This window comes from Anolis carolinensis, chromosome 2, assembly GCF_035594765.1.
Source record: "Anolis carolinensis isolate JA03-04 chromosome 2, rAnoCar3.1.pri, whole genome shotgun sequence".
Lineage (NCBI taxonomy): Eukaryota > Metazoa > Chordata > Lepidosauria > Squamata > Dactyloidae > Anolis > Anolis carolinensis.
In genome coordinates, this window is record NC_085842.1 from 289,351,441 (window position 1) to 289,566,895 (window position 215,455).

The window sequence follows — 215,455 nt, forward strand, 5'->3', positions numbered from 1 at the left end:
GAAGAGTCACTTCAGGCTTCAGCTTTTTACCCCCAAAGAGGAATTCCCTATTTATTAATAATAAATTAATGCATTGCCTACATTGGCCATTTCTCTGGCTAACCCTAACTGTTTTCACCATTAACTAATTTCAGAATGAAAGATTCTGCAGAGCAAACCTTGAGCAATTATGGATGAAGGAGCAGGTGGAATGAATAGATGTGTTCTTAAAAGTACCATACAAGCCTTTAAAGCCTCCTGTCTGAAGAAGCACAACAGTTCCTCTTCTCTCTCCCACTTTGGCCTCAATGCTTTTATTTTTTATTGTCTTTGATACCATGTGATGGCCTCACTGAGAGAACAACAAGAAAGATAGCTCAGGAGTGACTGATAAAATCTGAAGCCACTTAAGAAAAGCTGTGGACCTGTAATGATGTTTGCCACAAAGTTCTCACTGCTCAGAGCAATGGGTTTTACTGTTCTGCAGCAAGGCTGCTCAGAATGTGCGAGGTCAAAAGCACTTGCATCTTGGTAGAGTCATGCAGGCAATTTTCCTCTCCCCTATAAGGAAAATAGAATCCCTGGATGTGCAAGGTTTCAGACACAGAACCACCAGGACTCTGCAGTTGTGCCCTTTTCCTACCCAAGCAGTCGCTCCCATTAAGCCTCTGAGCAACCTGGCACAAGCATACCTCCATTAACAAAGCCTCTGCCAAACCCTTCTGTGCCTTTCCTCATCCCTTGTATAGCCAGAGAGTTTTAAGAAGTATTGACATTAGGAGCATGGTGAAGAAGCGCTATAAAAAGATTGATTTTCAATGTCAGCTTACAATGGCAGGTCTGTAGCAAACCATGTGATCAAACTTGAGCCAAAAAGAAGCAGGATCTTACTCTAGGAGTCAAGCTTGTTGCAGCTGCATGTGCCTGCCTACAATAGGCAAGTGATACAGCTCCCTCTAGAATCCTTCACTGAGCATGAATGAATTGCAAAAGGAGAACAGACAGTCCTTCCTTATCAGGTCCGCCCAGTATGTGAAACAAAAGTGAGCACTGACCCAGTTTTTTGAACTGAACACGCCTACCTGTATTTTATAATGTGTTTTATGAATACTGGTGTAAGTTAATAATAATTTTTAACTGATTTATATTGCACTGTATAATTTTTATATATGTGTTTTATTGTAAGTCGCCTTGAGTCCCCTGTTGGGTGAGAAGGGCAGGATATAAATATTGTAGTAGTAGTAGTAGTAATAATAGTAGTAGTAATAATAGTAGTAGTAATAATAATAATAATTTATAAGTTTGGCTACCAAACTGGAAATTATAATGCAGAGGCTGCTGAAAAAAAAATGTCCCTGGATGCATTTTGGAAGAAGTTTTAAAATGGCTGAAAATGTTTTGATTACTTATGCAAGGCTTGCTTGACTTGGTTGTTTCATTTCACATGTACATATTGATAGTTAAGGATAAAAAAGTTGCGGACTTACCTTGCACATTTGACATTTGGTTTGGATCATTTTTAGCATCCTGCAAAAAAGCTTTCCAAAGTGTGTGTCACAGCGTTTCAGCTGTGGTATGTAGGTGTGTTCATGGACTTAACAAGAAACCTCTGAGTCTATGTGAAATAAACAAGACATCATATTTTTAAAAATCAAAATGAAAGGTTTTCATGTTGTATCCTCATACATTTTGTTATTACAGTCTATATATATATCTGTCCGTATCTCTTATAAGGAGTTGGTTTAAGCTACAGTTTCCTAGTAAACCGAATTACTGTGTTGCAAAATGATGCATGTCTAAAAGGTGTGTTAACAACATTAAATATTTGGGAAGCCCTGCAACAAAATCAGTAATAATCATGTAATGAAACAAATAATCATAATAACCAGAGAAAAGATGTTCCATCTTATTGAACTTTACATTTATAATCAGTTAGTTTTAAAAAAACCAACCAATCAATAAAATAAAGTAAATAAAATTACACTACAAAGGAAGAAAAAAATAAATTTAATACACTCAAATTAAATGCATGTATTTTTTGAAAATATATAAATGTATGTTTGTAATATGATCCTTAGTGCCTCTTCCTTTTTTTCGATCCAATTTGGATAACTATGCACCATATATGATAAAAGTCTTTGTTGTAAAAGTCTGCATATCATTTTACTTGCATGAGAAATGAATCCAATAGTCAAGTGGTAATTGCAATCATTGGTGTTCTGTTTCCTGGAGATTAAAGTGTATATTTATACAGCATTCCAATCTGTAGGCCTTCGTTTTATTTTCTATATTTGTTGGCAGATTTCAGTTAGAATTTGAGTTGATTTTGTCTCTGCAAGCTCTCCTTACCTGCGGTCTATCTCTGCTTCCAGAAAAGCTAAAAACATACTTTTTACTATGCTTCCAGATAAGCAGGCCAGTTCTTTTAAAAAAATAATGAAATTTTAGAATCTAGGCCAGATAATGGATCTGAGAAGATTGCCTGTAATTTGGATTTAATCTGTCTAGTCTGGTCATATGGGAACCCTACAATATGAGCTTTGAGTAATTGTCACAGCAAATTGTTGGGGTTCTTTGTTCAGCAACAAACCAACTCCCTTCTTCAACAGGAGCATTCCCTCTCCGGTTAAGGAGAAGACAAGCACTACTTGAATCTTCAGTAGAAAACTTTATACAGCAGTATTTACATATATCTAGCAGATGTTCTTGACTCTTCTCTTGCCCTTCTTTCCAACATGCCCAGTCAGTCCATAGTATTAGCTTCTCTCTGGTCTTCTTCATTAATCCTTCAAACTTTGAATCTCCATCTCCAACAGCTGAAAACCCAACACTCTTGACAACAATAACTCTAAGAGAGAAGCTTGTGCTTTTTTATTACTCTTTCAGCTACCCCATCCTGGCTGTAAATTACTCAGTGCTTGCCAGGTGATTAAATCCTTAATGCTTGCTGCAGGGGTGGTCCTGATCCTTATAATTACTTATTGTCACTTTAGAAATGTTACAAATCTATGACAGTAATACCTCCCCTCATGAATGTGTCCATTGGATTCACCATTCTGCAAGAAAGAAAAGATACCAAATAAGGAAAATCAAAATTCACATTTGAGGATGAAGGGAAAGGAAAGGGGAAAAGACTCTATAACTTGAGATTTTGTGGATATCAGTCCACTTCCTCCATCATTGCATCTGAGGAAGTGAATTAATCTCTATGTTGTCACTCCATGTGGCATCTCTATGTCATCCATAAAGTTGTATGTTGGCATTCATAATCACAGGTTAAATCACTTGAGATGTGGTTACAAAAGCTTTCTCATTGCTTTTGAAGCTGCTTCAACATGAATCACACACTTTTTTCACACTGGGGTATAACATAGATGAAATAGAAGGAGCAAAAATGAAAACCGAGAAATCCTGAAAATTCACTTATTCTGAATGTTTGCAAAAGCAGTATTTTCATGTTCCTCAAAAATTGTAAAAGGGCTTTGTTGATACTGGAACAATTTTTCTCCACCCTGCTCCTCAAGATGGAAATTATTTTAGATAGACTTAAAGAGAATTCTTTAGTGGATGGTTAGCTATAGATATATTCACGACAACAACACTAGAAAGGAACATTTTGGGAGCCTAAGGGGTTATGGAAACTGCTTCAAGGAGAGGCGGATAAGAAATAAACTAAATTGTTATTATTATTATTATTATTATTATTATTATTATTATTATTATGTCTGAAGAAATAGATCTTCTGGACTCTATATAAGCGATTTGAGAGGAGACATGGGAGCAAGAAAAGGTTTTGGCAGAGAGTGATCCAGAATTTCTTCTTGTAAATCTTGGCTTGATGGGTGGGGGAGGATGGGTGGTGAAACGGCCCCCTCCTCTATAGGAAGGAACAGCCCAGTGCAAAATTGGAAAATGTGATGCAATTAAGCTTGTGGTTCACAGGGCAAGTTTAAACAATGGGAATTTCATTGCCTGCACGCACCAAGTATTCTCTAATTAAAGAAGAATAATTCACAACAGAGAAGGAGAGAGCGAGAGAGCTTTGCCCCCACTTTATTCCTAGCTATAGAGAGCATGTTCTCGGGGCGGAGGGAGGTGGGGTGCCTGAAAATTCTGCACGCAAGGGATACATTTGTAAAAGATGCGCTCATGGAGTCGCAGAAGGAAATCTGCAGCCCGTCCGTCCCGGCCAGGCAAGATGAATGGCAGAAAGAATAGAGGCTATTTGAATACTGATGTGGCCCTCACTTTCTTCCATTTCCATTAATGACATGCTCATCAAGGGCAAACAATGGGACCGGCTGCCGGCGCCTGTCACACTGTGGGTGCCGGGAATGCCAGGCTGTCATCCCAGGGCTGCATTTAGAGACCCGCACGCTAATAAGAAGTGCTCTGTGCCATCAAGGCAGACAGGTGCTTCCGAGGCTGGGACATGCTCCATTCCCCTCTCCCCTAAGCCTCCTCTTCTGCCGCCAACCTCACCGCCCCCCCAACTGACAGACACCATGAAATGCACAAATTAACAGCCCCATCATGTTGGGCGGCTGCCGTTGACGGTGAAAGCAGAAAATCAAGTTGTCACCCAGGGTGCAGCTAGAAAGCCACAGCCTCATTTCTCTCTGGGTGCCCTATAATAGCAAATGCCAGACTGCTGGATGGACGGGAGGCTTTAGATTAAGGCCTTGATGCATCCTGGCCTGAGAATTAGCAGTGGCTCTTTTCCGCTGAGGTTGTTTGTGTACAGAGCAAATATCTGGAGAAAAACGAGGCTCTATGACACAGTTGTCCACCTGGCTTCACCTTGACTCTCCTTTCCCGAGGAATGGCATGGATAGATTTGTCCATAACTGAATCTGGAAAGGATCTGATTTGTTTCAATGTGACAGATTCTGCCCGAGTGCAAATGACTGGAATAGATTTAATTGAGGCTCCAAACCCAATATTTTCAACTATCAATAAAAATGATCAGTGCCAATTGCTGACTCTCTTTGAAAATATCTCTGGCTGGGGTTCCCATTGCATTGCCTTGTGACTCTATTTCAGAATTTGAGCTAAGGCTTAGTTTATTCTAACATTAATTTGGAAATTACTTTTAGTCAAGGATTCAGCTGTGGTACCCATGAAAATATAACAAAGCTGGCACTCACTTTGAGCATGAATAGGATTAATATTTTCTTCTTTCAACACCTATTGCCTGCTTGTAATTCCAGCTCACTACTAGTGGCAGCTTGCATCAGGTTTTAGACTAAACTAGAAAGGAGCTATGCACAATGCTGACCACATCCCCAAATTAGACTTAAATATTTATTCACTCTCTTCAAGTTCAGACTAAAGCCCAAGCGTGGTTTGCTGTCCCAATGGCATGGGGACCGCTTATTGCCACAGGATAAGGATTTGGGGACACATAAATGATAGTAAATTCCATAGTTGAAAGGCCATATTTCTGGAGTGTCATTAAAATATAAACCACAAAAGAAATACTCATACTGTGGTGGCTATCCCTTAAGTGACACCCTTCCAAATTGTGGTATCATAACTCACCATCACAAATCATTACAGAAATTATCTGCAGTAGTTTGGAAGGAGTGGAATCATGGTCCACATCTGATGGCCTTCGCTTTGTGGGAAGGTTGGTTTATATTATCTCTAGCAGACAGAACAATGATTGTCCAAGAAAATTGACCAGATCCATGAAGTGGTCTTCTTAAGACGTATTCTTTAAATTAAATTAATCTCCATAGTTTTAGGGACAGGCACATTTCTGGGATTGGCTCCCTAATGTTAAGGTATCAGTTAAAGTGGTTCAAAATACTATGGCCTAACTATAAAAAAGTATGCCAAAGATTACAAAATATGTTTGATACATATAGATTTCCCCAGAAACATAATTTTTGAAATATTGGTGACCAGCCATGTCATTGCTGTGGTTTCTGTTTATAAATACGTTCCCTGATGTAATTATGGACATCACTTAAGAACTTCACAAAGTTGAGTGGTTTGTAAACATGTCCTCATTCGCCACGATCCACCTGGCCCAGGCTTGGTAAAACTGGCAGACAAATCCCTCTATATCATTTGGGATTTTAAATCATTTGGAGAGGACAACTGATCTTACGTTCCTCCATTGAGGCTCTGGCTAAAGTCTACCACTAGTGAAAGGGCAGAACAAGAGACATCAACTCATACTATAGACCACTTATTTATCCATAAAATATAGCAAGACTTACTCATAAATGATGCTGACAACCGGGGATAGCAGAAATGTAAACATTTGCCCCCCACGCTGGCCCATGCCAGAGATAAGTAATGGAGAAGCCTGAGCCCTTCAGACTTCAAAGGCTTTAATGACATAATGGGCAAAGAACTTCCACATAAAACAGGAAGAGCAACTACTAAACTTACAACATAAAACCCCCCTCCTGTCATTTTTATAGTAACAGTAAAACACTTTATTGAATTTATGAGCTACATAATGACTATGAAGAATGTAACTTGAATTAGAACCAACTTGGAAGTATAATATCATCTATAAACCTTTTTCTATCACCCTTCTCCTTTATATTTTCTTCCAATGGTTTTTTTTTAAACAAAAGGGACATTTGCCTTCTTCAAGATTCACCCTCTTTCAAAATATTGGGCCTTCTTAAGGAACTAAATGCATTGAAACTGAGATAATTTCAGGTGAGGTCAATGTATTGCAGAACATATTGCACACTTTAAACAAAAGAGAAACACACCTGAATGTCCTTTTTATTATGTATGTGTCAAGATCTGCTAGAATTCACAACATAATTTCAGGTGTTTAGAGCTATCTCTATATTTGAGATACCATTGTTTTTTAAAAGCAGTCAGTGAATGTAAAAGCAAAACACGTTCAATAGAAATCCCAAACAGGTTCCCCCTTTTTGTCCTTCCTTCTGAAAGGTGTGATCTAAAACTCGGTTGCTAAAAGCCCAGGAGCTATTTTATACTCAGGGCCATTATTTTTGTGGCCAAGTTAGTAAATGAGCAATTGCAAGGGTGGGAAATGTACATAACGCAGCGAGAGCAGGATGTTTTACTGTGTTTTCCAATTCCGTTTTACTCCTTTAGTCTCTTGCATCCCCAAGGAATATTCTGAAGGGGCAATAAAATAAAATGGGTGAAACAAAGCCATAAGCCGGTTAAGTCTGAAAGACATGTCATCTCATCTAAAAAAGAAGAAACGGACCATTTCCACACGTAGAGCTGACAGCAACGCCTGAGCTGGCAATAGCGCTATTCCGTTTGATTTATAGAATAATGGGGTGACAAATGATGACAAAAATAAACTTTTACTGCACTGAACTGCTCCTTTATTTATGAAATTTGGCCAAGTAGTGAAATCTTTTATCTGCAAGTTGTAACATGGAGTGGAAACGAGCGATTATGGTGTGGTAATAGTAATCCAGTGATGGAGGCCGAGTCAGTTGGAAATGGATTGAAGTAAAATAACTACCGCACCATGATAAATGTGAACAGCGCTTTGCTGACAGATGATCTAACAGGTGTTCATAACAACTATATAAGAGGATTTATTTATGGCCAGCCACAGCCGCAGCACTGTAAATCAACTCCAGCAGCTGCACACCACTGAAACCAAGTCCCTGATGGAGGAGCGGTGCAAGAACCCAAAGAACACAATTCACTCCAGAATCATAATCACCAAATAACATTTTTAGGCAATCACACCATACTGCAGGAATCAGAATTACTTTCAATTACTCTCAAGTTAGGTTGCCAACAAACTTTCCTTCTAAAAGAAAACAAAAAGCAGTGACAACAAAAACAAATGCAAAGCCAACACACAGGATAGAGGGGGCTGCAGCATCAAGAAGTAAAGAAAACTAGAGGTATTTTTAAACGCAACTAGAAACACCTTGATTTTCTTTTAAAATTCTGATCAGGACCAAAGTCACAAACCATGGCTTCATTTTTTTGCTGATGTCATCACTTTGAATACAAAGGAATAGCAATTTATTCAGTTTACCTTTCAAGATTCAGGACCAATGCTAAACTCTAACCTGAAACTTGGACATTTAAAATATGGTATGCCTATTGCTTTCTTCTTCACAGTTTATTGGACCTTTGTCCAGAAAAGGGTTATGAAGTGATATAGTAAACTTCAAAAGTTGCCTCTCTGAAAAGGTTGCCATTCTTGGGCAGGTGAACAGCTGCAAAATGAAACCAATGAAATAATTCAAATGTTTGCTTTGAGAACTATCTCTAATATCCAGTGCACTCCAGGCCATGAGTTGCATCTTCCTTTCAGCTGTATGCAAAATTGGATTCACTAGTTTGAAAAAACTACTCTCACTTACAAAACTTATATATGGTTGGCCAACTAAGGCTGAATCCACATCAGGGATGTATTCCACATCCAATGAGCATTATCCCACTACAGCTGGATTCCGCTTAACCACACCCATCCATTTAAATCCAAATACCAATTGGTCTTGAAAGCTACGCAGCCTTCCCCAACACTCAATGTCATCTTTGTATGAAAGGACATTTTCGGCATGTCCATGTGTTCACAGTTTATATTATTTTAGGCCACATGACTTGGCATACATTGGTTAATCAACCAATACCCATTTTTGATTAGCTGTCAATCTTGCCATTCAACTTGCACACCATTGGATCCCCTTCCTTATCTCCCACCCTCCCTCCCAGTGAATGATCCAGGAACCTTCAATGCCATTGACTGGTTCGTTAGATGCTCTCTCTCAATCTCCAGCTACATAAATATTGTGAGACCTGGCTTGTCCAACCTCTAGGTTGCCACCTACTATCCTGTCCTGCCCTCATTATCCTACCCTCCATTTCTAACCTGACCCTGATTGACACAGGGCACACATGTAAAAAAGCTGGGTTTAAAAAAATCTGTGGAGTAAAAAGTGAGTTTTAAAAATCACGATAAAGCTTTAAAAAGCACTTTCTCTTTGAAAATGGAATATGGTGTGTTCCATCATTACTGTGATCGACCTAAGGACAGATCTTTCTGCCTTTTTGGATACAGCCTAAGATTTATTTGACCAAATACCTAGTACTCACTTCCCCTTACCCAACCAAATGCTATGCATTTGTATGTATATTTTAATCAACATCTAGAGTGCTCAGTATACTTATTTTTTACTTTCCCCCCACATGTTGAAGTACAAATTCTTCAATAGTTTATGGCTCTGGACATAAAAGTTTATGGTTCTGGAATACTGCTTATTCAATCCCATCCCATCATTTCCAGAAATACAAATCATCTCAGTAACTTGTACTGGTCTTGCTTTGTGTATAAAGGAAACATTGGGTCACCAACCAACTTTTTTCTAGTAAGTTTTAAAAGTATTGTGCTTTTTAATTGATCCAGAACAAGGCTATTTTGGGGAAAGCAGTTCTCAGTGAACTTCACCATTTACTATCTTGGCTAAGACGGATAGTAGTTGCAGTCCAACAATATCTGAAGGATTATCCTTTGTCAATGCCTGATTGTGATCAAGGTCCTCAACTTTCAAGTCTTTGAATATTTAGACTTCATCTCCCAGACATCTTGACCACCAGTCATATTTCTGGCACTACTTGCGGAGCAACATTTTCAAATCAATGATCTAGAATATTCATGGCTAGAGAGACTGCAACCTGATGACAGAATGCACAAGTTCCGTAGGTTAAAATATTCCTTTCTACATGACCAATTCTAACCAAACCTCTTTGAGGAAGCTAAGCTTGTGGCCTTACCATGCTGGACCAGATTAATTTTTTTAACTTGTTATTCTGTAAGCAGGACTCCCAGCTGCCTGTAGAGGTTCTTAGAGCTTTCTATATTCCTGAGACTCAATTACGTCAGTGCCATTTAATCAGTAGTCAAGCCAGAAAGAGGATAATGTCCATATCAAACCCCTCCTGATTGAGATACACTTGGCCAGAGAACACAACCTATTATTGGCTAATTGACATATTTAATAAATGTTATCTTATTACTCAGTTGGTAACAAGGTTCTTCCCCCTAACAAGGAAGTTAATTACATATAGAAACCTTGTTAACAAAATAATGGGCTCAGGTAGCGTTCATAACAATTTATAGGATAATCTCGTTCCTTGCCAGTGCATACATCCAAAGAGGATTGTTGGCAAGATTTCAGAGAATTTCTGGATAAATGAATTTTGGAGTTCATCTGGTCACCTCTGGTATTTTAGGGGTCTTCAGAACAACGAGCTTATGGAAACTCAGTAGTGCAAGCTGTGTTTTTCACCTAATGAGAAATTTTAATAGTTAACAAATATGAGCCAGCTCTTTCTCCAAATGGAGCAAAGGTTCTGCTGAATCTAGGAGTGCTGCTATGTTCTGCACACATCCAATGTCATCCACAGGTATGCCAGGTACTTGCTGTCATTGTTCAACAGTTACACTGTGGACTAGAGCAAAGATGTATTTCTGCCACTGCCTGTTCTTAAGAACTTTTCATGTATTATCTACATGTGTTAATGTCTTATGAGCTATAGATTTGCTGGAAAATTAATGCTGAAGTTGTCAAAGCTGAATTCCATGAACCCCTTATTTAGAAATCTCAAATAATGAACAGCTTTATCCTGTGTCCCGCCCTTTATAGTTAAGTAGGGCATCATAACTCCTTCTCTATGATATACCAATGAGGCATACTCAGGAATTCCCTTTCACAAAGGTTTATTTGTTTCTGTTCATTATATAGTTCAAAGACCTTAAGCTTGTGGAGAAGGATGGTTTGGTGCTGATTCTGGCCCAGTAGAACTACTTCCTAACTGGACAGGGACCTCTACCTATATTTCAGGGATGGATTGATCAATTCTCTTCCTGACTGGAATACAGTTTTTACATGTAACACTGACAAGACACTCTAGTACAGAGTGGTGTCTGCTCAAGATATTTAAAACTGCTTGGCAGGGCAAAAGGGCTAGGAAACAGAGATCCATCAGGTTAGGAGCCAATTCCTTGGGGATGCCTATAGTAGAGTTCTTCCTTGACTTCCTCCTCCCCTCCCTGGGAAAGTCTTTACTCCCAGGGTTCGTTGCAGGCTTTTCCTTATTCCTCGGTTCTGCTTCTTTCTCAAGTAAAGTTCCAAGGCTGGGACAAACCAAACACTCCCTCCATACTCTGACAGCTTTGTCAAATTTTGTGATTACAGTCTCAGACATTAGATTTTAGTCTTAGAAAACCCTCAGTGGAGCACAGTGGATTTATAGAAGTGACTGAATTCCCAGTGCTCCCATCTTGGAAGAAAAGCATAAAAAGAAATATTGTGGTGGTGTTCCAGCGAATCATTATTTTGTTGTTGTTATTCTGTTGTAATCTTTTAAAGCAGTGTTAAAAATCTTACAAAATGCAACAATGAACATCAGTAGATGATGGTGAAGCAGAGTACAAAGATAGGGCTGTGGGCAGCCATGCCTCCCTTTCTCTTGGTTAGATCTGTTACTGGCAGTTGAGGGATAAAGCACCAAACCACATCCTCCTCAGTTATCTAAGATAAGTATTCACAAAGGGTTAGATCCATCTTAAGTTAACTGCATTAAACCCCCACTGAAATCAATCTTCAAAAATCATGATTAACTTAAGTCCTACTGGTTTCAGTGGGAACTAATGGGAATTCAGTATGTTAGTCTGGCTTCAACATAGACAATTTACACTAGGTTTATAACATCCCTTGAGGAAGTATCTTGCTGTTATTCCTCTTCTGTTTTCGATTATCCAATTTATTGAGGGAAGTGACTACTGCTATTCCTATGATATAATTTATAACTCATCAGCGGTAACACCGTGTTCTAAAGTCTCCTGGCTCGCATGGTTACTAACTCATCTCTCCAAATGTAGTATCAGATTGTCCCGGTTGGCATCTAATGAGATTCAAGTTGCCATTATCCCCAGTCTTAAGGACATGTTGCCACTTTCTCTAACTCTGGATTTCTATCTTTCCATGGGTAAGAATCACTCTCATTTTGAAACTGATATTGTTCCATGGCTATTGAAATTGTAACATTTGTCTATTATGCCACTTATCAGACCAATACAATAACAGTACGTTTTTATACTTCTGCACTGAAAGCTAGAAATAAATCCCCCCAAATTAAGATTTTACCTGGAATAATAGTATGAACATTATTGGAATAAGGCAGAGCCATCTACATTGTTTTAATTGGTTTCTATTTGTTTATTGGCTCAGGAGCCCTTGTTGGCTGGGAAGCGATACAGATACTTTAAGTAAACAATTAACTAAATAATGGCAGTATTAGGGCAGCCCCCCACAAGGTTTTAAGATTATCATTTCTTAGGTAGTTGGGGAAGAGAAGAGTGAGGGGAACTTCCACTCTGTAAGTGGCAATGCTGGATTTTAATCTTTACTTTTAAAGTAACAGTGCACTCAGAGACCGTCTCATGTACAGAGAAACTTTATATGAAGATGAAGTCTTGAAACCGAAGGTGCATGGTTGGGTAAGTAATGAAGTTCTGTGCTAGGCAGAATTGAGAGATATCCCACCTTTAAACCCACAATACAGTCAAAACAGAACACCTGGGGATTTAGGCCTGTAAAATCACACTAAAGTATTGTTTCCCCAATACAGCAAGATGAAAAATTAAGAAGCAAAAAACTAATAAGTAAAAACCTTGACAAAAACAACTGAGAATTTTTAAAAGTAGGAATTTCAACCATAAACGAAGAGCTAATTATACAACTAAAATGTAATTACCTTATAAAAGACAAAAACAAAAAATATTTGAAAACCAGTGTTACACATGGTTCTTGGCAATTCCTTCCCTTCCATAAAATACATATTACAGAACCATATACTGTAAAAGATAAGAGATTCTCCAGTAATACTAAGGTTGAATAGCTACTTTTTATTTTTATTTTTTTTTAAAAGCTCCGTCCAATAAAACAGAAATAAGGGAATTTATCATAAACATGACTTTATTAGAATCCGAGTTTTCAGAAAATAGTGATTATGGCAGTTGTGGTAAACAGTTGGATGCTCAAGAACGGAAAGATATAGTAGCTGGTCAATAAACACTACAAAATTGCATTTGTCTCCATCTGCCTCTGCATCCAGCAAATCCAGTCTTATGAAAGTACATGATGTAGTATATGCTACTAATTTCTGCAAAATTTATTTTACTCTTTTGATTTTAGCACTCCTTGGTCTGTTCTTATTTTTATGAAATACATGTTGGGGGGAGGGTGAATATGATGAAAAGAGTAACAAGCTAAGTCTCCCCCCTGCCCTTACAAATAACATTTAAGAATGTAGCTGACAGAAAAATACATGTTTCTTTGGTTACAAAACAGGAAAAATGCAAAGCACTTGCATGTGTGATAGATGCACACCATAGCATTCTAAAACAGGAGACAAGAATGTCAAGAGTGTATTCTTCCCCCAATGCCAGATGGAAAGGCTATTATTATAAATGAAAGGCAGCAGTAGTGGATGCCAGGCACTTTTGTTGTGTGCCAGATTCTGAAGTCCAGATGTAAGCAGGTTACCCCTGGGACAGGACAGGCTTCAGTTCCCGCAGCAGCATAGAGCCAATCACTGTTTTCTCGGTGTTTATGATGAGCTGCGCTGTAGACCCTTCCTCCAGCTCCACTGTGACTAGCATCAGTGACCCGCTATGCACAGTTTTAGCTGCAAACCTAGAGATGAAAACAAAATCCGTTTACAACCTTACAGAAAACAAAAAACAAGTGTCATGTTTTGACAAAAGTTTAACAAATGTAAGTACCATTTCCATAACAGAAAAAGTTCTTGCAACCGACTGCAACATTAATTCACTAATACTATATAAAGACATCCTGCAATCTAAATATACTTTAGAAAGAAAAAGTTAAAACATACTGAAAAAGCAAATTAGTTAGATTCATGGGTCTTTAGATTTAGCAAACAAACTTGTCCTGTTCCTTGGCTACTTCAAATGATAACAAGCCAATCCTATGATCTGCATCAAAAATTAAAGGGCTAACATTTTGTAGACATACACATTTCCAAATATGCTTCAAGGAAATGGTCATTCTTCAATACAGAGCCCCACATATTAAATGAGAAGTTCTCTAAATTAACATTTTTTATATTAAAAAATCAAATTATTAATATTAAATACACTTTATTGTATGAAATATATTATAACAACTTCATGTAATTTAAGGCAACTTCAGATCTAATCCCCCATTACTAAATTCCACGACATGAAAAACTGACTCATTACACAGAATTAAAAGCAAAACTAGTCTTTTAAGCACTGCAATCGACTGAAAAGCCATTTTAGAGACAATGAACTTCTGTCACTCTGCTTAATTCATTCTGCATGCACAGCCAAGCCCCAGAGACTGGAAAGGAAAGGGATGACTATAACCTATCCTTCCATCTTGCACAAAGCATACCACCCCCATTTTAAAAAAAGAAAGAAAAAGACCCATGGAGTCCAACAAAGTTGCTGCACATGGACTTTTGAAAACACTAACAAGTGTAGAGCAGGTCTGTGACCCCACATGACCCCACTTTGCAGGGCCAATTCCCTCTTCCCTTTCTGAGTGACACGTGTCTGAATCAGAGCCATCTGCCTCAATTTGCGCAACATCTTCAGCCACAATAGGACCCAGTTAGCCCTGACAGCAGCTCACAATACATAAAAATAAAACTGCTGGGCTGACAGCACACCATCAGCTATTCAAGAACAAACCAACTGGTCAGTGTCTCATGTCTGACAATTAGCATGGGTCTTGCACAGCGCCTCCTGGGCCCCTTAGGGATCTGTTTAATTACCATCAACATAAAAGAGGGAGTTTATCAGCAGATACTCAAAAAGCTTCACTCCAGACTTAATTAAAATATTAGCTTCTTCAGCAGGAAACAGATTCCCTTTAAATGAAAAGTAATTTCTCTCCCCCCTCAAAATAAATAAGCATACCAATTTTAAAATCTTGTAACACATTACACTAATTTGGCAAACAGAAGTTACTCTTAAATATCACTCTTTATAGGTCAATATATTTCTTTTCTTTAAGTAAGATACACAGTTTACAACCTTTACACATGCCCTTACCACAAACCCTGGCCAATTGCTTCAATGATCCTATTTAGTTTTTTTTTTATCAAAATGTTAAAATCTATAGTTTTGCTCATCAATTTGGAAAGACTGCAAACATGTAAACAATATCCTTATTAGTCTCTTTATTTGTTTAACACTCATCCTGGGAGTACAGAAGCAAGATATGCCTGAATTCACCCAATAAAAGCTCTAGAGTTGGAGGTGCCATGGTTTTGCATAGCCCCAAGGCTAATTTTGCTCCTGTTCAAGTCTAAACTGCAAGTGATATAAAGTCAATGTTATTATAAAAGCAAACAAACCCCAAAGGCACGATGGGGGTCAATTCTGGCTGGGTGCCTCTGCAAGTCACTTTACCAATTGGGAAAGGAAAAAAATAGTTTGAAATGTATACCTCAGAAGTCCTATTTAAAAAGAGGATTCTACCATCAGGAACTAAGAAGTCAGTAAAGGCTTTCTTACACCAGCTGCTATAACATTGCTTTAGTGTCTAAGGGGAACAAATGTTGAAGCCACTTACTGAAATCAGATGAATAGTAGAATCGCGTAGGGCACTACACTGTTACAAAAAAACCTTGCCCTAAACCAAACAACCTATTTGAAACATAAAGCAGGAGTGGTCACAAATAATTATGGGGTGAGGGAAGTCAACACTTCTTTCCTAATATCTGAAACACTAACATAGTTAGATCTTCAAAATCCAACCCTTAAAGGGTTGGGGGTAACCCAGTTTTCCAAGCATTGTTCTAGTTCAATTAAATATAAAGCAAAGAGAGGTCTATATTTTGTTCTTCCTTTTGAAACGAAAAGGGAATGATATCAATGAGGAATTGAAAGGTATCTGTTTGTTCACATATGTGCCATATAGGCTGGTTTATTCTAGATATCAGATATTGGTGTGTGTGTGTGTCTGTGTATCTGTGTTGGGATTGTAAAATTGTGTACGTACTTTTTCTGTATGATATGATACCCCCCCTTGCCTTGTTATATACAACAACGGCAGGACCAGGTTTAAAGTAACAACTATGATCTGATACAGTTTATCTGTAGTCTACTTAATAAACACTATTGAAAAATGTGCGTGAAATGTATTGATGTGACAAGTCTGGATGTGAATTATCATACTCTGGAGGAGGAGAAAATCTGTCATAAAGTTGAGAATGCATGGTATGGAAAAAAAGTAACCAGTGTCTTCTTCTGAAGAAAACTGATGGAAGTTCAGGACAGATAAATGAAACACTACTTCATACAGTGTTTAAGAGATAATCATGATCAATTGGACAATTTTAAATGGGATAAGGCTATCAAAATTTATTAGGTATATATTATGTCCAGTATCAGAGATGATAGTATTGTAGGCATCAGTTGCTTGGCAAGATGTAGGCCACTGTGGTTGGACAAGATGGGTCTTGAATATGGTTTATCCTGGTTGTTTTTCGGAATGTCTCTAATGAAGATGCTGATTTAATAGATGTCCATATTATGAATGAATACACTGAACCAACCAATTTATTTTTTACCCATTTAAGGAACATTTATTTATTAATTTTTGGATAAATATCACTATGACTGGCAAAAAGCCCGTCTCTTTTCAACAATAATAATAATAATAAACAAAAGTAAATGCTCTTCCCTCTAGATCTAACTAAGCTGCTAAAGGCTAATAGTCATGATGGCTGCACATTGCTTGCAGTAACAGAGGTAGTGTGCTGCTCAATAGAGGTTGCTGGGAAACAATGGGGAGGAGTGTTAATTGTGTGTTTGTCCGGCTTGTAGGCTTTCTATAACCATCTGGCTGGTGACTGTGAGAACAAAATACTGGATAGATTAGCTTTTAGTCTGATGTAGCAAAGGTTTTCTCCCATTCTCATGTTCATAAAAAAGGTATCAGCCATAGCAGCATACATTGCTTCATAATTTTCTCAGATAGCTATGGGGATCCAACTATGACAAAACCAATTCAAAAGCAATATATGCAACAAAGCAATATCTAGCACAATATGGTCATTCCATAGTCTAGGCCCAGTAGCCTAAAAAAGCAAAGTAATGATCACAAACTTTTAAGCACAGTAATAACCACAAACTTTGCTCTTGCAATATGCATCTGAAAATTTTAAAGGTGTAGAAATTTGATATTTTACAATAAAAACGTTAACACTTAAAAGAACAGCCTCCAACAAGTTTTAAATGTGCAGAGTTACCACTAAATCCGTATTTCAAACTATAATAATCATCATCATCATCATCATCATAACAATAATATTTTATTTCTAGACCACCCTCTCTCCCTGTAGGGACTCAGGGTGGTTTACATATATATAAATCAGACAAACATTCAGTGCCATGCTTAAAAACACACAACAGTAAAAAAAAAAAATGAACATTAAAAAATTATTATCACAAAGAATTAAGATTAAACTGAATAACTAGCACTACAATATGCTTTCTGTTTCTAATAGTCTTGTTTCTAGTTCTTTGCAATCTTCAGTTCAATTTTATCCTCTCTTCAGATTTGCTAGTCACCAGAACTTGTTACAATGGTTCATTCATACTAAAACCATTCCCCCCTACCCTGTACATGCAACCTTCAATTGCTGCCTGATGAAGCAGACAGAATCCTATTAGTAAGAAAGACGATCACAAGATGCAATGCCCAGCCCAAGCTATACAAAAATAATTAGCCCAAAGTTGACAAATGTGCAATGAAGTTGCACAATTAATGTGTGTAGGAAATGTTCAGAGAATTAGTCTTCTAATCCCAAAGACTGGAGTGAAAGGCCGGTATAAGGTTTTTGCATGGTGTTAGGGCAAAACCTATGAACACAGCACAAACCAATCCAGGGATCCCATAAGATTCTCAATGCAATCAAATTAGGAATTATGTATGATATAAAAATACAGATTGAGTATCTCTAATCTAAAATGCTTATGTTCAACAATTTTGGATTTTTTTCCAGGTTTTGGTATTTGCATCTGTGGTGGCGCAGGCTGGTTAGCAGCCAGCTGCAACAAATCACTCTGACCAAGAGGTCATGAGTTCGAGGCCAGCCCGTGCCTGTTTCTGTCTCTGTTCTATGTTATGGCATTGAATGTTTGCTTTATATATGTGCAAGGTGATCTGCCCTGAGTCCCCTTCGGGGTGAGAAGGGCGGAATATAAATACTGTAAATAAATAAATAAATAAAATATCTTGTAGGTGGGATCAAGTTTAAACGTGAAATTCATTTAAGTTTCATATATGCCGTATACAATTAGCCTGAAGGTAATTTTATACAATATTTCTGATAATGTTGTGTATGGAACAATGTTGGTGTACATTAAGCAAAAGTGTCACTTTCTCACCTACACAATTTTAGGAGTGTTTTGGATTTCAGACAACAGCTGTTCAACTTGTATATAAACTTTAGGGAAGGTTATTTTTATATTGTTTATATATGTTAGCAAGGAAATAGGGAATGTACAATCTTATGTTTCTCTTCTAATGTTAATGTTCAGAGATGGGAAGGTGCTTATTTCTTTGTGGAGTCTCTTCTTCAAATTTCTGTCCTGGCCTACTTTTAATTTTGTTTTAAATGTAAAACCTGTAGTTCTACCTCTAGTTGCCAATTCTTCCTATCTATCTATGTTGGTCAAATTCAGCCCTGGGTACAATATGTGTATATGCCTTTACGTTGTCTGTCAACTTACGGTGACTCCATGGATTATTCACAGGATTTTCTTAAACCAAAATCCATAAAAGAACAACATTTTTATTAGGGATATCTTGCTGAATGGCCCAAATGGCTACCCATGAATATGTTTCAATAACTTTTCTTAAGCAGGGAATACTTGGAGGTGGTTTTGTCAGTTCCTTCCTCAGCAATAGAGCCTACAACACCTGGTATTTGTTGGCAGTCTCCCATCCAAGTACAAACCAGGGCTGACTTGCTTAGCTTCCAACATCAGATAAAATCTGGGAACATACTACTACTAATATATCAGTGCACTGTTCTTTTAGTCTGAAAATATAGTTGCTCTGATTTAACACTCAATTCAACCAGGGCACTGAAAGCTGATAACATGTATCTAAAGGATTAATTCAAATCTTTGGGTATGACATGGCTCCCTCCACTGAAATGTACCACAATATAAGCAAGACAGCTACATGGAGAATCTTAAGCATAAAAACATCAGCTTAAAATGTCCATATTTTTAACAATACAACCCCCCCCCCCCCATTTGTCTTTTATCAAAAAATTACAGTCATTTTCCATTTTAATATGTTATTTATTTTAATATGTTATTTATATTACTCTGACATTTTTTCTCATTAAAAAGGATTGGAATCTGTTATTTTTGTACATCCCTGTTAAAAAGACAACCTAAGAACTTAGTGGAATTGTTTACTTTTCATTTGAGAAAAGCATTTCAATTGGAAAACTAGGCATATAGGTAAAAAAGTCATTTTGCACAATGAATCCAAAGTGGCTTAATGTGAGACAAAATTGGTTTACAGACATGAACTGCATCCTGCTAAAGCACTGGCGCATATAAACCTTTTTATTTCCACTACAAAGAAGTGATCAACATATTTTTGCTTTATAATTTCAGATACAGAAGCAGTGCTGTCCTCTAGTGGACAGGAAACAGGTTGGTAGTAAAATTACTTTAATTCACTTAAATATCCTAATAGCACACATACACACAGGAGAAATGTCACATTGCTTTTATGTAAACGATATTTGGATTTCAGAAATCCATAAGCAATAAAATTATGCAAAGGTTATAATCTAATATTTAGCAGACAATGTTTTGAAACATAGATGAATGAAAGAAATAAAATCAAAATATTTTGGATGCATTTTCCCCACCTCCACATTAAAATGTATGGGGCAAAGTATTTAAATCACACCAATGGCCATAATAATAATAATAATAATAATAATAATAATAATAATAATAATAATAATAATAATAATAATAATAATAATTCTTTATTTATATCCCGCTTTTCTCCCACAAAGACTGTATTTTACAAACACAGTAAAAATACAATACAAAATCAGCAGAATCAAATCACAAATACAGAACATAATACGCAATCACTAAAATGTAAACACAAATAAACATCACCATTGAAATATATTAGATAATGATCCATTTTCAGAGCTCTAAGTTTTCTATATTTAGAGGAAAGATATACAGAGTATTTCCTTAAGAAGAAATGGAAAAAATGTCCTGTTGCTTTATTAATTACAGGAGGACTGGAAGGCCATAGGTTTCAAACTGGATGCTCATTAACTATCTCAAAAAATGTTTGAAGGTCATTATTGACTTTAGAAGTCAAGTATAAGGAAGGTAATAACAATTACCACATTTAGGTAATTTGAAATCGGAGTGGCATGATGAAAAGTGTCTAATTTCCGCATGGATATATTTTAGCTAGACCCACTCAACATTCGGTTCAGAAACTGTGAAGGGAAATTGCTAACAAATTTACGTAACAGAACTAATGTCTAAAAACAGGCTGCTAATACATTTTAGATTAGCATATTTTAATACTGTAATCACAACAGATTCCCAGTTAGCCGGAAATGAAGCTACCAGAATTCTCAACCACCAAATAATATATTACTTTAAATAAAAATGTTTTTATAATAAAATTTAATAGGCCTAATACTATCCCCCATACAACCAGAAACTACATTTATCTGGAACCTACCAATCCCCAAAGGTGTCTTTACTGTATAATATTACAATTCTGGAATTCCTATGAACAGCTGTAAGGACCTTCACAAGATTACTAGATACCCCTTGATTTCAAACTATGTTACTACATACTCTAGTAGCATGATAGGAGGGCACAAGGACAGGTTACTTACCTGTAACCGTGTTTCTTCAAGTGGTGCTCTGTGAATCCACACATATGGAGTTTCTGCACGTGCGCAGGCTCCAACGGAAAGCTTCCTAGCTATGATCTTTCAAATTTTGGAGGTAACCCTGCCCATTCCTCCAAGGGTATAATAGGAACCCTGGTTCCGTGCTCCACAGTTCCTTCACCGCAAAGGCAGCTAGAAAGGGGGAGGTTTGCATAAGAGGGGAGAATTTGTGTGGATTCACAGAAGACCACTTGAAGAAACATGGTTACAAGTAACAACCTGTCTTTTTTCTTCATGATCTCTGTGAATGCACACATATGGAGACTAGCAAGTTAAGGTACAGGTTGGCAGGGCATACGCCAAACCCACACCAAGTAATGCAAAAAAAAAATCTTTCTTTATTGCACAAGAGAATAAACACATCAACCGTGGTAGTGCATTATAGCAGCCAAATCTGGATGAGCCCGGATATGAACAATGCACCTTAGGCTCCTTACCTGTAGGGGAAAATGGCCTTGTGGAGGCAGTGCAGTAGCAAAGTGCTACTGCACTGCACTTTTATCAAGTCACTTCTGACATGATAAAAAAAACTTAGCCTTAAGGTTACCAGGCTACCAGTGTCACTTGACTGGTCAAAAGCAAGACAAGAGACATGTTTTATGTTTTTTTTAAAAAAAAAATGATGAAGGGGAAAAAAGTTTAGTTTTAACTTTTTTCCCCTTCATCATTTTTTTAAAAAAAAAAACATAAAACATGTCTCTTGTCTTGCTTTTGACCAGTCAAGTGACACTGGTAGCCTGGTAACCTTAAGGCTAAGTTTTTTTTATCATGTCAGAAGTGACTTGAGAACATATTGCAAGTTGCTTCTGGTGTGAGAGAATTGGTCATCTACAAAGACGTTGCCCAAGGGACGCCCAGATGTGATAGCAAGTCTCCACAAGCTAGAGTTGACTGACAGGAGCTCACCCTGGATTCGAGCCAGAAATCTTCACGTCAACAACTCAATTATAAGGTCAGCAGTTCAGCCGGCACAAAGGTTTAACCCGTTGTGCTGCCACAGCTCCCAAGTGATATTTGTTAACAATAAAGAACAGTTCCATGACTGAGTCCTTGTCTTGTGTAGAGATGTATTGGGCAAAAGTTATTGAATCAGGCCACATAAGAGGAAAGGACTGATCTCCCAAATGCAGTGTCTGAGTAAGATCTGGGGTCTAATCTGTAATTAGACACAAACGTCATTGGGTTGTCCCATACAGAAGTCCTACAGATAGCATCCAGTGGGATTCCTTGAAAGAAAGCCATGGAGGCAGCTAGGCCCCTTGTGGCTTGAGGTCGGACCGAGATGGGGGAGGTCAATGACGTGGATGCTGCGTCAATGATGCTGGAGAAGGCCTATGTTGCTGAGGATAGTTGTGCTGGTTGTATTGACGAAACAGTGTTGGTTCCAGTGAAACTTCTGCGGTTGGGCCTGCAGTTGCATTCCACACTTCGCCACTAGCAACTTGAAGTACTGCTTCGACTTCAATTTGTTGTCGATGACTGCATTAAAATAGTTTGATGGCAACAAAAAGAACGTCTCCGATCACCTGACGGGATGCTGTTGAAAGACCCAAGCAATGCAGCCATGCATGTCAACTTATTGCTATTGCATGGACAATAATTTTGCTCTCTGTGTCGGCCGGGTGTTTTGACATGCAACTCTTATTGAAGTGTTGAGAGCACAGCTCAATTTTCCTTTGAGAGTTTGGCGTGGAAGGATTGTGCCTTCTCCCAGAGTATATGCTAATTGGCACCTGTGCAGGCCCTGTAGTGAGCAAGGATGCACTGGAATAGAATTTGCAGCCCACTGCATCAAACCTTTCCCCCTGTCAGCGGGTGTAGTGGATTGCTTTCCTGAAGATTGGGATACCTCAATGACCACCGAATTCAGGTCTAGGGGAGTGCTTGAGCCAGTCTTGCCCATCGTTGTTGGATCTACATCAGGCTTCGATGTGCTTCAAAGTAGGTGGTATCGAAGACAGGTTCATTCATGAAGCTTGAATGACTTCAAGGAGGTATGGCAGGAAAGGCAGAAGGCTTGCCGGTGGAGCTTTTTGAACACCAGGTCTGTCACTGTCTTTGAGGTCTGTTTTATTTCCATACCCAAGGCATCTGCCATGTGGATCCTCTGGTCAGACAAAGCTCTGAAATTATCTGTCAGGGATGGGGAGTCGATGCAGTAAGCCTCCAGGTTTGGAGAGAGGTCTAGGCCCAGCAATAGGACAGACTCGGAGTGGATAGATTCCACAATGTCCTGGTCAGGTTCCTCCTCTTCCAACTGGTGTGTTGAGGAGGAGGCAATGGCACTGCTGGGAAGGATGGTCTCCTGGAGGGTGCTACTGGAGCCTCCAGAGCTCTCGGGGGGGGGGGGTCGACATTCTCGAAGCCTGCTTTGATGCAAAGCCTTGCGATGTCCTAGCGAGGGGAGCAGTTTGCCTGCCTCTTTCTGGTTGGCGGTCGGACCTGATTATGCATGACTTGGGGTAGTAGCAGTTGAGACAGGGCCCAGATGACTGTATGGGTAGAGCGGGATGAGGAGTCTTGGATTTCTCTATCTGAAAGCAGTTCCACTACCGAATCCAGTGATGGACGGATGCGTTGGGCTGGCTGAACGGAGGGTGAGGATTGATGGGATGAAGTTGCCGACAATGAAGCTTGGCCCCTTCTACATAAGGATGAGGCTTGCTGTACCTTATTCCTCTTAGCCACAGCTTGAGTTTGTGTACCAAGCTGTGATTTGAGAGATTTTCCTGGGGTCGGAGGTATTGAGTGGGAGGCAGATTGCGCCAACCCCCATGCCTAAGCCCGCCTTGATTCTTTGTGAGTCTGCTTGAATGTGATCTGTATCGACAATGTCAAAGGCGGTGTTACCATGATCGAATGGGTCGATCGCGCTGAGGCCATGGAGCTCAAAGGGGGCTTGGGTGGCATCGGGCAGGCAGGCTGGCTCCTGGTGAGGCTAATCAGTCTCAATGTCTTTGATGCTCAGGAAAACTTGGAGCCCTTAGAAACAGCCGAGGTTCTTGATGGAGCCAGAGATGGCGCCGAGGTTGAGGGGGGCATTGAAGTTGAGGGGGCTAAGGACTGTTGGTATAACAGCACCTTTAGCCTTGCCACCCTGTTCTTTCTGGCTTGGGCCATGAAAGCTTGGCAATGGCGGCAGGAGCCAACAACATGGCCTTCTCCAAGGCAGAGCAGGCACTCTGTGTGCTCATCTGAGTCCGGGATCTTCGATGCACACTGAGTGCAACGCTTGAAATGAGTTGTTGAAATCTCTACGTAGTTCCAAAGAGAGATGCGCGGTGGAGAAAAAGGAACAGGGGAGCATGGAGCCAGGCTGCCTTTTATGCCCTGGGAGTAGTGGGCACCAAAATTTGAAAGATTATAGCTTGGAAAGCTTTCCGTTGGAGCATTCAGAGAAGATTTTTTTAAAAATCATTTTAATTAGACCAGATGTATAGGAACTTCTGGACTCTGAATTGAAGACACCAGCAGAATTTCTCTGCTGCTTCTGTGTAGCCTCTAAGATCCTGACAACCCTCTGATAAATGGTACCCTCTCCTCCTACATAACCATTCTTGACTGGCATTGCTGAACTTTAGATGTCTCAGTGAAGCCTCATGTTTTCATGCACTAATTTAGGAGTTCTTTACATATTCAAGAAATGGTATAAGTGTAACTTTGCCATGAGAATATTTGAAATTTTTGAGTAATCTAAGTGGAGCATATTACAATCTATCCCCTCTGAACAAATCTTAGCAAGAAAACCCCATGATAGGTTTGCCTTATGGTTGCTGTAATTGGAAACAACTTGAAGGAACACAACAACATATTGGAATATGCTCTTAATATTCTTTACATGCAGCAGTCTCTAAAAATGACATAGGAAGCTAGAATAAATAAGATGCAGCTGAACCACAGAGGCAACCAGCACAATTTCCTATTCTTCTGCATCTAACACTATTTCATGCAAGAAATATAACTACTGTTGCCTGGTGAAGAGCATGATCTTAAGTGAGCATTCAAACCTTTGGGAGCAACAGGGATTCAAAACCACAGAAACAACAGACCACTCTATCCCAAAGAAAATAAAGACTATTTGATATTTGATAGTTAAGGTACACAAGAAGTCCCCTGTGTTGTTGGGCAGTTGTATTGCAGGATACAGGTGGAGAACTGACTGTATTGCACTTAAAATAGTATCTCCAAAGACAAAACATCCATGTTGGGATGAATAAACATTTGTTATATACTACTACTACTACTACTACTACTACTAATAATAATAATAATAATAATTTTGATTCTGTAGCCTACTTGTCGATGGATGTCCAGAATCGGCAGCATCCACTGCAGTCCGTTTTATCCTGGGCGACAACTGAGCCAGTATAGACTTCGTTTTGGTTTTTTTCTCCATAGTGCTAATGAGTTAGGTGCTTTTAGTTCCACTCCTCAGCTGAGACCTCTCTGGCTTGGTTGGACCTGCTGGTAGTTACACTACCGCCAGCACAGCTCTCAGCATCCTTGGAACAGTTAAGCCCCCCCCCCCTCCATGACAAGGTGGCATCTATGGGGGCGCATCATCCGAAAATACATCACACAGTCCTAAATGCTTGGGAAGTGTTTGCCTTGGGATTTAGTGATACGAAATCCAGCATATATATCTAATTTGCTGTGTCATACTGTGTCTTTGTGTCAATAATAATTCTATTTCTTACCCGCCTCTCCTTGTGGCTTGATGCGGGTTACAGGATAATTAAAACACACAAACACTGTTAAAATACCACAAATTAAAATGTATTTCTATAAAATATAATAATAATAATAATAATAATAATAATAATAATAATAATAATAATAATAATAATTTTATTTTTATATCCCGCCACCATCTCCCTGAAGGGACTCAGGGCGGCTTACAGATGGCACAAGGTGCCTAAAAACAAACATAAAGGTGAACACAATATAAAATACAATAAAATACAACACATGCAGCATATACAACATCAATTCAGTAGAGCTTTCTGGCTGCAAATTCTAAATATCTCCCCTAAACTGCAAACATGGACCTATGACAGTTGAAGTGAAATCACAGTGCTATAATTGCGTAGTATGAAATTGCCCAAGAACACACACAAAAAAACACTAATTTTTGAACTATAGTTTTAAGAATCCCTGGCAATGCATATTTCATTATACTCCAAAAGTAATTTTCCAAATGTCCAAATGTTTGTTTTAATTGGGTTACCAAACGCAGGCTCTAAATCATTATTGCTTATGGTAAAAGCCTTATTTTGGTGCTCCAAGAAAGGCATATTAAAACATATTTCTATAAAATATGTATTAAAATACACAAAGCGTAGATTAAACAAAGAACACATGTTTAACATTCATGTTTAAAAACTGTCTAGGTAGGCCTGTCAGAAGAAATAAGCCTTTAGGTGGTTTTTAAATTCTGCCAGTTCATTTAGCTATGGAGCTCTTCTGGCAGATCGTTCCACAGTCTTGGGGCGGTCAATGAAAAGGTCCTCTGGGTGATGATCGCCAGTCAGGTTCTGGTAGACTGAAGAAACTGCCCCCCAGAGGACCTCAGTGTGCAGAGCGGATTGTATGGGAGAAGATGATTCTTTAGGTAACCTGGACTCAAATCAAGTTAACCATGAGCCAACAATGTGATGCGGCAGCTAAAGAAGCCAATGGGATTTTGGCCTGCATAAATAAGAGTATAGTGTCTAGATCCAGGGAAGTCATGCTACCCCTCTATTCTGCCTTGGTCAGACAACACCTAGAATACAATTTAAGGGAGATGTTGACAAGTTGGAATGTGTCCAGAGGAGGGCGACTAAAATGATCAAGGGTCTGGAGAACAAGCCCTATGAGGAACAGATTAAAGAGCTGGGCATGTTTAGCCTGCAGAAGAAAAGGCTGAGAGGAGACATGGCTGCCTTATTTTGAACCAACTGGAGTTTCCGAACTTAGTGCAAAGGTAACCCATGCACTACCATCTTAATGTCTTCCTAATCTAGGAAGGGGTGCAACTAGTGTCTCAGCCGAAGCTGATAGTAAGCACTCCTGACAGTTGCATCTACCTAGGCTGACATTTGCGAACACAGTCTTTCAGGGGGAATGTAACCCCATCCAGAACTGGTTGACACACCTCCATCCCAAGATTAGGACTCTTGATGGCAAGCAGAGCCGTCCCTAGGCAATTTTCAAGAGTAGGCGAAGAGAATATTTGCGCCCCCCCCCCCAAACCGATCGCTGCAATACTTCACCTCTGAGAAGGAGGAGGAAGCAGTGGTGGCAGCAGGTGAGGCCTCCTGTAGAGCGTGCATGCCGGCATGCAGGCACGCAAGGCAGGCGCACGCCGGCGTGGGCCCCCCTTCCAGGCAGCGAGCGCACTCTCCAGCCGCTGCAACCGGCAGAAGGAAGCTTCCTTCCGCCGGTTGAGAGCGTGCACACTGCCCAGAAGGCGGGCGCACACCAGCACGCAGGGCAGGCCCGTGCCGGCATGGGCTCGCCTTCCGGGCAGACAGCGCACTCTCCAGCTGCTGCAACCGGCGGAAGGAAGCTTCCTTCCACCGGTTGAAGCAGGTTGAGAGCGCGCACGCCGCCCGGAAGGCCCAGGCCAGCTGGAAGGTGGCACCATCTTGTAGGGGGCGCTGTTGAGATGCTCCCGCATGCGTCTCAACATGCATGCACGCATGCATGCGCGCGCACCCGGGAGCACCTCAACGGCACCCCTTACAAGATGGCGCCACAGGCAAATGCCTAGTTGGCCTGGTGGTTGAACCGCAAGCACCTTTGTTTTGTCTGGATTCAGTTTCAATTTGTGTTTCCTCATCCAGCCCATTACCTCCTCCAGGCATTCATTCAGAGGAGACACTGAATGGATGGAATTACACACTAAACAGATATACCATTCAATATAGAGTGAAAGTATACAGCATGAAATGAATCACCAAGACTGTCCCCAATTACATATTTCCTTTATCTTCTTCTATGTGCTCCTCCCTTGTCTAGTCTTCTTCTATTGCAGGAGCATCAAACTCATTTTCACTGAGGGCCACATCAGCATTACAGTTGCCATCAAAAGGCCATTTGTAATTGTAAGACTGTATAAATGTAACTATGTTGCCCTGGCATTGAAAGCCTTATGGGCCACATAAAATTATGTGCCGGCCTGCATTCAGCCTGTGGGTTTGCGTTTGACACCTGTGCTCTATTGGGACCATAGAATATCCTTCACAACAAGGGGATAATGAGATCCTAAATGATCCCTGTGAACTGGGGGGAATAGAACTCAAAATGGCACATGTCGTATCATGGAAGGGAATGGAAAGTTAATACTACTTTCAATATCATCTCAACTTCTTAAGATGACGTATAAAAATCTGTTTGTGGCCACCTGAAATGGTGGGTATGTGACACCAAAAAAGTGAAATGAGAAGTTTTACACAATTAAAAACATGACTCTAGGTATTAAAAACTGAAACAGGATGAGTTTTCCTTATTCGGAATCCTGAAATTCAAAATACTTCAAAATCCAAAATTGTCTACCTAGAGGGCTAAGAAAGTGACATCTTTGCTTTTTTATTGTTAAATGTATATAAACTTCTAAAACAAGCAAAATACCTACTGTATATACTCATACATATGTTGATCTCATGTGTACATTGAGGAAAGGTTTTGAATAAAAATGTTGTTTTTTTAAAAAAATATGGCCTGTGGATAAGTTGAAGCAGCAATGCCGCCTCAAGGTAGTCATGTCTTCTAACTGTTACTAAGTATTGCTACAGACTCATGGTAGTGATTAAAATGACCACATTGCATGAAGTCTTTTCAAATATGCTTTATCAGTTTGTCTTGTAGAGCAATAGTGAACAAACTGTGGCCTGCCAGGCAGCAATGGACTAAAACTTCATTAATTCCTCACCATTCACTGCACTATCTAGGGCTGAAGGGAACTCCAAACTAACATCACCTTGAGTTCCAGCCCCATTTCAGATCAAATATTGCTTCCCCAAGATACTTATACCACAAGTAGTTTCACAATTTCCACAGAGAAGTCTATTAATTTAAGCACAAAGGTATAAAAAGATATATGCATAATACAATATAGTTGGTTTCCCGGTTACATTTCAATGTGAGACACAATGAATGGGAAAAACTAATGCAATTTAACCTACTATTTTAACATCTTCTTTCTTTTAACAAATTTAATTAAGAACATTATTTAGTTGCGGCCTTGCCCAGCAAAAGAGGCCAATACAAACAATTTAGTTATTAGTTTCAAGAGGTTACATGCAATTCAGAAATAAATCCAGATATGATTGCAAGCTGAGATATTTTACTAACATGATAAGTACAATCTCTTGTGCATTAGCTTTTCACAATACAAAAACAATGGTTTCTCTTTTTAAATACAGTTTGAACATCATTTCTCCAGGTGCTGCGTTTGTTTTAGTCACACCTGTTCAGAGTACATCCCTAGAACCTGTGAACAGGCAGTCTCCAAGTTACAAACATGCAACTTACGTATGACTCATAGTTACAAATGGGAGTGAGACAACAGGAAGTTAGAAAAATCTAGCCCTAGGAAGGGAAATTCACTCCTGGAAGAATTATCATAGGAAAAGATGTCTCCACTGAAGGCCTGTTGTCTAATTCCATCACATACTATTAACAATGAAGGGTTTTTTTTTTAAAGGCAAAGAATATCATCCTCTCCCTGCTATGACAAATTCACTTACCGTATATACTCAAGTATAAGCCGACCCAAATATAAGCCGAGGCACCTAATTTTACCATAAAAACTGGGAAAACTTATTGACTCGAGTATAAGCCGAGGGTGGGAAATGCAGAAGCTTTTGGTAAATTTCAAGAATAAAAATAAAAATAGATACCAGTAAAATTACATTAAGTGAGGCATCAGTAGATTAAATGTTTTTGAATATTTACATAAAACTGTAATTTTAAAATAACACTATCCACCTCTGATTAAATCATTATTCTAACTTCCTTCAATGTACCACTAAATTTGCTTATGTATCCTTTCCAATAATAATAATTTATTTATTTATTTATTGTTTACAGTATTTATATTCCGCCCTTCTCACCTCAAAGGGGACTCAGGGCGGATCACATTGTACACATATAAGGCAAACATGCAATGCCATAACATAGAACAGAGACAGAGACAAACACAGGCACGTGCTGGCCTCGAACTCATGACTTCTTGGTCAGAGTGATTTGTTGCAGCTGACTGCTAACCAGCCTGCGCCACAGCATTATTTAAATAAGGTAAAATAATAAATGTAATAGTAACAATGATAGAGTAAAATAATAAATGTAATAATAATAAATAGATTAAAATAATAAATGTAATAATAATAGAGTAAAATATTAAATTGTAGTAATAGAGAAAAATAATAAATACATTATTAATAATAAAGAATAAAATACTATACGCAGGGAAAAATAAATGTAATAATAATGAGTAAAATAATGAATACAATTATAACAATAGAGTAAAATAATAAATGTAATAATAATAACAATAGAGTAAAATAATAAATGTAATAATAAGTAAAATAATAAATGTAATAATAATAATAGATTAAAATAATAAATGTAATAATAATAGAGTAAAATAATAAATATATTATTAATAATAAAGAGTAAAATGCTATATGCAATAATAATAATAATAATACTAATAGAGAAAAATAATAAATGTAATAATAATAATAAATTGAGTAAAAATACATATATTAATTATAATAAAGAGTAAAATATTATATGCAATAATAATAGAGAAAAATAATAAATTTAATAATAATGAGTAAAATAATGAATACAATTATAATAAGAGAAAAATAATAAATGTAATAATAATAAATGTAATAATAATAATAATAAATGTAACAAAAGCAAAAACAATAATAATCCAATAATCACCATAGATTATTTTAACTACATTATACATTTTGGGAAAAGTGCTGCATGTATCTAAATAAGAAAAAATGGGAAAGACTGACTTAGGAAGGGGGTGGGAAAGGACTGTAAATGAGAAAAACTTGGAATGGGAAGGGGAGTTTGAAAAAAAAGAAGGAAAATTAGGTAGGAAGAGGGTAGCTGGAAAATTTGGACAGATTGGGGAAGGAAGGGGGCAACTGGGGAAGGGGAAAAGATTGAGGTGGGAAAGAAGGCTGGAAACTGGGAAAGGCTGGGAGGTAAAGTGGAGAGAGGGGGCTGGGGAATGGAGATAGTAAAGACTGGGATAAGAAGGGAAAAACTAGAAAAAGGGAAGAAGATTGGGGTAGGAAAAACTGAGGTGGTAAGGGAGGAAGGGGAAAGCTTGGGGAGGGAAATTGCAGGTGCGGGTCCTTCCTTTGGCTCTTTGGAAAGGGTTGCTTGGGAGAGCCACCTGCCTCTTCGATGCCCTCCCCCTCCCCCTCCCCTCCCCCCTTCTCTTCCCTTCCCAGAAGAGAGACCTGGAAAGGGGGGGGGGGGGAATAGAAGTGCAGAGATGGCTGGTTGATCACGGAAGGGGGCGTTTCCTCCGCACTTCCATTCCCCTCTCTGCTTTCCAGGTCTCCCTTCTGGAGTGGGAGGAAGAGGAGGCGACCCCAGGCAGCTGGTGGGTCGCGGGAGGGGAAAGGAAGCAAGGAAGCACGGAGGAGACTCCCACTCCTGCAGTCCCCCAGCTGCCTGCCTGCCTCAATGGCCAGCCCCATTTCTCTCTTCTTCCTTCTTTTCCTTCTTGCTGGCCAGCTGAAGGAAGAGGAGAAAGAAGAGAAGAAGGGGCTGCTGCCGTTGTTTCTCCTTTTCTTCCTTCTCTTCCTGGCCAGCTGAAGGAGGAGGAGGAGGAGGAGGAAGGGGAGAAGGGGCTGCTCCCGCGGTTTCTCTTCTCCGGGGCTTGTCCTCCTCCTCCTCCATGGTCAGCTGGCTTCGGAGCCTCACCTCCAGGCTCCGCTGCAAGCGTGACCCGAATATAAGCCGAGGGCGGATTTTTCAGCCCCAAAAAAGGGCTGAAAAACTCGGCTTATATTTGAGTATATACGGTATGTTGTCATGTGGTATGAGATGCAATAATTACAGTATTTAAACCCTAAAGACTGTCCCTGGACAATCAAGAATAGAGCAACCTTGTTCTTTCTATTTGCTTGATACGTAGCTTTTTCCCCATTTGGATTAGGCAAGCAGAGAGTTCTCTCACAATACTAAAAAGGAAAGGATTTACTCTTAAATCTGATTAAGTTATGATAACCAGATACAACCCATGCTGCTTCTGCAAAAATCTAGGTTGAATATCAATAGAACAATTTAATAGTGTGTCCTTGGCCTTCCATATACTGGTGCCATAGATGATCTAAAGTCTATTAACATTTTTTAAAATCAAATATTTTCTAAATGTTGCTTCTGCTATCCTCTATCCTCCAAAACTAAAATAAAGAAAAATATAACCAGCACTATCACAGACAAACAGAAAACAATTACTTTATAAAAACAAGGCCATAGAGATTGGAAATTTAGTCCTAAAATGAACCAAATAACCCATCTTAAAAAGGAATCTGAATCTTATTGATCACAATTACACAGAATAAGAATACATATCTGACTCCTTCATTCAGTGAAAATTCTTCCTACATTTATGACCATAGCTCCTTTTATGAGAGCTAAACAGTGATTATGAGAACATATCATTGTAAGAAAGTATGAAAGCAAGGGATCTGGTATTTTAAATATAAAAATCAATTTGTACTTAATATATATTTTAATATTATTAGATTTTAAACATTCAAAGAAAAGTAAGTGTTGGGTGAAAACATGACTGGGAAAAGAGAGACAGACATTCAAAGAAAGTAAGTGTTGGGTGAAAACATGACAAAGGCTTGTGCTGGTTAAATCATCACAAGTCAGCTACAAGAAAACCAGCCATTTTAATGGGTCATATGTTTCCTTTTTTTTTTCATCATGAAGATGTAGAATAGGAATTGGCATTTTTAAACTGAGTTTTGTGGTACTTTGATGACTATTTTAGTGACTTTTATTTTGAAGATCTGCAAAATGAAATTATTTCAGCATTGGATCAAGACTGAGGGAGCCCAAAATTCAAATGTCTACTCACCCACAGAAAGCCAACGGGTGACTTTGGATGAGTTACACTCTCTCAAAATTAGAGAAAGGCAATGACAAACCTCCTCTGAATAAACTATTTCCAAGAAAACCTCATGTTAAGGTCACCCTAAGTTGAAGTCTACCACATAATAACAACAAGATGTGTTTGGGATAAGGTTTTCTGTATTGGAACCCTGTACAGAAGCTCATAAATCTTCAAGGTGCAACAACACAGTTCTTTTTTGCTATAACAGACAGAGACAATGACCCACCTGAGAATGTTAACTTTTTCAAGATTCTGAAAAGTTTGACTCTGGATTAAAAACAGCTTTCTGTACTATATTACTAAATTAGTATAAGATACAATCTATTTAAAACCTAATACAGCTTTCTGAGTATATCTTGATAAACTAGGAAAGTGGGCAGTGAAACTAATAGAATGAAATTCACCAGAGATAAAAGTAAAATTCAATATTTAGGCCACAAAACCCAAAAATATAAATATAGGATATGGGATAAGTGGCTTAGCAGTACGATATGCAAAATGGACTTAGGGATTATTGTTGATTGAAAGTTAAATATGACCCAATTATGTGTTACAGTAGCAAAGAAAACAAATAATATTTCAGCATGTACTGGTCAGGTCTAATTTTAAAAAATGTGTTCAGTGCTGGGTGCATTATTTCAAAGATAAAAAAAGCCTAAAGAAATATAAAAGGAGTTGGGCAACCTGTTGGGAAAAAAGAAGACTGAGGAGTGACATGATTGTATTTTTTAAACATTTAAAGAACTGACACAGACAGGAAGGTGCTAACTTGTCCTCTGGCTTCCCAATGGGTGGGCCCAGATTTACCTTACAGAAAGGTAAGTTTCTACTGAGCATTAGACTGACTTCTTGATAGTAAGAGCAGTTCAGCAATGGGAATTAGTTAACTAAAGGTGTTGGGGTCTCTTTCTGGATATCCTTGTTGGAAAATTCCAGCATTCTCTTTCTCCCCTCTTTTATTGTTAAATCAATTAGGGATTTAGATAGGGCAGAATTTCCTGCATTTCTGGGTCCCCCCCCCCCATTTCCTCTTCCTATTAGTTAAAATACATGGGTACAAAATCCGAATAACTACTAGATCGTACGACTCAGGAGATTTTTCAGGGTCATCAGTCATAGTCTCCCTCATTCTGATATGAACAGTAGAACTACTGTTTAAAACATAGTTACTGTCCTAACACTGGAATGGATCTTGCTTTCAGGATTTAATAGACCCATATATACATAATTAATTTTATGGTGTCTTGAGCTAAATTAAAGAAGATGCAAATCTTTCTTTGAAGTTTGCCCGTGATGATGAACATAATAAATATGGCAGTGTGGTTATTCATAACTACATTGAGGAGGAAACTAACTTAAATTTACAAATAATCATAGGAACAACTTCTCACAATGTAAACAGATAGCCTAAATCCAATCAAAGTTTCTCCATACTAATTGGTATGTGTGTTGGTCATAATTAAACCAAGGTAGATGGGCAAAGCGTGTCCTTCTGCTTTTGTGACCCCTCTATACTCCTGGGGTTGACATTTTTTCTGTCCAAAAATAAAAAGAGTATGTGTCTGTGGAAGTCTCTATGCACCCTGGAATGGAAATTTGGCCATTAAATAGATTGCCCCCCCCCCCCCAAACAGGTTAATATTAAAAAGTGTGTCTTCTAAAACCAAGAATGGGCCCCTTCTTGTTTTTGTGTGTGTGACATTTTTGGCCGTTTCTCTGGACTCCAGAGGATTGCAGGAGCAAAAAAAACTGCCACCTAAATCTGCTGCAGTTGTCTATCCCTGATTTAAATATCATGGTGAATAGCACCCATTTATTTTTTTAAAAAAACACACACAGTTATTCTCAAAGGAGAGAAATTATGAATAAAAGGTATGTTTCTTGAAGTAGGCAGGTACTTATCAATCTTCATTATATCTTATTTCAAAGCTGGCTTTCATGACTTTGTCTTCTTTCTCAGAATCATATGTCTAGCAAAAAGTATTCCCTTGATCTTCTTTCCTTTCCCCAGCCAATGTTCTTTGGTCTTTTGCCCCTACCTATATTTTCTCCTGTGTTTCTCTTTTTGTCTTCCTTGCCATTATCCACAGCTTTATTCATACTCATATTCTTACCTCTTTCCTCACTACCTCACATCCTAACTATTTGGTTTTCATAAATGTATAACCAATGGAATTCAACAGGTAAGTCACGGCAAATGAGCACATCTTTGGGCTTGCCCAAGTTCCACCTCAGTTATATAGTAAAATACAGTGTATATTCCTAACTGTGATCGAGGTGACCTCCCCTCCAGGACTTTGTAAAAGATAGTTCAAAAATCAAGACTTTATGTTCTATATTCCATATATTTATAGTAGAAGGTGATTGGGACTTTTTACTGGAGTTTACTGTGGATTATCCCTGCACTCTGAGGCAAGAGATAACAACTTCATGGATTGTGAAATCATGTTGCTTGAACCCCACTTCTATGTTGAATTCCCCAGATGTTGTGAACTTCGTTCTGATCAAATGTTTCCTATTACTTATATCGATTGTTTATATCATTCATGATTCCCCTTTATGCAATGTCACCCACCTTTATGGATTCTCCTTTATTTTCTTGAAATGTACCTATCTGCCTATATGTATTTATACTCTTTGGGATCCCCGGAAAATATGTGTTTTTCCTAGCTGGGTTTATATTCCAACTTTATTTTTAATTTTCATTTTATCCTATATAATTGGCAGATCATGAAATCAAATGGGAAATATTATGACCCCAACCTGAACTCTAGCCCCATGACTCAGACCTCCCTTCCCAAAAACAAAAGGATAATCTGCCACAGTTTAATCCCCTCTCATTCCGACCGCATGGACAATATAGGGCGAGTCACCAAACTCCTAAAGGTGACTCGCCCCCAAGGCAAACATTGTCACATCTCAGGCCAGGACGCCGCAGGAAGGCACCCTGTGGGGCCGTCAATGATGGCTCATCACCACCCACTTCCCGTCTGACACCCCAAAGACATATCTAAAATCTGTGAACGTGACAGGACCCCGGACATCCTTGATGGGTGTCATTAATTCCTTTAGAAATCGGCTGGGCCAGAATTAATCAGATATTTCCTGTCCGGTCACCTCTTTGTCTCAATAGCTCCCGCCTCCTCCTCTCTGATTGGCCCGAATAGGGACAATAAGCGGCTCCCCATTGGGCCAGCAGAGCAAGGCGGGAAACGAAAGCCCGCCTCGTTCAACCTCTCAGCCTATCCGCGATCAGATGGGCAGGGAAGCGGGGCGGGAAATTCAAAGGGCTGTCAGACCAAAACATTGTATAAATATGGCTTTATTTGAAACATATGTTACGCTAGTAGATTGAATGATCACTATTAGCGTCCTTTTCAGCTGAATTGCTCAATAAAACTCCTTGGCGGATTTTCCTTCAACGTGGCGGACCTTCTTCATTTCAGGCTTCAGGTTGTATTGCGGCTTATATTCTTCTTTTGGCTTCGCCAAGGTCCGTTCCCTCAGGACCGGATCGGCTTCCTTCTAAAGGGGCCCGATCCCCCAAACGCGGTCGACAACATAATTTGGCTTTACCACGAAGGGACTTGCTTGGAAGTTCCAAAGATCAATTTTTTTAGGCTAAAATTCCAAGCGGCGACCTTGGTCCAGATATTCTGGGACAGGTTGGGGAGAGAAACGGCTGCAAGGAGGGCCCTCCGACCAACAATTTGACCTCATTTCACATCCAAATTTCTCTGGCAGTCCCTTTCTCTCTCTAGATCTGATTCAGGGTACTGAACAAAGGAGCCAGATAGGAGGAAGCAGATTTTTAGCTCCTCGAAGGAAAGGCGCCAACGTGAAACAGGGGACGCCCTGTAAAAATAAAAGGGAACCGGCCCCGTTGTTGAGACCCAGGTGGGCGGAGCCTTGGAGGTATTGCACTTCGGATCAGGGCTCGGTAACAAATTCCTGGTGAAACGCGGGAACATCTGGCGCCCCGTGGTGTGTGAGAACAGTCTGGCTTGTAAGATTACAGGTTCTAGGATCGTGGGGTAGGGGAACGATTGTGTTCCCGGGGCACCTGCGGATTCTACGAACGCCAGCCATTCAGCCTTGGTGTAGGGAGAACTCTTGAAAGGACGAGTGCATCCCGCCGGTGGGTGAGTCGTTACTCCATTAACTGTCAGGTACTGGGCAGGGGCTGAGCCAAGGATGGGTGTTTGTTCAAGCACGTCTAGGGTGTCCCACCCCAGCAGACATCCCCAGGGATTCTCCATTGGGAAAGATCCTGGCCAATTGGGGTGGGCTTTGCATCAAAAAACATGGTGCAGGCCAGGTTGGGCTAACTCAGAGCACGTAAGTGGCCCCTTGTGGCCCTTGAAGGGGGAACAGCTTGCCCCCCCGTTTGAGTCACCGAATTCGGAGTATTGACCTAAGGTGACTCACCATGGGGAGGGCAAGTGGTCCCAACTTGCTTATGTTGCAATGTTCATGGCCCTAAGCCAGGGAGAGAATCGGAGGGGGGGAGGGGGGCCCACGTCTTCCCATGCAGAGATTTGGGCTCCAAAAACAGCCCCCCAAAGATTCCCCCCTAGACCCTTTTCCCCTTACCCCCTCCTCCAGAGGATTTTCTGGACACATTTGCTTGCCTTCTCCCCACCCCATCAGCCCCCTCCTCCAATCCCCATCCCCACCTTTTCTCCTCACCCTGAGTCCTACACTGATCCAGGACTCCCAAATTGGCCTTCCAAGGGAACCCTTACTTCAGGGATCCCCCCCCCCAAGAAATTCCCCTCCAGAGAGTTCAGCCCAGTCTAACGTGAAGGAGGGCTCCCAGCCCCCTCCCCTCTCACCCCGAAACACACCTGATCCAAAACACTGTTCACACTCTCTCAGCCCCCATCCCAGCCGTTCCTTTGAAGCCTGATGCCCCCCCCCCCAAATTGTATCTGCCCCTGCCACTCAACTCCTGCCACATTCTGAGTTTTCCTTAGATGGGAAGAATCGCCCCACCATCCCCCTCCTTCTCTTGCCCCCACCAGGCTCTCTCTCTCTCTCTCTCTCTCTCTCTCTCTCTCTCTCTCTCTCTCTGCGCTCATTCCTCTCTTGGAGAGACAGGAGAAGGAGGGGCCGCGGGGAGATTGTGCAAAGAGGACACTTTTTTCCTCTTCCTGTTTTTGGAGGGGCAAAGGGGGGGGATGGAAGAATTGATGTATTTTTCTATATGTGAGTTTTTTTCTCTCTCTCTCTCTCTCTTCCACTTCATGTTTTCCTAGGCCGAAATGCACTTCAACATTCTCCTTTTTCAAAGCTCCCCCCCCCTTCCTTCCCAGCATCCCCATTTCTCCTTATAAACATTCAGTCAAAATCCTGGTTTACTTTTATAGTGAAGGCACTCTTTCACTCTCCACAGTTCCCCAACAATCTCCTTTCTTCCTTTCGGGTCCTTCTCCCTCCCTTTCCCTGAGTGCATGCGTGTGAATGTTTTAAAAAAATCCCTCTAACTGCCTTTAATTATGAGGAGGGCATTAGAGTCCAGGGGACCTTCCAGGCACAGCTGAAGAGATCCAGAGGACCGGACCCAACCACCTGACTGAGGACATCAGACCAGACTGCAAGACCCATAATCCATACCTGCCACCATGAACAGTTCTAAGACCTGGGTAGGGGCTCTCGGAGTGCGCTGTGGATTTCATGCAGCAGCTAGAACCCAGAGGCCATTGGAGATGGTCCTGTGAGGGTAAGCCCGGACCCCCAGTCACCCAGAAGAGACAGCCCCACCTGTGGCTGATCTGAGACCCCCACGGGGGAAGCAGCCCCATCTGCCTGGCTCAGGGGCTAGAGACTAAGACACTGCTGAAAGGATTCTTGCACATGGCAGGCTTTTATGGCCAGACCACCGTATGGTGCCCTCCAGCTGGCCTGGTTCTGCCCTGGCAAAGGGCTACTGAGTGCAGGTCTGCCTTTGACGCTGCCAAGGAGGCCCTCATGACATCACCAGGGGACAGAATTGGCCGCCATGGCAGAAGATGTCCCAGAAGAAATGAACAGGATTCTACCAGTGACCACCATGAGGGAAGGATGTTCCACTTTCACCAGAGCTGTGCCAAAGAAGGACCCCAGGACTGCTGGAGCCCTCACAAGGTATGAGTGACTTCCCTGACTAACCCCACCACGGGAGGGAGGGGGGGCTTATAATCTGTCCTTAGTTTCCCTAGGCACTCTCTCCTTTCCGTCTCCTCTGTTGGAGTGCTGGACCTGCCTGCAGTCACCAGGAGGCGCCGTGCTGTGAGGCGCAGAAGCTGTGCCCAGTTGCCCCCAGCTGCCAACTACAAAGGGGGGCCCAAGCTGCAGCCAAGAAAAGGCAGCCAAATGGGAGTACTGCATCACAGCCTCCATCATCCCCAGCCCTCACCACCTCCACCTTCATGCTCCATTTCCCATGACTCCAGACCAAGGGACATCTGTTTCAACACCATGGGATCACCCACCACTGACTGAACCTCAGCTTTCACCTCTTCAAGCTCCTGCCCTCCAACAAAAAGGCACAATCTGATCTACCAAGGCAGAGGCCCTGCATGCAGTGAAATGTCGGGGCTTTGGGAAATGTTCATAGCCATTTCCAAGCCCCGAAGGGGGGAAAATGTGATCGAGGTGACCTCCCCTCCAGGACTTTGTAAAAGATAGTTCAAAAATCAAGACTTTATGTTCTATATTCCATATATTTATAGTAGAAGGTGATTGGGACTTTTTACTGGAGTTTACTGTGGATTATCCCTGCACTCTGAGGCAAGAGATAACAACTTCATGGATTGTGAAATCATGTTGCTTGAACCCCACTTCTATGTTGAATTCCCCAGATGTTGTGAACTTCGTTCTGATCAAATGTTTCCTATTACTTATATCGATTGTTTATATCATTCATGATTCCCCTTTATGCAATGTCACCCACCTTTATGGATTCTCCTTTATTTTCTTGAAATGTACCTATCTGCCTATATGTATTTATACTCTTTGGGATCCCCGGAAAATATGTGTTTTTCCTAGCTGGGTTTATATTCCAACTTTATTTTTAATTTTCATTTTATCCTATATAATTGGCAGATCATGAAATCAAATGGGAAATATTATGACCCCAACCTGAACTCTAGCCCCATGACTCAGACCTCCCTTCCCAAAAACAAAAGGATAATCTGCCACAGTTTAATCCCCTCTCATTCCGACCGCATGGACAATATAGGGCGAGTCACCAAACTCCTAAAGGTGACTCGCCCCCAAGGCAAACATTGTCACATCTCAGGCCAGGACGCCGCAGGAAGGCACCCTGTGGGGCCGTCAATGATGGCTCATCACCACCCACTTCCCGTCTGACACCCCAAAGACATATCTAAAATCTGTGAACGTGACAGGACCCCGGACATCCTTGATGGGTGTCATTAATTCCTTTAGAAATCGGCTGGGCCAGAATTAATCAGATATTTCCTGTCCGGTCACCTCTTTGTCTCAATAGCTCCCGCCTCCTCCTCTCTGATTGGCCCGAATAGGGACAATAAGCGGCTCCCCATTGGGCCAGCAGAGCAAGGCGGGAAACGAAAGCCCGCCTCGTTCAACCTCTCAGCCTATCCGCGATCAGATGGGCAGGGAAGCGGGGCGGGAAATTCAAAGGGCTGTCAGACCAAAACATTGTATAAATATGGCTTTATTTGAAACATATGTTACGCTAGTAGATTGAATGATCACTATTAGCGTCCTTTTCAGCTGAATTGCTCAATAAAACTCCTTGGCGGATTTTCCTTCAACGTGGCGGACCTTCTTCATTTCAGGCTTCAGGTTGTATTGCGGCTTATATTCTTCTTTTGGCTTCGCCAAGGTCCGTTCCCTCAGGACCGGATCGGCTTCCTTCTAAAGGGGCCCGATCCCCCAAACGCGGTCGACAACATAATTAGCTGTTAGTAACCATTATTCTTCTGAGTACAACTTTCTTTTTGTTCTTTTCTTTACGCATTTCTGACATTAAATCCAATCTCATTCTGGACTCTTCATTCACAGTGGTTTGTTCATTGTTTTATCTTCTTTTAGCTCTTCATACACTGATTAATAGTTTTAAAATAACTGAGCAACATTCATCTAGTTCTGTGAGCAGTTAGAAATGTCCCACAGCAAAGCACATACGCAAAGTTCCACCAGGAAGCTCAAGAATGTTGCGTTAGGCAAAGAAATGCAAATATTTGGTAAATTTTAAAGTAGCGGGGGGAAAATAGGTTTTTTTTTCTGATTTTCGCCCCAGAAAAAAACACCCATACATTTTCAGAAAAATGAGAACAACGTGATAACAGAGTGAGATAACTTTAGGAACATACAGTATTATAAATAATTTTGTTGGGACACAAGTCTGATTGGAATTCTTTACTTCACTTATTTATTTTTCTTCTTCAAAGCAATGGACCTACATGATTTTAAACTGTATTGAATGCCCGAATATCTTTGATTTTGCAACATAAAGAAAAGAAACTACAAACCTTAGTAAAATAAAGGATTTTTTGTTTTCTTGAGTTCTCCACAGTAGACATAAATAATTTATTTCCATAAAAAGTAAAAAGGAAAGCAAGAACAGCAGCAATATGATACTATACAAAGTCTTATATATTAAAAATAAATAATAATAATTTGGGGTAATTCCTGACATAGATAGCTATGATACCAAATTCTGCATAATTTATTATGTTCTTTCAGCAATATATCAGTTTGAAGCAGCAAAGTAATTTAAAGGGTAGTCGGAAAATATGGGTACAGATACATAGTGAACATTAATTAGCAAGTGACTGCTAGAATTAAATAGAAGATATAGTTCTTATGACAACAAGAAGAAAAAAACCCATGCTTGTATCAGCCACCCATGTGCAGTATGAAAACTGACTTTATATCCAACTGAAATTTGATTTTCTTAACTACTCTGAAATTAGTCCCCCAATACTCACCATTCATATACACAATTACAAATACTGCATTGTATTTGTTGAAGTTTTATAAGAAACTGTATATTTTGATTACCTGTGAATGTTATCTTCACCAGAAGGAACCACACCAAGGTTGGCTACACTCACCACTTTCTGCACTATTGCTAAGGGAGTGGAGTTCTGTGGTGCAACAGTGATGGTAGTGGATGTTTCATTCATACCAGTCAGCCTTCCTGAAATGACAAAACAAAACCTTTGTATACATAAAATGAATTTTAGAAAGAGTTTGTGAAGCAGATATGTGTGTGTGTGTGTGTGTGTGTATGTGTGTGTGTGTGTGTGTGTGTATATATATATATATGAGTTTAAATGCCAGGTTTGTCCTTAAAAGCATTTATGTATGCTTTGCAAAAGCACAAAATAAGCTCTACTGCAAAGACAGTGATTAGATAGTGATTCTATTTTCAGTCATTGTTCTAGGATTTCACAGTTGTTCACAGTAAAATGCCAAACACCAAGTCCTACCCAGCTGCAGCATGAACACATTATATATAAAGATCATGGGGAAGTATAACTATTGAGAATAATCTAACAGAACCCCCCCCCCCCCCCCCCGGTCCGAACTTCATCAACATTCAACACTGACAACAGAGTAACACATTGTTGGGGCATGTTCACAAAACGTTGAAGCAGCAACAATGCATTTAAAGAAAAAAATACTGAAAGCAAATGTTATACATAAAACAATGAGGTGTTACACAGGGCTAACACTTATATCCCAACATGCATGTGATGAAGTAGGCCTGTTGCCTTCTGAATGCTCTTGCCATAATAAATTAATGTGCCACAGGACTTTACTGTGCAGACAGGCAAGGAATTGAGACACATATGCCCTTTGCCTATTGGGATCACATGTATTGAAGAAGCAAATCCAATTCCCACCCCAAGGGCCATTCTGATGTGCCCTAAGCAAACAAGTAATAAACAGTAATATCTAGCACTAGAAACAAAACATATATCTTTCTACGATTTTTATGGTGTTTAACTTGTTTTAGTATAATTCTAAGGGAAATGTTTGCAGAGGAAATGTCAAAGGAAACAAAATATTTTTTTAAACTGATTTATTTAAAAAATACATGCAATAACCCATGATTATCATCTGCCTTTAAAAAACACCAACTTTAGCTGGGAACAGTACATTCTGTTGCAGATGGTTTAATTTTGCAATAGGAAATGGCTTTGAAAAAGTACACAAGCAATCTAAGGTTGCTTTTAAGCTAAGCATTGGACTGACATAACACTGCTGAGAGATGCGTGTACTCATTAAGGATTTAAACCTTCTCCATTAAGCTCTATTGAAGAGCAAATGCTGAATAAATGAATGCAACTATGTTTATGTTAAAAGCCTGTTTCCCGCAGCATGTAATTAAAGGAAATGTTGTACAAAGACAGTACTTTTGTCAAGCTCCTGTAAATGGAAAGATGGATAGCACTCAGAGAAGTGAATGCATTGCTTCATATTTAACCTTAACACTCTTGTCATTAATGGTTTGTCTAACTTGTTCTATAAAGACAAGGTACTGCTCCATTGAAGTAAAATTTAAAAAATCAACTAAACCATGCTTTTCAGAACAGAAGATTCATTATCGTTGACTAATGTATTGGCATAAAGCAAAGTAACATCCTATCAAGTGCAGCACACATTCAATCTGCCTTGCCACCCCCCTTTTATTTTTAACTCATGCTGTTTTATTGTTATAGGCAATTTGTACCACTCAGCATGACAGTGTAAACTGAATCAAGATTAATTTACATGCAAAAGAACACTTAGCATGGTAAGCAAATGTATTGTCTCGATTGCTGAGGTGGAAAAGAACCTGAAAAGAAAAAAAGTACTCTAATTAAGGGGCATCAAATATGATTGCTTGTGGTAGTTAAGGGCCAGAAAATAGTGAATGTCTGACCATTTAAAGAATTAGCACATTGCTTGTTAGGAAGACAAATATGTTGTAAGCATAAATCTTGATAAATTCAAGTAAACATTTTGCTGGTTGTTTTCTTTTTCAAAGACATGGCTTTTCCCAACTGAAGTCTATTCGGCATATGTTAAACTTGCCAAGTTAAATGACTAAAATGTAATCTTTGGAAAAAATGTAGAACAAACATTTACCATGGGAAGAATTAGATTTCCAAATTAAGTTATTAATATGTTACTGTAACAGTGTGTGCAACCTTTAATCTAGCACTATCTCCTGAAGCAAACTGATCAGAAGCACATAGGTATGACACACATATTTTACATTTTTAAAATTATTACCTGAATATTTAAAAACATGCAATAAACAAAGGAAGTATTACTCAGTATTTAAAACCTGGACTCTAAAAAATGATGGGACAGTGAGAACTATGGCATGGTATGTTGATCCCAAGCAGCTGAGTTAGGTTTAAGAAGATGGAAATGAATTACAGTGGAAGAGGTTTTTTCCAGTTGAAAATTGAGAAACTAATGAAAACAGCATGGTAGAGCTTAGCATATCATGCACAGCATGCACATAACTTCAGCTTTCCATCTTCTAGTGCAGCTTAGGAAACTTTACAGCTATGAATATTCAGTAGTCTGTTCCCCTGCTGCTTTTGTCCAACTCCATCATAAAAAGCTTCCAACACATCATAAAATAAAGACCTATATGTGTGCATAGGTGAAATCTATACCTCAAAACATTTTTTATGTTCTACATAATTAGAATGTTGTCATATTTTTATGATCCAAATGCTACATCTCTTTACCCAAATTTTACATATCAAATTTAAATGAAGAATGCCTAGAAATACATTTTGAAGCATTTAATAAACATGGAACATAACCATACAACCCGGAAAATGCACAACAGCCCAAACAAAAGAGCATTCTAACACTACATAATAACATAGAGATCTTAATACAGAATAATTTGCATAAGATTAAGTCAGTCATTAGCAAAAATGTTAACACTTTTAAGTGACCTACATTTTAAAGATTTTACCGATGGAAATGAAAGCAAATCCAATAGTTTGTGATATTCAGCTGTGATTTAGGTGGGAATACACCCTATTGAAATCAATGAGGCTTATTGATCAGACATGTACAGGATAGTACTGTAAATCAGCCATTTAGTAACAGTTTAAGAATTCTCTCAAAATATTCTGTAAACTGTTTCATCATCTTGTTTATCTATTCTAAAAAAGGAGATTTCTATTATTAGGAATTCTCTAAAACAACTGAAACATTGAACTGGGAAGATACTAAAGAAAAAGGCTTTAAACCTGTGGTACATTTGCCAGCGTCAGTCCTGTATCAAAGAAAGAATTCAGGAAGACAGAAAGAGCAATACTGAAATGCCAGGAGACCTTCATGGATTTACAAATACTTCATATAAACAAATTTTCAAATAGCTTCATTCAGAGTAGCCTTTCTGCTCTATTAAACATAGCAAACAGCTGCCAGATTTATTCAGACAAATAATCAACAACCACAGAAGTAAAATGGCAGAAGAAAAAGGAATTTTGGCAACAACTCCACAGAGGACCACAGCTATTCTCAAAGTGCACTTCTTCTATGCTCTCCTGGTTCTGAATGGCCAGTCAGGGGAGAAAAAGCTCTCAGTCACAGCTAAGCATACAAAACTCAATCAAAATACCAAGCAAGCAAGCATATAACAAAAATGAGACTAGGAAAGACAGAGTGCAATATCCAGTGTTACTTAAGATTGCACTGTAAGATGTCAGTGTAAGAGAAAAATCTTTTTGAGGGGGAACAGATCACAAAATATGACAAAGCCTCAGTCACACACTCACCTTGGTTTGCTGAGTACGGGTAAAGCAGGCTTTAGGCAGCAGAAAGTAATAACAGCAAATAGTTATGAATTGTTTAAGAAAATCATGGCCCTTAGTCTTTAAGTAGAATTATCAGCTATCATAAAATGCTGAACATGAAATATCTGCTAAGACTACTCCATTTCTTATTTCATACCAGGAAAAAACAACAAGAAAGGTCAGAATACCATTTTTTATTGAATACATACAGCATTGTTCCTGGGCTCTGGTTTTTTTTTTAATAATACATAATTTTTGAAAGCTTTCATGAACATTTTGATATACTGATTAAGGGGAGCAATTAATGTAAAGCTTATTTTTCTCATATAGGAAATGATTTTATAAAGAAACCAGAACACACTGCTGCTTAGCTTCCTTAAACGCAGTATCAGATAAAGCTTCTCACAAATATATTTGTATTTCAGAAGGGCCCTTCACATATATTTAATGCTAGATGGGCCATGCAAAGATTAAAATAAAAGACATTAGTGTTTTTAAAACCATGACATTCAAATAAGTGTGTCAACAAAACAATTCCATCCTTTCCAAACAGGAAACTGAAGAGTTAAATAATAAATGGGAATGTCAGACAAAGGTAACACCAATTAATTTTAATGTAGTTGGGACAAAGTACACCAGCTATATACAAACAAAAGCATCAGAATGAAGATTTGAAATATAAAGCAAAGTATGAAAATGGTTGAGTTATTTCCTAGAGTGGGTTCGGCCAATATTCCAGCCATTAGTACTAATATGAAATGCATTAGTGCATCACTGCAGGAAACCATAACTCCCAGGCCCAAGCACTGCTTATGGCCTAATTATTCCTCCTCCTCCAGTCCCAGTAAAATGTATTTATCAATTGTCAAGTACCAGTAGAATGTACACTCAAGCTTGGTTTGAACAATTGTTCAGGGCTTCATAAACTAGACTAACATTCCTCCCATTGTCCTTCTTCTCTCCTGCCATGCTAGGTTCAATGTGACCATCCTCACTTCATTAAGGCAGTGTTCACTGTTATGTTTGAACTGGAGAACTCTGACTGTATGTTTGTTAACATCCTGACCAGGGGTTTCTGATCAAGATGTCATAGGGTCCTATTTCTTAGTACAAATTAGTGTGTTTGAGTTGTAGATAACAGAGAGAAGAGGACGACAGAGTCAAAGATAAGTGCGCATTCGGAGTGTTCATTCAGTGTATAAGAAGAAATCAATGATAATCTGGGCAAGGCCTGTTTGTTACTCTGGGGAGTATTCTCTCAAATGAAACATTAAGTTGGGAGCAGAAAAAGATATACAATATTTAGCAGTATGTATGGAATAATAAAATAATAAACATTTTATTGTATTCCTTACCTTGTTCCTTCTTGAAGTCCTTTTCTGACATAGTTACTGGTAAAAGTAACTCTCCAACAGGAGGCTGAATGCTAACACTGAACTGGTCTTCTTTTGTACTGCCAATGAAACAAAATCAAAAAAAGTAAGTAAAGTTTAGTGTGACCTAGTTTGTTATATGAATAAAGAAATACAAAGTACAGTATTAATTGATAATCAATGATAGTTGTTTTAAAATTATTTTTTCATATTATAAAAAGTGGAAAACCGATTTACAATAGATAAGCAAAAACATTACTTCAAGATGGTTTATTTACTATTTGTCACCAAGCATGAATGCTAAGCAGGGATTTAGAACATTGTTTCTGGAGTCCTTTGTTCAAAAATTCAGAATGGCACAATCTGCACTTCCTCGACACCCTTCATGTTTTGAAACAGTTCATCTGTTACTTTCTCAGCAGAAAAACCTACTAGTCCTCCCCTGCTTTAGAAATCTAAAACTGTCAAGATTGAGAAAGCAGGTGATTACCTATCCCTGGTGGTAACGGCGAAAAAGAGTAATGACTGAAAAAAACCATCAGTTTCATCTGGATAGGAATTGGGAAAACCATGGTTTAATGCATTTAAATTCTCTGGAGATGGTGCTATCTGAGTGCATATGCCTTGTTTCTTCTTTATATTTTTATTAGCAACTACATAGTTTCCTACTCATCCTATCCAACCACAAAGCATATTCATAATTCAAAATGTAATCAGACAAAGACAAACAACAGCAATAGAGCATAATCAATATCCAAAGAGTGCTTATCATAATAACTTCCAAAATATCACATGGTTCAATGGTGGGCCCTGTCTAAAATATACATATGACATGTATGTTATGAATCGAACTTGTTTACATCTGTTTCGCTGCTGGCAAATTTCTTTACCAGTGTAAGAGTCTGAACTGTCTAATCAGCAACAAACAGTTCTTTCATGCCCTTGCTGGTCTGATTTTACCAGTAAATGTTTGATGTTTAGTCTTAACTTTTATATTTTGTGGACTTTAAATAATATGTTTGTTCATTTATTACAAGCTGCTTTGAGTCATGAACTGGGAAAAAGGCAGGATACAAAATATTAACAACCACAACAACAATAATAATAAAATTTGGTATACACGGAGGATGTAAAGATGTAAAAACTACCTAAGTAGTGAACAATAAACAATTTTTAGGGTTGACTAGCTGTTAGCTTTAAGTTCTTCCACAATGAAAGAAAAGGACTATAAGATAGTGACACTTGTCAAAAGGGTCAAGAAGATTACACATGCAGTTTGTATATCAGATAGTCACATCTTAAAGAAGTAATAGAGTCATACTGCATGCATTACAACAAGAACAAAAACTACTGATTAGATGGAAGCATTTGTTTTGTGTGTATGCCTTGAAGTCACTTGTCAATGTATGGCAACCTGATGAATTTCATAGGGCTTTTTTAGTTATCCTACATAATACATTGGTATAATAGTTTATAACAGCAAAATCAATTGATTAATACCTGCAGGTATTTAAATTAATCTCACACATTTATTACTGGTTTTAATAGCTTTTTAACCTTAGAACTTAGAGATTCAGTTGGTTGACAGATAAGCAATATATAAAGATAAATATAGAAGATTTGCAGGTTTTATTAGGAAGAATTACACGACAGACTATCAGAAAACTTAAAACAAAAAATAATAAAGTTCTGAAGTACTTAAATTATTAGTTACTCCGTTCTTTAGAAAATCAAATGTAATTTTCTTTTTAGCCTTTTGGTTTTAAGATTTAAAGATATTAACAATGATCTAATTCCAAAATCTTATTTCAGAAATCTACAGTAAAACACTCTCAAACTGTTGTATTGAGTACAGAGATTTACACTGTTGATTTCTTTTTCCTATAGAGTGTATTATAAAATTGCCTGGTTTAACAAAGAGTGTACAATGAAGTTAAAGAACCCCATTTGATATACAAGGTCAGCATAGATTCTGTTTTTGCTTTAAATAGCATTAAATTCTCAAATAAGCTGTAGTCTGGGAGTAATGAAACCAAATACAGCCGGCCTTCCATATTTACAGATTCTGCATGCACAAATCCATATCCACAGATTCTGTACAGATTCAACCATCTATGACTCAAGAAATCAAAAATCAAAGTTTGATTTTGCCATTTTATATGAAGGACACCACTTTATTATACCACTGAATATAATAAGACTTGAACAGCCATGGATTTGTGGATCCAGTGACATCCTGGAACCAAACTATAGCAGATTCCAAGGGCACACTGTATTTATTTATTTATTTATTTATTTACAACATTTATATCCTGCCCTTCTCACCCGAAGGGACTCACTGTACTCAGACTTTCTGGATCTAGAAGTATTATCAGTAACTGGTACAGATATAGCAGGTACCTTAGGAATTAAATACCTCATCTGCCTTTGAGGGAAAAGGTGGGAAATATGTTAAAATGGAAAAATATAATCAAGAAAGAAATTAAGGTAACTACCAACTGCACAAGAAGAAAAGAAAGATGTTGTTGGTTAGAGACTCATTACCCTGGATTATAGATGAACCAGGAGCCCCCGGTGGCACAGTAAATCAATCCTTGGTGCCAGCAAAACTGCTGATTTGAAGGTTGGGTTGCTGATCTGAAGGTTGCTGGTTCAAATCCAACCCGGGGGACAGCGCATTTGAGCTCCCACCATCAACTCCAGTTCCATGCGGGGACATGAGAGAAGCCTCCCACAAGGATGGTAAAAGCATCAAACATCTGGGTGTCCCCTGGGCAATGTCCTTGTAGATGGCAAATTCTGTCACACTAGAAGCGACTTGCAGTTTCTCAAGTCGCTCCTGACGCGCGCGCACACACATACAAAATAGAGGAACCAGCATGCTATCTTGACAAGGTGAATCAGAAAGTGTGCTGTTTCCCTGGCACATGTATACAAGATCTCACTAACAACTTGCCAAAACTCATGAAGAACACAGAATAATACCCATTTCGCGTGGGCACTAACAAAACTGTCAAGAACACTTTTGAGCAGATCTCAGATTCTGGAGTGAAGAATAGAGGATTACATGGGAAGAGGAAGACACTAAAAATGAATACCTGGCTACACAGATACCATAGATGGAAGAGATTTAGCTTCTGGGACAAAGGGTTTTCACTTCTTATAGAGGACTACTGGATATAAATGGATTGAACCTCACAAAGACTGGGAAGAATGTATTTGGTTGTGGTGATAGAGGGTTGTCGTGATAGCTCAAATACCAGACCAAAAGCAAGCTCTAAACACAAAATGGGAATTCCAGAGGAAAAGTTGAGGGAGAGAAGGCAATTAACAGAAAAACTGACAGTAATTTAATAGGTGAGAATAAAGAAAACTTTAAATGTCTATACACCAATGTTCAGAGTTTGGGAAGCACACAAGATAGGCTTAATGCTCACCTTGTGTGTACAGAAGGATAAATATGACTTTACAGGCAAAATGGAGATCTGGTGGGTTGACTCCCATGGTAAAATCCTCCCACTGGAGTATTACAAATGAAGGGTATAACCTATTTAAAGGAACAGATATTGCAGAAAGAGGAGGGGGAGATTAGCATTATTTGACAAAGACAAATTCACTTCTTTATAAATCCATGAGATTGATCAGAGTGGACTAGCTGAGAGCTCTGGATAAAAACAAAATCAACCAAACCAAGAAGAGGTGATAGATAGTGCTTTTCAAAAACAAATATTAGAGTTACAAGAATTAGCAGTTAAAGATGAAGCTTATCTCTGCTAAGCACAGGCTCTCTAATAAATTCCTGATCTGCCTTGAAAATAATTTTCTATTTCAAAAGGTAAAGGAAGGAATAAGGGGATCAGGATGGAATCCCATGGCTAGGAAAGACACTCCCAAAAAAGTGGGAGTTTTTGAAGAAGGAGTTGCAAAAAGCACATTCGAAAACTATTCCATGGAAGAAGAAAAATGGGAAACATCTGAAAAATCCAATGTGGCTGCATAACAGATTCAAGGAACAAATGAAAAGGGAAAGAAGTATGTATAAAGAATGGATGGAAGATGAAGAATCAAGGAAGGGGACAGATGTGTACTCTAATCTTGGAGGAATTGTTTTTCCCCCAGAAACTTTACCTTTGAGGCAAGAGAATGACCAAAGAGACAATGGGGTCATTATTCAATAAGGATGGTAAAATTCTAACAGATCACAATGAAAAGGCAGAACTACTCAATACTTATTTTGCTTTGGCACATAAGAGAATTATGTGCTTCCATGCAGCAGCAGAGATCCTGGCAATACATCTGAATTGCAAATCTTGCTAATCAAGATAGATAGCGAGTTAGTCAGGAATCACCTAGCTATCCTAAATACAGTAGAGTCTCACTTATCAAAGCCTCGCTTATCCAAGCCTCTGGATTATCCAACCCATTTTTGCAGTCAATGTTTTCAATATATTGTGATATTTTGGTGCTAAATTCGTAAATACAGTAATTACAACATAACATTACTGCGTATTGAACTGCTTTTTCTGTCAAATTTGTTGTATAACATGATGTTTTGGTGCTTAATTTGTAAAATCATAACCTAATTTGATGTTTAATAGGCTTTTCCTTAATCCCTCCTTATTATCCAAGTTATTTGCTTATCCAAGCTTCTGCCAGCCCGTTTAGCTTGGATAAGTGAGACTCTACTGTAAGTTCAAATCTGCAAGGCTAGACAAACAGCATCCCAGAGTACTGACAGTACTTACTGAATAACTCTTTTAATCAATTTCCAATATTTTTGAGACATCTTCAAAATCAGGTGAGATGAAAGGGGATCAGAGAAGGGGAAACTTTGTCTTTTTTGTCAAAGAAGGCAAGCTACTCCCTTGGAGGCTTTTAAACAGAGGCTGAATGGTCATCTGTCAGGGGTACTTTAACTGTGCTTTTCCTGCATGGCAGGGGGTTGGACTAGGATCAGTGGTTGTCAACTTGTGGGTCCCCAGGTATTTTGGCCTACAACTCCCAGAAATCCCAGCCAGATTACCAGCTGTTAGGATTTCTGGGAGTTGAAGGCCAAAACATCTGGGGACCCACAGGTTGAGAACCGCTGGACTAGATGGACCATGTGGTCTCTTCCAACTCTATGATTCTATGAAAGAAGAAGAAGAAAAGAAAAAGAAGATCCAGGAAACTACAGAGTAGTTTGCTTAAACTCAATGCCAGTGAAAAAATATTAGAACATATTATACTGGATTCTTGGATGATGATAAAGCAGTGATCAGTAGGAGCCAGAATGAGTTTGTCAAGAAGAAATCCTACCAAACTAATCTTAGAACTTTTTTCAATCAGGTCACTAGTTTAGTAGATGATGGGAATGATGTGGAGGTCATTTAGCTGGATTTCAGCAAATAATTTGATATTGTCACATTTATTATTTTGATTAGCTGATTACATATGAAATAAACGGGCACACTATTAGATAGATCCACAATCAGTTGGAAAACTATGCTCAAAGAGTTGCCATCAGTGCCTATACTTCAGATTGGAAGGTCTCGAGTAGAGTGCCATAAGTCTCATTTTAGCTGTCAGATCTCTTCTGGCAGGTCGTTTCACAGATATATTATGCGGATGAATAACCAAAGTTCTTCTGTCTTAATCCTAATGGAAGACCATGAATAGTCACACCAAATAGTCAGAACTTCATTAATAAACATGAATTAATGTGACTTTGAAAATACAAGTGAATTGGGGAGCATTGCAAATACAAAAAAAGGAAAAGGAAAAGAAAAGCCTATATTTGACACTCCATCAGTCATGACTCAGTTATGAGAAGAATGACTCTTTAGACCTCATCCTATATTACAATGCTATGTTCTCTCAAAAATAAATATTATTAGAGTAGCTCAGTACAGTATATACAGCCATACCCTTAGCATAGCAATTAGCCTGCGTAGTTTAAAATTATGGTTGCCAGAGCAGGAGGAATGGAGGGAGATGGTTTTAAAACTCTATTTTTTTCAGTTTGTTAAATACTATATACAAATTATTTGCTTTTTTAAGTCTGTCTCACATATCGCAAAATATTATACTAGTGATGACAAAATGTTGATACAATTTACCTTTGCAAATGGGATTTGGTGATTTTAAAAAGCGAAGAGCTAACAAGGGAGTAGATTCAAGGCACAAGAGAAAAACAATAAAATTAAGGAGGTGCAATCAATAATAAACAAATATCAGTGATTTGCTTTCTTTGTATAAAATTATGCAAAATGGAGGATGGGGAGAAAGGGCAGAATGACAATCTTGAGGCCATGAATTTTGCGTCATCCGTGTCTTACAATGGAGTGGAAGAGGAGATACAGTTTGAAATGGATTACATCTATAGTTTTCAATTTGGAGCATTACCAGCATAAAATGCTGTTTCTCTTTGATTTTCTTCTCAACCTATTAAAGAAGAAATGTGTTACATAAGACAACGACTAGATTTTATATTTTCAAACATGAGAGAATCAGCATGTGCCAAACAGCACATCTAACATCCAATTTGATGTGTTAGGTTAGGCTATAAAATACCTTCTGTCTACATTTTTTAGACAAAGAGCACCAGTAGCCACACATTTCCTAACCTTTATGTAAAATCACTCACTGTATGAACACACAGACATTCAGATTTATGATTTTTATGTCTGATGACTGAAAGAAGTTCTGAAAACATGCTGCCAGGATGCTTCCTTCTCGGAGCCCACCGAACGCCATCACATGACATAAGGCAACTTCCAGCGGGGCTCCATTGAGGAAGTGTCTTGGCAAATTAAATGGATAATAAAGAGCTCTCAGAAAGAGAAATTCAAATTGTAATAGCTGAGAAAGAAATCAGAAGATCTTGAAAGCTGGCCCATTACTTTGTGCATTTTTGGACGGTCCTAATAAAAATATTAAGACTAGCTACTGGATTACAGTAGTTTTGGATCAGGACATCTTCCTTTGTTTTACACCTATATGTGCACTAGTGATACATTAGTAACTTGCATACCGAGAGATTAATGAATTAACTTACTTAGCACACAAATGTTTTGGAGTGTGTCAGAACTATCTAATAAAGGACACTATTCTAAATTGATACTGTTTGTCCTTGCATGAATTTGACCAAATCTCTAAGAGGTGAAAATCATATAGAAATTCAAAGTATGAAGTACACAGGTAGACAGCTTTAACTTCTAGGTCTACTTTTGATATTGTTGGTGACATACACCAGTGTAACTCTCGGTTACCTTTGCTATACAGTGTTTTGGACAATGTGGAAGGAGGCATTTTGTACCTCTTTCTGCAATGTCCTCATCCCAGACACTCAACAACCTGGAATGACTTGCAAGTACAGCTCTACCTCCAGATCATTTAGTATTAGCATATTCTAAATACACTTGGCCACCTGGAGTTGAAGGAATAATGGAAGAACAAGCTTGGGTGCAATTGCCCACATCGGTGGCCTGGAAAAGAGAGCTATATCTGCAAGCTGCCTCTGGTTCTTGTTGCACATGCAGGATAAGCAGTGGGGAAAAGAAAGCAATTTCTGTTTCTTCCATTAAAATTATAAATGTTCTGGCAGAGAATTACAATCTCACTCATCATAACCTAACCATGTCACTTGATTGTAGCATTTCAATATTGCTAATGATATTTTACACATCTCCCAAAGTTATGTATTAAGTTTTAAAAATAGAAAACCACATTTTTGAGAGGAAGGATTGTCATTTCTTTATCCTATTGTTATTTTGATTTCTGCAACTGTTTTTCAGAAATGAAATCTGAACAGAAAAGATAAGATATATATGGAAAAGTTAAGAGCAGACTTGTGTTGTTTTGTGTACCTTCAAGTCATTTCCAACTCAATAAATCCTAAGGACACCTTATAGAATCCTACCACGGCTTTTTGTGTGTGCAAGATTTGTTCAGAAGCAGTTTGCCTTTGCATTTGCCTTCTCTGGGACTGAAAGACTTACTTGCCCAAGGTCACCCAAGGCATTTCTCTCCAGAGTCATAGTCCAGTGCACAAACCACTAGCCATGGTGCCTTTGGCAGGCAGCTGACACATGAAAAAGGATAAGCATGGTCTTGCTATAAGTAGGAAAACATGTTTCTCGGAAGGTCACATGTTAGAGCCAATCTTCAAGTTCATGTTTTTCTCTTTACTATCTTTAATTAGTTACATTCCTTAGAAAGCTAAATTAAATAAGAAAATACTGCCTATCAGTGAGTTCATTCAAAGGCTTTTAACTGCCTCAGTTAGATCTTCTTTTGAATCTCATTACTCATCTAAAGAACAACATAGCACATTTATTGCAAATATTTATCTTTTCTTTATGCCGTTTGCTTTTACTAAACTACTATCTCCGTTGCATTGGCCACCTCGCAACAACAGTTGATTTTGCTATGCAAAACACACAGCCAATGATTGGCACCTAAACCAATTGATCTGCCCATTCCCACTATCTCCCTTCCCACATAAGCCTTACTACAAAGCTATTGATTTAAACACTGCCGATCGGTTTCCATTTTCTGATTTTGGGCAGGCTAATTAAGAAAGTGAGTAATTGTGATTACACTGCTTCAGGATCAATTACATTTGATGTAAGACAAAGTACTCCTTTTGGAATAATGTAAGGGGAATAATTATAATCAGAAATGTTTATAGGTGAGCTTTCCCCTCACTAAAAAAACAACATCATAAATAGTTTTGGGTGTACCACAAATCAAACATATTCCAAAGAAATTATCATATCTCAGTGATCTAAATAGACATGTATACTTTATTTAGAAAGTGTTTAAGGGGAAAATGTATATATCTGCGACCTCCCATGTGTACAGACATGGAAAACAAGGAGGAGAGATTCATTATGATTTCTACCCAAGGTAAATATTTCCATATTTTCAAAACCAAAAACAAGCTAAAAGAACATCATATTGAGGGACATTAGCAAAACAATATCTGGCAGCTGTGAGTAGCACAAGCTACCGCTTGTCATTAGACTCAAACTTTGACTGAATAACCAAAGGAAAACATGTGACCAGGTGCTTCCTCCCATAGCAAAAACTTTTGCAATGGGAATAAGATCACCAATGTCCTATGTTTTAGCATCCTATGCCATGCTGGTTGGAACAATTTTACAGGTAATGAAAGCAGTTCACCCTATTCCTGGTAACCTCAAAGTTTGATTTCTGCTGCACATAGGGCCTCTGTGCCAGGTTCAGAAACTCCAATTAGATTAAAATATGGTAAGTACATCCAGGAGTGAGCATATCACACCTATATTATAGTAATCCCACTGGCTGTGAATTAGTTTCCAGGTAAAGTGCAACGTGTTGTTATTACTTTTAACACCCTACAATTTGGTTCTGGTTACCTATGTGATCATCTCCTCCTGTATAATCCACCCCATACACTTAGATCCTCTGGGGAATGTTTACTTCAGCCAGCCAGAACTCAATTGGTAACTGTCACACAGAGGATTTTTTTTTCATCAGCTGTCCCTAGATTGTGGAATGACTTGTTGGAAGAGACTTGAAAACCAAATAGACTTATCAGAATTTAAAAATAGAATGAAAGATCTATCTCTTCTGGCTGGCCTAACAAGTCAATTTTAAACTATGAATTTTCAACTGACATTTTATTGATATGATTTCAATGTGTGTTTTAAACTTATGTCTATGTATTTTAATTATGTATTTTAAATAGTTTTATGCTTTTATCTACTGTATTTTAACTATGTTATATCCCACCTTGAGTCTTAGGGAGAGGTGGGTAAGAAACAATAACAACAATATGACCAAAGGGTGCCATATTTCTGGATGTCTTGGAATGCAATGGCTGTTGTACAAGAGTTACCACACTTAGTTGAGCTCAATGGACCCATGAGGGGAGGGTACTCCAAGAAGGCTTGGTGCTGTATTCTAGAGGTTTGGGAAAATATGTCAGCCAGGCTAGACTTTCCTTGATTGCTAAGTAAGGGCTTTGAGTCATCTTCTACCACTAAATGATTATCTCTGCCGAGCTCTCCCATCTCCTCTGCCAAGTTCCTTGTCCCAATTAAGAAACAAAGGAAAGAAATATGCTATCCTTAATATTCTTTATTATTCTTCTAGCTGAAAGATTAAGTTTCAATTTTCTTTTATTAATAAGTAGAATTTTAACAAAATATAATTTGCAATTCCCATAACACTGGTCGCAAGTGTTTTTAAGCCCATAATGGGCAGTAGAAACACAACTCTTTTCTTTTCTTATTTCAGCTCTAAACTCAGTGTTTAGCTTGAGCTGTGTCATTGGGTTCACATTGTCCAAATCATTAAAATGAATACACCACTGGTGTCTGAGGCAAATCTATTTACAGTGACTGGTGTTGAAGAATATTGATCTTTCTTGTTTGTCTAATAGGAAAATAATAAACAATTACTAGGCAATGTTGGAGAAAGTAATCAGTTTTTATATATCACTAATACAGCAGACCTCCCAAAACATAAAGGTGATGATCTGCATAAAATCAATGCGTTATGCTGCATTGCTCATATTCATCACTGCAAAGAATCACAGGTCTTCAGTGGCTTAAATCTGGAACTGAACTATTGACATATTGAAAAAAGGTGCACTTAAGAGCATACATGCTTTGTAAAAATACAGATTTTAAAACATTTTGGCAATATTCAACACAAAATCAACATACACAACAACGGTATGTTACCCTTTATAGGTGTTAAAATAGATCTTTCCTGAATACTGTCACCAGATGTCATAGAATATAAGGCTGACATAATATTTTATTACCTACTCTAACCTGCTTAAGCACAATAAAGGAATTCTTTATTATTTATTAAAACATTTGTATCCCAAACATATATTAAATATTTCAGAGGGGTATGTAATAAGACCAATTTAAATAATATAAACAATTAAATAAGCACTGGTTCTTTTTTAATAGTCAAATAGTAAAAATGCCCAAAAACAAATACGGGATATTTAAGTCAGTCTGAACCACTGAACAAAGTAAAAAATTAAATTGTGAAATAATGTAATCTGTAGCAGTTTCAGTTTGTTTACACCCCACAATTATTTTGAAAACTGCACCCCTTTTCACTAACAAGATTATTAGATCTAATAGCTGAAGTACTAAGACATTACCTAGTTTGCTGAAATCACAGCACATATGTGTTAATCATGGAGATTATTAAGCAGATAACCATTCCAGTGAAGACTTAACTAGAATACTGAATATTTAGCAAACACAGACTGCCCTCTTTTTTCAATGAACTAACAGATAAAGTTCTTGATAACACTATGTAACAAAGTTTGAAAAAAAATCTGATTTTGGTTTGAAAGTATCATTTCCTGTTTAATTGTGTGGTACTTATTCTGAAAGTAGTGGTTATTCTCCAGAAACCTCGTTTTTGTGGCTGCCATGAACTATGTTGAATTGGTTGAGACTCATTGAAAAAACCATAGCAAAATGTGCTACAAGTTTTTGCAGTTTAGTAAACTTTTAAATGTTTTTATGATAGAACCAATCAGGAAATGGCATTTATAACCCAGGAACTAAAATTGTGTAATTACTTTTTGAAGGGAAAGCTGGTATGTCTGACAACCTTCAAAGCAAAGAATTTAAAAATTATTTTTAAAGATAATAATGAAAGAAGAAAACGTCGAAACATAACATTTTAGTAACACTATATATTCATGTTTAAGTCTAGAAATTTTAGTCAAAAAAATAAAAATGAAAGAATGGGCTAAACATTGTAACATTTTAGTAACCGTATATACTCATGTGTAAATCTAGGAATTTTAGTCAAAAAATTAACCCCCAAAAAACTGGGTTGACTTATCCATAGGTCAATGTGAAACCTGGACTTTAACACTTATTTTTAAAAAGGAACCATCTCCTTTTTTGAGTAAAGAAGCAAAAGCAAGACCCAAGTCCTGTCCCAGAATAACTTAAAAGAAGCACCAGTGCCTTCTCACTCTCTTCATCATGTTGCAGCTTTTGCCCTTTTTGAATGCCTGGGTAGAAATATGACATCTGGCCCACTGAGGCTGCACTGGTGCTTTCCCCGTTCTGTTTTCTTCTGATTTATATCTGAATGGCCAAACATACATTTTTATGGGGGTTGTTTTTATCTTGCAAGAAATAGCTGGGAAGATGATGATGATGATGATGATGATGATTTTTATTTATAGACTGCCCTATCTCCCCAAGCTACCATCAAAACCTTTAAGAACCTTCAGGATTGATTGATGGATTGATTTCACCATGATACTTTGGGGGTAGGATTAATTATGTCCTTACAAATATTAAACCATAAGAAAAATCCGAAATGCTTGCCTATCCATTTCAATTCACACGGAGATGAATGGCATTGACTTCAAATAGTTTGGAAGCAGTCTTCTGGAGCTCTTCAGTTTAATATTGTTGTTGTGCACCTTCAAGTCATTACTGACTGATGAGAAGCCTAAGATTAAATTGTCACAGTGTTCTTGGCCAGATTTGTTCAGGTAGGGATTGGCATTGTCCTTCTCTGAGACCAGGAGGAGGGTTGCCTGCTGAGATAACTTGGTGCTACGAAGTTCTTGATAATATTGCTGCCTCTTGAAGATGTATGAACAAAAGTAGTAGAACTACTTCTGAATTACATCAACATATACTTGCCTAGTCTCCTGACTCCTTGAAAAATCTAGGATTTGGCAAAGTATAACATCTCATCAGAGAAGGTATGCTGACACTTTCTCAACAAAAGTTACCCTTCTATCGCCTAAATACAACTGTTAGTCATAAGTAGGGTATACCTACTGAATCACTGGAGCTAAAGTAACAATTGAATTTAGCAATTCTAGTTTCAGCAAAGTCACATAAATTTTGCCAAGTTACCACATCTGTAAGGAAGCTCTATTTGTTTTGAAGCATTTTCCTTGATGACCCAATTTTGACAACTTTCATGTAGGGAGGGTTTGAGACAAACAGCTCACTACTTGGGACAGCAACAGTAAGGATAAGGGAAAGGGGGCTATTTGCTACCTCAAAATAGAGAAAACAGATCAGTCTTATGAGATGATTACAAAAAAATAAAGAAATGCCCCAATCTAATCTATTAATAATCAAATGGCATAATTAAATACTCTGATCAGAACATAACTATAAAAATATTACCCTCTACTTGTCTCTACTGCACACAAATAGTTTGTTTTGAAAAGTCACTACAATACAACTCACCACAAGAAGAAGCTGGCAGCTTGAGTAGAATCACAGAAGTCAATTCCCATTGTGACTGTAATAGATTTTCCAGGTTCAAGAGATTCTGGTAAAGAGAATATTTTGAACATGAAAATAAATATTGATAAGCATACTAATAAAAGAAACTATCAAAATACTAAGCAATTTTTAAAAACTGCATTAAGTGTGGCTTTTCCTAGTATTGGAACAAATGCTATTTGATTTATCGACAAAGTATTTGTTACTGAAGTTATACAGAAAATAATTAGATCACTGTGACTGTTAACTGACCTTTTGGGGTTTTCTTTAATGAGCTGCATGTAGATATGAATTTATCAGTGTCAGAAATGACACCAAAGATATTGGGATGACCTTGCTAAGCTGGCATACAAAAAAATTCTCTAAAATGTCTTTGCTATCAGTTCTGATCAAGTTACTTTATCCAAAATAATTGCAACTGAACATTTATGCATAACAAATAATGTGTCATGATTTATTTAACTTTAAATACTTTTAAAAGAAGCATTTATACTTCATCAGAAAATGTTAAAGGTTCAGCTAACAGAAGTCCTTATTCTAACAATTTCCTTAGATACTAAAAAAAATACCAAGCAAATTGTATTTGCAACTGTAGATACTAAAGAAAATTTTATTTACAATTTTAGAAGACAATATTTATTGATGGCTTGGTTAACATGGCTAAAATGCCTCATAGTTTTATGCTAAAATAAATACGATTAACTAGTTTTACACAATAAATGATATGGTATGATTTTTAAAATTGGTTTCTAAAATGTTTTCAATCAAATTCTAATTCTATATTATTATTGGGAAAACTCATTGATTACTTTCACTACTAAGAAATCAGTTACCTTCCTTTTCACAATGCCATCCTCAATATGCTTATCTAGAAGTATGCACCATTAAGTTTAGGACAAACATAATATGATTGCAGTCCAAACCTGATTGACTGCATAGAACCCTATACACACCATGGCTGCTTACTTCTTATGTCAATGTAGATATTAATTATAAAGATAATGCTCATATTTTACTAAATAATGGTCCTATAATATTTGATTACTAGTCATCTTAGTCTATAATGTTCTTTTTCCTGCATTTATTTGGTAATCTGAAATAAAAAATAAAATTTTCCTACCACCTCTCTTTTGCGATTAATATAAAAACTGGCGATATCATACATTTCAATGGGACAATGAATATAACTATGCATTGGATCATAATGCAAGAGGTCATGAGTTCGAGGCCCGCCCGTGCCTGTGTCTGTCACCGTCTCTGTTCTATGTTATGGCATTGAATGTTTGCCTTATATGTGCAATGTGATCCGCCCTGAGTCCCCTTCGGGGTGAGAAGGGCGGAATATAAATACTGTAAATAAATAAATAAATAAATAAATAATGCATTTAATACATATGAAGCTTTGTCTAATTAAATTACAGAAAACAACAGAAAAAATGTACCAGTTTCTGGAATTAAAGGTGTTCAATAAACAACATAAATAGATATATAGATAGATAAATAGTTCTAAGATAACAGTTTAATTACCTATTGAGTTAAACATATGCACTTTCATGCCAGCAGGCAGCTTTTTTTCATCTAAGTGGATATTCTCCATCTTTTGGTCATTGGTGTTAGTTAATGTCACTTGGACAGATACCATTTCTTCATTATAAATGCATGGTTGTCTTGAAAAGTGATAATGAGCTGCTAATCCTTTTCCACTCATTCGGTGAAGGAGTTCATGTGTTTTCATTGGCACAAAGACTGGAGTACTGACCTGTTATATGTGTAAAAGGAAATGTTATAGAATGTGTACTGCAAAGTTCCTAAGGTGGATCCAACAAATCATTTCATGCACAGCTAGAACATTACGAGATTTAAGAGTACTGAACAACCACCTTTGAAAGGAAAAATATCAGCTATAAAATAATATTAAAATGCACATACACAAATAGAAAGCAAATGTTAAGAGTGAGTAGAGTTCACAAGTATGCTTTCAATGTATATGGCACTGATTGACTCTCCAAGCAAGAAGGATCTCATACTGTAGGATCAGAATGGACAGGTAGTGAAGAGCTGCTGCCAGTCAAACTAGACTATAATAGGATATCTGGACCAATGCAGGTCTAGATTAAGCAAAACAAGCATGTGCTTAGGGCATCAAGGGAAGGGGGTCACTACAGAAAGTTTCCATTGCCAGATTTACCATGGATCATTTAATTCAAAATTACAAGTGGTGCAGCTGAACAGGTTCCACAAAAAGGGGCTCCCACAATAAAATACTTTGCAATTACAAAACGTAAGACAAAACTTTAAGACATTTTGATACCGATTCCAAAGCTTCCGACAAATAATTCATTTTCATGTAATTTTTTCCCCCAAATATGGCATTGAAATCTCCCTGAACTATAGTATATGTTGAGTGGGGGCTGTAATACCATATCTGCTTCTTGGTAGAATTCTTCAAGTTCTTTGTCAGCTTCTTCCTGGCTTTGCTTGTTATTTCTTGCCAGCGCATAGACCTGGATTATTTTCAGACTGTGATGTCCTTCTAACTTCAGGAACAGTATACCTTACCTACCCGAGGTGAAATGAGGTCACAACTTTTAATTCGGTCAACAATTTTTTTTTTCACAATGAAGCTGACTTCACCTTTCCTTGATCGATTGTCGTAGGCTTGTCCAATAAAAACTTGGTCTCCATTTTTCTGTTCAGCGTTAGATCTTCTCTTCGTTGTTTCACATATTCCAATGAAGTCAGCATTTATTTTTGCCGTAATGCCGATGTAAGTATCAATAAGAGCATCTGAGAACACAGTTCTTGTGTTATGAGAAGCAATAAATAATTTTTTAGACAGTCTTTTAATCTTTCCGCTGATTTACTCGTAGTCCATCCAGTGCCTTGGTTGAATTCCAGGAATTGTTCAGGTAATATTTTGACTTTGGCATTTTAGCAATTAAATTTTGTGGCAGTGTCGTTTGGGTTGCTATATTTGTTTTATAACAACTTACACGATTTGGCTTCGATTTCCAGGTAGTCGAAGTCAAACCACAGGTTGAGATGGAACAAATCCCTACAGTATTATTGAGTGAGGTAGATGCAGCCATAAGTAAAATGAAACCAGATAAAAGTCCAGGGAAGGATGGAATAAGACTAGAACACCTAAAGGCGGGAGGCTATAACCTTCAAAAGCTAATTGCAGAATGTTTTACACAATACAGTAGAGTCTCACTTATCCACGCTTATCCAAGCCTCTGGATAATCCAAGCCATTTTTGTCGTCAATGTTTTCAATATATCGTGATATTTTGGTGCTAAATTTGTAAATACAGTAATTATAACATAACATTACTACGTATTGAACTACTTTTTCTGTCAAATTTGTTGTATAACATGAAGTTTTGGTGCTTAATTTGTAAAATCATAACCTAATTTGATGTTTAATAGGCTTTTCCTTAATCCCTCCTTATTATCCAAGATATTCGCTTATCCAAGCTTCTGCTGGCCTGTTTAGCTTGGATAAGTGAGACTCCACTGTACTTGCAAAGTGCCAACTTATCTAAAGATTGAACAATGTCTGAAACCATACTTCTAATGAAGAAAGGAGACATAGAAAACCTTAGCAAATATTGTCTTATTACACTCCTCTCCCAACTATATAAACTGTTCACAAGGATCTTGCTACAACAAAAATCTCACAATGTGGAAATCAACAGGGAACAAGTGGGCTTTAGGCGCGGCCACTCCACCCTCGATCATATCCACACAGTCAAACAGCCACTGGAAAAAAGCACAGAATATCAAGTTCTGATTTGTCTTGCTTTCATTGATTACCAAAAGGCCTTCGGCTCCGTTGAGATCAATGCTATCCTTAACGTTCTGCACCAAGCTGGTGTAAATCCAGCGTATGTGAACATCATTAAAAGCATCAATATAGGATGCACAATGAATATAAAACTGTTGTCAGAAGTGTGTCACTTCAGAATAAATAAAGGAATGTGTCAAGGAGGCACAATATCAGCAACACTGTTTGTGGTGACTTTAGAAAACCTCTTCCGAAAAATCTAATTTAAAGGCCAGGTTTCAATTGACAGTGAACAACTTTCTCATCTCCTCTTCGCAAACGATTGCATCCTTTTTGCCAAAAAATCCAGAAGATTTACAACATGATTTCTAACAACTAGCTTGACTCTCAGTAGGACTGGAAATGAACTTGAAGAAAACAAAATGGATGAAAAATGAGCAATGTGCCCAGAGCTGCATCATTATAAATGGAGATGAAATTGAGGAAGTGACTGAATATGTATTTCTTGGACAACAAGTACAGTTGAATAAATTGATAAATGGAGAATAGGCAAGATGACAAAAGGCGGCTTGGATGGCCTTTAATCGATACCGGACAGTGCTAACAGATGCTAAGCTGCCAATGAAGATCAGAGCAGATATCTTCAACGCTACAGTTCTACTAGCAATGTTATACACATCTGAAACATGGGCAACAACAAAGTTAGAGGAGGTAAAACTGGTGGTGACTCAAAGAGCAATAGAAAGAAGGATGCGTGGCATGACAATAGGAGAGAAAGTCAGCAACAAAGAACTGTGTAAAAAAACCGGGGTACGTGACGTGGTCAATGAGATATATGAGGCAAAAAGAAGTTGAGCAGGGCATATAGCATGAACAAAAGACAACCGATGGACCTGGTGACTAATGAACTGAATACCAAGAGACCGAAAGCGGTCCTTGGGCAGACCTCGTACTTGATGGGACAAACCAATAGTTAAGCTATTTGGCCAGAAATGGAAAAGAAAAGCACAAGATTGCATATTTTGGCAAATGGCAGATTTACGTGAAGCCCAAAGAAGTGGATCGACGACAAATCAAATCAAATAGAATGTAAGTAAGTAAGTAGTAAGTAAAAGTTTATTTGTATACCGCCCTCTCTCCCAAAAGGGACTCAGGGCGGTTTCCAATATAAAATCAGCATAAAACATTGTACAATAAAACACTGAAAACACTATAAAACGCTATAAGAATTAGAAACGAAAACAAAACATAACAATTGACTAAAACAATCACATAAGCAGAAGGAATATAATCACTCAAATAACATGAATCCGCAAAGAAAGAGGGGAAAAAAAGACCACTGGGATGGAGGAGAGGATGGCCTGGAGGGACCACTAGAACTAAAATGCAATGTGATATTCTAAGATGCTTTGGGGCAGAGGAATAAAGTGCAGTGTTTCAAGTCAAAGAGGTGGCCTGTGCGACTACTATAGCTATGGGCTCGGTTATCCAAAGGCGCAGCGGAAGAGCCAGGTTTTAAGCAGCTTTTTGAAGGAAGCCAGGGTGGGTGCTTGCCGGATCTCCTCCGGAAGGGAATTCCAGATCCGGGGAGCAACAATAGAAAAGGCCTGCTCCCTCGTCCCCGCCAACCGAGCCTGGGATGGTGGCGGGAGCGAAAGAAGTGCCCTACCGGATGAACGAAGAGGACGAGTGGGTTCATAGCGGGAGATGCGGTCACAAAGGTAGGCGGGTCCCAAACCGTTTAGGGTTTTATAGGTAAGAACCTGCACCTTGAATTGGGACCGGAAAATAATCGGTAGCCAGTGGAGCTCCTTGAACAGGGGAGTAGATCTCTCCCTGTAGTTTGTATCTTGAATCTTGTAGAATGTATCTTGAAGTTGAGTTCTGTTGTGTTTCCTCAGCCTAAGTTAAAAATTTGGCTGCAGCTCTTTGGATCAACTGAAGTTTCTGAGCATTCTTCAAAGGAAGCAACACATAAAACATGTTACAGTAATCCAATCCAAGCATGTGCGGCCGTGGCCAAGTCTAACATCACAAGGAACTACTGGCATGGAAGCATTAACGGTGCAAAGACATTCTTGGGCTCCACCAATTCCTGAACTTCCAGGCTCAAGGTTGAAGTGAGGAAGCCACACAAACTGTGAGGTTTAGTCTTTAGGGGGAGTGCAACCCCAACGGCACAGGCCAAATTCCTATTCCCTGATTTGCTTTTTGACTGACCAAGGGCACCTCTGTCTTGTGTGGATTAAGTTTCCATTTTGAAAAATGCAGAACAACAGTTTTCTCCATGTATGCAAAATAATCCTTGGGATACAACAACCACAGATGTGCATAAAGGAATCAATGCATTCAAAAATAATTTCCACAAGTAAAAAAATAACCACTTTTTGTTTTCCCATTTAAACGCATAGCTTGTGTAAGGACTTCAACATTTACATATGACATTTAAAGGGGGAATTTTGATTGCTGAAAATCCCACAATTTCAGTCATGTCCTCTCAACTTAAATATTGCAAATTAGCATCCAATTCAAGGAGCATTTTTAACCTGTCAGTGCCTGAAATAAAAAATCATTAAAGGAGCATGACCTACACACCTGACAGAACTCAAAACAGAATCCAGCTGAGAGTGGATGGAATTGTTTCATGTACGACTGATTCAATACAAATGCTGTAACCACACTGAAATAAATTCCTTCCCTTAAGCATGTATTTAACAACTGTGAGATAACCCAATACAAATCCCATTGGCACATGTTTAAGAAAGTCATCGATGTAATTCTGGACGTTTTATGAAAATAACCAATCAATTCTGCAGACACAACATTATTTCTAAAGGAAATCTGTGTGTCTGTAGCTACAAAGAGACAAACCACACATATTTTATCAGTTTATTACAGTAAGCAAATAAGCGTGGAATGAGAGTGCACATAACTGTCTACTTAGTGCTTACTGAAACATTTATAAGAGCTGTTATATCCCTAATAGCAGACAGACAGCGTGCAATTTTAGAAAGGAGAAAAGCTTCACATTTTCAACACTTCACTAAAAAATAACTGAAGAGTGTAAAATGAAAAATACTCTGTGCAGTTAGCTGGTAATGGACCATATTATCAACTCAAGTTAGATTTATATGATACAAACTAATCACTAATAGTTATTTTATGACATTGCATGCCTGCTCCTTTGAGGGTAGATTTAAGAGGAAAATGGTAAAACTTTTAATTCCACTGCTTGAAGTAGAAGCAGTATGGCTGTTTTTTAATACGTAAACTTTCAAGCCATTGTTCTTAGAGGTGCTCAAAATGTGCAACTAAGTAGACAAACAAAGGCAGCTAATGTTGCAACCAAGGCCAATTGCTTTCTATAAACTAGCTGTTTACAAACTGTTCCTAAAATTTAAAAACCATAAGTTATTAACTTCTTAAATAATTGTTAGGATAAAAAACAGCAAATAGCTCTAGGTTCCGGAGAGTGAAATAGATGCCTAGTTTGCAACCGATCACCCACATCAACAAAAGCTGAATCTGAACAGACTAGTATTATGAATATGTACTTTACGGATATCTCTTTATAAGAAAAATATCCGGATGAAAAAGCATAGCTTATAGCTATAAATGACTGAGACCAATCATCAAGCTCTCTACCAGCTAACTATGGCAGCTGATTATTGGATTGACAACCTGCTGTTACTACCTCTCTAGGTCTCCAGAAAGAGTGTTGTCAGGCCCCACAACATTGGCCTGATGAGGAAACAATTTCTCTAAACTCATCACCTACATAATCTGCAATCGTTGAAATTAAATTTAAAACTGACAAGTGTTTCCCTTAGCTGTAGCCTTTCCATAATAATTTGTTATCAAACAAATTCAATATGCCAATATTGAAGCAATTCCTCCCATTGCTTTTTTTTAAAATGAACATTTTCATAAAGGTTTCTTTCAAACAAAATACATGGCTTACATGTGATGAAGTAGACTGAATCTACAAAAGCATGTGTTATGAACACCTTCCTCTCATTCTTACAGAGAATTCATATTAATTTACAGCTTAAAACAAAGAAGAAAATTGCCAGAAAAGTCTGCTAATAAGAAAAAGAAGTTTCAATAAACAAGGAAAACAAGAAGACAAACAGGCCAATAGTGACACACTTTAACCGTTGTTCATTATATACCAAACGTCTTCACTATTCTGGCATTTACAGCAACGATCAGCTTGCATATGGAACCCAGGGATAATGCCCCCCTCCTGGATAAAGTTGTGAAGACGTAGGGAAAATATGAAAGCATTGGGGGATTCTAAGACTCTTAAGAAAGACTCAAAGAAAAGTTACAAACTTTTACTATCAGCTTAGTGATGACATGTTGCCTCTACAAAAATTACCTCGATCTCTAGCAGTGCTGACTTAATATTATGTCAAATGTAACCGGGGCTGGGCTGTGGCACAGGCTGTTGAGCAGCTGCAATAAATCACTCTGACCATGAGGTCATGAGTTCGAGGCCAGCCCGTGGTGGGGTGAGCACTCGTCAATTAAAAATAAAAAATAGCCCCTGCTCGTTGCTGACCTGGCAACCCGAAAGATAGTTGCATCTATCAAGTAGGAAATAAGGTACCACTTATAAAAAAAAGTGGGGAGGTAAGTTTAACTAATTTACGACCTGGAATGAGGAAGTGCCGTCAGAGTGGATGATGAAGCAGCTGCTCCCCCCTGTGGCCAGAATCAACCATCCCCTCAGGAGTAGGTTAAATTGCCTCTGTGTCTGTCTGTCTCAGTCTATGTTTGATGTGTTTATGGGCATTGAATGTTTGCCCTATGTGTGTATAATGTGATCCGCCCTGAGTCCCCTTCGGGATGAGAAGGGCGGAATATAAATACTGTAAATAAATAAATAGTAATGCTCTAGTTCAGTATGCAGGAGGGAATCAAGTGGAAGCTTTACTTTTGAGAAGGGGACCTCAGACAGTTTCCACTACCCATAAAACCAGCATCACACCGCCAAAGCAAATTAGGAAAAAGGCAAAGAGAAATTATGCAAGTGGCAGGCTTCACCACACTAAGAACCTCTTTAATGTTTCCAATTTGCATAAAATACCATATAGAAATATCAATGGCTGTAATGAAAGATGGGAAAGCAAGAGTGGAGTTTTCATTTCATCCATACCAACACCCCCCCCCCCCACCTATCACTGAGGTCACTTCAATAAAAATAAGGGTGTAAGCAAGCATACTTTGCCAAATCTGGCCCTATTCCCTACTCCAGCAAATCTGAGATATTTCAAATGAGCTTTAAAAACACTTTTCTTTTAAGGCACAACTACACAATAAAAAAGATGTTTCTTCTCTGATTTGTTTTAATTCCTGCATCATTTCTTTGTATAATTTATATAAAAACAATTGAGATGATAATTCCCCTCTTTTAAATTTATACTTTAAAAAAAACAACAGGCAAAAGATCATCATGTATTGTATGTAAGTATATGGATAAAACAAAAGGTCAGAATCTAGGCATTTACTGGAGTCATTTCACATGTCACAGATTTCCTGTAATTTATTTTATATTTAAATAATTATATTATTTTGTAAATTTTACTTATTTACAAGTGCTAGATTTCAAGTAAAAGAGTCATATACAAGTCATCCCTGAAACATTATGACTGGTTTTTACAAGATGAACCGAAGGACTTATACTGACATACTTCATAAAGCCAAATCTTCCAAGTGCTCTGGAAATGTAAGGTGCAATAATGCAAATTTGGCTTGTGCCAGTAGAATGCTTTGAAATATGAGTACTCTTCATGAATATTAAGGTCTGTCATCTGCCACAGATTTCTTTTGAAACAGTTGGCTTCACTAGGACTAGCTATATACTTTGGCTTTATAAAAATGCTTAAACACTTTGCTGAAACAGTCATTAACTTGCAAAATTATCCACTACGAAAAGTGCAACTTTAAAAAGGAGCACAAAGTCTGTTCTTGCAGAAAGCAGAAACTGTATAAAATTAAATCATGTTAAACTCTTTCAAAGAGAAACACTTGGAAGCTAATCATTTCATTATTTAAAATGTTTTTATTTAGTCCATACCAAGTCACTATCTCAAGGCAACTTAAAAATAAAATATTAAAAACAAAAATAAAGTTTATTAAAGTGAGATATAATTGTTATTCAGCTATGCTAGAACATCACATAATGGTCTGAGGGAGTAGTTCCAAAGTCTAAGCACCAGTACAGAAGAGGTTCTATTCATTCCCCAGCTCTAGAACGGATTAATAGCATTTCAATGGGGAAATGTGCATTGACATACAAGCAAATTGAGTTACGTGTTTGGTCACAGATCAAATTAAACTCGTATGTCAAGGTATCACTGTAAACTCCTCTGCCAGAATTTTTCTCAACTTTTCTGCTCAAGAGACTGTAATAAATTGTAAGAAAAAGGAGTAGTATTACAGGTGCTGAGCAACAACCACTGTACATTTTGTGCCAGGTGGTCACCGCTAAGACAAGATCAACAAGGGGAAAGTAAGAGTGGTGATCCAGAGGCACCAACCAGTTCCAGTGCTTCTAGGCCATGCAGACACCATCAAACTGCCAGTCCAGATTGGTACTGCACAGTGCATATACCTGCCAGTCCCTAAGAGGCTGGCTATGTAGACTTCAGCAGTACTGGTCTGTTGTACCCCTCTCTGGTTCATCACTGCTGTTCTGGCACGTATAGATAACCCCTGATCCTGATTTCAGACTTGGCCATACTTATAGAAGAGCCATGGAAATCAGTAGATTTTAATACTACTGCTTTCATGGTTTACTGCAAGCATGTCTAAGCACCAACCCAATACCAAATTTACTAATTTAATTAAAGCAACAGTCATGTTTAATAATCCTTCTACAGCACACCATATGAGAAGTTTGTCAATAATGAACCACATCCAGTGGTGCCGTTCCGCAGTGGCGCAATGAGGTAAGTCCTTGTGCTGGTTGAACTGTTGACCTGAAAGTTGGGTTGCTGATCTGAAGGTTGCCGGTTCGAATCTGCAAGACAGGGAAAACTCCCATCTGTCAGCTCTAGCTTGCGAGGACGTGAGTGAAGCCTCCCAGCTAACACATCCAGGCGTCCCCTGGGCAATGTCTCTGTAGACAGCCAATTCTCTCACACCAGAAGTGACTTGCAGTATGTTCTCAAATCACATCTGACACAATAAAAAAATTATGTTGATGGAATTATTTCTCCTTCTTCAATGCAAATATTCTGTCTACCTGGAGGGCTGTGAAGCCTTCCAAATTCTGTTTTCAGATTTCAAAGTGCCGAAGAGGAAGGAGATGGGAAGAATGCTGGGGTGAGTCCAGAAGTGATAAGTGTGTCTTATACATGTTAGATACAGAACTGAAAACAAGCGTATTGTGGGCAGTCTGTTTCCACAGCAACGTGTATGTGTTACACGGTATGTGTGTACTAAACCATTTAGCATTTTGGGAGAAAAGCAGGATATACATCAAACAAACAAACAAACAAACAAATTAGCATGAACTGGTCTTTTTCTGACTTCAGGGTCTTTTTCTTAATGTTTAGAGTGTGCATGTGTTCCTGGGGCTGGGTTGTCATACTTGTTCCCCTGGAATCTAATGGAAGCTACAATGTTTTCCTGCTGCAATCTGACCTCTTGTCAGTGAAAAAATCTTAGCAATTAATATAGTTGCAAGCCATGTGATCTCCACCACAAATCTAGAAAGAGGCTTCTTGTTCTGTAGCTGATTTGCTGTAGTAATGAAATGTTTTCAGTTAACAAAAAGACTGCATGCTATTTTGTACATTCAATTAAAAAGACAAGATAAGGAAATCACTCAGTTTTCTAAAAAACTCAAGACTTAAATAGAAACACAAACTAACTCTCTTTAACAACTGAACAAAATTTACCTTTAATTGTGGCCTTGGTAAATACAGGGTATACTTATTAACATATTTCTATAATGTGTTTTAACATCTGCACTGAACAATATCTTAATTCCAAACTCCTATTTGAATACACTGCTTTGACTAGCACCACAAGTGCTCAAGGTCTGTACAAAGCAAGCTTCAAACGTCATATTATCACCTATTGTCAAACACAACATTTTATGAAGAGCCTCTGTTCACATTGACATCTCTCTATCTTGTGTAAATAAGAAACAATTCATTTTGTAACCTTGACTTTAGAGCCCAGCCTTTCTACTTTTTTTCTTTTTTCCTAAACAAGTGACAAAGAACAAGGAAGCTGATTGAAGGGGTCCATTATGTATCAACTTAAAGAAAGGCAAAGTGATTGATGAAACTAGCAGTCACCTTCACTGCTAGCTACTGCACCTGTATCCTTTTTGTCAAATGACCTGAAAATCCTGCTGACAGTTTCACATTCACTACAAGGATACACTGTAGTTTTGAATACTTTTATTTGCCTTCGAGTCTTTAGGGGCACATTTTTGAAAGCAAAATTAGATTCTCAACCTTTTTGATGTTCTCAAATTGGTCTCTCATTATGTTACTTATTTTTGAAAAACAGATAATAACAGATAAACTATGAGTTTAACTCATAACACTGAATAATGCCAAACCGAATTACCATAGCTGCAAATGTACTAAGCTTAATTAAAAAAAAAATGTTTAATTTGAAAAAAGGCAGGACCATAAAGTAGGGGACAGTTTACATTTCTGAAAACTTTAGGCAACCAACTATGAATCTGCAAATAGTTCAATATTAATTCTGGGGTTGCTAACCAACTACTATTTTTGTATTGTTCATCTGTTTTACAAATTAACGATAATTTACATTATAAACGTTAACAGGAGACACCAAAGATTGCAGATTGTTTCCTGCAATCCCTGGGTAAATTACAAATTATTTCTAATTAACTGAAATGGCCCCCAATATGTTTTGAATTTGGAGTGTAAAACACTAAATATAGTCTTGGGCGAAATATCTCAAAAGTAAAAATGGTTTTAAAACAAGTATGTTCAAATCTCTGTGGTGTGATTTAGATTATTTTTCAGCATTGTCATTTTACATTGTCTCTGGTTCTTTTTAAGACAAGATAAAGCAGTTTCAAATAAGATTCAAAATCATTTGCAGTATAGATACAGAACCAGAAATAGAAGTGAGTTTCTTACTCAAAATTTTTTAACTCTAGCAGAGGGACCAAGGACATCTGTGTGACTTGCACAGTGATATACCTTCAAACTTGGGGCTACGGAGGGCAACTTTTAATTTATGATTAAAACTGTAGTTGATTACCTGCTGGTTCAAATATACAGCTCCAATACATCAAGTATATTCATTATCAGAGGATTTCCCCCCAGATGTAACTGAAATGTTTTCCCCCAGGAAAGCTGACTATTTCTGCACAGCACTGAGCTTGGCAACAAGCACAGTATGTTCTTTCTGAAATTGAAGAAAACCCTACTAGGCATTAGGACACTTGAGAGGCAGCAAAATCTCCAAAGGAACTGCTGTGCTCTATGTGGGACACAGCACCATTTCCTCTGGGCATTTATTACCTGTTAAAAACCAATCTTTTGGTGAGTGGCAGTTCAGGGTTTTTGAGAGCAAGCTGCAATATTTCTTCGGGTCTGCAGAGTCATAATTAAAGCTGAACTGAGTGGAATTGGAGAGGGAAGGTCAGCGAGGTGCCGTATGAGAGATGAGGCTGGGCTGATGGGCACCAAATGAACAAATTATGATGGGCCCTACTCAATGTGATGAGGTCAAATGCTTGTTTCTACCCACTGACAGTTCAATTTCCCTGCAATGTCTCTCGGTTCTCTATGAGCTAATTATGAATGAAAAGTTATCAACTCCCCGTACCAAAAGCGGCTTAAATACCATTTCTTGGTGCTCTTAATGTCAAAATATTGCAAGAAACAGAATGTTGGCCCAGTTTTTGAGCCAAACAATACTTGGGTTGATCTAAATATCCGTGATAACCCATATATTTTTGTGACTTACAGCATACAGGAGACAGATTTGCCAGCTGTCATCTGCCTAGCAAAAATAATAATTTTATCAAGCAAATCTATATTATGCTTACAATCCATTTCCACAGAAATAGCAGCATTGAGCTCATGGCTTTCCATATCACGGGCTACATAATCTTCAAACAGCACTATATATTTTTCCTGGGACGATGCAACTGGATTATTAGGTTTTAAGCATCAATACTTCTATGTATCCCAGCATGTAGATTTATTATCTTAAAGCACTTCAAAAACGATAGAGAAAATACAAATTCTTTCCATGGAAACTGAGTTTAAGGGGTAATTTTCCACATCTTCTATTTATGATGTACAATTATTTTCTTTGCATCTTTGCACAAATGCTTTCAACATTTTTGAATCCTATGACATCTGACAGAAAACAAAATGTAACATATATGTCACCAATTTTAGTGTCGGTGGCAAATAGCCCATTTTAAAATATGGCATTCTTTCCTAAAATACCTTAAATATTTCAATTTACTGCGTAATCCTAATCATTTAAAGAATATCCAATATACAGCTATTCCTTTGATCATGACATCCCTCTATTCAGCAGTTAATCTCTATAACGCCCACAACCATTTATACTCAAGGTAAGATTTAAAAAAAAAATCTGAGCCAGCACATTCCCAGAAACTATTCCACTTTCATTTATTATATTAAAAACTGTTGCTATTATCAACAGAAACACAAAGCTCAAATGGAAAAATGTTCCAACCAACCATTATAAATATTTCCATTTAGCCCTAAAGGATATCAAGGAAGTTGTGAAGACAGTGTAGTAATAATAACAAAGATTTAATGAATGACATGAATGTTGTGTTTGTGTATAGTAGTTTAAAAACCCCACAATGGCAATAATTGTTCTTTTCAACCATCATCAGCAATCACAGCATTTTCACTATGTATCAATTATGATTGTATATTTAGAGTATTATCTTGTTAGACAATGCTATCAAGAGATATTACAATCAAATGATTGCTGTACCATCTACATGTTTAAGTAGCACAATTAGCAACAGAGAAATTCAGTTCATTCATTACAGAACCTTTCAGGAAGTTGATTTTTTCTAATTCTTATTGTAATTGCATTGTTCTAATCTTGTATTATAAAGGCAGCTGCTTGCCTATCATTTGTACTTTCCTCGTTAATCCTGACTCAGTGAATTAACCTTTAATTATGGCCGTTAAAATTGAAATGAGCCTCTTGTCTGGCTGGGGCTGCCCCCTTTCAGTGCATGATTCTGATGAAAATTTTTAGGGTCAATGAATATGTCCCACGTCATGTCTCATAGCTGCTAAAGATGTGAGGAGGTAAATGTTACCTTAGAACGATGTGATTGAATTTTTAAAGAGACTGATTTTATTGACAAAATGTTAGATTTGTGATTTCCTAACAAAAACCATCTCAGTCATCACCACACATTAACTAATGTTAAGTGGATATTGCACTTTCTACCTGAAATTCTCAACAATAGCTTTCCATTTAAATATTCCAGTGACATGCACACAAAAGCAGTACTACTATCTTGGGATTTTTTTCTGGATTTATGTTTTTTAATGTATGCAAGTCCTCAAATAACTTCAAAAAAGGTGTTTGAATTATATATTTCAAATTTATTACTTAATGAAAGAATAATTGGGGTGCTATTAATATGTATTATTTTAGAAAAATTAAATTGAAAGGGGACAGACTATTTTAAAACTTATTAATGTTTTAACTTAAGGAAAGGCAAGCATTTATAAACTTTAAGCAATGGACGTTTCACAGGGGACGCCCGGATGTTTTGATGTTTTTACCATCCTTGTGGGAGGCTTCTCTCATGTCCCAGAATGGGGCTGGAGCTGATAGAGATCATCTGTGCTCTCCCAGGGTTGGATTCGAACCGGTAACCTTCAGGTCAGCAACCCAGCCTTCAAGTAAGCATTCCTGCCGGCACAAAGGTTTAACTCACTGCGCCACTGGGGACTCCTGCAAATAAGAAATCAGAGGCAGTGTGGCCAGAGGCAGCAGGAGACAATGAGCTGGAGGATACTATTGTACTCTGTTATGCATGCAGGCTTCCCACAGATCTTGCCTTGGGCTAAATAGAATACTGGATTAAATAAGATTCAATGTAATTTCATATAGCACTTATGTATGATGTGAAATTTGTGAAGATCAGAGTTGATAAGGTGTCAAATTTGACAAAAACCATATAGAACATAGCTGTCATAAACTTAGTAAAAACTGCAGCCAGGGTACAAAATAATGCAAACAGTTGCCTTAGGTACAGAAGTAACCCAATACCATGATGATTTTTTTATATGCAGTGTGTAGACCTGGTGCAAGAGAACTGGGCACTATGGGGATCTATCAATGTACCATACATCCTGCTAACATTTCCTGAGGTGGCAACATTACCATCTAGAATTCTCTTTGTCCTATGTTGTGAACAAAAATACAATATAATTGTATATTCCGCCTTTTGGAAACAGTTCTGGAATTTCAGAACTTTCTATAAGATATTTCTACATGTTGTTAAGAACATTTGTTTAAATGTAGAATCAATTATTTTGGTAAGTTAACTAAAATAATGGCTATATCAGGGCCCTCTAGCTCCTGGCCAGATGTGTTACCTAAGAATAAGGAGACCCTTCTTTGGCAGTCATAAAGGAAGCCCTTTCCAAATCCAGAATTTCAGATATATATTATATTTTCAATACCTAAAAGCCATTCATGACACAGGTATCTACAAGATTATCCCATGAAGCTTAAAAATGAAGTCAGAAGCAAACTCATTCAGAAAACTGTACATGTGAAAAGGATTTATGAGTCTTAGTAGACCACAAGCTGAACATGAGCCAACAATGTAAAATGCTTTTCTAGGCTGCATCAATAGAAATGTGATGTCAAGATTGAAGAAAGTAATAGTCCCACTGTTGGTCAGATCTCAACTGAAATACTGTGTCCAGTTCTGGTCACCACACTTCAAGAAAGATATTGGCAAGCTGGAATGTGTTCAGAGAAGGGCATCCAAAATGATGAAGCCAAGCCCTATGAGGAGTGGCTTAGGGAGTTAAATATATTTAGCTTGGAGGACAGAAGACTGAGTGGGGACATGATAGCCATGTTTAAACAATTTGAAAGGATGCCACATTGAGGAGGGTGCAGGCTTGTTTTTCGTTTTGTTTTCTACTGCCCAAAAGACTAGGACACGGAGCAATGGGATCAAGCTGTAAGAAAAGAGGTTCTAACTAAGCATTAGGAAGAACATCCTGATGGTAAGAGCTTGTCAGCAGTGGAATTTGCTGCCTCAGAGCATGGTGGAGTCTCCTCATCTGGAGGTTTTTAAGCAGAGGCTGGATGGCTCTCTGTCTTTGACTGTCTATAATGCTTTGATTGTTTTTTCTTCCCTGAAGCTCCAATTAGTACAACAGGTGGCAGCCAGATTGATAACTGGGGCAGCATACAGGGAGCGTACCACCCCCCCTGCAAAGCCAGCTCCACTGGCTGCCAATATGCTACCGAGCCCAATTCAAAGTGCTGGTTTTGACCTATAAAGCCCTAAACGGTTCTGGTCCAACTAACCTGTCCGAATGGATCTCCTCCTATGAGCCATCAAAAAACCTGAGATTGTCTGGGGAGGCCCTGCTCTCGTGGCTGGTGGGGACGAGGGACAGGGCCTTCTCAGTGGTGGCTCCTCAGCTGTGGAACATCCTCCCTAGCAACATTCGGCAGGCCCAGACTCTTCTGGGCTTTAGGAAAAACTTAAAGATGTGGCTATGTGTGCAAGCATTTAATGAATAAGCACAATGATTTGACATGGTCCCAACTAAGGTTTATGTGCGAGGTATCTGGATGAATGGACTTAAGTATTTATATGTTTTTAAGCTTTATATAATGTTTTTATTAAGTATTTAATTGAGTTAACTGTGTTGTCTGATTTTATTGAATTCTGTTTTGGGCAATGAATTTGGTCAATTTTTGTATGCTGCCTTGAGTCCCCTCGGGTGAGAAAGGCAGGGTAGAAATGTTATAAATAAATAAATATGCAAGGAAAGTTAGAGCTGGAAAGGCTATTGCAACTACTCCCTTGGTTGGAAACACATGTGCCTTATTTCATGGTACAGCAATCTTACAGGCATCTCCTATCACCAAATTATAATATTAAAAGATTTGGCCAACACATTATTTTATTTGTGTTCATATATTAAAGAGCCGTGGTAGGTTGCAAGACAATAGACAAGTATTTAAAATAGTTAAGTAATATTAAGTCTTTTTCCTTTGCTAAGCAATTTCCCCTACTTTCTTTAAAAGCTAATGACTGAAGCCCACTGACTCTCTCACTGGTGGGAGCAGGGCAAGTTCTCAGAGACTCTTTTATCACTTTATTACTACGAATTATTTCTTCCAGTTCTTTCCATCTGTTTTTCCATCCCAGATGTATCACTGAGTACATTTGTCATTCAGTACCGCTTTTAACTAGTATAGAATATGGCAGGTCTTCTAGTAGGGACAAATGGTTATCCAACAGGGTTTAGAGGTTCCTGGAAACGAAAACAGGAAACATTGTGCAACCCTGCAAACAGGTGGATGGCATGAAAAAGGAGTTACTAGATAGTCAGGACAAAACACAAAGATCTCCATTTTTCCCCCATAAATGCTTTAAAAGCAATCTATCACAGACTTCTATAAAAAGAAATAAGCTAATTTAAAACTCTGGAAAAATCTATGTTTTTTCTACATAAATGTGATACTGAAAACATTTCAGAGTGGGTATATAATGAAAAAGGTGGACTCAAAACAGACCTTTGTGGCATCCTAGAGTTATCGGAAATGCTTTGGAGTAGTAAAAATGCTTTCATTTAAAGTATTGATTTATTTATTTAAATAATTAAATTTAAAACACTTATATTTTCCCCTTCTCACCCCAAAAGGGACTCAGGCTGGAGCACAATATATATACGAAAAACATTCAATGCCAGAACATAAAATAAGCTATAAATATACATAAACACTAAAAACAATTATCTCCACTTTAAAATCAGTTGTTTAAATACCATTTCAGATCAGCCATATCGAATCTTGTTTTTTACCAAAATGTACTGCATAAAAGGGGTGCAGTACAGAATTAATTTATTGACCTTATTTCTATCCATATCCAAAGCATCCAACTGAATTTAAGTGTCTCTAGTTGTTAGGAGAAAGGTTGAAGTTTATTTAAAGAGAAGTGCACAATTTAGACATACAGAAGCTATATTCTGTTCATTTGATCCATGTACATTAGGACAAAGTGCATCAAATGCTATGACTGCTTGATGGCTCAAGCCATGTATTAATTTAATCCAACAAATCCAGATCAGGATTGGTTGGCCTCCTTCAAGAAGGTCTATGGCTACTAGCACTGCCCATGCTGTATCTACTTCATTATGAAACAATTGTGAGGTGTCTCATTGGTCAGAACCATTGACTTTTATTAGACATTATAAGTAGGATAAGTATAAATCAACACATGTAGGTTTTGGCAGAATGGTGCTTCACTCAGTACTAACATGAAGGTTTGTAGTTCCACCCAGGCTTGGAGATTTGGGTACACCACAATCATGGTGGATTGTTCCTCTGTGCCATCCCAAGAAAATGATTAGATTAGATGGTCATTCCTGGCCTACAAGAAAAGCAATCCAAACTTGTCCCGCGCGTGGGGGGGGAGGGGGGGGAGAGAGAGAGAGAGAGAGGGAGGGAGGGAGGGAGGGAGGGAGGGAGGGAGGGAGGGGGGAAGAAGAAAAAAATAAATACACAAACATAGGAGTGATTAAGTATATCAATTTTAACTAATTTAGGTCAGGCTAGATAATTTAACTGCTGGAGGACAGATGTGGTTTCAATAACAGAAAGACAATACAAACACTTGCCTATTCTAGTTGGAATGCAAAGATTAACCAAACTGTGATAGACTGCTCCTCTTGCTATCTTAGAATGACCATTCATAGTAGATGATGTTGCAGCAGAAATACATGAAATATGTCCATGCCTCACAGCCTCTGAGGATGCCTGCCATAGATGTGGGCGAAACGTCAGGAAAGAATACTTCTGGAACATGGCCACACAGCCCTGTGCCTTTGACAACACATGAAATACGTATATTGTATTTATATAAATATAAATACAATATATTTGCATTAAAACAATTTCGAAGAATTAAAGAAGAAAGAACCAATTGTAGTCAATGAGCATAAATATGAGCTTTACAAAATGAAAAACATTCAAAATAATTTTGAGAACTACACAATACCTATTGGGAACTGAAGTGTAAAACACATGTTATCTATGCAAATATTATGTGCACTGCTATGAGAGATGTTTTCTCTTCTATAATTATTGGATTCTACCTCTAAACACACTTATTACCATCTCTGTCACATATACTGAAAACAACAAGATATATTACATTAGTAAAGGTAAAGGTTTCCCCTGACGTTAAGTCCAGTCATGTCTGACTCTGGGGATTGGTGCTCATCTCCATTTCTAAGCCGAAGAGCCAGTGTTGTCCGTAGACACCTCCAAGGTCATGTGGCCGGCATGACTGCATGGAGCGCTGTTACCTTCCCGCCGGAGCAGTACCTATTGATCTACTCACATTGGCATGTTTTTGAACTGCTAGGTTGGCAGAAGCATACATTAGTATGCCTGGTTAATTCTAATGGATTTCCATGTGTAAAATTTATACAAACAAAATACTTGATAAGCAAAGCTTATAGTTAAAGAAGATAAAGACAGTTAAATAAGATTAATACAGGTATTCATGATGTTCTAGCTGCTTCCAAACAAGTTGACTTTTACTGTCAGATCTGCTTGGGAATTCTATCCTACTTAATAATTTTATATATGAATATATTCTGGCATATGAATAATTTCAAATAATTGTGTCTAAATCTTAGTAAATTTTAAGTAAGCAAAATTTAATCGCGATGAAGCATTTTAAAAGATTACAGCAATATATTGTGGGCTACTGTATCAACCCACTCTTATTACAACAGTGAAATAAAACTAAAACCAATCTACTTTTTCATAGTGAAAATGTTTCCAAACTTCTTTGCAAAACTTATTGGTTTGCACAACCTGCACAACAAAATTTAAGAAAATAGTAAATTTATTATCTTAATACAGAATTATACCTCTACAGACCTCCCACTTCCATGTACCCCTCCTTTGCATGGCTCAATTCTAAGAGAGGAAAGGAGATATTGTTGCACTGCAGCTGTCAACAGATGTTACCAGTAACCCTTATACAGACAATAGTAAGCACTAGCAATGCGGTATTTGCCCTATTTGTTTCATTTGTGTTTCCATTTCGTATTGTCCATTAGGTTGGCACGAAACGGAAAGACCTCCAAGTAAACAAAAGCTGACTTGAAACAAAAGGCAGACGGGATCCAGTATTGGCTCAAAGCCTGCCTTTTGGATTGATCATCTGTAGGCCCTGCGAGGCCTGGGTGTGTAGGCCCAAAGCCTGCATCTGTAGGCGCAAAGCTCTTGGGACTACGAGTGCAGACTTTGGGCCTATGCACTCGGGCCTTGCTGGGCCTATAGCCAATTGCTGAGTAAGGAGAGATCCTTACTTGGCAATCAATGGGTCGCAGCCGTTACTTACTCAGCAATCGGCTGTAGGCCCTGCAAGGCCCAGCTAGGCATGGCCCAAAGCCTGCACCCACAGGCCTGGTGGCGGGGGGGGGGGGGAAGGTTGGGGATGGCTGGGTCATCCTGCGCCTCCCCCCTCTCCCTTTGCCCAGCTCTTTACTGAGCGTTTGAGTGGCACTAGCTGGTGCTGTGGCCTTGGTCGGCGCCTTTCACCCACTCTGAACAACAAAAACAAAACAAAACAAAACAAAAATAAAACAAATGTCTGACCTCCCGGAAGAGGGCCTCGATGAAAGCCAGGACACAAAACAGAACAAGGTAGTCCCAAATGCACATGACTATATAAGCAGTTGTTCAGAACAAAAATACAACTGTTTTAATATGGATTATACCTCAAATAAGCTAATACAAAAATAACTTTACAAAGAACAAAATAATATTCTGTGTTATTGGCTGTCATGTGAACATGAACCCAGAATTTATATATTATTACCATCTTAGTAAGTATGCCCCCTTTATGGATTGTCACCTTATCATGGTGAGGGGGCTTGTGTGTTCTAGTGAATTTGAGGGCAATCTGAATCTGAGGGAGGAACCAGACCAAGTCCTCAATGGTGGAGCAGGCGGATGATAAAATGGTACATGTCATAATGGCTGTAAAGGCAGAAGAAGGTTGCAACAGATGAGAGGTCACAGGTCATCATGTTAACCATGCCACTAAATTTGAATCTTTTTCTGTGAAGACTGTGTGTTGATCAGGTATGAACTGAACTCCACACAAAAAACAAATTCACGCACAGGTGCTCTCAGCTTCTTTGAAAGGGTGTTGAGGGCAAATTATTCCAGAAAGGGTGGCTTCTTAAGTCTGATGCCTTAACCCAGGTCTTATTGAAAGTATAAGGGGAAACAATCCCAGAAAAAGTGGTTCTTAAGACCGATGCCCTAAAATTGATGGAATGGGGAGCCTGGGAAGTTCCTCCATTGCTGTCAATGGGCCAAATCTTCCTGGTGTGAAAATTGATCTTTTGGCTGCCAAGATTGAAAGACAAAAGTTTGCTCGCCCAATTTGGGAGGCTCCCGAAAAACGGATCGGGGAACACCAAAATCTGGACACCAAAAACGGCATGGAGTTTATCTGAATTGCATACCCCTAGTGATGCTCCTCTGTCATCAACTCCGCTGGACTGGCCACGTTGTCTGAATGCCTGATCACTGTCTCCTACTTTACTCTCAATGCAAGAACAGAAAACGGAATCTTGAAGGACAGCAAAACAGATTTAAAGATGGGCTTAAAGTTAACCTTAAAAACTGTGGCATAGACACCAAGAACTGGGAAGCCCTGGCACTAGAGCATTCTAACTTGTGGTTAGCTGTTACCAACAGTGCTGTGGATTTAGAAGAGGCACAAATGGAGCGCAAAAGGGAGAAACATGTCAAGAGGAAGGCGAGTCAAGCCAACCCGTGTCTGGAAATCGATATCCTCACTGCGAAAAAACATGTGGATGCAGAATAGGTCTCTACAGTCACTTACGGAGCCACCACCAAGACTCTACACTTGGAGACAATCATACTCTGCCGCGAGTGATAGCTTATGATGAGTAAGTATGCTTTTCTGTGCCAAAGTTAACAAAGTAATTAGCAAAACAACTATATTTATTATACAAATATTACCACAAAAGTAGTGTTTAAGAACTCATAAGCTATTATTCCCAATTTTTCCTTTTATTTGCCTTTAAAGAGGCAAGGTGAGCTGTGAATATCTTATGAGCTAAGTGCTGAACAGTAAGAGAAGGAGCCAGTAAAATAAATCTATGAAAAAAGTACTTACATTAATGACAGAAGAACTTGATAAATTTAAACCTTCTAGGTCAGCAGTTAAAGTGGGCGAAAGAATTGATGATCTGGGAAGTACAGTGGGAGCAGATACAGGATTGACTGCAGAAAATAAACAGTTGAGAAAAAGAATTAAACCATCATTAAGCTGATATAGAAGATTATGGTTCTGTGGTATCTTACACTATTCAACCTACATGTTAGATTTGTGTCTATCAACTGGATCCTCCAAAACATTTAAATAAAAATGGAAGTATTTATATTATACATATTACTGGTTTCATTCCACAGATTGCTATGTTACATAGATATAGAGGCAAACCATTTTTAAAGTTAACCAAGAGCATTCTGAGATATAGAAAATGAAAACGGAAGATAGATTCCAAACTGATAAGCTTCGATCCAAACTTTGCTTCTTCTAACAGAAAGATACTTAAAGGTTTCTCAGTTCAGGGAACCTTCCCACCAGAAGAAATATTGGGAACATAATGCTTTACTTATTGGCTTCTCTCCCTGCAAAACTTCAGTCCAAGGTTAAAAATGTTTTGAGAGAGAACTTGGGGCAGAAGGGGGAAGAAGAACTGAGGAAAGCAATTCCTTGTTCTTTTCACTAGCATAAACCCTTCAAATGATAGTGGACAAAATCAATTTGCAATGAATCCATTTTTAAAGGAGGGGAGAACCTCAGTGCCACCCTGTTTGTACCTGAGATAGATAGATAGATAGATAGATAGATAGATAGATAGATAGATAGATAGATAGATAGATATTCTGGAACACAGGGAAATCCACCTTTTAAAGAAATGGCAGTATAGTGTATATACTCGAGTATAAGCCTAGTTTTTCAGCCCTCTTTTTAAGACTGAAAAAGCCCCCCTCAGCTTATACTCGGGTGAGGGTCCTGGTTGGCTTATATTTGGGTCAGCTTATACTTATATATGGTACATTTATTATTTTTCTCTATTATTATTGGTATTATTACATTTATTATTTTTCTCTATTATTGTTGCTACTATTACATATATTTTACTCTATTATTATTATTATTATTATTATTATTATTGCATTTATTATTTCACTCTGATCTTATTATTATTGTTGTTGTTGCATTTATTATTTTACTCTATTTATTATTAAAAGGATACATAAGCACATTTACATTGAAGAAGATGAGAATAATGGTTTGATCAGAGTTGGACAGTCTTATCGTAAATTTGAGCTTTATGTAAATATTCAAAAACATTTAACCTACTGATGCCTCAATTAATGTAATTTTATTGGTATTTATTTTTATTTCTGAAATTTACCACCCTTGGCTTATATTGGAGTCAATGTTTTCCCAGTTTTTTTGTGGTAAAATTAGGTCCTCGGCTTATATTCGAGTCGGCTTATACTTGAGTATATACAGTAATTTCCAGTTAACATGTGCTTAACTACTTCCATGCTTTCAAAACCTACCTATTTATAAAAAAGACAAACATTAAATATAAACATATATAACACTTTTACAATGATTGGATGATACATTTGACATATTTAAGGAACCACGAAAGAGTGTTTCCTCATTTAACATGAAACTCTTCTGTTAAGAGATTAAAATGGATTGTCCAGGTTGTTAAAAATGCACATTATCATCCATTAATATTTAAAGTGCATCAGTTCAATTAAAATGCCGTATTTCAAATCAGTAGTGGAATAAAAAATCATCTGAAATACTTACAGTCATCCAAATCTAAGAGTGACATTTCTTGCTTAGTGGCAGCTCTGTTAACTTGTAATGCGTTCTCTTCTTTCTATGGAAATCATGAGAAAATTTCATGAGAGAGTAAAAAGATTTTCATCAGAGAGTTAAAACATTTCCTATGTTTTCATACCTGGAAAACATCACCTCCTGGTCTCAATCCCTGTAAGGGTCACATTATGAGAATTCATAATAAAACAATCGACATTATTCATGACTTTCTTTTGACATAAACATTGCATCATATTTTGTGATTCTGCTTCAGCTATAGGTCAATGTCCTGCTCTAAACACTTAGTTATGCTGTAAGCTTATTGCTTTTTAGTTTTAAAATGCATTTGTAACGGCTTTGATCATGTTTATAAGAAATTAGCTTTCCATATTAGCATTTAACTACCCCTCCTTTCATACAATCCTTGTCCTGAGTTTTAATTAGCGATTTTGTCTTTTTTTTGGAAATTTCTAATAGTCTTAATTACTACATCTGTATTTGGACATGTGATCAAATCAAATGATAGTTGCTGCAAGATGAGAGACAAAATTAAATCTTTAACAGTTTTATACATTGAGATTTTTCATTAATGAAATATTTTAAACATTTTCAGAGGAGCAGAAGAGATGTATATAGTTGTCTCTATACTTAAACTTCTAGTAAACCATTCTAAAAATAAATGTGAGGAGAGGAAGGAACAATTAAAGACTGAAGTTTTTAATTTTTTACACTGGAATCATTCAATAACTGCACAGAATTTGCTACTGAATACCATGACTATGTATTCCAGAAGGCCTCTCCTTTTTCAAGGAAGAATGGAAAGTTTGTTCACTGAGTCTGTTCTCCAGGATACAGTGGGATACATGGAGATGTACCATTGTCTTTTCTTTACACACTCTAAGGACACAATTCTGTATCATAAATTGTCACTGGTTATAGAATAAAATTAGTGGCAAAATTGCCAACTATCTGAAAGTCCAAAGTGACCATGTACAGGTTGATTAGTGTGAGCATATTGTGAACCATATCCAAAATCAATGCTGGCAGCCATACATAGCGATCAGATCCTAAGGACTGCAAAATGGGATTCAAGAAATGTCTCCACCAATTTATCAGGAGTGCTTATGAAATACACTCTAAACCTGCTTGTCCAAATTCAGGATGAAATAACATACCTCTTGTCCATGTTTTCTGCACAGTACAGAAAATTTCGAGGACTTGGGAAAGTTTTCAGGCTCCGTGGATTGTGAGAGTGTGACCCTTTCTTCTATCCACCATATATGTAAATGTTTTTAGGAGGAGGAAACAGCCACACATAATGGCTTCATATTATGAGTAGTTTAAAAAATTGAACTGTGATGCCCAAGAGAAAGTTTTCTTGAGTCCATAACACAAGGCTACTTAATTCTCATTCCTGTTTTCTGAGGAGGCTTATCTGAGCAAGGGGCAGATTTAATAATTTGGTGCTGAGCAAGAAGCTTGAATTGAAAATGGAGAAATGTGGCCAGTTTATAGAAACAACAAGCTTTCTTCTTGTAAAGTAATTCACTATTTTCCTTTTACAAATGGTAAATATGATTGTAACATTCTGGGCAAGGTCACTCAGTACTTTTAAAATTTAAGAAAACCTATACATTCAACACAGACTTACCTAGTAACATTCTGAATTTACATTTAGTCTAATTGAAAATGAACTTCAAAACTCGTCATCTGTTTTTCCCCCTTAACACCACAATTTAAACAAAGCCCAAACATATTTCCGATGAAAAGAATGCAGTCCAAAGCTGAATACTAAACAAAGAAGTTAAGTCATATCCCATCAAACATTTCTCCATTTGCAATTCATCTTGGTAATAGAGACAGAAGCTGGGTAAATGCATATAGGACTTGAAGCAGGAGATTTCTATTGCTCAATGCATAATTCATGTGCTCCGCCTGCAAAGTGTGTAAAATGAAAATTTCACACCACAGCATGAGCCATGGAACTGCAAAGAAGAGGCAGATGAAATAATATTTTACTGTGTGAATTCTGTTTTTTACTCTTCCAATATTTATAGAAAACCATCACTGACAAACCAAATGCACTGACTGATCACCTACTGTTTCCATTGTGTTAGCAGTTGAAAAGAGATCAGGCAGAAAGATAGACAATTTGTTTTTTATATATTTTTGAAGTAGTGGATCAGGTTTTTAACAGCTGAGTGACTGCATTATGCTTGTACAGGAGGTCATCAGTAACTGATTTTAAAATTCTACCAGGGACTTATTACTTACTCATGCATCATATTCAAATCTGCATTTTAATACATCTAACTATGTATCTAAACATCTGCATATCTCATGTTTCTCCAAATACTCTGATATTTTTGAAAGAAATTGCTGTGTTTAGAAATTTAAATAACTTGAAAGTTATACTTTTGAGTTAAGTGAATTAGATGTACAAAATTATAATTATTATGAGTAGATATTTCATACTTTTTGGTAAAAATAAAATAAGTAACTAAAAATCTATAGATATCTTCACTCACATGTCTTCATCTTATTATTGTATTACAGGTCTTGTGTGCTTATATGCCTTCAAGTTGCTGGTTGACTTACTGGCAACTCCATGAATTGCATAGCGTTTTCTTAGGCAAGGAAAACGCAGAGGTGATTTTGACAGCTCATTCTTCTTAAATATGTCTGGTGTGTAATATATTTAATATTACCCTTTTCATTAAGAATTCTATTGACTTCCTGATCATTTCTTCTCCCGTTTTCTTGTATACAATTGTTATTCAGTTGAAGAACTACCTCAATTGAAGAACTATTCATACTGTAGAATTTTAATGTTATTCCATTTTGAATGCCATGATTCCATCCTATAGATGGAATTTGATGATGATAAGGATGATTTCTTACTTTCATCTCCCCATGGATCAAGGCAGGGAACAATGATATATTAAAATATGCACCATGAGTTAAAAATACATAACCTTGTTAAACATTATTTTAAAAGAATATATACAATCAATACATATTTAAATTAGGGCATAGTTTAGTATTTAAAATTATTTTGATAGGCCTGCTGGAAGAGACTGGTCTTTAATGCTGTTTTAAATTCGGACAACATCATTTAAATTCTTCCAGCAGGTCATTCCACAATCTAGGGGAGGCTGAATAAAATATCCTTTGGGTGACTACTGCCAAACTAATTCCAGCTGACTGGAATAAATGTTCCCCCAGAGGACCTGAATATATGGGGCAGGTAATAGAGAGGGAGGAGATCCTTTAGGGAGGAGGTGATCTCATCTTGGGGTTTGTAGTTTGGTGGGGGAAAGGAAGAATAGAAATTAATTAAATAACAAGAAATGGTACTCCTTGATGGTCTTCCATTCAAGCACTAACCAGGGCTAACCCTATTTAACTTCTAAATAAGAAGGAATCCTATGCCTTTAGAGCAGGTTCTCAACCTGTGAGTCCCCAGATGTTTTGGCCTTCCACTCCCAAAAATCCTAACTGGTAAATTGGCTGGGATTTCTGGGAGTTGAAAACCTAAGTCTACTTATCCATGGGTCAATGTAAGTACCACATCCTTCTCTGAGTAGAGCGGTGAAAGTCAGATCTTCATTCATCCCAAAAAAACCTAAAAGAAGCACCAGCACCCTCTACTCTCTCCTCTGTAGTGTTGCTTCTAGCTTTTTTGAATGCCTTGCAAGGAAAATGTGACACTAGCTGCCTACCTGAGACAGTGCTGGTGCTTTCCCCTTCGCTGCAAAATGACCCTCAACTTATACATGGAGCATATGAAAATCAACAATTTTGACCCCCAAACCTGTACAATATGAATATACATGGTATATATATTTATAAAATATATTTCTGGCATAATCAAAGTCTCCTTATAGGAAAAAAATCAGTAAATTCAGAAATAGGTAGAATTCTCTTGGTGCATTATGCCAGTATAATGGTACATTAATCTACCAGCTGTACATACACACCCCAATAGTATTATACAGGCAGGAGAAACTGCTGGTAGTACCGTGTTTCCCCAAAAATAAGACAGTGTCTTATATTAATTTTTTCTCCCAAAGATGCGCTAGGTCTTATTTTCAGGGGATGTCTTATTTTTCCATGAAGAAGAATTCACATTTATTGTTGAACAAAAAAAGGAACAGAAGTTGTTATCACAAACCAGCATAACCAGACAAACTGTGAATCCTATCAAGAATTTCTTGTTACTACCAATATTTCCATGTACAACACTTTATGGTACGTACATTTACCGATCCTACATGCTCTGGTGTTCTATTCAGAGGGCATGCTTCCAAACAAAAGCTTTGCTAGGTCTTACTTTCTGGGGAGGCCTTAAATTTAGTAATTCAGCAAAACCTCTACTAGGTCTTATTTTCTGGGGATGTCTTATTTTAGGGGAAACAGGGTAGTAAACATCCACCGTAGGAATGGCTTCCAGCTCTGAATCATTTCAAAAAGCTTGGGATGAGGGGTTCTTGGAATTGAGGGGATGAGATAGGTGGCTTAGATAATTGCCTATGCTTCAGGAAAGATCATTTAAGCTACTTCTGCCAGAGCGCCATGCCTAAGGATGATCCCCTTCCTTCACACACACACACAAACACACACACACACAGGCTCCCAGCAGTTGACTCCTCCTGTGGCCACCACTATACTGGGTTTATTTTGGTTTCTTTCTTCTTTACCATTTTATTCTCCCTCAAAGCTGAGAATCAAAGCAGCGATCGAAAATTCCAATAACAATCATATTTACTTACATATACAGTAGAGTCTCACTTATCCAACACTCGCTTATCCAGTGTTCTGGATTATCCAACGCATTTTTGTAGTCAATGTTTTCAATATATCATGATATTTTGGTGCTAAATTCGTAAATACAGTAATTACTACATAGCATTACTGTGTATTGAACTACTTTTTTGTCAAATTTGTTGTATAACATGATGTTCTGGTGCTTAATTTGTAAAATCATAACCTAATTCGATGTTTAATAGGCTTTTCCTTAATCTCTCATTATCCAACATATTTGCTTATCCAACGTTCTGTCGGCCCGTTTACATTGGATAAGTGAGACTCTACTGTACTTACATGAGTGAAAGGCATATTAGTTTAGCATCAAAAAAGCTTCTAATTGATAAGTTGTTCTAGTATTTATTTGTCTGGTTTAATATGATTTATATTCTGCCTTCTTTTATTGCTAGGATGCAAGTCAGCTTATAAACATGGCTTCGGCAAAAGACAAATTATATGAAATCAATTTACAATCCCATATTATTAATAAATGGGTATGAAAATATTTAAAAGCCCAGCTAATTCATTTAATATTTTGTGGAGAAAAGTCAGTGGCTGAACAGGACAGAGAAAACTTTCCTTGATGTCAGAAAGACATGAAGGAGGGGAGTAAACTAATCATGCTTGGAAGGGAATTGCTTAATCTGGGAGCCGTCACAAAGAAGGTATGAAAGAGTCAGCAATATGACTACTATGAAGGCGACTACAAAATTAGACATGAAAAATTACAATACAGATTAAAGACTATCAGGCACCAGAAAAAAATATGTTAAACCCTTCCTTACTGCCAGCACACTATTTAAAATTTATAACAACATCTTAGCATGTCTTAGAATTGTAGACAGAACTCTCAAAAGAAAATGCAAACCATGTACAAGTAGTCCCCGGGTTACAAACACTCAAGTTACAAACAACTCAGAGTTAAGAATGGGAGTGAGACAACAGGAAGTGAGAGAAATCTATCCCTAGGAAGGGAAATTCACTCCTGAAAAGGTGTCCCACCTGAAGCTTTCTCACCAAACCTTGTTTCCACAACAAGCTATTTTTTTCAAAATCCAATTATTACAGGGACAAAAAGTGAGCTGAAATCTTCTGAACAGGGGCACAGACGGCAAAGCAAAAACCACAAGGCTGTTAATCCTTCCCTATGCTATCCAGGAGTTACACTTAAATATGTGCCCTTCCGACTTACATATAAATTCAACTTAAGAATAAACCTAAAGAACCTATCTTGTTTGTAACTTGGGGACTGCCTGTATATAAGGGAAGGCAATTGCAGCAGGAACTAACTTTTTGCCCTTAAAATGTCAGGGCACATACTTTAAAAACAATATGGAAAATTTTAGAGACATGGACACATGGGGTATGGACTAATTGAGAAACGTAAGGAATATACATTTGTTACATTTCTATCCGATGGCTTCTGTGTAGGCAAATTTGCTAGGATTGGCAGTATGTCCATAGCTATTTTTCATCCTTTTCTAGCAGCTAGGGATCTCTTCACACATCCCTTCTCCTTGACCATTTTGCCGGCAGTTGTGTGGGGCACCTTGTGGCGCCCCGTGCACCCTCCCTCTTTCCATTATCAGACAGGGGAATGGGATAAGGCGTGTTGGTGCCCTGTCCCTGTCCCCATCAGATGGAGAAAAGGGCCAAAAAAAGTGGCAACCTCCATTGGAGCTACCCAAAACACACCTTACCTTTCATCATGGCTGAGGAAACGTCTTGTGATGCTTCCTTGGCACTTTGAGCATCAATGGGTCAGGGCCTGCTGAGCATCATGTAATGGTGCTCAGCAGGCTCCGTCTCCAAAGTGCTATAAAGGGGCTATTTGCACCGTGTGATGAGGTGGCAGGTGTCACTACTACTGGTCATACTGCTGCTCCTTGGTGTGCACAAACACACACGAGCTTCAGTTGCCTTCAATTGTGTTATGGGGGCACTTTGATTCCCTCCTTTGGCAGGGAAAAGGCTTGCCCACTCTTGCTAGGATAAGTCCCTGTGATTTCTATAAAGAGGACTGAAGTCTGGAATGCTGGGAAATATTGCCTGAATACGTGTATGTTTGGACATATAGAGAATAGCTGTCAAGACATAAATCTGACCAACAGTTTGATGACATAAAGTAACTCCATATGAATGGCTATTAGATGTCATTGCCAATGGTTTGCAATTGCACTGCTTTTACATTTGCACTGCACTGTTTCAGTAATCTGAAAGCAAAACATGTATCTGTCACCATTTTAAAGTAAAGAAGCAATGGTCCTGCAAGACTGCAAGGTGCCTTTATGCACTTTGTTGTCAATAGCCATGAAAACAAGTCTCTTGTTCTTAACTGGCCATAAAATATGACCTTCTGTATTTGAGAGTTGAAGGCAGATGATTTTTTTAAATAAGCATGCTCGCTACACTTCCCTTTTCATCACAATTAATAATACCAGAACTTTTGAGGATTACAATTATGATTTTGTGGCTTATTTATATATTTTAGACACCTTTCAAAAATGCATCTCCTCTCATACGAACACATTTGTTAAAAGATCCACAACCTTTAGGCAATCTTGATAGGCAGCCATTACTTGTGTCTGTCCTAGTTCCTAGTTCCTCTGGTAGGTACATAGAGTAGTCAGAGAGTCAAGCACAATAAACATTTTATTGTCGTTAATTGCCTTCAGGTCAACTTTACCAAATATTGTCATCTTTTCTAGCGAGTCATCTCTTTGCAAGTAATGGCCAAAATAAGACAGTCTCAGTTCAGTCATCTACAGATATTCAAAGTAGCAAGAAAGCTCAACTGTTTTGAAAGATCTGCAAATTCCAACACAAAATGAATACTTCCCCTACCAATGACATGAAGGCTTTAGGAGAATAACAAAAAAAGTTGGGAAAAGTAGTTTCCCATTTTCCCCACACAGACAAATTTTCATTTTTTTTCCCAAGATAAAAAGGAAAAGGACACAGAGAAAACAATTTTCCCTTTAGAAAAAGCGTATTTAAGACAATGCTTTTGTCTCTTAAAATTCAATGCATAATTAAAAGTTATTTAAGACAATGTTCAGAACTGAAAAGTGGTAACACAGATCTGCCCATTATGTTCATATTAAGGTACAAATAAAACTAAACCCAGTCACTTAAGAGTACACAGTTAATCTCCAGCCAGCATACATTGTTGTGAAGTAACTGGTGGCTGGCTACCTGTTTTTTTACTTGAGTATCTTAGATCTATCAAAATACAAACCCAAGAATGATGGGGCTCTAAATGATGAAGTGCAAGCTTCCAGACAAATTAGATGAATATGTAATTCTACAGCAATGTGATATAACAGTAATACAATCAGAATTTTTATTTTATATCCATAGTCATACTTTTCACCAAATCCTTCTCAGTGAAAAAGCCTACTATAATTTCATATAGTTTATTTTTTTATTTTTTTAAATATATTTTTATTGTTATTATTGTTTGAGAAAAAGTTATAATTATATAAACATATTCTATACATTTCCCCCTCTTTTATTTACATTCACCCCAGTGCTTCCCTTCTCCAGAGCCATCTCTTCTTCTGTAGTCCCACCAAAGGTTCAATTCTTCATTTGGAGGTAAATTCCCGTCTTCTTTTTCCAATAATTTTTCTAGAAATTTTCTCCAAATACTTTCAAAATTTCATATAGTTTAAAAGATATAGTTTGTGTAACAGAAACTGAACCATAATCATTAATGTATTACACAGTAGGTTAATCATGGGCCATAAACAGTTTCATCCTTTGTAGTGAAAGAAAATATTAATTTTCATTAACTTCTACTTAATGTTTTTACAAAGAAGTTCCAATGGAAAAATAAACAACAACACATTTTCTGAGAAGTCCCACTTTCATATATAATTAAGGTAATGATTCACATATCATTAATGTAATGCAAATGCACCAGGAACTGTCCATTTCAACATACAGTAGAGTCTCGCTTATCCAACGTAAACGGGCCGGCAGAACGTTGGATAAGCGAAAATGTTGGATAATAAGGAGAGATTAAGGAAAAGCCTATTAAACATCAAATTAGGTTATGATTTTACAAATTAAGCACCAAAACATCATGTTATACAAAAAAATTGACAGAAAAACTAGTTCAATACGCAGGAATGTTATGTTGTAATTACTGTATTTACTAATTTAGCACCAGAAATATCATGATAGATTGAAAACATTGACTACAAAAATGCGTTGGATAATCCAGAATGTTGGATAAGCGAGTCTTGGATAAGTGAGACTCTACTGTATATACAAATTACAGATGTACCTTGGGAGGATGTGCTGCACGCAGTGATTTTCTAGCTTCCAAATTCCTTTCGAAGTCACTTTCTGAGCTGGATTCTGAAGAACTCTCCTCAGTTGAGCTTGATTCTGAACTTGAAGAATCTAGTACTTTTTGAGATTTGACTTTATTTTTTTCTGTTCCATTAGAGTTCCTAAGCATAAAATACATGTATTAGCAATTCACTGAAAATTATTTGTTCTATAAAATACAGCTAAATAAAAAATGTAGGAAATTGCATAAGCGTGTCATATATTGCTTTGAAAAGCATTTCAAAATAAACTGGCTCTCTGAAAAACTCTGATACATAAAATATCAATTTTCACTACCATATTGTGTTGCATATGAGCTATTGTTTGTAGTGACAATCTGAAGTGGATTTCCCCACTTCAACATATATTATGTTGTTTAACTATACTGAATAAACAAATAAAGAGGAACAATGACCTTGCTCTGCTCTACTTCACTGTCATTTCTTCTGTCCTCTAACCATGGAAAACAGCTGCTTTAAGTCCCTTTCAGTGGAGATGAAGCAGATATAAATAATGTGTGTGTGTCATTCCTGAAGTCAACATCCATGCCTAGCAGCACCACTGGCCAGGCAGAATGACAGCATGGCATGGATTGGCCAGGCAGCCAGAGTTTTCAGGCCTCTGACATGTTGCCAGCATTCTGCCAAATACATCTGGCAGTGGGCAGATGCATTTGGACTTTTCCTTCCATTGACATCGGCTTTTTACAGTGACTTTGTGTAAGTCAACCTGCAACACCAGGAGTTCTCCCCACTTCTTTCTTCCCATCTTTTTCCCCACATCAAATATCTAACAGTGGGGGAGTGAAAACTTCTTGAGAAAGACCTACTGGGCACTGGATGTGTAACTGGCCCCCTCAACCTTGTCACTTGTTCACTGCCCCCTCAACCCTGTCACTTGTTCACTAAGTATACAGAAAAAAATCCAAAAACTGAAAAACTTTTGGTCCCAAGCAATTTGGCTAAGGGATACACAACCTACATAATTGAAGAGAAACTCGCATAATTATATAGATAAAATAATAAATTATTATCCAACTGAATGGTTCCACAGATAGAACTGCTTCTATCGACACAGGAGACTTAACGACCCTTTGCATGTCAAACCTTATTCAAGAGAACTAGGAAATCCTTCTGAGTTTTCTTTTGGGGAGCACAACTTGATTCATAGGGAAGGGGAAGATAGTTCTACTGATCTAGCAGTCAAATACTAGTAAGATCGAACAAAATGCAGTCTATGAGCTAGACCTAGAGGAACCTGCACTGCTAGCCCACTCTTCTTTTTAACTGAAAAAGACAACTCAAGCTCACCATGTATGAGACAATTTCCTATACTCCCCAAGAAAAAAACTATGTTACAGCAACAACAGAAGTAAATGTTATGAGTGGCAGCTACTGTATTTTTAATGTTATTGTTATATTTTCAAAGGATTTTATACTTTTACATTTTTAATGGCACTTTAATATGGTAACTTGTTTAACTCAATATTAACTATGTTATCAAGATTTTGGTTTTTTCTTGACACTTGCAAGCTACTTTGAGTCCCAAGCTTGTATAAGAATAAATAAACAAATGCAATTTAAATGCACAGCAAATCCATTGTAAAATCCCAATACATAGTTCCATAAGTAGAAATGTAACTAAATGTAATTCTTCCTCATGTTTAATTTCCACTATCTCAACATTTCTATTTGATTTAAAAAGTAGAAGTGGTTCCAGAAACTATTCAGAGTGAAAACATCTTTTTAAAGTAAGACTGAACTATTTTCCATGAAAGTAGTGAATTATCTGAAGATACATTTTTTCAGGGAAAACATACTTCTTTACTGTTTTGACACATAATCATTGTTTATCTTATTGTTTAAGAATTTTAAATACTAATCTAATGATTTTTTAAAAACCCTGTTACGTAGCCTTTTAACTTTGCAATGATGAAAAGCTGGTATTAATTTAACCTACAGATTTGATTTGTTCTGAACAGGAAAAACAATATAAATCACTTTTAAAATCATTAAATCCTGACTTAAATTAATAAAGTCATAATTAGGGCATTATGCTGTGTTTGTTATGGAAGTGGCAGGGCGAGCTGCTTTAATTACTGTCTGTAATAAAAGGAGCAGAGTGCGTACTGCACCCCAATCAGCGCTGTCAGCCACGACTGAGCTGAGCAGCAAACTCATCAAGTGAGCTGGCAGCAGGCAACAGAGCAAAAGGGTGATCATGTCTGCAGAGGCCACTGGCTGACAGAAGTGTAAGAAACAGATTCAGACAATCCAAGATATTAGCCTCAATTACTTCAAATGTTGATGATATTTTAATACATGATAACTCTGTTGGTAATAAGGAAATCTCTAAAAGCCCCGGCACTTAAGCAGTTTCTGACCATTTCCCTTCATAGCTCTTGCCTCCAATATCTGGATCATAATCATTTTAATATAACATTATTCAAGGGGAAATCAATTGCCTTAGTTACATAAGGGCAGGATACAGAAGAATTTAATTTTAGCCCTCAGCAAAATGGGTATATGGGTAATTAACTATTTCATAAAGAGGTATAACTGCTTAGTCTCCCAAGGTTATGTTAATATCTTCTGCTCAACACCTGGTTAAAAAAAAATAAACTGAAGAGTTGCTCAATTTACAACTAATCTGCAACCTGATAAAAGTAGATACTTTTCCAAAATGAATTTAATTATAAAAAAATATGGTGAACTTGTGCACAAAATTTGTTGCATCACTTTTCTGATATGATACTTGTCACAATCAAATCCCATACATATATGCATACACACTTATTTGAAATCATAACCTCTTTACATGGGACTGACCTTTTGGCCTTTGATTTTCCAGTGTTCTCATCTTCAGAAGAACTGTTACTACTTTCCACACTGCTGTTTCCTTGTCCTTCCTTTTTTCCTTCTTCACTATCAGAATCACTCTCTAGAAAAAGAAAGTCTTATATGTTTGTATAGAATTCAAATAATTGATTTTAGTGTGATGTTAAAACACTCTGACATAATCTATACATGTTTAATTTTTGTAATAATTTAAGAATTGATTTGTCAAAATTCAGGCATTCAGGACATGTGTTCTACCCTCAGTGCCCTTCTCTTTCATTTTCAATATTTAAGTACTTATGGTAATCCATTCTTGAACAAAATCTAGTGATGACAATTCTATCAGGAATTTAAATTTAATCGGTTTGAAAGTGTTTCTTATACTTAACTTGAAGGTATAGGGAAAAAGTCCGGATTATGAAAAAAAAAGCCAAGTACAGTTTCTAACAGAGTTTAAGGATCAAACAGAGAAGTTGAGAAATGGCCTGTTACACATAAAATAGAAATGCCAAGAGTAGATATTCAAACAAGTCAGTTTGTACCTGTAATGACCATGGCTGTGTGTTCTTCACTTACATGCATCTATTTAAATGAACCATAATGAAAACTGCTGTAACCTACAGATGTTTGGCATGCCTGGGCTAGTTCTATCTTTCAAATGTTTCAGAACAGAAGATGTTGGGTTTGTCTTGAGTATCCACAAATAAGCAGTTTGCTTCCTCCTACTTATTTTCTTATATGCCGTGTATCTTTGAAAAAGTTTTTTTGGATTTTTTTTGAAGATTTAGAATAATGCAGATGTGGCTGTCTGTTCTGATGCCAAACAGGTGGCAAATCCACTCTTGAATTTACAGCTGTATAGGAGCTTTCTGCAAAATTCATTCAAGAATCAAGTTTAGCACCTGGATGGCACCTATACAACTTGAAGCAGCTTGTTGCCCCTACAGGAACAGACCACCAGCCAACTATGGAACAATTAGAGCTATTATTGGGTAGAAAACGAAACAATTTTATTGATCAGCCAGTTGACCTGATCAAAGCAGACAATATAAACACAGCATACAGTATTACAGTCCAGGTAAAATTATAAAGAGATAAAAAGTGGGGATGGCCAACATGTAACCGAATGTACGCCAATCTTAGGTATATACATCAGATGTCCTCATCCCCCTTACACCATATACCAATCTGATCAAAATACTCTGGTCTTGTTTTAAATGCTTTAAACAGATAAAGGACAACTTTTGTTGTTACCACAGGAACTATGATCATGTAGTAAGACTATGGTGTGATGTGCATTTGTATGGGATCACTTTCCGTTTTGTTTTGTTTTATTCGTTTCTGTTCTGTTTTCGTTTGCCGCTTCCAAAAACTGGGCCATATATGAATGGAATTTTCGTCTCGCGTCCGAAAATACAAACATTTTTGGACTATTGGCGGTAATGGGAGGGCTTCCTAGGCTTGCCCTCCCCTCATATTTAGGGCTAGAAGGGTGAAAATCCCAAGGGCCAGTTATAGAGAAAGACTGAAGGTTTGATTAGAGAGATTGGTTTTTAATAAGCTATTATACAACAGGAGCCCAAAAATGGTTTTGTCTTCAAAAGTATATTGTATCAAATAATATTTATTCTATTCTATTTGTTCTCTATACAGCTCAAAGGAGAGGGAGGATCCAAGCCAGAGGCAATACAGAGAAATAGGGAGAAATAGAAGAGTAGATTTTCCAAGGACCAGCTATAGAGACTGATTTGATTTCTAAACTGAAAAGGGGAGCCCAACAATTTCTTTCCTTTGAAAAATATTTCTTTTTTTAAAAAAACACAATGGGGGGAGGAAAAGGGGGGTTTTAAGCAGAGAATTAAGAAGAAAAGATTTAAAGAATTTTAAATATACAGCAAAGCTATCTAGCTAGTAGCTACAAGAGAGAAATCCCCTTTTTTCTCCCACCCCGAAAGCCCCACGTGCGCGCGCCCCAGCCAAACACACCCCCACACCCCTTCAAAAATCCCAGCCCCTTCACGTCAAAGAAATTTTTTAAAAAAATATGCCAAGCAGCCAGGCAAAAAATAAAATACAAATCTTTCCCCAGCAGCAAGGTAGGAAAGGAAGCAGAAAAGCAAGGCCCACAAGGCAAGGCAAAGCAAAGCAAAGCAAGGCAAAAGGCAGACAAGCCACTGAAGCCAGCAATGGGCACTTTACGGCTATCGACCCCTTAAATAGCCTGTGGCCAGTGGCCACATCACTGTTTCTTTGACCTCTAATTCGCCAACAATCACAACCTCCTCCTCCTCTGACAATTGCGGTAGAACTCCCTTGGAAAGCCACATGGCCCGAAAACAAAAGAAAGCCATGGTGACAGTGCAGCTTTCTCTTTCGTGTTGTCTTTTGTTTCATCTGCAAATGGGGTCTTTCGTTTCATGCCTTCCGAATGGATGGTACGAAATGAATACACGAATGAAACAAATGGAACAAATACTGTGCACAACACAACTATGGTGACAAAAGTTAAAATGAACTTCATTGGGCTATCACTATTAGTCACTATTGGATTGCTCTGAGGAACACATTATGGTGCACAAAGATGATTGAAGAAAAACTGAACAGATTTAGAATATTTTTAATCGCCACCCTCCTTATTCAATCATCATGACTACACAGAAACAGGTATGAGCATTGAAAGTGTATCTAAACAGCAATGTTTGCACACTTACATGGTTTATGTAGTCAACTGGATCACTGAAAAAATTAATTTATGATTGCACTGTAAGATAGAATCCTAAATGTGGGCTTTTATGGTATAAGAATATAACAATGCTCCTGCAGTAAAATCTTGATCATAGTATAACTGCCATTATATAAAAGCTTAAATCATTCATTTCCCATAAAAGGAATTGGAACATATCTGAGGGGCGACAAAATCAGTCTTCACGTTTCCGGACTGTGATCATTCTGTATTAACACATACCACTGTCACTACTGCTCGAGGTATCATCACTTTCCTTGTCTTCATCATCTTCCTCCTCCTCCTCTGACTCAGAGTAGAATCGTTCACTGGGTTTTTCTTTCTTTGTTTTCCCTAATATTGAAGGCCATTCCTTTGCCTGTTCATAAAGTTTGAAGTAAAATGGTTAACGTTACAATAGATAGCAATGCACACTTCTCTAGTTTGTACTGACATATAGAAACATACTCAGTAATACAAAAACAAGCAGAAATGAAAATGCTCAAGGTAGCTTAAAACACACATTAATCAAGAACACATATATTTTTTTCTTATCACCATGAACAATTTAAAATTAACTGTTAACATTTCTATTTTTACTTGAAAAGGTTAGTTGTGGAAATTGAGAGAATTAGCAGAATAAATCATTTTTTAAAAAGCAGTATTTTTTTTAAAAAAAAAAAAAAAGAAGGAGGAGGAGGAGGAGGAGGAGGCGGAGGAGGATATTTATATTGAGACAAGCAACATGTCCATACAGTTCAAGACTGCTGACACTGACTGGTAGAAGCTTTACAGAATTTCAGACAACTATCTCCCCATCTGGGATCTCCTATATGTGAAGCACAGTCTCAACTAACAAATTATGGTTCTTCCAGTAATATAGACAGCGAAGGGGAAAAAAGAGACTACCTACCTTGGAATCTTTATGGTGCCATACTAGTAATGGGCAAACTTCAGCCCTCCGGGTGTTTTGGACTTCAATCCCCACAATTCCTAACATTGTTAGAGAGCCAAAGTTTGCCCATGCCTGTCAGCTCTACCCTACCTTCCCAGCACTGATTCATTGCCATAGGAAGCTCTTAGATTGAGTCAAATCTTTTGTTCATCTAGATCTAATATCTACTACACTGACTGACAGCAGCTCTCTATGGTTTTCAACAGTGGCATTTCCAAGCCCTTCTTGGTGATGCATGGGAGCAATTAAGTCTTTATCAAATATGCCTATGAAGGTGATAGGACAAGATCTTGAAATGCAAGCAGGTTCATATGAGGAAAAACAGTCCTTCAGACAGGACAGGCTCAAATGATGTAGAACTTTGTAGCTTATAACTCTGACTACCAGACAACAAAGCAGGTACCAGTAAACCTGTCATAATAAACTTTGGTTATTTCTGGAACTGGTCTCAATCAACAGTTTGGCCATAGCTTTGGGTCCACTTTCCAAAGCCACTTCATGTCAAATGGCAGGTGGCAGAATAAATGCTTAAACATCAAGAGTTACCCTAGATTACTTACTACTTTTAAGTAAAAGCAAAATGAAGTACCATATTGATTTTAATCAACAAGGAAGGATGCATTTAAGAGTTTCAATTATCTAGGAACAAATGTTGTTGTTGTTGTTGTTGCTGCTGCTGCTGCTGCTGCTGCTGCTGTGTGCCTTCAAATCATTTCCATCCGATGGCAGTTCTAAGGCAAACATATCACAGGGTTTCTTGGCAAAAATTGTTAAGAAGAGTTTTGCCACTGCCTTCCTCTGAGGGTGCAAGAACATGACCCACACGGTTTCATAGTCACTCACAGGGTTTCATGGCTGAGTGGGGATTTAAACCTTGGTCTCCAGAGCTAGAGTCAAACCATGATACTATGCTGTCTTCCTTACTGTTTCTTAACCCCACAAATGAAATATTTACAAAATATTCATGTTAAGCTGGGGAAGGTTGGATTGATAACTGGAAGTGAAGTGCCTGCAAGCTGGAATTAGGGTGACTGAAAGAAGATGTATACTAGAAAATGCCATAAACATTAGCAAATGCATATGGAGAGTTTCAAAGTGATCACCTACAGCAGAAAGGCTTCATTTTGTGAAATGTTTATTCCAATTGACTTGAAACCTTCATCTTTACAAATAATTTACTCACCAGATACACAAGTTCTAGCTCCCAAAATAATAAATTATTTTGAAAAGTCAACATACCGACTCAATTATCTCTACATTTCTCACTGAAGGGTCAGGTGCAATCTCCGGCCAATCAGACAACTCCAGGTAGCCATTGGCTTTCATGTTCAGAGTATGAGACAATGTACCAAGCTGGAAGTGCTCTCTATCTATGGTAAGGAGTTGAAAATATAAACATGAGCTCTATATCACAAAGAGCAATTTTAATCAGAACTAAAAGTAATTGGTATTACATTACCTCAAATGTCATGGAATAAATATAAACTGGGAAGCTCTTCATAGGTCAAAAAACTGACTCCAATCCATAGATTACAATAATCTCCCCATAATGGTCAATAAAAAAGCTAATCAGTCAGTGTGTTTAGAGGTGTTGCTCTGAAATGTAGCTTCTCTAAAAATTACTTTACTGTGAATATTAAGAATGACAGCACAGTTAAATAATCTATATACATGTCTTGGAACAAACACCTCCAGAATTTTAATAGTTTTTTTTCCTTCAGAGGAAGGGCTGCTTTCATAGTTTAAAGCAGAATTAAAACACCGAAGTATGAAATATTCAGAAAGATAATAAGTAATATAATACAGTTATAAGTCAGGGTTATAGCATTTTCTAAAATCTAGGTATATAGTAACAGTGAAAATGCATTGCACCCTTGCCTCTGTAACTCATTAGAAAAAAAGTAACAACCATCCTGGTATCTCAATACAAACTAAATCTGGAAGGGACTTTAATGTTTCCAAACCACAGTAATAATGAAATCCTGAAAAGACATTCTTTAAAGTCTTATGAGTGGTTAAAAATCTTTCTGCACATACTATGCAGACTGTGGATTTACATCAACTGAATACAATTAGAATGTATACATATGAAGGGAAGTTTTTACACCGCTGTAGTTTACCAAATGTATGCCTAAATGGCAAAACTAAGGCGAATGTGCAATTCTGACAACTCTTTCTTTTAAAAAAGCTATTAATTATCTTAAAAAATCTAAAATCATATTCCTCATACATGTATTTTAAGCTGACCATTTTGCAATGTGAGTTTTGATAACTGATGTGTATAGTCTTAATTAAGATAAGGAAGAAAAAATAGCCAACATACCTTTAAAAGGAGACTCAAGCAGTGGAGCAGGCTTTTGTGCCAGAAATATTTTTTTGGCATACTTGCTTAAAGCTCCACTCTTCTCGTTTGGAACAATGAGCTGCCTAATAAATCTTGTACGGTCTCTGATGTCGTAGCTTTGATCATACTTGCCGAGATTTAATATGTACTGCGTAAGCAATTTTGTCTGTGAAAAAGACAAGAGGAGAATGCAAGTTATTTATGATTATTGATAACTCTGGATAAACATATTTAAAGAGGTAATAAAAATGAATGGTTATGTCAAACAAATGTTGTTCCATAGGGAATATGCATTTCTAAAGCAGTAAATGGAATACTGAAGCCAAAGCACATGTCCTCTTCTGTACTGGGGAGGTGAATGCTGAGTACTAAGAAGCAGCCATGTGCTAGATTATTAAACTGCTGAAGTGGAAAGAAAGGCATCATTAAAAAAATAATCATATATGGCAAACCCGCTGAAGGGCCTACGTGAGAATAATGAATGTGGAAATACAACTAAAAACATGGCACTCAAAACTTAATCGGAAAAATATGCAGGACATCAAAACATCAGAGGATATTAGGAGGCTGGCAAACTGCTTCTGCTGAGGTGTGTTTTATGAAGAGATACTGTCCCTGGCATAAGCAGTGTCTGCACTCTGACTGCACTCAGTTACTTTACTCTGAATTATGACCCATTAAAGCAGACACATGAATCACTGAACTGGATTACTGCAAATTATTTGCAGTGCATTTAGCTGTTACTTTTTCATAAAAGCAAGCTGCTGATGCCCTCTAAAAAGCAGGATAAAAGACTTCTTTCATTTTTCTCCATACAGCTTAAAGCTTCTGGTAATATTGGTCATTTATTTATATATGTAAGAGCAAGTTACATTACCACTGCTTTTTAAAGCACAACTATAATCTCTAATTTGTTGTGTAGGAATATTAATTATTAAAACTCCTCAATGTTATATTTAATTTTTGCAAAGCAAAAACCTGGAATATACGAAGAGTCTGCAAAATGCATCTTACGTTCTGCTCAGTATGTGTTTACAAAAAATGAAACAGATACAATAATCAAAACCCTGCAGCACAATATGCAAATAATTATATTTCTCAATGTTATTTTTCATTAAAAGTTTTAAATGCAATCTGAGCTGAATAACCTTTACCAAAAGACATCCTTTCAGTGCACAGAATTGAACGCTAACATTAAGCATGCTACTTCTCAACGTGATTTATACTTAAATCTATTCATATGCACACTACTCTACTCTATTCAAGCACAAATCTATTCCTTTTTTAATTCCATAATTATACCTGAAGAAATGCACAATAATATGCACAGGTCTGTCTAATGTAATGGCAACCTATTTCAATTCAGGGCAAGAATCAACTAGTTCTCCAGATGTTGTAGGGATGCAACTCCCAGCACACCTTACCCTTTGTAAGTCTTGAAAGCTGCAATTCAACAATATCTGGAGGGATGCATGATTCCCACTTCTGGCTAGATTAATTAACACTATTTTATTAGGGAAAACATTCTGTTATTGTTTATTCGTTCAATTGCTTCCGACTCTTCGTGATCTCATGGACCGGACCACGCCAGAGCTCCCTGTTGGCCATCGCCATTCCCAGCTCCTTCAAGGTCAACATTCTGTATAATCTCATAATTTTTAACACATACAGATATAGATTTGAATAATTTGCTTGAATTACCACATTCTATTAAGTAAGGGAAGAGATCTATGGCTGTCAATAAGTATTTGGAAGTTTAACTGAGACCCCCAACAGGAGATTACAAAAAAGAAAATCAAAATCACATCCAGTAAGTCTCATGTCATCATCAGAGATATGAATGTCTAGGCAGAATTTTACCATTTCTCCACAGGGGCAGAACATCTCCAAGGAAAGACCCTTCACCCCCAGGACAGATTGGCTCAGACAAAATTTCATAAATCAGTGAAGACTTGGATCTGTAATCTTAAAGGTCAGTAGGTGCAAAGTTGAAATTATCAACAGAATTAATGTAGAATCCACAGATTCCGAACCAAAAAAGATGGACCGGGCATCAGAAGTAAGGCAGCCAGTATAGTATTGTATCAAAAGCAATGCTAGAACCAAAAATTGGGTTGCTAATAGATGACTGCAATTTACTTTAGGGCTGTACTGTGAGCAATACAATAATGAACGCTGAGCATATGGCTCAGAACAAAGGGCTGCATAGGTAAAGGTTTTGAAAAGGCAGAGGTTTCGAATAGATAAATAGGCATAGTCAGAGTAAGGAATGAAACAGAATCTAGGGAATATCTATGACCTGTGGTAAAAGAAACTCTGCGATAAACTAAGATAACCTAGTATCCTGATTTTGAGATTAGTAATAAAGAGAAATGTCTGCTTCTAAAGAACCTGAATCCAAAACTTGTACCTGCTTTTAAAATAATTAAAATTATTTTATAACTTCTCTCTTCTGCTGCAGCTTTTTGCAATAGTGGCCAACTTAGGTTGTAGTGAGGCCATTTTCATTGGGTTTAAGTCACTAGGAACTATAAAGCACTTAACTGTTAGAAGGGAGAAATACTCTCATTTGTTCTCCCTTCCACTGTCGCATCCTTGGGCCTACCACTCATTCAGTTTTGGATTTAATGCAGGCATTTTTGGGTTCTTCATAATGGTGTACACTGCATTTCATGGACTGAATGGAAGATGCTGCTGTTTGCAGATGCTCACTTGTTGGGCACAGAGTAAAGGGAGTTCTTCTGAGTCAGTCCCAATTTCTGAAACACATTCTGTTTAGAATTACAGCAGGACCAAACTATATCTGAATGCAAGAACGTGTTTAATCTGCATGTCTTTACTTGTCTTTTGCAACTATCTTTATGGTTGCTATTGTTTTCAAAATATGATTTCATTGTTGTTTAACCACAATAACAAATATAAATTAACTAAACCGTCAACCTAGCCTATTTGAGATTTTATAATACATATCTACACCAATTCTTTCCAAATTATAATACAGAACTCACATTTATATCATGGAAATTTTTATTATACAACTAATCTTAAATATTATGATGCATTTTGAGCCAATGAAGAGGAAGAGGAGAGAAAAGTGAAGGTTGTGAAAAAGGCATGATTAACGTCCAAGAACAATGACTATTCACGTTATCAGTCAACATGCTTAAACATAATAGTGATTTAATTTTGTTCATTCTTACCTGTCTTGAGTTGGTCAAATACAATTTTGCTGCAAGATTCAAAATTTGTAACTTTACAAGGTCATCTTCAGCAGTGAAGCTTTTGGCCATTTTTCTTAGAACATCAGGTGCTATTTTTTGAACTCGTTCACAGTATTCTCCAGTAAGCCAAAGTATGCTGGCTCTCGCTACAGGAACCTTAAGTAACAAATGAGTACAAAGAGGTGATGTATCTTCTGCCATTTTGCTTACTTTTTAAGGGCATGCACATTAGCAAACTCTGAGACAATGAAACCAGTTGGTGCCTACCAAATACATACACTGAGACACAAAACTCAATAATATAATGGCACAATACTTAATCATATTTAATCATTTAGTTAAAAAAAATGCTTAAAGGACTAGTTACAACTTCTAGTAGTTCAAGTGTAACCATCTGGAGGACCAAAAATAAAAAGCATAGGCATTTACAGGTGATTTCCTCAAGATACTGTCCAAGGTGTAAGATTATCATTTATTTAAATACTTGGATGACAGTCAGATGATGAGAACAGAAGCAAGTGAGATTGTTCAGTGGGTTCAAGGGAAACGTATTTTAGAAGGCAAGCTATTCCATGATCATATAATATCCATATTAAAGGAGTTATTTTTAAAAGATGGGAATGAAATTGCTGTTTTGACGTGAAAAAACTGTTGTTTTTCTCTTAGTAATGGGAACTTCATAGGCCCTAGATAAAGAAAATATTAACCTCAAGCCAGAGGTTAATTAGGTTCAACTCTTGGTTGAATTCCTGTTGGTTGCACTGCCATAGCTAGACCACTAGTAGTCAGAGACGGTTCAACCACCAGGCCAACTAGGCAGTTGCCTGTGGTGCCATCTTGATTGGCGGCGCCATTGAGGCAACTCCTGCGGCCTGCCTGCCTCCGCAAGGAAAGAGCCGAGGTTGGCGCTTCTCTGCTCCACAAAGCCCCAAACGCCTTCCTTCTCGCCAAGAAGGCGTTCGGGGCTTTGCAGAGCAGAGAAGCCGCTGCTCACGTGCGCACGCTCTCCCTGTGAGGGGCACGCATGCGAGGGCGTCCTCTAGAGGGGGCAAACACTGCCAGCCCGTGTACGAGAAGTCGCTGCTGGGCCAGAAGATAGAGCTGGGCAGCGTCCTCTCCTTCTTCTCCTCCTCCTCCTCTCCTGAAGCCTTGTGGGGAGAATGGGCCTGGGGAAGGAAGGGTCTCTTAGGAGGCAGAAGGCAAAGGAGAGCAAGGGGAGCAGGCAGCGCTGCTCATGCCTCCTCCGCTATACTGGGGGTTGCCTGCCCCTGCCTTTACCCCTGCCTTTGCTTCTCCCTCCGCCGCCCCCTCCTCCTCTTCCTCCCTGCCTTAAATCCGCAGGAAAGAAAGGATCGCCCCCCCCCAGCCATTTGCTTACCCATCCCAAAATCTCCTCTCGCTCTCTCTGTTTCTTTCTTTCTCCTTCTTTCTTTTTTTTTGGCTCTATTTTTCCCTCCGTCTCTCGAGTAAGTCCTGACAAATATGGCCCAGGGCTGCTGCTGGCGTGAGTGAGCATGCGCCCGCGGATCCAGGGCTAGGGAAAGGGGGAAACTGCTGCTGCTGCCTCTGGAGAGGGAGGCTGGGCGCTGCTTGCAAGAGTCGCCCAGGGTCTCACCTTCTTTCCTTTCTTTCTGTTGCTCACCTCCCTCCTCTGGCATTGAATCCACACCCAAGGGGCCTCCGCTCCCACCCACCACAGCAGCAGCAGTGGTAGGAGCATCTTCAGAGGAGGAGCGAAGAGGAGCTGCGGTGTGGCCCGCCACCAGATCAATGTCTACCTCAGCAACGGCATTTCCCTCCACCGCTGCCTCCCCGAGCACCTCCACCCGCAGTAAGTGCCTTCCAAGGAGGACTGAGGAGGCTATATAGAGCGCTGGTTGGAACTTTCCACACAAGTTAGAAAAACCCACAATAGCTGCTTTGAACTGGGTTATATGGCAGTGTGGACTCAGATAATCCAGGGTCCTTCCGCACAGCCATATAACCCAGAATATCAAGGCAGAAATCCCGCAATATCTGCTCTGAACTGGGTTATCTGAGTCCGCACTGCCATATATTCCAGTTCAAAGCAGATAATCTGGGATTTTATTCAGCTGTGTGGAAGGGGCCCAAGTAACATCAAGGTTATAATTTCCAACAAACACTATTTATTAGAAAAAGCCAGTCTTTTCTTTTTTTATGAATGCTCCCATTAGAAAATGCATAAGGATGTGGGTGAACTACAGCTCCCAGAATCGTAGCTTAATCATCCCCAACCCCCTCCCCAAGTGTTCACAGTCGGCCAAGTTGGGTCTGTGTGCCAAGTTTGGTCCAGATCCATCATCAGATGGGTTCAGATGAGATGACAGTGACTGCAACAGGGTATGTAGGTGATGAGAGAACTCCTGGATGGCACTTTCTTACTAGACAAGGAAATGAAATGGCAGTGACTCCTATGGAGAAATCCAAAAATGGTTATCCCTTGAAGGTTAGATAGATTTGATAGCAATAACTTTAACTTTTACTAGAACAAAAACTCTAAAGACTAAAAAGGACTGATCAGTAAAAATATTTCTTCCATTTGCTAAAACTGTAGATTCAGATCTAAATATTTATTGATGCTTTCAAAAGTATTAAAGTTAAGGATTCCTTGCTTGAGACAGCAACCACTGCTTGATTACTGCAATAATGACTGTTAATGACATTCTGTTACAACACAGACACTCTATGGTGCCATTTTTAACCATCATATAGCAGTTGAAGTCAAGTAAAAGAATCAATTCAAAGGCAATAAAAGAAAAAGAAACAGATCATGGCAAAGCATTATGAAAAGATGAATACTGGCTTAGTTTAGTAACTAACAACAGACATACATTGACAAGAGTATTTGGAAACAATTCTGAAATTTACAATTACAAAGTGAAACAGGCAGTGAAAATCTATTATGCAAGAAAAGTTTTAAATGCCTGAGTACATTTGCTAAATCAAATGTAGTAAGACTGATGTCATTAGTATATACTGAGAAAGAGCTTATTTCTAATGTTCCAAAGGTTACGCTGCATTAAAACATTACTCCCAAACTATCATTTTAAATTGGGCTAAAGAATAGTAATTGAGTGATACATTAAATTTTCAGCTACAGAAGTTCAAACTGCCTGTAGAACTGACAGATACCTTTACATAAGAATATATGGCTAATTTAAATTTTCAGTTATAAGAAATTTTCTAAAGAAACATATATTACGCATTTTGTTTAAAACTTATAATTCAACTAGACAATATATATGTAGGATGTAATTTTCTACTCAAAAGAACAAAATGCATTCCCTTTGGCTAGATCTTTAAAAAGTTCTAGAATTACATCCTTTAGGCCTGTACAGAGACAGAGTAGAACATTAATTTACATATATTCATTTACACAAGTAAATGCTTATATTAAATTGCCCAAAACTGTAAGAAAATGCTATCAACTATAAAGGATGGAGCTGGACATTTTTCTGTTACCGATCTTATTCAACATTACAAGGCTTGTGATTCTATGCATATGCACAAAATCACATGGGAAATTAGTGGAACCAAAGTCCATTTTCACCATGGCACCATCTTTCTACAGTGGTAGGATTGTATGCTTCAATAAGGCAAAAGCTATGCTGATGACAGCAGTGCTGCTTGTAGGGTCTCCCACATCAACAGGCTTTTACTGAGGAGTCAAACTAAATGTGCCAAATAGCTACAAGACAGCAGCGAGGATGGGTGAAACTGGCAGCGGATCTTTCAGAGACAATGTGAGTAGCACTATAGCTAATGCATGTTAGTACTGAGCAGGAGGCGGCATGGTAAACCGCTTCTGAATGCTTTGACCACAAAAATCCTATTATGAGAAAATCCAAAGGGAAATAAGACATAGTGCCAGAAGATGGGACTCCCTGCTTGGAAGACACACAACAACCGACTGGGAACAGCAGACGACAACTACAAGTAGAGCTGTCACTATGATGCAACTGGACTCAAACCAAAAGGATGTTCATCTGTTACCGTGCTATGAGGTGAAAGGCAAGTCTGAGGCTGCACAACATATATAAGAACAGTAAATGTGAAACACATGAATTGAGGACGCTAGACATAGTAAAATAAGAAATGGAAATAATACTCATTGCAATACTTTGGGTGAGCAAGCTAAATTGGACAGGAATGGGCATACATAATGATGTCCCTTATATAAAATGGCAAAATCAAGTTTTATTTTTTATTTTTTGGAAGGAGAGGGTACATTTTCAAGCTGTGGATAGTTGAATCCAAGGATACAAAATCCACTGATATGGAGGGATGAATGTAAATTACAACTTTTCCTGATGACTGATTTTCTAGAAAGTGGCAGTCCTGTAATTTACAAGTATACAAGAAGAAATACATTCATTGCACAACTCTTCTTTGCAGCATCTTCAAAGACCAATTAGGACTGTTGATTGCATCATACTTTATATTCAAAATAGCCTAAGCAAGCAACCAAGTGCACCCTTGTGAAGGAAAGTAGTTAAAAGATATATTTGGCAGACTTAAGCATCATTTGAAAAGTATTGCCTTTCAGTAGATCACTTCATTTTATAAAACACACTTTTGAAATACATCCCATTTTGGTTAAAGTTTTCAGGGAGGGAAGCAGGCAACCACTAGCTTAGCTGACAAGATGCAGTATTTGTCACATCAGGCATATTAAATACTTTTTATTTTTAACTAAAAAGATGCAGATAGTAAAAAAAACCCCACAGCTTAAAATATGCAATGAACTTAATAAATGTGTTATTCCTTGTAGCAGGTCTTGAGTGTTTCAAATCAAGCCTTAAACATAAGAATACCTACCTAAATTATCTTGCTTTGCCTTTGAAAACAGCAAGGTTGCCTAGGGAAATGTTAATACAACTCTACAAGAGTATATCAGTATGACTCCTACTTTACACAGACAGATCCTAACCCCATCCCTAACAATAATGTTGTAACAAATGTATGCATTGTAGTGTTTGGTGAAAAAAAGTTTGTTCCTCAATATTTTCACAAAAGCAACCAAAGGACAGATCATCTTTACATTCATTCTCTCATAAACACAAACATACACAACCTAGATTTCACTATTTTGGATAACTAAGAAGAAAATACTCACAGTAATACTGTCCAAGAGTTTGGCCATGCGCTTAATTATTTCACCATGGTGTGCTAGCTGTGTTTGTAGCAGTTTCTTAATGACTACTACACTTTCAGCAACTACTATTTCTAGAGAAGACAAAGACAATTTATAAGTTGTATTGCTGTAAGGTTTGCATCAGATATAGTAAAGTTATTACAACTTCTGAAATTATCCAGACATTTTGAAAGTATATTTGGTACAATTAAAAGATTTTAAAAAATCTTTTAAAAGAATTAAAAAATAAAGGAGTTTAAAGAAGTTTTGCCTTTTAAAATCTTAACCTTAAAGAAGCAACTGACTCTGTGTTGTTGTACCTTTAATAATTAAATTTTGGCTATACTTGAAAACCCAACAATACCAAAGCATACAATACAATATTAATAGTTGTAGGTTGATAATCATCTGCAAGTCATAAAAATGTAAGATGTACTGATTTCTGTCATTTGCCCTATTTTACAAATAAGCTGTTATGTATAATGTCCAGGATGCCCATATTAACACCTTAAATAGAGGTGGCTACTCAGAACGCAAAACCCTTTATATGGAAAGTACCAAACTGCTATAATAATAATATGGATTCTTCATTAAATTTCTTTTCAAAGGTAGTCGCAAATAATTTCAGCAATTTTCTTCCTGTGATAAGAAAGTCTTTGACAACTACAGTTTTTGAAAGCTATTCATAATTCTAGGTAAAATTCACACATAGTTGTTATGTGCAGAAAAAAGGGCCTTCTATATAGAAAATAGCATTTTCTGTGTTAAAATAATATTTCAATGCAGAAATTTAAAATCCTGCTCAGGAAATGTTGCTTTCTGTGCAGAAAATGCCTTTTCCTATGCAAATTTATCATGGCATTTTTACCAACTAAATTGCAAATTACAGCATTTTCTGTATTGAAAACAGGATCTTCTCTATAGGAGTTAATATTTCTGCACTAACATTGTTTTCCAAAAGAAAACCCCCTATTTCTTATGGAGAAAATACTGGTTTTTGCACAAAACAACCATGTGTGAATTGACAGATGGAGAAGTGGGCTGAACTATTGCTGGTGAGGCCAGGGTGGCCTGACAAAAATACAGGAACTGTCCTGGTAAACCTTGGCTATTACCTTCATCATGAGAGGGAAGAGAGAAAATGTATACAGTGGAATGTCTCCCCAATAAAAAGGATACCCCCCCCCCCATACACACACACACCCTATGAAGAGGCAGGAGCAAACTGCTTGCACTGACAATCTACTATGGATGTGAAGAGATCGAGGTTGGAGTGTTTCAGTGAAGGAAAATCTGTACCAACTCCTCTGATGAAGCATCCACACATGAGACATTGTTGATGTCCCACTAAGCAAATCCACAAAGATGCTATCCTCTCCAGGAGGGTGGATTACTCAATGCACCAAGTCCAGAGACATTTTATGAGACGGAGAACGGTACAGGACTTCATCCTTCATGGTAATACATGACCATGGTGTTGTCACTCAAGACTTGTACCACCTTGCTCTTTATGGGAGTCTCGAAGATGTGAAACATTTTTCCACCCCCAATATTTCTAAGGCATTAATGTGAACAGTTCTAGCTGATGCATCTCTTGAATGGACACAGCATCAAAATGAGTGCCTCAAACTATCATGAAGGCATCAATGGTGATAGAATTTCTGGGTGAACAGTTCTTGGGGTGGTAAACCACTTCTTGGAGAGACTGAGATGATAACTGACATGACAAGTGATGGATGTGACAGATGCCATATAGCCCAGTATCCATGTAGTTCACATCCATGGCTCTGATCCTTCTGTAATGTAGGGAGCAAAGGACAAACTGACAAAATGCCAGAAAGTGATCATCTGGAAGGAAGACAACCTGGGCATTTGATTCCAGGATAGCCCCGATTAATCTTATCTTCCACGGGGGACACGAAATACAATTTTCTTGTTTTAAAACAAGGCTAAATCTCTGAAGAAAGATCAAACTGTTGTGAGCCAAGATTAACCAGATGTGCATCTACAGATATAGACACTCTGCTGCCAAAGAAACACAGCTGCCACTGTCATTACTTTTGACAATATCAGGGGAGCAGTATTGAGTTTGAACAGAAGTACTCAAAATCATTAGGCTCTTTTCCCTAGTGCAAAACAGGAATTGCTGATGTGAAAAACACATCACGATATGGAAGTATGCATCTTTTAGGTCCAGGGCTGTATACCAATTGCCCCCCTGCATCAGAGGATGGATGGAAGGAAGGATTACTCTCTGGAAGCATCAAGATTAGTTGATGCCCCAGAGTTCAAGAAGGGGATTGAAACCTCTATTTTTTTTCATGGGAATGAAATAATGGGAGGAGAACCAGCAACAAACCTGAAAGCGATATGGGTTCAACTGCCTCTTTCTGAAGAAGAGTGCCCACATCTTGAACCAGACAGGTTGAGCAATTGAGACATGAAAAATACCTTCAGAACTTTTTTTTTTCCGTGTCAGGAGCAACCGGAGTTGCTTCTGGAGTGAGAGAATTGGCCGTCTGCAAGGACGTTGCCCAGGGGACGCCCGGATGTTTTGATGTTTTTTACCATCCTTGTGGGAGGCTTCTCTCATGTCCCCGCATGGAGCTGGAGCTGATAGAGGGAGCTCATCCACACTCTCCCCAGGTGGGATTCGGACCTGGCAACTTTCAGGTCAGCAACCCAACCTTCAAGTCACTTCTTTCAATGAGGATGAGAACCTATTAATTGAAGTGAAGGATGCCCAAGTAGGATGGAATTTCTTCATCTTGGGGAAATGTGGCATAGATGTTGGTGATATAGTGGCATCAGGGAAGTCATCCTGAAGTGACTCAAACATGATACATGGATACATGTCTCTGTGGATTTATGGGCTTGACTTTACAAGTTTTGATGGCCAACTTCGGCTCTGCGCAGGAGGGTACAAGAACAGAATGGATTTGAACCCCATCTGGAGGCCGAACTGCATCTGAACCAGGATGACTTGTATTTCTGGTCAGGATGGATTAAGGGTTGAAACCGCACTGTGTGATGGAACACCACATTTTCTCTGTGTGCTCCAATGTGGTACTGGTGTCTGTACTGAAGAGGTCATCATCGTTGAAGGGCAAATCTTCAACCACTGGACAAGTTTGATAAGACAGTCCAGAGGATGGGAACCAAGTGTGTTGGCAAAAAGCAACATAACCTTCCCCACTATAGGATGCTAGGTGATCTGTAGTCTATTCAACTTGTGTGTCATGACCAGCAGTTTGTTGGGTTTTAGTTCAGGTGCAGCTGAGTGCTTGGAAGGGGTTAATCTCTCTGCTGTTTGGAAGAGGTTACACTGACTTTCTTCCTGAGTAAAGATGTGAAGGTCTGGGAAAATACTGGGAAAAAACTTTTTTTTCTTTTTTCCAAAGCCATTTTTTCCAGAAAAAATGGAAAAAAGTGTGTAAAATATGTTCTTTTCCAATGATATATATATTCATGTTATATAGTTTGAATACCATGTCATAGATATATTATTTATCAATGGAAAAGAACATATTTTACACACTTTTTAAAAAAATTTCCAGGAGGAAAATGGCTTTAGAAAAAACTGTGTGGAAAAACTTGGGATTTTTAAAAACTTTTCCAGGGTTTTTTCGAGGCCTTTCCCTCTCTATTTCTGAGTAATGGGTCACAGGTTTCATGGGGTTATTGGTGCAGGTCTGGTGATTGAGCAGTAACTGAGAATCTCTGCTTAAAAGAGGGGTGGAAGATATTCCTCTTTGGGAATAGTAATGTCGAACTATGGGATGCCTATCTTGGATCTTGGCTGTTACCCCTAGATTGGATATCAACACCCAGATCCTGTTCTTGTGATCCTGCTTTGAACTCTTCTATATTCTGTAACTCTGCTTTATATTTCATTATCCACAGAAACCTTGAACATGAATTCTGGACTGACTTATTTGACTTGAATTCCAGTTTGTACCTTTAGATTGGGGGCTTCAGTTTAACCTTGCTTATCTGGCTTGAGTTTGGAAACCCTGACTACTGACTGTACTTTTGGAATGTGGGGCTTCATCTGTATCATATCAGCTGTGTGCTGTATTTCTGTTGTGTTAGTCAGATCTTTACTTTGTTTAAGTAAAATAGGTTTGGGCATATCTTGGGTTTGTTTGGTTAAATTCTGCCCTCATTATCAGGTGAGAGGCCTGGAACATGACATCATGGGTTTCAGGGTGGAACAGGGATAAAATCTTCCAATCTTCATCATTCAATTTGGTAAGGAAGGTAGTAAGTTTCTCTCAGAACAACTATTGATAGACTCCCATAGACATCAGGTATTGCCCAAGCCAAGGGACATCAGGATTGACACAGGATTCATCCAATACTTTCTTATGATTTTGAGGAGGTTTAGCAATACGGGCAACATTGAAGGAATAGATACCTGGGTGTATACTCGATGGAACACCAGGTCATTCATTTATATCTTATACTAGCTGTGCCTGGCCACGCGTTGCTGTGGCGTTGTGGGGTTGTGTTGCCAAGTTTAGTGTTTCTGGGATGTGTGGTTTTTATTGTTTTGTCCTAGACCGAAATTTTTTTATCCTTTTATATATATAGATTCTTTTAGTTAAGTTATCTGGCCATCCTCATCATTTAAACCACAAAATAATCATTTTTAGGAGAGGAGGGGTCAATGTTGGCCGGAAGAGCAGGAGGTGACTTTTGAGGTAGAACAACCAATCAGGCCCAGAAGAGCTACAGTTCAAAGTGGATGAGAAAGAAAGTTAGGATCAGAAACAGAAACTACAGCACAGACCCTCTGGGCTGATAACCTGTATATCAGCTCTTCGAGCTTGAGGGAAAACCTGGAGACAATCGGTTCTTAACGAGCTACCAAAGGTATTTCCTGTACAACAAGTGAATGCTGAGTTAAAGGAGGGGTGGATGCTATGATTATGGGACAATCATGGTGAGATCAAGAGCTAGTATGATCCTAAAAATCTTGGCAATACTTGCCAATAGTGGAAGGTACAAGGCTTGAATATCCCTCCTTCCTTTAGCATGTCTATAAGTAATTCTCCCATTGGCAATCTGTGTCATAGGAATATTGGGAACGTCATCAATATGAGTTTGGTGGGCTTGCAATGCCATCTCCCATAATGGTGATGATGCTTGTGAGAGTTCCCATTACAGGATCAGCTATGTTAGGATAAATGACATTTCTTAGAATGATCTCTCAAAGAAAACAAAGAGGTTTCAGAAAACAAAGAAATCATTCACAGTCTCTTACTTATAGTCACACTAAAGGAAGGAGGGGGTACTCAAGCCTTGTGCATATAACACACATTTACAGTTTATAATAATCTCAAATCAGTCAATTTTTTCTTGTTATATATAGAGAGATAGATATATTGCCCTTCATTATAATTTGCTGGGATCACTGGAAACCTGTTTTCAACCACAGCAACTTAACATCTTGGGTTAAGGTGAGCATCTTGGTTTAAATATTCCAATAACATTTCTAGGGTGATTTCATTACCAATTTGATGGTTGCTACATAATTTCATACTTTATTAAAATTCACATACTTAACTCTCAAATGTATTTTAGTGCAGGCTATTTTGAAAACCTTCCAGATAATTTTAATACTTTCAAACTGTACCATGAGCTTGAAAAACTACTAGGTTGCATCAAGTATAATATATTTACTAATATAGTAAGCTAATATTTTATGAATGTATCTGCATTTCAGGAGCCATGGTGGCGCAGCGAGTTAAACCACTAGGCTGCAGAACTTGCCAAGTGGAAGGTCAGTGGTTCAAATCCGCGGGATGGGGTGAGCCCCCATTGTTAATCCCAACTTCTGACAACCTGGGAGTTCACAAACATGCAAATGTAAGTAGATCAATAGGCACCACTTCTGTGAGAAGGTCACGGCGCTCCGTGCATTCGTGTTGGCCATATGGAGGCGTCTACAGACAACCCAGCTCTTCTGCTTAGAAATTGAGATGAGCACCACTCTGCAGAGTTGGACTCAACTAGACTTACTGTCCAGGGGAAACCTTTACCTTTACCATCTGCATTTCCTTTGATATACATTTTCTGTCCTACCCCTATTCATGCTAACCACGCCCATTTAACTCTGCATCTTTAACCATTATACAAAAAGGTTACATAGCCATCTAGTGCAAAGTACCTTAAAATCGGCATTATATCTTTGAGACAGAGAGGAAGGGAGAGAAAGGATGGTATTTTTAATTAGCCTCAACTGCAAGTAGGATTCCAACCCAAAAACAAATATATGAAGCAATTTTTTAAAACAAATCATATCCAGACACTGATTTTCCTGGATGGACTAGTCACCCTTCACACTACCAATCTCAATGACCCACTGGATACTATGCTTTCAGAACACACTTCAACTCATAGAAGTACCTATATTAACACACTGTATGCCTGTAGTGCTTCTCTCTTTTCCTATGTTCCAAAGAAAAGATTAGGAATTCCTTGGACAACTGATGAAAATATAATTAAACATTTATTTCCCCTCATATGGGAGTTTAAGTGGACACATGGCCTTTTGTTTTAAAAAATGCTTTGCATTTGACTTTTATATTTGTTCCACAACTACTACTTACATTAGGAGACTGCATTTTAATATTTACATACAAAATACAACAAAAATTTGAAATATACACAGGTTTACTGATGGCCACTAGAAAAGGTTTGATATGCTCTAATCACTTCCACACCTAGACCCCCACATTTCGCTGCTTACAGCACCCTCTGCAGCACAGCCATTTAAATGCAACTGGGGAAAATTAATCATATTCTGTATGAAGATACATTTTAGAGGTTTAGGAAATGACAGATCTCAGTAACAACTCCATACTCACAGTGAGCCATGCTAATTCAAGAAAAGACAAAATAACTTTAAAGAGTCATAAACAGGAGCTGGTTTTTAATGATAGCTGGTTTTAATTATTGTTTTATTATGTACTGTAGTTTTATATGATGTGTTAAATTTTTTGTATTTGTGATTTATATTTATTTTGGATTTTTGCATTGTTTTAGATTTGTACAGCATCGAATTGCTGCTGAGCATTAGCCGCTCTGCGGCCCTCAATGAGGGAGAGAGGGCGGGGTACAAAACAATGTAAATAAAATAAAATAAATACATAGAAACTATAAAAGCAACATCACCATTTGGCAAGAAAGTCATGCCACTTAACACATTAACGTTTTAATCTGTTTCTACCTGCGAACACAACCAGAAAATACAAGGTATCAATCACTCACAACATAAAACAGAACAATAAACTTACCATCTCTATTGGACAGCAAACACACTAGGCCATTCAGGCATGTATCAGTCACTTCGGAGATGTTGGTTGCACATCTGCCTATTGCCTGAATAGTAGCTGCAGCAAATTGTTTATCTTGGCTTTTCACATAGGTCTGAAAAAATAGTGATGTTAGACATCAGTACATCGTTATCATCATTTAACAGAGCCATAATACCAACTGTAAATTAACCATGGTCTTCTGAATTATGCATATATGAATAAGGGATTTTGCAGTAGGGTAATATGTTAGCTTTAGTCTCCAGAGAGTGGCACATTAGCAGATGGTAGCAACTCAATGCCAGCAGTTAGCATGAGAGAAAGAATAGTAAGGTTCAATAACTGTTTTCAGAAAAAGTTCAGTCCATTTAACTTCTGGAATAAGACTTTAAAATACCCTACTGACAAAATACAGATTTTTTTAAAAAGAAAACCAGTTCATTACCTTAATTCGGAGATTAATATATTCAGTGAATGATCATTGTATGAAGGCTGATGGAGCAATTCACAACTATTGATTTGCTCCATCAGCCTTCATAGAATGACCAAAGTTGGTTAATCCCTCATGCAGAAGACCAAAATTTTAGAACATTTCATCTGTTGCTCCTTTCTCTTTCTTTCAGTTCTGTTACTCAGCTTTGCAATATGCATGCATTAAAGTCATTCAGGTTTAAGTATAAATGTTAAAAATTGAGAGACCTCCCCTGGCTTTTTTTTTAAAAAAAATACAGTCTTCAGCTTTCTTAGAATGACCTCTCATTCTCAGGAGCAAATCCACAACCATTCAAATACACCCAGCCATGTCTCTTAAGGATAGGAGTGGCTGCTGAAATCTTGAACTGTGCCTACACATCAAATCATCCAAAGTTGTAGTCACCGCTTACCGAATTGAATGCACCCACAAACAGCCTTGGATAAAAAAAAAAAAGAAATGAACAATGCCTTCAAACATCTAAATGCTCTTATTCTGTCAATATAGATTTCCACAGCTCTTCTGACATCCGACAAATACTATCTTTTTCTAATGGATGTGTCAGGTTTGGACAAAACGTAATTCCAATATTGGAACTATTTTGAAACTTGATATAGATTTTGGAAGGAATCCCTCAAGTCGTTACTGCTGTCCATCACCAGTATTGAAGTTACCCACACCTCTCCTTGATTGTTCCTATTGTCTAAATTGGAATCTACTTTTATTCCATTGGTGTTCACTGCATCTGAAATCCCTCCATTTTCAAAAATCACTTCCCCCTCAAAAGAGTAGTGGTCTCCCCTGAGAAATCTTTATTGAACTTTCTAGCATTTCAGTTTAAGGAAAGGACAAGAAGCACATACTTCTTGTCCTTTCTTTCCACTAAAAACTTCTTCTGAGCTTTATCCTCCTTGAAAGGAATGTTTAACAAGTCAGCCTCCAAATGCTTAAATTATACAGACCTACAACCAACTATATAAGTAGTAATTGCCTGTGTTGGAAAAGCTTTGACATCTTACCCTGCATCGGCCACATATCATAGAATATGTTGTAACTTACACAATGTTCTGAGTGAGCACTTTCATCCTCTGAATCCAGAATTGAACCCATAATATAGTTGCCATGGATGCTTTAAGGGACAATGCCAAAACTTTATGAAGCCTTTTTAAAAGTTGAGTTAATTTTTCATTTATATCCTTCAGTAATATACTGCCTTTACATTGGATGATTGCATTAGAAATTAATGCTGATAGAGAGCTTTCTTATCAATCTAATAATCTTAACCTAATAATCTTTTAAAATTCGGAGCTGACCCCCATTCTAATTCAAGTCACTCAGTGAACAAGTCTGGAATAGGAATCTCCATGAACTTCTGATATCATCTTCTGTAATACTGATACTAAACTAGTAGCCTTTCTCTTTTCTGCACTCCTCTCCTGATCTTGAACTTCCAGATCCAAAGTGATGAATACTTTCTTAAATAGATATTTAAAACCATTCATCTCAGCTTCTTTGCTCTCAGCAGGTGAGCACTAGCTTTTGCCACAGTCTTCTTGGGAGGTTCCCAAATGAGGTAAGGGAGAAAGAAGACACTCTGCATTACTTTTTGTATTTTTAATACTGTATTTTATAAACTTTTTTCCAAGATTTGATTATGTACATGCATTAAGTGAAGTTTCATGTAATGAGAGTAAGAATGATTACAAACCTGAAATTCTCTAAGAAGAGTTGATATGTTAGCCTCATTGGCTAAGTTGGTTAAGATTTCAAGCTAAAAAAAAGAGCAAACATTTTAGGAAAAGATAAAATATTTTTACTTCTTTTAATAATGCAAAAACAATTTAAAGAATTATGAGAACTGTCTCCATGACAAAAGCAAAGCATTCAAAACAGATTTTATCTCCCATCTGCAATCGTAAAATACTACAACATAGTTTAGAGTCTAAATATAATACATCAAAGCTTTTACCTAATCATTGATAAAGCCCCTCATCTTTCCCCATAATTCCCTAAGTAGAGCTATAGAGAGTAGAGGATTTTTTTCTGATCTCATGCTAAGTGTCAGAGATGTTGCACAGGTCAGACACAAAACTTTGCTCCTTAGCACAGAGATTCTGGCAACGTCAATTTTGATTAGTCAACAAGGTCAGACAAAACATATCTATTTGCACTCATGAAAGCTAGAAACATCACTTTATGTATATACCGTGTTTCCCCGAAAATAAGACAGTGTCTTATATTAAATTTTGCTCCCAAAGGTGTGCTAGGTCTTATTTTCAGGGGATGTCTTATTTTTCCATGAAGAAGAATTCACATTTATTGTTGAACAAAAAAATGAACATTTATTATATACTGTACAGTAGTTGTCATCACAAACCAGCATAACCAGACAAACTGTGAATCCTATCAAGAATTTCTTGTTACTACCATTATTTCCATGTACAACTGTTATGTACATTTACCAATCCTGCATGCTCTGGTCTTCTGTTTGGCAGGCGTTGGGCATGCTTACAAACAAAAACTTTGCTAGGTCTTACTTTTGGGGGAGGCCTTATATTTAGCAATTCAGCAAAACTTCTACTAGGTCTTATTTTTCGGGGATGTCTTATTTTCGGGGAAACAGGGTAGTTTAGAGTAGAAGGTCTAAATACATTTTGTTCTGTGCTCAAATCATAATCTCATTGTTCCATTTGTAACTGTGACATGATTATCACTACACCTGTTTCCAAAAGAAAAATGTATTAGAAATAAGTTACCAGGCTGTAACTGTGGTTGTTTGTGTGCACATTTGTGCAGATACTGAGTTCTGCACTGAACTGCACAGAACGATCAAGAGTTGAATAACATGTTTTGGTGGGAACCCTATCTTTTACCACCTTTCTCCTCAGTTATATGCTGAATACTGTTACCATCATCTTCATCATCATATGCTAACTTACTTGTACTATCACCGACTTTGATCAAAAAACAGACATCCATGTCAGGCCATGAATGCCAGATAAACAATTTAGTGGACAGAGAGAACATCTTAGTCCTATTAATATAAAAAGATGATGTTCAACAAACAAATGGTACCCAAAATCTGTGGGTGTTGTTGGATTATGAGCCAGAGTCAGGAAGATAGTGATAAATCATTTTAGCAAGGAATGCAGTATCAGGACACAAGTCTGTCAGCAGTCCTTCCAAAAATAACACCTCACTTGAATGAACCAGGGTGAAGAATCTCACAAAGCACAATATAGAATAATACTTTAGGAAGATGGGCCTAAATATCCCAAAGGCACCAGATCCCATTTGATTGTGAAAACTAAGCAGGACCAACCCTGGTTAGTACTTGAATGGAAGCCCATCAGTGAATATCAGGGGCTTTAGGCTACATTTCAGAGGAAGGAACTGGCAAAACCACCTCTAAGTATTCCTTGTCTAACGAAACTCTATGAAACTGAAATACACACACATCTTAAGAAGGTTGAGAGATCCTATAATCCAAGGAACAAAAGACAGTACAGGACATCCATTGTGCAAAGTAACCATGTACTTGGTAATCAAGACCAATCAAGTCAAAGGATTAAGCAAAAACCACTAAATTAGGCCAGAGCCAGTCCAACAATGAGGCGAATTAAGCAATCGCTTGGGGCGCAAAACATACGGGGGCGCAGTTGAGACTGCTTTTTCTGTTGATTTCTTGTAAAACGTGATGTTTTGGTGTTTAATTTGTAAAATCTTAATGTAATTTGATGTTTAATAGGCTTTTCCTTAATCCCTCCTTATTATCCAACATTTTCGCTTATCCAATGCTTTTATTTTTCAGTGATTGGTTTGGGGGGGGGGGGGGCGCCAAAATTCTGTTCGCCTACACTTGAAAAATATCTAGGGCCGGCTCTGAATTAGGCCTTCCTACTGAAGATCATTAGGCTGTTACAGTAGCTTGACGATTTTTGTTTGACAGAATGATTAGGGGAAAATTCTCCAGGCATTGAAATTCAAACTGGAAAGTCAGGATGTCTGACTTTTCTATTTCTCGTCATTAAGATGTCCTGCTCAAGCATAGGTATAGCAGCAATGATGGGCCATTATAACAAGATAATCTAACAGAAGTTGTTATTGAGCTCTTTGTATGGATTCTAACAGCCAGTCACATTTATACAGTTAGATACGTGTGTCTCTAGTACAAAGTAGTGCAAACACTTTCATAAATTTCATAAATTTGTGTGATATAGCAAAATCAAAGGGAAGTTCTTTGAATTGGAAGACTTAAAGTTCCAATGGAAACTAAACAAAAAAAATCCAGTATGATGATCAGCAAAAGATGTGACAAAGTGTCACAATGATTTATCACTGTAAACCAATCCTCTCAATCAAAAGGTGAATAACTGTAGCAAAAATAAACTTTTAGAATCTCTTTAAGCAAATGCATTAATTCTCTAAAAATTAAGTTCAGTATTTGTCAATCCATCATCTTTCCTCAGTACAGTATTTTAAAATATCAAAAGAATTCCATATGATGGTCTTTCTCTAGAAAGATAAGATTCTCTGCAGTCACTCCCTCTGATGCAGTGATCTAGCAAAAGCCACTGGAAGACAAAATATTTTCAAATGTGATGGTGTACCTTTTCTGCACTATTGTTAGAATGCACAAATCCGAAGTAATGCAATGCTTTTGGGAGGGAAACGGGGAAAGGCTGTACTCAAACAGTATTGTGCAGAGGACATTAAGCAAGATGATCTCTTTGACACATTGAGGACCAGGTCTGAGAATGAATCTGAATATCTTGCATCCAAATATGCTTTGAACTTACACGTGAAGTCAAGGGGATAGCATTTTCCATACAACATTTTGGTTATGGTCTGAATTATCAGGATTTGGTATTTTAAAGACTAACTTCATGAAATTAGATGATCTCCAGTTTCGCAAACATCAAAGCCACAACCTGAAAAACAATTTCCAAGAAGAGAATAGAATAGAATAGTATTTTTGGTTGCTAATATCTAACTTTTGGTCCTCCTTATTAGTGGCACCTAGCGACAATTACCTTTATTCTCTTTTTGAACAACATTGCTGATAGCAGAATTTGGCATAGGCTATTCCAGAAGAAAAGCACACTACTCCTTATGTATTTTGTACAAGTTTTGAATCTTTTTCAGACCCAATGAATAGAAGTTTACAATATAGATAGAGTAAGGAAGGCAGCATGTACAGCAAGAAGGAAAGCTCCTCAAAACTAGGGGAGTTCTGAGACTGAAAGTCGTGTCAGATACTGGAGCTGGGGGTGCCTTACTTTCAAGATCTAGTGACTTAGTCATCCTGATAAGATAATTATTATAAGACTGCATGCACATTATCTAAAAAGAGACAAAAGATTATGGTCGCTCATTAGAGCATTCAGTTTTTTTTAAAAAAAAATGTTCCAATGAAGTGGACATGGATATCTCTGAAGCATAATCTGTCCTACTGGAATCAGACAGTCACAGACAATGGATGAAAGGTCTCAAATTCCTCAGCAGCGAGCACACCCATAGATATCACTTAAACAGAGTGTATCTTTGATTATATCAGTGCTATTGAAGGTGGTGCTATTGAAGCCGGTGGCAAAAAAGACAACAGTAGCAGGAGGAGGCACTAACAAGAGTATCAACTGTTGATGAAGCTGGAGGTAGCTGACACTAAGAAGTGCAGTAGAAACTGGAGCTTGAATAAATGAAATCAGTAGCATCAAGGTAGATTTTGGAGACGGAACAAATAATTCAGCCAGTCTTTATGATAGTGTGTAGTAAACCTGTAATAAAGGTAACTAGTTCTTCCAAACAGCAAACATAATAAATGTAAGGGTCCTTCCTACTTTTGAATAGCACAGCAATCCTATGGGTCTTCTTGGTATAAATATGGTAGTCATTAGGCGGCCAAACTCAAACATTCTTATGGGATCATTCCTTCAATCGCTAAGGAGACTGCCCCAGAGTTAGAGCAATCTCAGTCTGTCTGGTCCAAAGTGACCTGTCTTTCACTTGAACATCCTTAGAGAAATAGATGTGGCAGCATGTTGCTCTATTGTCAGAGGATGGATACAAACTAACAGCACAGGTATAAAAGAACAAGATGCCGGTTCTATGGCAATAGTGTTTATTTTGAACTGCTTATAAAACCAAGTCTACCAATGGTTATACCTCTGGACTATAAATAACTACCAAAACAAATAATGGCGGCATCTTTCCATAACAAGCACATTTCTTGAAGTATACTCTAGAGACCAGATACCTACTAGGGGAAAAAAAGAGAAACTAAACAAAGAGAAGCAACAAAGATAACAAAGACAAAAGTAAAAAATGAATTAGGGAAAGAAGAAAAAGATGAGTATCTTTACACTTTGTAAATCTGAAATTATGAAAAGGTTTCCAAATGTAGACAACAGCTGCAACAGCAAAAAGGAAATGAGGGAAAATGTAGAAAATCTACTTCAACATAAAGAGTGACGAAAACAGTTCAGCAGAAGTACCGAAGGTCTCTATGTGTAAGTCACAAAGACTACAAAGTAGTTTTCTTCTCCTTTATCTCTGCTATATTTTAGAATATGTCGGTGTATGTGTATAATTTCTTTGATTCTATGATGCACCTTTTCTCCCACACACATATCTCTAAAAATTGGGTATGTGTGTTTTTATTCGTATGAATAAAGCTTTTTTTCTTTTTGTGGTACTGAAATTTGTGTGTGTTTTACAATCAATGATGTCTTAGAACTGAAGAAATACAGAAAGGAGTTTTTCAATATACAGGAGACCCCCAAGTTATAGACATCTGACTTATATGTGACTCATCATTAAAACAGGGTTAAGACAACAGGAAGTGAGAGGAAATCTCCCCCTAGAAAGGGAAATTTACTCCTGTAAGTGTTATCATGGGGAAAAGGTGTCTCCAATGAGAATTTCTCAACAATTCTTGTTTCCATGACAACCCAAGATTTCAAAAATCCAATTGTCACAGGGACAGAAAGTAGGTTGAAATCTGCTAAACAGGGACATGAAAAAAATTAACATTACATGGGTGTTAACCATTTCCTATGCTATCAAAAAAATTAAATTGGCTGGAGATACATTTAAAAATGTACCTTTTCCGACTTACATACAAATTCAACTTAAGAACAAACCTACAGAACCTATCTTGTTCATAACTAAGGGACTGCCTGTACTGCTCACAACTGACAACTACGAGGCAAGATCAGATTTTTTGATCAGATGAGTGGTAATTTTGACTGTTTTGCTGTTTTTATTTTAATATTGCCAAAACAATATGGCAATGCAAAAGGAATACATTTCTTCATTATTTAAATAACAGTTATTACATTTCAGATAAAATGAACAAACCTTTAATGTTTTGATCATAGTTGGATCCGTTGACCTAACATAGAAACTCTTCAAGTGAGGCTCAAACATGCCCTAGGGAGGAAAGAATGCAGGCACAAATCAATACCAGCTATTGAACTGAAGTTAAAATATAACAATTTCAAATTGTAATATTCAATATGCCAAACCTTGTGTTGGATGGACATGGTTGCTATATTCTGCAGAACAACATACTGTACCTCCCTAGAAGTCAACATCAAACAATTAATATGCATTGTTTTTAGGTATCTATCCATAAGAAATACTACAATTTAAATAAAGAATTGGACATTCATTTTTAGGAATGTTCCAATGACAATTCTGACATAGGTCTTAGAAGGGCTTTCCATATTTACAGGACTGCAATTCACAAATATGATTTACACAATACTTATTATTTTCTAAGCAACACTAAAAATACAGTTCCCACCCCACTTTTTTGGGGGAATAGACTGCAAGACCCTTGGATGGTACCAAACCCTAAACCAGTAATATTTTCTGATCATGGTTGATTGCGGGTAACTGAAGCCATGGAAAGTGAACCCATAGATGGGCTACTGTTTATGTAAGAATTTGGTAACAGCACTTAAGCTAAATCCAACATTAGTCCTAATATGGTTTCACTCATATTCCTAAATCCACTTGATTGTCCTCATTAGAACAGATCCTTTGAAGCAATGGGTTAATAAAATGAATTAATAAATTCTGCCTTTCTATAGTCATACTAATCTACCGGAGATTTGCAATCGGATTCAGCTCAATGAAAATGAAAGGACTTAAAAGTAACTTTTATTTTAATGAGCTTACTCTTGGAGAGAAAATAATTGGAATTAGAACTAACCTGCTACTGAATTTTACTTGAATTCATAACTCAGTTCAAATTCTCATAGTTTAAAGTGCTAATTGGTCGAAACATTGTCATTTTAAACTGGAAAATACTAGTACACCTCCTAATGCCTCAAAGCATGCTTGCAATGCATGGTTGTACTACATATCTTATGTGTAATATGAGTGCATAGAATTTTCCCACTCAGTACACTGTTACTTCTCAAACTCTGTAAAGCACTTAACAATGTATGAATAATGATTATCTAAAATTACTTTTATCTACACAAAATAAAAATCAGTTTTAGTCCATTCAAATTATATCCTTTATAAAGCATATTCATAACAGTTATGAGAAAAACTGGCAGCTGTTTACAAAACCTCTTTTATTTACCTGTTACTTCGAAGTAAACGTACTAATGATTTAGCAACAATGCCGGCTTCAGATTTCGGTGCTACGTGCCAATAAAGTTGTGCAACCGCCATGACCACCTGGGGAAAAAAATAATGAGTTGTCTACCTTCACTGTATTTTATATACTTCACTGCTGTTGCCATAGTATAAATATACAGCAGTAAAAATATATACTCTAAATTCAGTTATGTACACTGTTAAAATTAAAAAATACAATTGAAGATATCTGTTTTTTTCCCTTAAAATAAAACAACAGCTAACTTTTTCTATGGCAAAATAGTTTTAAAACAAACTTACTTGATAAAGGCTAAGTTCAAGTTCTAAAATCTAGATACAAATTTACCAATCTTAAATCAGAAAAATATTTAATAAGAATGTAATGATAAAGACCTCACTTTCTTAATGTCTATGGAAATGATTTTATAATCCAGCCTTAGGAAAAATAAAAAACAATGGTTGCACAATTTCAGCAAAAACTATTGTGTGCACAGCTGATGACAGGACAACATCTATCTGGCTTACGTTAAACTGTGGTTGTCAAATATGGATGCGGATGTAGCTTTGTGTGCAGAACATCTAGTTACCCATTATATCATATTGAGAGTTAACGGTACATAATGGGGCAACACCCATGTTAAAGAGTTACCCACCTTGGTTCTGCCTAGACTGTTTTCCTCAATCCCTTGCACTGTAATCCACCCCCATTTAGCAGGGTTCTCTGAACCCAACAGATCTTTCTGAAGGCTGAGGCATCTGCTGCAAGGAAGCAGAGATTAGCCTTTACACCCCTGCTACACTATTTTAGATGCACTAAGAAAAAACAGAACCTCATTTAAAAAAAATGTAGCAAAATAATCATACGGCAGCATTTCGGCTCTGTAATAAAGGCTTTGTATTTCGAATGAGTAATCGGTGATCTTGGTCCATGGAATACGGCTTGTTCTCTTTCTGATTTTTTTCTGTGTGGTCCTCATCAGATTCATAGAAGTTTTTTTCATTGTACCCCTCAAATACTCCATCCTGTGAAGGGAAATAATAACAACAACAAAACAAATGTAGCTTTATTTTACATTGTTTATTTTTAAGTAGCACTTACATACTAAATATGGCTTTCAAAGAAGAAAGTTCTTAAGGTTGAGCCAAGGATGGCCAGTTGCATAGCCTTTTGTGTATTTTAATAGATTTTTAATGGTTTCAACTAATTATTTTAATAACCCTAGGCTTAATTATATTTTAGTGTTTATGTGCTTTAGGTTTTAAATTGTCCATTGTATTGATTTGAGCTCTGTTTGCTACTTCGAGTTTCTTATAAAAGAGAAAATATGGCATATAAATCATTATCATAGTAATAATTATTATCCTCTTCTAAATTTGATATAACTTTTTGAATTCAGACTACAGGAATTCTTGACAATGTAATCTTTAAGGATGTTTCCTCCCCAAAGACAAGAATGGCTGTAATTCAGCTGACCAATCAAAAACAAAATAATTACTATTTCAATAAAATCATAAAATGAACTGGGCAAAAGTGCGCTAAGTGATACTTGTAAACATGGAGGAAGTTAAAAGTGCTATAAGATCATGGGGGAGAACCTTAAAATGGGGTGAACCCTGAGGCTATATCAAGAAATTAACCATGCAGGTGCAACCGATCAAAAAGTAATCGCTCGCACGAAAGTCCAGTTCTCCCCCGCCTTCTACAAATGCCTTTGTCTTTTAAAAAAGAACATGCCAAGATACATACAAGATTTCGAAGTAATATTTACATTATTACATGCTTCACACTCCCCCTTCATCCATGATTTACCCCATATGAAAAAGTTACATGCAGGAAGCTCCTACTTATCTGATGGGTTAGGGACCAGAACACTGACAGAAAATGGAATTGGTTGAAAAGTGGAACCCAGATGCTTTTAATAATAATAATAATAATAATAATAATAATAATAATAATAATAATAATAATAATAAAAAATCTTTATTTATACCCCGCCACCATCTCCCTCCACACCATGAGATTGAGGGTATCAAGATCTGGATGTCTGACCTTTCCTTTATACAGAGTCAGAAAATTAGCATAAGTCTATATTTGGGGAGGCTATCTTGCTGTCAGAGAAATGCGGCCACTACAGTCATGTATTTGGTGAAAACACAGCAGTATAGAAATGAAATTAACAGGACTCAAAACCACTAAAGATGCCTTCTCACTGTGAAACAGGTACTGCCTGTGAGATAGATCAATTAAATTGTAGAAACAAGCATTATTCAAATCTAGCGTAGTGAATCAATCAATTTGCAGCAGGGAATGTATGGAGTTGAGAGTTACTATCTTAAATAAACGAAGTGATTAACATCTCAGATCTTGGTTTCCATGAAGTAATGGAAGAAGAGCCCCTCATGCTGCTGGGAGACAGGAACAGGCTCACTATCCTGTAGAAAGGTAACTTGCAACAATGTGAGGGGGTAAATACGGAATACATCTGAAGGAGGTGTCCTCCATAACAATAACTAATGGAGGCCCAACCCTGGTGGAATTTCTTGAGAACATCCATGGAAAGGTTGTCAATCCCTGGGAAATCAAGCAGGACACCTAGAGGAATCTTGCTAACATTTCTTTCATTGTTACATTTCAGTATAGTAAAACAGTTATGGACACACTTTTTATCTTTTTAATCAGTATTCTGTGCCATCCCAAAATTGTGGAATGGATATGATTTTTCATTTTCTGCTAAAAGTGAAGTTAACTTGATTTGTATCAGAATTCTAAATCCATTAAAAACTGCCATCATTTCTGCATCTTACTTGGAGTGTTCCCTTTACCTGTTGAAGCACACAAAATTATTCAAATTTACTAATCCCAAAAGAATAACAGATTATAATGTAGGGCAGGGGGGAAATAGGAAATGTGTTGCTCAGAAAGAAAGGTAAATTCAGAAAATAAAAATGCAAATACACATTTTACCATTTTGAAAGTATTAATCTGAAAGGTTTAATTTCCATTTTTCCTGCATCAGCTTTATTTATAAAATGTCGTGCCCTATAAATATGCTGTTATTTTCTATAGTAAAGCAGCCCCTTAACAAATCTTCTCATTAATATGTAAATTTAAAGTCAATCGGTCTTCTTCCTGACAGCACCATGAATTCCTAGTGCACTGTATAATCGGTTTTGACTTGGCAACCACTATTTATCAAAGATGTCAGTTAGAAAAATTATAGAAAATGCACTGCAATTGATATGACTGCAATATACTTTGTCAACATTTAATTGTTCCTCAAATCACACATTTACATATAAACAGTCTAAATACTGATCTATAATGATGCAAATAAACTAAATTAAAATGTGTTCGCCTACATAAGAAACCTTGTTACATGTTTACTTAAGAAACAATTGAAAAAACAGGGAGATTGGTTGATAACAAAGAGATTTTCCTTCTAATATTTTAGCGATTCAATTAGTAAGAAACCAATTTGGTATCTAAACCTTCCTACTCTGTTCAAACATAGCTACACTTCCTTAGGTAAAGGTAAAGGTTTCCCCTGACGTTAAGTCCAGTCATGTCTGACTCTGGGGGTTGGTGCTCATCTCCATTTCTAAGCCGAAGAGCCGGCGTTGTCCGTAGACACCTCCAAGGTCATGTGGCCGGCATGACTGCATGGAGCGCCGTTACCTTTCCGCCGGAGCGGTACCTATTGATCTACTCACATTGGCATGTTTTTGAACTGCTAGGTTGGCAGGAGCTGGAGCTAACAGCGGCTGCTCCCGCCGCTCCCGGGGTTTGAACCTGGGACCTTTCGGTCTCCAGCTCAGTGCTTCGCCACCGGGGCTCCATTTAGACTCCCTTAATCATGGTTAAATGTTTGGAAGAAAGCCACAGGTTAACCATGCCATAATATCTTCACTAGCACGAATGTATCTAACATCTATGGAGACAGAACATAAGACCATAAAACTTGAAAAGTAACATGTAAACCCACCATTGTTCCCAAATTCACAACTAGAATGAAAGTGGCGATAGCACCAAGAATTGAAGTACTAAACATCTATGCACCTAATATATTTCATGTTCTTAAAAATTGCAACATAATCTTATCCATGTGATAACCAACACTTAAAATAAGCAAACACCAACAAAAATATAGAGAAAGAAACAACAGAGGGAACAAAATGTGAACTTTTCTAAAGTAATTTATCTAAAATCCACCAAAATCCAGATTTGACAAAGCTAAAACAAAAGACTAGGATTAGACATGGAGAAAATGCATCTCAAAGGATTTCACAGTATGAAAATGACAGAAGAAGGTGAAATACCAGGCATTACTGATATTAACTGTGAGTTTTTCCTGAGGTTTAAAAGGTTTGGGGAAAGTATGCCTGGGTCATTTCTGTAACTCCTTGATCCCTAAATTCTCCCAAAGTTTTTAAAATTCCTACCCGTGATGGGGCAGGGACACTTATAGATCACTTTTTGTTAGAAAAACGCACCACCATACTAGAATGGCCCAAGGCATTTTGCTAAGAATATGGCTAAATTGCATCCACAACCCCAAGAGTTGGTACATTCTATACATTATTAGAAAGAAAACAAAGACATGGTTGTGGGAACAAACCTTTGGCTAGTAATGCAATGCAAAGAACATTTAGGAAGTATGTGCAATGACAATCGGAATGGCCACAGTATATGATTTTGGACCATGTGATTTTAATATTTATATCAGGATGTTTTTAATGCTTTGCCTTAGTGTTTAAATGTTGCTTATGCCTTATGTTTCATGATTTTAATGATTTCAATTTATAGTCAATGCGTGAGTGACTAGACTGACAGGCCTGGAACTGGTTTGAGGCCAGAAAGGTTACTGTATTGAACAGAGATTCTGGCCTCAAACCACTGTATTGTTTTTTTCTCCATTTTCCTACAGAGATGCGCATCAGTAGTCTGAAGTCAAGAGGGGGTGGAAAAAAAGGGAAAGTGACATTAAACAGCAAAGATAGCAAAGCCCATTTGTGGCACTGATTCAGAAAATTGCATTGGTTAGACCTCATCAACTGTAGTTTCTTAGATATGGTTATAGTGATTTACTATGGGTGAGCATCTAAATACTGATAGATGGAATATGTCCTGTATCTCAAAACCTGAAGCTGATAAGGAAAAATGGGTGCCATTTTTTGGAATCACCAGGTCAAATATACCCAGAAACATATGAAGCAACAAAATGTGTGTTGGACAATACAATCAATTTCCCCTCCTATGAGGTTGGATTAGCCCCCTGCTGTCCAGCCCTTGAGGTGCTTTTTGGTAGCCCCCATTCTGAATTCTATAATACACTTCTACAACACACTCCACATTTTATGAGGCCATTTTCACCCTGGATCTGGGATGCACTGAAACCCGCTGCAGTGCATTTTTGAGCTTAACAGACTTTTCTGTGACCTTTAAAAATGTGTGGTATACCCTTAGAGCGCACTGCAGCACGGCAGCATGCATTTTGTGGCTGCTGCAGTTCTGAGTCAACTTGGAGCCAGTGTAGTGTAGTGTCGTGTCAGTGTAGATGTGACCAGTGTGTTCAGAAGCAAAAAAAGAAATCATTTTGAAGGTCTCCTGTAAGGGTCAATATAATCCGTAATCTTCAACAGTTGCCCACCTCAGCTAAAGCCAACTATATGTCTCAGCAAAGTGAATCAATTGAATCATTTAAGTCATATCCCTTATTAGGACCACTACATTGTTATAAAATTGACTAGTTTGTTTTGTTATAGCTGAATGGAAATTGAAGCCAACAGTAGCAGAAACACTCATTTTTTACTTGATCAATTTTCATTTCATTTCTGAGTGTTCATAAAAACATCTTCAAACCCTCAAATTTATTTCAATGAAATGTTTTCATCTTGCAACAATAAAATCACCCTAACTACTTAAAGTTTTGTTAAAGTGTATCTGATAACTGGACTTCTTTAGCTAAGTATTCAATTATACATATACCATTTTAAACTGTTATCTGAAGAATAAGTACAATCCTTTCCTGGAAGCTTTAAAAACAATACTAATTATTTCTCTATACTTTCCTATAGCTAAGGATGCTATGAAACTATTTTCCCCACAATTTCTTTAGATTATTTCCTATCACATTTTCAAGAAAATTAGTTCATTACCAAAATATAAATCAGATGTGAGCTGGGTAGTGGAGGTAGAGGTCTGATAAGAAGTGATAATTGTACCATCATTAGTAGTTCGTATATGATTTGCATTTGATAGCTATATAACGTCTTGCAAACGTTTTGTTGTTTTTATGTATGTTTTTTTTCTTTTTTCCCTTCTCTTTTTTAATTTACACAATAAAATAAAACTTTATTTAAAAAAGGACAAAAACAACAACAGCAACAGTCTGTTATTACAGTACAGTGCTTTAGGAAAGAGAGAAATAAAATTGGGAAATTATCAAAAGATGTACCATAGTAACCTGAAGGGATATAACTGACAAGTCACTTAAAGTTGGTAAAATGAGGTCATGATCACTGCTTTAATTTGAATAATCACAAGATATTCTCAGATCCAAATTGCAAACATTTTTATGGGTGAGCGAGAAACCACTGTGAAAACATTTTTATCACTGCCTTTATACTGAAATTAACCACCAAAAACAATTCTACACTACCAGCATTAACCTTTAGCTACCGCAAGCAGGTACTTCAATACCAATTTTAGGTCTAAATAGAATTGCTAGTTTCAACAAAACAGACCTATTAAACAAATGGTAACTTGCTAAATCACTAAGTATATAATATATACAGTAGAGTCTCACTTATCCAACATAAACGGGCCGGCAGAATGTTGGATAAGTGAATATGTTGGATAATAAGGAGGGATTAAGGAAAAGCCTATTACACATCAAATTAGGTTATGATTTTACAAATTAAGTACCAAAACATCATTAACAACAAATTTGACAGAAAAAGTAGTTTAATACACAGTAATGCTATGTAGTAATTACTGTATTTACGAATTTAGCACCAAAATTTCACAATGTATTGAAAACATTGACTACAAAAATGCGTTGGATAATCCAGAACGTTGGATAAGCGAATGTTGGATAAGTGAGACTCTACTGTATGAATAAGTGTATAAATCCCCTTGATTATACGAACCTTGCTGTTCTTATGTGCCTTCAAGTCATTTCTGATTTATGGTGACCCTAAGCTCTACACTAGTTATTGAAACTATTAGTTGTTGAAACTAATAATTAATTTAGGCCCTTGAATCTTAGACTCAAACTTCAGATTGGTTTAAATTTGTCTGTTTTAAAGATCTCAATTTTAACCCTGGGGGATAACACAAGACAAATGTTTATCTTCAAATTCCATTGAGATATTTCTCCAAACTAGTGAATATGAACACTGCATTATCTTTTTTTTTTCCTCCACAACAATGTTACAACAGAAGTACACAACTTCTGGTGACATACAAAAGCCACTATAAAAACAGAAGACTGAATCCAACTGCTAGGTCCAACAAGAACAGACCTATCAAATATATGGGGCATGCAATGTGTCCACTCAAACTAGGACTGAATTTAGTCCAGAAGACCCAACTGATCTGCATCAACTATAATTTCCCCCTTAATGGCAAAATAACCTTTTGTTCTGTTTATAGAATGTTGACTATAACCATAGAATCGGAGAAGTTTGTAGAACTGAAATTGACTTTGGAGGTCACTTACCGCAAATTATTTTAAAATATTGTTCATTCCAAACCAGGAATGAAGTATGTCTCTCTCACTAGTTACTTTATAATGGATAGTGTTATTATCAACCATCATTAGGAATATTTATATTCTAGGCAAGCTATTGATTAATCTATTACAAAGTTAGTTATGTTATGCTTACTGGAATTCCACTCCCATAACGCTTCCTCTAGAGGAAAAGAAAAAATACAGTTTTATTGCTTTTTCCTTCATTTTGAGATCTACCGTGTGTGCACAAGCGCGCACGTGCCTTTAAGTTGCCTGTTGACTTATGGTGATTCAATGAATTTCACAAAGTTTTCTGTATCTCCCACAGAATATTGGATAACCTCTTGGAACAGTGTGGAAGGCTGCCAAAAGTGCTGAAATATTTTTTTTTATTTCTTTATTTCTTTTACAAGGAGCCCCGGTGGCAAAGTGTGTTAAAGCACTGAGCTGCTGAACTTGCAGACCGAAAGGTCCCAGGTTCAAATCCCGGGAGCAGAGTGAGCGCCCGCTGTTGCTCCAGCTTCTGCCAACCTAGCAGTTCGAAAACATGCCAATGTGAGTAGATCAATAGGTACCGCTCCAGCAGAAAGGTAACGGCGCTCCATGCAGTCATGCCGGCCACATGACCTAGGAGGTGTCTACAGACAACGCCGGCTCTTCGGCTTAGAAATGGAGATGAGCACCAACCCCCAGAGTCAGACATGACTGGACTTAACATCAGGGGAAAACTTTACCTTTTTATTTTTTTATTTACAAAAATGAAATGAGATATTTTAATAATATTCAATAGCCAACAACTAAAGAGCAGCACAGCAAGCCATAATCCCAGTTAATACTTAGTATAATTCTATTTCCATGCATGTAACATGAGCAACTTGGGATATTCAGTGATGAGTCTCACCCATGCTTTAAGACCATTTCACAGGTCTAATATGGCTAATATTCAAATGAAATCTAAACCTATTAGATGAAATCCTTCTCTGTAACAGCAATTCTAATACTTGAGAACTTCCACAATCACATCCATTTTAAGCTTCTCCAGTTCCTTGATGTTCTCCACACAGAAGTCATGTTCCATGTCCTTGATTATCTTATTTGGTCTACTCAATGCCCAGTTCAGCTTACTTACTTCTTAATATGTAGTATCCAAATTCAGACATTATACTCAAAATAAAGCTTGACGTTATACAGGAGTTCTATTTCTCATTACTTGAAAACTATCCTTCTATTAATGTAATTTAAAAGTGATTCAGCGTTTCTTACGCAACAGATACGTTCTCTTTTATTTCTGCTCTTCCATCAAGAAAATAATACTTTATCTTAAATATTTTAGATCAGAAATTAGATTTAAGATTATGTTTCTTCACTCTCAAGCTTCACTGTATGGAGAAGTATTTAAAATATTTTGTCTTCACCATCAAACCACTTCAATCAATGATGAAGCGAATAGCAAAGAAAGCAAGAATCTGAGGTGAATTCCTGACATTTGCTTTCCAGGCAGAAATCCAGAAACAACATATCTGTTGAATAACTGCTATAGTTTTGATCAGTGTGTCTTGTAGTGTTTCCTTTATACTGCATATTGTTTTGGGTAGCGGCTCAATAGGAAAAGCTTCTGTTAGTTAACAGCAGTGAGAAAAACAAAAATGCTTTCAGAGACTCTTGAGCTGTTTTATTTACCAGCCAACTTCAATGTGGCAAAGCAGCATGCATGTTATTAATTCAAAGTTATGGGTGTACACATCTGCTAGAAATCCAGCATACATCAAAACAGTAATAGCTGGTTTTAAAACATACAAAAACAACTCACCTCTTTCCAAGGGCTCACAAACTGTGTGCGTGCATACCGAGTCAGCATGTGGATAATGACAACTTGTCCCCATTCTTCCACATCAACCAACAGATTACAGAGCTTTCGGTAGTTCTTGTGAATCAAATCTATTCTGTCTGGACACACTTCTTCAAATGCCATCACAACACTCCCTGCTACAAGCTACAGAATAAAAATGTGAACACAGAAGACGATTAAATTTTCTAAGGAACTTGCAATTTAAAACTGAAGACAGTAAATATGCTCTAGGAGGGCAGAGGAATGACATGAAAAGATTAAAAAACATAGAAAATATCTACTCAGCAATACTGAGAGAAATGTAGCAGCTGCGCACATGAATATATCCCAAATACTGCTAGCAAACTAAGTTTTTTAAAGTAATTTGTCATAGTTTTATTTTTAAGGCCTCATAGGTAGACATTTCTCGTTATTGTTACAGTCCCTCTTTATTTTCCTGTTTTTCAAATGTAATTAGAGTAATGGTTTTAAATATATATGTTATTATTTGTAAATAGGGTTTTATCACTGACAGTTTTAGATAATCAGGTTGCTATAAGGAATTTATCAGGTTTACTTTGTATGTTCTTATTGTATTGTAAGCCACTTTGAGTCTTGGTGTGGGAGAAAAACGGGGTAAAAATAGACTCAAATAATAAATAAATAAATAAATAAATAAATAAAGCACTACCTTTCAGTTCCTTTAATAATAATAGTATGTGGTAAGTTGTTGGCTTGTGATACAAAGCACATTCTCCTTTTAACAAGCATAGAGAGCACAAAAGTGACAACATAACCCATCATTTAAATTATGTGGTATTCTTCTATACTTAATTAGTATGGTAAGCATCCCACAATTATAAAATTAAGCTTACATCATAACTGAAAAAATATTCCTTCTTAAGTTACAATTACATTTGCTACTGGAAAAAGAAAGTAAAAGGGAGTTCTGTTCTCAAACTACATTTTGTACACAAGTACAACACTCATTAAATCATTTTGTTATTGCAAATACACTTTTTAACAGAAAATGTTAACAGTATTCAGTCTTTTCAATATACAGATATGGTCAGGTTGCTTACCTATAACCATGTTTCTTCAAGTGTACTCTGTGAACTCACATTAACGGAGAAGGCTGTGCCTGCGCAGGCTCCAACAGAAACCTCTTCCAATCTAAAGTTTGAATTTTGGCGGTAACCACGCCCCTCTCCCTGCAGGGCATATAAGGCAGCCCTGGGAGTTCGCTCCCCAGTTCCTGTGTCGCAAAGGCAACGAGAAAGGGAGAGGTTTGCCAGCGGGGATGGAAGGGCGGGTTTGTGAGAATTCACAGAGTACACTCGAAGAAACATGGTTACCAGGTAAGCAACCTGACCTTTTTCTTCGTGTACTCTGTGAATGCACACTAATAGAGACTAGCAAGCTAAGGTCCAGGACAGTGGGACAGAGCAAACCTGACAATGAGTTGAATGTCCAAACCCAATGTTTATTTGGTACAAAAGATATAAGGCACAATGCGGAACAGGGTCAAAACATGGACCTAGTGCATATAACGAAAGACATAACAGTGTCAAAGTGTGTAACCTGAAAGCATGGCCACTCAGAGTGGGCAGGGGACAAGTGCAATCAGAAACAGCAATATCTCCAAAGGGGAGAAACAAAGTGTAGCCCGTTCTTAAAACAGGACAAGAGGTAAACAGACCCCTAACAGTGTCCATGGTTGTATGGGACAGAAGGGGAACAATATAAACAAGTATCATAACAGTATATACTTGTAAACCTTAAAAGGTGGAACAAAAATAAAACGTTTGAAGCAGTAACAACACATGGTGTGACTTTTGTCTCCCCCCCCCTTTTGGGGGGGGGGGGTAAATGCTCCGTAGGAGGAACAGAGCCCTTTAAGATAGGCGGGAGGACAAAACGGACCTGGCAAAAGCAGAGTCCTTTTGGGCCTTAGAGTCCATTCTATAGTGGGAGACAAACGTTAAAGGGTTTGACCAGATCGCTGCCTTGCATATAGAATCGAAAGGGATGCCCCTGAGGAAGGCAGTCGAGGTAGAGAGGCCCCTTGTCGATTTCAGATGGACCAATGGAGGAGGGTGGCGCTTAGCCAGCTCGTAAGCGAGTTCAATAGCCTGTGCAATCCAGTGGGAGAGTCTCTGGGAGGAAACTGAGTTACCCAGTTTGTCCAGGGCATAAGCGACAAAGAGTCTTGGCGTCTTGCGCGTTGGTACGGCTCTGTTTGACTATCTTTGAGATGACATTTGGACTGGCTTATCGTGTGGCTTTCTCCCTTCCTGGACCCTTGGATTAGTTCGACTACGGCTCTGTTTGGCCACTTGGGAAACGGCGTTCGTTCGGACTGCATTTACGGTGACTTTGGGACTTCGGCTGGCTTTGGCAACTCTTGTTTGCAACTCTTGTTTGCAACAAATCTCCTCACTGGAGCATCGGAAGAATGGATGCAATGGACACTATCCGGAATTTTGTTGAGTGGGTGAATAAGTTCAGAGCTTTCAAGTCCAGGATGGGACGAAGTCCTCCCCCTCTCTTCGGGACCGTAAAGTATCTGGAAAAGAAGCTTTGAGGGTCCCATTCGGATAGAGAAGGCCGAATAGCCCCTTTGGCGAGGAGGGAGTCGATCTTGGCATAGATCTCCGGGGAGGGATCGGTGAGGAAGATACAACCTGTAGGAGGCAGTTCTTGGAACCCCAAGGCATAGCCTTCTCGGGCAATGCGGAGAACCCAGGCATCCGAAGTAATAGCCTCCCATTGGTGATAGAAGGAGGTCCGTGAAAAGGCAAGCGTGTGGGGGGGGGGGCGGGACGGAGGGTTGTGGAGACAGTACGCGGCTGCATGTCACGCACCAGGGCAGCGGAGCACCAAGAACCCAACACGGAGGCCAATAAAACTATCTAATATCTTTATTAAGGAAATATATAAGAAGGATAGAAACAAGTAGAGAATATAGTCCAGAAACAGACCTTTCAAAGGAGGCCTAAAATAGTCCAGGAATAGTTTGTCCAATAAATGATATTAGAGTTCAAAAGGTAAAATCCAACCGAAACACACACTAATGCCAAGCAATAGTGTGGGGAATTGTCCAAAGTCTTTCAAGGCACAAGGTAAATCCGCAAGGAAGCTGAGAACAAGGCTTGAATCTAGGAAACAAGGTCCGTGGTTCAAAACAAGGCAGGCAGTCCAAAACTTGATTCAAGGAGCATAATCCGTGGCTAGGAACAAAGCAAGGCAATTCTTGGATACTTGGATAGGCAAGGCAAGGAAACTGGATTGCGAACTTAGCGAAGTCCGCACTAGGCTGGAAACATGGAATTCACTCTCGAAGCTGAGCTGATGTCTCCGCAAAGAATCAACAGAGCTTGATACTTTTATCTGGGTCTCGTTTCCTGCCAAACGGGCGTCCAGCGTTCTCTTTCCCTAGAGAACAGGGAACGAAAACCCAGCTTGCAGGTGTAAGACTCCCTGGATTTTCCCAGGGGAAACATGGCTAATCGGTCTTGCTTGGCAGCAATTCGGGCACTCCTGCGAATTCTCTCTCTCGCTCCCCTATCTGCCGAGAAAGATTGCTTTCTAGCAAAGGGAGGTGAGCGTTGATCAAGGTCAGTTTTAATTGGTTCTTGGACAAGAACTTCAGGCAGCTGGAAAAACTCTGGCTCTGGCTGTTGATCCGGAGAAAACCCCATGTTTTCATCCTCATCTGTCACAATGACACTAGGCACAGGACTACAAGGCCCATGAGGCATCACACTGCAATGGTACCGGATGAGGAGGGCAGACACAGGGGCACGGTGTCAGTTTCGATGGTGAGCCTGAGCGGGGGTGGAAGTGGCTCAACCCTGTTGTTTCGGGACTTGAGCCGAACGACAGGGCTGCTGTTGGCCTTGGTGGCTCAAAACTGAAGACCGCCTGAAGCCTTGGTGTCGAAAGGACTGAGGTGGGAAACGGCGAAAACGATGAGGGAACCAACGGGTGTGCTGAGAGTGGAGCTGTTCGATCCCACACTTCGAAGCCAGAATCTTAAAGTCATGGTTAGACTTGAGCTTGTCATCAGTTCCAGCATTGAAGAGCCCCAATGCATCTAAAGGTAAGTCCTCAATGACCTGTTTAGAGGACAGGGAGAGACCCGACGACCTCAGCCAGGAATGTTGACGAATGGCAACCGCATGGGCAATCATTTTGCAGGCAGTGTCACCAGTATGTTTTGCCATCTGGATTTGATGGTGGGATAAAGAGTCTGCCTCTTGCTGAAGCGTGGTAAGAACCAAACGGTCTTCGTCGGAGAGCTTCGCAAAGAAAGATTGGGCCTTTTCCCAAAGGATTTGTCGATAAACACCCATACAAGCCCCATAGTTCGCCATCCTGCAGAGGAGGACAGCACCACAGTAAAGTTTATGACCCACAGAGTCGAATCTTTTGTCAGCCAGAGTATTGGACTGGCGACCGGAAGACTGGGAGGCCTTGACGACCATCGAGTTAGGGTCTGGATGGTGCTTGAGCCATTCCATGGTGTTATCGTCGGTATGGTACCAGGCTTTGATCCTTTTCGAGGTGGGAGGTATCGAGGACGGTGTTTTCCAAGAAGCTTGGATAACGTCCAGCAAGTAAGGCAGAAAAGGAAAGAGGGTAGCTGGAGGGGTCTGGGCTCGGACCCTTTTGAAAACAGGGTCGGTCACAGCCTTGGAAGTCTGCTTGATTTCCATCCCGAGGGCGTCAGCCATTCTTACCATCTGATTAGAGAAGGCGCAGACATTGTCTGTCGGGGAGGGGGGGTCAACTTCGTAAGCATCATGCGGAGGCGAAAGGTCAAGGCCCAAAGAGACGACAGAGGCCGAAAGGATGGATTCTGGGCAGTTGACGTCGAACTCATCGTCCTCGGCACCTTGAGGGGACCGAGAAGGAGAGGAAAGCACAGTTTCTGGAGGAGGCATAACTTCAAGAGCAGGAGCAGGAGGTGGCCGAGGGTCTTTAGAGGCCGAGGCTTGAACCGCACAGGCTAAGCAGGCCGTTTGTCTTCCCCGTTCTGGAGTCAAGTGCGGGAGAAAAAGCTGCTGGCGAGATTGCCGACATCCCAAGGGTGGTTCCGGCATTGGTACCCTGACCACTGTTTGGGTAGAGTGGTGGAGTAAGTCCTGTATTTCATCTTCAGACAACTGCTGAAGGGGGGACTGAGAAGCAGCTCGAGGTTGTTGGGCTGGTTGAATGGGAGAGGATCTTCTTGACGAAATCGCCGAGGAAGAAGGGACATCTCTCCACGAGGAGGCTGAGGAAGAAGACTGTTGAGTCATCCGCCTCTTTGCTGGTGGTTGTTAAGAGGGCGCCCTCATAGATTTACCCAGGGTTGGTGGAACTGGGCCGACCACCGCCGAGTCGGATTGGGCGTGTCGAGATTCCTCTTGGGCCCTCTTAAAAGTGATCTTTATGACCGAGGTCAAAGGCGGGGAAGCCACATGGGAGCGAACCGATGTTGCTGAAGCCAAGGAGCTCGAGGTCAAGGAGGGTCCCACCCTGTCTGACCAAGTCGACACCGTAGCTGTAGTCACCATGCAGGGTGGCTTTGAAGGCTTAGCCACCTTAGAAGACCTGGAGACCCTGGAGGAAACCGAAGGCACCTTGTTGGCCGCTGCCGACATCGATCTCCAAGTGGAAGCGACAGGATCCGGCGCAAGCAACTTATTGTAGAGTGCTGCTCTAAGTCTGGCCGCTCTGTTTTTCCTCGCCTGGGCCATGAGGGCTAGGCAGAAGCGGCAAGTACCGACAACATGGGCCTCGCCAAGGCAAAGAAGATTCCCATCAGAGTCAGGAATCTTAGCGGCACACTGAGTGCAGTGCTTGAAACGCGTGGTAGACATCAGAAGAACTAAGAGTCCAAAGTGAGCTTTGCGGCGGAAAAAAAAGGAACTGGGGAGCGAACTCCCAGGGCTGACTTATATGCCCTGCAGGGAGAGGGGCGTGGTTACCGCCAAAATTCAAACTTTAGCTTGGAAGAGGTTTCCGTTGGATCCTGCGCAGGCGCAGCCTTCTCCATTAGTGTGCATTCACAGAGTACACAAAAATAACGTACTTTCAACCTAGAAAAATGCATCCACAGAAAATCATGCTGCTAGCAAATGATCAGAGACAGTACAGCAACCATTAAAAAAGAACTGAGAAGAGGGAAGGGTCAATAGAACAAATGGAAAAAGAACATTGACTCCTCCAGTCAGTTTGGCAGGAGGCTGAATAACCCATGGGTAGTGGATTGCTCCTCATGCTATCTCGAGAATGAGGAATAGTTAACAGTACAAAAGATGCCCATCACCCCTACTCAACCATTTTTCTTCTTCAAGACTGTAGTAACTGTTTCATTTTTTATTTTATGATTATTGTTTTGAGGTGGGGAGAAGGTGGGGGTAATGCTGGGGAGTTTGTTTTAATAGGTGTGTAGATGGTACAGAATAGAGCCCCGGGTGGCGCAGTGTGTTAAAAGCGCTGAGCTGCTGAACTTGCAGACCGAAAGGTCCCAGGTTCAAATGCGGGGAGCAGAGTGAGTGCCCGCTGTTAGCTCCAGCTTCTGCCAACCTAGCAGTTCGAAAACATGCCAACGTGAGTAATCAATAGGTACCGCTCCGGCAGGAAGGTAACGGTACTCCATGCAGTCATGCCGGCCACATGACCTTGGAGGTGTCTACGAACGCCAGCTCTTCAGTTTAGAAATGGAGATGAGCACCAACCCCCAGAGTCGGACATGACTGGACTTAACATCAGGTGAAACCTTTACCTTTACCTTTTAGGTGGTACACATGATGTATTGGAAAATTACTGACTTAACAAATTGTAAAATGAAACTTACACTGATATCAGTATCAATATCTGTCTATCTATCAGCACCTGTAATACAACCCTAGTTTTTCAGATTGTGTTCACTATCAAAATAGCATCATATAAACCCAAAATTACCGCTTATTTGGTCTTGTCATAGAAGAATGGAGGATCTTGCTTTAAAACAGAAAGGAAGTAAAGACTGTAGATTTTGTTCTACTCACTGCTGACAATATGAATTACATTTATGAGGATGACTTTAAGGAGAACCATGGGCTATATCCAACGGCTGTTACATCAGTAGAAAGAAAATTATTAAACAGAAGGTCGATCTTGAGATAGCGTACCTTAATGGTAGCCCATATACCAGCTTTTCTTAGACAGACTTCAGAAAAAAAAATTGCTCAATATTTTAAGCCATTTGGTTTGCTTTTGTTATAGCCATTGCTGTCTCTACAAAGCCTCTCAGTGTTTTGCTTGAGTTATCAAAAATGTAAGATGTACTGAAAATGGGCTACAGCTGCTATTAAGTCCTATTCCGCGGCTCTGTGGGCATCCAAGAAAGCTTTCACGACTGCCCGCATAGCATCTGCAACAAATAGATCATCAGAGCTGTTTCAGGTTGTCGGGGAGCTCCTTCACCCACCTGGGGGGGGGGGTCCCGATGGCTCGGCAGCTCAGTGCAGCGATTTCGTGCACCATTTTGCAGATAAAGTTGCTCAGCTACGCCTCGAGTTAGACACCAGCCTTAATGCAATGCCAGATGAGGTAACTGAGGCACCTGTCTGTCCAACTTTGTTGGATTCATTTCAGCTTGCGCAACCTGATGACGTGGACAAGATCCTTGGAGAAGTGAGAGCGACAACGTGCGCCCTGGACCCTTGCCCTTCCTGGTTAATCAAACTAGCCGGTGGAGGACTTGGAGAGTGAAGATAATAAATCTGTAATTGGAACAAGGGACATTTCCATCCAGCCTTAAACAGGCGATAGTTAAGCCAATATTGAAAAAGGCATCCCTTGATCCTTCAATATTAAACAACTACAGACCAATCTCCAACCTCCCCTTTCTGGGCAAGGTCCTAGAGCAAGTGGTTGCCTCCCAGCTCCAGGGATTCCTGGATAAAACCAACTCTCTGGACCAATTGCAGTCTGGGTTCAGGCCTGGGCACAGTACCGAGACGGCCTTGTTCACCTTGGTGGATGACCTCCGCAAAGAGCTAGACGGGGGAGTGTGGCCCTGCTGGTTCTCCTGGATATCTCAGTGGCTTTCGATACCATTGACCATGGTACCCTTCTGGGTCGGCTTTCCGGGCTGAGTCTTGGGGGCACGGCTTTGCTGTGGCTCCGATCCTTGCTGTGGAGGGCCGTTCCCAGTTGGTGAAGCTGGGGGACACCTGCTTGGACCCCTGGCCTATGACCTGTGGGGTCCTGCAATGTTCTATTTTGTCCCCCATGTTGTTCAATATCTACATGAAACCACTGGGCGAGGTCATCCGGAGTTTTGGAGTTTGGTGCCATCTCTACGCAGATGACAATCAACTCTACTACTTCTTTCTACCGAATTCCAAGGAAGCCCCTCAGATACTGGACCAGTGTCTGGCCGCTGTGATGGGCTGGATGAGGGCCAACAAGCTGAAGCTCAATCCTGACAAGACAGAGGTCCTCCAGGTCAGTTGTATGGTGGATCGGGGCATAGGGTGGCAACCTGTGCTTGTCGGGGCTGCACTCCCCCTGAAGGCACAGGTCTGCAGCTTGGGGGTCCTCCTGGATTCAGCACTGACCTTTGATGCTCAGGTGTCAGTGGTGGCCGGGAGGGCCTTTGTACAATTAATACTTGTGCGCCGGCTGTGACCATACCTCGTGAAGTCGGACTTGGCCATGGTGGTCCATGCCTTAGTTACCTCTAGATTGGACTATTGCAATGCGCTCTACATGGGGCTACCCTTGAAGACGGCCCGGAAACTACAACTGGTCCAACAATTGGCTGACAGACTATTAACTGGAGCGAATTACAGAGAGCGGTCAACCCTCCTGTTCAAGGAACTCCATTGGCTGCCAATCACTTTCTGGTCCCAATTCAAGGTGCAGGTTATCACCTACAAAGCCCTGCCTACCTTCATGATCGCATTTCCCCCTACGAACCTGCACAATCTCTTCATTCCTCGGGGGAGGCCCTCCTCTCGCTCCCGCCTTTGTCGCAACCACGGCTGGTGGGGACGAGGGAGAGGGCCTTCTCTGCGATGGCCCCTCGGCTCTGGAACTCACTTCCCAGGGAGAGCAGGCAAGCACGCACCCTGACAGCTTTTAAGAAAGACTTAAAAACCTGGCTCTTCCAGTGTGCCTTCAATAATTGATTATAAGCACAATTTGCACAGTATTGATAATTTACCGCACCGATATACTGCTTCCTGTCTATAGCAGGTATTAATTCCTCTTCTTTGTCCACCCCTGAATTCTCCTTTTCTTAGCTATAATACAACACTTTATTATCAGTCTCCTCAAACTTCTAACCATGCACACCATGCACTTTGCCCAGTCTTTTATTATCTTAATCTGCTTTGTTCCTTATGGTGGTTCACTGTTGTTTTAGTACTTTTAACTTTTTTAATTTTTATCGTTGAAGATGTTATTTCTTCTGATTGTACATTATTTGTTTTACTTGTTTTATTGTGATTATTTGGGCTTGGCCCCATGTTAGCCGCCCCGAGTCCTTACGGGGAGATGGTGGCAGGATATAAAAATAAAGTTGTTGTTGTTGTTGTTGTTGTTGTTGTTACACCATACTGTGCTGCTTCAATCAGCCATCACTTGTAAATATGACATAATCACTTGTTACTGAGCATTATGTATTATCATTTTCCTAACTAAATTAAGTTTTATTTTGTTTTGAACCATGTGCCACACCAAAAGGGTACTCTGATGAGGCTTCCATATGAAGCAACTGATATGTATGCAGTTAAGCAAGCAAGTGAGACAGGTTTCTGGCAGAAAATTAATGTCACATTCTAGCTGAGCACCAGGGATCTGCATTTCAACCTTTAAAATTTCCCCAATGATTTAAAGTAAGCAATTAAATAGAAATACCATTTATTGAAATGGCACTTTTTGAAAAATATTAACAATGACATTCATATGTTAAGAGTTTTCTCCTATTTTTGGTTGACATTTGGCTTATTAGTATGCACCTACCATTACAACTGAAAGAAAACAGCTCAGAATATAGTCTTGCTATTATGCAAAACAAGTTTGAAGTCCTGTGGGGATTTTATAAATTACCAATAACTATAAACGTGACATTGCATTTATTGTCTTCTGCCCTGCTATGTACTGATACCTGCTGGTCCCAGCATGTACACAATTCATTCCATGAAGAAGGGAATTGATTATTTGTAAAGGACTAAAGAAAATGCATTATGCTTACATTTATTTTCTATCACATCACTTTGAGGAAAAAGTTTTCATTGTATACATTTACATTTTCTTCTTCTTTTCTTTTTTACAATTGTTACTAATATTTCTTATATCACATAAGACTAATATAGTAATGAGTTAGTATCCTGGTTAGAAAACAAACCACAGCTCTTAAAAAAAAACCTTTAATACGATATATTGTTTTCTTTTTTTTAAATCCTTTCAAGATTTCAGCTTTTCACAGCTGGAACCAAAGACAACTTATACATTTCTAATTATTTTACCTACAGATGCCCCTTCTCCAGGAAAAATTAAGAGGGCAAAGAGTGAAGAGTGAGTTGTTCTTATTTACCTATAATGTATTTAAATATTATGCAAAATTTAAGTGTCACCTAAAAAGTTAGCAATGCCACTTATAAATATATAACAACCCACCATATAGACATAAAACAATACTTCAAAATAATATTGTTAATGGCAAACAAAGAAAGTAATCCTATATGTGTGTTCTTATTAAAATTTAGTGGAACCTACTTTTGAGTAGATATGTATAGGTGTGAAGAGTAAGAAAGCTATACACTTTAGAAAAGCCTTGTCAAATCAAAAATATAAATAGCAAAGGCACAAAATATACTTATAGGTTTAAATTATTGTACAAGAATTGCTTTTCAATAGAAAATATACATTTTTCAGCCTACTTTTAAATATGCATGTTATTCATACAAAGCTTAAAAAGCATACAATATTCTTTTGGTTTCATGTAACAAGAACAAGATTTCTGTTTCTACACTATTTTAACATTTGAGAAAATGGGAGAAACTACAACAATCTATAGTTCTCCAAAGATACAGGAAAACAGCAAAAACATTTATCAAAACAAATTTCCTGACCATTTCTGCTATTGAAAGATCTACTCCATATCCAAATATCTGAGAAAGATCTCAATCAATTAAATGCTCAATATTGCATAACAACATTGCATCATTTTACTTTAATTCTCAATCAGAATTTAAAGCCAAAAAAGCCTAAAACTAAACTGTGCCATTGAAATAAGTGAGAGGAAAATTAAACAGTAGCTTTTTTTGTACAAGAAAAAATAAATCATTCTTTAAAAACTAGCAGTGAGCTTGTCAAATTCAAATACAGCTCTCCATTTATGTATTTTTTATATTAAAGCAATAAACATGGTTCATTTGTCTTTCACTGGTTGCCACGTTTTTCTGTGCTGTTGCTATGAACTTCAGCCATTAGCTGCGCTCCAAGGTAAACTACATGAACCATCAACAAAAGTGACACCCAATCTATGGAGTTCATATTTTCTCCAGATTATCTATACTAGTTGACAAGCTGGTAATGAAAAAAATCACACTAAGCAAATGGTTCCTCTAATAACAATAAATTTTCTATAAAATTATGAAGGGTACAAAACGTTTCCTTGCATCTATTTTGTCATGAATTCTAATTAACGCTGCAAAAACCTGAGAGTGCTAGGTCATCACAAGAAGTATATCGAGGTTTGATTGATAATATAGTGCAAGTTGGCCTATGCTGCCAACATTTCCTTTTCTTAAATTAATGGCCATCCCACCTGCCCTAATCATACAGCCCAAATGATATTCCCCTTCTTATTTCAATTTTCTAGAAGCATGGAAGCTGGTAAAGATCAGTCATTTATCTTCTAATAGCTGGATAATAGATCTATCACAATAAAGCATCTCCACAAACTCAGTTATTTTTCCCCACAACAGTAAATCCTTTACTAACATTGAATCAATAACTTTTGAATACACTAAGTTACCTACACATTTGCAATCTGAACACCACATATTACTTCCAGCATATCTGTTAAATATGTTAAAGAATGCACTTTACTTTGCTGTTTTCCCAAGGCAATATTCTAGCTTAGAACACATCAGTAATCTCATCACAAAGCCATCACCAATTCTTCAGCTCATTTTTAACAAGCAAATTATTTGACCTCCCAAGAGTCAGCCGCTAGAGCTAATCCTATGTAGTCTTCACAGGCACATGGCTACTTCATTGGTATTGAAAGAAAGATGCATTTACACTGGAGACCTTAAAGGCCCTTTCAACATCAGGGAATCCAGAATATGCTATAAAACAAGAAACCCCGTTTCTTTACCCAATGTTACATCCTGAGTATAAAGATGTGACAATATCCTTTTTTTAAAAAATCTGAGAACCTAAGGAGGCCAAATACAACATATGACCAGTCCCTGTGAAAGTTCACTTTCAACCTGAATCGTCCCAAAGCCCATATTTTCATCTGGAGATTTGCACTAAATCTATGGTTAAGAGCGTTTAATGGAACTTTACTTGATGAACAGAATGCTGTAATTATCATATACCTGGCCATAATCATTCAGGGATTAAAATTAATCAGGAGAATGCTTCCCCTATCAAGTTGGTATTTAATGCTATTTGAAAGCCAAACTGATTACAGAATATATACTTATTTCATGGAGTGGGTCTATATGAGCTAACTAAAGAATCAGTAGACCTGCATCACTTTATGAAGCCGTCATGAGTCTAACAGTCACATAACCAGAACACCTATTACTGTTTATATTATTTCCTTGTATTTGTGACTTGAATCACCTCCTTCTTGAAATGTTTCAGCTGTTGAAAACTGCACTGGAAGGGGTTTGGACTAGATAGCCCCTTGTGGTCCCTCCAACTCTATGATTCTATTAACTTTTTTCTATAAACTCTTGTGACTGTACAAATTGTACAACAAATGCCACTTCAATAAGTATTTGGATATATAAACTGAACATCTTTCAAGCTTCAACAGCTTGAAGCTGTTACGGTCACCTTCCAACAATCACTATTAAGATTGTTTTCCATGGAATTAGGCAAAGAAAAGGATCTTGTCATTTAGTTGATGTTCACGGATTTATATAATTTAGAATTTGATTCAGTAATTTCAGTTCTTGCTCTCAATCTTTTCAGGCTATAAATCTAAGGAAATAACTGAGATACAATAGATTAACTTGCCCACTTTGTCAATATGCTTTTTTTGTGCAAACACACGAACATTGCTACACATAAAACCTTACTGCTGCCTAAATATTCCTCTTCCCTGTTCAGACTCAAAATTCCAGATAAAAAGTCATAATTTCATGCTATAAAGCATCTGAATTACTTACTGTGCTCTTATCTTTCAAAAGTTTTTCTATAACTTCAATTAAAGATTCTTTTTGCTCGGGATCAAGGCTAAAAAGTGAATGAAAGGAGCCAGATTATCTTAAAATATTTCAGAAGCAGTGAACTCTTGGTATTCAACATTAACATTCTTGGATATTCAGACACAATTCACCATCCTTTACGCTTCAGAGATAAAAAGTACTTCAAAAATTAGAAAGAAAAATGGAGCCTGATTATCAGACAGAAAATATACTGGGAAAGCAGTTATTTATTTAGATTGTTTATTTGGAGGTATCTCAGCCTGCCTCCTCTGATTCATTTTCTCTGAAACTCACAATTTTTTTCTGAGCTCTCTTGCTGATTCAATCTGAGACTTGGTGGGAATCTCATCCACATTTACCGCCACAGAGTCTAATGGGCAACTGCACCCTGTCATGGGTTGTCCAACGCCTATAGCAGGGTTCCCAACTTGTGGTCTATGGACCACCAGTGGTCCCCAGGAACTAAAATATGGTCCGCCACCTCACCGTTACTACATTTTTGCAACGAGAGGAACTGGTCTCACAAAACCCTCTTATAGTGTCGAGGCAACAGGGATGTCAGGAGGGGAGAGGCTGACTACCCATGAAAGGAGCAACAACGCTCCTAACTGCTGCTCCCCCCCCCCCGAGCTGAGTCATTCCATGTGGCACCTGGAAGCAGGGGCACCTTGGTGTCTTGATTTTTACACCTGTTCCTGTGGTTATTTGGGGTGCTGATTCAGAAAATTTTATTGGATAGACCATATCAACTACAGATTATTAAATATGGCTTTCTGTTGGCAAGCAGATGGCGACTACTGAATGTCATATTTTCTGTATCAGAAACTAGAGCTGATGCGGTCTATCCAATAAAATTTTCTGAATCAGCACCCAAAATAATCAAATTGAATCTAAAGTTGACTAAAACCTGATTCATAACCCTTTTGTTGGAGAGTGGTCCCTGGTCAAAAAAAGGTTGGGAACCACTGGCCTAATTAATTTGGATTAATCCTCTGTGCCATCCAAAGAATGAAGCAGAGCATGGGCGATTTTATCTGACTTTCCAAACAGAGTTTCAATGAAACTTGATGAAGAAATCTTGATGAAGGCATGGAACTACACTGTCCTCTTTCCGCAAGGACCTGAAAATGTGGTTCCTGCAGGTTTTCGAGCAGATTAGTCCTAGGCCCCCCTGGTTGTTAACTAGGACCCTTCTCTGCACTTTATCCACTGGCACTTTATAGTTGGCCACGCCCACCCTGAAGCTCTGGTCATTGTATTTCGGCCCCATTGATAGAGCATATCGTAACTGGATTTTAATTTTTGTGGTTGTTTGAATTGTATGTTCTTGTTTTATGTTTATTACTTTTACTATGCTTAATTGGTTGTATGGTTTCTTTTCGGCAATTCAACATTTTGCTATGTCGGAAACAGTGCTGAGTTCTCTTGAGGAGATTTATTATTATTATAACTGCTACACAGAGAATATTGCCTTGTCCATGAAGGTATGGACACTATTTTAACCAACTGAATATTTTGTCTATTTCGACTAAATGAGTAGCAATGGCTAACGTCAGACCCATTGTTTTCAAATTTGAATCAAACCCAAATTTGTGTGTTAAAACATAATACCCATCACGCCAAACCAGCACAGACATTGGACTGCTGATTCAGGATAATGAGAACTTTAACAGCAGGTGAATATCTAGTGAAAACTAGATGAAAACAGCAAAGTTAAGAGAAGATGAAAATATCATTGTAAAAAATGATTGCAATGTAACAAACACATTCTTTTACAAGTACAGACCTAAACTACCTTCAACTATGTTAACACAGACCCTTTAGTGAAAGTCATTTTGCTGACTTTATACCCATTAACAGAAAGCAGTTATCATAAGCTATAGCTAAACTTCATTATAATACACTCGACAGAGTATTAATACATCTCTGCAATATTTATGGCTGTAGAGAGCATACCTGTAAAGCTTTTGGATTGCATGTGCGGCATTTTTTCTAACATAAGGTGATAAATCTGTGGATGCCTCTTTGATAGCAAGCATCATAATTGGAACAATAATTGGCACTCTGATACTGGATAAAACTCTCAATGCACTTGCGCGGATTAGCTGGTTAGGATCCTAGAATGAAAATGAAAGAAGAGGAATCTTCAGAGAAATGCATTATCAAGGTTATCTAAAGTATATTCGTCCATGAAAAAAGGAGAAACCCAAAAGAAAACACAATAGAAACAGCACCAGAGATGCCAAAAACCAAAGACAACAGGAATTGTAAAAAATATATCATTAATACATGCAAATTATACAAATAGAATAACATATTCAAAATATATTCAGTTCATAGAATTGTATGATCAAAATGAGTCTTCCAGATAACATTTGTTTGACCAAGGAGATCTTCAAAATATGGAAAATATTTATACCAACCATTATGCAAACAATTCACCCATTCATTTAACATCCCCTTTCATATAGTACTTATGTGAATTTACAATTCCTTTTGTTTTTGATTTTGGCATTTCTGATGCTATTTCAATTGTGTAATTCCTTACAAACGCCTGACACTCATGTTTAAAAAACGCAAATGTTCCTGAATGCCTATGCTTTCTTTGGGGGGGGGGGGTCCAGATGTTCTCCCGGAACTTTCCAGGAGAACACCTGGACACTATCACCCCCTCCCCCAAAGCCCCCCGCCCCCAAACCCTTTTTAAAAGTAAAAAACTTACCGTGCCTCCATTACAGTGTTCCTGCAGCTCTCTTGGTGCGTAGCAATGATGCACCAGGAGAGCCCAGAAAACCGTGGGACTGCTGTCTGGACTGCAGTCCAGACAGTGGAAGTAGTGGGTTTATCCTCTGCCTTCCTGGAAGGCGCAGAATAAACCCACTATCAAATTAATTTGCCACAAACCAGGGTTTTCCTGGTTTGTGGCAAATTGATTCGTGTTTTCCAAAAACGTTGTCCGGACAGCCCCCTTTTTGTTGCGGGAAGTCCCACATTAAAGGGGCTGTCTGGATGGGCCCTTTGATAGTTTTTTCCCCAGTAGATCTGTTTAGAGAGTTTTAAATTATGAGTTAATAAGTTTTAAATATGTATATTCTTTTAACTCAGTAGTTCTCAATCTGGGTTCCCCAAATGTTTTTGGCCTTCAACTCCCAGAAATTCTAACAGCTGGTAAACTGGCTGGGATTTCTGGAAGTTACAGACCAAAAACATCTGGGGACCCCAGGTTGAGAACCACTGTTCAACTGATATTACAAATATGCACATATATATGGTGGATAAGAAAGACTAATTATTACTACTATTACTACCACTACTACTATTTTATTAAATACATCATCCCAAAATGTTCATGCAGCTGCATGTTACTTTGTCAATCTAGGAAGATAATGTCATCAGAAATACTTCCGAAATATCAAATATCAAGCCCTACCAAAAGTATTATCATTTCCAATAGTAACACTTGTTCCAAGGAGGAAAATGCCCTGCTCAAAGCCATTTCTTGTTCTTAGCTCTTCTTTTTTAGTAAATTGTTTATTATGATACAAAAATAGCATTTAGGTTGCGACATGTTTGATCTTTTTCATACTCTTTAAACTCATTATTGTGTTTGCAAATTAGCATGACACTCAATCTAAACCTGTGCTTCAGTTTGCAAGAAAGATGTATTTTTTATACTTTAACATCTCAAACTTGTTAATGCCACTTAAAATCTCAAAACATTTCCAAACTGTGAGAAAGTACCATGGGCATTGATCACCTTATTAGGAGCAACTTGGCCCTTATTTTCCTTGCTTTATCTGTACATGAAATACTTTTCAAACCAGCAGTATACTAAGACGCTTGCAAAATCCAAGAATAACAAGTTGCTTACCTGTAGCTGTGGTTCTTCAAATGGTCTTCTGTGGCCTTACACAAATGGGTTTGCACCTTGGCAGACTCCCCTTTGGAAAGTTCCTGAGCTGAGTACCTTGGCATGGACACCCTGCCCCATCTGGCTGCCACGATCTCAGGAAATGTTAAAAAGCTCCAGCTGCCCAACCAATCCACACCACTCTCCTTCCATCCCAGGCCATGGTGGAGCCAGTAAAGCATTGAGTAGGGCATAAAGGGCAAACATGGCCCTAACCCTACCCCCCCCCCCCCATCAAATCTTTGACCATGGTGAAGTGAGTGTTCCTTGGGAATAACTCAGTAGGTGTTAAGGATGTGTATTTAGCCCCCTTTCCTAATTCACGAATTATATGCAAATACAGATATTAAAAAAAAAACACCACTACTCCCAAGGATTTTGGGTAAAGAAGACTCAACGTGTAATGGCAATCATAAAGGCTGACATCACAAAATGTTATGGTAATCACAAGTCAGATATTTTTTAATTTTTCTTTTTCCCTACAAACTACTTTTAGTTTTGTAATGACAAACAATTTCCAGGAAGTCCTGCTAATGATATTTACTCACTTTCAGAGCACGCTGAAAGGTGCTAATTGACAGAAGTGCCAGGTCCTGCTGCTCCTCTGCATAGCGCATCAGGTAAACATATACAAGTTTTTTAATCTGAAAAGCAAAACACATTCAGGACAAAATACTATGATTTAACATCATTTATACTTCATACCCACATAAGTATGAAAGAAAAAAACTTGCATTTAAAACTATTTTTGAAACACATTTGAAACCAGTGTATTTCTGGGAAATCATATTCTGTATAGGAGAAGACCTACCAACTCCCAAACAGTTTAAAATTTGCTATATCTTGCTATATCTTAAAGGTATGCTTGAGACAGGTTCTAAACAAAGCCTGTGTATATTACACTAAGCATAGACAAAAAATTGTTCTGACTGACCACATGGGTATATAATGGAAACTCTGAAAAACCTTTAACTGCAGCTGTGCTGTAATTATTGTTACTATCAGAAGAAAGATTTTTCTGCCCATTCTGCCAAAAAGCAAGATATTAAATCACAGAAGGTTATGAAGCAGTAAATTATTTGTTGTTCTACTATGAACAAGCAGCAATCAACATTGACAACAAGAGGCCTGTGTAGTGAATGACTGCAGGTGTGCAGAGAAAGTCTCCTTTCCTTGAAACCACTCTGAGACTAGAGGCAGGAGTACTTCAGCTTCGTGACTGCACCATTCTTTTATCATTTACCTTCATTCAATGTTACAAGCACTCCTTTAAAACTAATAATAACAGGGCCACGTTAAGACTTGAGGAACACAGGCAGATCTGTTTAATTAGATTATCAATACAAGTATATCAAACTTCATGAGTTATTGACTAAACCTTTGATTATTTCTGTTCTACACCACCAATTGCTTACTAGGTCACTTTTCTGCATTTTTTGATATAAGGCATGTAACAAAGCCCAGGGCAATGTGCTCTTATAAAATGAATTTTTTAAAAGACTTTGTAACAAAAAAATATACCATGGAGATCTTTTGAAATCTTTTACGGTCTTGGCCACATACTCTCTATAGAAATTATACTTTAAAGGTAATTCTAAGCAGGAATACTACCCATGACACATATGGAAAGAACATATTCAAATACCCACCCTAATACTATGCTGCCCGAGTTCACAGAACTAGATTCATTGCATTCACATGGGACAAGACCTGAATCTCAGCCACATATTTTTCCAACTGCCAAAATGCTATCTAGCTAACTTTAAAGACATGCTGTCTCCCATTTAAATAGCAACTGTATTATGCCCTAGAACAAAGTATTAAGACAAATGAAACTATTATATTGCTAATACTCAGTATTTATTTATTTATTTATTTATTTACAACATTTATAACCCGCCTTCGTCAACCCCGGAGGGGACTCAATGCAGCTTTACACATAGGCAACTATTTGATGCCTTAAAACAATATACAATTAAAATAAATATTTTACAATAGAATTATAAAATACATTAATACAATTAAAACATTTAAAATAATATCTTCACAGGCAGGTCAGTAGATATGACCTGCCTGAAAGATTCTGGGTTAAGTTTAAATCATGCTTCCTCTTTCTTTCCAAAAATGGGACTCTGGGCACCTTCATAGCAGAGCATGGAGCAGTCTGACTCCATTCACTCACTGAACAAAGAATGTTGGTTTAAACCACTGTGCTGCACTCACTTATCAGGACAAAGGTACACACAGTTCCTACCCAGGTGAAGGTAAAGTATACAAATCATTTGATTTTCCTTGGGATTAATACAAGCAGTAGACCGATCCACTGAAACGTGAAGCAAGTGAAACATTACAGACTGTTATAAATATTGGCCTAACAAATCACTATGAGAATATTGAGAAACACAATCATGTAGGTTTTTTTTCATAATCATGTAGTTCCACAGATGCAACCCTGCATTGAAAATAAATTCAGTTCATTATAATTAACAGAAGTACTTCAACTAGCATGTGGTTCATTGCAATCCTTTTACCAACAAAATTCAAGAATGCCTCACTATAGAAAGCCTTATATTTAATTACATCTTCATTATTTCTATGAGTGTTTAATTGGAATTAAAACTGGAATGCACTCAAAAGAAAAAGTAATTTTATGGGACAGATCCAGAAGTTTTAAAATGTGTACTTATAAATAATGATTATATTTATTATCATACCTCAATATTTTTACTTGCTACATTCTTCACTACAGCCGGAAACAATTCAGATGCATTTTTCCCTCTGGCAATCATCTTAAAACACAAAATGAAATATATTTTTATGGTGACATGTTCTTTTCATGTGTAACAACTACAGAGTATATGCTATTCCTATAACCTTTTGATTTTCAAATTATTTAAAGCCATTAAAAATGGTATGGTGGTTTGAGCTTTGGATTTCGACTCTGAAGATCAAGGTTCGATTTTCTGCACAGCCATAAATGCACATTGGGTAACCTTGGATGGACACACACTCTCAGCCCCAGAAAATCCTGTAAGAGGTTTGCCTTAGGGTGGAAATAAGTCAGAAGCATCTTGAAAGAACACAACAACAACATTTAGAATGCCCTTTCAAAAACCACTGTGAATATGCTATACAGCATTAAAGATAATCCTAAAGTCCAACTTTTTGCAAAGAAATGCCTTTTAAATTACAGATACTTATTTACAGAAGTATTTTCTTGTCACTGGGCATACATAAAAAGTAAACCAGAACAATAATTAATCTTCCGTTTAAAATGTCACAATCAGCCCCCATGTCAATTTTTTCAGTCTTTATAAGGCTATAAATATCTAGTCCGCTATGCAGATTTCAATAGCAATATCACAAATTCCTCACTAATAGTCATAATTAGACTGTAAGATGTAATACTACTACATATGAAAAAAAATCAGGAACATCTAATATACGAAACATCATCCTTTTATTAGAATAGTGGATATTTGAAATATCACAAAATGTAAAATATATCATGGAAATTCACCTATGTACATATATTGCATTATTTAACTGACCAACCATAATAGCTGCAGTGTACCATGTAAATATGTATTTAGGATCTTTTAAAAGTGTATTTTGTCTCATTAAGTCATAATGATCAGTGTAAATCCTCCTTTGTTCATGGCTCATTAGCCCTAGAGAACATAATGGGTCTTTCAAAGACTAAGATATCATTTCAATTTAGATGTTTCTACAGCCTATGTGTTATAAGCTTCAGTCTTGTATACTGTACAGAGGGAGGTAACAGATATTAAGAGCACATAAGTTTCTTTGCTAACCTGTTGCAGTTCACAATAAGGCACATCAGCTATTGTACAGCCACGTTTTATAGATTACACTTTGCAAACAGCAACCTGCTATAAATTGAGTACAGAATCTTTACTTGAACCTGGTGCTTATTATATTACCTCTTATTACACCAAGTGTTCTCTTTAGTAGTTTATTTAAATCGTGGACATAAAATTCATTCTTTTCTTTCAGAATCTGGCAAGAAAAGATGCCTGAAGTCAATCAGTTTGTATCATATTTGCATTACAGAAAGACAGAAGACAGAAATTAATACATTAAAACAAGGCCTCTACTTTTAAAATAGAGTGAGTTCCCGTATAAAGATCTAAAACTTTACTAAAGCAATGGCTGGAAGCTGGCCATAAACACATGCACTGCCAAAAATACATTAAACTAGCTTTTAAAGCCCAGTGATTTCTTCATCAGGCAAGGAAGTCTAAAAAGCATGGTGAGGAAAAACAGAGAGGGCATGTTAAGAATAACAAATTTGGATATTCCTTGAGATGTTGTTTAGTTTGGATCTATAGCAAGTTTACTAGTTTGTTTGTTTTTCATGTCAGGAGCGACTTGAGAAACTGCAAGTCGCTTCTGGTGTGAGAGAATTGGCCATCTGCAAGGACGTTGCCCAGGGGACGCCCGGATGTTTTTGATGTTTTACCATCCATGTGGGAGGCTTCTCTCATGTCCCTGCATGGAGCTGGAGCTGACAGAGGGAGTTCATCCACACTCTCCCCAGGAATTCGAACCAGCAACCTTCAGGTCAGCTATCCAACTTCACGTCAGTAGTCCTGCCGTCACAAGGCTTTAACTCATTGCGCCATCAGGAGCTCCAGTTTTACTAGGTAAAATATGGGACATGACTTCTGTGTAGAAGAGGGAATTACAGTAAGTGCTCCCTGTCATGCAAGCAAATTTGCCTGAAATTCCCTCCTCCACCCTATCACTAAAGCCAAGAGAGCCTCGCCCATTATTTCGCCTGGCAACTCTAGTCTATGTAGAAAGAAAGGGTGTATATCCCAGGGCCGTACGGTCACTTGGAACAAAAGCAATTATATTTCCTTTTTCATTTCTGCAACAAGAAAGCAAACCCTTTTGAGAAGTGGGTTTGAAAGCCAGCATCATACACTTCATAAATTTGATTAGCATACTAAAGGTAATTCCACAATATATATACTTTGACAATGTGGATAATTTCCATAACTTGGAAAGACACAGTGAACTCTGAGACTCACTGGAGCTATACTACCAGTACAGCTCTTGTCAAAAATTGTCATCCACCACCAAATTTCGTTCAACAAATTCAGTGGCAACACTATGTTACAGTGTCTTTTTGTTGGTTCCCTATGGTGTAACATACAGCCCTCTCAACCTAAGATGGGCCACAAAGCCCACCAAAACCTTTGCAAATACCCACAAAGAAGCAAATATATCAAAAGATAAGACCCTGTACTGGAAGCGGTCCTCCATGTTAGCAAATATGCCTTCTAGAAGCTGAGGAAGGCCAAGAGCTCCCCATCTTGCATTCCTTCACAGAATCAATCTCAAAGTTTGCATACAGAACTTCTAGTTGACTACAAAGTGATTGATCCCATGAAGGTTCAGAATGGCTCTCCAATCCTTGTTTTTCTTTGGGACCAAGAAAAGCAGAGAATAAGAGCTCAAAAATATCCCCTGAAGAGGAACTGGCTCTATTGTCCTTATCTAAAATAAATGTTCTACTGAACAATGTACCTGAATGTGTTTTTTGCAGATAATGGACTGTAAGACTGAAGCAGGAGCATCCACTGCACTCGCCTCTAATGCTGGCTCACCTGTGAACTCTCTTATGTGGCCTTTCCCACACAGGGTATCATGCAGCTCTCATTCATCCCCCCCTATAGATCTGATAAGACTCAACTCCAGGCCCTCAGAGAGACACATCCCAAAAGTGCCTCTACCCATCATGCATATCGCAACAGAGTCATCAGAGAAGAATTCAGAAAAGCTGAGACTGACTGTCCCCATCAGGGTAATACTTCTCAACAGTCCCTCAAAAACTTTCACCTAATTTAGCTGGAGCCAATGCGTCGTCTTCATCATGGAAAGAAGTGACAAGTGGAGTGCCGCAGGGCTCCGTCCTGGGCCCGGTTCTGTTCAACATCTTTATTAACGACTTAGACGAAGGGTTAGAAGGCACGATCATCAAGTTTGCAGACGACACAAAACTGGGAGGGATAGCTAACACTCCAGAAGACAGGAGCAGAATTCAAAACAATCTTGACAGACTAGAGAGATGGGCCAAAACTAACAAAATGAAGTTCAACAGGGACAAATGCAAGATACTTCACTTCGGCAGAAAAAATGGAAATCAAAGATACAGAATGGGGGACGCCTGGCTTGACAGCAGTGTGTGCGAAAAAGACCTTGGAGTCCTCGTGGACAACAAGTTAAACATGAGCCAACAATGTGATGCGGCTGCTAAAAAAGCCAATGGGATTCTGGCCTGCATCAATAGGGGAATAGCGTCTAGATCCAGGGAAGTTATGCTCCCCCTCTATTCTGCCTTGGTCAGACCACACCTGGAATACTGTGTCCAATTTTGGGCACCACAGTTGAAGGGAGATGTTGACAAGCTGGAAAGCGTCCAGAGGAGGGCGACTAAAATGATTAAGGGTCTGGAGAACAAGCCCTATGAGGAGCGGCTTAAAGAGCTGGGCATGTTTAGCCTGCAGAAGAGAAGGCTGAGAGGAGACATGATAGCCATGTACAAATATGTGAAGGGAAGTCATAGGGAAGAGGGAGCAAGCTTGTTTTCTGCTGCCCTGCAGACTAGGACACGGAACAATGGCTTCAAACTACAAGAAAGGAGATTCCACCTGAACATCAGGAAGAACTTCCTCACTGTGAGAGCTGTTCGACAGTGGAACTCTCTCCCCGGGGCTGTGGTGGAGGCTCCTTTCTTGGAGGCTTTTAAGCAGAGGCTGGATGGCCATCTGTCGGGGGTGCTTTGAATGCGATTTCCTGCTTCTTAGCAGGGGGTTGGACTAGATGGCCCATGTGGTCTCTTCCAACTCTACTATTCTATGATTCTATGATTCTATGAGTGCTAAAGCCCTTTCTGCAGCCATGGCAAGATGGAACTGGTGTGATGACCCATGGGCCTTGTAGTCCTGCTCATGACATTGTGATGCCTGATGAAGAAGAAAACTTGGGTTTTTTACCTTCCCAGTCAGAACTGGATTCTTCCCAGACAGATTCTTCCCAGCCAGATCTGGGAACCTTGCACCTGCAAGAGGGTTATGTTCCAGAAGTATGTCAAACAAACACTGAGGCTACTTCTCCTGTGTTTTCTCGCCATGAGTTTTGTAAACAACAGAGAGGTTTGGAAGCGGCCTCGCGCAGGAGTGCTAGAATAATTGCTAAGAATTCAGCCAATTAAGCCTGCTTTCCATGAGAATCTTTAAGGAGTCAAACATCTGGCCTCAGAGATTAGCTTTCGTTTCTGGTTCCCAGAGAACTGCTCTCGGCGGGAAAGTTAGACTCTATATAGGTGTTTTACCCGCGGAGTAACTTTGCGGAGTCAATTCGTCAGCCTCCGGAGCGAGTTGTGTCTGAACAGCGCGCTCCGCTTCAAGCCTCGTTCCTGCTCAAGCCTTGTCCTTGTTTCCAGCCCTCGCTCCTGTTTCCCAGCCTTTGTTTACCTACGGACCTTGCCTTGTTTCCCAGGACTAAACCTTGCCTTGTTTCACGGATTTTACCAAGTTATTCCACGGACCTTGTTCTTGTTCCTCGTTACCTTGTTCCACGATTCAAGCCTTGTTTCAAGTATCAAGTTATTTTCTAGCCTTGCTCAAATTCATGGACTAAAGGACCTTGTCATCTCCCCTCACTTTGCCTGGCAAAGTGAGTGTTTCGGTTATTGGATTACAACTTTGGACCTTAATATTTCATATTGGACATTGTTTCTTTGGACTAATTTTGACCTTTCCTGAAAGGTCTGCTTCTGGACTAACTTTTACATTTGCTTTTATTAACCTTATATATTTCCTTAATAAAGATATTAGATAGAATTTGGCCTCTGCGTATGGTTATTGGTGCCCTGTAGCCTGGGTCGTGACAGTTTGACTCCGCCACCCATAAGCACCAATTAACCAAGGCCAGAATGTCTACCGGAACCGTGCCGGGTGGGCAGCCGCTTACCTACACCATCGACAAGGATGAGGTGGACCGAATCCGTGATAAGCTCAATGCACAGGATGGGGAAATAAAGGGTTTGAAGGAACGCGGAATCCGTCTTCCGGCCATGGCGTTGCCAACCAAGTTTACTGGAGAAGCTTCTAAGGTTCATGTTTTCCGTCGCCAATGCCAAGCTTATCTAGAGGCCCGTGCTGCCGAGTTTCCCCAAGAAGACATCAAGGTGGCGTGGGTTTACAGTCTCCTAGACGGGCCAGCGGCCAACTGGGCGACGGCACTGTTCGACCAAGCCTCTCCACACCTAAGATCAGCGCAACGCTTCTTGGACCACCTTAAGGAGACTTGGGGAATCGAGGACAATTTGGAGGCAGCCGGTCACAAACTCCGCCGCCTCTTCCAAGGAGACAGACCCATGTCTCAGTACATAGCCGAGTTCCGAGTGCTGGCCCACAACACCGGCTGGAACGATGTTGCCCTCAGAGGACAATTTCGGGAGGGTCTCAACATTGAAATGCTGGAGGAAATCTCCAAGGTGGATCCTCCCCAAACGCTTGAAGCACTCATCGATCAATGTTTACGGGCTGAAGTCATGATTGCCAACAGGAAACAGTGGGTACGAGGCCAGAGCGGTAGAGCTGGGGCAAAACCCCCCGCTCCCGCCAGCGTTCAGCCGCGTCCAGTGTGGAGACCCCCACCACCATTCCCATACCCCAGAGGGAGCGAGGAGGTGCCGATGCAGTTGGGCAATGTGCGTCCCAGATTAGATGCCACCGAGAAGGCCCGCCGCCAACGCCTAAATCTCTGTTGGTATTGCGGAAATGGGGGCCACTTCGCCAGAGAGTGCCCAGCCAAAGGGAAGCCCGCCGCCCGTCTTGCGGCGGCGTCCTCCACGGAGACGAAGGCGTCTGAGGCGGCTGGCACACAGCCGGCGGGGGAAGCCAACGACCGGGCGTAGAGAGGCTCGCCAACCCGGTCAAGAAACCCATTCAAGAGCCGCCAACCGGGGTCCTGTTCCTTCTAGTGGTCACCTTATGGTCAGCAAAAAAGGGACCCGTCATGATCCACGCCATGATAGACTCAGGAGCTACCAACAATTTCATTGATAGAGAGTATGCCGACTCTCTGGGATTACAATATCATGACTTCAAGAATGCCCGTGTGGTGCAAGCCATCGATGGCCGTCCTCTCAAGACGGGTCCCGTAAGCCAGTGGTCGGAACCCACCAGGATGTGGATAAGGGAACATATGGAAGAGATTTCCTTCTTTGTTACTGAGGTTCCCCATTTCCCTGTGATTTTGGGGATTCCATGGCTGACACTTCACGACCCAAGCATCTCCTGGTCCAACAGAGAACTGCAGTTTGCTTCAAAGTACTGCCAAAACCATTGCCTCGTAGCCAAGGTCTGCCATGCCACAGACACCGAGCCCATTATCACCTTGCCAAAGAAGTACTCCGAGTATTGGGATGTATTCAATGAAAAAGAAGCCGAAAAATTACCCCCACATAGGCCTTATGACTGTGCCATTGACTTGGTGGAGGGGGCCCCGATCCCGCGAGGGCATCTCTACTCCCTGACTGAACCAGAGCAAGAAGCTCTCAGGGAATTCATAGAGACAAACCTTCGCAAGGGATTCATCAGACCCTCTCAATCCCCAGCCGCCTCCCCAGTGATGTTTGTGAAGAAGAAGTCAGGGGAATTACGCTTGGTGGTGGACTACAGAGCATTAAACAATATCACTAAGCGGAACAGCTATCCCCTGCCCTTAATCTCGGATCTACTAGACCGACTTCGAGGAGCCAAGGTCTACACCAAGCTGGACCTACGGGGGGCTTATAATCTAGTTCGCATCAGAGAAGGGGACGAGTGGAAGACCGCCTTCCAGACTAAATTCGGATTATTCGAGTCCCGAGTTATGAATTATGGATTATGCGGAGCTCCCGCAACGTTCCAGCATTTTGTCAATGACATTTTTCAGGACTATCTAGATCGGTTCTTGATCATCTACCTGGACGATTTTTTGGTGTTTTCTAGATCACAATCAGAACATGAGAACCACGTTAAAATGGTGTTACAACGATTGCGGGATCATGGACTTTATGCCAAGCTGGAAAAATGCGCTTTTGATCTACAAGAGGTAGATTTCCTGGGGTACCGCATCTCGCCTCTAGGGCTCTCCATGGACCCGGCAAAAGTTTCAGCAGTATTGGAATGGCGGGCGCCAACCAACAAGAAAGAGGTGCAGCGATTCTTGGGGTTCGCGAACTATTACCGCAAGTTCATTCCAGATTTTGCCCGCTGGTCTGACCCAATCACCAGCTGCATCCGTGGGAAACAGCCCTTCCGCTGGACTGATCAAGCAGAGAAAGGGTTCCAGCAACTAAAGAAATTATTCACATCCCAGCCAATCCTTCAGCATCCAGATCCTGAAACCCTTTTTGTGGTGCAAGCGGACGCCTCTGATGTGGCAATTGGGGCTGTGCTCCTACAACCGGTGGGAGATCACCTTCATCCTTGTGCCTATTATTCTCGTCAACTTACCGCACCAGAGAGGAACTACACCATTTGGGAAAAAGAACTATTAGCCATAAAGGCAGCTTTTGAAACTTGGAGACATTGGCTAGAAGGGGCCAAATTTCCCATTGAAGTCCACACTGATCATCGGAATCTAGAACATCTAAGAACTGCCCGCAAGCTAAATCAGAGGCAGCAACGTTGGGCTTTATTCTTTGAACGTTTCAACTTCCAGATTCATTATGTGACCCCAGCCCAAACCAAGCAAGCAGACGCCCTGTCACGTAAACCGGAATACGCTGCAGGACGCAAGGAGACCTTTGAATCCCAACTACTACAACCCGAGAACTTTGCCACGCTCACAGTGGGGAACACCAAATCCACTCCCATTGATTCAACTCCCTCTACTCCAGGACCCATCTGTGCTCAAGAAATCAGGGCTAGTCAGCAAGCAGATGCCTGGGCGCAGGACCAACTTCGTCAAGGTCTGCATTTTCCCTTTTCGCTTAAAGATGGACTGCTTTGCTATAGAAATCATGTTTATATCCCACCCGGACCGGGCAGGGAAAAAGCACTTCGTCTGTGTCATGACTGCAAACCAGCAGGGCATTTCGGACTATTTAAAACCATGCATTTGATCCTAAGAGATTTCTGGTGGCCCAAGATCCGCAAAGATGTGGAAAAATATGTCAACACCTGCCCGGTATGCCAGCGCTCCAAGGTTAGAAGGGAGAAGCCCTCAGGGCTTCTACACCCCCTTCCTAACCCATCCCGCCCATGGGAAATAATTTCTGCGGATTTTATCACTGACTTACCACCTTCCTGTGGATTCACCACGATCCTAGTGGTGGTGGACCTTTTCACCAAGTTAGCCCATTTCATTCCCTGTGAAGGCCTTCCCACAGCCCAAGAGACTGCAGATTTATTCCTCCAACATGTTTTCAGACTACATGGATTGCCCAAGAGTTTGGTCACAGACCGTGGATCCCAATTCACTTCTCGTTTCTGGAAGGCACTACAAAAACTATTGGGCATAGACTCTCGTTTATCTTCAGCTCATCATCCCCAAACGGATGGGCAAACGGAGCGCACCAATGCCACTTTGGAACAGTACCTTCGCTGTTATGTAAACTACCAACAGGACAATTGGGCTTCTCTGTTACCACTGTCGGAGTTTGCCTACAACAATGGAGTCCAGGCTTCTACAAAAGAAACGCCGTTCTTTGCAAACTACGGCTTCCATCCACGTTTCTTTCCCCCTGTCATTGAAACTTCAGAAGTTCCCGCAGCAGAAGAATGGCTGCAGGAACTCACAGCGGTACAACAACTTTTGCTCCAGCAACTGTAACAAGCCAAGGAAGACTATAAACGTCACGCGGACAAACATCGCCAGCCGGGCCCCGAAATCAAGGTAGGAGATCGGGTTTTTCTGTCCACTCGCTTTTTGCCCTCCCATCGCCCTTGCCGGAAGTTAGATGCCCGTTTCATTGGTCCCTATCCAGTGGTGGCGCAATTAAACCCCGTGACTTTCAAACTCCAACTTCCGCGTTCAATGCGCATTCACCCAGTGTTTCACCGCTCCCTGCTCCTTCCGGCGGATGGTGTGCGGCCAGATGTAGACCGGCCGGCCCCCGTCCCTATTTTGGTGGATGGGGAGGACGAGTTCGAGGTTCAGGACATTTTGGATTCTCGCTTTCACCGCCGCCGCCTGCAATATCTCATTGACTGGGTGGGTTTTGGCCCTGAGGAACGCTCTTGGGAAGACGCCTCCACAGTCCATGCTCCTGATCTAACCCGTCGCTTTCATCAGACCTATCCCGCCAAGCCACGACCTCGCGCCTCGGGGAGAGAGTCCCAGTTTGGGAGGGGGCTTGAGGAGGGGGATAGTGTGATGACCCATGGGCCTTGTAGTCCTGCTCATGACATTGTGATGCCTGATGAAGAAGAAAACTTGGGTTTTTTACCTTCCCAGTCAGAACTGGATTCTTCCCAGACAGATTCTTCCCAGCCAGATCTGGGAACCTTGCACCTGCAAGAGGGTTATGTTCCAGAAGTATGTCAAACAAACACTGAGGCTACTTCTCCTGTGTTTTCTCGCCATGAGTTCTGTAAACAACAGAGAGGTTTGGAAGCGGCCTCGCGCAGGAGTGCTAGAATAATTGCTAAGAATTCAGCCAATTAAGCCTGCTTTCCATGAGAATCTTTAAGGAGTCAAACATCTGGCCTCAGAGATTAGCTTTCGTTTCTGGTTCCCAGAGAACTGCTCTCGGCGGGAAAGTTAGACTCTATATAGGTGTTTTACCCGCGGAGTAACTTTGCGGAGTCAATTCGTCAGCCTCCGGAGCGAGTTGTGTCTGAACAGCGCGCTCCGCTTCAAGCCTCGTTCCTGCTCAAGCCTTGTCCTTGTTTCCAGCCCTCGCTCCTGTTTCCCAGCCTTTGTTTACCTACGGACCTTGCCTTGTTTCCCAGGACTAAACCTTGCCTTGTTTCACGGATTTTACCAAGTTATTCCACGGACCTTGTTCTTGTTCCTCGTTACCTTGTTCCACGATTCAAGCCTTGTTTCAAGTATCAAGTTATTTTCTAGCCTTGCTCAAATTCATGGACTAAAGGACCTTGTCATCTCCCCTCACTTTGCCTGGCAAAGTGAGTGTTTCGGTTATTGGATTACAACTTTGGACCTTAATATTTCATATTGGACATTGTTTCTTTGGACTAATTTTGACCTTTCCTGAAAGGTCTGCTTCTGGACTAACTTTTACATTTGCTTTTATTAACCTTATATATTTCCTTAATAAAGATATTAGATAGAATTTGGCCTCTGCGTATGGTTATTGGTGCCCTGTAGCCTGGGTCGTGACAACTGGGAAGATGGGAGTAGCCCTCCCTCTTAGGGTGGTAAGGCTGATTACAAGTTGAGGTCCTGCCTTTGAAGCACAAGGGAGGAGCCTGGCCCCACACTCCAAGAAAACGTGAAAGTTACTCACAAATAGCAATATCTGGGACAAAAGGGCCTGTTCTTTATGTCTTACTCAAAGGAATGAGTATGCACTTGTGCCATAGCACCCTAACAAAATAAATACTGTATCCACCTGATGGTATAAATTTTAATCCCACACTCAGTGTACTTTCTGAATGGGCTCTACAAATCCCATGTCATTAGGGAATGTGGAGAAAGCTGCAAAGTTGCATCCAGAGACATCAACCCTTGAAGTGATTGTCAAAAATGCACAGTAAGATAAAAATGCAAACAAAAGCAAAAGCAATTACAGAAAGGTAACAAAGGTTCCTTTCAAAAGAAGAAACAAAGAATAGCTAAAACCTCTTAGAATTTGGAATATTCCACAATGATACATCTGCCGCAGAAAATGAAGGTAAACTAATCAGGAATATGGAAGTCACCTTCTAAAAACATGGCCTCATCTAAGAATACACATGGAGTGCAATATTGGATTCCTCGCCTTACAGCTCTTTTGTTTTTTAATATGCTGGGAACTCTGCGAGATTGTGATAAAAAGCCTTACATTGCAGTGCTATATCCTTATAAAATAATAATGATTTGCATGATTAAGTTTTAATAAATCTGAAACTAAAACAGTGATATTGTTATTGTTGATACTACTGCTGCTATGTTTCTTCAAATCACTTCTGACTCATCATAACCCCAAGGCAAACCTATCAGAATGTTTCTTGGCACAATTTGTTAGGGCGGGGGGGGGGGGGGGGGGACATTGCTGAGAATGTGATTTGTCAAAGGTTACTCAATGGGTTTCAGTGACTGAGCAAGGATTCAAATTCGGGTTTCACAGAGTGTTAGTCCAATGCTCAAACTATTAAACCATGCTGGCTCTCATACACAGTGAAACAGATTTTCCACAAAAAAATAATGTTTTCACTAAGTATAGCATTGACAGCTAATATAGCATATAGTTTATCTCACTTAACTTTACTACATATAACTTTTAAACATCCCAGTACCCTGTAAGTAAGTAAACTGAAACAAGAAGAATCTGCAGTCATTTCCACTGATTCAGAACTATTCACACATTTTACTGAAAGTTCTCTTTTTGCAGGCAAAGAGAACAGCAAAACATCCATTCATTACAAGTAAATTTTATAAAACAGTGGAGGCTTTTTTAATGGAAAAATTTCTATGTAAAGTAAGCACTGCAAAATCTTCCATCCCAATTCTTATGAGAAATGCTATCTGGGGTTCACTTTTCTTGAAGAACAGAACTTCACGCTACACAGAAAATTACTTTTATAATTCAAGAGGAATTTCAGAAATGGTGTATCATACAACTGGACTGAAGTTGAGATCTGATATTCTGGGATTCTTTGGGTGTGCTAAACTAATTCTTGATTCCAGTTTATGGTCAAATAAAAACTATTGTGACATTAGAATCTGTAGTATACAAAGTATTTGGGGGGGGGGGGGACATTTCAAATAACTTCAGAAGTGCAATTAGCATGATATTCACGATGTCCAAAACAAAGATCCTCAAGCTATACAAGTGCATATCCACTCATGCATCTCTGAACTAATACAATTCATTATGTGAATTAAACCACATCAACAAAATAAACATTTGTTACTTTCTTGAATAAATTAACACTGACAAGAATAATCAAACATACTCTTATTACTTAAGTCAATAACTACCTTTTAAAATGTAACACTTTAAAACAAAACCTGGCAACTTAATATAAAGTTGTAACACAGTCAACGTTCCTAATCTTACAGAAAAAACATACCCCAACAACTCTCTTCATCGCATCCAATTTGGCAGAATCTTTATTGCTTTCCAACATTTGCTTCAGATCTTCATTTCTATGAAAGAAAGAAAAAAAACTATAACATAAATTGTATCACAATCTTGCAATGATTTAATGAGGAAGGGTTGTTCAGAAGGGTCCCAATATGCCTCATTATTGCACAGCTTTCCATAGTGCTGTTATTTCTCCAAAGGAAAAGGTCTGATAGAGATTAAATTGTATACAAAACTGTATATAAAAAGTCACAATGTGTTAAGTTAGCATGTTTCCAGACAAGGGATTACGTAATATTTACACAAAAAGGTTACATACATTTTAAGGTTATGAACACTTGGTGACATTAACTAGACAAACTATCAATTATTCATATATAACAAATACACATATACATTCTGGCAACTCTAAAAGAGTAATAGATGTGAAAGTTGGTGGGCATGTATCTTTTCATTGGAGGAAAATTAAAAACTATTAATGGAAACTGACTTTATACACCTATTTAAAATATATGCATATATAATTGTACTTATATGGAGCTCCGGTGGCGAAGTGTGTTAAAGCACTGAGCTGCTGAACTTGCAGACTGAAAGGTCCCAGGTTCAAATTCCGGGAGCGGAGTGAGCACCCGCTGCTCCTCCAGCTTCTGCCAACCTAGCAGTTCGAAAACATGCCAATGTGAGTAGATCAATAGGTACCGCTCTGGCGGGAAGGTAACAATGCTCCATGCAGTCATGCCGGCCACATGACCTTGGAGGTGTCTACAGACAATGCCGGCTCTTCAGCTTAGAAATGGAGATGAGCACTAACCCCCAGAGTCAGACATGACTGGACTTAACGTCAGGGGAAACCTTTACCTTAATTGTACTTATCTTCTGACTGTTAGTTTGTTATTTATTAGTTTTGGGAGTTATTTACCCCCTCTTCTCTTTCTCTTATAATATTCCACACACCTCCCAAAATCACCTCAAACTCTCATATCTCATATCAATAAAAGATACACATTCTTGGGTACGCATTTTGTTTAGATTCATATTTGAATTACATTTGGTTCTTCATAAATATTTTGTTTGCCAGGAAGAAAGAAACATGCAATGAAACAAAATTCAAATCAGGGTTGTTGTATGTTTTCCAGGCTGTATGGCCATGTTCCAGAAGTATTTTCTCCTGACATCTATGGCAGGCATCCTCAGAGGTTGTGAGGTCTGTTGGAAACTAGGCAATGGGGTTTATATATCTGTGGAATGTAAAGATAGTATGTGGATAGTATGATCTGCCTACACATCCCAAAAGTGCCTCTACCCATCATGCATATCGCAACAGAGTCTTAATCAGAGAAGAATTCAGAAAAGCTGAGACTGACTGTGCCCATCAGGATAGTACTCTTCTCAACAGTCCCTCTGAGGATGCCTGCCATAGATGTGGGCAAAACATCAGGAGAGAATACTTCTGGAACATGGCCATACAGCCTGGAAAACATACAACCCTGTGATCCCGGCCATGAAAGCCTTCGACAACACAAAATTCAAATCCTAAAACGTGTGGCTTTTTAAACCCCTTACTATATGAGAATTGAAGTGGCACCACACAGAAGTAAAAATATAGCAAAACTGTTTCAAGGAAAATTATTTTTTTACTTCCAACATAAGAACTTGTCTTCACAAAAAAATGGAAATTAATCTAGACTACACTAAGCAATATTTCAACTCACAAGTCAATACAGCTATAAGCAGCTTGATTATATGCTCTACTAAATAAGAAGTTATTTTCAACACACAAGATAATGCACAATACTACAGTAAATCTCAGGTTAGTTAACATGTATATTGGGATAGGAATTTATGGCTTTCCAGATGTTGCATAATGATAACTCTTCTCAGCTCTCTTTGGTAACCAATTGTAAGCAAGGTGAAAATAAACTGTAAGAATACTTAAAGGGCCCCATGTGGCCTACCCCCACTCCAGTCATATCAATTAGGTTACTAAAATATGCTCTATATTAGGCCTGAAGTCAATTTCAAAGCTTCTTCATCTCTGATGCATACTATTCACAACATAATGCATCTCAGCTCAATGAGTAGCTGTTGCAAAAAAGAAAAAGAAGTAGAATATATAGACATACCAAATATACTATCAATAGTAATACTCACAAAGTACCGGCAAGTTCTTCCTCAAATGATTGGGTAGTAGTACCACTAATACTGCTTTCTTCTATAGTAGGCTCTGTTATTAGAGTAACCTGAAGGTTACCTGCTTTTTCAAGAATATTACAAGCAGCACCACTGATTTTACTCAACAAAGAAGATTCTTGCTCCATTCTTTCACACACAGAATATAAAGTCAGCACTCTGGTAACTAGGCCTACTTATCAGTATTAAGATTGTAGCAACTTATGATGTAACAGGATACCCACTCCCTTGACTTGGAGAAAACGTGTACTGTATCAAAGGTCATTTCCTTACAGAAACATATCTAACTAGCCAACTTCAACAAACAATGATACACAGCAAAAACTTTTTACCTTTTCTTATACTGCCTGCTTGTTTTTGCTTCTCAAGAATTATGAAGTATATCAGGAATTCTATATAACCATAATAACAAGGTCCCATACTACCGTTCCCTTGATGTAATTCATGCTGCATTCTAAAAATCTATTTGATCTCAAATTTCACGCCGTTTAATGGTTTCTAGAGAAGCTACCTTTTATATCTGGGGCACTTTATGAGTTTCTAGGATTTGCTTTGGGTTGGATGAGAGATAACAAATTGAAGCTTAATCCAGGTAAAACAAAGGTTATGTGATGTTTGAAACCTAAACAATTTTCATTTGTTAGTAACATTAAGTACTAACCCATGCTATCTATAGAAGTACATTACCTAACTTAAAACAGTGGACCTAAACAGTCAGCTATCCAGAAATAATAATAATAATAATAATAATAATAATAATAATTATTATTATTATTATTATTCAAACTTATATGCTGCCACTCCCCTAGGGCTCGGAGCGGCTTACAAGAACCGGCTAAAATCAACAATTTAAAAAACATCTTTAAAACATCTTTAAAAAAACATCTTTTTTAAAAAAAACATCCTAAAAGCACCTTTTAAAACATCAACAGCAAAACTCAAAAGCCTGTTGAAACAGATGTGTCTTACATGCCCTGCGGAAAGCCGACAAGTCCTGCAAGGCACGAACTTCAGGTGGCAAGGTGTTCCAAAGAGATGCCGCCACTACTGAAAAGGCTCTGCATCTAGTTGTTGTTAGATACAAAGTCTTAAAACTGGGGACTTCCAATAGGTCTTGGTCCTCAGAACGGAGGGATCTCTGGGGTTTGTAGGGAGTGAGGCGGTCCCTCGGGTACATCGGCCCTAGACCATGTAAGGCCTTGAAGGTAAGCACCATCACTTTGAAAGTGATCCGGTGCTCAATTGGTAACCAGTGCAGCTGCCGTAAGATTGGTGTTATGTGGCATCTTATCGGGACTCCCGCAAGGAGCCGGGCAGCTGCATTTTGCACCAATTTGAGCTTCCGGATCACCGACACAGGAAGGCCAATGTAAAGGGCGTTACAGTAATCCAGTCTCGAGATGACTGTAGCCTGGATCACCGTAGCCAGGTTGTCCCTAGACAGATAGGGGGCTAGCCGTCTAGCCTGCCGAAGATGAAAAAAGGCAGTTTTGCTAACGGTGGAGACCTGGGCCTCCATCGTCAATGAAGGGTCCAAGAGGACTCCCAGACTCTTTACCAGTAGAGACGGGCGTAGCACTTCGCCATCCAGGGTTGGCAACTGGATATCCCCACTGCCCGGTCGGCCCAGCCATAGGATCTCCGTCTTTGCTGGATTCACCCTCAACCTACTGGAACACAACCATCCAATAATGGCCTTGAGGCACTGATGAAAACTGTCGGGTAAGACTCCGGTCGGCCTTCCATCTTTAACACAAGCTGAGTGTCGTCAGCGTATTGATAACACTCGAGCCCGAAATCTCGGGCCAGCTGAGCAAGTGGTCGCATATAGATGTTAAACAACAGAGGGGAGAGAATGGCCCCCTGAGGAACCCCACAATGTAGAGGGGACCTCTCGGAGACCAGGCCTCCCCTCTCCACTCGCTGTCCACGGTTGTGAAGAAAGGAGGCCAGCCAATTTAAAGCTGTCCCCCTAACTCCAGCAACGGCAAGACGGTGGGTCAGAAGATTGTGATCGACTGTGTCAAATGCTGCTGTGAGATCCAATAACACAATCAGCACTGACCCGCCCTGGTCAAGCTGGCATCGGAGATGATCCGTGATGGAAACCAATACAGTCTCTGTCCCATGCCCCGCACGGAAGCCGGACTGGAAATTACATCTAGTCTAGACTATAATTCATAGACAAGTGAATGTTTTGAACATGATTCAGAAACAACTATAGTCAGCCCTCCACATTTTTGCAGCTCTCACTTTTTCAGGTTAAACTGTCATTTGTAGCTACTGCTTAACTAACGCCACTTCCTCACCCCAGTCCTTCTGCTGCCACTGCTATCCCAGTGCCAGTTCCTTACCCCTTGCCTCACCTTCCCAGCCTTTAATGTCCCTTCTCCATCACTTCCCTCCACACTTTCTCATTGAAGAAAGTCCAGGTTTTAAAATTCAAAGAACTTTTAACCGGGCTAAGACTCAAAAGAGATATGCACAAGAAGTGGAAAAGGGAAGAAATCACCAAAGAAGAATTCAAATGAACTGCCAATTCCTGTAGGGAAAAGGTTCATAAGGCTAAAGCGCAAAACGAGCTCAGGCTTGCCAGAGACATTAAAAACAACAAAAAAGGCTTTTTTGCTTATGTCGGTAGAAAAAGGAAGAACAAGGAGGTGATAGGGCTTCTGCGAGGAGAAGATGGGGTGATGGTGACAGACAATAGGGAAAAGGCAGAACTATTTCATGCCTTCTTTGCCTCAGTCTTCTCGCAAAAAGAAAGCCATCCTCAACCTCAGCAACATGGAGTGGGCGAAGGATTAGGGGAAATCCAACCCCAAATAGGGAAACAAGTCGTCCAGGAATACCTGGCCGCTCTAATCAAATTCAAGTCCCCAGGGCCAGATCAACTACATCCAAGAGTATTGAAGGAACTAGCGGAAGTTATTTCAGAACCACTGGCAATCATCTTTGAGAGTTCTTGGAGAATGCGAGAAGTCCCAGCAGATTGAAGGAGGGCAAATGTGGTCCCTATCTTCAAGAAGGGGAAAAAGGACAGTCCAAACAATTACTGTCCGGTCAGCCTCACATCGATACCAGACAAGATTCTGGAAAAGATCGCTAAGGAAGTGGTCTGCAAATGCTTAGAAACAAATGCAGTCATTGCTAACAGTCAATACGGATTTACCACAAACAAGTACTGCCAGACTAATCTGATCTCTTTTTTCGATAGTTACAAGCTGGGTCGATACAGGGAATGCCGTGGATGTAGCATACCTGGATTTCAGTAAGGCCTTCGACAAGGTCCCCCAAGACCTTCTGGCAAACAAACTAGACAAATGTGGGCTAGACAAAACTACAGTTAGGTGGAAGCTTGTTTTCTGCTGCCCTGGAGACTACATACATAACTTTATTACAGTCCATGGAACCACAGCTGTTAAGTGAATAACATACAAGAGTTTACAGAACAGTCAAACTGGGGTAATTGCTTAACAAACAAAAACTACACAAAGTCAGGACACGGAACAATGGCTTTAAACTACAGGAAAGGAGATTTCACCTGAACATTAGGAAGAACTTCCTCACCGTGAGAGCTGTTTGGCAGTGGAATTCTCTCCCCTGGACTGTGGTGGAGGCTCCTTCTTTGGAGGCTTTTAAGCAGAGGCTGGATGGTGATCTGTTGGAGGTGCACTGAATGCGATTTCTGTCAGGGTATTGTGTATTGTGAAATGTTAAAATCAATCTGGGTTATTAGAAATGCCTTATGTGTTAGTTTTTCAGCAGTTATGGAGTTAATGAGAGTCTGCTATGATTGATGTATCACAGGACCAATGGGGTCAAGTTTGTTTTGACCGGGACTTCCTTTCCTGTTCCTGTGGAATGCAGAGGAGTTTCCTGAGCGGAGAAGACAGTTGAGCAGTGTGCTGTGTGTGCATGAGTCGCTTCGGCTAGCACTCATGGAGGATGGACTGATTTGCTCTGTTTGTATATAGAAATGTAAATAAAAGATTGATTGCCGTTGGATTTCCAACCGAACCCTCATCTGCTGGAGTGTGTTTGTCCAGTGCTGTTTTTCCACACGGGAGACAGTCTGGAGGATGGTGAATTTTTGGATTTCACTCTGCTACCCATCATCCCCGCTGACACTGGGTTATGGGCCCAGCACGCTTCCGCTGCGCAGTAGATGGAGATGTTGATGGCTGGTGAGCTTTCAGCAACTGTGCGGCCGTGAGAGGGAATCCAGAGATGGAGGGGACCCGAAAGAGAGCTCCAGTGAAGATGCAAGAGGAAGGTTGTGACTGCCTGAGTCTGCACTTGAGTAAGTGGCAGTACGGCTTAATCTCGGGGACCGAGGGTCATGGAGGCAGCTGATTCACCGGGAGCTTGGGGTGTTGTTGATCCATGATGGCAGAGATGGCTGGACAGAGCTTCATTTCCAGCATGGAAAAGCTGTCTGACGATAATTATGCTTCGTGGTCAGTAATGATGCGGTCTTTGCTGGCAACAGAGGATTTGCAAAATACACTCAATGGATCAGACCAAAATGCTGAGCACAGGAGGAAAGCCAAAGCATATTTGATACTGTGCCTGCAACCAAACCAACTTGTCCATGTGAGGAATAAGGACACTCCTGAGGAGATTTGGCAAGCTTTGATAGATGTCCATCAGAGGGAGACTTGCATGTCTCAGATGATTTGGACTAAGAGGCTGTTTTCAGCAAAGCTTGTTCAGGGCCAGGATGTCAGAAAGCATTTGGACAATCTAAAGCAATTATTGATTGGAGCTGAGGAAAGAGGCCTACAATATTCAGAAGCACAGAAGTGTTATCTGGTGCTGTGCAGCTTGTCTGAGGATTGGGACTTTCTGGTACATTCTTTTCAGAATGTGAGAGTCCAGGATTTAACTTTGGATTTAGTATGTGGAAAAATCTTAGAAGAAGTGGACCAAAGATCTTTTGAACGAGCCCAGAAGCAGACGATGGCGCAGTGCGACCAGGAGGGGGCGCAAGTGGCTGGCTTTGGTCCAGATGATGTTCCTGGGAATCGTGAGGAGGTTGCAGTACATCAGGTCAAAACACGGCGTTGTTTTGTCTGCAACAAGCCGGGGCATTTTGCCAGGAGTTGCCCAAACAACAAGGCAAGAAGTTCTCGTGGGAACAGAGGGGCTAAGAATTTGTCAACAACAACTAAGCCCCAGGTGTTTATGGCTGCGGTGAATGGAAGGATCACCGAAAAGAACAAGTGGTATTTGGACTCAGGTTGTACACACCATGTTGTTACAAATATTAAACTTTTGAAAAACAGAAGGGATGTGTCTGGAACAGCAGTGACTTTGGCTGATGGAACTGAGAGGAAGTTCAACAAATGTGGCACTGTGTTCATCCCTTGCTTGAATGTGGATTGGGAAAATGTGCTTTACATCCCAGAATTAAGTTCTAATTTGTTAAGTGTGGCTACCTTAACAGAGAACGGATATAGAGTAGTTTTTAGCGGAATCTATTGCTATATTCAGAGAGATGGACGAGTAGTGGCAAAAGGTGTAAAAAGAAACAAAATGTATATGATGTTTGACAAAAATAACTTTCCAGATGGCGCACAAGTCCATTGGGTGAAACAGAAGATAATGCATGACAGGTGTATCCATCATCTTCACAGAGCGATGGGTCATGCACATGTAGAGGTGCTCAGAAAGACTTTAGAAATATGCACAGATTTTGAGTGTGAGAAATGTGAAAATTTATTAGACTGTGCAGTTTGTTCAGAGATGGGAATTAAATCAAATGAGCACCCTAAAAGATCTGGAATTAAGGCCAAGGAAATGTTTGAAATAGTCCATCTGCATGTGACAGAATCTGATGTAAAAAAACCAGGGAGGTTCTCAATTTTGTTTACTGTTAGTTGATAGACACACAAGATTTGGTTTTATATACTTCCTTAAAGATTTGAAGGAAGCTGTTGTAAAGGTGTCTAATTGGATAGGCATGGTTCAAAGGGTCTATGAACAGCATGTAGGTCAAATAGTTTTTGACAAAGGAATTAATGTGTGTAATGAAGAAATGAAGAAAATGTTGAGTGAAAGGAATATAGGATTTAAAAATGTAAAATCATATAAGCCAAATGAAGAAGGTGTGGCTCAAAATAGGATGAAGCAAATTCTTCACATGAATGAGTGTTTAATTAGAGATTCCAAAAAGCTCAACTAAGAATTGGCCAGAGTGTTCACACACAAGTAATTATATTTTAAACAGGTTATGGGATGAGGAATTGGATGACATCCCATTTCGGAGGATGTACAAAAAACCTCCAAATTTAGGATATTTAAAAGTATATGGTCAAAATGCTAATGTATTAGTTCCAGCCAACCAGAGGAAAAAGGGAGAGCCTAAGTGGAGGAGAATGCAATTCTTAGGCTACTACCAAGACAAGCTTAAATTCCACAGTGGTCTTGGGAGGCTTATTTTCTCAAAGAGGGCGTACTTTGAGAGGGATGAAGGCTGGGACAGGTTGCATTTGAACAAAGAGATGTTGTTTCATAACAATTCCACCAAGGAAGCGGAGGTACAGAAAGCTTCAGGTGGAGGGGGTTCTGTTGTTGAAAAGGATATGCAACAAACCATTAAGGAGGAGATGGTTACTCCAGTGAAACACGGGGAAGTACAGACTCCCCAGAAGAGTCAGAAGAGAGGGGGTAAATGGAAAAAATCACCTAAGCTTGAGAGTGAGGAGCAGGTGACAGAAAAAAGTGACGATATATCTCTTCTTGAGACCGAGATTGAATCAGATGATCAGTGGTCTCCAACATGTCAATTGGCACATGTGTTGCCAAAGCGCCAGAGATGCAAAAAGAGTGTGCCTGTTTATTAGTCTGAACGGAAATTGAAATATTTATATATGTTCAGAGAGAGTTAAATCATTTTTGTGAATAATTGTGATGGAAAAATATGATTATGAGATGAATTGGTTTTAAGAAATTGGATTTTAAGAGAAATTGAAATCCATGGTTAAGCCAGCAGTGAGTTCAAATATAGCCTGGCAGCATCAAATGAATCTATGTGGCACAATGAATTAAGTTTTCAGAGGTTGGGAAAACTATTAATTAATGAAGTGAAGCATCAGTGTATTGGGTTATGGTTCTAGCATTGATTGGGTTAATAAAGATGCAAGAAAAATGTTGATGTATTGTGATCAAAGCAATTTACATGTGATTGAAAAAGACTGTATGTATACATGTATTATCCTGTGGAAGTTCAAGAGAGATTGATCAAATGTGTAGAGTGTTAAAGTATGTAGAGAATTGATTTGAACATTTCGGAGGGGAATTGTCAGGGTATTGTGTTTTGTGAAATGTTAAAATCAATCTGGGTTATTAGAAATGCCTTATGTGTTTGTTTTTCGGCAAGGCATTCCAGCAGTTATGAAGTTAATGAGAGTCTGCTATGATTGATGTATCACAGGACCAATGGGGTCAAGTTTGTTTTGGCCGGGACTTTCTTTCCTGTTCCTCTGGAATGCAGAGGAGTTTCCTGAGAAGAGCTGTTGAGCAGTGTGTGCTGTGTGCATGCATGAGTTCGCTTTGGCAAGCACTCATGGAGAAGGACTGATTTGTTCTGTTTGTATATAGAAATGTAAATAAAAGATTGATTGCCATTGGATTTCCAACCGAACCCTCATCTACTGGAGTGTGTTTGTCCAGTGCTGTTTTTTTTTCCAGTCTGGAGGAGGTGAAGACCGGGATGGTGAATTTTTGGATTACACTCTGCTACCCATCATCCCCGCTGACAATTTCCTGCTTCTGAGCAGGGGGTTAGACTGGATGGCCCATGACTCTATGATTCTATGATTCTATGATCTTTCTTTCATTGCTTCCCATCACACCTTGACATCAAAGCAACACCCAGGAATGTAAAGCCCTTTCCTGCCAATGTGTCTCTTTTCCACCTCTTCCCTGTTCACTCATCCAGCTACGCAACACCATCTTGTGGTTTTGGCTTGTGGTGGGATGATAGACAATGGCGTGCCAGAGTTATTTTACAGTTTTCTTACTTTCACAGAGACACTGCATTCTTAAACCCCTGTGAATTTGGAGGATCAAATGTAGTATAAAATTACTTGGATATAGGTGATGCAGGTTGGTTGAAGCATGTGATACCAATATTTCACTAATTATACTAGTTGAAAAACAGTCCAAGTACTAGATGTTATCTGATCTTGGAAGCAAAGTGGGTTCAACTCTACTAGTATTTGAAAGGAAACTGCCAACAAATACCAGGTCTGTGGACTACATTTCAGAGGAAGGAAGTGGCAAAAAATCTCTGAGCATTGCTTGCCTTAGAAAACCCTATGAAAATTATGGTTCACTGTAAGTTGACAGATGACTTGAAGGCACGTAAACATACACAATATTCTAAGTGCATTTTCCACTCCAGTTCAAGAAGCTTTGACTTTGAAATCTGTAAATCAGACATAGGCAAAGCATTGCATTTTTCCATTCAACTCCTCCCAGCCTGCCTTTTTATTTTTCCTGTAAAAAAGGGGAAGATCAATTGCATCTCAATTGCAGAGGGCCTTGCACTGTTTAACATTTTTTAAAAATCCAGAACTAGTAATGGACTCTTGCCAATCTTTGATTCTGTTTGTTTTGCATACAGCCTCCCAAATGTCCCAGGGCAGAAAAGGGGCTCCAAGATCTGCCACTCCTATTCCTGCCATAAAATGCTTTAAAACAAGGTTATTTCCCAAATACTTTGAAAACAATATTCATTTTGTTGTACCTTGTGCCCAGACTTAGGTGCCAGCTGAGTTGTTTTGGGTGGTCAGGGAGCACCTCCATCCTCATGAGGGGAAGGGGACCCCCGACCACCTGACAACTCGATGTGGCGAGTTCACACATCATTTTGCAGGCAAAGTCACTTGGATATGTTCCGATTTAGAAGCCAGCTTTAGAGCAGTACCAGAGGAGATAACCGAGGCACCTACTTGTCCGGTTTTAATGGATTTGTTTCAGATTGTTCAGCCTGATGACTTCGGCGGGATCCTTGGAACTGTGAGGGTGACTACGTGCACTCTAGATCCTTGCCCTTCTTGGCTAAAAAAAACCTGCCAGTGGGGGATTGGCGAATTATAAATGCCTTACTGGATCAGGGAGATTTTCCATCTGACCTAAAACAGATAGGATCGATCCTGAAAAAGGTGTCCCTTGATCCGTCGGTATTTACCAGTCAATCTCCAATCTCCCCTTTTTGGGCAAGGTTCTGGAGCAGGTGGTTGCCTCTCAGCTCCAGGAATTTCTGGTTGAGACCAATTATCTGGATCCATCGCAGCCTGGTTTCAGGCCTGGTCACGGTACAGAGACAGCTTTGGTCGCCTTGGTGGATGAATCATAGAATCATAGAATAGTAGAGTTGGAAGAGACCACACGGGCCATCTAGTCCAACCCCCTGCTAAGAAGCAGGAAATCGCATTCAAAGCACCCCCGACAGATGGCCATCCAGCCTCTGCTTCAAAGCCTCCAAGGAAGGAGCCTCCACCATGGCCCCGGGGAGAGAGTTCCACTGTCGAACAGCCCTCACAGTGAGGAAGTTCTTCCTGATGTTCAGGTGGAATCTCCTTTCCTGTAGTTTGAAGCCATTGTTCCGTGTCCTAGTCTGCAGGGCAGCAGAAAACAAGCTTGCTCCCTCTTCCCTATGACTTCCCTTCACGTATTTGTACATGGCTATCATGTCTCCTCTCAGCCTTCTCTTCTGCAGGCTAAACATGCCCAGCTTTTTAAGCCGCTCCTCATAGGGCTTGTTCTCCAGACCCTTAATCATTTTAGTCGCCCTCCTCTGGATGCTTTCCAGCTTGTCAACATCTCCCTTCAACTGTGGTGCCCAAAATTGGACACAGTATTCCAGGTGTGGTCTGACCAAGGCAGAATAGAGGGGGAGCATAACTTCCCTGGATCTAGACGCTATTCCCCTATTGATGCAGGCCAGAATCCCATTGGCTTTTTTAGCAGCCGCATCACATTGTTGGCTCATGTTTAACTTGTTGTCCACGAGGACTCCAAGGTCTTTTTCACACACACTGCTGTCAAGCCAGGCGTCCCCCATTCTGTATCTTTGATTTCCATTTTTTCTGCCGAAGTGAGAGCTCCGCAGAGAGCTCATCCACCAAGGCAATCAAACAGGGAGTGTGTCCCTGTTGGTTCTCCTGGACATTTCAGCGGCTTTCAATACCATCAACCATAGTATCCTTCTGGGACGGCTCTCCGGGATGGGTATTGGGGGCGATGCTTTGCAGTGGCTCCACTCTTTCCTGGAGGGTCGTACCCAGTTGGTGAAGCTGGGAGACACCTGCTCAAACCCCTAGCATTTTACCTGTGGGGTCCCTCAATGTTCCATTCTATCTCCCATGCTCTTTAACATCTACATGAAACCGCTGGGTGAGGTCATCCAGAGTTTTGGAGTTGGGTGCAATCTCTATGCAGATGACACTCAACTCTACTACTCCTTTCCACCAAACTCTAAGGAAACCCTCCATATGCAGGACCAGTGCCTGGCTGCTGTGAAGGACTGGATGAGAGCTAACAAACTGAAACTTAATCCAGACAAGTCAGAGGTCTTCCTAGTCTGTTGCACGGCTGATTGGGGTACAGGGTAGCAACCTGTGCTCGATGGGGTTACACTCCCCCTGAAGTCACAGGTCCGCAGTTTGGGGGTCCTCTGGACTCAACGCTGACACTTGAAGCTCAGGTGTCAGTGGTGGCCGGGAGGGCCTTTGCACAGTTAAAGCTTGTGCACCAACTGCCTTGAGAAGTCTGAATTGGCCATGATGGTTCATGCCTTAGTTACCTCCAGATTAGATTACTCTACATGGGGCTGCCTTCGAAGACGGCCCGGAAACTCCAATTAGTATAACGGGCAGGGGGCAGGTTGTTAATGGGAGCAAACTATAGGGAGCGAACAACCACCCCACCCCCCACCCGTTTAATAGCTCCACTGGCTGCTGATCAATTTCCAGTCCCAATTCAAGGTGCAAGTTATTTTTTTTAAAAAAAAATAAATTTTTATTAGAATTTCGGATAAAATTAACAGCTGAGTAGTGGAAACAGAGGGGGGGGTAAGGTGGGGAAGTGTGAATGGATAAATGGGAAAAGAGAAAAAAGAAAAGGGGAAAACGAAACCGAACCAGGAGAACCAACAAAAAACAAATGATCAAAGGAAGAAAAAAAAAAGAACCAAATAAACCAAATAGTACAAATAATAAAAATTGACTTCCATCTCTTACACAGATACTTTGTATCTTCTTATATTTGATCTATTTCTAATAATTGTTTATTTAAATTAGCATCATTATTTTCTCTTAAATACTTCTTTATCAAGCCCCAGTTCGTTTGCCTTTTTGGTATGCCATTATTCTTTTTTAGTAAATACGTCAGCTTGTCCATATTCATAATTTCCAACACTTTGTTTAACCAACCGCTTAGCTCAGGAGTTTCTTTCTTTTTCCAATCTTTGGCATATATTATTCTGGCCGCCGTGGTGAGGTAATTAAACAGAGTTTCTTTATTTTTATCTTTTTCAATATTGAGCATACCCAGTAGAAAATACTTTGGGTCCAGCTCTACCTTAATTTGCAACATCTCTTGTATTTTTTGGTGGATTTCCTTCCAATATTTCTTCGCCTTTTTGCATGTCCACCAACAGTGGAAAAATGTCCCCACCTGGTCATCACATTTCCAACATTTGTTTGAAGTTTTTTTATAATAATTAGATAATTTTTGAGGGGTCAAATACCAGCAATAGAACATTTTAATCCAATTTTCTTTCAATTCTATGGCATAAGTTGTTTTTAGTCTGGAGTTCCAGGCCTTTTCCCATTCTTCTAAATAATTTTTTTCCCTAAATTTTTAAGGTGCAAGTTATTATCTACAAAGCCCTTAACGGTTCAGGACCTGTCTATCTTTGTGACTGCATCTTCCCCTATGAACCCATGCAGGCCCTAAGATCTTCTGGGGAGGCCCTTCTCTCGCTCCCACCTCCATTCTCAAGCGCGATTGGTGGAGACAAAGGAGAGGGTCTTTTCGATGGTGCCCCCCCCCCCCCAGCTCTGGAACTCCCTCCCCAGGGAGATTAGACTGGCACCAACCCTGTCTACATTTTGCAAAGAACTAAAAACGTGGATGTTCTGATGGCTTTCGATTAAACAATTCACCAGGTAATTGGCCCCCAACTATAACTTTATCATTGTCCCCTGCCCTATAGATTTAGCGTTCTGAATGACATTACCCTTCTAGCCCTAATTTATTATTGGCTCCTGCACTTTCTCACCAGCTCTGTTTTGAAGATGGTGGCAGGATACAAAAATAAAGTTATTATGTGCCTGATGGTAAGATCCATTATGTTGGTAGCCATGGGAGATAGGAACTTTTCATAATTTACAGTTTTCCAAATTCTGCTCCAACAGAGATACATTACACATTTTTACAGTCCTACATGGGGGTGTTTAAAGACCATTCTGTTCTAAGTCACTTTTTCATTAACAGCTGTTGCTATTTTTAGGTACTTTCATTGTTTCTTTTCTTTTTTTCCCCGTGTCAGGAGCGGCTTGAGAAACTGCAAGTAGCTTCTGGTGTGAGAGAATTGGCCGTCTGCAAGGACATTGCCCAGGGGACGCCTGGATGTTTTTGATGTTTTTACCATCCTTGTGGGAGGCTTCTCTCATGTCTGCGCATGGAGCTGGAGCTGATAGAGGGAGCTCATCCGTGCTCTCCCTGGGTTGGATTCGAACCTGGCAGCCTTCAGGTCAGCATCCCAACCTTCAAATCACAAGGCTTTAACCCACTATGCCACCAGGGACTCCAACTTTCATAGTGATTAGGGTTTGTTTGTTTTTTCATCTTCTGACCATGCTTTTTGTGTTTTGTATGTAACAAACTACCTTTTAAGGTATGCACCTAAAATGTAGCAGTAAAAATAAGTCTCATTTAAAAATAAATTTTGAAAATTGTTAAAGTAGTTTTCAAATAGAATAAAATTAAATACTATATGAAGGGTGATTTACACAGTGACTGGGTGATCAGAATACAAAGCAAACAAATGTGATAACAGAAAATACCTAGGAGTATATAAATGATAGACTCAAGAATGGCAGAATTTGAACCCCTGGACTCCCTTTCTTTCTCCATCATCTTGGATAAGACTGATTCAATGCAGAAGGAAGACTGCTGACTTATTAACCTTTGGTAAGAAAAATTGCAGGCTGTAGACTCTCCTCTAATTTATACACATTCTGTAAATATAACTAACATTAGCCAAGAGTTTATCTGCAAATTCAAAAATCTGGCTAGAATTTAATTCTGGTTAGCAGAGATCATAGTAAGCCCCAGGTATATTAGTAAAGGTAAAGGTTTCCCCTGAAGTTTAAGTCTAGTCATGTCTGACTCTGGGGTGTGGTGCTCATCTCCATTTCTAAGCCAAAGAGCCGGCATTGTCCGTAGACACCTCCAAGGTCATGTGGCCGGCAGAGCAGTACCTATTGATCTACTCACATTGGCATGTTTTCGAACTGCTAGGTTGGCAGGAGAGTATATTACATATGACTAAAATACTGAAGGTTCTCTGCTCTCTCTTTGTAAACATGTAGATATTTCCTAAATTAAAAGAGCCCATTTAAAATATACATACTGACCACATTTTAGCAAAGAAAGACTGATATCTATCAAAATTAAAATTGCAGGCATTGTGTAAAATATTATTCTGTGCTACCAGCACATGGTCTCTTCCACAGTCAACATTCCAATAGCAGTGCTATTTAAATCCACTTTGCAGACTGCAGGGCCATTCCGACTGGAATTTAATCAAAACAATTTTTAAAGTTTATTTTTCTGTAAAAGTGTAACTTTGCTGCAACATATTGATGACTTCATCATATACTATAATATGCTGGAGCACTTGCGTGTTCATAGTTTACATCAAACAATTACGCAGCATTTCAAGGCTCAAAACATAATTTCTGCCCTTACTTTATACCACAACTGTTTGACTGACATCTTGTGGTATAATTCTGTATTACGGAACTCTATCAAATTCATTTCATTTTATTTACTGCATTTTATGCTATCATTCTAAAATCTAAAGGAGGAAGCCCCCAAATGTTAAAGTAAACAGTTACAATAAGGAAAAAGAACAAACAAACAATAATAGTTAAAATACATTTAAAACATATTGTACTGCATTTCCTTAAAAACAAATTCACAAACATTTCCCTGAAATAAAACTTTTCCAGACAAACTGGTTTTCTTTGTCACTTATCATACAGTGTGAATAGAAGAGCCTCTGAAGTTTCTACCCAGGTTCACAGTAGAGAGAGGCAATCCAGATACTCTATCCAACATCATGCAAGGTTTTAAAAATCAGAATTTGCAACTGCGACTGGAACTGGAACCAAATTTGTAAAGAGAGAATTTCATATACAATTTCTGCATTTTTTTTCTTTCTAGCTCTCTCAAAATTCTTGCCGTCTTAAGCCTAGCTTCCTGACTGACTAGAAGGAGAACCCAACATACCGTGTTTCCCCGAAAATAAGACAGTGTCTTATATTATCTTTTGCTCCCAAAGATGCTCTAGGTCTTATTTTCAGGGGATGTCTTATTTTTCCATGAAGAAGAATTCACATTTATTGTTGAACAAAAAAAATGAACATTTATTATATACTATACAGTAGTTGTTATCACAAACAAGCATAACCAGACAAATTGTGAATCCTATCAAGAATTTCTTGTTACTATTTCCATGTACAACTATCTATGGTACGTACATTTACCGATCCTGCATGCTCTGGTGTTCTGTTCGGCGGGCAGGTTTCCAAACAAAAACTTTGCTAGGTCTTACTTTCGGGGGAGGCCTTATATTTAACAATTCATCAAAACCTCTACTAGGTCTTATTTTCTGGGGATGTCTTATTTTAGGGGAAACAGGGGTAGGCACATTATAGTAATCAAAATGGAAGCAACTGGAGACAATGTATGGCTCTCCGTATGTTGTTGGATTGCTACTTCAGCTCTTATCATGTGCTATGAAAAACTATGAAAAACTGAAGCTTGGTCTAGCTTTCTCATTAAAAGGTTTGGCTGATATATATGAGGAAAGGTGGAAGAAGGCAGTTTTTTCTTAACGGTCATTTAAGCATGAAACATATCTAAGCCATGGAATACTAGTAATAAAGAAAAATACAAAGAAATTTTAAAATTCTACAGTTGAAAACCGGAAACTTTGGGGCATGCATAATTATATTTTGTGACAACATTTTCTCTTTTGGAATGGGTACATGTTTTTCAACACAAAGGTTTACTCACAATATTTTATGCCATGTAAGACAGTGTACACAAATAATAATTCCTTTGTACAACACTCATATTCAAGATGCATGTCCACATTTAGTGGGTGCTTCCATCTCCTTGAGAGAGGCATAGATACATTCCTTCACTATTTGTGATGATCACTAAGATATTTTCAATATTAAATTAAATATATGAAGGACCATCCCCTCCCACAAGAGCTTGCCCAAAATTTGTGATCCTCAGCAGAGCCTCTTTTATTTCCCAAAATATCACTAGGTTAATTTGGTGTGCACATGTCACAAACTTTCTCTGTAGCAGAACCCCAAGAGAACTTCAAGCAGCCAGTTAAAATGGTGGTGTTCAGTGTGGCCTTTGATGTTTGAAATGGCTCTGTCTATTTAAATATCTGTTGTAAAATTATATTCAAGGTCCATTTTGAAATGAATATTTTAAAGTATTTAAACATTTTTAGTTCTATACTGTTGTACAACACTTCAGAAAACTTATGGGCTGTGATGACTCATGGGCCATGTAGTCCCGTTCCTGGTACTATTGAGGCAGATGAAGAGGAAAACTTGGGTTTCCCACCGTTTCAGCCAGAATTGGAGCCCTTGCACCTGCAAGATGTTTGCCCACAAGAAGTCAGCCAAACAAGCCTTGAGCAGAAATCTCCCCCATTTTCTCGCCGGGATTATTATAATCAAGATAGGGGCGCTCGAGAGGCGACTCGCCGGAGCGCCAGGATAGCTGCCAGACAATTAGCTGATTAAGTCTGCTTCCCTTGGGAAACTTTAAGGAGTCATGCATCTGGACACAGTATAGGTTTCGTTTCTTGTTCCCCAGAGAAAGTGTTCCTTGGCGGGAAAACAAGATCCTATATAGGTGTTTGCCCGCAAAGGAATCCTTGCGGAGTCAATTCGTCGGCTTGAGGAGTGAAATCGTGTGTAGACTTCGTACTCCAGTTCCCAGATCCCGGATCAAGTTTCCAGCCCAGCCTTGTACCATGGACTTCTATGGACTCAGTTTTTGATTCATGTTTGCCTTGTTTCAAGTTTGATCTTGCCAAGTTTCAAGTCTTGCCTTGCCTTGCGTTTAAAACCATGGACCTTGCTTCTCTGATTCAAGCCTTGTTTTCCAGTTTCCTTCGGATTTACCTTAAGCCTCAAAGACTATGGACAGTTCCCCACACTATTGCTTGCCAAATAGTGTGCGTTTCGGTGAAGTGGATTATAACTTTGGACTTTAATATCTCATATTGGACATTGTTTTCCTGGACTATATTTGACCTTTCCTGAAAGGTCTACTTCTGAACTATATTCTTCACTTGTTTTTATTGACTTTACATATTCCTTTAATAAAGATATTAGATAGATTCTGGCCTCTGCGCATGGTTATTGGTGCTCTGCAGCCTGGGTCCTGACATGGGCTGGGAGAAACTATATAAACATATAACATAAAATAAATATTGAAATAAGCAGCTAGGCAAATCCTTATAACTGTATATCTGTTGGTTCATAATAAAACAGAGTACAGTAGTTACTTTTTGTGAAAGAATCTGCAATGTGAGATCCACTGTCCCTTTGAGACTGAACAGAGATTCAAGCGACAGGAAAAAGTGTAAGCATTATACCACCCTGTAAATTTGAATATACCACCCTGTAGTTAAATATTGGAGGGGGGAATAGGAACTCACAAAAGGGTGAAATCAGAGAGAAAAAATTAAGCAGTGCATCTTTTTGATTAGGATATAAATACTAGAAGTAGCTACTTAATAACCCAACAAATTCAAATTACAAGTTCCTACATAAAATAACATTTTCATCAATAACATTGCTGCATGGAGAGTGAGGTGCCCAAGACAAAATTCATTACAGGAAATCAAATGGTACAGGTGAGAGATTACTATCCCAGACATTCTTCATCATTAAGAGGAAAAGTTATCATCTATTATTGACAATCATTCAACCAATTAACAAGCTGACAGCTAATCATGTAAGCAACAGCACTTGCATATGACAAAATGTTAAAGGTATCTAGTTTCATGTTATATTTGCTATGATCGTTTGTGGCTGAAGAAAAGGAAGGATTCCAAAGTTCAACAAATAGTATTGATAGAAAAAGCTGGTTCATCAAACTATCACTGTTCCCTATTCTGTCTAAACAATAATCGCACTACAACTCAAAACATCTATCTTTTTAAAAACTGCATTTTACAGATAGGATCTCTGCATGTAGCCTTGGTGAAAACAGGAAAATAATTTACCAAAATGAGTTTCTAATGTAGATTTAGATATATGAGTTTCAACATAACAGAACAAATCTGTCTAGATGGGGGACAACTTAAGAGTTTTATAAGGCCATATTTAAATCATAGAATCATAGAGTTGGAAGAGACCTTGTAGGCCATCCAGTCCAACCCCCCTGCCAAGAAGCAGGATTATTTGGTATTTAATGTACTTCTTTCATACAAATTACTATATCATTATTTGAAACCACCTAATAAATACTATAGGATAAAGAAATGGCTGGTGATTGGAGTTCTGATTCCTGGCAGTTTAGCAAATAAAGGAATACAAGGAGCAAAACAAAAAGGCAAGCTGTGTTTATACTTAAAGCCAAGAGGGAAGGAGAAGGTTAAATCCATAATGTCAGAGAAAAAGGTTTGAAATACAGGAATCTTTAGCATAACATAGTTGGTTTTGGCATGAAAGAAGCACCACGTAAGACAAGATACAGACTGTGAGAAAGCTGTATGGAGACGCTCAGACCAATAAAAATAATATCTGGGATATTGATGATGCTTGTGAACAGACTTGAGATTGAAGATTGCAGAAATAAACCGAGTCATGTAGGCTGTTCAAAGAAATGTAACTAAATCCACTACAACTTCCTTGGAACAAAAATGTCTTTTTTTTTACAATTAAATGTTTTGTGTGTGAGAGAGCAAGTTACTTGTCGGCTTATGACAAACTCATTAATTTCATAGTATTTTCTAAGAAAAGGAATACTTAGCAATGGTTTTTGCCTATGTCTCCTCTTAAATATAGCTTACAGCATTCTTGGTGGTCTCCCATCCTAATACTAACTAGAGCTGACCCTGTTTAGTTTCTAAGAACAGATGGGATGTGGTGCCTTTAGGGTACTAGGTGGCTTCATGTGTGACCCTGGCTATTTATTGCATGACAAACTGAATGCTTACAAGGCCCAGACCTGTCTCCCCATCACTAGTCCTGGATGCAATCTGAAGAGTGCAGTTTCAATCAAATAGACTCTAATATAAAAGCCCAAGTACTATAGTTAGTACTCACTGCATATATCCATGCAGAACTCTCTCCTAATCTGTAGTAGCAACTTTGAAATATATGACGGAACATTTATAATGGTGTATAACTGTTTGCATAAAAAGGCAAGTTATAGAAATCATCATGAAAATCTAGGTAAAGGTTTTCCCCTGACATTAAGTCTAGTTGTGTCCGACTCTGAGGAGTGGTGCTTATCTCCATTTCTAAGCCAAATAGCCAGCATAGTCCACTAAAACTTGGTAAATGTTGATTAAAAAAATACTCAGTTGTACAAACTCAACTTACCTGATACATCAAATTCTCAACACAAATGAGCACATTAAACTCAGATTTGAAATTGTTCTATGCAGCTCTTCCTTTATAAAAATTAGGTATGATGTGCTTATTCTGCCCACCAAGTACTTTGTCTTATTCCTGGGACCCAATTCATTCAAACAAGTGAACAAAGAGGCCTAACCTGCATGCTCTTCCCCAGTTTTCTTTACAGGTATGCATATGAGTTCCAAAAAAGGAAGAGATGCTAGAGATAATATTACAGACATACTCTGACTAATAGAGCACACCAAACAATTTTGGAAGAAAATCACCCATGCTTTATAGATTATAGCAAAAAATGAAAAAAATATGTATCACTCTAAAAGAAATAGCTGTGTCACAATAGTTCAGTGACCTTATGCATGACCTGTACTTTGGACAACAGGCAACTGTCAAGAAGATTATAGAGAAAGAGAATGGTTTCAAATTGACAAGGGCATCAGACAAGGTAAAGGAAGGAACATCCGAAGTTTAAGATAGGGAGAAGACAACATAGGGAGATGACACAAAAACAGAAAACTTGGAATGGCTACCATTGAAAATTTAAGATAAAATGCAAAAGCAGAGTTAATACTATTTAGCTGCCTCTGTGTCAACTCTGAATTATGAAAGCCTTATTATAACATTTTCTTGGCACGATTTATTTTGAGGTTTGCCATTGCCTTCTTCTAAATAAAATCCACAGTACATGACTTCGCCCAATGGACTTCCTTTTCAAGTACTAACCAAGTCCGACCTGTTTCACTTCCCAGATTAGACAAAGTCAGGTGCCTTCAGGGCATTTTGCTTCTCTCATTCAAAGTGTTGCCATAAGTCAAGTCAATTTGACAGCAAATAACAGGCACATCTTGGACTCCAGGTACGTAATTTTCATGTAAAAATGAATATAGAGGTACTGGGGTGCAGGGAGTCAAACCAAATACTGCAACAGTCTAGGCTAGATATAGCAAACCTGTGGCTTTCTAAATTTTTACTACAGTTCCCATTACTCCTGTCAATTAATTATTCAAACTAGGGATGATGTGAGCAGAAGTCCAAGAACAGGGGTCCTCAAACTTTTAAAGTGGAGGGTCGGTTCATGGTCCCTCAGACTATTGCGAGGCCGAATTATAATTTGAAAAAAAAATACGAACAAATTCCTATGCACACTGCACATCTTATTTGTAGTGCAAAAAAACCCCCAACAACAATTTATTTATTTATTTACTACATTTATACCCCACCCTCTCTCAGAGCGGCTTACAAGTTGTATGTACATACAATATATTATATTATCAGCATAGCACAATATTAGCATTATATATTACTATATTGTACTATACCACTATACTGTAATATTTTAGTAATAATATATAATTAATATTATTATATTGTATTATTATTATATTGTATTACATTATAATACTAGTGTCAATATTATATGTATACACAATGTATTATATTATTATCATCGCACAATATTAGTAAATGAAAGAACAATTACAATATTTAAAAATAAAAACAATTTTAACCAACATAAACCTATCAGGATTTCAATGGGAAGTGTGGGCCTGCTTTTGACCAATGAGATAGTCAAGTATGATTGTTGTTGTTGTGTGCCTTCAAGTCATTTAAGACTTTGGGCAAGCCTAAGTCTAAAACTGAGGGCGGGGGGGCAGGTAAATGACCTTGGAGGGCCGCATCTGGCCCCCAGGCCTTAGTTTGGGGACCCCTGTCCAAGAACATCTGAGATTTTATTCAGATAAACTTCATTCTAAGCCACACTTTTTGTCTTTCTCCATTTTTAAAAAAATATTACAAGCAAGCATCAATTGATGCATTTATTAATATTGTGCCACAGTTTGAAACTCATATTATACTCGGCGCATTTATTAGCTCAAAATTCATTAAGGCCTTACTTTATAGGCTACTCCATCCAAATCACTCATCTTTTCTGGCTCACATACCTAATCAAATTGGCATACCACTATAGTAGGAGGCACAGTGCCACTCTAACAGATGGCCTAACTACAGACATGCCAATGAACCAGTATAGGCATCAAATTTAAGTATTAGGGCCTGGCTACTTTGCAAGAAATTCATCCATTCATCTCTATACCTCTCCATAACTTTTAAACAATCAATACTAACTTAACTGAAGAATTCTAGAATGCCTTGTACAGCAATTGACATTTTCACAGAAAATCCAAGAATCAGCTGAAACGCTCTGATCATCTTCCAACAAAGCAATCATTTGCAAACCACTATTATCAAGCTACATTTTCTACACAATATAGGCATTCCTCAGTTAACAGAAGTCTAGATCTATGAATTCAACAGACTGTATACTCCACATTAACTGATAGCAACATGACTTCAGACACACTGAAGTGTGTGCATTCACATTCCTACCATTTAATAATGCAATCATCCACACTTTTTATCTCCATGTGGAGTCTTGGATACAGTGATACGGGGGATTACTGTATATCCTGCTAAGAACCCCCCCCCCCCCCAAATTACAAACATACTTTGTTTGATAGAAAACTTTTCTCAAAATGCAAATTGATGAATGTTATTCTTCCAACATTTGCCATCTGTTTGAATGTTCACATAAACTGGCCTATCGGCCAGAATGTATATTTTTCCATATGATGTCTCCAAATGCTGACAACTGATTAAACATTTCACGTAACAATTTTACTGCTCCATGCTACTAGTTTCCAAAGGTATGGAACGTACAAGATTTTATGGGGCACAGACACAGAGAATATGTAAAGAACATATTAAGCGAACCATCTGTTGGTTTTAGAATTGTTTTGCTATCGGAGAGGAGACAAAATAAGTATCATACAAACTAGTCTTGCACTGGTAATATCTGACTAATACTGATAAAATCACACAATACATTTTACTCAAAAAAACAAAACTGAATGGGTTTCTTCCTACAGACTTCCCAGTCAAATAAACATTACATGAGGGGTCAGCCTGGCACTCCTTCAATGGTTTCAAAACCTTTTATAACGCTAGTGGTCCTTAGCTTAGATAAGTGACCAGATTACCCCTTGATTTAGGGAGCATCTATCAATACTATTCAATCATTAAACCAATTTTCCATTTCATCAAGATATCTGAACCATTACTTTCTCATCATTTCATTCTACCCTCAGGTGAACAAGCCCTGTTACTCACTTCTGTGTTCTAGTAATGGTTGAGTTCATTCTGGCAATCAAATATTTGTTAAAAGCATTGCATACCAATAGTTTGATTATATACTTCAACTCTAGTCAAAATTTTAGCAATATAGCAGATTGGTATGGAGTCACTCCACTTTCTAATGTAACCTAATTCAAAAGTTTTCCAAATGTCTTTAGTGTATTCCCAAGGAAGGGGCGCATATTACATAGCCCTGACACACAACACACACGTATTATACTAATGGAAGCACACAAGCTTGTTACTACTAAGTACTGAATTTGTCACTACTAAGTATTACAAATTAGGGAATTTCTCCTCTGCTCACCATGAGAACCTCAAGAATGCATCTTATTAATTAGCAAATTCTACAAGCCTACAAAGATCTATTGGCTGAACAATGTTGGCAAAAATGTAGTTTCAGTGTCTTAGACATTAACACATTTGTGGAAACATATAGATTTGTTTTCTATGTCCTTTGCCTATATTTTGTGTTAGGAAATGACCACAACACAGCTCATCTCTGTAAGTCAAACATTTGCCACCCAATACAAGCAAATCTTGTGGAAAGGGAAATGCAGACTTAATATCCCAACAAGGGACAATCAATTAGGCTGTACTTTAAAAATCATCCTTCCTGCTATAGCTTTAATTTGAATTAGGCTCTTACGGTGTTTTTTTTTATACAATACACACAATAGCAGCTGAAACAAAACAACTCTGCAATTACCACTCCTTCCTCTAACATAAGCTGGACACAAAAAATTAAGTCAATTAAAATACTTAACACCATAGTCAATATATATTTAAATATTGGTCCATCTTAAAGAAATACCACATAATAAAAGCAATGATTCTACATGAAAAGATGGGTACAGAGATAATTCAGAAGCATGGAAATGGCAGTCCTCTTATATAGGAATATATACATAACACCAGAATACATATACTTCTCACACACATAGGAGGTGTACTCGCTGTTTCACGTATTGTAGTTGGTGATTTAGTTACATGCAGTTGCTAACTTATGTATAATTGTCAAATTACATGATAGGCCTTGCCTGCTCCCTTCTAGAATCAAGTTAATAACCTGAAATGGAATCCACTGCTTAATCGCTAACTTATTAGCACTTTGATTTGTCCCCTGCAGTACAGTGCTCTTCACTACAATTCTTTTCCCTTTCTAACATGGAAAGTAGTAACTGCTTTCATTTTTTTCTGACATGATTTTATATCATCTTACACTGAGTAATAATTCCCTGATAAATTTGTCTGAAATTGAACTTTCATATTTCACAGATATGCTGAAAGAAGACACTGCCTGAAGTAACTGGACTGACCCAATTTCAAAGAAGACACAGAGTGTTTCAAAAAGATGGACCCAATTTGCAACCACAAACTGGCCATGAATGAAACTCTTATCACTTGAAAGGATGGGGCATAGAATTTCAAGCGATTACTGTTAGACACCTCTCCAATGTCACAAAACCTCAGCCTCAGTCATTTGCAAGATGGCAACCCAGCAACATAAGGCCTAATGAGATATTCTCCATTTGTGTAGTTATTTTTTAGATTTGTTTCTGACTCAAAGTAGTTAGTAAAACTTGATAACTCATTAAACCATTTGTAACATTTACGTAATTGTAAGATGTAACTATTATAACTCTTTTATGCATCAAAATAAATATTTTTATGAACTGAAATTCTTTTAAAGTTGAACATGAAAATCCACAAAATTTGGCCTTCTTTTCTTCTACTGGTTTTGTTAAAAAAAACTGCACTGCCTTGCAAAAGCTTCCTAACTAAAAATATTCAGGAAGCCATTATATGGTGCTTTATAAATAATTTGAGAGTAGAGATTATCTTTTATACATGTAGTTATAGGGAGCGGTCAACCCTCCTGCTTAAGGAGCTCCATTGACTGTCGTTCATCTTCCGGACCCAATTCAAGGTGCAGGTGATCACCTACAAAGCCCTGAACGGTTTGGGACCCTCCTACCTTTGTGATTGCCTCTCCTCCTACGAACCTGCACAATCTCTTCGTTTGTTAGGGAAGGTCCTCCTCTCGCTTCCGCCTCCATTACAAGCACGGTTGGTGGGGACGAGAGGGAGGACCTTCTCCGTGGTGGGCCCCCGGCTCTGGAACTCGCTCCCCAGGGAAATTAGGCAAGCCCCCACCCTGGTGGCACTCAGGAAGAGCTTGAAAACCTGGCTCTTCACACAGGGCTTTGGATAAAGATTGTCCATCCCCATAACAATCATGTTCCATGACCATTTCTGCACCAGTTGCACTTTTCCTGGTTAATTTGACATTGACTCAAGGTTTCTCCCATCCCAAATTGCTCTCCCACAAATCTGGAACACTTTATCAGTTACCCCGAGTTTACAACTTTATATAATGTGCACTTTACCTAACCTATTATTACAACCTCGCTGCTTTTAATTCCATGTTTTATTAAGTCTGTTTTTTATTTCTATAGGTTAATGTTTAAATTTTATAATTATGTATGTTTTTGTCTATTGATGTATTGTATATTGTTTTTTTTAATCAGGGCTTGCCCCATGTAAGCCACCCCGAGTCCCCTTCGGGGGAGATGGAGGTGGGGTATAAATAAACTTATTATCATTATTATTACTGTATTAGATATAAATAGCATTCAAATGATGTATCAAGATACAGTCAGCAGAAACAATCATCTATGAGACTTGTTTGCGATAAATATTATTTGGGATTGTCTTAAATCTTGATTTCTTTAGAAAGCTCCTGGAAAAATTGGGATATATGAAGTATACAGTCAGGCAAAATAGCCCTCTTTTCTTAATCAAATGTCTAAATAAGGAAGACAGGAAAGCATTAGGACACTAACGTTATATGTGAGTTTCAGCAAAAATGAAATGCGAGAAATGTTGCCAGGATAAAATAATTCAGACAGGCAAGAGCAGTTCTATTAAATTCCACACATGTCCAGCTTCTTCACAATGGCTATCCCAAACTCTGGATGATTACTAAGCATTCTGATTACTCCATTAGCGGGCTTTCACCCTGCTTCATTAGCACCACTAATGTAGTATTTTTATGATTCCCAATATTTTGGTGCCTCCAAAAGGGCAGTCATGCAGATGTTTCCATAGGTGCAAATGATTCAGTTTTTAAAGGAAGCTGCTCGCTAATAAATGTGTTTATGACTGCAGCCTTAAGAGGGTAAACTGAAAGTCTTAGGGATGTTTCAGTTTCCTGAACAGAGCACTTTTGCAGACATCTCCATTCTGTATGTCCCACTTTTTCCATTGTCGTCTCATAAGCAAACTTTTCTCAAGAGCTCAGGAAAATTAAAAAGTAGCATAAAAGTTCACTTAGTAGGTCAGTGGTCATTCAAACATTTCAGTGTTTACTTTGTGAATAAAGTCATACTGACTATGATGCTCATTTAGGAACAGGGGGGGAAATCAAGAATAAGCATGCAGTACAGTCTTCATATCACTTCTTGATGTTTATTTCTTACTCACCTCTCCCCATGGTTCAAGGCGAGTCACAACTCAGTAAAAATTGCATAGGCTACATTCCTTGTTTGGAATTCCGAAATCCAAAATATTGCATAAAATTATGCATACAGTGTATAATGAAACATACAATAATTTGTGTTGAGACTTGGGTCCCACCACCAAAATGCCTCGATACATACAAATAAGTACAGTAAAACCTCGGTAAACCGAGCCCCGGTGAACCAAGTCTCTAGATTACCCGAGGGGCTGCCGCCCCACCTCCCCCTCTCCTCCCCCTCCCAAAAGAGGCCTCACCCCTTGGAAGGAGCCCAAGACAGCAGCGCTCGCTCGTGGGCTGCTTCCCAAGGGGCGAGGGCTCAGCCCAGGGAAGTAGGCCACGAACGCTGCAGCAGCGATTGCAGGCCGCTTCCTCCAGCCTCTCCCTCTCCTCTCGAGAGGAGAGGGGGAGGCACGAGGAAGCGGCCTGCGATCGTGGCAGGAAGGAAACTACTCCCTCCACTCGGCGCTTGGGCCTTTAGAAAAGCTCCAGGCATGCAACTAAGCAGCGACATGCCTCGCACTTCTCTAAAGGCCCACGCACTGGGCGAAGGGAGAAGTTTTCTCCCTTCGATCGGCGCTTGGACCCAAGCGGCATGCCTCGCGCTTCCCTCCCTGGGTCCAAGCATCAAACGAAGGGAGAAAACTTCTCCCTTCGCTTGGGCCTTTAGAGAAGCGCGAGGCATGTCGCCGCTTAGCGGCATGCCTCGCGCTTCCCTGGGTCCAAGCACCTGACGGATGAAGAAGTTTCCTCCCTCCGCTAGGCGCCTGGGCCTACAATCGGGTTATCCGATTAATCCAGGTAACCCGAGTTGCGGGTCGCCCATTTAAATCAGATAAACAGGGTTCTACTGTACAATTAACCATCCTTCATCAGAAATTCCAAAATCTAAAATGCTTCAAACCATCTATATAGTTAGCCGAGATATTGAACCCTTTGCTTTCTGATGGTTCAGTATACACCTGGGTTTTATGCACATTTGAAATATTGTATAAAATTAACTTTGGGGCTATGTATATAATATATATATAAAGCATAAATGTGTTTAGACTTGGATCCCCCCTTCAATATATCTCAGACCAATGTCACTGTAGGACAAATATACCTTGAGCTATTTATTCTTTTCAACAATTTTAAATACAAGAATTCTCAACCAGTATTAAGAGATGACTGACTTGGTCTCAAGGTGCATCAACATTGTAGCATCAATGTAAGTTGACACTAGTGTGTGGTATTTGTTTCATCTGTTTCATTCGTGTATTGGTTTCGTACCGTCCATTCTGATACACGAAATGAAAGTCGCCATTTTCAGATTAAACAAAAGGCGACACAAAACAGAAAACGGCACGAACATCGTGCTTTGCATTAGTTTTCAGGGCGTGTGGAATCCACTCCTGCAAACTTCTTCCTCTTGCATCAGAGGAGGAGGTGGGAGGAGGAGATCCTTGGCCAATTGGAGGCCAAGGAAACATTGACGTGGACTGGAAAGGGAGGGGATATTAGGGGGGACTGTGGACATTGCGGTCGCGGCTGGGTGCTGGTGGGCTGGCTGGCTTGCTCTCTCTCTCTCCACTTGGCTTACTGGTTGCTTTGCCTTGTATTTTGCGTTATCTTGCTGCTTCCTTGCCTTACTGGTGAGAGCACTGGGCAAAGATTTGGGTTTTATTTTTTGCCTGACTGATGGCAAATTTTTTAAATTTTTCTTAGAAGGGAAGGGTCTGGGATTTTTGAAGTGGTAGGGGTGAGTTTGGCTGGGGTGTGTGGGGGGGCTTTTCTTCTTTATTCTTAGCGCAAAAACCCCCTTCTTCTTCCCTCCTATTGTTTGTAAAGAGATTAATTTGAAAGGAAAGAAATTGTTGGGCTTCCCTTCTCTGTTTAGAAATCAAACCTCTCTCTCTCTCTCTCTCTCTCTATAACTGGCCCTTGGAAAACTACTCTTTTATTTCTCCCTATCTCTCTGTATTGCCTGTGATTTGGTCCTCCCTCTCCTTTGGGCTGTATAGAGAACAAATACAATAGGATAGTCTTATTATTTGTTATAGATTATATATATTTTTGAAAGCAAAGACGTTTTTGGGTTCCTGTGTCTATTCAAACCTTCAGTCTTCCTCTAACACTGGCCCTTAGGAGAACTATAATTGTTTTCTCCCAATGGTCCGAATCTTTTTGTTTTTCTCTGACATGAGACGAAAATTCTATTCAGATAGGCGCCCCATTTTCGGAAGCGGAGACGAAAACGAAAACGAGCCAAAACGAATTAAACTAAACAAAACGAACAGCGATTCCATGCAAATGCACACCACTAGTTGACACCACTGGCTCAGTGCTATGTAATCTTGGAAGTTGGAGTATTTAGCCTTCTCTACCAATGAGTGCTGGTGTCTCATCAAATTACAACTCTGGGCTCTTCCACACAGCCCTATATCCCGGAATACCAATGCAGAAAATCCCACAATATCTGCTCTGAACTGTGTTATCAGAGTCCAGTTCAAAGCAGATAATGTGTGTTTCTGTGAGTTTTTCAGGCTGTATAGCCATGTTCCACAAGCATTCTCTCCTGACATTTTGCCCACATTTATGGCAGCCATCCTCAAAGGTTGTGAGGTCTCCTGGAAATTAGGTATGTGGGGTTTATATTCCAAAAGACGTCACAATATCTGATGATGCCTGCCATAGATGTGGATACAACACAGATAATGTGCGATTTTATTTAGCTGTGTGGAAGGGGCCTCCCAGGATTGCATAACACTGAGCCAAGGCACTTAGAAGTGGCGTTAAACTGCATTAATTCTAGGTTGCTGTGAGTTTTCTGGGCTGTATGGCCATGTTCCAGAAGCATTCCTTCCTGATGTTTCACCAGCATCTATGGCAGGCATCCTCAGAGGTAATAAGGTATGTTGGAAATTAGTCAAGTGGGGTTTATAAATCTGTGGAATGTTCAGAGCAGGAGAAGTAATTCTACAGTGTGGATGGACCCTTTATTACAAATTACAGGATGTCTTGCAATGGAGCCATACAATTATTGCAAATCACAGGATTCGCTGCAATGGAATTAAAGTGCCTTCAGGCCAATATAGCTGTCTAGCACAAATACACCTTGAGCTACTTATTCTTCTTGTACATTTTGGATAAGGCATTCCAAACCTAACCATGCCCTATGAGGAGCGGCTTAAAGGTCTGGGTATGTTTAACTTGGGGAAAAGAAGGCCAAGATGGGACATGACAGCCAGTTTAAATATCTTGTTGAAAGCCTTTATGGCCAGAATCACTGGGTTGCTGTAAGTTTTCCAGGCTGTATGGCCATGTTCCAAAGCATTCTCTCCTGACGTTTCGTCTGCATCTATGGCAGCAATTCTCAGAGGTTGTGAGGTGTTGGAAACTAGGAAAATGGGGTTTATACATATATGTTGGAATGTTCAGGGTAGGGCAGAAAAAACTTGTCTGCCTGAAGTAAGTGTGAATGTTTAAATTGGCCAGATTGATTAGCACTGAATAGGCTAGCAGCTTCAAAGCCTGGCTGTTTCCTGCTTGGGGAAAGCCTTTGTTGGGAGGTGTTCGCTGGCCCTGATTGTTTCTTTTCTGGAATTCCCGTTTTCTGAATGTTCTGTTTTCTGTATGTTGTTCTTTATTTACTGACCTGATTTTGTCCATTTTCATTGTTTTCTCCTTTTTTTTGCAATTCTCCACATGCTTGTGGATTTCAATGATTTTTCTAACATCAAGACAGTAAATAATGTTCAACAGGGGAATTCCAGACATGAAACAATCAGGGCCAGCTAACCCCTCCCAACAAAAGATTCCCTCAGGCAAGAAGCAGACAGGCTTTGAAACTGCAAGGTCATTAAATGCTAATCAAGGTGGCCAACTGCAACATTCACACTTGCCTCAAGCAGAAAAGAATCCTTTTTCCCAACCTGGCCTTTTCACAGATATCTAAACCCCACTTGCTTAGTTTCCAAGAAACCTCACAATCTCTAAGGATGCCTGCCATAGATGTGGGCAGAACGCTAGTAGAGAACGCCTCTGGAACATGTCCATGCAGCCCGGAAAACCCACAGCAAACCAGTGATTTCGGTCATGAAAGTCTTCGAAAATACAACCCATCTGAAAGGTTGTCCTATTGAGGAGAGGCGGGCAAGCTTGTTTTGCTGCCCTGGAGACTAGGTCTCGGAGCGATGGGTTCAAATTACAGAATAGCGGATTCCACTTGAACATTTGGAAGAACTTCCTGACAGAAAGAGCTGTTCAGCAGTGGAACTCTCTGCCTGGGAATGTGGTGGAAGCTCCTTTCTTGGAGGCTTTTAACCAGAAGCTGGATGGCCATCTGTCGGAGCTGCTTTGATTGTGCTTTTCCTGCTTCTTGACAGGGGGTTGGACTGGATGGCCTACGTGGTGTCTTCCCTCCCACTTGGCCACTTACTTCTTCCCGTCGCTACTGAAGAGCCCGAAGGCCGCCGGCACCGAGGAAGAAGCAGTGGTGGGCGTCGCCTCTTGGCCCACCTCCGCCTGCGCATCCCCGGCTTGGTCGTTGTAGCCGATACTGTTAGTCGACATGTCGCACAGTTAACCGTGACAGTTAACTTCCCTCGCCGCTGCCTTCTACCTGGGCCTCGCCTTCCCGCTGCTCCTTCTTCCCTCACACTCACACAATCCGACTCGTCCCGGAAGCTGACGGCCAGCGGCACTCAAACGTTGGTCACGTGGTGGCGGCGGTGGGGGGGAGAAAGTGGGAGGGGAAGAACGGCTCAAATGGGATTTTCTCCAGCGCCGCTGTTGTCATGGGAACGCAAGGCCCTTCCTCCTCAATTTGCATAAGCTCCTCCCATCGTCACGAGGGGCTCCTCCTTCGGAAGCGCCCAAAAGCATCACGAGCGCGCTGTTGGTGCCACGTAAGCAGAACAACTCTCACAGAGCCCCCGACTCTAATCCAGGCATGGGTCTCCTCCGGCCTTCCCTCCAGGTGTTTTGGACGTCAACTCCCACCATTGCTCACAGCCTCAGGCCCCTTCCTTTTCCCCCTCAGCCGCTTAAGCGGCTGAGGGGGAAAAGGAAAGGGCCTGAGGCTGTGAGGAATGGTGGGAGTTGACGTCCAAAACACCTGGAGGGAAGGCCCAAGGAGGCCCGTGCCTGGCCTAGGTACATCAACACTATAGAATAGTGGTTGAAGGAAGACAATGGCGAACTAGGCCCCCATCCACACAGCTGTATTAAATCCACATTGAACTGGGTTAAATGGCAGAGTGGATTCAGATAACCCAGTTCAAAGCAGACAATTGTGGATTATCTGCCTTGATATTCTTGGTTATATGGCTGTGTGGAAAGGCCCAAGGTTGCCCAATACTTCCAACAACTTTCCCTGCAACAGGGCAATGCATAAGAGAGACTATACTGTACAATATTTACAGCAACCAGAAAGTGAATGTTCTCCCCGGAAACATGGTTCTGAATTTTACACCAAATCCTTATTTTGCAAACAGGCCCGTAGCCAGGATTTTGTTTCGGGAGGGGCTGGGATTTTGGTTCGGGAGGGGGGGGCTGAGTCTGAGCGGGAGAGGGTCTACCCTAGCAAATCTTTTGTATCGTTATCCCAATACCCCCATACATATGGGATATATTGAGCATGGTGATCAGATCATGATATGAATAAACAACAGTTTAAATAATAAATGTAAGGCCTTCTCGCAGACCACCCTGAGAATTTCAAGGGGGGGGGGCTCAAGCCCCTCAATAATAATAATAATAATAATAATAATAATAAACTTTATTTATACCCCGCCACCATCTCCCCAACGGGGACTCGGGGCGATTTACATGGGGCCATGCCCAGAACAATACAATATAACAAAATATAATAGAATAACAAATCATAGCACATTAAACAACACAATAAAAGAAAATATTTTCTTTTATTTCAAGCCCCCCCCCCCCCCCCGGCTACATGCCTGTATGCAAAGGACCCTGGAACGTGGTGACCCACAAGTGAGTGTTTGTGGTTGTACGGATCCCTCAATAATTATTCATAGAATCATAGAGTTGGAAGAGACCTTATCGGCCATCCAGTCCAACCCCCTGCCAAGAAGCAGGAAAATCGCATTCAAAGCACCCCCGACAGATGGCCATCCAGCCTCTGCTTAAAAGCCTCCAAAGAAGGAGCCTCCACATCTCTCACAGTTAGAAAGTTCTGCCTAATGTTCAGGTGGAATCTCCTTTCCTGTAGTTTGAAGCCATTGTTCCGTGTCCTAGTCTCCAGGGCAGCAGAAAACAAGCTTGCTCTTTCCTCCCTATGACTTCCCCTCACATATTTGTACATGGCCTTCATCATGTCTCCTCTCTGTCTTCTCTTCTGCAGGCTAAACATGCCAGTTCTTCTTGTTGTGTGCCTTCAGTTTGTTTCCAATTTATGGCAATCCTACAAGGATTTATCATGGACTTTTCTTGACATGATTTGTTCAAAGCAGATGTGCCTTTCACTGAGGATGAGAAAGTGTGACCTAATCAAGGTAACTTGGTCAATTTCCATAAACATTCAAACCCTGGTCTCCGGAGTCATGGGCTGGATCTATTCTGCCATACTGCATTATATGGCAGTGTAGATCCAGCCATAGTCCAAAGCTCAAGCTACTACACTACACTGGCTTCAATTTGTGGTTATAATTTGTAATGTGACGTCTGTCTGCAGGTGTCACACTCAGTTTCTGGAACGATTCCATCAGCGTTGCCTCCAAAAAAATCCTGCAAATCTCATAGGAAGACAGGCAGACAAATGTCAGAGTGCTGGAAGAAGCAAAAGCCACCAGCATTGAAGCAATGGTCAGTCCAGTGCCATCAACTCCACTGGACTGACCACATTGTCTGAATGTCCAATCAACGTCTCCCAAAGCAGTTACTATACTCCCAACTCAAGAATGGAAAATGGAATGTTGGTCGACAGGAAAAGAAATTTAAAGATGGGCTTAAAGCTAGCTTTAAAAACTGTGGTATAGACACTGAGAACCAGGACGCTCTGGCCCTTGAGTGCTCTAGCTGGAGGTCAGCTGTGACCAACAGTGCTGTGGAATTTGAAGAGGCACAAATGGAGGGAGAAAGAGAGAAATGTGCCAAGAGGAAGGTGCGTGAAGCCAATCCTGACCAGGACCACATTCCACCTGGAAACCGATGGAAGAACATATGGGTCAAGAATAAGCCTCCACAGCCACCTATGTACCCACCACTAAGACACTACACTTGGAAGACCATCATACTTGGACAATGAGGGATCACCTGAGTAATGTAATAATTTGTAATGCTGATTTCAAAAATACTATAATTATATCAGTTCAGTACCAGTTAAGATCCCTTTATCTTCATACGTTTTATATTCCTTTCATTTTTATTTTAGGCACATCTATCCCACCTTGTAACCACAGTATCACAGTAGCTGACAACAAAAACATTGTAATTATTGATGTCATCATAATATAATACCTGTAATAATAATAATAATAATAATAATAATAATAATAATAATACAGTAAGAGCCACAGGTAGAATTTTATCAGTAAAAGGAAACCCCAGATATGAAATTAAAACCTGAAAGAATGGTAAAGATTTTAACTGGTGCCTAAAAGTTAGGAAGAATGGTGCCACATATACCTGCTTAGTCAAGGTTGTATGCCTTCAATTAAAAGGTCCTTCCTCTTATCTGCCTATGATAATAGTTCACTTCAGAAGATGGGTCTCACAGAGAAGAGCCTATGATTATGGCTTCTTATTGTAAGCTGCTCCGAGTCCCTTTGGGGAGAAGGGGTGGGATACAAATAACATTTATTTATTTATTTATTTATTACTACTACAACTGTAATTCCTTCCCTGCCCCCTGAGCTGTTTCAGACATCCTGGCCGTAGGCCATGAAGGGAATTAAAGGTCAGAACTAGTCAGCGGACCTGAACTTCTCCTTGTCAGATTCTAGACTCTCTAACCCATCTGGCTAATTTACATATTATGCAAATTATATAATTATGCATGCTCTGATTTGCATTTTAATGCAAATTTGGTTGTTGCCATCTTTCCTACCTCTATGCCAACATAAATTGTTGCCGCTTTTCTACCATTCTCTTTGAGCCTTTGTACCTTTTAAAAATAGGAACTGGTGACATAAGATAATTGATATATGGTAATATTTAAACCTGGCCTGAAAAGAGAAAGATCCAATTTCATATCCCTCTTTGTTTTTTTCCCAATAGCAAAAAGTTATAGATCTATGAAAATGCTTCAGGAAGCCCCTGAGAGTGATTTCAATTGATCCGTGGGGGAAGGAAGCAAAACAACACAAGGACAAACAAGAATAATTGTAGGAAAGAGACAATGTGTGATGTCCTTCAGCCAACCGGATTCAATGTTTTATGGTAACGAGAAAATACTCTAGTTTCATTCTCTTTGTCCTAATCTGGTTTTTCTTACATTATGTATGCTAATAAACTCATTTATACTTTGACACTATTGTTTGTAAATTATCAGTCAAGGTGATAATAAACATTTGTATTATTTCAATTTTGGTTCTTCTCACTTCTAGTGAGATAATCCAACCAAGCCATGTATATAATTGCCTACAGAGGCAGCTCCTTTTTGGTTGTTTCTTAACATAGCCTACACTGCTGATAGAAATGGTATTTCTAATAAATGTTGTATATAAATCTTTTGTTCCCATTACTTAGGAGCGCAACTCATTTAACTTCAACATATTTGTGACTAAATGGTTAAAATGTCCATATCATTATCCCAAGAAAATAAATGTAGAGATGGTTCTCCCAAAATGATTTTATCTGATCTTTATAATTTTTGAATCTATTTCTTCAAAATGTTAATCTATATATATAAAAGAGTGATGGAATCCTGGCGACCGACAAAACAACAAAACTACAGGCCCCCCAATCTCAAAATTTGACAACACAACCCATCATCCACACCTCTAGGTTGATATAACAAAAAGAAAAGAAAAATAAAGTCCTAATTAGAAGGAGAGGAATAATTGTTTTTATCCAATTGCTGCCAGTTAGAAAGCTTGGTCTCCTAGCAGCCCACTCAGCCCAGGGGACAGGCAGAGTTATGCCTCACTTAGGCCTCTTCCACAGATTATCTAATTTGCACTGGATTATATGGCAGTGTAGACTCAAGGCACACAGCTATATAACCCATTTATAATCTTATATTATCTGCTTTGCACTGGATTATCTTGACTCCACACTGCCATATAATCCACTTCAGTGTGCATTTTATACAGCTGTGAAGAAGGGGCCTCATATAATCCAGTTCTAAGCAGATAATATAAGATTATCAATGTACAGTAGAGTCTCACTTATCCAACATAAACAGGCCGGTCCAACGTTGGATAAGTGAATATGTTGGATAATAAGAAGGAATTCAGGAAAAGCCGATTAAACATCAAATTAGGTCATCATTATACAAATTAAGCACCAAAACATCATGTTATACAACAAATTTGACTGAAAAAGTAGTTCCATGTGCAGTAATGCTATGTAGTAATTACTGTATTTACAAATTTACCACCAAAATATCACAATGAATTTAAAACACGGACTACAAAAACATTGATTACTAAAAGGCAGACTGCGTTGGATAATCCAGAAAATTGGATAAGCGAATGTTGGATAAGTGAGATTCTACTGTAATATGAAATAATTACTGTGATAGAATAATACAGAACAATATAATCTCTAATACTAGGACAGTAAATAAGGAGCAACACTTTGAAAGCAGGGGAATTGGAAATTCCACAAAGGAAACAATCAGGGCCAGCTAATATAGACAAAAAATTAAAAATATTGTATATTCACAACCTTTAGGAAATAATATCCCCTGATGGCGCAGCGTGTTAAAGCGCTAAGCTACTGAACTTCTGAACCGAAAGGTTTGAATTGGGAGAGCGGAGAGAGCCCCCACTGTTAGCCCCAGCTTCTGCCAAGCCTAAAGTTCAAAAACATGCAAATGAGAGTAGATGAATAGGTACTGCTCCGGCAGGAAGGTAATGGCGCTCAATGCAGTCATCCCATATGACCTTGGAGGAGTCTACGGACAACACCAGCTCTTCAGCTTAGAAATGGAGATGAGCACCAACCCCCAGAGTCAGACACGACTGGACTTAACGTCAGGGAAAAACCTTTATCCTTTACCTTAACTACCACCAATTCCTCAATACTTTATTTCCCATACCACCATACTTTGCCACAGCAACGCGTGGCCAGGCATAGCTAGTATTAACATAAAACATCTACTTCAGTGCATTTCTATGTTGTCCTGTCTTCTTGCCTTTCTCTACCACTTCCTTTCCTCAAGATACCCATAAGTGGGAGGCTATCTCTCACATATATCTAGATAATTGAGCCTGGAAACGAACCAGTAGATAGCACAACTCTCAGCATTGACCTAATATGCTCACTGTGCCTAGGGCTGTTAGCAAACAGGCCAAAATATCCTGAATTAGAGTTTCCAGATACTTTCCCAGAGCAGTACCATATTCTACACATATCGTGGGGGCAGGCAATTTCTAGAAAGAGAAGAACCATATTGGACCGGCCTTCTCTCCCTATTGGGACCTCTCTCTGCCACTGCCTTCATGCCATACTGTAAATTTGCCGTTTCCCTTGGAATTGCCAATTCCATTGGTTTTCAGCAGCACAAGAATGGGGCCCATCTTGCACAATTCTCTTTGGGCACAAGAAAACAAAACTGATTTTAAAGGATTACCTAGGTTAAAACAATCATAGAATCAAATGATCAAAGGTCTGGAGACCATGTTTTCTGCTGCCCTGGAGTCTAGGATTCAGAGCAATGGGTTCAAATTACAAGAAAGGGGATTCCACTTGAACATTAGGAAGAACTTCCTGATAGTAAGAGCTGGTCAGCAGTGGAACTCTGCCTTGGAGTATAGCGGAAGCTCCTTCTTGGAAGCTTGTAAACAGAGGCTGAATGGCCATCTGTCAGGGGTGCTTTGTGCTTTCCTGCACAGCAGGGGGTTGGGCTAGATGGCCTATGTGGTCTCTTCCAACTCTATGATTCTATGATAATAGTTTGAAGAATACCCATGGGCCATCAGTCCAATTCCCTGCAGAATCTCCATCTACAGCAGTGGTTCTCCATCTGTGGGTCCCCAGGTGTTTTGGCCTACAACTCCCAAAAAACCCAGCCAGCTTACCAACTGTTAGGATTTCTGGAAGTTGAAGGCCAAAACATCTGGGGACCCACAAGTTGAGAACCACTGATCTGCAGCATCCCCAGCAGATAGGTGTCCAGCCTCTTTTTGAAAGAAGACCCCAGCAACTCTAGGCCATTGCTTCTATTGGCAAAGTCCTCTCATTTGAGGAAGTTTCTTCTAACGTTGATTAAATTCTACTCTCTTGTAATTTAAAAACATTAGATGTAGTTCTACCCATTGAGGCAGCAAAGAATAAGCCCACACCTTCCTCTTTGTCACTGCCCTTGAGACATTTAAAAATGCAATCATGTCACTCCTCCATCCTCTTTTCACCAAGATAGACATGCTCACCTCCTTCAACCACTTATATGAGGATATTTTGTTCTCCATACCTCATTCTCATTGTCCTTCTCTGAATCTGTTCCAACATCCTTCTTAAAATGGGGCACCCAGGACGGAACATAGAACTCCAGGTGTTGCCTTGGCCAGCCCAGCACAAAAGGTAGTGGGACTATTACTTCTCTCAACCTGAAAACTATAGCCTCATCTATACTGCCATACAATGCAGTTTGAAACTGCATTATATGGTCAGTCTAGATTCATATGCTTGGGAAAATTGAAGGAAAAGGGAAGAGGGGCTGACCAAGTGCAAGGTTGATGGATGTTATCCTTGAAGTGACTGGCTTGACCTTGAAGGAGCAGAGGGTGATGACAGTTGACAGGGAGCTATGGTGTGGGTTGATCCATGGGGTTATGAAGAGTCGGAAGCGATTGAGCCAGTAAACAACAATAGATTTATATTATGCAGTTCAGCTGCATTGAACTGCCTTATGCGAATCTACACTTACCCAGCAATTTCAGACTGCATTAAATGGCTGCGTAGATGGGGTTCTCTGCTATATTAATGCAGCTTAGATAGTATTTGGCTTTATTGCAGCCTCACACGGCTGGATCATGTTCAATTTAAGATCTTAAGGCCCCCTTCAAATGGCATACTATCAAGGCAAGTATCCCCAAATGTCAAATGTTACATTTATCTCTATTGAATTCCATTTTATTACTTTTAGCCCAATTCTCTAGTTTATCAAGGTTCTTTTGAATTCTGTTTCTATATTCCAGTGTTTTAAACCACTCCCAATTGTGTGTGACCCACAAATTTGATATAGATTACCTCCACCCCACAATCTAAATAATTGATACACATATTGAAGAGCATCAGCTTCAAGACAAATCCTGTGGTACTCCACTCAAGACCTCTTTCCAATTTGAAGAACAAACCACTGGTAACAACTCTTGATTTTCTAACAAAGCAATTATCAATCCATCTGATGGTGTTTATGCAGTTAAACTGTTTATGTAGCATCAACAGAGATATTATACGTATACTTGTTTGGTGCCCTCCTGTGGTTGAGATTGTGAATCTCAAAGTTAAACAAAATTCAAAGTTGAGACATACCTTTACAAGGATTTTGTAAACTTGCAGAGCTCTCTATCAAGCTACATGGCACACATTTAAGGGAATGGGGTAAAAATGGCAATTCAAAAATCTGGTCAGATGTAGTGGCCATTGTTTCAACAGGCAGACTGATTTCAAGTTGGAGATTGCTGAGATTTGCAAAATAAAAGAGATTAAAGCAGAGAAAGTTTTCAAGGTTTGGGAACAATTTCCAACCACCAGGATCCACACAGGCCAAAAAATATTTATACAATCTGAAAAGAAACCAGAGTACCAGCTTCCAGAGGAGGAGCATCAGTCAAGCTCAATGGCAAGTTCAGACGCTGATTATCTAATCTCCCTTTGTTTATTCTGAACATAGGCCAAAAAGGTCTCCCAGAAACTGTCAATGCCAATATCAACTCCAATGGTACAATTCTTTATATATCTATTTTTACATAAGACTTAGGATCAATAGGAATTATTCCAGGGATATGTCTATTTACAGAGGCCTAAATTATACTTATTTATTTGATTATTCCCTAACATGGTATTCTTCTAATGCATTGGACTATAAGTTCTACAATTCACAATCTATTATGTTCTTATACATTAGGAGTATACCAAGCTGGAGAAGACTGAAATATGGTGTAAAATGAAACAGGAACTTTGCCTGAAGAGAGATTAAAAGAAAGAAAGTCCTCTGTTGATTTCTGTTTTATTACAAGAGGAATTGTTTTTATTATAGCAGCAATTATTGTTTATTGTTTATCTAATCCTTCCAGTGTTGAAAACACCGGAAAGTACAGTAAAAGTTTGAATATTTATTGACTGCTATCCTAATTGCAGACAATAGCTCCCTCTTTTACAGAGTTATTGCAAAATTCACTTAATTCACTGCTTGATCTTCTCCATTTAGATGCATCTAAACCTATAAATTTTAATGGGTTTGCAGGTGCATAGGATTTGGCATTCATTCTGCTGTCACTTCTAACACACTGGACTCTCAAGACAATAGCAATGCACAAGAGGTGCATAAGTCAAGAATTTGACAGTAGCAGATTCATAATTGACTTCACTTGCTTATTATGCAGTGCAATTATAATGTGATTTGCCTCTTGTAAAATTCTTACTGGATGGGAAATGATGTACAAGATTTTGCTACGTTAATAGAGAGAAGCTTCTTTTAATTTTTTTAATCCTTGGGAACAAAATGCTATCTTCGGAGGTAGTGGGGGTGTTGGCTATCTGGGACATAAGGTGAAGATTTGTTGCCATGCTTGAAGTATCAAAAGTAACTAGGCATTCATCCATTGTGGTTTCATGTTTACTTTTTCCATCTTGATTCAGCTCTGACCTAGATCATATAACCCAAATCAAAAGTGTCATCATATGTGACCTAGATCTCATAACCCAAATAAAAAATGTCACCGTATATCTACAGCAAGGAGGAACGTTTAACTGTCTGACTTGGGTTTAGACAAAACATGCTGCCTTCAGAACAAAATAAGCTAATTTTACCTCTTCTTTGTAAAATATTGTTCCCTGATCCATCTTCCTACTTCAGCAGTGGAATAGTCTTCATAAGATCAATTCCGTTTGCAGAAAGGAACACAGCAGATATATAATGTTCACATATAATCTATTTATTCACAAAGGGACTAACGCATGCAGCAATGTTGTGCACTTTATGATGCGACACAGAATGATCACTTTAATAAATCTTGGTTCCCATTCATATATATGATAGCAGACACCCAGCTGTGCACATTTTGTTCACATTCTGGAAGATGTGATCTCGTTGTAAAGTTAAAAATCATCACACAACCATACCTTTAGTCATGTGATGGCAATGAACTTTTCTAAATTCTCTGACTGATTCTTTTACACCTGTCACCTTACTCCTCCTGCTTTCATCTTGTAATGTAATCCCATTTTACCAAACTTATTATTTAATCAAGTTTTATTGTGTTTTAATTTATTTTAGTTAACTATTATAGGAGTTTTAAGAATAGTGATTAATGTCTGTGTATTTTTGTCTTTTGTATTTTATTGTAGATCTAGACCAGGGGTCCTCAAACTTTTTAAGTGGAGGGCCGATTCACAATCCCTCAGACTGTTAGGGGGCCGGACTAGGATGAAATAGTCCAAAATTAGGATTGTTGTTGTGTGCCTTCAAGTCATTTCAGACTTAGGTCAACCCTAAGTCTAAAGTTTAGGACAGAGGCTAGGTCAATGACCTTGGAGGGCCTTAGTTTGGGGACCCCTGATCTAGGAGATCTCATAACACCATAGGTAAGCAAAGAGAACTCCAAAAACCATCTAGATGGTCTCATAAGACAATCAGTAAGGAAAAGGACCCTCAAAGGCCATCTACATGATCTCATAAGGCCATCAAAAGACCATAGGTAAGGAAAGGGACCCTCAAAGGCCATCTAGACGGTCTCCTAAGGTCAACCCTAAGTCTAAAGTTTAGGACAGAGGTTAGGTCAATGACCTTGGAGGGCCTTAGTTTGGGGACCCCTGATCTAGACGATCTCATAAGACCATAGGTAAGCAAAGAGAACTCCAAAAACCATCTAGATGGTCTCATAAGACAATCAGTAAGGAAAAGGACCCTCAAAGGCCATCTACATGATCTCATAAGGCCATCAAAAGACCATAGGTAAGGAAAGGGACCCTCAAAGGCCATCTAGACGGTCTCCTAAGGCCGTAGCTAAGCAAAGAGACCTTCAAAGACCATCTAGATGATCTCATAAGACCACAGGTAAGCAAAAAAACCTCCAAAGACTATCTAGATGGTCTCATAAGACCATCAGTAAGGAAAAGGACCCTCAAAGGCCATCTACATGATCTCATCAGGCCATCAGAAGACCATAGGTAAGGAAAGGGGCCCCCAAAGGCCATCTAGACAATCTCATAAGACCACAAGTAAGCAAAAAGACCTCCAAAGACCAGGTAGACTTAGGTCAACCTTAAATCTAAAGTTTAGGACAGGGGCCAGATAAATGACCTTGGAGGGCTGCATCTGGCCCCCGGGCCTTAGTTTGGGGACCCCTGATCTAGACAGTAAAGGTAAAGGTTTCCCCATGACATTACATCTAGTCAAGTCTGACTCTGGGGCATGATGCTCATCTCCATTGCTAAGCTCAAGAGCCGGCATTGTCCATAGACACCTCCTAGATCATGTGGTTGGCTTGACTGCATAGAGTGCCATTACCTTCCCACCAAAGTGATACTTTTTAATCTACTCATATTTGAATGTTTTTGAACTGCTAGGTTGGCAGAAGCTGGGACTAACAACGTTCACGGATTTGAACCACCAACCTTCCGATCAGCAAGTTCTGCAGCTTAGTGGTTTAACCCACTGCGCCGCTGGGTTATATAAAAATTCATAATTTTGTCCCTACATCTGTCCTCAGTGTACTGCAAGAATACATATATAAATGTGTAAACATATAGCAGTCAACTCACGAGATAATCAACATTCAGATGAAATAAATAAAACCAGTTATTTGTGGTCTCTGTGAAATCACACATATGGGCCTTGGTGTCTGCACAGAAACCCTCTTTGAATCTTTTGTAAATTGAGCAAGCATTGGTGACAATTCTGCCTCTGCTGCCTCACCACATATATCTCAATGTGCCTCAGTTTCTCTCTGCAGTCCCCTTTTCACGTGCCTCACTTGAAACATCTTAAGAAAACTCTCCTTTGCTGTTGGAGTTCTTTTCTTCCCTGGTTCTCTTTGTCTCTTTCCTGCTTTAAAAAAAGAAAGAAAGAAAAATACCTTTTGCATTTGGGGATTTTTTTTCATCATTCATATGAGCTTGTAGGATGGTGTTAAATACTTTGTTTAAATAGCGCTCTACTTGTAAGTGGGAAATTGCACCCTCAGATGGTCACACTATACATCTATTCCATCTCAAAAGTCCTGCAGAGTCTGCTGAGCCTTCTTAAAGAATAGCTTGAGAACAGAAAGCTTAAATCGAGATTGGTAGATTGGGGGCCCTTCCTCACAGCCATATAACCCAGAATATCAAGGCAGATAATCCACAATATCTGCATTGAACTGGGTTATCTGAATCCACATTGCCATATCATCCAGTTCAATGTGGATTTTATACAGCTGTGTGGAAGGGGTCTGGGAAGAAAACCTGACTTTGGCTGATTTAGTAACTAAGAAGCCAGTATTGAGTACAACATTTCTACCATTAAGTAAGAAGCCAGCATGAAGTACTTCACTGAGGTTTGTGGATTTGACTTCAGTGCTGATATTTGCAGTTGCTTCCAAATAAGCATATAAGGTAAGTAACTGGCTTGTAGATTCCTGATTTTTGCTCATTTCTGATATACATGGGACTGTTCAGCAATCAAGATTTTTCAGCAAAGGGCTCTTCCACACAACCATATAACCCAGAATATCAAGGCAGATAATCCACAATATCTGCTTTGAACTGGGTTATCTGAGGCCCCTTCCACGCAGCTGTATAAAATC

At 39.0% G+C, this 215,455-nt stretch overlaps 1 protein-coding gene and 2 long non-coding RNA genes across 7 annotated transcripts; 2 read left to right on the forward strand and 1 right to left on the reverse strand.

Annotated features, from left to right (window-relative positions):
* Positions 1 to 12,917: 12,917 nt before the first annotated feature.
* Positions 12,918 to 203,042, reverse strand: ap3b1 (adaptor related protein complex 3 subunit beta 1). 4 transcript variants are annotated; one of them, XM_008102923.3, is made up of 27 exons: positions 202,753 to 203,038; positions 170,491 to 170,566; positions 157,939 to 158,013; positions 155,773 to 155,868; positions 153,271 to 153,431; positions 151,276 to 151,342; positions 137,861 to 138,043; positions 129,182 to 129,340; positions 128,301 to 128,398; positions 127,231 to 127,285; positions 127,064 to 127,135; positions 121,413 to 121,475; positions 119,215 to 119,347; positions 111,896 to 112,005; positions 106,738 to 106,914; positions 103,517 to 103,703; positions 102,433 to 102,563; positions 100,482 to 100,617; positions 97,508 to 97,619; positions 94,633 to 94,801; positions 85,524 to 85,596; positions 83,799 to 83,905; positions 62,090 to 62,321; positions 60,524 to 60,608; positions 47,277 to 47,374; positions 42,164 to 42,302; positions 12,918 to 13,655 (listed from the first exon to the last, which is right to left on the reverse strand). In XM_008102923.3, exons 1-27 carry the CDS (start codon positions 202,884 to 202,886, stop codon positions 13,502 to 13,504), a joined length of 3,282 nt encoding a protein of 1,093 aa, XP_008101130.2. In that variant the 5' UTR covers positions 202,887 to 203,038; the 3' UTR covers positions 12,918 to 13,501. The 4 variants fall into 4 exon arrangements, 3 of the variants coding, with proteins under 3 accessions (XP_008101130.2, XP_062828419.1, XP_062828420.1); XR_505533.3 differs by lacking the exon at positions 12,918 to 13,655 and adding an exon at positions 41,113 to 41,521 and having other exon boundaries at positions 42,030 to 42,302; positions 202,753 to 203,040; XM_062972349.1 differs by lacking the exon at positions 12,918 to 13,655 and adding an exon at positions 45,904 to 45,932 and having other exon boundaries at positions 42,168 to 42,302; positions 202,753 to 203,040.
* LOC134296733 (uncharacterized) lies at positions 38,305 to 40,911 on the forward strand. Its single transcript, XR_010003572.1, has 2 exons — positions 38,305 to 38,852; positions 38,994 to 40,911. It is a non-coding gene; the product is annotated as an uncharacterized LOC134296733 (long non-coding RNA).
* Positions 203,043 to 203,066: 24 nt separating the features above from the next.
* Positions 203,067 to 207,133, forward strand: LOC100558847 (uncharacterized). Of its 2 annotated transcripts, none has more exons than XR_010003571.1 (3): positions 203,067 to 203,221; positions 204,682 to 204,832; positions 205,012 to 207,133. It is a non-coding gene; the product is annotated as an uncharacterized LOC100558847 (long non-coding RNA). The 2 variants fall into 2 exon arrangements; XR_505532.3 differs by having other exon boundaries at positions 206,556 to 207,133.
* Positions 207,134 to 215,455: the final 8,322 nt, after the last annotated feature.

Bases quoted from the DNA above. Each gene is read 5' to 3' on its own strand.
- ap3b1 (XM_008102923.3), bottom strand. From the start codon at position 202,886: ATGTCGACTAACAGTATCGGCTACAACGACCAAGCCGGGGATGCGCAG. The intron at 129,341-137,860 runs GTGAGTTGTTTT...TTCCCTTCACAG, and splicing joins TTGTGAGCCCTTGGAAAGAG to GATGGAGTATTTGAGGGGTA. The intron at 128,399-129,181 runs GTATGATTATTT...TTTTTTCCCCAG, and splicing joins TACAGAGCCGAAATGCTGCC to GTGGTCATGGCGGTTGCACA.